This window comes from Neovison vison, chromosome 11 (assembly GCF_020171115.1).
Source record: "Neovison vison isolate M4711 chromosome 11, ASM_NN_V1, whole genome shotgun sequence".
Taxonomy (NCBI): domain Eukaryota; kingdom Metazoa; phylum Chordata; class Mammalia; order Carnivora; family Mustelidae; genus Neogale; species Neogale vison.
In genome coordinates this window covers 47,120,372-47,408,729 of record NC_058101.1, presented here as the reverse complement: position 1 = coordinate 47,408,729, position 288,358 = coordinate 47,120,372, and the positions used below count along the sequence as shown (strand labels likewise).

The following is a 288,358-nucleotide window of genomic DNA, read 5'->3' as shown; positions in this document are numbered from 1 at the left end:
CAAAAAAGCCATTATGGGACAGTGACCAGCAAGTGCTGAGCCCTGCTCTAGGGGATGACACACGAGTCAGAGAAAGATTCCCAGTCCCTACCATATCAGCTTTGGGTAACTTATCTTTAGTCTGTTAGGTGAGAGAGTAATAAATATCTATCTCGTTTGGGCAGCTATGTTGTGTGCTGTTTTTGTTAAAGCAGTCCACCCTGTACTTGCTTGGCTCCTGCCCTGAATTGATTTTAAATGTGTACTTGAATGCCACCTTCTGAGAGGGCTCTTCCCTGACCACCTCATCTAAAATAGCACCTTCCAGCATCTCGAGCCCCATGACCTACTTGAGACTTTGTTCCTGTTATATACCCCTATAACTACAGTTATAGCAGTATAACTATATATAGTTAGTGTATAGCATTAAGTACTGTATCTATATAAAGATATACAAAATATGGGTCTGTATCTCCCAGTAAGTTCTATGATGACATGGAAAATTTCCATCTTAATGTTGCGTTCCCACAGCTGGAACAGGTGTAGCACATAGTCAGCTCTTAGTGAGGATCTGAGGAATGAAAGATTGAAAAATGAATGACCTTAAGTGATCTGGAAAGCTTGAACGATGAGGGACTAAAATTTGATATCCAAATGTTTCTGATCTATCTCCCATCAGCCAAAAATGTTTCAGCATGCACTCCTCACTCTAGGTTTTTGTTTGTTTGTTTGTTTGTTTGTTTTTTTAAAGAAACTAACTATGGAGGAATTTTAAAAAGATAAGATGAAAAAGAGAAATAGAACTTCCTAGCCATCAATGGATTGTCTCATGTACGTACTTTGGAGTCCACTGAATTAGAGGTAGTGATAAGACAAGAAAAGCGAGATCAACATTGACACTGGGAATGGAGGCAAAATATAGTCACCAGCAATGATTTACTGGATCACTCAAAAGATCTTCAAAGGCATTGTCTGTTCTGACCAACCAGTGTAGAATTGTGAAACAAAAAAAGCATGTGCACAGGTTTTAGAACCAAGAAGAACAGTTTTATAATTCTCTTTAGTGGAGGACCTTGAGGGTGACAGTGATCTCTCCTTTAGTTTCCAAGCTGTCTAGAGTGCACATGTGCCACTTTTATTTTAAATAGACTAGTTTTCATTTATTAAACACCTTCATAGGCCAAGCACTGTGCTAAACTGGGGATTAAATTAAGAAACTGATGGTTGCCAGAGTGGAGGAGGATTGGGATGGGCAAAATGGGTGAAGGGGAGTGGGAGATACAGGCTTCCAGGCATGGAGTGAATACGTCATGGGGATAAAAGAGACAGCATAAGGAATATAGTCAAAGGGATGGCAAGAGTGCGGTATGGTGACAGATGGTCGTTATATTGGAGGTGAGCACAGCCTAGTGCATAAACTTGTCAAATCACTATGTTGTACATCTGGAACTAATGGAACATTGTATGTCAACTATACTCAAATAAATAAAAAACAGAAAAAGACAAAAAAAAACCCAAAACCCCAAGCTTCTCAAAATCTAGAAAATCTCACCTTCCTTTTGAATGAGGGACAAAAAGCAGGGGTAAACCACAGATATGGAGTGATTCTTATTGCCTGAAGAGCACAGAAAACATTTTACAGGGCACTGAACATTCTAGAGCCTGACACTGGTGTTATTAGCATCACAGGCGTGGTGAGGAGCTGCTCCCTTGAATATTTACCTTGCTATCCCCTTGGCCTCCTCTGGCTCCTGTGTTATTGGCAATTTGCCTCCCTTAAAGGAATTGACTACCCAGACCATCTCAGCCCACTCTTGTTTCTGGCTGTATAGGGGGCTTTATTTGTGATGAACATTTTTCACCCTGTGTCTGTGCTCTGGATGTCTTTCCTCTTTGCTTTATTAAAACTGGATACATTGTGGCACCTGGGTGACACAGTTGCTTAAGCATCTGACTCTGTTTTGGCTCAGGCCATGATCTCATGGGTTATGAGACTGAGCCCTATGTCAGGCCGTGCTCAGCACGGAATTTTCTGGAGTCTCTCTCCTTCTCCCTCTGCCCACCCCCCAAACCATGCTAGCTTGCTCCCCTCCTTTCTCTAAAATAAATAAATAAATCCTTTTTTTTTTAAAGGAAACTTCTTTTTTTAAAAGCTGGTTATTCTAACTCTGAGTGTTTTTAGTTCTATTCATGTATTGAGAACCAGCTTGTTACTATAATTACTTCTTCCAGGACCCAGGTGTGAGTCCCCAGTGTCTGGGTCATCAGAAGGCAGACTGTAGAAGTGAGTATGGAATCCCACACTGGGCTCTAGCCCATCCCCCCATGGTAATCCTGCTGAACTTGGACACATCTGCACACTGAATTCTAGCCTGGGATGAGTGTTTTCCTATGAAGATTCTTGTTCCTCATGAAAAGGGGTCTTGATGTGATTCTTCCCCTACTCTTCCAGATGCATTTGAATCCTAGAGTAAACACCTATGGGAGTCTTCACAAATACATTTGCACACACAGAATATACACTATTTGAAATAATATAGGTTTGCAGTCAGCAAAATCGGGAATTGAAAGTGATTTTATCATATTCTCAGGATGTGAACTTGGTCAAGTTATTCAAACTTTCTAAGCCTTCGATCCCTTATCTTTATGTGACAGAGGAAGAAGGAAGGATATTAGATTATTAATACTAAGACTCTTCTACACGCACGCACACACACACACACACACACACACACGCATTCCACATTACAGCACACTTGAAATGAGCAAGGATCTTTGCCTGCTTAATCAGAGCTCTGGATGGGCTCCATCAGGGTGAGAAGTAGAGAGGAAAATTAAAGAAACCAACAAAGGGGGGGCAGTTATTTAAGAAAGATGTGAAGGGAGACAGTGGTGATTAGAAAGGAGCAAATGGGAGACTTTTTCATGGGTAACTGTAAGACCAAGGGAATTCTGGAGCTAGGCCTTGGAAGATGTGTTGCTTTGGATCTTCTGTGAAGCAGACACCAAGGTGGAATTAGAAATACTGAGATTTGCTGGGGGTGTTGGTGGATATCTGCAGGATAAAAGGGAGAAGAAACAGGACAAGCAGGAGGGAAATTTGATATCTGTGAAGAAAGACGGATTGAATATAAGAGTTTCAGTTGGCAGTGCAGCTCTGTGGAAGTCTTGGCCAGGCTGCTGAGGAGGAATGGCCAAGCTCTGGGACGCACACCATGCTTAGTCATCAGCTGGGAGTAGCCCAGGGAGGAGATGTCCTTGCTGTAAACATTGCGATGGGTCCTGTAGGCACAGCCCTTTAAGGCTGTCAGCTGTTACATGTGTCACATATCACAGTAGGCTCTGTCCTGAAGGGAGATGAGAGAGGCATGCTCCCAGGTTTGCCACAGCCAATGATGCAAATATGGTCTTCCCCATACGCCATCATGGCTGCAGGGCTGGTGGTGACCATTGCTGTACTAGTATTCTGTTGTTGTCATAACAGTTACTGCCAACTTACTGCCCTAAAACAACACAAATTTATTACCTTACAGTTCTGTAGGTTAGGAGTCAGGCGAGTCTCATTGGGCTTAACAGCACTGTTAGTAGGGCTAGTAGGGCTATGGTGTTTTTTCTGGAGACTCTAGGGGAGAATATTTGTCTTTCCCAGGCTCTGGAGGCTCATGGCCCCTTTCCTCCATCTTTTTTTTTTCAAATGAAAGATAAACTCTGCTTTTGTTATTCTGGTATTCAAAGTGCTCACTTGATAATATTTCAGAATCTTTTTTTTTCTTTTTTTTTCCTTTTTTTTTCAATTTATTTATTTTCAGAAAAACAGTATTCATTATTTTTTCACCACACCCAGTGCTCCATGCAAGCCGTGCCCTCTATAATACCCACCACCTGGTACCCCAACCTCCCACCCCCCCGCCATTTCAAACCCCTCAGACTGTTATTCAGAGTCCATAGTCTCTCATGGTTCACCTCCCCTTCCAATTCACCCAAATTCCCTACTCCTCTCTAACGCCCCTTGTCCTCCATGCTATTTGTTATGCTCCACAAATAAGTGAAACCATATGATAATTGACTCTCTCTGCTTGACTTATTTCACTCAGCATAATCTCTTCCAGTCCCGTCCATGTTGCTACAAAAGTTGGGTATTCATCCTTTCTGATGGAGGCATAATACTCCATAGTGTATATGGACCACATCTTCCTTATCCATTCATCCGTTGAAGGGCATCTTGGTTCTTTCCATAGTTGGCGACTGTGGCCATTGCTGCTATAAACATTGGGTTACAGATGGCCCTTCTTTTCACGACATCTGTATCTTTGGGGTAAATACCCAGGAGTGCAATTGCAGGGTCATAGGGAAGCTCTATTTTTAATTTCTTGAGGAATCTCCACACTGCTCTCCAAAGAGGCTGCACCAACTTGCATTCCCACCAACAGTGGAAGAGGGTTCCCCTTTCTCCACATCCTCTCCAACACATGTTGTTTCCTGTTTTGTTAATTTTGGCCATTCTAACTGGTGTAAGGTGATATCTCAATGTGGTTTTAATTTGAATCTCCCTGAGGGCTAATGATGATGAGCATTTTTTCATGTGTCTGATAGCCATTTGTATGTCTTGATTGGAGAAGTGTCTGTTCATATCTTCTGCCCATTTTTTGATGTGTTTGTCTGTTTCATGTGGGTTGAGTTTGAGGAGTTCATTATAGATCCTGGATATCAACCTTTTGTCTGTACTGTCATTTGCAAATATCTTCTCCCATTCCGTGGGTTGCCTCTTTTTTTTTTTGACTGTTTCCTTTGCTGTGCAGAAGCTTTTGATTTTGATGAAGTCCCAGAAGTTTATTTTCGCTTTTGTTTCCTTTGCCTTTGGAGACATATCTTGAAAGAAGTTGCTGTGGCTGATATCAAAGAGATTACTGCCTATGTTCTCCTCTAAGATTCTGATGGATTCCTGTCTCACATTGAGGTCTTTTATCCATTTTGAGTTGATCTTTGTGTACGGTGTAAGAGAATGGTCGAGTTTCATTCTTCTACATATAGCTGTCCAGTTTTCCCAGCACCATTTATTGAAGAGAATGTCTTTTTTCCACTGTATATTTTTTCCTGTTTTGTCAAAGATTAATTGACCATAGAGTTGAGGGTCCATATCAGGGCTCTCTACTCTGTTCCACTGGTCTATGTGTCTGTTTTTATGCCAGTACCATGCTGTCTTGGTGATCACAGCTTTGTAATAAAGCTTGAAATCAGGTAAGGTGATGCCGCCAGCTTTATTTTTGTTTTTCAACATTTCCTTAGCGATTCGGGGTCTCTTCTGATTCCATACAAATTTTAGGATTATTTGCTCCAGCTCTTTGAAGAATGCCGGTTTTCCTCCATCTTTAAAGCCAGCAAAAGCAGGCACAGTCCTTACAACACGTCACTTGGACCTTCCTTCTTTGATCCCATCTCCCTCCCTGTCTTTCCATTTCTGCTTCCTTCTTCTACTTTTAAGGACTTTCTGATTACGTTGGGCCCACTCAAATAATTTAGGATAATCTCTCCATTGCAAGGTCCTTAACTTAATCACCTCTACAAAAGCCTGTTTATTGCGTGAGGTGACATCTTCGCAGGTGCCAGGAATTAAGACATAGGTGTCTTTGGGGAGCCATTATTCTACCTGTCACAGTGGCTGTGAGTTTTCAGTTCTCATCACGTGTCCCATCAGAAACACATTCCACAGAGCCAGCCATCTATAGAGAGGGAAGCGATCTGTGTGACAAAGAGGTGAACTCCAATGTTGGGTTTGTATCAAGAATTATGTAGGGAATTATGTATGTGATGGAAAATCTTATAAACTATTTCCTAAAGATAGTTTTGCTTAGCCAAAAACTGGGAAGAAGGTGATCAGTTCGAAGGCAGAGGTAACCATAACAGAACTTTTTCTGTGAAAAGAGCACAAAGATAACAAATTTAGGGAAAACTTTCACCTGAAGTTAGTTCTTTCTGTCCAACACCTTTCTTCCACAGGGAGAATGCATAACTACCATCCACATGATCACAGTTCCAAAAGAAACACATTTACAATGAAGGTTAACGTTACCTATGTAAGAATGATAATCTGGAAATGCAGTGAATTTGAAAAGGATTGAATTATTTTGCTCGAGAGCAGTAATTTCATTCTGTGGGAAAGTTCTAGGAGAGTCAGGAAGGGGTGCTGGCCTTCATCAGTGTTCACAGCTTTATCAACATCGCAGAATTCATGCTGGAATAAAAAAGTGTGAACATGACACAGGGAGGGAGGTCTTTAGCCCCGGATGGCACCTTAGTCAGTATCAAAATATATATATTGGGGGAAAAATGCTCTAGATATGATAAATATGAAAGGTTTTTTAGCCACTGTTCAGTGTTTACTCTCTACTGGGGCACTTATACTGTGATTGATGCCTGTGAATGTAATGGCATAGAAAGGCTTTTACCAAATGCTCACACCTTACTAGGCACCACAGAATTAATAACGAAGATGAAACCAATGAGTAGAATGACTTTGGAAGGCAAGGTCTTCAAATATGATGCCAGTCGCATAGAGTGAGACAATGCATACTTGAGAAAAGCCTACAAATCTCATGATTGTAAGAAGTCCTTCAGGCACTGTGTAAACATCTAACAACACCACAGAATTCACAAAGGGGGAAAAAGTCCACGTAAGTAATGAATGCTGAGAAGCCTGGAATCAACATTGGCAATTCATACACTGAATAAATCCTAATAAATACAAAGAAGGTGAGAATATCTCTAAACAATGTCACTCCTTACCCATAACAGAGAATTCAGGCAGAAGAATGAAAAGTGGAACTCAGCTTAGTTACAAACGTCACTGATTTAACATCAGAAAATTCACAGTGATGGGAAACCTCTGAGTTCAGCACTGTCTTTTGCCATAGGTCAAAGTAATTTACAAGTAGAGAATTCTTACTGGGGAGATGTCCAAATCACAGAACAAGTGAGTAACTTGAAGACCCAGGCAGCAAAGCACATGAAATGTGAAGAAATTCCTTTACCTATGGAAAAACATGGTTTCCATTACCCATTAACCATTATCATTTCACAATAAGTGTTGGTAATATTTTGTCTAGGAGTAAATATTAATTGAGACAGTAGGTGAAAGTAAGCCTTGTCCCACTACAGCAAGCAGAGAGGCAATTTCTTTGTTATAAGAAAAGCTTACCACATTTGTCTTTAGAGGCTATGTCTTTTAATAACTTCTATGCTAGGAATCATTGATTAGTTCAGTTTTTAAAAGATAAAGTTATGAATCTATTCTACATGGTTCTGAAGACATACTGAAGAATGAATCACGCTAGAGTAAAAAGTTTCCAGATGAGCAAAGCAGGGGAGGGAGGCACCATTTTCTGATGATCTCTCCTTTTTAGGAATATGTGGGATGAACCTTCAAGAATCTGGTGACTTTAGGGCAGATGATAGAGTCACGATGGTGATGAGAATTGACTCAGGGGAGAAAAAAAATAAGGACAAGTGTCAAGAAGAAGGTCTGTGGAACCTAAGGGAAATGTTTCCTTTAGTGTCAGAACCCATGTAGAGACACAAGTAAGACCAAGGCAAATGGGAATGAAGGGTCAATGTCTTTGGGGAAGACCACAGCAGGACTTGTATGCAAACCAAAGTGAACACAAAAATTTGAGGTTTTGTGATTGCTTCCCTTGACCACTAATTTAGCATACTGTATAAGGAAAAATAAGTTTTTTTGAAAAATTTGAAAATTTTCTACCACAGGGAGAAAAGACTTAAGAGTGGAGAGGAGAGTGGACCAGGGAATGTCAGGTGGCTGAGAAGGAGGTGGAGAGGGAAAGAAGAGAGAGGTTGGTGGACCCCTCTTTGGTGAGTGAGATTTTGAGTTTTGGAAGGAGGGTCTACAGTTGTGCAATGATGTTCCTCCGTCACCATCATGAACTTCCATATCTTGCTCCCACCCCACTCCAGCTTTTCTGAGGGTTCATGTTACCTTCATGCCATCAGGTGGGATTTGTCGCTTCTTTTAAGGTGGCCTTGTTTTATTAGGGCTATGCATAAAAATGGAGATAACATCTACCTTTCAGTATGATAAGGGCTAATTAAAGCAAAACATGTGGGACTGCATGACATATGACATGTTGAGCACTTAATATGTACCCGTCACTGTTCAGTGTGGTAAGAACACAGTGATAAACAAAACAGATAAAATCCTGGCTCTTGTGGATCTTAGCAAGTTCTCATTTTTCTCATCTTCCTTTTGTTAATCTTGGGGGGCATTTCATGCAACCAAAAGGAAATGTTTGCTCTCCTTGTGATCCTGGTTTCACATCTGCTTTGATGAGCAATCTCCTTGATTGATATAATGTTGTTGATTAGTTATGATAATAATAACCTTGGCCAATATTTGTTGCATGCACTTTGGTCTCCATGTGTTAATGCACTAAATCCTCACAGCATACCTATAAAGCAAGTATTTGTGTTACCCCATTCTGGAGGTAAGATAATGGGGCACAGAGGTCTTGTTTTGGCAGAGGTGACATTTAAACCAGATGTTGGCCTTCAAAGCTGCTATTCTACCGAGACGTCACTCTATCACGGGAGTGAAAAGTCCTATTCCCTCCAGAGAAATAAGCATTATCTAATGACCCTGCGCAGGTAGCCCTTAACAAGTTAAATGTTGGACAAATGTTTGCTTTTCATAAAGCAAACCTTAATGCCTTTATCTTTCCAAATGTGTGTAGTGCCGACTCAAGGCCACTCAGGGAGCCAGGGAACAGAGGCAGGCCGAGTAAGCCTTTATTTACATTTTGAGAAGAGTTCAGCATTTTTCTTGTCTACAAAAGAATGTTAACATCTGTCTTTGGCGCTCATTTTTGGTTCTCACTGCTGTTTGCGACTGCCGTCCCCAGTCCCTGGCTGCCAAGCATGAATGCTCCCCTTCATCTCAGAATGCTGAGCCTTTCCTGGCTCCCAGCTCCAGACAGATATTTCTCTCCTGTGCAAACGTCAGGAGTAATTCTTCAACAAACTGTCATGTTACTCCTTCATTTTTTCCACTGCCATATTAATTTCCCCTGTATATGACATTTCCTCTTTCTTTCTTTCTCTCTCTCTCTTTCTTTCCTTTTTACTTTGCTTATTTAGTTTTTTTCTTCCTATTATTAAAGGTCAGCAGTTATATTAATATCTCATATTTGAATAGTGCTTTCTGAATTACAAGCATTTTCATTTATATAACTTGAATCTTCTCAATAGCTTCATGAGACGGGGTTTCACATGGATTTTACAAATGAAAAAACGAAGATTCAGGTGTTTTTGGTGATTTGTGCTATGCGGCTGTTACAGTAGACATCTAATTTTCATCTGACATCTCCCCCTTTTCCTAACACTATCCTGATTTTTATGGGAGCCAACTTCCCCAGTCTCAGGGTGTGAGTCCCTTGTGAAGCTGAGTCAGCCAATGGTTGTACAAGTGGACATTAGACTAACCACCTAAGCATCACTGAAAATTGGTCAGTGACTCCCTCAGATCCAACCTATCTCGTCCTGGGAGTACCTGCAGAAGGGCCCCTTTTTCACCAGACATTAAGTTTTAGGTGGGGCCCCAGGAGAAAAGAGGAGATGGAAAATACAGTTGATACATGACTGGGGACTGTCAGCTTCTGTATAATCTGGATCTAGCTGGAAGATACAGTTTAGAGGGCCAATACTCCTGGATTACACCAGTGAGCTGGGTTTCTCTGGCTGAATTCTGGTCATAATCCTGGAGCTCAAAAGTGGCACAGCTGATGTAACTCAGCTCACCTGATTGTGTGACTGGTGTGTTTGCCCTGCACGTAGCTACCTTCAAAGGGCCAGTGGTTCCGCCCATGGGAGTGTGACTGGAAAGTCTAAGGGGCCACTTCATGCTGACGTCCCTCCCTCTGCTCCCCTCAGAACTTCCTGTTTATCCCAGCAGTTGTATTTCTACTTGCTTAAGGTTCTTCTCTACTATCTTTGCAGTGATATAAGCAGAGTTTGAAACGTCCAACCTGTAAATCCAAGGTCATCATTTAAAAAAAAAAATTTTTTTTTAGAAGAATGATTTGTTCTCATTTTCCAAGAGCTTTTTTTATTCTTCTTAAGAACTAAAAAATAATAGTTTATGGCTTTGTGGCCTCATCTTCCCATTCCTTGAATACCTTAGAATCAATGTCATCCAGCTTGGTCTGTTGGAGCTCGTTCTGCTTCTAAATACTCTCTGCCATTCTTTCTATTTGTAGATCTAGACATTAAAGAGAAAACCGTAAAACCTACTGACCTTAGGATGATATTTTGTGTGTATTTCTTTTCCATTTTGTCTTTTCTCTGACTTTTACTGTGAAATTCACATATACTTCCTGCACTGATTTCAAATAAAGAACATAAAATTAAAAGCATACTCTCAAGCTCCATTAACCCTTCTTCCCCAGTCCATCTTTCCAGAAATAACCACTGCTCAAAAATCACATTTGAATCTTTCCTGTTAATAATTTTATGTTTTCCAAACACATTCTCTAAAAAAAGATACATATCTGTATAAAAAATATTCCTTTTTCTCATTCTCAATTTTTACTCCCTTAGTGTAGCCATTGGGACTCTTTCAAGTTGTTCTGTAATAGTTTTGGTTTTTACTTAAGAATATGCGGTGGACACTTTCCAGACCAGCACGTAAAATTTTACCTCATTCTTCCCAAGGCTGAGTAATAGTGATAGTCTATTTATGCCATCATTTATTTAACCATTCTCCAATTGGTAAGCACTTACATTTCATCTATTTTTTTAAAATTATAGACAATAAAGCAACAAATATCCTTCTATACATATCTTTACACACTGGCACAACTATTTCTAAAGTGGAAATTTTATCTCTAAAAGTGGAATTTTGGGGACCACAGAGTAAACACACATATATTTCTGAAAAATACTGAAATTGTGCTCCAAAAAGGCTTTATCAGTTGATACTGCCATGAAGCATACAAAGGTGCCTATTCCTTAACATGCTTGCCAACACCAGAGGTAATCAGTTTTTTAATATTTTTGTTAGGCCAGGTGGCAAATGGAGTCTTGTTGTTACTTTAAATACTCTTCTTTTACTATTAGTAGGAATTTGCTCTTTTTAAATAGTTACTAACCATTAGTATTTCTTCAGTGAATTTCTTGAATATAGCATTTGACCATATTTTTATTGGGTTGTTTGACTTTTTCTTATTGGTTTTATAGGGAATCTTAATATCTATCTATCTATGTTTATCTCACATCTCTGGAAGATTTCAGATTATTGGATTTTTTTTAAGATTTTATTTATTTATTTGACAGAGAGAGATCACAAGTAGGCAGAAAGGCAGGCAGAGAGAGAGAGGAGGATGCAGGCTCCCTGCTGAGCAGAGAGCCTGATGTAGGACTCGATTCCAGGACCCTGAGATCATGACCTGAGCCGAAGGCAGCAGCTTAACCCACTAAGCCACCCAGGCACCCAGATTATTGGATTATTTATATCATGACCTATGAGAATTCATTGTACTCTAATTTACCAAAGAGATTTTTCTTCCATTTTCATGCAAATTTGTCAGTTTTTCCTGATATAGTGATATTCTTGGTTTCATTTCATCATAAGGAAAACTAACCTCAATCAATAACTGATTTTTCTTCAATATATTTGTAGCACTTTTTAGTTTATTTTTAATTTAATAAATTGGTAGCCAATTATTCCAACATGCTCTATGAAATACCAGTTTATCTTTTTTCTTTGATTTGAAATGCTGTCTTTATCATAGCTCCTTAATCTGCCTTTATTTCATTCCTGGATTCCCTGTTGTGTTCTAACAATAATGTATTTGTGTATTCTGAACCAGCATTACAGCCTACCTATGCTCTAAGTTATCCTTTATATGTATTATGTAGTCAAAAGCATAGGCTCTGGAATCAGACTGCCTGGGTTCAAATCCTGACTATACCACTTGTTAGTTCTATGACTTCAGGCAAGTTACTAAATCTTTCCTGAATACACTTTCCTCATCTGGACAACAGTGAGTAATAATAGTCTCAGTTTCATACTGTTGTTGTGATGGTTAAATGAGGTAAGATAAGATAGATGATAAGATAGATAAGATAAGATAAGATAAAATGGGATCTGTTTGCCTGGCTCATTAAAAGTCATGCTTTTCCAGGGATTGTGGGAAGTTCAGTCAGTCAAGTGTCTGCCTTCCACTCAGGTCATGGTCCCAGGGTCTTGGAATGAGCTCATCAGGCTCCTTTTCCCTCTGCCTGCTGCTCCCTGCTTGTACTCTCTCTCTCTCCCCCTCTCTCTGACAAATAAATAAATAAATAAATAAAATCTTTTAAAAAAATGTCATGCATTTCCAGGGACCTACCATGTGTGATGTGTTCCTTTGGTGGGTATGTATTTTTAAATCTCTACTTATAAAACATTATAAATAAAATTCAGAAATACTAAGATACTTACCTGATGCGTGGTGTGGTGGAACCATGGTTCTGAACTGTGTGTCTCATTATAAAACATGTGCTCTTTACATTATATTTTCCTTCTTTTAAATGAGCACTAGGCAATAGTGGTCATTTATGACCCATCTTACATTTTCTGACAACAATATTCTCTTTTTTAAGTAGACTTCACACCTAGTGTGGAGTCCAATGTGGAGCTCAAGCTTACAACATTGAGATTAAGACCTGAGCTGAGATCAAGAGTCAGATGCTTAACAGACTGAGTCATGCAGGCGCCATTGACCATGATATTCTTTCTTTGAGTCCCCAGGGTGAGAAATCAGTTTTTCCCCAAACCATTGCTTTTTACTCTCTCTTGATCACGCTGGCTTCCATAATGAGGAAAGATGCCTATATCAAAGTTCGTTCTCCTGAAGGACTTCTCATATACTAAGAATTGGGGGGGGGGGAGAATGTAGCTCTAAAACATAGTAATGCATTTTTTTACTCTGGTGATTTTCATAGCTATATTACCAAAAAGAATATTCAGTATAGGTTGTTGGCCAAGGCTTAAAATTATTTTAATTCCACTAAGTTTTTAAAATAATATTCCAGGCAATAGACTTGGTCAGTGTGACCTTGGTTTGCCCTCTGTTTTGAATTCCCAGGACATCCTATACCTTGCCATCTTCTGTGTTCTAGCAATTCCTTGGACATCCTTCTCACTTGGTTCCAACACTTTGGGGATTATTTCTCCCCAGATCAAGGATTCTATATGTTAAAAAAACACTGTGGCAGAGAGTGGCTAGATGTTCACCAATCCTGTTTCCTCTTTCTAGACACCTAGGAAAATTATATTCCCTGGCTTCCCTTGTGGGTGGATTGGAGCCTGGTGATGAGTTATGACCAGTGGAATGTGCTCAAAGGTGATATATCCTACTTCCATGTCTAACAATAAAGTATACTGTACCTGATGGTTAATTTTGTATGTCAGCCTGATTGGGCCATAGTGTCCAGATAATGGTCAAACATTATTGTGGATGTTTCTGTGAGGGTATTTCTGGGTGACATTAATATTTAAATGGGTAGACTCTGAGTAAAATAGATTACATTCCATAATGTGGGTGGGCCTCATCCAATAAGTTGAAGAACTAAACAAAAGCCTGACCTTCTCCAAACAAGAGGGAATTCTGCTAGTATTTGGCCTCCAGATTTAAACTGCAGCTTTGGCTCTTCATTGGCCTCCAGCCTGGCTACCTACCTTCCAAAGTTTGGAATTGCCAGCCTCCCTAATTGGATGACCCAATTCCTTAAAATAAAAATTTTTCCTATATACACATATCCTATTGGCTCTGTTATTTCTGGTGAACCCCGATTAATACACTGTACCATTCTCTATGCTATTCGGTTCCCTAGTTACATGGTTAGAAGCAAAGGTTTCCAAAGATGATGGAGCCAGTTGATAGGAGATTATACCTCTGAGTCACTATTGAAGGCATTCTGCCCAACAGCATCGTCTGACCTCTATCAGACTTTATATGAGCTAGAAATAATTGTTCTTCTGTGAAGTCATGGAGATGTGCTATAGAAGCTAGAGTTACTTGTCCTAATATAAACACTTGAATCATTGTTGTCTAGAAAAACCAATGAAAATGCCTGACTTTTCTGATGCCCTTCCTTGAAACTAGGGAAACCTTGGAAGATTTCCTGACCCTGAGATCTATCACACTTGAATAATCCTGGGGCTAAACTATATGGGCCCAGGAATCTTGTCATAGTAATTGTTGTTTTCTATGGTGGCCTAATTAAGGTATGTACAAATATTTTTTTAAGAAGATTTTACTTATTTAAGAGAGAGAGTGCTTGCAGAAACAGGTGGAAGGGGCAGAGGGAGAAGGAAAAGCAGACTCCCTATTGAGCAGGGAGTTTAGGGAGGGACTCAGTCCCAGGACCCTGGAATCATGACCTGAGCTGAAGGCAGATGCATAACCAACAGAGTCATCCAGGCACCCTAAAAATGTTATTTTATTAATTTATTCAAGAAATATCTACAGAGTAGCCACCAGGTTCTAGGCATGTTGGACCTAGTGATCTTGTTCAACAGTGAACAAGATATACATGGTGACTACTCCATACAATATACCAAATAATGGGGTATTTAGGTCTCATAAAATCTCACTGGTTCACAGTATTATAGTTACAAATGAGCAAAATGAAGTTAATGTTATGTTCTTTCTTGTTAAGGAGTTCTTTCTCTTTGACTCACTGAGCCATCCTAGACATGGGCCTCCAGTGAGCAGTATGTATTCCTGGGTTCAACTCCAAATAACATTTGATTCAGGAGGAGACCATTGTTCACCACTGCTCATGCTTGTCTCTTCTTGAGCCCCTCCAATTTCCATGCAAAATTTAATGCCCAGCAGGCCATGGAAAGGACTCCATGTGCACTGACGTGCATATCAAATGTATCATCAGGGCTTTTGTTTGTAAACAACAGAAACTCAGTTTGGTTAACTGGGCAGAAAAGGGAGTCATTAGAAAGATATTATATTTCTAATAGAAATGACAGAAGATTTAGAAAGCCAGTTGGAAAAAGTGGCAAGAACCTAGGTTAGTAGAAACACATCCATAACCACAGCTCAGAAACTTTCTGGATAGGCTTCCACTGGAATTGTAGCCACTGGTTTCAAAACTGCATTTCTGCTATGAATACTGTCCCTACATCTTTGATTCACCTTCTGGATGGGCCAGGTGTCCATGGGCCAGCCGTCCATGCTATAGCAGCCAGGAATCAGGGAGAGGAATCCCTTTGAACAGAAAAGGTGAAGTGTGCAGATTCTGGGTATCCAAGAGTAATGAGTGCTCACTCCATCGAGACAGCCCAACATGAGAGTGAGGTGCAAAGGAAAGGCAAATTGCAGGAGACTCTGGGCATTGGCAACCCCAGAAGCCAGATACTGGCAAGGTTTTAACTCTGAAGTAGAGGGAATCCATCAAATTTTCAGGAGTAATCAGGAGTCTGCATTTCAAGAATTTAAAACAAAGTCCAATTACTTTAAGCAAAAAAAAAAAAAAAAATTACTTGCCTAATGAAATCGAAATGTTCAAAAGCATTTGTCTTGATCCAGAAATTCAATTGATGTTGCTAAATCTGATCATTCCATCTCTGAGCAATACCTTCCTGTATATTTGCTCTATTCTCAGGCTCTTCTTGGCAGCGAGATAGCTACAAGCAGCTCCAGGCCCATTTTTCCTGGGTTCATAATCAGCAGAGAAGAGTGTCTGCTCCTCTCCAGAAAGTCCCAGCAGTAGCCTAATTATGTCTCATTGGCTTGTACTGGGTGACATGCCTTAACTCATCACTATGTCAGGAAAATATCTGGCCAACCCCAAGGGATATGCCCACTCTAGAGCTAGAGTAGAAGGTGAGTCCATTATGGCCCAAGGACAGAAAGGGAGGGAGGAATTGGTCCTTCAGAGAAAATCCAGAAAAGGGCAAAGGTATGTTAGCAGCAAAAGCTAGTCTGGAATGAACGCTGGGCTGTGGTGGAACATGTTGGCTAGAGTATCTAACCTCACAGATAAGCAGGGGTTTAGTCCAAGTGAGAAGCTCTACTGAAAATCAAGGAGGTGATGTGGAAGGAACCTGGGATTAGAGAAAGCACAGAGGAGGTTTATGGACCAGAAGCTGGTGGTAGAGCAGAACTTTTCTAGACAAAACACATATTTGTCCTGAGAAATAAATTTAGACTCCAGCTGCAGATGGGTATCAGCTGACCGTCTTGTAAGCTATCAGCTCAGGGGCTGCATAGGAGTGAGCAACTTGGCCCCTGTGGACTCAGAGAGGCTGGGATCCAATCCAGTTCACTTGGAATTAATCCTCACAGAAATGGGAGGTCAGTGTAGGTAGCTACATCAGCAGCGGTGGCAAACTGTCTCTTCAGCCTAACTTCCCTTGGTCCTTTGGTTATGTTCATACTTCTCCAAGTATCCCTGAACTTCTCATTAATCCTTCTAATAATATCCTCATTTCTCTGTCTTGTTTTATTTCTCTGTGGTGAGCTGGGTTTCTTATTCCCCTCATTTATCCCTTTGGCTCTGACCCATCACTTGTGTTGGCTCCCAGGCAACCAGATCAGAATGCAGGAATTAGGCACTGACCTCAGCCAGGCGCTTGCCTTTGATCTTTACTTACTACTTGCACTGGACTGAATAGTGTGTCCCCCTTGACCAACCATGTCCAACCAGAACTTCAGAATACGGCCTTAATTGAAAACAGGGTCTTGGCAGATTCAATTATATTAAAGATCTCAAAATGAGGTCATCTCAGATTTAGGGTAGGTCCTACATCTAAGGACAGATGTCCTTATAAGATCTGGAGAGGACAGAGATACACAGCAAAGAAGAGGATGTGGAAATCGAGGCAGAGATTGGAGGGGTGTGTCTGTCAGCCAAGGAATGCCAAGGATGGTAGCCCACCACTGGAGGCTAGGAGAAACATGGAATAGATGCTCCCTTAGAACCACTAGAAAGGGGCACCTGGGTGGCTCAGTGGGCTAAGCCTCTGCCTTCGGCAGAGATCGGTCATGATCTCAGGGTCCTGAGATCGAGCCCTGCATCGGACTCTGCTTGGCGGGGAGCCTGCTTCCCCCTCTCTCTCTGCCTGACTTTCTGCTTACTTGTGATCTCTGTCTGTCAAATAAATAAATGAAATCTTAAAAAAAAAAAAAAAAGAACCACTAGAAAGAACCAACACTGCTGACACCTTTATTTCAGATTTCTGACCTCCAGAACTGTGAGAAAATAACTTTTGGTTGTTTCAAGACACCCAGATTGTGGTGATTTGTTACGGTGGCCCTAGAAAACTAACATACCCATTCAGACCCTGCTGTGATTGTTGTCCTATTTATAGAATATGCTGCTAACACCCCATAGCCAGTTAGTGGTAGAATGGGATTTGAACCTCGTCCTTAGGAAACCCAAATTAAGACTCTTTCCTCTACATCTCTAGCATGAGGCTGTGGGAGGGGAGTATGTGAGAACACCTGATCGAAGTAGAAAATGAGGCAGCAAGGAGCAAAGAGTCCCTCATACCCACCACATTGCCCGTAGACTTGTGGTTCAGTATACTTTTTGCTTCATTTTTACCCTTCCTACGAGGAAAAAAAGAGTGCTGTCTACACAAGCTGTATGAAATGGAAAATTTCTGTGCATCACTTGAATTTTTATTTGCTAGTACCAAACAGCTAAATAGTAGAATTCTCTGACTGACATCAGGATGTTTGTTTGACACAGGTATGGAGAGGGTTAGGCATCTCCACAGTTGGTTTTGTTGAAGAAAAAAATTTCAGAGTGGCGTCCCAGAATGTAAAAATCACATTACTTTAAATGATATGAATAGCAGTCAAGGCCAGAACACAATTATCTGTAGGTAGAACCAGAAAGAAGAGCTATGCTGTCATAGTCTATATCAAGGTTTGTGGTCGTCTGCTTTCCTTCCTTTTCCAGACAATTTAACTGACTGCTGACCAGTCAAACACAATTGAGAGCACAGATACTGACCCCAACATATTTAAGGAAGTAAAATGGTGTCTTGGTCTGTTTGGACTGGGCTGCTGCAACAGGATATCATTGACTAAGCAGCTCATAAACAGCCAACATTTATTTCTCACTGTTCTGGAGGCTGGGGAGTCTAAAATCAATATGCCAGCAGATTTGGTATCTGGTGAAAGCATACTGTGTGATTCACAGAGAGTTGTTTTCTCCCTGTATCTTCACATGATGGAATGGGGGAGGGTACTTTGAGGGGTATATTTTGTAAGGGCACAAATCCTATTCATGAGAGTTCTACTACTTCTGACTTAAGCACTTCGTGAAGAGCCAGTCTCCAGATAGCATCTCCCAGGGGATTTGGATTTCAATACATGAATTTTAGGGGATCACAAACATTTAATCTATAGCAGATGGCATTTCAAATTAGTTGGGAGAAAACAGATTATGATTATCATTATTTAACAATTCATATAGGGGAAATTGTTTAAGTATCTGAAGAAAATGAAGTTCTATTCCTCCTTACAGCATACTTCAATCAGTCAGTGTTCTTGGTTGCAGACAGCAAAACCATTTTTAGCTAGCTTAAGCAGAAAAGGAAATTATTAATAGATACTAAACAGCCCCAAGGCTCTCTAAGAAGGTAAGAATCAGTTCTGGGGACTATGCAACCAAGAACAGCCCAAATGACAACACAGGTCGGCTATAATGAAGATCCCTCTACCCTTCACCTTGGAGTACTGACCTCCAGATCTCACCACTCTAGCCAGCTACCACCAGAACCTCTGCCGTCACTGCCTCTGAGGTCTGGAGCTCCAAGCCACCACCCTCCCCAGAATGGATTTTTGGAGATCCCTACTCTGCTCATCACTGTTTTTTAAATTGACATTCCACATGGATGGGTAGAGTCCTGGTCACACGCCTGTGCTTTATTTGTGAAGGCAGCTGAATATCAAGTTTCTGGCTTCTACCATGGGGCAAGAGGGAAAGAGCAGACAGATAAGGTGGGGACACAGCCCACCCCCAACACACATGAAGGATGCGTCCAAGGGGCTGGTTAGCCGAACATGTAAAAAACAGTCAGTATAATGCTTTAGAATAAATTCTAGCAATTGAAGGATTAATGTGAAAAAGGGAGCTCTAAAAGGACTGGCAGAAGATATAGGCAAATATTGAACCAATCTTGGAATAAGGACGGACTTTCTGAGCATAAAGGCAACAGAAGAAATCACAAAGGAACAGATCAATAGGTTCAACTACCTGAAAATCCAATGCTTACATCAAGCAAACCATGAACAATTTGACTGCTTACCCCATGTTGGGTGCCTCCTTTAAAATGTTGTACATGTATAATGCCCAAGTTAACTGAATAAAATATATTTGGAAGGTCATCAGAAATCACATCATTTGAGTCCAAATGAAACTATTTCAGTCCTCTCAGGATTGCCTAAAAACCAGCTCTGTTCTACTTCAGAAAATTATTTCTATTTCTAAGGAAGAAGCTTTTGTTTTTCCCAGTCTCTTAAGAATTGCTCTTACATATTTGGAAAGTTTAATTATTTTTATTGTCCAAATTACTTTCTGTCTTTTAGAGGAATTTAAGTTAATACATGTCTAGACTTACGAGATTCTTTTAATTAGCAAGAGGAATGACTTGAGTCACAATGTAGACTTTTCCTCCAGTTCCCTCAGCTCTGTTTACAAGGTTATTGCAGAATGTATTATTGCTTAAGTGAAGGCTGACGCGGGGCCATTAAAAAGAATCCTCTTTATTTTTTTTCATTACATCTACTGGAGAATGTTTGGACTCAGCTCTTGTGGCTAGCTAGGATCTGACAATTGCTTTTTACTGGCAACATAAAATACATTGCTTTTTGATTTCCTGTCAGATTTCAAACGTACCATTCAGATGATAATAAATTTAATCTGCAAAAAAAAAAAAGAAAAGAAAAGAAGAGGAACACATCAGGGTCTTGACACAGAGATGTGCTAATGGGTGTGATGCTGGTAATCTGAGCCCAAGAGCAGTGCAGACATGGGGGGGCATATCTCCCACTGTCATATCACATCCCCTCTAGGGAGGGTGAAGGGATGAACAATACCCCAAAGCTGGGGAGGAGATAAGGAAGAGCTATCTGGTCAATATGATCTTAATGGTTTTGGAGTTTGCAATCTAAGATTAAACAAAAGAGGGTTCTTGTAAGCAGATATAAAAATTAGCATCTCTTCCTAGCCAGTATCTTCCATTCTTTGTATTCCCACTCCTGTAAATCCACTGATATGCCCATTTCTTTGAAAGGGTTGGAAAAAGTCAGGAAACTTCATTCTGGCATTTATATGTCAAACACTTTGAATAGGTAATAGAAAAATCATTATGCTCTTGCCAACCCTTTTTCAAAATGGTGAACATGGTGGGTAAAAGATAGCACAAATTCTTTGCCCCTCCTCCCCTTAATGTGGTTGGGTCTAGCTTTGACCAGTAGAAGTAGTAGACATTTTTACTGTAGAACTTTCAAGCCTGTTCCTAAAGAGAGCTGCAGCTTCTGCTTCCAAGTGCTGGGAATGCTCCCCGCTGGAACCCAGTTGCTGCGCTGTGAGAAGCCCAAGCAAGTGGAGAGGCCACATGGAAGAGAATTGAGTTGCTCCAATTTGGCTTCCAGCAGAGGGCCAACACCAATTGCCAGCCATGTGAGTATACCATCTTGAACATTTCAGCCTCCTAATGACTATCTGGTCAGCTGACACCATACAGAGCTGAGACACCACCAGGTTGAGCCTAATCAACCCAAAGCACTGTGAGAGATAAATGCTTGTTGTTATATTATGCCAGTAAGACTGGGGGTAGGGTTTCAATGCAATAATCTAAAACCAAATAACAGATTCTGATAAAATAAGGGGAGGACCTTTATTTGCTGAGCAGTGCCTCAAGTTTGCATGTGTTAGTGTAGAATTCAGAGCTGATTTAGAGCCAAAATAATATGGTAATAAAAGTTTGATGAAATGTTGCAGCAGAAAGATCTTGGAGGGAAAAAGAGTCTACATGTTGAGAGTATGGAGTTGGGGCAATAAATGGTAGTGAAAAGGAGAAAGAAAAAGGGAAACAAAGACTGCAGGGGTGGGGGAGCTCAACCATCACCCCACATTACCTCGTCTCCTCTTGAGGCAGGTTAGCAGAGAAGGGAGTTTGGGGAAAAACATGAACTCATGTGCTATGGTAAGTGATACGTAAAGCTCTTCTTTGTTTCCACTACACAATCTTCAGTAAAGTCTACATTACTTACAAATGCTTCTGTGCAAGTGCATTCTTTGGGGAAAACTAAAAAGTCATTTGAGTTGTGCACACAAGTGAGTAGGGGGCAACCAGACAGCGGCTGCCCACAGTTACTCAGGAGTCAGAGAACAAGAAGGCAGAGTGCAGGACACAGGCATTATTCAATACCTCATTTTCTCAGGTATCATTCAATTCATTGGCAGAGGAGCCAATCAAGGTTTCAGGATGGAAAGTAATGTTTCCAAAATAGTGCAGTCTAGATAGAAATGGCCAGATGGGGGGCGCCTGGGTAGCTCAGTGGGTTAAGCCGCTGCCTTCGGCTCAGGTCATGATCTCAGGGTCCTGGGATCGAGTCCTGCATCGGGCTCTCTGCTCAGCAGGGGGCCTGCTTCCCTCTCTCTCTCTCTCTGCCTGCCTCTCCGACTACTTGTGATTTCTCTCTGTCAAATAAATAAATAAAATCTTAAAAAAAAAAAAAAGAAATGGTCAGATGGGATTCACACCAAATTCCATCCTAACACTGTTGCTTAAATTCTTTCCACCCTACCTTGTTTTTTGTGCTTCTGTTCATCTTTTACTATTCAGATAAGCTATCCTCAGACTTGAACAGGGTTTCATATGACTTTTATACCTTGGTTTCTCAAGGCTTTTGTCCTCTATAAATGCAATGCCCAAGTAGTATTTAAATGCTGTTTGAGAGAATATTAGCCTACTGCTTGTATGCACAGATTCTGGAGCCAAACTACCTTGGTTCAAAGCTCAGCTCTACCATTTACTGGCTTTGTGTTATTGGGCAAGTTTCCCACCCACCTGTGCCTGTGTTTCTTTATCTATAAAATGGGGATGGTATTTTTACCGTTTTAATTTGTTCAGAATTTTCAATGAGTTGGGCACCTGGATGCTCAGTTGGTTAAGCAACTGCCTTCAACTCAGGTCATGATCCTGGAGTTCCAGGATCGAGTTCCACATCAGGCTCCCTGCTCAGCAAGGAGTCAGCTTCTCCTGCTGACCTCTCTCCTCTCATGTTCTCTCTCTCTCATTCTCTGTCTCTCAAATAAATAAACAAAATCTTTAAACAAGCAAACAAAAAAGAATTTTCAGTGAGTTCATGCCTAAAGTTCTTAGTGGCAGTACCTAGCACATAGTAAATGCTACCCAAATATTTGCTATCGTGATTATGTTCCCTGCACTCTTTCAGTCCCCTCCTGAGCATGGAAAACCAATTTTTCTTAATTATCTTGGAGCTTGTTACTGGTATCCTCATTTGTACTGGAGGTGAGAGGCTGGATGCCCTCTCCTTGCAGTGAACCTGCACTGTCTGCTCCCTAAAGTGGTCAGGTTATCTCCATCAAGTGAAGAGTAGTTCCCAGGTGGCAACTGTGAACCAACAAAGAAGTCCATTTAAGACTTTCTTTTTCTTTATATTGGATGAAAAGAAATAAGTTTTTCCAAAACTTAAAGAGACAAATATATATCAAAAGAACAAACAAACAAGCTTATTTAAACAAGAACTTTGAAGTACAGATTTTTGGATGACACTAATTTTCCTTCCTTCTAGGAAAAGAGGTAATGAGTTTGTTTGACATACTTCATGTAAGAACTTATTTGTTTCCATGAGAAGGAAACAGCATTATAGTCTCATATCCAAGGTGTCAGGTGCAATTTGGGGATTTGTCTGGATTTTTCTCTGTGCTTCTGCCATAAGAGGAACTGTATGAAAAATGTTCTGGAAAATCATTCAATAAAATATTGAAGGAGAGAGCTTTGAAGCTTTCCCATTAAGATCAAGTCAAGGATGTTCCTTCTCACCCCACTTCTTTTCAACATCATATTAGAAGTCCCAGCAAATGCAATAAAGCAAAAAAAGAAAATTAAAACTAAACAGATTGAGAATTAAGAAACAATACTATCTTTGCAGGTGGCATCATGGTCTATGTACAAAATTCCAAATATTTCTTCTGACCAATGAGCAATTATAGCAAGGTGGCAGGATACAAGGTTAATATACAAAAGTTGATTGCTTTCCTACATATGAATAATGAACAAGTAGAATTTGAAACTAAAAATACAATACCATTTACATTAACATCCAAAAAGGAAAAAAAAATTTCAGTGTAGGTGTAGGTCTAACAAAATATCTATAAGACCTATTTGATGAAAACTATAAAGCTCTGAGAAACAAAATCAAAGAAGAACTAAATAAATGGAGAGATATTCCATGTTAATGGATACGAAGACAAAATACCCTCAAGATTTTGGTTCTTCCCAACTTGATCTATAGATTAAGTGCAATCCCAATCAAAATCCCAGAAATTTATTTTGTGGAGATGGACAAATGGATTCTAAAGTTTACATGGAGGGGCAAAAGACCCAGAATAGCTAAAACAATACTTAAGGAGAACAAAGTTGGAGACTGACATTACCCAACTTTAAGACTTACTAAAAAAGCTACAATAATCAAGAGAGTATGGTATTGAAGAAAGAATAAATAAAGAAATCAATGGAAAATTTGCCATTTGCAACAATATGAATGGAACTAGAGAGTATAATGTTAAGCTAAATAAGCCAGTCAGAGAAAGACAAATACCATATAGTTTCAGTTACATACAGAATTTAAGAAACAAAACAAAAGAGCAAAGGCAAAGAGAGAGATAGGGAGAGCAATAATGAGAGCAAGAGACAGAATAAGAAACAGACTTAAGTACAGAGAACAAACTGATGATTATGAGAGGTGAGGTGGCTGGGGGAATGGGCGAAATAGGAGATGGGGCTTAAGGAGTGCACATGTCTTAATGGAGCACTTGGTGATGTATAGAAATGTTGAATCACTATGCTCTTCACCTGAAACTAATATAACACTATATATTAACTATACTAGAATTAAAATTTTAAAAAAGAAGAAAAAGAAATCAATGGAATAACATATAGATTTCAGAAATAGACCCTCAAAAATATACTCAACTGATCTTTGACAAAAGGGGCAAAGGCAATTCAACGGAGCAAAGATAGTCTTTTCCACAAATTGTGCTAGATCAACTAGACATCCACATGCAGAAAAATTAATCTAGACACAGGTCTTATACCCTTCACAAAAATTAGCTCGAAATGGATAACAGACCTAAATTTAAAATAAAAAACTATAAAACTCATAAAAGACAATAAAAGAGAAAATCTAAATGACCTTGGGTATTGTGATGCCTTTGTAGATATAACCTCAAATCCATAATCTGTGAAGGAAATAATTGATAAGCTGGATTTTATTCAATTAAAAAAAAAACTTCTGGTCTGTAAAAAAGTGTCACAAGAATTAGAAGACAAGACACAGACTGGGAGAAAATATTGCAAAAGACACATCTGATAAAGGACTGTTATCTACAATATATAAAGAACTCTTAAAACTCAGTAATAAGGAAACACACAACCCAATTAAAAAATGGGCCAAACATGATCCCAGGGTCCTGGGATTGAGTCCCGCATCAGGCTCTCTGCTCAGCAGGGAGTCTGCTTCCTTCTCTCTCTCTCTCTCTCTGCCTGCCTCTCTGCCTACTTGTGATCTCTGTCTGTCAAATAAATAAATAAAAATTTTTTTAAAAAGGGCCAAAGACTGTAACAGATACATCACCAAAGAAATTATAGAGATGGCAAATAAACATATGAAAAGATGCTCTGCATCATGTGTCATCAGGAAAATGAAAATTAAAACAACAGTGAGATACCACTACACACCTATTAGAATGGGCAAAACCTGAAACACTGATAACAAATTCTGGTGAGGATGTGGAACAATAGAAACTCTCATTCGTTGTTGGTAGAGGTGCAAAATGGTACAACCACTTTGGAAGACAGTTTGGTGGTTTCTTACAAAACTAAACATACTCTTACCATATAATCCAACAATTGTGCCCTTTGGTATTACCAAAGAAGTTGAGAATTTATGTCCATACAAAAACCTATGCATGGATGTTTATTCATAATTGCCAAATTTTTTTTTCATAATTACCAAAAGTTGGAGGCAACCAAGATGTCCTTAAGCAGGTGAATGCATGAAGAAACTGGTAATTCAAACAATGGAATACTATTCAGTGCTAAAAAGGCTAAAAAGGCATGGACTATCAAGTCATGAAATTGTGGGCTAGAAACTCAAAAGCATATTACTAAGTGAAAGGATCCAATCTGAATAGATTACATACTGTATGATCCAACTATATGACATCTTGGAAAAGGCAAAAAACTAGGGAGACATTAAAAAGACTAGTGATTGCCAGGAGTCTGTCTGGGGGAGGATGGCGATGAATAGGCAGAGCACAGAGGATTTTTAGGGCAGTGATGATGGATATGTTATTATACATTTTCCCAAACCCACAGAATGTACAATATGGTAAACTAAGGTAAACTATGGACTTTGGGTGATTGTGATCTGTTAATATAGGTTTACCAGTTATAACAAATATACTATACTGATGAGTGTTGTTGGTAATAGGGGATGCTATGCATGTGCGCGGCAGGAGATGAACCAGAAATCTTTACACTTTCCTCTCTATTTATTAAGAACTTAAAACGGCTCTAAAACAAAGAGTCTTTAAAAAAATAAACAGTGGCTTTCTCTTGTTACAAGCATGCTTAACTTTTTCCTTTATCCTTTTTCTGTATTTTTCATTTTTTAAAAAGAACATGTGTTGCTTTTATTGTCAATAGAAACAAGAAAGCCATTTCAAAGAAAACAAAATCTCAGAACTCACCATTAACTTGGCATTTACGGATTCACCTGGAAGTTTCAACTTTAGTAATAGTATGTGCAGTATTCCCAGCTCGAGCCATCTGTCCTTAGTTGACGGAAAGAATACCCACTCATAGACCTTCATGATAGTCTCTCCACCTGTTGGAAGACTATTATGATGTTTTTGCCTCTTTCCTTGTGCCAGTTTTGTTAATCTTTTCTCCTGGAGCCAACTTTCCCAAACATTTCGTCATGTTAACACTTCCCATGAGCAACCCCACCAACTATGAAAAAGATTACATCAAAGCAGTTTGACCACATCCAGCAACAGACTTGTGAAGACTCTGAAATAAAATCTTACCACATCACTTGTGTCAAGGAAGGGTTAATAAGGCATAGTGACTAAATAGGGCTCAGGAGGCCTCCAGCAATAATGTTCATATGACTACCACACCTTCAGTTGTTACTGCAAATTCCCCTCCCTGCCTGTTTTCTTCTTGCCTCAGGGAGAGGGGCAGGTTTTATCAAGAGGCCTTGGGACTGGAATGCTCCATTGAGAATTGTTCTGCCTTAATAATAGTAGTTCTGATTATTGTATATTAATAATGACAAAATGACCATGTTGGTATACTACTGTGACTGCCATGATTCTAGTCGAATCTCATTATTTGCAGTAGTTATATCCTATAAAGTTGTTGACAGCTTTAAATAAATGGATACTAAACCGTTATTCTTAGGGGGAAAGAAAGGTTAGGTATGTACAAAATTCCTGTCACATCATTTTCATCGATTGACCAATACATAACCTTATTCATGTGTGTTTCTGTTTAAAGACACCGTATTTGGCATCTATTGTTGATTCATTGTCTGACACGAGTATTTTTAAAACTTATCTGACATGTATTTTTTCTGCAGGGAACATCAAAGCCTTCTGGCACTTAGGAACATTAGAAAGCCTTTCACGATTATGCACGGGGACTATTTTAAACAGAGATCACTAACAAAAATCAAAAAATGCAAGAAAAAAAAAAAAACCCCAGGGCACTAAATAGACTGCAAAAGGACACTTGTTTAAGGCGGGAGAGCTGGAACAAGAAGGGAGAGCATTCATCACCTCACTGGACCTCCGCTGAGAATGTGTGTGTCAAGTTCCTCCCTAATTTAAAGAGACAAATACATAGCAGACTAGCAAAAAAAACATGCTTATTAAAAAAAAAAAAAGAACTCCTTTGTCTAATTTCTCCATTCGTTCAGAATTTACCCCAACACACAGTAAGAACTTGATCAGAGTCCCAAGAATCTGAAACAGTTGAAATTTCCATCTCTGATTTTGGAAATGATCTGAGCTACCCATTTTCCCAGAAAAAGAAGATGCTTTATACAGCAAACTGTGAGACAAACCGCCCAGCAGGTTAGAGTAAGCCTCAGGCTTGGCTTGTTATTGGATTTGCCAGAGGTTGGCTTAACACACCAGGACCACCTATTTCACTGTTCCTGTGTATGCCAACTTGACCGGCAGGGCTCCCTGGTTATGTCAGAAGTAAACATTACCTCAACACTGACCAGGAACCCGGCTGCCCCTTGCAACCCTGATGTATTTTCTTTATTTTTTTTTTAGAGCATGTTATCCGTATCCCCAGGGCACTTTATACTCAGAAAGGATCTTCCCAGGTAACAGTAGGTAGCTTTTACAGTTTGGCAGTGGTTATACAGGGTCTTGGGGGTGGGCAAAATGAAGTAAAATCTAAACCTATTTTTCATGCCAGGCTCTTAGTTTAAATGAGCGGCCCACTGCCCACAAAATGAGAGCACCCAACCGAGAGGAACATGGAAGCCTACGTCCATCTTAGATGTCTAGCAAATTCATTCTCGTCAGGGCCTCTATTCTAAAGCCATTTCTTAATCATAAACTCGAGTCTAAAACCACTACTTATTCTTTGACTTATAGTTTAGAAACAGCTTGGAAATCTTTCTTCTAGAACAGAATGAAGATCTTTCTGGTTGAACATTTGGTTTGTCTGCGCACAGTACTAGTGTGTTTTCACAGTGTTCAGTTTAACCTCCACAATAATTCCGAGAGGTTTTAACTTCATGCTTTGCTGGTCAAGGAACAAAGATTTAAGCCCATAGTGTAATTTGCCCACCGCAGTTCAGTTAGTAATGGGAGATCTGGAAGGAGAATCAAAGTTTTTAAGACCAGGAGTAGGATAAGAACTTTTTTTTTTTTTTTGAGCCAGGGTCAAAAGAATAACAAATTAAATTACATTAAACAAACAAACAACAACAAAAACCTTTTACATGGCAGAAACACCACAAGCAACACACTATGTCAAGAACCTCTACATTCCAAAGCAAGATATGAGGCCATCTATGTAGGACCTGTGAAAGAAATTTTTGGAAAACCTGGTTCGTGACCCCAGATGAATGATCTGGAGAGTCAACATTGAGGGAAGTTACTGTGCTGTGTATTCAATCTTTCTTCAGTAAGGGTTAAGAGGAGAACCTTGCCTACCTACCTTCCTTATACTGAATCTGGTGGGTTACAAGAGATCTTAGCACATGTCCCTGGACATGAAGGGACTCCCTGATTTGTACTTGACCCATTTCTGAAAAATTCTACAGGCAGGTGGCTGAGTGATTATGGCTTAGGTGGCTGAGTAGAAAGACCCACATTGGGAACAAATTGCATTTCACTGCTGGGAAGCACAGATGTTTCTGAGGGGACCAACTGGAGAACAAATTGAAGGGATTCAGTCTGAAGTCATCTTGGACTCCACCCAAAAGAACTTTATGGAGGGGTAATGTGACCCCAGCAGAGGAGTTGATAAATGCCCATTTGTGGGGGTGGGATGGGGTAGTGGTGATGAAGGATGCTGCAATCACATGGGACATCTCTGGGGGACCCATGAAACCATCACTGCTGAGAAAGAATCAGTTTGAGAATCCCGATCCAGTGGAGACAAGGCTACGCATTTTAATGTCCCAGGCACACAGTTAGATGGTATTTATTTCCCAGCTGCCCTTGTAGTTCGGTGGGATCATAGGACTGAGTTCCAGCCAACAACGTGGGGGCAGCAGAGGTGTGACAGACACCTTCCCAACTGAAGTACACCCCACTGGATCCTCCGTGATTTTCTCTTCCCATGCATAGCACGGCAGGGTGAGGCCCTAGAAAATGGAGAAGCCACACACTTCAGGAAGTATGGCTTTGAATGACCAGAACTGAGTCCTGGCTCCCCAGCTGGCTCAAAGGCTAATCCAGGTTGCTCAGGACATGGGTAGGAAATAAGTGTTCCCTGTTAAGTTACTCAGATTGGGGGCCATTTGGTATTATAGTTCATGTAAATCTGATTAGTACAGTCTGACTCCTAGAAGACACCATTACCAGATTGTATCTGTGACAAACAGCTAAGGCTTTTTCTGTTCCTTACCTCTCTTTCCCCATCCCCCTCCCTAGCTCTCTGACTCCAGAGAAGTTCAGAGGCTGTGTGGGAGTTCAGAGTTCAGGGTGAGGTAGGGAGGAGGAAGATAAGCCCCTTCCTCCACCACAGACTTCCAAGCTGTGGTTGGGGAGACGGGGCATCCTTAAATAAGCCAAGAGTATGACAATTTTAATATTACCCCAGAGTGGATATTCAGGCTCATACAACACGGCCAGTGTGGTAATAAAAATCTCCAAAGACATTTTTTATGATCTTAAGTGTCTGGAAAAAAACACGAGAACAGCTTGTGATTTCATCCAGGGATAGAAAAAATCTAGACCCACAATGAGAGAAAACATAAAGCTATGTTTTTATTTTTCCCTATTAGAGTCAAACTCATTTAACACAAAGGTCAACACATTTAGATTGTTTCTAGTTTATTGCTACAAACACTGCTTCAGTGAATATCCTTGCACATACATAATTTGGTAGGCATGTGAGTCTAGCTGTATGATAAATTCCTGTCACTGGAATTGCTGGTTTAAATGATATGTGTGTTTGAAATGTTGATAAATATTACCAAATTGCCTTCCATGAAAGGCGCTCTCTAATTTACCATCCACTAGTAATGTGTGAGAGACTTGGTTTCCCCACCCCCTCAATTATAGAGATTTGTATTTGTTTTCTGAGGTTACCATAACAAATGATCACAAATCTAGTGACTTAAAACAACAGAAATTTATTTCTTCACGGTTTGGGGGGCCAGAAGTCTAAAATCAAGATGTTGGTAGAGCCATGCCCTCTTCAGAGGTTCTGGGGCAGAATCATCTTCCTTCCCTCATCCAGCTCCTGGTGGTTCTAGGGACTTGTGGGCATCCTTGGCTTGTGACACCATTCTCCAGTCTCTGCCTCCATCCTCAGTGCCTTGTCCTCTTATGATGTGTAATGTCTCCCTACCTCACTCAAGAGGACCCTGGTCTTTGGATTTCAGGCCCATCTGGAAAATTCAGGAAGATCTCCTCATTTCAAGAATCCCAACCTAATTACATTTGCCACGATCCTTTTCCCAAATAAGGTTAACATTCACAGGTTCCTGGGATTAGGACAGGGTACATCTCTTTGGGAACCACCATTCTACCTGCTACAAGTTTGCTAAAACTTTAGAAAATGTTTACCAAGCTCAGAGATGCAAAAGTAGCTTCTCCGAATAGTTTTCTATCTCCTTCCTAAATACTCTTGTTCCTTGATTTCTATGACACCGCTCTCTCATGGCCTTTCCTGGTTGCTCCTCTTTGGTCACATCTGGAGGTCTGCTCTCTTGTCCTTATGTTCTTCCCCAGGTGTACTCCTCAGACTGCTCACTTCCTTTGCCTTCCTGCTCTTCTTCCAACCAAGCTCAACCAGCCCATGGTTTTAAATACCACATTTATCAGTCCACACTCCCACGTTTATGTGTCCTGCACTCCAGACTCCAAGTCCAGACTTGCCCTTTCCACTTGATGCAATGCCCTGCTGAGTACTTTGCAGCATAAAGTAAAAGAAGACAGGTGAGCCCCTACCCATGCTTGTCAAAATATGCTCCATGTTCTGAACTGAGTGTAAAAGGCAACAGAAGTTCTACGTTTCAAAAAATGACAATATAGAAAGCTAATCCTTGCAAAGGCCATTGTCAGCCCTCATTAAGGGGAGTTTAAGGTTCCACCAGGAAACATAGGCTGATGCAAATGATTGCTCCTGTTGCATAATAATACAGGTTCATAAACGAACAAATAATTACAGCCTATTTTTAAATTTTTTATTTAGTTCAACATCAATTTTTTAAAAGGTTTTATTTATTTATTTGACAGACAGAGATCACAAGTAGGCAGAGAGAGAGAGAAGGAAGCAGGCTCCTGCTGAGCAGAGAGCCTGATGCGGGGCTCGATCCCAGAACCCTGGGATCATGACCAGAGCCGAAGGCAGAGGCTTTAACCCACTGAGCCACCCAGGCGCCCCAGTTCAACATCAATTTTTTGCATCGATTTTTATTTTTTAGTATTTTAAAATATTTATTCTTTTAAAGTATATTTTAAAATATTATTTATTTTGGGGTGGCTGCATGGCTCAGTCAATTAAAAATGCAATTACGGTTTCAGTCTCAGGTTGGGATCTCAGCTCAGGGTCATGAGACCAAGCCCTGCTCAGCACAGTCTGCTCATGGTTCTCTCTCCCACTCCCTCGAGGTCCCTCCCCATTTGTCCCTTCCCCCACTCTCTCCCTCAAATAAATAAATAAATAAAATCTCTAAAAATATATTATTTTGATTACTGATTTTTGGGGTTCCCATTACATTTTCTGTACAAGGCAAATGCCACACTTGCTTCGGCCTGATCCGGACCCTGCTTGGCACAGCAAAGCCAAACTCTCAATTCCCTACCCCACTCACTCTACCCCCAAACTCAAACTTGTTGCTTGTTCATCTCAGTAAATATTAGCTTGTTTTCCCAGTTTCTCAGGTCAAAACTCTGAATCTGCTTTGATCGCTTGCTTTCTTCTCTCCTCCATGTTGCATACATCAGTAAATCTTGTCAGCTCTATCTCCAAAATTATCTACAGTCTGACAATTTCTTTTCACTTCCTCCATTATTCATGTAGTCTAAACCATCATTGTCTCTCAACTGTATTACTGCAAACACCTCTTGATTGGTCTTTCTGCCATTATCCTCAAATGGTCTCCTGGCCCATGTAGAACAAGATCCAAAGCCATTCTATGTCTGACAAGACCCCAAGTGAGTCAGTCATCCATACCACCTCACCACATATCTGATTTTATCTCCTCTTTCTTCTTTGCCCCTCCCCTGCCCCCATGCTCCAGTCACACTGGTTTCCTTATTGTTCCTTAAGTATGACAGTGCCTCGGGGCCTTTGCACTTTCTGTCCCTCCTCCTGAGAAGTGTTCCTGCAGATATCTGCGTGGCCAGATATTTCACTCCATTAAGATCTCAGCTCAAATATCACTTCATTTAAAAAAGGTCTTCTTGACCATTTTTTCTAAAATAATGTAATCCTTCTACTCCCCACTCCCATTCTTCTCTATTCTATTACCTGTTTTTATTTTCTTCACAATGACCCAATAGCCACCTAATGTAATATATATATATTTCTTTTTTTTTTTTTCAGTCTGTTACCTCTCACTAGATTGTGAATCCATGAAATCGGGGAATTTCTATTATTCAGTCATATATCCCCAGTACCTAGAATAGGACCTGCCTTGCCTGGGAGGAATTTTTTGGAAGTAAAATACTTGAACTTGGCTCCTACTCCAAAAGGCAGTTAAATATTTTATACTTGGTTTTATTTCTAGCCATCTATATGGCCTATTGAAGTTTATTCTGGATGTCTGTCTCTGTAAGCAAGAACAGATCTTTCTGGTGTTCTCCCTCTCTCTCTTTCTTACCACTGCTTCAGGCAGTTAATAAAAATCTGATGACGATAATGATTTTCCTCATTAAATCCGGAGGATGTGGTATCAATAAACTGACAGGAGACTAAAAGTCACCCTGGAGAATCATGCTGATTGGTACTCTATAAGATAGAGGTCAAAATGATTTAGTTCTTATTATGTGAGTGAAAACATTTTAAAGCTTGTTTATATTGCTTGTCGATTATTCCACTGAGCCTTGTCGTTAACACATTGGGGAAAATAAATGTAATTCAAAGTCACCTTTACCAAAGAGAAAATGATCTCTCAAGAATAAAAATGAGTTTCAAAAAGAATAAGTGAGACAAATTTGGGGAGTAAATGAAGGGCAGTGAGTCAGGTTGTGAAAGACTTGACGATACAGAGGACAGGTAGAGGTTTGGCATCTTAGTGCCACTTACACTGGACCAAACATTATATATAGAAAGATCGCAGCTGGCATTTCATTGGATACTCTTAAGAGATCAGGCTCTATGGGATCCTGTAAGAGAGGTAATATTATCATCCCCACTTCACTGATAAGCAAACTGTGGTTCCCAGAAGTTAATAACTTTCTCCAGGTCACACCTGCTCTCAATATACTCCCAGGGGAATCACAAGGAAACTGAGAACGCTCTTCTTGTCTTGAGTGAGAGGTTTGGGTCCCAATTCATTCCTTCTATTTTAGAAAGAATTTGACACAGCCTGAAAAGGAGCCACGCATAATAATTTAAAGAATGGACATGTGTGAAGAAAGGGTCAATGCCATCTCTTCATGGTGAAGGAAGAGAAGTGTTGAAACAATGTTTCCTAAACCTTCCTACTCTCAAATGATTCACTTAATACCTGAGAAAAAGTCATGCTGATCAACCTGATTTAAACTTATGAATGGACAAATACCATACCATAGCATTTTAAAATAAATTATCTACCTCTATATTTGGGTTAATCAGAAGACAGAGACAAATGTCATTTAAATACTAGTTGTCCATAAATTTTATTTTTTTAAAAGATTTTATTTAAAATATTAGTATTTTACTAAAAACTATTAATCAAGATAAAGAGTCATATTGGTATGAATACATTAATAGTAGGAGATCTTAACATGCCTCTCACAGAAATAGATCATCAAAGCAGAAAATCAATAAAGAAACAAGAGCATTGAATGACACATTGGACCAGATGGACCTCATAGATATATACAATATATTCCACCCTAAAACAACAGAATACTCATTCTTCTCAAGTGCACATAGAACCTTCTCAAGAATAGACCACATACTGGGTCACAAATCAGGACTCAACTGATACCAGAAGACTGAGATTATTCCCTGCATATTCTCAGATCACAATGCTTTGAAACTGGAGCTCAATCACAAGGATAAGTTCCGAAGGAACTCAAACACCTGGAAGCTAAAGACCACCTTGCTTAAGAATGCTTGGATCAACCAGGAGATCAAAGAAGAACTGAAACAATTCACGGAAACCAATGAGAATGAAGACACTTCGGTCCAAAACCTATGGGATACAGCAAAGGCGGTCCTAAGGGGGAAATACATAGCCATCCAAGCCTCCCTCAAAAAAATTGAAAAATCCAGAATTCACCAGCTGTCTCTACACCTTAAAGAACTGGAGAATCAACAACAAATCAAACCAACTCCACACGTAAGAAGGAAAATAATCAAGATTAGAGCAGAGATCAATGAGGGAGAAACCAGAGATACAGTAGAACGTATCAATGAAACTAGAAGCTGGTTTTTAGAAAGAATCAATAAGATCGATAAACCATTGGCCACACTAATCCAAAAGAAAAGAGAGAAAGCCCAAATTAATAAAATTATGAATGAAAAGGGAGAGATCACAACTAACACCAAGGAAGTTGAAACAATCATCAGAAGTTATTATCAACAGCTATATGCCAATAAGCTGAGCAACCTAGATGAAATGGATGTATTCCTAGAAAACTATAAAGTCCCAAAATTGAACCAGGAAGAAATTGACAACCTGAATAGACTGATATCTAGCAACGAGACTGAAGCAGTGATCAACAACCTCCCAAAAAACAAGAGCCCAGGATCTGACAGAATCCCTGGGGAATTCTTCCAAACTTTCAAAGAAGAAATAACACCTATTCTCCTGAATCTGTTTCAAAAAATTGAAGCAGAAGGAAAACTTCCAGACTCTTTTTATGAAGCCAGCATTACGCTGATCCCCAAACCAGGCAAAGACCCTACCAAAAAGGAGAATTTCAGACCAATATCACTGATGAATATGGATGCTAAGATTCTCAACAAGATCCTAGCAAACAGGATCCAACAGCACATTAAAAAGATCATCCACCATGACCAGGTGGAATTCATCCCTGGGTTACAAGGATGGTTCAACATTTGCAAAACAGTCAATGTGATAGAACAAATCAGTAAGAGAAGAGAGAAGAACCACATGGTCCTCTCAATTGACTCAGAAAAAGCATTTGACAAAATCCAGCATCCGTTCCTGATTAAAGCGCTTCAAAGTATAGGGATAGAGGGGACATTCCTGAACTTCATAAAATCTATCTATGAAAGACCCACAGCAAATATCATCCTCACTGGGAAAAAGCTTGCAGCCTTCCCATTGAGATCAGGAACACGACATGAATGCCCACTCTCACCACTCTTGCTCAACATAGTATTAGAAGTCCCAGCAACAGCAAGCAGACAACAAAGAGAAATAAAAGGTATCAAACAGACACATAGACCAGTGGAACAGAGTAGAGAGCCCTGATATGGACCCTCAACTCTATGGTCAATTAATCTTTGACAAAACAGGAAAAAATATACAGTGGAAAAAAGACAGTCTCTTCAATAAATGGTGCTGGGAAAACTGGACAGCTATATGTAGAAGAATGAAACTCGACCATTCTCTTACACCGTACACAAAGATCAACTCAAAATGGATAAAAGACCTCAACGTGAGACAGGAATCTATCAGAATCTTAGAGGAGAACATAGGCAGTAATCTCTTCGATATCAGCCACAGCAACTTCTTTCAAGATACGTCTCCAAAGGCAAAGGAAACAAAAGCGAAAATAAACTTCTGGGACTTCATCAAAATCAAAAGCTTCTGCACAGCAAAGGAAACAGTCAAAAAAACAAAGAGGCAACCCACGGAATGGGAGAAGATATTTGCAAATGACAGTACAGACAAAAGGTTGATATCCAGGATCTATAATGAACTCCTCAAACTCAACCCACACGAAACAGACAAACACATCAAAAAATGGGCAGAAGATAGGAACAGACACTTCTCCAATCAAGACATACAAATGGCTATCAGACACATGAAAAAATGCTCATCATCATTAGCCCTCAGGGAGATTCAAATTAAAACCACATTGAGATATCACCTTACACCAGTTAGAATGGCCAAAATTAACAAAACAGGAAACAACATGTGTTGGAGAGGATGTGGAGAAAGGGGAACCCTCTTACACTGTTGGTGGGAATGCAAGTTGGTGCAGACTCTTTGGAGAACAGTGTGGAGATTCCTCAAGAAATTAAAAATAGAGCTTCCCTATGACCCTGCAATTGCACTCCTGGGTATTTACCCCAAAGATACAGATGTCGTGAAAAGAAGGGCCATCTGTAACCCAATGTTTATAGCAGCAATGGCCACAGTCGCCAAACTATGGAAAGAACCAAGATGCCCTTCAACGGATGAATGGATAAGGAAGATGTGGTCCATATACACTATGGAGTATTATGCCTCCATCAGAAAGGACGAATATCCAACTTTTGTAGCAACATGGACGGGACTGGAAGAGATTATGCTGAGTGAAATCAGTCAAGCAGAGAGAGTCAATTATCATATGGTTTCACTCATTTGTGGAGCATAACCAATAGCATGGAGGACAAGGGGCGTTAGAGAGTAGTAGGGAATTTGGGTAAATTGGAAGGGGAGGTGAACCATGAGAGACTATGGACTCTGAAAAACAGTCTGAGGGGTTTGAAGTGGCGGGGGGGTGGGAGGTTGGGGTACCAGGTGGTGGGTATTATAGAGGGCACAGCTTGCATGGAGCACTGGGTGTGGTGAAAAAATAATGAATACTGTTTTTCTGAAAATAAATAAATTGGGAAAAAAAAAAAAAGAATCCATGTGTGGGAAAAAAAAAAAAAAAAAAGGTATCCAAATTGGCAAGGAAGAAGTCAAACTCTCTCTCTTCACAGATGACATGATTCTTTATATGGAAAACCCAAAAGACTCCACCCCCAAACTACTAGAACTCATACAGCAATTCAGTAACATGGCAGGATACAAAGTCAATGTACAGAAATCAGTGACTTTCTTATACACTAACAATGAAAATACAGAAAAGGGAAATTAGAAAATCGATTCCATTTACTATAGCACCAAGAGCTATAAGATACCTGGGAATAAACCTAACCAAAGAGGTAAAGGATCTGTACTCGAGGAACTACAGAACACTCATGAAAGAAATTGAAGAAGACACAAGATGGAAGACCATTCCATGCTCTTGGACCGGAAGAATAAACATTGTTAAAATGTCTATACAGCCTAGAGCAATCTATACTTTCAAGCCATTCCGATCAAAATTCCACCGGTATTTTTCAAAGAGCTGGAGCAAATAATCCTAAAATTTGTATGGAATCAGAAGAGACCCCGAATCGCTAGGGAAATGTTGAAAAACAAAAATAAAACCGGGAGCATCACGTTACCTGATTTCAAGCTTTACTACAAAGCTGTGATCACCAAAACAGCATGGTACTGGCATAAACACAGACACATAGACCAGTGGAACAGAGTAGAGAGCCCAGATATGGACCCTCAACTCTATGGTCAATTAATCTTTGACAAAACAGGAAAAAATATACAGTGGAAAAAAGACAGTCTCTTCAATAAATGGTGCTGGGAAAACTGGACAGCTATATGTAGAAGAATGAAACTCGACCATTCTCTTACACCGTACACAAAGATCAACTCAAAATGGATAAAAGACCTCAACGTGAGACAGGAATCCATCAGAATCCTAGAGGAGAACATAACCTCTTTGATATCAGCCACAGCAACTTCTTTCAAGATATGTCTCCAAAGGCAAAGGAAACAAAAGTGAAAATGAACTTTTGGGACTTCATCAAAATCAAAAGCTTCTGCACAGCAAAGGAAACAGTCAAAAAAACAAAAAGGCAACCCATGGAATGGGAGAAGATATTTGCAAATGACAGTACGACAAAAGGTTGATATCCAGGATCTATAATGAACTCCTCAAACTCAACACACATGAAACAGACAATCATATCAAAAAAAATGGGCAGAAGATATGAACAGACACTTCTCCAATCAAGACATACAAATGGCTATCAGACACATGAAAAAATGTTCATCATCACTAGCCATCAGGGAGATTCAAATTAAAACCACATTGAGATACAACCTTACACCAGTTAGAATGGCCAAAATTAGCAAAACAGGAAACAACATGTGTTGGAGAGGATGTGGAGAAAGGGGAACCTTCTTACACTGATGCAAGTTGGTGCAGCCACTTTGGAGAATAGTGTGGAAATTCCTTAAGAAATTAAAAGTAGAGCTTTCCTATGACCCTGCAATTGTACTACTGGGTATTTACCCCAAAGATACAGATGTAGTGAAAAGAAGGGCCATCTGTATCCCAATGTTTATAGAAGCAATGGCCCCGGCCACCAAACTGGAAAGAACCAATATGCCCTTCAATGGATGAATGGATAAGGAAGATGTGGTCCATATACACTATGGAGTATTATGCCTCCATCAGAAAGGACGAATACCCAACTTTTGTAGCAACATGGATGGGACTGGAAGAGATTATGCTGAGTGAAATATATCAAGCAGAGAGAGTCAATTATCATATGGTTTCATTTATTTGTGGAGCATAACAAATAACATGGAGGACAAGGGGAGATGGAGAGGAGAAGGGAGTTGAGGGAAATGGGAAGGGGAGGTGAACCATGAGATACTATGGACTCTGAAAAACAACCTGAGGGTTTTGAAGGAGCAGGGGTGGGAGGTTGGGGGAACCAGGTGGTGGGTATTGGAGAGGGCATGGATTGCATGGAGCACTGGGTGTGGTGCAAAAAATATGAATACTGCTACAGTGAAAAGAAGTAAAAAATTCTTAAAAAAAGATTTTATTTATCTATTTGACAGGCAGAGATCACAAGTAGGCAGAAAGGCAGGCAGAGAGAGACGAGAGAGCAGAAAGCCCAACACAGGGCTCGATCCCAGGACCCTGAGATCATGACCTGAGCCAAAGGCAGAGGCTTTAACCTACTGAGCCACCAGTGGCTCATGTGCTATGAGATGGCAATGTTAACTACAGTGAAGTGGAAAAGGATAAAAATTTGAGAAAGTCACAGGCCCCTAGGTTTTTTCTGTTTTGGAACTCAACCCACTGCCACAATCCCTCTTGACCCAAGTTGGAATTGGTCGCCCCATGGGTTAGACAAAGCTTTACCACTTAGAGAAAGCCTGAGCACTTGGCCTTGATCTGAGGGACACTGCAGCCTTTAAGGAAAATGAATAATTTCAGAGCTTCTGCTTATTATTTATTTTGTTAAAGGTCAAAAGTTGGGATTTGCTTCTGGTGGAGAAAGGAGTGAGTAGGTCTTTAGCTATGCAAAGAAGAATGCAAACTTTTATACTGGAATTGAGAAGTGGACACAGCAAGCAGACAGCTGGGATTTCTTTACTCTGGCTGCACATTAAACCACATGGGAAGCTTTTCAAATATAACCTGCCCTAGCCCCAATTTAGAACACATGAATCTGAATCTCAGTGGGTACAGTTCAATCACTGGGATTTTTTAAAAAAAAGCTCCCTGGGTGATTTTAGTGTGTAGCCAGGATTGAGAATCACTGAACTAAACTGTTTTATGTGATAAGGTCAAAGCATGGTTTTCCTAGGAGGCAGGAATTGTATGCAGCTTTCAGAAGTTTAGCCTTTGCATGTGGTTAGAGATGTAGAGTCAGAAACTGGGTAAGTGAAAAGATGAGAGGTAGTCTTTGATATGATTGAGGAATGGGCCCTCTGCTACATGATGACTCGCCTAGGGCTAAAAAGGTAGACAGCCAGTATTGGCTGTCCTCTCCGACTTTCAATTCTACCCCTGCCTCCCATGCCCCGAAAGGGTACAGCCAGCGAACTTTGGGATTTTTACTGTGTGACTTATGACCGATGTCATATTTATTTTTTGTTGTTGTTGTTATTGTTGTTGTTGTTATCTTCTGTGATAATTCCTCACAGTAAATTTGTGTCAGCAGTGACATGGGGAATGGGGGAAGGGCCTGTGTCCACCGTTGGGCAAGAATGGCAAGATGACAAGAGGTATCCAACAGTGTGGCCTGGTACAACCATCTTGGGGCAAGTGACAAGCATCTCTCATAAGCAATCTTTAGCTATATCTGACAAGACCCTGGATTTCTCATAATAATGTGGAGTGAAGGTGAAAGATTTTATTTGTGTATAGTTTTTAAAAGTAATACAAAAGGGCAATAAATTAGACTGGGGGCAAGAATGTCAAGGACCAAGGAAAGATTTTTAGATTAGGCATTAAGATCTGAGAGGGAACATCCAAACGACCAGTCTCAGAGGCATATTTGCAGAGTCTTACAAACAGGGTCTGTGTGTGGTCTGCATGCTGGGGATGGTGGTGAGGAGAAAAAGAGGCATGAAGGTAACACATGTTAGAGCAACATAGGCATCACTAATGCCCACTAAGGGCAGAAATTTGACAGGAAAAAGGTGAGAAATAGAATCTCAGCTAGAGGAGGTTATAGGATCAAATAAGAATGCTCTTGTGTGTTTGATTTCAAGGAAGGATGAAGGTGTGTATGCTTGAATAGAAAGGAAGAAACACCGAGATGTCTCCAAATACAGATGTTGGATAAGAATGCATAGGTGTGAGCTCATAGACATAAGACATTTTTAGGTGAGTGGTCCTGAAACTTCAGAATGTGCCATTGCTGTGGGTAAAACATTTTTGAGGATTTACTTTGAATTCAAGTATGTTTATTTATTCAAAAATTGCTTACATATGCCATCATTATACATATTTTTAAAAATTATGCAAAATGAATATTTAGAAGTGTGGATATAAAAATAAAGTAGTTTAAAATAGTTTATTCATACACAAGTATTTTGTGTTTGAAATTATTTATATCCACTATTATATATTATTAGTGGTGATAATAATATTTTTAGTGGCAGCCAAGTGATTGAATATCCTTCAGTATTTTTGAAAATCTTGATTTAACATTTTTTAATATAGTAATCCAAAGGTCTGGTTCTAATTTCAGCTTATTTTAATACTTGATTTTTTGGGGTCTGTTATAGCTGAAAAAGATACCTCACAAAGATAAGTAGATCTGGTTGGAAGTAGTGCACCATTTGCTTGACTTACCAAGCCATAATCCTTGTTTTTCATTTCCACCTATCAATTATGCAAGAGTTGTTATTAAAATTTAGCTGGGAAATTTCCATCTTCTCTCATGTCAATCATTCATTCTTGCAAACTAACCATAAGGTGTTCCGTCTCTATTTTTAACGAATGTCTTTAAAAGCCACTGAAGTTCCTTGTTTGGAAAACAAGTTTAAATAGGTCATGGGGGTATAGAAATATACAGCATGGCAACTATAGTTAATAATGCCATATTGCATATTTGAACGTTGCTTAGGAGTAGATTTTAAAAGTTCTCATCACAAGGGAAAAGTATGTGTGATGACAGATTTAACTGGACTAACTATGGTGATCATCTTGTAAAACCTGCAATATCAAATCATGTAGTACACCCGAAACTAATATGTTATATGCCACTTATTCCTCAGTTAAAAAAAGTAAATGGGAAAAGATACTGTTTATTGAGTGACAACTTAACACACAGTAAAATACACTGATCTTAAGCCCAAAAGAGGATTCCTAAGCAGAAGAAAATTCAGTTTCAAGGTTTCTCAAGTGTGCACATTTGGCTGCTTCTACAGGGAACAAACACAAGTCATGCAGAGCAGTCATCTGAAATACTACACTTCCAGCACCAGTTTTGAACTGATCCTTCCATAGCATAAATATATTTTTTTAAAACAAAGACTTTTTTTTACTCATCATTAAAAATTAGCTTTACCTTGAGATGAGATTAAATCTATAAACCTGTGGTAGTTAACATTCTAGTGACATTGACTGCTCATCACAGGAAAGGTCAGCAGATTTGTAATGTTTCTAATTTTTGTAAAAAAAAAAAAGTAGTATCATCTTTAAGTTTGGCAATGATTTTACCTTGAGATTACTGCTTTTCCATGGGGTACCATGTTATCTGCTGTTGCTGTACTGACAAACAAGTGCAGGACCTATGGCCTAGGGCAGAGCATTTTTTCCTGCTTGGAGGTCCAAGAAGGCTCTGCTTCATTCTGTGGGTCACTGAGCTTGTCTCTCGGCTGCCACATTCGTCTTACTACAGAGCCCACGGGTGATGGGCAACAGGGAATGGTCTTCCAGTGGTAATAGCATGTAATATAGCATGTAATAGCATGTAATAGGATTGGCTACTGCATTGTAAGCCTCGGCTCATGATTGGTTAGTGCAGCAGCCTCTAATATCCCATTGGTCAAAACGAGTCACGCAGTAAACCCAAAGTCAGGAGTGGAAAGAACAGTCTGCCCACCACGAATCCGTGTCAGGAGTATTAAAATATACTTTTCTAGCACGGAAATGAAGAATTGGGATCAATCTTTCAGTTCACCACATGTTCCTAAGATTTTTGTGGTCACTTCTCATCTCTCTAAAACATATTATACAAACTTCACCGCAGTGGGTGTTATCTTTGTAACTTTTCCCCTGGAAGGTCTGTATTTATTCCTATCAAGGCTCTTGCCCCATCAGGAGCTACACTCACATGGGTTTTAACAAAACTGAAACTTTTTTTTTTTTTCCCAATGGAAAACATTCCCCATTGAATTCTACTGGACACATTTCCTTTGAGGCTCTCATGGATGTACAAAAATCCTTCCTCTGTTCATGAGTGACACCCAACCCTGAAAACTGTCATGTTGAAGCATGCCTGCAACATCTGTGGTTTCCTCCAACAGAATAACAAACTTCCCAAACTGCTTAACATATACTGATATTGATTCAATTTTGCAACAGCTTTTTTTTTTTTTTTTGTATTGATTATTTGATAGAGAGAAAGTGGAGGTGCGGGTGAGGGGAGGTGCAGAGGGAAAGGAAATGAGAATCTCAAGCAGACTCTTTGCTATTTGGGGAGCCCGCCCTGGGGCTTGATCTCATGACCTTGAGATCCGGACCTGAGCCAAAATCAAAAGTGAGATATTCAACTGACTGAGCCACCCAGGCACCCCTAGCTGTTTTTAAAAATAAAACTCCGGACAGTATCTTCTGACAGAACAATATGTATTTGTTTTTAACTATATTGTTTTTGATATATTGTTTTGGCCATTTTCACCACCATGGGAAGAACAAGTGTTTCCACTGGTGGTGTGTGGCTTTTGGGTTTCAGCCTTAAGACATCTCACATGTGGAGTGTCTGGATACTCACCTGGTTGGGCGTCTGCCTTCAACTTAGGTGACAATCTCAGGGTCCTGGGATCAAGCACCCCATTCCTGTTCGCTGTTCCATGGCAAGCCTGCTTCTCCCTCTCTTTCTGTCTGCTTCTCCCCCTGCTTGTGTTCTTTCTCTCTTGGTCAAAGAAATAAATAAAATCTTACGTACAAACAAGCAAACAAACATCTCATACAAGCATTCTAAATATTTATCACCCAATTTAATGAAATATTGAAGAGTACTAGATTGATATCACATTGTTTCAAATATTGCTGAAAAGTGGTAGGGCTCTTCCATGTTTTGCCTACTTGATTTTTTTGTTTGTTTTAATGTGACTTAGTGTATTATCAAAGGAGATCATTCACAATAGCTGAAAAGGATATATAAAAACACACCTCCCTTTTCCAGTTACCTATCAGTGTGAAACTGGATTTTTTTCATCACCCACAAATAACATAGCACCATAAATTTAACTCCCCAGCAGATTAAAGAATCTGGCTGTCTTCTGTTAAGCCAGACATCAAAGAGATGTGCAGAAATCTAAAATAATGTCCTTTTTCTCACTAATTTTTGTTTCTGAAAATGCAGTCCAATATGTAATAGGTTTGTTGTTCCTATTTTAAAATCATGTAATAAACAATTTTTTAAAAAGATTTTATCCATTTATTTGAGAGAGAGAGAGAGAGAGATCATGAGCCAGGGGAGTGGGGCTTAAGGAGATGGAGAAGCAGACTCCCCACTGAGCAGGGAGGCTGATGTGTGGCTCAATCCCAGGACCCTGAGATCATGACCTGAGCCAAAGGCAGATATTTAACCAACTGAGGCACCTAGGCACCCTGTAAGCAATCTTTTTTTTTTCTTTTTTTGGTGGTAAATAAACATAACGTAAAATTTAGTATCTCAGTCATTTTTAAATGTGCGGTTCAAAACATTCCTATTGTTGTGCAACTACCACCACCGTCTAATTCCATTCCTCTCTGGGACTTCTTTCATCTTGCAAAACTCAACACTGTATATACACCTGTTAAATTGTAACTCCCCACGTCCTCTCCTTGATCTCCAACAACCACCATTCTATTCTGCCTGTGTGATTTTGACTACCCTAAGGACCTCACCCTTAAGAACCTTAAGGGGAGTCATAATAACATTTGCCTTTTTTCTGCCTAGCTTATTTCACTTACTGTATCATCTTCAAGATTCATTTGTGTTGTAGCATGTCAGAATGCCCCATTTATCCATCAGTGGACACCTGACTTGCTTCCATGTTTTAACTGCTGTGAATAATGTTGCTATGAACACAGGTATCAAATATATCTTCCAGAGTCTTCTTTCAATTCTTTAGGGTATATACCCAGAAGTAGAATTACTGGATTATATGGTAATTAAATTTTTAACTGTTTTAGGAACTGTCACACTGTTTTCCACAGTAGCTGTGTTATTTTACATTCCCACCAAAAATGCTCAAGATTTCCTTTTTCATTCCTGTAGAATCAGTAGTAATGTCTCACTTTCATTTCCAACTTTAGTAATTTAAGTATTCTCTTTTTTTTAGTCCATCTAACTAAAGTTTTGTCAATTTTGCGGATTTTTTCCAAAAAAACAATTTTTGTTTAATTGATTTTCTCTATTATTTTTTCTATTTTGTTTATTTTTCCTCTAATCTTTATTATTTCCTTTAATTTTAGCTTTTGTTTAATTTGTTCTTTTTTCTAGTTCAGTTGTTGATTTGAGATATTTCTCCTTTTTTAATATAAGTGTCTAGATCTAAAAATAACCTCCCCCTAGTGCTGCTTTCTTTATGTCCCATAAGTCTTAGTATATTGTGTTTTTATTTTCATTCACTTCTAAGTATTTTATAACTTCCTTTGTGATTTCTTCTTGGATCCATTAGTTGTTTAAGAGTATGTTGTTTAATTCTGACAAATTTTTGAATTTCTAATTTTCCTTCTGTTAAATGATATCTAACTTCATCCTGTTGTGGTCAGAGAATTTATTTTGTGTATCTATCTTTTTCAGTCTATTGAGACTTAATTTGTTGTCTAATATATGGTCTATTCTCGAAAATATCCTATGTGCACTTGAAAAAAAAGGACATTTTGTTTTGATGGGTGTACTATCCTATATATGTCTGTAAGAGCTAGTTTGTTTATTGTGTTGTTCAAGTCCCCTATGTCCTTACTTATCTTCTGTCTGGTTGTTCAATCCATTATTGTGATTGACATACTGAAGTCTCTATCACTGTAGAATTATCTATTTCTTCTTCCAATTGTTAGTTTTTGCTTCATATATTTTGATGGTCTGTTATTAAGTGTGTAAATGTTGTATTAAAACTTTTACTGAGGAAGTGGAGATGCAACATGGGGGGTTAAGGGGGTAGGAGAAGAATAAATGAAACAAGATGGGATTGGGAGGGAGACAAACCATAAGTGACTCTTAATCTCACAAAACAAACTGAGGGTTTCTGGGGGGAGGGGGTTGGGAGAAGGGGGGTGGGGTTATGGACATTGGGGAGGTTATGTGCTTTGGTGAGTGCTGTGAAGTGTGTAAACCTGGTGATTCACAGACCTGTACCCGTGGGGATAAAAATATATTATATGTTTATAAAAAATAAAAAAATAAAAAATAAAAAAATTTTACTAATACATAATGTCCTTCTTTGTCTCTTATAACCTCTTCTGACTTGAAGTGTAGTTTGTCTGACCTTATTATAGCCACCCCTGTTGTCTTTTGATTGTTTGCATGGAATTTCTTTTCCAATCTTCTCAGTTTCTGAGAGAGAGGGAGAGAAAATGATCACGGGGAGGAGCAGAGAGAGAGAATCTCAAGCAGACTTCCTACCGAGCATAGCACCCGCCACAGGATTTGATCTCATAACCCTGAGATCAGCAAACCTAAGCCAAAATCAAGAGTTGGCTGCTTAACTGACTGAGCCACTCAGGCACCCCTCAATCTTTTCAGTTTCAACCTGTTTGTGTCTTTGGATCTAAAGTGAATTTCTTCATTATTCCAAAGAAGACATACAGATAGCTAACAGATATATGAAAAGATGCTCAACATCACTCATCATCAGGGAACTACAAACTGAAACTATAATGAGATATCACCTCATACCAGTCAGAATGGCTAAAATTAACAACACAGGAAACAACAGATATTGGCGAGTATGTGGGAAAGGGGAATCTTCTTACACTTTTGGTGGGAATGCAAGCTGATACAGACATTTTGGAAAGGGGTTTCCTCAAAAATTTAAAACTAGAACTACCTACAATCCATTGATTGCTCTCCTAGGTATACAAGATATCTCCAAAGTATACAAAAATATTGATTCAAAGGGATGCATATACACCCCATTGTTCACAGCAACATTACCAGCAGTAGTCAAATTATGGAAAAAGTCAAAATGTCCATAACTGATGAATGGATAAAAAAGATGTGGTATGTACGTATACAATGGAATGTTACTCAGTCAAAAAAAAAAAAAAATGAATGAAATCTTGCAATTTACAATAACATGGATGGAGCTGGGTAGTATTATGCTAAGAGAAATAAGTCAGTCGGAGAAAGACAAATACCATATGATTTCACTCATAGGTGGAATTTAAGAAACAAAACAAATGAAGAGAGGAGGAAAAAAGAGAGGCAAACCAAGACACAGACTCTTAACTATACAGAACAAGCTGATGGTTCCTGGAGGGGAGATCGGTGGGGGAGATGGGTTAAATAGGTGATGGGGATTAAGGAGGGTATTTTATGTAAGTGATGAATCACTAAATTCTGAAATGAATATTTCAGAAATAAATGAATACACCTGAAATGAATACTTCCCTGTATGTTAACTAGCTGGAATTAAAAAAAAAAAAACTTTGAGGAATAAAAGAACTATAAAAAAATAAAGTGAGTCTTTTGTAGACAGCATATAATTGGATGATGTTTTTTTAATCCACACTACCAATCTTTGTCTATTGATTAGAGAATTTAATCAATTTACATTAAAATTAATTACTGATGAGTTACTTAATTCTGTTATTTTACTGTTTGTTTTCTATGTGCCTTATAGCTTTTTTCATTCCTCATTTCCCGCATTATTGTGTTTACTGACTTTTTGCGTTTAGTTGATTTTTTGGTAATGAAATGTTTAATTCCCTTCTCATTTCCTATTGTGTATATCCTATAGCTGTTTTCTTTGTGGTTACCATGGGGATATCATTTAATATTCTAAAGTTATAGCCCTCTAATTTGACTTTATACCAGCTTAACTTCAATAACATACAAAATTCTGCCTCTTTACAGTTCCCTTCCCAAAGCTTTTGGTTGCTGATGTCACAAAACTGCATCTATATACATTGTGTTTCCAAAAACATAAACTGATAATTTTTTAAGATTTTATGTATTTATTTGACACAGAGTGAGCAATTGAGAGAGAGAGAGAAAGAGAGCAAGCACAAGGAGGGGGAACAGCAGGCAGAAGGGAGAAGTAGGCTCCCCGTTGAGCAAGGAGCCCATTGTGGAGCCGGACGCTGGATCACAGGACGCTGGGATCACGACCTGAGCCGAAGGCAGATGCTTAACTGACTGAGCCACCAAGGCACCCAATTGTTTTGTTTTTAAATAAATTAGGCTCTTAAGTTATGTAGAGAACAAAATGTGAGTTACAAACCAAAGATATAATAATACTAGTTTTTATAGTTGCTCATGTATTTATTTTTACTCTAACTTTATTTCTTTATGCAACCTAACAGTTGCAATCTAGTGTCCTTTCCTTTCAACCTGCAAAATTCTCTTTTGCATTTCTTGCAGGAAGGTCTATGAAATGCAAAATTCTCTTTTGCATTTCTTGCAGGAAGGTCAGGTTTTTTTTTGTTTGTTTGTTTGTTTTAGCACTTTAAATATATCAGCCCACTGTCTCCTGGCCTCCTAAGTTTCTGATGAGAAATCTGCTCATAATACTATTGAGGATCCTTGTATGTGATGAGTTACTTCTTTCTTGCTGCTTTAAAGATTTGTTTTCTTTCAACTGATTACTATACATTTCAATGGGGGTCCTTTTGAGTTTATTCTCCTTGAAGTTTGTTGAGTATCTTGGTTGTTTATAATCATGCTTTCCATTAAATTTGCGGAGTTTTGGCCTTTGTTTCTGAAAATATTCTCTCTGCCTATTTCCCTTTCTTCTTCTCCTTGATGATGTCCCACAAGTCTCTTAGGTTCTGTTTACTTTTCTAAAATGTTTTATCTATCTTTCCTTCTAACTTTTTCTTCCTAAAATCTTTCTATCTTTCTAATTTCCATTCTCCTATCTTTAGGTTGGCTGTCTCTTTCTTCTGTCTCCTCAAAGCTGCCTTTGGATTCTTTAAGTGAATTCTTTATTTTAGTTATTATACCTTATAGCTCCAGAATCAATCAATCTATCTGTCATCTATCTATCTATCGTCTATCTATCATCTGTCTTAGTTTTGTCTTTCTTTTTTTTTAATTTTTTATTTTTTCAGCGTAACAGTATTCATTATTTTTTCACCACACCCAGTGCTCCATGCAATCCGTGCCCTCTCTAATACCCACCACCTGGTTCCCCAACCTCCCACCCCTGCCCCTACAAAACCATCAGATTGTTTTTCAGAGTCCATAGTCTCTCATGGTTCACCTCCCCTTCCAATTTCCCTCAACTCCCTTCTCCTCTCCATCTCCCCATGTCCTCCATGTTATTTGTTATGCTCCACAAATAAGTGAAACCATATGATAATTGACTGTCTCTGCTTGACTGATTTCACTCCGCATAATCTCTTCCAGTCCCGTCCATGTTGCTACAAAAGTTGGGTATTCATTCTTTCTGATGGAGGCATAATACTCCATAGTGTATATGGACCACATCTTCCTTATCCATTCGTCCATTGAAGGGCATCTTTGTTTTTTACACAGTTTGGTGACCGTGGCCATTACTGCTATAAACATTGGGGTACAGATGGCCCTTCTTTTCACTACATCTGTATCTTTGGGGTAAATATCCAGTAGTACAATTGCAGGGTCATAGGGAAGCTCTATTTTTAATTTCTTGAGGAATCTCCACACTGTTCTCCAAAGTGGCTGCACCAACTTGCATTCCCACCAACAGTGTAAGAGGGTTCCCCTTTCTCCACATCCTCTCCAACACATGTTAGTTTTGTCTTTCTTTATTGATATTTACATATTGTTCATACATCATTTTCTTGATTTTCCTTAGGTCTTTCTTTTTCCTTTGAGCATCTTTAAGATAGTAATTTTCAACTCTTTGTCTAATACATCTGTCAGGTCTTTCTTGGAGACAGTGTTTTGGTTTATTTTTCCCTATGAGTGGGTCATATTTTCCTATGCCTCATGATTTTCTTATTGAAAACTGAGCATTTGAGTCAAATGAAGTCAGATTGTTCCCCATTGCTAGGTTTTGCTGGATTTTGTTCTGATTGGCTTTGTTTTGACTGTTGTAAGCTATTTCTGTGCCAAGAATCAGCCTGAGGTGTAAACTTAAGGAGTTGTTAGTTTTTTTCTGAATCTAAGCTTTTTTCTGGGCATGTGTGGTGACTTTCCAATTTCTCCTATATATGTGGTTGTTTTTGAAAGTCCTGGTTTTTTGTTTTTTTGTTTTTCAAGATTTCATTTATACATTTGAGAGAGAGAGAGAGAGAGCTAGAGAGAACACAAGTTGGGTGGAGGGGAACAGGGAGTGTGAGAAGCTGGCTCCCTGCAGAGCAGAAAGCCCAATACAAGGTTCTATCCCAGGACCCTGGAATCATGACTTGATCTGAAGGCAGATGCTTAATGACTGAGCCACCCAGGTGCCCTGGATGTACCAGTGGGGTTAGAAAGGCTAGCTCAAAAGGCTTGCTTCTCTTTCTTGGTCTCTGATCCTGTAGTAGATCTCCTTCATGGGCTGGTATTTTCCAGGAAGGCAAGTTATTTTCAGTCTAATTCTCAGGGTTTAAAGCTTTCTTTTTTCAAAGTTCTATTATCTTTGTGACCTAAACAAAATATAATCTATACAATAAAATACAGAAATGACATGAATTTTTTGTGTTTCGTTAAAGATTTTATCTCTGAAAATGGGCTTTGGTTTTCTTTGCCATCTTATGCTAGAACGATTCATTTTGCTACAATCAGCTCTGGCAACATTGAGAGAGCCATTTAAAATTAGTCATTTTTTCCTTCCTGAGCTTAATAGACACCTATTTATGCAAAGACAGAGAAAGGATCTTTGCATTTCCAGAAAATCGATCATGAGACTGCAAACAGTGCCCCCAGACAGCACAGCGGCTAACAAAATTTTATGCCATTCAGGAAATGGGAAAGCAACATGAGCAAGGTAAAGAGCAAATTACGCATGTATTTCTTTTTCTAACAGACTGTCCAAAGAATTAGACAAAGAACATTAAACCTCATAAGAAGGATGGAGAATAATTTGACCTGTTGAAATAGTAGACTGAATCATTGGGAAACGAACTTTAGCCATCCAGATTCTCCCTTTCTTAATAACAATTTCTAATATTTTTACAACACTTTGCAATTTACAATTTACATTAACCTTTTCTTGTTAGTGGCATCCTCCTTCTTGCATTCCCTCCCGGTCCCCATGGGCTTTCATCAAATCTGATCAACTCATTTCCAGTAAGCTGTTTCAAATCTTTTATGGAACAAGGCAGGGTCAAACTGGAAAAAAAAAAATCATTCAAACAAAGGTAAAAATGACTGATAATATTTAATGCGTGACCTTTCTGAAGGCATTTGTGTTTTACCAGAAGATAAGGTCTTAGATGAATCTGTAATTTTATAAATCAGGCATCAGGAGAGATTTTTCGGGGGGAAGGGAGGGCACAGGGCTTGTAGTGTCCTTTTTGATATCTCTGCAATGAAACTATTTAGGAAGTCATTTTGTTCTCTGGTAAGATGTGCCTCTCTCTGAGTCTGTATATCTGATAGCATACATTTCTTAGACCAGTTGAATTTAGTTAATTAGAGCAGATTTTCAACCTGCCCCAAAATAGGCTCTCAGAATTTTAGAGACCTCAAAATATTGACTCTCAGAATTTTAGAGAATGAAAGCATCTTTGAGTTTTATCAGCCAAAGCGCTTATCTTACAGATAAGAAAATTGAAGACAAGGAAGTCTAAATCATACTGATTAGTTAAAGCCAGAAGATCCAAATGCTTTGGTAAACAAGGAGCTGATAATATGAAGACTAAACGTTGAATTGATCAGGAAAATATCTTGAAGCGTGTTCTTGTTATTTAGACACTGGCCACACACAGTATGCTTGGGGTTCTTTGTGGTGTTGTTGTTGTCGTCTCATAGACCTAACTCAACCGTATTTGAGCAGTAGGAGATGTTACTATTCTTGTGCTTATCGATGTGTTGTTTTGATCTGGTATAATCATTACCACTTACCCCTAGATTAATCATTATTACTTGCATTAAACTCTTCTAATTGTCTGTATATTCATGGAATTTAATGTATAGTAGAATATTAGAAAAGTCAACAGATTCTTTTTAATACTGGATGCTTTCATCACAGTACCAAAGAAGTCTTTTCTTAAAATTGTTGAGCCACTGGATTCCTTGTTAGCTTTACATCAACATAGGTTTTGAAGGAAAATCTTTAAGGATCTCGTTGGTTAGCCACATCATGTTTTCAGATGCGACACTAAGACCCAAAGAGCCACACACTTAATTTGTAGCAGATCCAGACTGAGAACCTATATCCTCTGAATTTATGTCCAGGTCTCTGCCCACCATGCCATATGGCATGATTTTACAAGCCCAGAAGTCTCTTGTGGCTCCAGAAAGATGCATATCCCATATACTTCAAACCTAGAGAATACTGAGTGGTGTGATTCCTTTGTTGTAGATCAAATTCTGGAAGAGGAGAGGAGAGACAAAGGTATTCTTCTCCCAGCCTTCCTGAGATCACAAGAAATATTCACAGATGATGTGTGAGCCTCTAAGGGTTTGATTTTTCCATTCAGCTCTCTTTTGTTTTGCTTGGCCTTATGAGGAAGGAAAATGTGTAACTGAGTGATAAAGTCAATAAGATCTGAATTGGCTGTTTGTTTTATGTTTTCCTCATTTAGTAGTTCGATTTTGTGTTTAAAATTCAGAAGCTCATCTTAAAGAACAAAGGTTACATTTAAGATTAGCATTAAAAAATTTCTGGGAAAATTGACTGAGAAACAAAAATCCTGTCCTTGGAGGAACTGTTCTTTCTGAGAAAAGACTGATGAGTCATGCTGGTTGTAGAAATTTGTAATCTGCCATGAAAATTGGACATTTATGATTCAAAGATTTCCTTGGCTGCATCTGCACTGAATCATCTGGAATATTAAAAAAAAACACACACAAAAAACAAAACCCAACAGTCAATTGTCTGGGTATTTTGACTACATAATGACAAATAGATAGCTGTCTGCAAGCATTAAATGGCTGTCTGAGGTGGTTTTTTTTTTTTTTTCCCCAACTTTTTATTTAAATTCCAGTTAGTTAACATACAGTGTAATATTCAGGCGTACAATACAGCGAATTCAACACTTCCATACAACACCAGTGCTCATGACCAGTACCCTTCCTAACCAAGATCACCTGTGTCACCCATCCCCCACCAGCCTCCCATCTGGTGACCATCAGTTTGTTCTCTATAGTTAAGTCTGTTTCCTTGGTTTTCCTCTCTTCCCTCACCCCCCACCACGTTCATTTGTTTTATTTCTTAAAATCCACATATGAGTGAAAACACATGATATTTGTCTTTCTCTGACTGACTTACTTGGCTTAGTATCATACTCTCTAGCCCGAGTTTTTATCATCCAGATTTGCAGTAATGGACACAGTCAAATTCAAACCTGTAGTAGCATCAAGGAGCGATTCGTTTCTACCTGGAATATAATTGGAAATTTAAGGCACCGATCTGGATGATTACGGGCTTGATGAAAGAACATAGCTTAGTTGGGTGTGCAACACACAACTCAAACGCTCAAAAACTCGCTGAAAGAAAAATACCATGTAAGAGAAAAGATTGAAGTGAACCAATGCGACTTTCTAATCAGAAGCCAGCACACTGTTAGCTTAACCATTGTGTTTTTTAAATGTACATGATCAATAAGGCACCTGGGTAGCTCAGTCCATTAAGCAGCTGACTCTTGATTTTCGTTCAGGTCATGATCTTGGGGTCCTGGGATGGAGCCCTGCATCGGGCTCACACTCAGTGGGGAGTGTGCTTGGGATTCTCTCTCTCCCTCTGCCCCTCCACTCCCCCTGTGCGCTCTCTCTCTCTCTCTCTCTAATAAATAAATAAATCTTTTTTTAAAAATTGTTGATGTTTCAGTAGAATGGCAGGGTTTCTGGAATGCTAAGTCCTTAGTGCCACTGATTACTATTAAGAAAACTCATGTACACATAACTTGCAGTTTCAAGGATTCCAGTCATCTAAGAGTTCAGTGAAGAAATCCCTAGTGCCTAGAAAATGAGAGAAAACACACACACACAAAAATAAGAGATTGTATCATATGAGAGAGGTCTGTTCTTAGCTATTGCGTTTCATGAGTCTTCAGAAGTTTTACTGCTCACAGCTATCAAACATCTAACCACTAGCAGCTTGGGCTTTGTTTCCTTTGTTTTTTACTTCTTCCACAGAAGTGATAATTACCTTCAAGTGTGTGTTAATTATTTGGATGATGAATAGAATTTGACGTCAATGGCTAAGTACCCCGTGTCAACCTTGTCAAATGTCACCACCTCTGAGATGCCTTTTATGACCACCCAGTCCACATTTGGACACCTCCACCCATCACACTGTTTTGTTTTTTGGAAATGTGATTATCCTTTCTTTTCTTGTCCATTTCCTCCATGGGGTGTGAGCATTGTAAGGTTAGTTTTCTTGATCATCTAGTTCATTGCTGGATCTCCAGGGCCTAGGATGGAGCCTGACACATGAGAGATATGGAGTAAATATTTGTTAAATCAGTCAAAAACTGAAGGCAGATGGCCTTAATTATATCTTTTTCTTTCCTTTGGAATGAAAACTAATTTCCAAGTTGCTGTGCAAAGGAGAAACTCCTCTAAGACAAATAGAGAAATTGGAAACAGTTAGGAATGACTACAGAACAAGACTAAATAAAACAAACAGAGCCAGATGTTTGGAAAATAAAGAATAAAATGAAATGATTATTAATTATTATTAAATAATTTATATGATCTTATGGGTAAAATTCAAAAGAAGTCTAAAGGATTAAAAAGCAAAATAAATTTGGTAAAGAAAGAAAGGTAGGTAAGGCATTAAGTGGAAGGTTTGAACTGCTGATTTGGGATGCTCCCTGCAGTGATCCTCAGGGATTAGAATCCTGGATGAATAAGAGAGGCAGAGAATCTTGGTTCTTGACACCATAAATAAGAAACCAGTCATTGGAGACGCCCAGATTCAAATCCTGGAAAGCCTAGATGATTTTGAAATGAGGCTTAAAGGAAATAAACATATAAAGGTCTTAGCACTGAACCTGCTTCTTAGTGTTAAAAACTGTCATCTTTTATTTTGTATTTTAAATCAGGGTACTTAGCCACTTGCTAATGAGCAAAACTGTCTTATCAGGCACCAGGTTGCTCCTGAAGTCAAAGGAGTGGAGATTTGTACAGAAAGTCAGCAATCTCCTAGAGGAAAAATTTTGTACCATCTTTTTTTTTTTTTTCCCCAATTTATTTATTTTCAGAAAAACATTATTCATTATTTTTTCACCACACCCAGTGCTCCATGCAAGCCGTGCCCTCTATAATACCCACCACCTGGTACCCCACCCTCCCACCCCCCGCCACTTCAAACCCCTCAGACTGTTTTTCAGAGTCCATAGTCTCTCATGGTTCACCTCCCCTTCCAATTTACCCAAATTCCCTACTACTCTCTAACGCCCCTTGTCCTCCATGCTATTGGTTATGCTCCACAAATGAGTGAAACCATATGATAATTGACTCTCTCTGCTTGACTGATTTCACTCAGCATAATCTCTTCCAGTCCCGTCCATGTTGCTACAAAAGTTGGATATTCGTCCTTTCTGATGGAGGCATAATACTCCATAGTGTATATGGACCACATCTTCCTTATCCATTCATCCGTTGAAGGGCATCTTGGTTCTTTCCATAGTTTGGCGACTGTGGCCATTGCTGCTATAAACATTGGGGTACAGATGGCCCTTCTTTTCACGACATCTGTATCTTTGGGGTAAATACCCAGGAGTGCAATTGCAGGGTCATAGGGAAGCTCTATTTTTAATTTCTTGAGGAATCTCCACACTGTTCTCCAAAGTGGCTGCACCAACTTGCATTCCCACCAACAGTGTAAGAGGGTTCCCCTTTCTCCACATCCTCTCCAACACATGTTGTTTCCTGTTTTGTTAATTTTGGCCATTCTAACTGGTGTAAGGTGATATCTCAATGTGGTTTTAATTTGAATCTCCCTGAGGGCTAATGATGATGAGCATTTTTTCATGTGTCTGATAGCCATTTGTATGTCTTGATTGGAGAAGTGTCTGTTCATATCTTCTGCCCATTTTTTTGATGTGTTTGTCTGTTTCGTGTGGGTTGAGTTTGAGGAGTTCATTATAGATCCTGGATATCAACCTTTTGTCTGTACTGTCATTTGCAAATATCTTCTCCCATTCCGTGGGTTGCCTCTTTGTTTTTTTGACTGTTTCCTTTGCTGTGCAGAAGCTTTTGATTTTGATGAAGTCCCAGAAGTTTATTTTCGCTTTTGTTTCCTTTGCCTTTGGAGACGTATCTTGAAAGAAGTTGCTGTGGCTGATATCAAAGAGATTACTGCCTATGTTCTCCTCTAAGATTCTGATAGATTCCTGTCTCACGTTGAGGTCTTTTATCCATTTTGAGTTGATCTTTGTGTACGGTGTAAGAGAATGGTCGAGTTTCATTCTTCTACATATAGCTGTCCAGTTTTCCCAGCACCATTTATTGAAGAGACTGTCTTTTTTCCACTGTATATTTTTTCCTGTTTTGTCGAAGATTAATTGACCATAGAGTTGAGGGTCCATATCAGGGCTCTCTACTCTGTTCCACTGGTCTATGTGTCTGTTTTTATGCCAGTACCATGCTGTGTTGGCTGATCAAAAGAAAAGAGAGAAATCCCAAATTCATAAAATTATGAATGAAAAGGGAGAGATCACAACTAACACCAAGGAAGTTGAAACAATCATCAGAAGTTATTACGAACAGTTATATGCCAATAAGCTTAGCAACCTAGATGAAATGGATGCATTCCTGGAAAAATATAAACTACCAAAATTGAACCAGGAAGAAATCGACAACCTGAATAGACCGATATCTAATAACGAGATTGAAGCAGTGATCAAAAATCTCCCAAAAAACAAGAGCCCAGGACCTGACGGATTCCCTGGGGAATTCTACCAAACCTTCCAAGAAGAAATAACACCTATTCTCCTGAAGCTGTTTCAAAAAATTGAAGCAGAAGGAAAACTTCCAGACTCTTTCTATGAAGCCAGCATTACCCTTATCCCCAAACCAGGCAAGGACCATACCAAAAAGGAGACTTTCAGACCAATATCACTGATGAATATGGATGCTAAGATTCTCAACAAGATCCTAGCCAACAGGATCCAACAACACATTAAAAAGATTATCCACCATGATCAGGTGGGATTCATCCCTGGGCTACAAGGATGGTTCAACATTCGCAAATCAATCAATGTGATACAACAAATTAATATGAGAAGAGAGAAGAACCACATGGTCCTCTCAATTGATGCAGAAAAAGCATTTGACAAAATCCAACATCCGTTCCTGATGAAAACGCTTCAAAGTATAGGGATAGAGGGAACATTCCTGAACCTCATCAAATCTATCTATGAAAGACCCACAGCAAATATCATCCTCAATGGGAAAAAGCTTGCAGCCTTCCCGTTGAGATCAGGAACAAGACAAGGATGCCCACTTTCACCACTCTTGTTCAACATAGTATTAGAAGTCCTAGCAACAGCAATCAGACAACAGAGAGAAATAAAAGGTATCCAAATTGGTAATGAAGAAGTCAAACTCTCTCTCTTCGCAGATGACATGATTCTTTATATGGAAAACCCAAAAGACTCCACCCCCAAACTACTAGAACTCATACAGCAATTCAGCAGCGTGGCAGGATACAAAGTCAATGTGCAGAAATCAGTGGCTTTCTTATACACCAACAATGAAAATACAGAAAGGGAAATTAGAGAATCGATTCCATTTACTATAGCACCAAGAACCATAAGATACCTGGGAATAAACCTAACTAAAGAGGTAAAGGATCTATACTTGAGGAACTATAGAACACTCATGAAAGAAATTGAAGAAGACACAAAAAGATGGAAGACCATTCCATGCTCTTGGATCGGAAGAATAAACATTGTTAAAATGTCTATACTGCCTAGAGCAATCTATACTTTTAATGCCATTCCGATCAAAATTCCACCGGCATTCTTCAAAGAGCTGGAGCAAATAATCCTAAAATTTGTATGGAATCAGAAGAGACCCCGAATCGCTAAGGAAATGTTGAAAAACAAAAAGAAAGCTGGCGGCATCACCTTACCTGATTTCAAGCTTTATTACAAAGCTGTGATCACCAAGACAGCATTGTACCATCTTTTCCCCTTACTATTGAGCATTGGAATTTGCATTAGAACTCTACCTCTGAAATAGAAAAAGAGAATTAATACGCATAAGGATTCTAGTTATAAGCTCTGTACAGACACATGCAATCCATCATCAAAGGTCACCTCCGGGGGCGCCTGGGTGGCTCAGTGGTTTAAGCCTCTGCCTTCAGCTCGGGTCGTGATCTCAGGGTCCTGGGATGGAGCCCCGCATCGGGCTCTCTGCTTGGTGGGGAGCCTGCTTCCCCCTCTCTCTCTGCCTGCCTTCTGCCTACTTGTGATCTCTCTCTGTCTATCAAATAAATAGATAAAAATCTTTAAAAAAAAAAAAAAGGTCACCTCCATCCTGTGCTGTATTTTTACCATAATCTCTACCTACTTCTGTTGTGACTCTTAACATGTGTCGCTGTGTTCATAACCTTTTTTCTTAGACGAAATTCTTTTAAGGAAGAGGCCCGTCAAAGTTACTGTTATGGACTGAGATGTGCCTTCTCCCCCGCCTCAATTCATAAGTTGAAGTCCTAACTCCTAGTGTGACTGTATTTGGAAATAGGGCCTCTAAAGAAGTTATTAAGACTAAATGAAATCACAAAGGTGAGGCCCTAATCCAACAGGGCTGGTGTCCTTATAAGAAGAGGAAGAAACACTAGAGATGCACACTTATAGATGAAAGGCCAGGTGAGAACACAGGGAGCAGTAGCCATTCAGAAGCCAAGGAGAGATGCCTAAGGAGGAACCAAACATGTCAACACCTTGATCTTGGACTTCTAGCCTCCTGAACCTTGCAAAATAGACTTCTTTTATTTAAGTTACCCACTCTGGTATTTGAGTATTTTGTTATGGCTGCTTTAGCCAACGAATACATTGATCTATGATGAAACTGGAAGATTGGCATTCAGCATTCCTTCCAACTTCCTTCCAGTGTGTCCTCCTTTACTGTAGAGACCAGAGAGCTTAAAATAGTCTCCTTCATCTCAAATGTAAATTAGTCTCGCTGATTAGATGCTCTTAAGGGAAAGCTGGAAGGTGGAAGTGAGGCAGGGCCATCTTCAGGCTGCTGTGGGTGTTGCTGGGACAGGCAGTCATGAAGTGCTGGGTTGCTCTGTAGCAGCATGCTAGTGTCCAGTCCTAGTTGGAAGGAGGTTGTGAGGCAGTTATTGTGGTGATCAAGGTAGACTCTTGATTGTTGGATGACAGCTAAAGCAATTTATCCTCAAACTCAACCGCTTCTGAATAGGATGATCTTCACCTCCCCCGCCCCCCTCCTCCTCCCCTGCCCCCCTTCTCCTCCCCTTTCCCTCCTTCTTCCTCTTCCTCTTCTTTGAGAAGAAGAGGGAGGAGGAGGGCCCGAGGAAGAGGGAGAGAGAGAATCTTAAGATCTTAAGGAGGATCCACACTGTACACAGAGTCCAACACAGGGTTTGATCTCACAACCCTGAGAGCATGACATGGACCAAAATCAAAAGTCATGCATTTAACCAACTGAGCTATCCAGGCACCCCCTGAATGGGATCATCTGATTCTTCCCCCCACCCCCGACTGTGGCAGAAGTCACAGCCACCTTGGTGAGGCCACCTCGACAATGTTCTGAGAGTCATTTTTGGAACCCTGGCGAGAAGTACCTCCTCAAGACTCTCTCGCTATGTCATAAGTATTTAATGATCTGTATAAAATCTCTTTCTGCTTAAGAAAGCTAGAGCAGTGTCTGGTTTTGCAACTGAACCTGGATTGATGCATTCTTCTTTGTGTCTTTAGCATTGAGCACAATTCCTGGCATATGTAGTAGATGAACAAACTCTTATCATTGTTGCCTAAACTGGTGGTTCTTTGTCTTTGATGTGTGTCATCATTATCTAGAAGCCAATAATGAACATGTAGGCCCAGATTCACTGAGAAAAAATAAGATTTTTATTTTTACCAAGTTCCTTATGAGATTCTAATAACCACTAAAGTTTGAGAAGTTCTGGATTAAAATTCTCTCAGACCTACTAGGAACCAGGCATCTTCAAAGCATGTGATACCCAGTGACTCTTTTTATTCTCGTATTGACCTTATGAAGTAGGAAGTGGCATTATCCCCATTTTTTTAGATGGGAAAACCAAGGACTAAAGAGCCTTGGGAAAGTACCCAAGATCACACAGTTCATAAGTAGATTTTAGTTCCTAAACCCAAGAACCAAGGGACTTAGACCCCCAAGCTCATGACCACTACATTCTTCTGCATGAATTCTCTCTTCTCAGAAGAGCCTAAGGTGAGTCTCATTTAAATTTAAATCAGATTCCTCCAAGTAATTTTTAAAAACATAACAATATCCCAGTGTTGGGGTGCCTGGGAGAGTCAGTCAGTTAAGTGTCCAACTCTTTATCTCACCTCAGGTCATGAATTCATGTCCCTTTGATCAAGTCCCACGTTGAGATCTGCACTCAGCAAGGAGTTTTCTTGAAATTGTCACTCTCCCTCTGCCTCTACCCCCTCCTCTCTTTCTCTCAAATAAATAAATAAATAAATCTTAAAACAAAAACAATAGCAACAACAATATCACAGTCTCTGTGATCAGGTCATTTAGTTACTAAAGAAAAGGTTTGGGCTAACAAAAATCTTTCTAGCAAAACAATAGTCTCTAGGGTAGGTGCAACAAACTTCAAAGTCTAATAAAACCTATTTAAATCAAGCAATAGCTTGAAGGAGTAATTGCTCTCAGATACAAAACTAATAATTCCCTGAATATTATTATTATCTTTGAAGTGAAGAATAGCAAACTGAACCTTAGGTCCCTCCATTTATTATTAGAAAAACATCATACATTTTCAAGAAGAATAGATCAAAATAGTATTATTTAGCTGCAGAGTCCCACATTCTTTTTTTCTTACTAATCATGTTTCTTACATTTTCAAGATTGCATCTCTAAGGTTTAATAAAACCTTATTATTCTCCTAATGCCTAGAAATTAATAATGTAGAGGAAGATATTGGAAGATGTTCATAGGAACTTCTTATAAAGATGTGCAGAAATGCACAATGAATAAAAGGAAATATTATCCCCTTTTAAACTTTGTAAACTCTTTAGTCAATAGAAGTTCCCAAACTTAAATTTATCATTAAATTTTTAACTTCCCAGGTTTGTTCTAATTCTGACAGTATGTGTTGCAGGAATATAAAAAGTAATTCTTAAAATTTGTGATTCTTAAAATTTACTTTAAAAAACTCTACATCTTTACTCATATATTGAGTACCTTAAAACGAGTTCTTCCACCATACGCGTTTCCTATCTGCTTTGTTTGTATTGTCAAGTGAAGTTGTTCCAGCACGTGAGTCATTTGAGTTGGCAGTACTTATTTGATGTGATGTGTCAAAGATATTCTTTTAAAATGTTTCCAGTGTGTTTAGATATTAAGTCACACACGCACCCACAGGAGTGTGACTAAAATACACACTGATGAATCACAGCCTTCCCTTCCTCCTTGGGGCTGAATTTGATTCTGCCACTTTCCCTATCCCTTAAGAGAAGCGCTATTTGACATATTTCATGCTTAGTTCTATGAATTAAACTTTGTATTGTTTTGGGACTCTGGAGGAGATAACATCTGGGATCCACCAGAACGGACCACTCTGGACCCAGATGATACCCATGAGGGACTCTGGTAGGGGCTCTGGATCACCTCAAGAGGCCATTTCCTAAGAGTGGAGTCCATTCAGCAGGGACAAACCAGGAACAGAAGAATAAGGCTTTTCTTCTTATCTATCTTATGGATTAACTAAACGTTCTTATTTCTTAAGTAGCTGGTGTTTTGTTATAAGAAAGGATGCAGCAAGTTCAGATCCAAAGTACATGGTCATCATAATTAGTAACTGCCACTTTTTTTTCACTGAAAATGGCAAATTCTTCCCTAGGCCCTCCTCACAGTGGCTCCCGTGTGTGAATCTCTAGATACTCTGTCCCAATATGGTGCTGGTGGAAGTTCTGTGAAAAGCACTGAGACCCAAGAGGAAGAAATGGTGACACCATGCCAAGTCCTCCTTCTTCCCTGTTTCCCACTAAAAAGGCTTCTCTTTGGCAAGACCCTTGTCAACACCCACTTTGTTCCAGAGCCCATGGTTTTACTCTTTGCCATGCACAGAGCTTGTCTTGGGCTTAAGTCCTGGTAACAGACCCATCAGCCCCTTCCCTAGGATCCCTCCTGTTAACAAGCATCTGCAGTGGGGCTGCTGGTGATGCACTAGAGTTCCATGCTCTGCTCCTCATTGGCACTGCTCCTAGATGACTAAGCTTGTGACAGATAGGTTTTGATCTTCTTTCTAGGTCTGTAACTTAATCCTAATTCCTGTATGCAACCATATGGACAATTTTTCCTTCCCTAATAGACAGAGACAGGCCCCACTGCAACTTTCAATTTGATCACGAGTACTTAATATTGTAGCTGTTCTATTCATATATATATATATGTATATGAATAGAAATATATATATATACATTGCCTTGTACATCTTGTTATGTCTTCAAAAAAACTGGAAAGAAAAAAAAGATGGCAGACGGTATATAAGTTTCCTAGGAGGCAATGGAGGAAAGGCTGTACAAAACAAGAAAGAATAATTAAAAAGGAAGCATTGTGGAATGCAAGTGTGTGCGTTTGGGGGGGGTGTAGTTTGGCTGGGACAGGTGAGAAAGCAGAGCTATGATTAGAGAAATGAAGAGAAAATGAGTCAAGAAGATCCTGCTTTACCGTGTTATCTGAAACCTGGAGGAAGTATCTGGAGAAACTAGGCCATCCTTCACTTTGCAATAGTAAGCCTCTTTTGCTCCAAGAAGTACAGGTTGTATTAGAGAATAGGTTATTTCCAGTGCTCACTTCTGCTTGTATGACCAGAGAGAATAACCTAGAATTCCAGTAGAGTGAATTCTAGAGGTAGGGAGGACTTCACAAAAGTTATTTATGAACAAGCTGTTTTCTTCACAAGTCATCAATTTTGTCTTTTTAAAAAGTAATAACACTTGCAAATATTCTGTTCTTGTCACACAATACTTTATTTATACATCTTATTTTGCAAATGGGTCAACCTTATTTATTTTTAGCTTTTAGAATGTCACCATAATACTGAGAAAATGTCACATCAATAAGTACTATAATTTAGATTCCAGACTCTGAACTTCATACAAACAACCTTGTGGATAATAAATGATCTGGCTGTTGCTCAGCTTTACTTTATTTGTGGTCCAGTTGGCCTGAATGTCAGTCAGGAATGCTCAGCTACAAGCGTTCATATCACAAGGCCAATCTGAGACCTGAAGTTGTTTTGGACAATACAGTAGAATCAACAACCCATTCTTCTCCTTCATCTTTCTCCCAGGATTGAGGATAAAATACCACATCATTTCTCGCCACTCTCTGTGGTTACAGGTGGTCAGGCGACTCAGCTTTGGGCAATAAGATGCATGGGAAAGTCTTCTTGGGGGCTTCTTGGAAAAATAATCTTTCCTCAGGAAAAGAAGAGACATACAAAGTCATTGGGAACTCCTTTATTTTGTCTTCTTCTTGCCTCCCTTTGCAGGCAGTGGTGGAAGAATGTCATATTTCGAACTGCAGCAGCCACCTTAAGACAGTAAGCTGAATGGTAAAGGCCAACATGCTAAGGAGGGCAGAATGGAAAGAGCTTAGATTTTTGATGATGTTGTGGACAGCCTTTGTACATTCCTTTAGACTTGTTGGTAGTAATAAATATCCTATGATTCAAACCACTGTTATTTGGATTTTTCTCATGAATTTTATATTTAACATGAAACCAACACAGTCCCTGAGAGTGTTATGGAACCAATAGCCCAATCCTCCCCATTTACACATAAGTGCCTGGGGCCAGAAGCAGGAAAGATGGAGAAATGGAGTATAGTGTAGGGCAGAAAAATTTTCCCTTTTTCATTCTAGACTCTTTGGCTTGCCTAATGATTAAATTGGTATAAGTAAGATTAACAGGAGGAAAACAAAAATTTAATGGATAGGGGAGAGATATGAAGACTCAAAGGGCAGTTTTTAAAAAATATAACATCCTGAGCTAAGGAAAAGGGTAGGGGTTTTGATATACAAAGGGGAGAATGTTATTCACAGGAAGGCAAAGAAGATGCCTGGGAAACAAAGGTGACAACTTTTGCAGACAACTTCCTATGCAGATAAATTTCTTAGTGAAAACTATGTCTCTAGTACTAGCTCTCTTCCTGGTACAGGTCCCCTTTCCAATATCAATATAAGCAGTTGAATAAAAAACTTTTTGTGAATCTCTTGGGTTGTAAATGGCCTTAGCTCAAAGTAATCTTTATGCCAAAGAGATATATTTTGGGGTAGCAAAATCTGCTCTCATCCAGTAGCATGGTCTGATATTCAGCGTGGGTTCAGAAAGGAGATCTGACCACCTTGCAAAGAGAGATGGCGAGCAGAACTGTAAGGGGCTTTGTTTTTGAGAGGTTTTGTAAGACTTGGGATTTAAGCATCTTGGGGGTTTTGCAGGTTTGGGAGCACCAAAAAGCAGCACCTTGGACAGTAGCTTTGAGACCTCAGATACCACCAAAGCAAGCAGAGCAGATCACAGCCAGATTTGCTCCTCAGCACACACGTGCCACTATCTGAGGACTCCCAGAAGTAACAGAAAGAGGCTTGGAAGAGGAGCCTGAGATCCTGTGCTAGCATACGGTCACTAACAATCCAGTGACAGGTAACTGGTACCACAATGAGTTCATTTGTTCCCAAAGACAAGGAGGCCTGTGACATTTGTGGTATACACAACACACATGAAAATCCTTTTCTGTTTATTTAAGTGAATTCTTGACAACACACAATTCAATCTATTCTGCAGATACAGCATGCTAATAGCAATGTCTCCTAAAACAACAGCTGAACATACTTCATTGCAGATTGTGGGTGTTGCGCTCACAAGGTGTTTCGGATGTGCTCCTCATCTTTGCTCATGTGAGGCCACTGGTTAGTGGTTTCCTGTCTTCCCCCTCACCACAGTGAAGTCTGACACAATATTATATATAAAATAGATCAGAGCAGAGCAGATCTGAAAAAGGGCAGGACTGAGCCCAGAAGCTTACACCTGTTGGCCCAAACGTGAGTTTGCTTTGAATTTGAGGGGATTTTGAGGAGACATTTTACTTTTGTTTCTTTTCATAAGGTTTTAGCTACTCAATGACACTGGATTCTTTTTTCTATTCGTCTCTTAGGTTGGGTCATGGTTCACTCTAAAATTTCAGAAATAGAGTGTTTTCCCAATTCCCCCCTACTCTGAGTAGAATAAGGATTTCCAAGGCAAAGTTGTGCTGGTGAGATGTAGATGGAAATCTGCATCTTTTGTTTCTTACTGGACAATGACTTTAGAGTAACAAAATTTCCAGATACACATGTGGGAGTCTAAAGTGTCCTGTCTAACATTTCAGCTCTTTGTGGACTGATCTCACTATCCCTTTGAGACTGAGAATGTCTCAGAAGAAAGGAACCTTTCTTACTCATCTTTGTATTCCTTGCCTTTCTAAGCACAGAGCAGGTGTTCTGAAAAGTTTTGCTAAATTGTATTGGAAAAAGAGAACAGAGGGCATTCTAGAATTGAATTATAACCTAACACATCTGATTCTATGAGTGTAGGAAACAAATCTTCACTATTAGGATTAAGTTTTTTGTTGTTGTTGTTGGTTTTTTTTTTTTTTTGCTTGGGCATATCTTCAGAATCACATCCAAACTTCTTAATTGTTTCTGTAAGACTGCAAATTGTTTTCTCCTCAGGGGGAAAAAAAACTTCTTAAAGCTTCTGTCTGTACAAAAAATTGTGCTGGGCATTATCATACATGTTGCTATAATTTTTTAATCATTCATTTATTCATACTTTAAAAAGTATTTTAACACTAACTACATCCTTCCCCAGAGTGCCCCCCAGGTCATTATTTTATCCTCTTGTTTACAGACAAAAAAGCTAAAACTCTGAGAAGGAAAGAGACCCAAGGGTACATAGCAGAGAAGAAGTGAGGTTGTTTTCTGACTCCAGGTGCCATGGCTTTCTTCCACTCCACAGATTCATCTTCTTTTCTCCCTAGGCTTAATGACCCTCTTCAACCTAAGCATTCTTATCTCTTTAGTTATTAATCACTTTCCCCTTTCCAATCTCAAAAAGAACTCTCTCCAGAGTTTCCCTTTTTTTTCTAAATGAGATTTGTGCTGGAGATTCATGGATGGGGGTGTTGGGGATGGAGAGGCTATAAAGGGTTGAGCAGATTTACTCATCTACTACTTGCAGAAATTCTGAATTGTGGGGGGGAATGTTTTGTAGAGAAACTACCTGTTTTGTGGAGACTATCATTAATTGACTTTAAGTACTATTTTCCCCCTGCCTGCCTCTTTCCAAAGTTGTTTTTAACAAACAAACATGACCAAATAGGTTATTTGGAATCTGTATTTACCATTGAACTATTCTGAACAGTGGTGTTCGAGTGCCAAGGTCTTGTGCATGGGTGCCAAAGGTCCAGTTCTTTAGAATTTCTATCATGTACCAGCTTTATTCCTTTGGTGTTCAGAGTTCCTGAACCACCAGCATCACAATCTCCTTGGAACTTGCCAGAAAACAGATTAACAGGTCTTACAAGAAGCCTATTGAATCAGAGGATCTGATTCAATATTAAATTAAAGTTTAATGTAGTTAAGCTAGAGTAATTTTTGCAGTAATCTTGGTTTGTTTTCTTGGAATTTTACCTTTGCTTTGCTTAAAATGTATGCATCCTCACACTTGAAATTAATTCTTGATTATATTGGTGAAATTATTCTAATGTTTATATTATTCCACAGAGATTTTTCTAGTTGCCTTTGGGAATGCCATTCAATTAGCTAAATCTGTTTCTTCTAGTTCTATTAAAAACCTTTGATATGTTTATTTGAAGGCAAGAACCATGTTTTATTTACCTTTGTGCCCACATAGTCTCTTGTATGGAAATGCTCAGTAAGTTGAAAGCTGAATGACTTTTCTTTTTGAAAGCTGAATGAATTTTATATAATGATTGGATGGATAAATACATAGAAGAGGAGGCATCTAGGTAGTACATCCTTTGGACTGGGACAGTGTCTTAGTCATTCTTGAATTGCCAACGCGTCACAGAAAGCCTCTTAATAAATAAATCCCTCTTGGTTAAGTTGAAGCTGTTTGAGGAGAAGATGTCTATTTATTCCTCGCATAAGACCCCAGAGAATAGAAACAGGAGACGTGGAAATAAAAAATGAATTGTTACATACAGAACTAGCCGCCTTCACAATTGTTACCTCAGCTAATCATCACAACATTGTGAACTGCTGTTATTTTACAGAGATAGAAACTGAGTTCTGAGATGTAAGCACCCCACCCATGTATACACAGCTAATGTCAGAGCCGGATAATTCTTGGCAATAATTTCCCGTGTAACTGTGTGCACAGTCCTGTTTCTGCAGAGATTCAAAGGTGGGGAAGGCAAGCTCCATTATAATAATACACAAAAATACGCGACTCTGACTTCGCCTTGCCCATTAGACGCACTGCAGTCCTGGAGAAAAGAGCTCTTCTTGGGCGTTATCGATGTAAACCAAGCAGGAACAATGGAATTTTTGAAAAGCTACCCCCACGAGGTCTTTTTTTTCCGCCAGCGGAACTGAGGCGCTGGGACCTTCAGCCGCCGGGGGGACCAGAGAGGAACGGACTCACGGCCCGGCAGTTGCCTGGTAACGCCCGCTGGAGGAGTCCCGGCGTAAGAACCTCCCGGAGAAGTGTCACTGGCCCCGAGTGAGAGACCCCGTAGCCCGTTCTCCCCGCGCCAGCTGCCCCCGCGGCTGGGCGGGCTGGGGCCGCGGAAATGTTGCAGGAGGAGTCGGACCTGTCTCTCGTTATTGCCCAGATAGTCCAGAAGCTCAAGGGCTCCAATTTATACGCTCAGTTGGAACGGCAGGCCTGGGTGAGTGAGGCCGGGCGGGAAGGGACGGAGACGGGCGGGGCCGCGGGGATGCCTGCGCTCCGCCTGCCGCCCGCTAGCCTGGGCGGGAGCCGGCTGCTGGTCCTCCCGGCTCCGCTCCTCGGCACGGACACGCTTCCCTTGCGGGAGCAAGCTCCACTTGCCCGGCCTCGCGCGTGGGGTGGCCGATTTGTAAAGAAGGGTGGGGCGCACCCCGCCTTTCTGTAGGCCAGAGCATGCTGAGGCTGTTCATTGAGACCATAGTCCTTTCCAGGGTCTAATTTTTTTAAGCTTCTGGAATCAGTAGAGACGGATGAGGCCACGCCTTCCCGCACATTTTTCGTCCTGGAGGGCGTTTGGCCCCCAGGTGCTTTTTTTTTTTTTTTTTTTTTGGCTCACCGTTAGTCGGTCGCCTTCTTGCCCTCTGTCCTCCCTGCAGTGATTTCTTCCTCTTTCTCCCCATCCAGGGTTCACGGAGTATTTTCCCAAGGTGCTAGGTTTCTTGGGATGCAGAGGTTGGTCTTTGCCTTTTTGTGTGAATGTCCTGTCAACGGGATCGTACCGTTTGTGAATTTTCGTATTTGTTACTTAGCATCATGTGTTTGAGATTTAGTCATATTGTTGGTATTTCGCTAGTTCTGTTCCTTTTTACTGCTGAGTAATATTTCATGTTTGGATGTACTAGGATTTGTTTATCCATTCATCGGTTGCTGGGTATTTTCCGGTACAGCTATGGGTTGTTTCCAGTTATAGAGATTATGAATAAAACTGACATATACATTTTGATACAGGTTTTTTTGCTTGAATATTTGTTTTCTTTTGGATAAATATCTAGGTGGGAATTGCTGAGTTGAATGGTAAGTGTATGTTTACTTGTATGAGACTCTGCCAAACTTTTCCAAAGTGGCTGTATTATTTTGCCTTTCTCCCAGCAATTATGAGAGTTTCAGTTGCTCTGCATCCTAATTAGTGCTTGGTATCAGCTTTTTTTAAAATTAATTTTTATTTATTAATTACATTCCTCTGGTAGGATTATGATAGCCCATCGTGGCTTTGATTACATTTCCTGTTTGAGTAATGATACTGAGCATCTTACCATAGGTTAATATCTTCTTTGGTTAAGTAGTTTGTGCAAATCTTTTGCCCATTAAAAAAAAAATGGTGTTCTCTTATTGTTTGATTGTAAGGATACTTTATATATGACACAAGTCTTTTATCAGACATGCATCTTGCAGATATTTTCTGCCAATCTGTGGCATATCTTTCCCTTAACTAGATCTTTCAAAGAGCAAATTTTTTTTTATTTCGATGACCACTTTTTAATGTTTCTTCATTTTTTTTTTTTAAGGTTTTATTTTATTTGACAGAGAGAGATCACAAGTAGGCAGAGAGGCAGGCAGAGAGAGAGAGAGGAGGAAGCAGGCTCCCTGCTGAGCAGAGAGCCCGATGCGGGACTCGATCCCAGGACCCTGAGATCATGACCTGAGCCGAAGGCAGCGGCTTAACCCACTGAGCCACCCAGGCGCCCTGTTTCTTCATTTATGATTTGTGTTTTTTTGTGCCCTACATACACATCTTTGCCTGACCCACAGTCTCAAATGTTTGTTTCATTCTATGTTTCATTCTAGAATTTTTATAGTTTCAGATTTTACATTTAGGTTTGTGATCCATTTTAAGTTAATTTTTTGATACAGATAGATTGATGTGCAGTACCACACCTATTTCTAATACCTCTATGTTGAGACACCTATCCTTTCTCCACTAATTTCGTTGGTACCTTTGTTGAAAATTGATTTAGAACACACACACACACCCCTATTTCTGGCTCTTTGCTCTGCTCCACCGATCTATTTGTTTTGACTTTTGTAACTTTATAGAAAGTCTTGAAATCAGATAATTAGTTTTCCAACTTTGTTTCTCTTTTTCAAAATTGTTTGGACTATTCTACATCCTTTGTTTTTCCATATTAAAGTTTAGAGTCATCTTGTAAATTACTACAAAAAGTTTGCTGGGATTTAGATTGGGATTATGTTGAATATGTGGATCAATTTTGGGAAAATTGACATGTAAACAGTGTTGAATTTTCTGCCTATAAACATATTTTATCTCTTTATTTCTATTTTGTTTTTTTTTTCTTGTCAGTGTTTTATAGTTCAGTATACAAATCTTGCAAATATTTTGTTTAGATTTTCCCCTAAATATTTTTGATGCTATTATAAATGCTGATTTTTTTCTCATTTCATTTTCCAGTTGTTTATTGTTAGTATGCAGAAATATGATTGATATTTGTATATTTACCTTGTATCCTGTGCCTCACTAAACTTACTTATTAGTTATAGTACCAGTTTTGTAGATTGCATAGGATTTTCTAAGAGCATATGTCATATGTGAATAAAGATAGTTTTATTTCTTCCTTCCAATCTGTATGCCTTTTCTTTCTTTCCTTCCCTTTCTCTCATCTCCTTCCTTCCTTCCCTTCTTTTCTTTCTTTCTTTTCTTTTTTCTTTTTTTTGCTTTGTCACACTGCCTAGTGTCTCTGCTGCAGTGGTGTTTAGATGTGTTCTATTAGGTTGAGAAGCTCCCTTTTATTCCTTGTTTTTTGAGAGTTTTATTATGAATGGATGTTGGATTTTGTTAGGTACTTTCTTGTATCTGTAGAGATGCTCATGTGATTTTTCTTTTTTAATATGTTGATATGGAAAATAATATTGATTGGTTTTGAATGTTGAACCAATTTTGCATTCCTGTGATAAATTCCACTGGTTTTGATGCATCATCCTTTATATATATATATATATATATATATATATATATATATTTCTTGATTTGATCTGCTAGTATTTTGTTGAAGATTATGTGAATATTTTCATGAAAAATATTAGTTTGTAGCTTTAACATCTTCATCTAATTTTGTTATCAGGTAATGCTGATTTCATAAGTTGAGTTGGAAAGTGTTCCCTCCTTTCTATTTTGTGGAAGAATTTGTATAGAATTAATATTATTATCCTTCTTAAATACTTGGTAGACTTCCAGTAAGGTCACTGGGGCCTGGAGTTTTCTTGGTGGGAAACTTTTTTATAAAAAGTTTAAGTAAAAAAAACATATGCAGGGCTATTCAGTTTGTTTTTCTTGGTGAATGTTCTGCGTGCGTTTGAAAAGAAAGAATCTGTCAAATAAATAAATAAATAGTCTTTAAAAAAAAGGAAAAGAAAAGAATGAACATTCTGCTCTTGGTATTCTACAAATGTCAGTTAGAGTAGTCAAGTAGAGGGGCAATTTTGTTTAAGTGAGCGTGGAGGCTGACTGAGTATGGAAGCTTCAGGCAGTATACTTGGGGATCAAGCTAGGCTTGAGTTTTGTTTTACTGTCATTAGCTTCAGTGTACCATAGGCTTCAAAGTTGGTGGGCTGCTATATCTTTGTGCTTTAGAAAGGGCCCTGGAGGACTGGAAGGTTTTTCTCAGTGTTTTTTCTACATCCTGTGCTTTCGTCTGCCTCTGTTTGCCTCTGCCACAGAGAGAAGTCTCTCTTCCTGCTCTTAATCTTTTCCTCAGCAGTAGAATGCTGTTTGTTTTATCGGTCCTGAGCTCATGGTAGGTACAGGCATTCTCTATTCTACTGGTCCTGTCTTAGTCCGTGTGCCTTGGGAGTGGGTCTTTCTCAGCATTCCTTTCTCTTCTCCTCTTGGCAACAAAACTTCGCCTTGTATTTGTTGCTGATGTTGGGTAAAAGAGAGATTCCTGATCCTCAGTAGTGCTGGCTTACCTTGGCTTTGTAGGATCTGGTGTAGATCCTACTGGTGTAGGATCCTGGGCCTAGGAGAGTTTTTCTTAAATTCCCATGAGGAAGATCATTTTATAATCCATCTCACCCCCAGAAACAATTAATTATTGCCTTGTCTTCAGAGAGGGAAGTTTTCTGAGCCCTCTCTCAGAAGTTTAAGGCCTTTTCCTTAAATCAGTGGAAAGTTAGGAAAGGTAGCACGGTTTTATGCCTGTCCTAGAGTGGCAGTTTATCCCTTCTTGTGCACCTGTGCCACAAAAGAGGGCTCTCTGCAGTTCCTGGCTTTGCCCCCATTCTTCTGGATGAGCACCAGCTAGAGACCCATGGAAAAGAGAATGAATGTGAGTATAATTCCCCATGTGTTTGGCTTTTTTTTTTTTTTAAGATTTATTTTATTTATTTGACGAGAGAGAGAGAGCGCGCACAAGTAGGCAGAGAGGCAGATAGAGGGGGAGAGAGAAGCAGGCTCCCTGCTGAGCAGAGAGCCCGATGCGGGGCTTGATCCCAGGACCCTGAGATCATGACCTTTCCCAGGACCCTGAGATCATGACCTGATCCGAAGGTGCCCACCACCCCCATGTGTTTTGAGCTTTTAGTTATTTTAAGTTGAAATGTTAGCCCACATACATACTACAGTTAAAATTTTAACTGATTTCTTCTTTTTTGCTTTTTTCCTCCTCTGCTTTGCCAAAGGTGAGATAGTTTGGAGTCCCTTCTGTCCTTGGAGAGGCTTGTTATTTTTTTGAAATTTAATTCACTTGATTGTCTACAACTTCAATTTTCTGATGGGTTCAAGAACAAAATAAGATTTGGTAGATCATACCTTTTTTTCCCCTCATTGTTAGGGTGGGAGAGACATTCTTGTACTGGCTTTCTACATCCTACGTATTAGTAGAACTCCAATAACAAGTGTTAAAGGATTTTATCTATGTCCATGAGAAAAATAGGTCTGTAATTTTCCTTTCTTATAATGTCTTTGAAAAGCTTTATTATCAAGGTTATGCTGGCCTGATAAAATGAGTAGGGAAATGGTCCCTCCTTTTTTATTTTCTGTTCGCTGAAAGAGTGTTATGAGATTGTGTTATTTATTTCTTAGATTTTTGAAAGAATTCTCCAATAAACTGTGTGTCTTAGATTTTCTTTTCGGAAGGTTTTTTTTTTTCTCTTTTATTAGCAGACTTCATTTTTTAAGAATGGTTTTAGGTTTACAGCAAAATTGAGCAAAAGGTACAGATTTCCAATATATTCCCTTTCTCTTGTGCACAATTTTCCTATTATTAACATCTTGCATTAATGTGGTACTTTCTAGTAATTGGTGAACCAATCGATACATAATTATTAAATAAAATCCATAGTTTACATCAGGATTCACTTTTTGTGTTGTACAGTTCTAGTGGTTTTTACAAATGTGTAATGTCATATATTTGCTATTTCAGTATCTTACAGAATAGTTTTACTGCCCTAAAAATCCTCTGTGCCCCACCTACTCATCCCTCGCTCTATTCCTCCCAAGCCTCTGGCAACCGCTGACTTTTCTGTCTTGATAGTTTCACCTTGAAGAATGTTATATAGTTGGGCTCATGCAGTATGTGGCATTTTAAAACTGGCTTCTTTCACTTAGTAATATGCATTGTGTTCCTCAGTGTCTCTTTGTGACTTGATAGCTTTTTTTGGGGAATAATATTCTATTGTGTGGATGTATCACAGGTCATTTATACATTCACCTATTGAAGGACATCTTGGTTGCTTTCAAGTTTTGGCAGTTATGAATAAAACGGCTAAAACATTCCTGTGTAAATTTTTGTGTTAAAATAAAATACCAAGTAGCATGACTGCTTGTATGGTAAGACTGATTAACTTTGTTAGAAGCTGACGACTTATCTTCCAATGTAGCTATACTATATTCCATTTCCTTTACCAGTGAATGAGTTTCTGTTGCTCCACATCCTCATCAGCAGTTGGTGTTATCAGTGCATTGGATTTTAGCCATTTTAACAGATGTTTTGTGATATTCTCACTGTTGTTTTAATTTGCAATTCTTTTTTTTTTTAAAAGATTTTATTTATTTATTTGTCAGAGAGCATACACAAGCAGGTGGAGCATAGGCAGAGGGAGAAACAGACTCCCTGCTGAGCAGGAAGCCAGATGTGGGACTCGATCCCAGGACCTTAGAATCATGACCTGAGCTGAAGGCAGGTGCTTAACCAACTGAGCCACACAGGCGTCCCTAATTTACAATTCTTTGATGACATATGATACTGAGCATCATTTCAGATGTTTATTCGCCATCTATATATCTTCTTTGGTGGGTGTCCGTTTGGATCTTTTGCCCATTTTTAGATTGTATGTTCTTATTGTTTTAAGAATTTGTTGTAAAATTTGGGTACACGTTTTTGATTTTTATTTTGTTTTGTTTTGTTTTTCAATCAGCTGTGTCTTGTACAAATATTTTATCCCAATCTGTGGCTAGTCTTTTCATTCTCTTAACAATATCTTTTTTGCAAAGAAGTTTTTAAAGTTTAGTGGAGTCCATCTTATCATTGTTTTTCTTTTATGGATTGTGCTTCTGGTTTTGTGTCTAAACATTAATTGCTAATCCCAAAGTCACTTAGGTTTTCTCTTATGTTATCTTTTGGTAGAAGTCTTGTAGTTCTGGGCTTTAAATTTAGATCCTTGATCCATTTTGAGTTAATTTTTGTGAAGGGTATGAGATGTATATCTAGATTTTTTTTTTCCATGTGAATGTCAAGTTGTTTGAATATGATTTGTTGACTTGTTGAATAGGCTATCTTTGCTCCATGGCGTTGTCTTTGCTCCTTTGTCAAAAGATCAGTTGACTCTATTTGTGTTGGTATTTCTGGGTCTCTATTCTATTCCATTGATCTGTTTGTCCATTCACCATTACCACACTGTGATTTCAGTAGCTTTATAATAGGTTGAAGTTGGGTGGTATCAATCCTCCAACTTTGTTCTTATTCTTTAATATTGTGTTGGCAAGATTTTTAATAATATTAAATTTAATAGATATAGGAATATTAATATTTTCTATTTCTTTTATTGTGACTTTTAATAAGTTGTGTTTTTCAAGGAACTTGTTTATTCCATTTAAATGATATAAATCAGTGCCCTAAAGTTGTTATAATAAACATTTATTTTAATGTCTGAAAATTTGATTACAGTTTCTGATAATGGTAATTCATATGTGTGCCTTTGTGGTGTGTTTATTTAAACAGTTTTGCTGAGGGTCTCTCAATTTTATTAATCTCATTAAAAAAGTAGTTTAGGCTTTGATGATTTTGCCTTAATTTTGGATCATATCTTTATTAATTGCTTCCTACATTCCTTAGGATTGAGTAACTGTTTTTTGTTTTGTTTTGTTTTTAGTTTCTTCAAATGGAAGTTTACATCAAAGATTTGAAACCTTTCTTCATTTCTAAAATATGCATTTAAGGTTATACTTTCCACTAAGCACTATTTTAATGGTATCCCCATAGTTTTAATGAGTCATATTTTCATTCAAAATATTTCCTAATTTTTTGTGATTTTTAATTTGATGCAAGGGTTATTCTGAAGTATATTGTTTAATTTCTGTGCAATTCAGATATTCTATTTTTGTTACCGATATACAGCTTAATATTAGTGTTGTCAGAGAATGTCCATCCTCTGATTGATTAAATATTTTAGAAATTTTAGGGACTTGCTTTATAACCCAGTATATAATCAGTTTTATAACCCAGTATATAATAACCCAGTATATAATCAGTTTTGCTGAATGTTTCATGTACACTTGTAAAGAATGTTTGTACTGTCACTGTTGGGTTAGGTTTATCTCCATGTGCCTTTTAGGTCCACTTTTTAATTATGCTGTTTAACTTTCTTATAATCTTATTGAGTTTTTTTTTGCTTGTTTTATTAGCAATTGTAAGAAATATGTTAAAATCTCCCACCATGATTATATATTTGTCTATTTCTTTAATACTCTCAATTTTTTTGTTTTCTATATTGTAAGACTATTTTATTGGTTGTATAAGATTTACATTGTGTTATCTTTTTGATAGCTTAAACCCTTAATCATTATGAAATGTCCTTCTTTATTTCTAGTGAGTTTCTTGCCATAGAGTCTGTTCTGTCTGATATTAGTATAATTACGCCAGCTTTTTTTAGTTAGTGATTGCATGGTATGACTTTTCCTATACTTTTATCTTCACTCTACTGTTACTTCATGTAAAGTGTATCTCTTGAAAACTTTAGCATCTTATAGCTGTTTTTAAAATCCAGTCTAATAGCCAGTCTTATAATTGTATTATTTAGTCTATTTGTATTTAATGAGTTTGCTGACATTAGTTTTGTATTTATATGTTACTGATTTAGTTTGTATTATTGGTCTTAATATTTGTTTTTTTTATTTGATCCATTTGCTTCATATTCTGTTTTTCCTCTTTTGTTTTGATTATTCAGATATTATTCAAATATTTTATTATTTATTTTTCTGTCCATTAATGTGATAGTTACACAGTGTTTTACTATTCTTTAAATAGCTACCCTAGAGGTCACAGAATTTATTTTTGATTATAGTCTCATATAAATGATCACTTTACTATTTCCCTGTTAGCTAATGTTAGAACTTAGAACATTTTACTCATTTATGACTTTTTCCCTTCATTATTTTTGCCATGCCTTTTATGTGTAATTTAAATCCCTCAAGAGAGAGATTGTCTATGATGGTGGATGAGTAGGAAATCTTAGTTTCATTTGATCCCAGGAATTCAGCTAGATACTTATCAGATCAATCTGAATACTTATGAACTCAACTGGAGATCTAAGGAAAAGAATAGCTGCAACTCTACAAATAGAAAAACAACCACGTTATGAAAGAATGATAAGATGGAAAAACTCACCTCAAAAAAGAGAACAAGAGGCAGTACTGATTGCCAGGAATCTAATCACTATGGATATAAGTAAGATGTCAGAACTAGAGTTCAGAATACTGATTGTAAAGATACAGCTGGGCTTGAAAAAAGCATAGATGACACTAGAGAAACCCTTTCTGGAGAAATAAAAGAACTAAAATCTAGTCAAGTCAAAATTTAAAAAAGGCTGTTAAGGAGATGCAGTAAAAAATGGAGGCTGTAACTGCTAGGATAAATGAGGCAGAAGAGAGAATTAGTGATATAGAAGACAAAGTGATAGAGAACAAAGAAGCTGAGGGGGAAAAAAAAAAAGAGATAAACAATTACAGTATCCTGAGGGGAGAATTTGAGAGATAAGTGATACCATAAAGCAAAACAATATTAGAATAATTCAGATTCCAGAAGAGGGAGGAAAGAAGGAAAAGGAGGGTAGACGGTAAATTAAAACAAATTATAGCAGAGAGCTTCCCTCATCTGAAGGGGGAAACAGGTGTTCAAGTCACAAGGAGCCACAGAGAATTCCCCCTCAAAATCAATAAATATAGGTCAAAACCTTGACATATAGTAGTGAAACTTGCAAATTTTAGAGATAAAGAGAAAATCCTGAAAGTGGCTCAGGACAAGAGGTCTGTAACCTACAAGGCTAGAAACATTAGACTGGCAGCAGACCTATCCACAGAGACCTGGCAGCCCAGAAAGGACTGGCATCGTATATTCAGGGAGCTAAATGAGAAAAACATGCAGTCGAGGATACTTTATCCAGCAGAGCTGTCATTCAAAATAGAAGGCGAGATAAAAAGTTTCCAGGACAAACAGGAACTAAACAAATTTGTGATCACCAAACCAGTCCTGTAAGAAATATTAAAGGGGATCTTTTAAGTGGAGAGCCCAAAAGTAACATAGATTAGAAAGGAACAGAGACAACACGCAGAAACAATAATGACTTTACAGGTAATACAATGGCACTAAATTTGTATCTTTGAATATTTATTTACTCAATGAAAATGGACTAATGCCTCAATCAAGACACAGGGTATCAGATTCGATAAAAAGGTAAGACCCATTGATGTGCTGTCTGCAAGGGTCTCAGTTTAGACCCAGAGACACCCCCAGATGGAAAATGGGGTGGGGTGTTTGAAAATCATTTATCATGCTAATGGGCATCAAAAGAAAGCTGGGGCAGCAATCCTTATTTCAGACAAATCAGACTTTAAATCAAAGACTGTACTTAAATATGAGGAAGGATACTATGTCATAATTAAAAGGTTTATCCAACAAGAAGATCTAACAAATGTAAATATTTATGCCCCTAACATGGGAGCAGCCAATTATATAAACCAATTAATAACAAAATTAAATAAGCACATTGATATTAATAAAATAGGAGTAGGGAACTTTAACTCCCCACTCACTGCAATGGACAGATCATTTAAACAGAAGACCAACAAGGTAACAAGGGCTTTGAATGACACTGGACCAGATGGACCTCACAGATATATTCAAAGTGTTCCATCCTAAAGCAATAGAATATACATTCTTTGAGTGCACATGTGTTCTCCAGAAGAGAACACATACTGGGTTACAAATAAGGTCTCAACTGGTACCAAAGATTGGGATTATTCCCTATATATTTTCAGACTATAATGCTTTGAAACTGTAACTCAATCACAAGAGGAAAGTTGGAAAGAGCTCAAATACATGGAGGCTAAAGAGCATCTTACTGAAGATGGTTCAACCAGGAAATTAAAGGAGAATTTTAAAAACTCATGGAAACAAATTAAAATGAAAACACAACTGTTCAAAACCTCTGGGATGCATAAATGCAGTCCTAAGAGGGAAGTATATAGCAATACAAGCCTTTCTCAAGGAACAAGAAAGGTCTCAAATATACAACCTAACCTTACACCTAAAGGAGCCGGAGAAAGAATAGCAAATAAAGCCTAAACCCAGCAGGAGAAAGGAATTAATAAAGATCAGAGCAGAAATCAATGAAATAGAAACCAAAAGAACCGTAGAACAGATCATTTTTTCCTCTTTTTTGAAAAAACATATAGCTCGTAATTATTTTAAAGTCCTTGTTAGTTAACACCAATATCTGGATCACATGTAGTTCTGTTTCTGTGGTGTTATTTTCTCTTAGCTTTTGTCTATCTGATTTTTACAGTCAGCATGACTAGTAAATTTTTATGTGATGCTAGACATTGTGTGTGAAAAACTGTATAGCTTGTAGGTGATATCTTACTTTATTGAGGGTTCCCTCTCCGCTGGGAAGATACTCTTGTCAATGGTTATTGTAATCCAGTTAGGGAATGCTCTGGGTTGAGGCTGAGTTTTAGCCTCTTAGGCCAATCTTCCTCTAGTTCTTTCCTGGCTCTTCAAAGTTTTCAAATAAGAATTTGATGTATTCTAGAGGTCCTTTCCTCTGTGGGTCCCAAACTCTAATTTTTCTCTTGTCAGACTGTTAAAAATACTTTTTCACAGGTATCCTCCTTAGATTTTTAACTTTCTACTTCAAAGAATTCTAATATTCAAAAAAATTCTTGGGGACAAAACCAGCCATGTGCTTAAGACCTCCAACTGTTTGCCAAAGCTGTCCTTATTTCTCTGTCCACTGTTGGTAGCCCTGCTTTATGTTGGGTTTGTATTGATTCTCAGCCTCTTGCCTGTGCTCAATAATGATTCCAGGGAAAACATGGCTATAGACAGCAGTTCATCTATCAATATTTTTCCATTTCTGTTACTGTAGTTCTTGTTCTCTCAGCAGTTCTCTTCTACCTTCAGATAGTTGATTCCCCACTCCTCCCCCCACCCCTTGGTTTGGCTAGTTCTATTTAGGGGTCCTGATCAGCCACCAGTTCTTTTATCAGCTTGGGAATGTAAGTCCCATTTTGTGAGGACTGAAGAAGATAATATGCCTGGTACGTTGTAAGTGCTTAGTGAATGGGAGCTTGGGTATCCTTCAAAGTCCAAACAAGATTGCTTAAAACCCTTGAGGCTTCTAATGGCCCTTAGAAAAATGGTCAAAATCCTTGATCATACCTACTCTACTATTTTAGCCAAAACCATTTAAGCTCTGTAGGTCTTCTATAATCTCCCAGTTTAGTGGCCTATAGTACCTGGAACTTTCTTTTTTGTAATATTTATCATGCTTGTATTTATTTTTTAAATGTCTGCTTTTCCCATTAAAGTATATGTTTCATGAAAGCTGGACAAGTGTGTGTCTTCACTGAGCTGCTGTATTTTACACCTACCGAAATGACTGGCATCATGAGCCAGGTGCTCAACATGTATTTATTAAATGGAATAAATCCATATTCTTCTTTAATGTTGATTGTAATGACATATGTGGTATATCTGCTATGTGCCAGATACTATACTAGGTGATAAAAGATTACGGAAAGCATCCTAACCATTCAAAGTCTTATGTGGGACTCTGCTTTTCTTTGGAAAAGTTTTTTCCTTTAAATATTTCTTTTTTTTTTCAAACTTGAGATCTAATAACTTAATAGCTATTTCAATTTATAAAATTTTTTTTAAAGTTCCAAATAGTAAGCAACAATGACAAAACTTTTTATTTTTAAAGCTTTTTGTATTTCAGAATTGCAAGTAAGAGATTAAAGACGTGTATAATATAACCTTATTTGGAGATTACAGCCCTGAGGAAGTATTTTTGTTGCTTTCTATTTTGAACTCCACTTACATTAATTAAATATGATTATTTATTTGATTATTCAGCAAGTATTTATTGAACATTTAGTATATGTCAGGTGTGGTTCTACTGCCAGGGGATACAATAGCGAATAAAATAAAGTTCTGCTATCATGGAGAGATGATAGTATTATAGGTAAATGCAGGCCCGTAATCCCTTATCTAAAATCTGGGGGCCAGGAATGTTTTTGAAATTCAGATTTTTTTCAAATTTTAATAGGTTAATTTAGGCATATTCTGTGTTACTTAATATCCCTATCCCATGGTCTTATAGTACCTTGTAATTATACAGATTATTATTTCTGCAACAAAATGTATGAATTTTCACATTAATTGTGATAAATAAGGACTATAAATAGTCTCATGCCAATTCAGTTCAGATCAGATTTTGCTGCCAAATGAATCAAGTCAGGACCGATTATGCCACCTATTCAGTTATGAAAAAACGTTGGCTTTTAGAGAATTTCAAGTAAAGGATAATGTGTCTGCAATATAACATCAGCTAATTGCTTTGATATAATAAAAATTAGGGCAAGAAAAGAGAAAGAAAGATACAGCAGGGTAAGGAGATGATTACATGGGAACTCAACTAATATTTGGCTGGTTCTTAAGATACCTAAAGTAAAAGACCCATAATATTACAGATTGATACTTTAAAAGTATATAATTACAGATCTTTTAATATTAATACAAACTTGAACCTGAAAAAATGTGTTGACAACTTTGCCTTAGCTTATATCCACTAATGAAGACATTTAATAGAAATAAGCTAACTCTTAAAAAGTAACGCTATAGTCAGTTTTAGTAACATAATTTTAAACAACTGGTTATTTGTTACATGCCTTTACAATTTTAATCGTGAGGGCTGTTTCCTGCCACCAGCATTTTTCTGTACTATCTTCATTTTGTCTGTTTGGTATACTGTGAAAATGCTAGAGCAGTATTGGTTCAACTTAATTAGAAAAATAAAATCACACAGAATATTTCAAAGAGAAATGTAAATGATATCTAGAATTTTCCCCCACTATTAGCAATTTTTTTAAAAGATTTTATTTATTTATTTTTCAGAGAGACAGAGAGAGAGAACAAGCAGGAGGGGAGCAGCAGGTAGAGGGAGAAGCAGGCTCCCTGCTGAGCAAGGAGCCCAATGTGGGGCTTAATCCCAGGACCCTGGGATCATGACCTGAGCCAAAGGCAGGCACTTAAACCACTGAGCCACCCAGGTGCCCCAGCACTCCTTTTTTAAATAGTATAATTAAACTGTATTTTAATATATACTTTTGTAGATTAAAGTTTAATTATCAAGATCTTAGTGGATAACATGGAATTTTGTGTTTCTGGAAAGGGGTGATTTTTTTGATTTCTGAGTTTTCTTGAGTTACTTTGTTATGAGGTCAACTTACTCTTAAAATCGAATTTGCTCGTTCATCCTCTAGACAATAGCTTGATAACCTAATCTAAATTTGATGTTTAGCACAAAGATCAGCATTGTTATTTTGTATCATTCATTATTGTATTTAAAATGGGTGTTGTATAAAACCTCAAATGTTATTTGCATTCCATTAAGTGTTTAATAAATCCTGTTGCTCTGATTGTTATTATAATAAGAGAATTGTGAAAAGAAAGAACCTGAAAGAAGGTAAGCTTTGGAGAGAGAAGGAATAATATAATCGATAGGATGCTGTCATAAGTCTAGAACCCCAGAGCATCTCAATGCTAATGTCCCTACTAAAAAACTTAAGAAATTATATTTCAAATACTGTTTCTTCATTTATCATTATTAGAAATGTATACATCTGTAAGGAATTTAGAGATTATAAAAAGAGAAGAAACATTCATTTATCATTTATTTTAAAGAAATGAAAATTTAATGGATTTAAATAAATTTTAATTAACTATATTTTCTGTAAGACATAGATAGAACATGTATATATTTTTAAAGGTTTTATTTATTTGAGAGAGCACAAGCAGAGGGCAAGAGCAAAGGGAGAGGGAGAAGCAGGCTTCCCCCTGAGCAGGGAACCCAGAGAGGAGCTTGATCCCGGGACCCTGAGACCATGATCTGAGCTGAAGGCAAATGCTTAACTGACTGAGCCATGCAGGTGCCTTAGAACATATATTGATATTGAAAGGCCTGTGCCATGAGTAGAACTTCCATCTCCTTTTTTTTTTTTTTTCTCTCTAGGGTAGGATTTGGCATATATATTATTAAGCTTTAGATTGGACTACTGCAGTCGATATAAAATTAATAATTCAGGGACTCTGACTGTGTTTGGTGTGATACAAGGACTGTGTCTTTCTTACCTGTATCTGTCATGGCTTTTATTGTGTTCAACATTGGAAAGTAAGACAATTGTAGGAATGCTCACAATACTGACTCCATCTTTGTTCCTTCATTTTGTTCATGTTCACTGGATGCTCTTTCTTGGAGCTGTGTGTTTCTGGTTCTTTGGAGATTAATATACATAACTTAGAAATGCCCACCAAGGCTAAGATGGGGGGAAGCTTGCTTTGACCTCCCATGAATCCAATAAAGATAACAGTCTTTCTCCTTTCTGATGCACAGGTTGTACCACAAGATCCAATTCAAGGTTAGCTGTTAATTAGGTGCATGCAAAGCCTGTGAGTGCATGCAGACCCTTTGATCTCACTATAGTGCCCTTCTGCCCTTCTGCACATTCTGTCACACTCTAAAATCTGTGGACAAAGATCTAGACTTTGTGAAGAATAGCTCTATGGTACCTGAATTGTCATCTGCCTGCCACCCCCATCAGTAAGTTACCTGGCAAAACTCTATGTAACTTGTATGGAGTTTCATTTTCTTGTCTCAAAGTGCCTTGTATCTCTTTTTTATTGATTGATTGATTGATTGATTTGATACCAACTCTTTATTTACATTTCAGTTAATTAACATATAGTATAATATTGGTTTCAGAAATGAAATTTAGTGATTCATCACTTACCTATAACACCCAGTACTCATCACAGTAAGTTCTGTCCTTTATACCCATCACCCATTTGTCCTATCCCCCATCCATCCTCCATCCTCCAGCAACCCCCAATTTGTTCTCTAAAGTTAAAAGTCTCTTATGGTTTGCCTTCCTCTGTCTTTTTTTTTCTCCATCCCCTCTGTTACTCTGTTTCGTTTCTTAAATTCCACATGCAAATGAAATCATATGGTATTTGTCTTTCTTTGACTGACTCATTTCGCTTAGCATGATACACTCTAGCTCTATCTACATCATTGCAGTGTCAAGATTTCATTCTTTTTGATGGCTGAGTAATATTCCATTGTATATATGTACCACATCTTCTTTATCCATGAATCAATCAATAGACATTTGGGCTCTTTCAATAATTTGGCTGTTGTTGATAATGCTGCTATAAATGTCAGGGTGCATGTGCCCCTTTGGATCCGTATGTTTGTATCCTTGGGTAAATACCTAGTAGCGTAATTGCTGCATTGTAGGGTAACCCAATTTTTAACTTTTTGAGAAACCTCCATACTGTTTTCCAGAGCGGTTGTACTATCAAAGTACCTTCTCAGTTTGGGGGATACTTTACTGTCTCTCTCCCATCTTCTAACAACAGTGTGGAAATGAATTATTGTATATAGCATTTCAAAATAAGAAGCATTTGTTTCCATAGAATTTATGTACTGGGGGCGGGGTGTGGTAGGCAAGATAACTATTAAAGTATGGGTTTACTTTGAATAAGTAAGTATATCTTTTTGCATTTTATTTCAGGACTGACTTGCTTAGAGAAGGTCAAATAGGGTTTTTGAATTAGGTAAGGCCAAGCTGAAACAAGAGAGAAAAGATTGATTACTAAATGTAAACTGAAGACAGGCTCAGGCATAAAGTATATTATGAAAGGAGGCTAAGAAGTAAGATGTGGAATTAGAGGGATAAGACAGACAGTGCTGGCAGAAAAGTGGGTCAGCTTTGAGATGTCAGCAAAAGAAAACCAGAGAGGAATCTATCTTCAGGTGAGAGAAACCAGAGCAGGGTTTGAATTATACAACACAGACTGAGTATTAGGCATGGTCAGCTTGTACAGAGCCAAAATTTCCAATTTGTAACTAAAACTCATTCCTGGCTACAGTGCATATCCACTGGGACTACTTGGATTACAGAAACAGATTTGGTCTACCATTTCATAAAGAACCAAAAATATTAGGAAGGAATGGAGATACCCAATTCAGTATGTTTTAATTGAGCCTCTCTTACGTGGTGGTGATGGGAAAAATTAGACAACATCCAAAACAGTGATGTTAATGAGAAGAATGTGGATTGATGCAGGAAAGAGCAGTTATTTGTCACACTTTTTCTTAGCTATTTTTTTTTAAATAATCTCTACACCTAATGTGGGGCTCAAATTTATGACCCCAGGATCAAGAGTCACATGCTCTACTGACTGAAATAGTCAGCACCCCAGCTTTTTATGTCCCTCAATACATTGTAGGTTCCTCAAGAGTGAGGGAGAATCATGTCTTATTTTCCTTTTTATATTTAGCAACTGGCACGTAGGAAGTGTTCAGTTAATTATTGAAAGAAGAATGTAAATTCAGAGGCATATACTAGGATATAAATATAGTGAAAGGACACAGATGGGGGTAGAGAAAGCTTGGTTAGCACTCAAGGTGGGAAGACTGGAGTGAATTCACAATATAGGAACAGTGAGAAGGTGAAGCAGAAGGTTTCTGTTATATTATAGGGCACTTCTAAAGAGTGAAAGAGTTCAGAACAAGTCTCCCCAAAACGTGCCACTTTCGTATGTGGACTGTTTTGAGCTGAAGGCAATCAAGATTCTGCTGCCTCAAAAGAAACTTTTGTACTTAACTACCTAGAAGAATCTAAATTAGGTGTTTCCCAGAATAAGAATTATTACCAGAGATAAATTTTATCTGAGTGGCCCATCTATATGGCAGGGCAAACATCTAATTATGAAACATCTGCTCTTCTTACTGCTCTATAATTACCTTCCTTCCCTTTGAAGTCCCAGGCTTCTACCCCATTCTTTAGCTCAGGATGGCACATACACCTCATTTTACCTTTCTATTTTGAACCTTTTATGTATGTGGGATTCCCATATGAATGAAATTAAATTTTATTTTCTCCTGTTAATCTGTCTATTGTCAGCTTAATTCTTAGACCAGCTGGAAGAATCTCTGGAGGGATGCCTGGGTGGTGCAGTTGTTAAGTGTCTGCCTTTGGCCTTGGTCATGATCCCAGGGTCCTGGGATCGAGCCCCGCATCAGGCTCCCTGCTCAGCGAGAAGCCTGCTTCTCCCTCTCCCACTCCCCCTGCTTGTGCTTCCTGTCTCACTGTGTCTTTCTCTGTCAAATAAATAAAATCTTAAAAAAAAAAAAGGCTAGAGGAAGATTTTTTCTTCCCAACGAAAGATAAGATTATGTACGTTGGGTAGTACTAGGTGTTTAGAAGATCATAAATGCCAGAATGAATTTTCTTTTATTCTGTAGGTATTGAAGGGGTCATTGAGGTATTTTGAGGAGGGTGAAGATATGAAGGATTTTGTAAAGTATATTAATATGGCACTGGTGAGTTCAGTAGATGGGAATAGAAGAGAGTGTTCCAACTTCATCTTCCACTTTATTCTTTCCTACATTCTCTTGGAACTTTTGCTGTTCCACAAAGTGACAGTGTACAAGAACATCCCCAGGCCTTTACTCAGTCTCTTTACTTAGCCTATACTCTTTTGTTCCCCTTTTCCAGTTCTTCAGTTAGAATTAATTGTTTCTGTCTCTAAGGATGATAACTCTGTTGTAACATTTTTTTTTCGTATGGTAGCATTATTATTATTTTTTATTAGGTATCTTCATGTCTGGACTAAAAATGCCAGAAAACTAGGCCAATCATCTTGTGTTTCCCATGGGGTTTTGCAGCTGAAGGTCTAAGGAATCTTTAGTGCAAATGGATTCATTGAGAACATGTTTATGAAGTACTTACTATGTGATAGTTATTGTGCTGATTCTTAGGGTACAGAGATGAAAGACACTTAGATTCTGGAAAACTTGAAATCACTACTGTGAATTTGATGGTTCCTTAATACTTAAAGACTTTTCTTTTTTTTAAAAAAAGATTTTATTTATTTATTTGACAGAGAGATTGAGAGCACAAGTAGTCAGAGAAGCAGACAGATGGAGAGGGAGAAGCAGGCTCTCCACTGAGCAGGGAGCCTGATGCAGGGCTTGATCCCAGGACACTGGGATCACAACCCAAGCTGAAGGCAACCACTCAACTGTCTGAACCACCCAGGTGCCCCTTTAAAGACTTTTCTGATGATATTTATGGTGATGTTAAAGAATGTTACTTTTTGATATTATTTAATGAAATGTGTCCACTGCATCACTTAATATATTCAAAATGATCAGTGTATAATGTTGTGAAATCATGTATAGATAGAAGATTGATTCAAAGTGCAAGGTAGAGTGATACATGTTTATGTAATAAAGCATGAAAACTTTACTGAGGTTCAGATACTATTGTGCAACTAATTTCTAGGGAACTTTGAGTCAAATTTTGATATACTATCACAGGAGAGTATCTACAATATCTAAAAAGGATATTAAAATACTCTTCCCTTTTCCAGTTACATATCTGTTTGACACTGATTTTTTTCATATACATCAATCAAAATAACCTAGTGCTGCAAATGGAATATCACAGCAGATTGAAGTTTCCAGGCTGTCTTCAGTTAAGCCAAACATCAGAGATTTGCAGAAATGTTAAACAGTGCCTCTTTTCTCACTGTTTTTGTTTCTGAAAATACAGTTCTTTGAAATAAAAATATTTAGGGCAAGGGTGCCTGGGGGACTCAGTCAGTATATCTTTGGCTCAGGTGTCCTGGATTGAGCCCCACATTGGGGGGGGGTTCCCTGCTCAGCGGGGAGTTTGCTTCTCCTTCTCCCTTTGCCCCTCCCCTGGCTTGTGCTCTGTCTTTCTCTCTAAAATAAATAAATAAAATCTTAAATAATATTTAGGCTAATATATAATGGGCTAAAGTGTTATATTTACCATTTTTTACCATTTTTTTTAATTTTTTTTTCCCAATTTATTTATTTTCAGAAAAACAGTATTCATTATTTTTTCACCACACCCAGTGCTCCATGCAAGCTGTGCCCTCTATAATACCCACCACCTGGTACCCCAACCTCCCACCCCCCCGCCACTTCAAACCCCTCAGACTGTTTTTCAGAGTCCATAGTCTCTCATGGTTCACCTCCCCTTCCAATTTACCCAAATTCCCTACTACTCTCTAACGCCCCTTGTCCTCCATGCTATTGGTTATGCTCCACAAATGAGTGAAACCATATGATAATTGACTCTCTCTGCTTGACTGATTTCACTCAGCATAATCTCTTCCAGTCCCGTCCATGTTGCTACAAAAGTTGGATATTCGTCCTTTCTGATGGAGGCATAATACTCCATAGTGTATATGGACCACATCTTCCTTATCCATTCATCCGTTGAAGGGCATCTTGGTTCTTTCCATAGTTTGGCGACTGTGGCCATTGCTGCTATAAACATTGGGGTACAGATGGCCCTTCTTTTCACGACATCTGTATCTTTGGGGTAAATACCCAGGAGTGCAATTGCAGGGTCGTAGGGAAGCTCTATTTTTAATTTCTTGAGGAATCTCCACACTGTTCTCCAAAGAGGCTGCACCAACTTGCATTCCCACCAACAGTGTAAGAGGGTTCCCCTTTCTCCACATCCTCTCCAACACATGTTGTTTCCTGTTTTGTTAATTTTGGCCATTCTAACTGGTGTAAGGTGATATCTCAATGTGGTTTTAATTTGAATCTCCCTGAGGGCTAATGATGATGAGCATTTTTTCATGTGTCTGATAGCCATTTGTATTTCTTGATTGGAGAAGTGTCTGTTCATATCTTCTGCCCATTTTTTGATGTGTTTGTCTGTTTCGTGTGGGTTGAGTTTGAGGAGTTCATTATAGATCCTGGATATCAACCTTTTGTCTGTACTGTCATTTGCAAATATCTTCTCCCATTCCGTGGGTTGCCTCTTTGTTTTTTTGACTGTTTCCTTTGCTGTGCAGAAGCTTTTGATTTTGATGAAGTCCCAGAAGTTTATTTTCGCTTTTGTTTCCTTTGCCTTTGGAGACGTATCTTGAAAGAAGTTGCTGTGGCTGATATCGAAGAGATTACTGCCTATGTTCTCCTCTAAGATTCTGATAGATTCCTGTCTCACGTTGAGGTCTTTTATCCATTTTGAGTTGATCTTTGTGTACGGTGTAAGAGAATGGTCGAGTTTCATTCTTCTACATATAGCTGTCCAGTTTTCCCAGCACCATTTATTGAAGAGACTGTCTTTTTTCCACTGTATATTTTTTCCTGTTTTGTCGAAGATTAATTGACCATAGAGTTGAGGGTCCATATCAGGGCTCTCTACTCTGTTCCACTGGTCTATGTGTCTGTTTTTATGCCAGTACCATGCTGTCTTGGTGATCACAGCTTTGTAATAAAGCTTGAAATCAGGTAAGGTGATGCCGCCAGCTTTATTTTTGTTTTTCAATGTTTCCTTAGCGATTCGGGGTCTCTTCTGATTCCATACAAATTTTTGGATTATTTGCTCCAGCTCTTTGAAGAATGCCGGTGGAATTTTGATCGGAATGGCATTAAAAGTATAGATTGCTCTAGGCAGTATAGACATTTTAACGATGTTTATTCTTCCGATCCAAGAGCATGGAATGGTCTTCCATCTTTTTGTGTCTTCTTCATTTCTTTCATGAGTGTTCTATAGTTCCTCAAGTATAGATCCTTTACCTCTTTAGTTAGGTTTATTCCCAGGTATCTTATGGTTCTTGGTGCTATAGTAAATGGAATCGATTCTCTAATTTCCCTTTCTGTATTTTCCTTGTTAGTGTATAAGAAAGCCACTGATTTCTGCACATTGACTTTGTATCCTGCCACGCTGCTGAATTGCTGTATGAGTTCTAGTAGTTTGGGGGTGGAGTCTTTTGGGTTTTCCATATAAAGAATCATGTCATCTGCGAAGAGAGAGAGTTTGACTTCTTCATTACCAATTTGGATACCTTTTATTTCTCTCTGTTGTCTGATTGCTGTTGCTAGGACTTCTAATACTATGTTGAACAAGAGTGGTGAAAGTGGGCATCCTTGTCTTGTTCCTGATCTCAACGGGAAGGCTGCAAGCTTTTTCCCATTGAGGATGATATTTGCTGTGGGTCTTTCATAGATAGATTTGATGAGGTTCAGGAATGTTCCCTCTATCCCTATACTTTGAAGCGTTTTAATCAGGAACGGATGTTGGATTTTGTCAAATGCTTTTTCTGCATCAATTGAGAGGACCATGTGGTTCTTCTCTCTTCTCCTATTAATTTGTTGTATCACATTGATTGATTTACGAATGTTGAACCATCCTTGTAGCCCAGGGATGAATCCCACCTGATCATGGTGGATAATCTTTTTAATGTGTTGTTGGATCCTGTTGGCTAGGATCTTGTTGAGAATCTTAGCATCCATATTCATCAGTGATATTGGTCTGAAATTCTCCTTTTTGGTATGGTCCTTGCCTGGTTTGGGGATCAGGGTAATGCTGGCTTCATAGAAAGAGTCTGGAAGCTTTCCTTCTGCTTCAATTTTTTGAAACAGCTTCAGGAGAATAGGTGTTATTTCTTCTTGGAAGGTTTGGTAGAATTCCCCAGGGAATCCGTCAGGTCCTGGGCTCTTGTTTTTTGGGAGATTTTTGATCACTGCTTCAATCTCGTTATTAGATATCGGTCTATTCAGGTTGTCGATTTCTTCCTGGTTCAATTTTGGTAGTTTATATTTTTCCAGGAATGCATCCATTTCATCAAGGTTGCTAAGCTTATTGGCATATAACTGTTCGTAGTAACTTCTGATGATTGTTTCTACTTCCTTGGTGTTAGTTGTGATCTCTCCCCTTTCATTCATAATTTTATGAATTTGGGATTTCTCTCTTTTCTTTTGGATTAGTGTAGCCAGTGGCTTATCGATCTTATTGATTCTTTCAAAAAACCAGCTTCTAGTTTCATTGATACGTTCTACTGTATCTCTGGTTTCTCCCTCATTGATCTCAGCTCTAATCTTGATGATTTCCCTTCTTATGTGTGGAGTTGGTTTGATTTGTTGTTGATCCTCCAGTTCTTTAAGGTGTAGAGACAGCTGGTGTGTTCTGGATTTTTCAATTTTTTTGAGCAAGGCTTGGATGGCTATATATTTTCCCCTTAGGACCGCCTTTGCTGTATCCCATAGGTTTTGGACCGAAGTGTCTTCATTCTCATTGGTTTCCATGAATTGTTTCAGTTCTTCTTTGATCTCCTGGTTGATCCAAGCATTCTTAAGCAAGGTGGTCTTTAGCTTCCAGGTGTTTGAGTTCCTTCGGAACTTTTCCTTGTGATTGAGCTCCAGTTTCAAAGCATTGTGATCTTAGAATATGCAGGGAATAATCTCAGTCTTTTGGTATCGGCTGAGTCCTGATTTGTGACCCAGTATGTGGTCTATTCTGGAGAAGGTTCCGTGTGCACTTGAGAAGAATGAGTATTCTGCTGTTTTAGGGTGGAATGTTCTGTATATATCTATGAGGTCCATCTGGTCCAATGTGTCGTTCAATGCTCTTGTTTCTTTATTGATTTTCTGCTTCGATGATCTGTCTAATTCTGAAAGAGGCGTGTTAAGATCACCTACGATTAGTGTATTCATATCAATATGACTCTTTATCTTGATTAACAGTTTTCTTAAGTAATTGGCTGCTCCCATATTGGGAGCATAGATATTTACAATTGTTAGATCATCTTGGTGGATAGTCCCTTTAAGGATTATGTAGTGTCCTTCTGTATCTCTGACTACAGTCTTTAGTTTGAAGTCTAATTTATCTGATATGAGAATCGCTACCCCAGCCTTCTTTTGAGTCCCATTGGCATGAAAGATGCTTCTCCACCCCTTCACTTTCAGTCTGCGTGTATCTTTAGGTTCAAAATGGGTCTCTTGTAGACAGCATATGGATGGGTCCTGTCGTTTTATCCAATCTGCAACCCTGTGCCGTTTTATGGGTGCATTGAGGCCATTCACATTGAGAGTGATTATTGATAGATACGTTTTTATTGACATCGAGTTACCTTTGAAGTCTTTCTTTCTGTAGACTGTCTCTATATTTCTGTTCAATGCTATTCTTGGGATTTTTCCTCTTTTATAGAACCCCCCTTAATATTTCCTGCAGTATCGGCTTGGTGGTTGCATAGTCTTTTAAGTCTTGCCGGTCTTGGAAACTCTTTATCTCTCCATCCATTTTGAATGTCAGTCTTGCTGGATAAAGTATTCTTGGCTGCATGTTCTTCTCATTTAGTGCCCTGAATATATCTTGCCAGCCTCTTCTGGCTTGCCAGGTCTCTGTGGACAGGTCTGACGTTATTCTGATGGGCTTCCCTCTGTAAGTAAGGAGCCTCTTTGCCCTGGCAGCTTTCAAGAGATTATACCTACAATTATAATTTCTCAATTTGACTATCAGGTGTCGTGATGTTTTTTTGGAGTGTATAATCTTGGGTGGAGACCGTTCAGCCTCTAGTACATGAACGCTGGTTTCATTCGCGAGATTCGGAAAGTTTTCATGAAGGACTTGTTCCACGACATCTTCTAGACTTCTTTCTTTCTCCTCCCCTTCAGGAATTCCAATAATTCTGACGTTGGAACGCTTCATGGCATCACTTATTTCCCTAATTCTGCTTTCGTGGGATCTAAGCTGTTTGTTCCAGGCTTCCTCCTGATCCTTTCTCTCTATCTGTTTGTCTTCCAGATCACTAATTCTATCTTCTGTCTCAGTTACCCTAGCTTTGAGAGAGTTTAGATTGGATTGGAACTCATTGAGAGCATTGTGGACCTCCTCCCTGGTAGCTTTAAGCTCCGCCCTAACATTGTGAACATCCTGTCTGGTCGCTTTCAGTTCGGCTCTAATCAATTCTGTTTGGTCATCCATGGCTTTCTCCAACCTAGCTATTGCCTGGATAATTGTTAGCCTGAATTCTCTTTCCGACATATTGTCTATGTTGATAGCCGTTAGCTCTGTTGCGGAAGGTCCATCCTCTGTATTTTTCTTCTGTTGGGCATTCCTCCTCCTAGTCATTTTGGTGGGAGAAGACTGAACAGATGTAGCTGGATGTATCAACTCTGGTGCAGTCAAGGTGCACCCTGGAACACTTCCTGATCTCCGTCTCAGAAGCCTCAGTCTGGGTGCAGAAGCTGAATAAATTCCCCCTTGGATGCTGGCAGTGCAGGTTCCAAGTTAAAGACCCTGGGGGCGCAGGATCTTTTGCTTGTCCCCAAAGCCAAGGCAGTGGCGGCTGTCTGGGAGCTCCTGACCGCCAGAGAGGTTCCAAGCAGCGATCGCACACTGAGATTTTGCCGCTGGCCGGGGCTGGGAGTGCCCGGCTTGCGCGCACCTCTTTTCAGAGGCGGCTGTGGGTCGGGCGCGCGTCTGGGGCACTGAGAACGGGGCGCTGGTCCGTAAGCCGCAGGCTGGGCTTTTGCGCGCCTCTGTCCGGGGAAGAGTTTCGCGGGCGCGAGGCTTAGACTTTGAAACAATGGCCCGGGTCAAGAAGCGCCCCAGGGCCTTAGAAACCCAGGAGAGCTGGAGCGACGTGCACGCGCATCTCAAGCTTTGTGGTAGGGCTAGCGCGCGTTCTGCAGACCGGCTCCCATCCCCTCACAGGAGCCGGAACCCCGCGCTCTGGGGCACGCTGGCGGCTTAGGGACCAGGAGCCGGTTTCTCCGCCGCACTCTCTCTGCCTCCGCGCCGGGGAGGCCGTCTGGGACCGGGGACTCAAGCCCCTGTCCCTAGCCGCCCCGATTCCCACAGTTTGCCCCCGCGATCCTTTGCTCTTTTGGAGTGCTTTCAACCAGTCTCCGAGTTAATGCTGGTCCCCAGACGCAGGGCACTCTCGCTCGTATCGGGGTATTACTTTCGCACCGGTCGCCTCTGGTGGCTCCCTCCCCCTTTTGTTTATCTTCCGATATCAGTCCGCTGTTCCCATTCCGCTTTACCTGCTCACTGGCGTCTTCTGCCCCTGTAGAGATCCAGACGTGTATAATTCTGATCTCAGGCTGATTTCATGGGTGATCAGAGTTCTTTGGTAGGTAATCAGCTCACTTTGGGGTACCAGCTGAAAAGACGCCTCTTCCTAGTACCCCGCCATCTTGTCCCCCCCTCCCATTTTTTACCATTTTTAAGTGTACAGTTCAGTGGCATTCAGTACATTCACATTGTTGCACAGCCATCAATAACCATCCATCTCCAGTACTTTTTCATCACAAAATAGAACTGTGTAACCATTAAACACTAACTCTCCATTCCAACCTTCCCCATAGCCGCTTGCAACCAGCATTCTACTTTTTGAATTTGAATTTTTGAATTTGAATTTGACTGTTCTATGTACCTCATATAAGTGAAATCATATAGGATTTGTCTTTTTGTGACAGGCTTATTTCACTTAGCATAATGTTCTCAAGGTTCATCCATGTTGTAGATGTGTCAAGATTTTCTTCCTTTATAAGGGGAGAGTGGTATTTCTTTGTGTACACATATCACATTTTGCTTATCTGTTCATTTGTTTGTGGATACTTGTGTTGTTTCCACATTGCACTTATTGTGAATAATACTGCTGTGCATGTGAGTGTATAAATATATGTTCAAGTATGTACCTAGAATTGAAAGTGCTGGATCATGAGATAATTCAGTTTCTAATTTGGGGGGGGATTTCCATACTAATAAACAAATAGGTTTTTTTTCTGTTCTAATTTATAATGCTTTAAATATCAGTAGATACAATCCACATAAAGGAAGTGCTCTTATATCCTCAATTTTTAAGAGAGTGAGGGTCCTGAGGGTTAAAAGTTTGAGAATCAGTGGTCTAGTGAAAGGAGTGAAGTAGAGAGATCTGTTAGGAAGTTACTATGGTAGTAGATAAGTTGCTTATAGAAGAATGGGAAGGGTGGTATAAAGAATCTGTCATATGAAGAGAACTTGGGAGAATCTGGAAGTATATGAGACCTTGAGAAAATAAGCTTTTAGAGAAGACTCAGTAGCTTTCTTTGAATATTTGAAGGTCTCCTGTAGAAAAGGGATTAGGTTTATATTTTGTGACATTGTGTGTGTATGTTTGGGGGGGGGTTTGATGGTGGCAGATGGTATGAGGAATCAATTTTAGCTCATAATAAAGAATTTTCTAAGGTAATAATTCAAAGATGGAACTGGCTAAGGTAGGGATGTGGTGAGTTTCTAAACTAGAAAGTTGGTGTAGAGTTTCGTTGGGTGTTTTTTCTTTTCTTTCTTGTTTGGTTGGTTTCAGGAGTAGAAGTTAGTGATTTATGTGCCTGATAGCCATTTGTATGTCTTCTTTGAAGAAGTCTCTGTTCATATCTTCTGCCCATTTTTTTGATATGCTTGTCTGTTTTGTGTGTGTTGAGTTTGAAGAGTTGATTATAGATCCTGGATATCAACCTTTTGTCGTACTGTCATTTACAAATATCTTCTCCCATTCCGTGGGTTGCCTCTTTGTTTTTTTGACTGTTTCCTTTGCTGTGCAGAAGCTTTTGATTTTGATGAAGTCCCAAAAGTTTATTTTCACTTTTGTTTCCTTTGCCTTTGGAGACATATCTTGAAAGAAGTTGCTGTGGCTGATATCGAAGAGATTACTGCCTATGTTCTCCTCTAGGATTCTGATGGATTCCTGTCTCACATTGAGGTCTTTTATCGATTTTGAGTTTATCTTTGTGTACGGTGTAAGAGAATGGTCGAGTTTTATTCTTCTACATATAGCTGCCCAGTTTTCCCAGCACCATTTATTGAAGAGACTGTCTTTTTTCCACTGTATATTTTTTCCTGTTTTGTCAAAGATTATTTGACCATAGAGTTCAGGGTCCATATCTGGGCTCTCTACTCTGTTTCACTGGTCTCTGTGTCTGTTTTTATGCCAGTACCATGCTGTCTTGGTGATCACAGCTTTGTAGTAAAGCTTGAAATCAGGTAACGTGATGCCAAGACATACAAATGGCTATCAGACACATGAAAAAATGTTCATCGTCACTAGCCATCAGGGAGATTCAGATTAAAACCACATTGAGATATCACCTTACACCAGTTAGAATGGCCAAAATTAACAAGACAGGAAATAACATGTGTTGGAGGGGATGTGGAGAAAGGGGAACCCTCTTACACTGTTGGTGGGAATGCAAGTTGGTGCAGCCTCTTTGGAGAGCAGTGTGGAGATTCCTCAAGAAATTAAAAATAGAACTTCCCTATGACCCTGCAATTACACTCCTGGGTATTTACCCCAAAGATACAGATGTAGTGAAAAGAAGGGCCATCTGTACCCCAATGTTTATAGCAGCAATGGCCACGGTTGCCAAACTGAAAGAACCAAGATGCCCTTTAACGGACGAATGGATAAGGAAGATGTGGTCCATATACACTATGGAGTATTATGCCTCCATCAGAAAGGATGAATACCCAACTTTTGTAGCAACATGGACAGGACTGGAAGAGATTATGCTGAGTGAAATCAGTCAAGCAGAAATAGTCAATTATCATATGGTTTCACTTATTTGTGGAGCATAACAAATAGCATGGAGGACATGGAGAGTTAGAGAGGAGAAGGGAGTTGGGGGAAATTGGAAGGGGAGGTGAACCATGAGAGACTATGGACTCTAAAAAACAATCTGAGGGGTTTGAAGTGGCGGGTGGGTGGGAGGTTGGGGTACCAGGTGGTGGGTATCATAGAGGGCAAAGATTGCATGGAGCACTGGGTGTGGTGAAAAAATAATGAATACTGTTATGCCGAAAATAAATAAAAAATAAATTTAAAAAAAAAGAAGTTAGTGATTCATCACTTACATACTTACATATAACATCCAGTGCTCACCATAACATGTGCTCTCCTTAATATCCATGACCCATTTAGCCCAACACCCACCCACCTCTCTTCCGGCAACCCTCACTTTGTTCTCTGTAGGTAAGAGTCTCTTATGGTTTGCCTTCCTCTCTGTTTTTACCTTATTTTATTTTTCTTCCCCTTCCCCTATATTCATTGGTTTTATTTCTTAAATTCCACATATGAGTGAAATCATATAGTATTTGTCTTTCTCTGCTTAGCATTTTGCTTAGCATAATACACTCTAGTTGCGTTCACATTATTGCCGATGGCAAGATTTCATTCTTTTTGATGGCTGAATAATATTCCATTGTATATAGCTGTACCACATCTTCTTTATCCATTCATTAGTCGATGGACATTTGGGCTCTTTCCATAATTTGGTCATTGTTTATAATGCTGCTATAAATATCGGGGTGCATGTGCTCCTTTGAATCAGTATTTTTGTATCCTCTGGATAAATATGTAGTAGTGCAATTGCTGGGTTCTAGGGTAGTTCTATTTTAAACTTTTTGAAGAATGTCCATACTCTTTTCCAGAGTGGCTACACCATTTTGCTTTCACACCAACAATGTGAGAAGGTTCCCCTTTCTCTCCTTCATCATCAACATCTGTTGTTTCCTGTGTTGTTAATTTTAGCCATTCTGACAGGTGTGAGGTGGTATCTTATTGTGGTTTTGATTTGTATTTTCCTGATGGTGAGTGATGTTGAGCATTTTTAAATTTTTTTTTTTTATTAACATATAGTGTATTATTAGCTCCAGGGCTACAGGTCTGTGAATTGCCAGGTTTACACACTTCACAGCACTCACCATAGCACATACCCTCCCCAAGGACCATAACTCCACCACGCTCTCCCTCCTCTCAGCAACCCTCAGTTTGTTTTGTGAGATGAAGAGTCTCTTATGGTTTGTCTCTCTCCCGATCCCATCTTGTTTCATTTATTCTTTTCCTACCCCCTAAACCCCCCACGTTGCATCTCCACTTCCTCATATCAGGGAGATCATATGATAGTTGTCTTTCTCCAATTGACTTATTTCGCTAAGCATGATACCCTCTAGTTCTATCCACATCATCGCAAATGGCAAGATTTCATTTCTTTTGATGGCTGCATGGTATTCCATTGTATGCGTGTGTGCATTTGTGTGTGTGTGTGTGTGTGTGTGTGTATAAAATATATACCACATCTTCTTTATCCATTCATCCGTTGATGGACATCTGGGTTCTTTCCATAGTTTGACTATTGTGGACATTGCTGCTATAAACATTCAGGTGCACATGCCCCTTTGGATCACTACATTTGTATCTTTAGATAAATACCCAGTAGTGTGATTGCTGGGTCATAGGGTAGCTCTATTTTCAACTTTTGAGGAATCTCCATGCTGTTTTCCAAAGTGGTTGCACCAGCTTGCATTTCCACCAACTGTGTAGGAAGGTTCCCCTTTCTCCGCATTCTCTCCAGCATCTGTCATTTCCTGACTTGTTCATTTTAGCCATTCTGACTGGTGTGAGGTGGTATCTCGTTGTGGTTTTGATTTGTTTTTCTCTGATGCAGAGTGATGTTGAGCACTTCTTCATGTGTCTGTTGGCCATCTGGATGTCTTCTTTGCAGAAATGTCTGTTCATGTCCTCTGCCCTTTTCTTGATTGGATTGTTTGTTCTTTGGGTGTTGAGTTTGATAAGTTCTTTATAGATTTTGGATATTAGCCCTTTATGTGATATGTTGCTTGCAAATATTTTCTCCCATTCTGTCAGTTGTCTTTTGGTTTTGTTAATTGTTTCCTTTGCTGTGCAAAAGCTTTTGATCTTGATGAAGTCCCAGTAGTTCATTTTTGCCCTTGCTTCCCTTGCCTTTGGTGATGTTCCTAGGAAGAAGTTGCTGCAACTGAGGTCGAAGAGGTTGCTGCCTGTGTTCTCCTCAAGGATTTTGATGGATTCCTTTCTCACATTGAGGTCCTTCATCCATTTTGAGTCTATTTTTGTGTGTGGTGTAAGGAAATGGTCCAGTTTCATTTTTCTGCATGTGGCTGTCCAATTTTCCCAACACCATTTGTGGAAGAGACTCTCCTTTTTCCATTGGACATTCCTTCCTGCTTTGTTGAAGATTAGTTGACCATAGAGTTGAAGGTCTATTTCTGGGCTGTCTATTCTGTTCCATTGATCTATGTGTCTGTTTTTGTGCCAGTACCATACTGTCTTGACGATGACAGCTTTGTAATAGAGCTTGAAGTCTGGAATTGTGATGCCACCAACTTTGACTTTCTTTTTCAGTAATCCTCTGGCTATTCAAGGTCTTTCTGGTTCCATATAAATTTTAGGATTATTTGTTCCATTTCTTTGAAAAAAATGGATGGGACTTTGATAGGGATTGCATTAAATGTGTAAATTACTTTAGGTAGCATAGACATTTTCACAATATTTGTTCTTCCAAACCATGAACATGGAACATTTTTCCATTTCTTTGTGTCTTCCTCAATTTCTTTCATGAGTACTTTATAGTTTTCTGAGTATAGATTCTTTACCTCTTTGGTTAGGTTTATGCCTAGGTAACTTATGGTTTTGGGTGCAATTGTAAATGGGATTGACTCCTTAATTTCTCTTTCTTCTCTCTTGTTGTTGGTGTAAAGAAATGCAACTGATTTCTGTGCGTTGATTCTATATCGTGACACTTTACTGAATTCCTATACAAGTTCTAGCAGATTTGGAGTGGAGTCTTTTGGGTTTTCCACATATAGTATTATATCATCTGCAAAGAGTGATAGTTTGACTTCTTCTTTGCCAATTTGGATGCCTTTAATTCCTTTTTGTTGTCTGATTGTTGAGGCTAGAACTTCTAGTTCTATGTTGAATAGCAGTGGTGATAATGGACATCCCTTACGTGTTCCTGACCTTAGTGGAGAAGCTCTCGGTTTTTCTCCATTGAGAATGATATTCGCAGGGGGGTTGAGCATTTTTTTATGTGTCTGTTAGCCCTTTGTTTGTCTTTTTTGGAGAATTCTCTGTTCCTGTTTTCTGCCCATTTCTTAACTGTACTATTATTCTTTTTTTTAGGTATTGAGTTTGATAAGTACTTTATAGATTTTGGATATTAGCCCTTTATCCTATATGTCATTGCAAATATCTTGTCCCATCCCATTGGCTGCCTTTTAGTTTTGTTGATTGTTTCCTTCACTGTGCAGAAGTTTTTTATCTTGATGAAGTTCCAATAGTTCATTTTTGCTTTTGTTTCCCTTGCCTCTGGAGATACATGTAGAAAGAAGTTGCTACAATCAAGGTCAAAGAAGTTTCTGCCTGTGTTCTTCTCTAGGGTTTTGATGGTTTCTTGTCTTACATTTAGGCCTTTCATCCATTTTGAGTGTATTTTTGTGTCTGGTGTAGGAAAGTAGTCCGTTTTCATTCTTCAGATGTTACTTGTTGAAGAGACTGTCTTTTTTCCATTGGATATTCTTTCCTGTTTTGTCGAAGATTAGTTCACCATAGAGTTGTGGGTTACCATTTCTGGATTATCTATTCTGTTCCATTGATTTATGTGTTTTTGTGCCAGTACCGATTACAGATTTGTGATAGAGCTTGAAGTCCAGGATTGGTGGCTTGAGGCCACCAGTTTTGGTTTTCTTTTTCAACACTTCTTTGACTATTCAGAGTCTTTTCTGTTTCCATACACATTTTAGAATTTTTTTTTCTAGCTTTATAAAAAATGCTGGTGTTATTTTGATAGGGATTGCATAGAATATGTAGATTGCTTTGGATAGTATAGACATTTTAACAATATTTGTTCTTCCAATCCATGAGCATTAAATGTTTTTATATTTCTTCATATCTTTAATTTCTTTCATAATTGTTCTGTAGTTTTCGGAGTACAGATCTTTTACTTCTTTGGTTAGGTTTATTCTTAGATAAATTCTTATGGGTTTTGGTGCAGTTGTAAGTGGGATTAATGCCTTGGTTTCTCTTTCTGCTGCTTCATTATTGGTGCATAGAAATGCAACAGATTTCTGTATGTTGATTTTATATACTATGACTTTGCTGAATTCCTGTGCGAGTTCTAGCAATTTTTTTGGTGGAGTCCTCAGGTTTTCTACATTGATTATCACATCATCTGCAAAGAGTAAATGTTTGACTTCTTTCTTGCCAATTGGAAGCCTTTTATTTCTTTTTGTTGTCTGATTGCTGAGGCTAGGTCTTCTAGTACTGTGTTGAACAACAGTGGTGAGAATGGACATCCCTCTCATGTTCCTTACTTTAGGCGGAAAGCTCTCAGTTTGTTCTCATTGAGGATGGTATTAGCTGTGTTTCTTTCATATGTGGCCTTTGTGGTGTTGAGGTATATTCCTTCTATCCCTACTATCTTGATGGTTCTTATCAAGAAAGGATGCTGTATTTTGCCAAATGTGTTTTCTGTATCTTTTGAGAGGATCATATGGTTCTTAAACTTCCTTTTATTTATGTGATGTGTCACATTAATTGATTTGCAAATACTGAACCACCTTTGCAGCCCAGGAATACAGCCCATTTGATCATGGTAAATAATCCTGTTAGTATACTCTTGAATTCAGTTAACTAGTCTCTTGTTAATTGAATTCAAGAGTACATTAACAGGATGATGATGATGATGATGATGATTTTGCATCTATGTTCATCAGGGATATTGGTCTATAAGTCTCCTTTTTTAGTGGGGTCTTTGTCTGGTTTGGGGAACAAGGTAATACTGGCCTTATAGAATGAGTTTGCCAGTTTTCCTTCCTTTCCTATTATTACTATTTTTTTAAATAACTTCAGAAGAAGTATTAATTCTTCTTTAACTATGTGGTAGAATTCCTGTGGGAAGCCATTTGGCTCTGGACTCTGGTTTGTTGGGAAATCTTTTATTGCTAATTCAGTTACTTTGCTGATTATGGATGTGTTCAGGTTTCTATTTCTTCCTGCTTCAATTTTTGTAGTTTATCCAAATAATTATCCAAATAATCCAAATAATATCCAAATAATCATGTCTTCCAGATTGCCCAATTTGTGGTATATAATTGCTCATTCTCTTATAATTGTTTGCATTTCTTTGGTATTGGTTGTAATCTCTCTTCTTATATTTGTGATTTTATTTATTTGGGTTCTTTCTCTTTTCTTTTTTTAAGTCTGGCTTGTGGTTTGTCCATTTTGTTAATTCCTTCAAGGAACCAGCTCCTAGTTTCATTTATCTATTCTCTTTCTCTCTATATTTAAATTTCTATATCACTATTTCTGTTCTAATCTTAATGATTACTCTTCTTCGGCTGATATTAGGCTTTATTTGCTGTTCTCTTTCCAGCTCCTTTAGGTGTAAGATTAGGTTGTATATTTGAGACTTTCCTTGATTCTTGAGGAAGGCCTATATTGCTATATAATTACCACTTATGACTGCCTTTACTGTATTCCAAAGGTTTTGGACTTTCATATTTTCATTTTCATTTACTTCCATGTATTTTTTAATTTCTTTTTAATTTCCTGGTTAACCCATTCATTCTTTAGTAGGATGTTTTTTGACCTCCTCCGTGTATTTGTGGTCTTTCCAAATTTTCTATGACTTCAAGTTTTATAGCATTGTGGTCTGAAAATATGCATGAAATAATCTCAATCTTTTTGTACTGGTTGAGGCCTGATTTGTGACCCAATATGTGATCTATCCTGGAGATTGTTCCATGTGCACTTGAAAAGAATGTGGATTCTGCTGCTTTACGATGAAATACTCTGAATATATCTGTTAAGTCCATCTGGTCCAGTGTGTCTTTCAAAGCCATTGTTTCTTTGTTGATCTTCTGCTTAGATGACTTGTCCATTGCTATGAGTGGGGTGGTAAAGTCCCTTACTATTATTGTATTATTATCAATCTGTTTCTTTAAGTTTGTCATTAATTGATTTATATATTTGGTTGCTCCCAAGTTGGGGACATAAATATTTATAGTTGTTAGATCTTCTTGTTGGATAGAACACTTTATTATGATATAGTGCCCTTCTTCATCTCTTATTACAGTCTTTGTTTTAAAATCTAGTTTGTCTAATATAAGTATGGCTACTCCAGCTTTCTTTTGATGTCCATTAGCATGATAGCTTGTTCTCTACCCCCTCACTTTCAATCTGGAGGTGTCTTTGGGTCTAAAGTGAGTCTTTTGTAAGCAGCATATGGATGCATCTTGTTTTTTATTGATTCTGACACCCCATATTCTTTGATTGGAGCATTTAGTCCATTTACATTTAGAGTAATTATTGATAGGTATGAATTTAATACCATTGTATTACCTATGAAGTCACTGTTTGTGTAGATTGTCTGTGTTTCTTTCTAATATTTGTTGCTTTTGGTCTCTGTTTCCTGCTCAAAGCATCCCCTTAATATTTCTTGCAAAGCTGGTTTAGTGTTCATGAACTCCTTTAGTTTTTGCTTGTCTTGGAAACTCTCTCTCTCCTTCCATTCTGAATAACAGCCTTGTTGGATATAGTAGTTTTGGCTGCACAAAAGAAAGCTGGAGTAGCCATACTTATATCAGACAAAGTAGCCATACTTATATCCAGCCTTGTCGGATATAGTATTTTTGGCTGCACAGTTTTCCCATTTACCATGTTGAATATCATGCCATTTTTTTCTGGCCTGTCAAGTTTCTGTGGACAGGTCTGCTGCTAACAATGTGTGTCTGCCCTTGTAGGTTAAGGACCTTTTGTCCCTAGCTGCTTTCAGAATTCTCTCTTTATCTTTGTATTTTCCAAGTTTCATTATGATATGTCTTGGTGTTGACATGTTTTTGTTGATTTTGAGAGGGCTTCTGTATGCCTCTTGGACTTGAATGACTGTTTCATTCCCTAGATTAGGGACGTTTTCAGCTATAATTTATTCAAACAAACCTTCTGCCCCTTTCCCCTACTCTTCTTCTTCTGAGACTCCTATGATATGGATATTATTGTGCTTTGTGGAATCACTAAGTTCCCTATGTCTGTATTCAGGATCTAATAGGTTTTTTTCCCCCCTCTTCTTTTCAGCTTCATTATTTTCCATAATTTTATCTTCTGTATCACCTGTTTATTCCTCTGCTTCTTCTGTCCTTGTTATGATTACGTCCAGTCAGTTTTGCATCTAGTTATAGTATTTTTTAGTTCAGCTTGACTAGCTTTTAGGTCTTTTATCTCCTCAGCAAGGGTTTCTCTGATGTCTTTTATGCTTCTTTCCAGCCTGGTTAGAATTGCTAGTATTCTTATGAGTGTTGTTCTAAATTCTTATTCAGGTATATTGCTTATATTTGTTTTGAGCAAATCTTTGGCTGTGATTTCTTCTTGATCTTTCTTTTGGGGAGAATTTCTCCATTTTGTCATTATGTCTAGATTATGTCTTTTGCATATTATGAAAGCTTGTTATGTTTCCTGCTCCTGAGAGTACAGTACTAAGAAGGGGGTCATACACTGTCCAGGGCTTGGCACTTCAGGAAGTTTTTCTGTGTGCACTCTGCTGTTGTGTTTTGGTTTCTCTTTCCCACAGGTCAGTCCTCTGCAGAGTTCCTCCTTGCTTGCTGTGAGGGGTCTTCGGACTTTTAACTAGGTGTGCTTTGATTTGTTTGTTAAGATAAGCCTGAAAACAAACAAACAAACCCTGATGTAAGAAAAGAGAAAAGGAAAAGGAACAACAACAACAACCAAAAAAAAAAAAAAAAACAACAAGCAGACAAAATACTATAAGCCTGATTCCGAAGAAAAAGAAAGAAGAAAAAAAAGATTAGGAAAAAAAGAAAAAAGAAAAAAACAGCCTGATCCAAAAAATGAGAAAAGGAAACAAAGCAACATACAAACAAATGAACAAAACATGTAAGCCTGATTCCAAAGAAAAAAGGGGAGGAAAAAAAAAAAAAAAAGTCTGGTCCTATTTCTACCAGAACTGAAACTGATGCTTTAGAACATTCTATGCTTATTTGATTTGGTACTTGCAAAGGGCCTGTGTTGGTCCTCTGGGGGAGAGACTCACTGCATTGGCTCTCAGTCAGACCTGCCCTGGTAAAGATGCCCCTGCCAGGCACAGGGGGCTGAGGTTTGCTGTAAGCAACTCCAGCTTCCACCAGGGGCACTGTGTTTCTCTCTGAAGTCTGATAGTGCTGGTGGGCAGGGTGGGGTGTGGTGGGGAAAATGGCATCACCCTGCTCTTTCTTCCCCATCTTCCCCAGGGAGGGGAAATCAGGGGTGTGATTGTTCAGAAGGCCCTCATAGAAAGGAAAACAATCTGCCCTCCCCGCCCCTGAGGTCCCAGGCTTCTGTCAGATTCCTGCCCTCAATCTGTCTGTGCCCAAGCCATTGTTCTCCTATGTTTTATCTATGGAGTGTGGCTGGGATTCAAAACTCCAAGTCTTTTTTTTTTTTTTTTTTTTAAAGATTTTATTTATTTATTTGACAGAGAGAGATCACAAGTAAGCAGAGAGGCAGGCAGAGAGAGAGGAAGGGAAGCAGGCTCCCTGCTGAGCAGAGAACCCGATGCAGGACTCGATCCCAGGACCCTGAGATCATGACCTGAGCCGAAGGCAGCGGCTTAACCCACTGAGCCAACCAGGCGCCCCCAAAACTCCAAGTCTTAAAGGAGGAGAGCCTCACGGCACTGTGCCTGACACTTCTCTGTCTCAGAAAAGCAGTTGCAGGGCCACACTGGTGCCTGGAGTCTATAGTGAAGCACCGCGAAAAACTGATCAAGTTATCTGCCTTCTAAGTGAGCCTCTGTCCCAGCTTGTTCAACAGCTACTCAGTGGCACCTGGTGGGCCTTTTGTCCTTGGAGAGGCAAGGGACCCTCTTCCAAATGTACTCCAGGAAGGACCATGTTCTCTCCCAGTGCGACTCAAGGAATCCCCACCCACAGCATCTTGCAGGAACCCTACCTGCTGTTCTCCCCTCTCTCTCTGACTTCTCTCTGTGTAAAGGGCTCTCTTCCCTCTATGGCACCATGGCTTTTCTCTTCCCCAATTCGCATCTCTGAACCTTGCATCTCCCTCTAATTGTACAGATTATTTTCTTAATCTTTAGATCAATTTCCTAGTTGTTCAAAATGATTTGATGTTGGTCCAGCTGTGTTTGAGGGATGAAGAAAGCCCAGGGTTTCCTTGTTTCTCAGCCATCTCAATTCTTGCCCTAGTTTAGAGTTTCTAAGTTAGAGTTTCTAAGCTAGAAAAACCACTTGGAGAAGAGTTTTATTAAATGGTTAGCTGACCTAGAAGAACTGTAGCTTCATTTAATCCTGAAATTCTGTGAGTCTTCAGACACAGAAAGATGAAGTCTAGGATTTGCATGAGGCATAGTGAGAAGTGGAGAGGATGGGGCCTCTTTAAAGGGAGTTAAAAGATTGTTGCAACTACCATTTTAGACATACTAGGCCTGGTTGTACTTCATGGAATATTTAGTCTCAGGTTACCTCCCAGCTTCTTGGACTCAGCCACAACATCAGCCACTTTCCTTCTCATTTTCTTTACTTACCAAGTTTAGAAATTTAAGATTGCTAGTGGCTAATGCTTGGATTAAGATTATTCTGTTAGAAGTAGAAAGAAACTGAATTCATGTGTGTGTGTCAGGGGCAGGGACGGTCATGTGTTTTTAGAGTGCAGAATGGTGGAGGATGTCAGAAATGTCAACATAAATAAATGGGTGATGAATATATGCAGGGTAATGTACATGCTTGCTGGATCTCATATATATATATATGTGTGTGTGTGTACACACACACACACGCACACACACACACATATATATATACTTTAAGATTTTATTTATTTGACAGAGAGAGAGAGTACAAATGGTGTGGAGGGGGGTGGGTTGAGGGCAGAGGGAGAGGGAGAAGCAGGATCCACGTTGAGCAGAGAGCTTGGGGGACAGGGGCTTGATCCCAGGACTCTGGGATCATGACCTGAGCTGAAGGCAGAAGCTTAACCAACTGAGCCACCCAGCCACCCCTGGATTTTTTTTTTTATCATATTTTTACTAGCTCTTATAGTGAGTTAGAGGTGTTTTGTTTAAAGAAAATGTTAAATTTTGTTGTAAATGTTTAAAAAACCTCTATCTCTAGTTACTCCCTCCCTGCTAGTCTTTTACATTCAGTCCATTGTCATCTGGATAGCTCATATTTTATAACACAACTTTAATTTTCACTGGAATTCCCAACTAAAAATAATTTTGAAAAATTTTTTATTTAAGACTCACAATAACCTAGTTTAGGTATTACTTTCCCTGTTAAAAAAGTAAGGAACACTGAGATACAGAGAGGTTAAATGACTTGATCTAGTTGAGAGATAATTCAAGGTCTTCTGATGCCAAATACTATCCTCATTTAGTTCCAAATAGTTTTAAAATTGTGCTTTGTTATACCCAAGGACTCAGAAAATGTCCTATTTATTTAAAAATTCTTAATTTGAAAAGTATATTAAGAAACACCACTCTTTCAAATGCGTTGTTACTATATTAAATTCTTCATAATCCACTGTTGTGCTTCCAAATTAACTTGTCTCTAGATAAGTCCCAGGAAAAAAACCTGTTCCTTTCATCCTCTTCATATATTAGAGACACTTATAAATGTGTCATCAATGAGCAAGGATATAATTCTGCACTGGTCTTTCAAAGTATTTGGATTTTGCAGATGTGCACTCATGGTTCATTGTGCAGGTGAGGATATTACTTCAGGTAGTAGGTAGAGTGAAGGTGCATCTGCTCAGCAGAGTCTCCCTTCATGGTGTACTGCCACAATGTGGGACTAGTGAGCCAGTGATACGTCATATGGTAGTAATATCATGATATATGTAGTTCTGCAATCGTAAGCATAAGAAGCTCTGCATCTGATTTTTGTATTTATGAAAACTAGTATCAGTGATTTGTTTTCTTTTTTAAAAGATTTATTTATTTATTTAGAGAGTGATTGGGAGGAGAGGCTGAGGGAAAGGGAGAGAAAGAATCTCAAATAGACTCCAAGCTGAATGTGGGGACTGACACAGGGCTCAGTCCCACAATCCTGAGATCATGACCTGAGCTGAAATCAAGAGTTGGATGCTTAACCGACTGAGCCACCGAGGTGCCCCTTTAGTGATTTGTGTTCAAAATAATTATTTCCAAGTACTCTTCTTTTGAGTTCCTGCAGCAGTTTAATTTGGGAATGTGCTGAGATTGCCAAGAAGGCTATTAAAAGTGCAACCATTTATCTCTGTGTATTAAGACTATTTATGTTGAGCAACCAAAACAAAATACAAAAACAAACTGGATATTGAAGCTATATCACAATAAATCTACACATTTCTAACATAATTATACCTTAGCAATGAGAGAATACTCATTTTCATTGTCTATCAGTATCACTTTCAATGTGTTTCATATAGTAGGGTTTTTTTTTGTAGTGAGGTTTTTAATTGGGTTCAGATTTCATTTGAAAAAATAGTTATGCTGCTAAAACATGTTTGAAAACTGCCTTACCATGTTGTCTTCCTGTCACTGGCCTGCTTTTGATTTTCAAATTTGTCAATTTTTTTTTTTTTTCAGAGTGTGAGTGGGTGTATGAGGCAGAGGGAGAGGGAGAGAGAGAGAATCTCAAGCAGGCTCCATGCTCAGTGCAGAGCCTAATATGGGGCTCAATCCCATGACCCTGGGGTCATGACCTGAGTTGAAATCAAGAGTTGGATGCCCAACCAACTGAACTGCCCAGGCACCCCAAATTTTTCAAGATTTTTATAATTATGTTGATTATAAATTTGGTTTGCCTTTGATTAAAAAATATATCTAAGAGGTCTAGCAATCTTAAAATACTGAAAATGTTTAGAAGGAGTAACCATTTTTTTCTCTTAAAATTCTTTTAATTTTGCTGCCTTAGAGTCATTTCCAAATAAACACTTGTAAAAGAAAGCCTATTTCCTTTTGCTTTGATATTTTGAATAATGAGCAAGGTTTTGCAGCTTTTAAAATCCTAGGGATAACAGACTGGAAATCAGTCTCCTTAATTAAAAATAACTTTTATAAAGTTCCTTGTTTATTTGGGAGAAAACTGGATAAAAAGGATAGAATGTGATTTGATCAATATAATTTTGCCAAGCAACAGTTAATACTGAGTTAATACTTGAGATACAAAAATGAAATCATGGTCCTTTGAATTTAAGAGTCAAAAAGAAAAATAGGTAGGCTGAAAATTACAATATAATCTGATGAGTGCTGTAACAGAAGAACGAACTGTACTATCTTTGTGGGGAAGTGATAGGAACAAATTGATAAAGGAGTTGGTATTTTGAGAGATGTCTTGGAAACTAGTAGGTATTTGTCAGGGTGGTGAGGGAGCACTTGCATCTGAAGAGCAACATGAACAAAAGCCTGGAAACCTTAAAATATGTAACAGTTGGGGGATAATGTTGAATGTAGTTCACTACATAGTGTAGTTCACTATGACTAGAGAGCAGGGTGTCTTGGCGAGAGAAAGTGTGAGAAAAGAGAAGATGTTGTTAGTTTGGTGGAAGAGCAGCTGATGAATTTGGAGAGATAAACTGGTCTACATTGTGAAGGACCAAGTATGCCCTGTTGAAAAATTTAGATTTCTTGTTTATGCTATGGAGATTTGCAGTTAAGAAAGCCTTATGTTTTAGGAAGAAAATGGCAGGGGATGGATTAATAAATGGAGAAATTTGTTCATTTATTCAATAAACATTTATTCATAACTTACTATGTGAAAGTAACTATTCTAAGAACTTGAGCTATTACAGTGAACAGAAAGACAAAGATAACTGTTTTAGTGGAGCTTATCACTTATAATTTAGGATGACAGACATATACCAATAAATATAGTAAGTACATTAATCATATGGCATATAAGGAGATAATAAATATTAGGAAAGAAGGTAGACTAAGGGAGTGTAAAAATGCCAGGTGGGGAGTACCTGCAATTTGAATGAAGTGGCAAGACATGGTTTGGAATCTGTTACAGTGGTTCAAATGAAAAATGATGAGGACTTACGCTTAAGTGTGGGAGTTTAGAATGGAAAGAAGGAATAAATTGGGAGACATATTTTTCTTTTTCTTTTTTGACGCTTTTTATCCTAAAATAAAACACAGAAACTATATAATACAAACCTATAATGTAATCAGTTATAAGATGAATGAACTTGTAACAACCACTCTGGTAAAAAAAAAAAAAAGAAAGAAAGAAAGAAACTTTGCCAGCCACACAGATCCCTCAGTTTGCTCCACCCCATCACAATCACAAACTCCTCCCTCCCAAGCAATCTCATCTTTGTGGTAATCACTTTCCTGAATTTAGTAGCTTTATTTACCAAATGTAGATCCCTCACATGAAGACACTCTAACTTGGTCTTGCCAATTTAAAAAGGTTAAACTTTTTTTTTACTTTTAAACTTTTTTTTTGAAGATTTAGTTTGTTTATTTATTTATTTGAGATTGAGAGGGCTTGTGAGCCAGAGGAGGAGCAGAGGGGAAGGAGAAGGAAGGGAAAAGAATCTCAAGCTGACTGAACGTGAAGCCTGCCGTGGGATGAGTGAATCCTATGACTCTGAGATCATGACCTGAGCCAAACCAAGAGTCAGTTGCTTAACCGACTGAGCCACCCAGGCATGCCTAAAGAAGTTTATTTTGATATCTTTTTAAATCTATAGGTTTTCTCCTTCCCTTTGTTTTCCTTATACTTTATGAGCTGAAGAGCAGAGACATTTGACCTCTAAAAGATTTTATTTATTTATTTCAGAGAGAGACAGTGAGAGAGAGCATGAGTGAGGAGAAGGGCAGAGAAAGAAGCAGACTCCCCGTGGAGCTGGGAGCCCGATGCGGGACTCAATGGGACTCCCGGATCATGATCTGAGCCGAAGTCAGTTGTCCAACCAACTGAGCCACCCAGGCGTCCCGACATTTGACCTTTAGAACAACTTGTTATTGTGGATATTTCTGATTGTACCCTCATGGTGCAGCTTAACATGGTCCTCTGTCCTTTGTATGACTTGTAAATTGACAGCTGGACTAGGGGCTTGATCAGACTGAGGTGTCATTCCTTTGGCCATTACTATTAGCAGTGGAGTGTGTGTTAAGTTTATTAAGAAGCACATAATGTCTGGTTGTCTTTTGCATTATTAACAGCTGTTTCTGCCCAATGCCTAGAATTAGTAATTTATTAGGGGCTGTAAAATGTTGATATTCATTACATCTGTTTTAGTTATTATCTGGAATACTTTTATCAAGAGACATTTCCCCTTATCTATTATTTAGTTATCCTGTGATGCAGTTTCTATAGGAAAGATAAGATACACACCTTTTCCTTGATTTATTGATTTTCAAGGTAATACATTGGTTCTCTGTCATCCTCAGTTTTTATTACTCTATCAGTATTTTCTCCTCAGTATGGCCTTGTCTGGAAAGGGGTGCTGGTTGGCCAGTGTCAAGAATTCATAGGTCCTAGGCTGCCACAGTCTTTTCAGACCTCATCTGCTTTATTCACTTAGGCAAAAACCCCTCTCAGTTTTAGCTCCTGTTCTAAAATTGGCCTTTGATATGTTCCAGTGAAAACAGTATTGGCTATTTTGGGGTCTTGCTGTTTTCACATCCATCACATATCCCACTGCTTCCTTCTGCTTTTTCCTGCACAAATGCTAATACCATACAGGTCTGTAGCTGTTGGTTTGTCCCCAACTGTTTGTATTTTAAGTTTTATCATGAAGTTTTTTAAATATTTTCCATGGGATTTGGGTTTTCCTATTGAGCTGCTTGGTCTGTTTTTATGTGGAAATCAGGGAGATTAAAAAACAAACAAACAAAAAACCAAAACCAAAAACCCACCCAAACCAAAAAATAACTCACTGCTTCCAATGCCATCTTCCCAGAAAGGGGTTGAATCTTTGTGGAGTTAGAGTGGAATCAAGAATAACTGAAATTTCTGACTTAGAAGATCTGGTGCATGGTGATTTCATAGATGAGGATTAAGAAATAGAAGAGAAGGAACAAATTATGAGTGGAAGATAAGATCTGGTTTTGATTTCTTAGGTTTAAAATGCTTATCATGAATTATCCTAATATTAATACCTTCTTAAGGAATAGACTTTTAGAATTTGATGAAAAGAACTAGGTAAAAGAGCAACACTTTGAAAATAATCAAAGACATTATAAATGGGAGAAATTACTACTTTTTGTTAAAATTACACTGTGAAAAACCAACAGAATAGGAAGCATGCACTTGAAGATAAAGGAGACATTAGTGAACTAACAGTTTTATGTGCTTTCCATAAATATGCGTAGCAAATGAAGGTGTGCATTGAGCAAGACATTTACATTGAGGAAGACAATTTTTGAAGGTCTATATATAAGGGAGGCAACTGGGTTTTTGGTCATTAGGTATAAATGCTACCGTATATGTTTGATATAATATTAAGAGAATTTATAAAATCTGAGTATTTTTCCTATTAGAAAAATAGATGTTAATTATTCACAAAGGTAAAAATCCTAGGTAAAAATGTTAAGTATTAGACTGCAGTGTACCATCCCAGATACTGTATTTTAAGAGTAGGCGGAAAAAGTTTTCTCTCTTAAGAGCTATTCTAGATAATTCTAAAGTGCTCTGGCTTCAAAAATGAATTTTAAAAATTGTATGCACATTTAGACACTTCTTTTTAAAAATTTTCCTTCATATCAAACAACCCAATGGCTTCCTTTTGACTTCTGTCTTTTCCTTTCTTCTTTTTCTTCTTTCTAAAATTAGGCCAGTCTTCAGAGACCTGAGATTAAACTTCAGTCACTAAAAGAAGATATTAAGGAATTCTTTAAAATATCAGGTTTGTAAGTTGCTCCCCCACCCTAATTCTTTAAGGCAAAATAAGAAAATACTTTATTTGGAGGGAATATTTTATCCTTAAACTTCCAATTACTTATTCAAAATTGTGAAACAGTGGCTGGATAGGTTTCTGTTTGAGGAGAATTAGAACTTTCAGATATTTCAATAAAATGCTGCAAAAATCCAGGAACGCTGTGGGAATCACTGCATTAAAGTAATCAGTTTTGAATGCTGCTTATTATTTCCTGATAAAAATACATCCTGAATGTATGAAGAGACCCCCTCCCTAAGTACTTCCTCTTTTACTTTTTTTTTTTTTTTAAAGATTTTACTTATTTATTTGACAGACAGAGATCACAAATAGGCAGAGAGGCAGGCAGAGAGAGAGAGAGAGGAAGGGAAGCTCTCCGAGGACCCTGGAATTACGACCTAAGCCAAAGACAGAGGCTTTAACCCACTGAGCCACCCAGGTGCCCCATGCCCTCTCTTATTTTCATTTGTGGCTTCTTTTTCTTCTATACTTCTTTCCCTTCTATACTTTTTTCCCCCCTCCTCTTTTCTATCCTTTCACAGAAATGAAAATCCTGATTTCTTTTAGAACAAGAAAAAGTTCCCTATTCTAACCTTCGCACATGGAAATTGAGATGTTAAGTGGTTTACTTACCCAGAAGAGTTCTAATTAGCAGCCAAGCTCATTGGTCTGATGGTACCTCATAGTAATGTTCGGGTTTTTTTTTGTTTTTTTAAATTTTTTTATTTATTTGCAGCGTAACAGTATTCATTGTTTTTGCACCACACCCAGTGCTCCATACAATCCGTGCCCTCTCCAATACCCATAGTAATGTTTTTGTTCTTCGGGAGTTTATTGACTAGTTAGTTGTAACTAATTACTTATGATATATCTTTGTCAAGGGTCTGGCTATTTCTTGCCCTTCCCTTGGTACATTCCTGATAGACTGGTAGTACAGTAGCCAGTACTGTTTTGGTATTCACTGGGTACCTTAGCAATGGAAGAAGGATTTCTCCCATCTTGAGAATATGATGCAATAGTTTTACCTAAAAAATAGTGTCATACTGATAATTTTGTACTCAGTATTTGCCAACAGAGTGAATGTATAGGAAATAATTCCTTAATAACACACAGCAATTGGCAATTGATAGTTCTTCCACAAATGAATATAATGTTAGATAGAGTCTTAGTGAGATAAATTTAATTATGTTGTATGCTTATTTTTAAAACTAATATGTTCATATATTTTATTCTTTTTTAAAAAATAGGTTGGGAGAAGAAACTTCAGAATGCTGTTTATAGTGAACTGAGTGTGTGAGTTTTTCCTACGTATTTTGAGATACTGTTATGTTTAGCTGTATTTACTTTGTAAGTAATGAATATAGTATTGCTATGTACACTCATTATATTGTTATTTTTCATTAGTATTTATATAACATTTCATGTAAGTTAATACATTTAAAAATCAAAGTCTTGCCTGAGAATGAATAATTAATAAGTGTTGTTTTTTACACCAATATTTTTATATTAACAATTCATTTATCTAGTATAGTAAGGGAATTAAGCTAATATTTCAGATAACTGAAGCTTATCAATATTCTTTTTATTATTGCCATTTTGGATATTACCCTTTTTCTATCTTTATAAAGCAACCATTCTAAATATAAAATATAATTAACTTCCCCCCCTTTTTTTTTTTTTGCAAAATTGGTGTTATTAGGAAAAATCAATGTTTTTGTTAATGTGGACTTGCCCTCAGAGTGTGTTGAGGTGTATATAACTATTTGTTATTTTAAAGAATAAAGTTGTAGAGTTAGCTTTTATAGTTTATTCAATATCCCATTATTCATCACTTATTCATTGAGCACCTACTATGTGCTAGCACTGTGCTAGGCACTGGGAATATAGTATAGAACAAGAAATCAATTCCTACATTCATGGAGTTTATAGTCTAATGGAGTTCTTATGTCTTTTTCTTTTCTTTTTTTTTACTGCTATCAATGTGCTTATGTCTCTAGCATTCCCTAGATTCTAACACTTCTGTTTATAATTGCCCCTTCTAATCTGCTGTTAACTAGGAAACAAGATAACCCAGTTTATCAAGATTGTTTTTAAAAATAAAGAGACTCAGATGAAGGCCTGTGGACCTGTGCTTAAACCCACATTTAAAAAACTAGTATTTACTTCTTTGCTTATCACCATTTTCCCAAAAGATTTACAAATTCTTAAATAATACTATATTTAAGTGCTATCTGTTAATGGAAGTTGACTGTGACCATACCCCTGGTACTAGTCACCAAGGTGTAGATGTTTATCATGATAAGTAAGGTCTTAAATGTACAGTATGTATAGAGATGGCACAGGTTACTTAAACTAATATAGTTTATATATACAGTTTATAACTTAGTTTATAGTTTAATATAGAACATAGTGATTTATCTCTGCCTATTACACAGAAAGCTTGTAACTTTCTCTTTATGTCCAGTATTGGTGGAATAAAAGCATCTGGTTCTGTGTAATTACAAACAGTGAATTCTCATCTGAGGAGATATTACTGGTGATTGCTATTTTTGTCTAATCCATTCCTGAAAATTGTTCTGTGAGTGAACAGTGAGTGCCTTTTTACTTGATGGGAAGGACAATATTTCATTCATTGTCTTATTTTCAGTATCCTAATAGACATTAAATAAATATTTTTTAATAAGTTGTTGGGATTTTTGAAGGAGTAAGTAATACCTTTTTTACTCACTTGGGTTCTGCAGAAATTGAGAAATAACGTAAAACATAAAGGCAAATGGGTGATCAAAATTATACTTTTATTACTGGTGAAGACTAGATAAGAGGACATAGCTTAATGCAAAAGCAAAATGAGTCCTTTAACTGAACTCCAAAATTAAATAGACTTACTTTCTAGTTAAATAACATTGGTGGGCATGGTCAGTTTATTATTCCAAAATTTAAAAGTTGGATAAGGCACTATACCTCTTCTGTGGTATAACAAGTAAAGCCCTCGAGAGAAGCCAAGAATGTTACAGTAATGGAGCTCTTTTCACAGGGAAGGACTCATCCAGGGTGGAGAAGAAGTGTTTCCACTAACATAAATCAGAAGAATAAAGTGGACTTAGTATATTGTGTTGCATTTTTCATTGGCAGAAATCATTAGATGGACAAGTGAAGAATGCAAAAAGTAGAGTAGAAGAATTCACTAGGTTAAGTAAAAAAAATATGCTCTTACCTAATAAAGGTGTAAACATATGAACTATACAGATGATACATGAAAATTGTTAACTTCATTTTAGAAAACATGACAAAGATTTTTGTCCAATTCTTGTTTAAAAGAGAGAGAAAAAATTTTGTATTCTATTATTTACCTGAAACTTTAATAGTAGGCTAGGTTAGTTCTTCCCACTTCATATTGACTACTTAATTGGAGCACCTGGGTTCAGTCTGTTAAGAGACTGACTCTTGGTTTTGCCTCAGGTCATGATCTTGGGATCACGGGGTCAAGCTTATTTAATTATTGTTGTGTTAATAGTTAATATTTAATAGGTAATTTACATGATTAAATGATATTTATGTAAGCACTGTGCTAAGCACTTTAAATATATTGCCTTATGGAATGTTATCTTCACAACAACTCTGTGATTGTGGAATTTTTTATTACAGCCATTTTACAGAAGAGAAAACTGAGGCTTAGTTTTTTTTCATTTGTGAATGGGGAAAGATGATTTATTTAGGTACATGGAGTATAGATTTTAGTGGAAAAAACAATTAGCTAGAAATAATTAGTTAGTGAACCTGTTTTAGAGATTGGATTGAACAAGTTGCTTTTTCTATTCCAGATGTGTTTCCTTTGGACGTTTGAGCATTTTACTCTTAAGTCCTGGGATAAGTATAATTAAACTTGGTATATCATAAACACTTTATGTGTTGGTGTCCCACTTTGAATGAGACATTTCTTGAAAATTCAGTGTATGGTTCTTGAGTATTGGAACATGGTTGCTTTGCTGTAGGTACAAGTGTTAAGACTAATTTTGATAGGAGTTATTTGTTCCTATGAAAGAGACTGGAATCTCTAAGTAAATGTTGAACTATTATGTTTTCCCATTGTGCTTTCTGTGATTTCATGTAACTCTGTGTCTCAATCATTATATTCCAACCATTCTGGCTTTTTCTGATTTTTAAACATTCTAAATGTTCCTAACTCAGGGTCTTGCCTGGAATGTTCTTCCCCTAGATCTTTGTATGGTTGGCTCCTTCTCACTTATGTCTTAGTTCAAGTATTAGCTCCCATAGACACCTTTCCTTCCAAATCACTTCTGTCTCATTACCCCACTCTCATTTTCTCATGGCATATATTACTACCTGATACTGTTCCATCAATTTGTTTCTTTTTATAATTATTGACTGTCTTTCTTCACTAGAATGTTGGGTATATGAGAACAGGGGATATTGTCTCAATTGCCACTGTATGCTTAGTACCTAGAATGGCTCAAATATTTGTTGAATAAATATTTTCTTAATAAAAACAAGATATTTTGAATATAAAGTTACATAGAAAACAGAAAGAACCCATAAGACATTAACATTTTAAAATTTTATTAAATACGTGGAGTATATATTAGAACATGGCTCTTTTGAAAGATAGTATTTATATTATCATTTCAACTATGTAAAAAATATATAATCATATTGAAAAGGAAATTGGGAGAAATGAAAACAGTTGATATGTTAGCAAGTTCATGGATTTTTATTCAGCCTTAAAAAATTCCTGTAAATGTTAACAATATTTTTATGCTAAAAGTAACAGCTCTGACAATTTTTACATGAGCATTTACAAAGCTCAGTGATTTTAAAATTACCTCAAATTATGAATTCAGATTATTGTGCAATTCAACTTTTTTTAACAAGTGATTAAATTTCTAATCTAAAACTATAATACTAGTAGGATAAGAATGCTTTATTATGTTGTTGTGCCTTCTATAAACACAAAATATTGCTAACAGATATTCTAGTTCACTTATGACATGGACCACAGAGGTAAGTAATTTCTAACAAAGAAAATTAATTATTTATCAAGGTAATGCACAATATTTAGCAGCCTCTTTTTGTCCATAGGTTTCCTTTACCTAGTCACCCTGCTGCACCTCCTGAACATCTGAAAGAACCTTTGGTTTACATGAGGAAAGCACAGGTTGGCTATCGTTCATTTCAATTTTATTTTTCATGCCAAGTTGTATAATACAGAATGGAAGATCCTTATGGATATCAGGAGTATATATTATCCATTGTATAGTAGCCCGGGTAGGACCCACTCCGGCAATCTGAATAGTATTTACATGCTCTTCCTTTTTACTTTCAGTAACCAAGAAGCACACGTACATAACTACAGTTATCCTGAAAATGTTGAGTAGAAGGAGAAAAAATAATGTACCATACTGGCCTAAAATTGTAAATGTGATAAAAGTATTATGTGACCATTTATTTCTCATGCTCTGTGATAGTAAAAGAATGAGATGGCAATGAACTGATTCACTCTTCCTTTAAAATATTGGCTTTTGAAGCCAGTGATACTAATACTGTATTTGAAATTCGTTTGTCTCACAGCAGGCTGCTATTTACTAACTGTATTCTGTCACAGAACTCAAATGAACCTACTGAAACAACTAAAATTCACTTTAAAAATGAAATTTTACACAGAAAACTGTAAAGAACTGTTAAAATAGAAACACGTTCTGTCACATGCCCTTGACCTCTAGACTGTTTTTCACTTCAGCAGGGCCTCGTGCACCTGCCTATGAAGTAGCCTATGAGGTAGCCTCTGAGGTAGCCTCTGCGAGCCTTCCTCAAGGCACTGAGTGTGACTCTCTGCCACTGCCAAGGTGTTTAATGGGCACCACAAAGTGGATCTTTCTCAATCATAGTCTCAGAGATTATCATGAAAAGTTTAAAATAATATCCCAAAGAACTTCCATGAACCCATCACTCAACCTCAGTTATCACAGTGGTTCGTTTTGCTCCTGGGAAATAATCTGCTGCTTTGAATTATCATCATTCAAGCAGTGGATGTGTGGCAGCTCTTTTATTTCTCAACTTTTATTTTCATTTAAAAAGCTCTCAAAATCAGATGGTGAAAGGAAGCAATAACATGAAGATATTTGAGGAAATATGTAATATATTCTTATCTCTGGGTGGCACCTTTATTTAGGTCTAGCAATCAGACAGTATTATTGATATGTCATAAAGCATAATCATTAAATGATACATGTGTGATAAGATAGTTTGCTCTTTTGTTATAAAGATATAAACTCAAAAACGTAAAAAGGTTGGGTATGAATATTTTTTTGGTGAAATTTGAAAATTTCCAAAGGGAACCAGTTTTAGCGTATTAAGTGTGAGAAAGAAGTTACTAAAGTTATTTTCCTATCATGATGGAAAAGAAGTAGTAGAGAGGTAAATAATAGGTCCATTCTTCAAGCCTACTGCAGTTGCTGAGAACACATATGATGGGTAAGTATATGTATTGTGTATATATTATGCTACTCCTCTCTTTTCTTCCCAGACTTACCCACTAACTCAGGGGTTGGTACACCATAGCCCCTGGGCCAGATCTGCCCTGCCGCCCATTTTTGTACAGCTGGCAATCTAAGACTATTTTATTTTACATTTTCAACTGGCTGAAAAGCCCGCAAAATAATAATATCTGTGACCCATGAAAATTATAGGAATTAATAAAATACACTTTATTGGAAAATAGTCTTGTTCATTTATTTACACATTGTCAGTGGGTGCTTTCACACAACAATGTCAGAGTTTAGTAGTTGCATAGATACCTTATGACCTGCAAAGTCTAAAATGTTTGCCACTTGTCTTTTTACAGGAACCTTGTCAATCCCCGTACCACATTTTTCATTCTTTAAGGGCAGGGATTGTGTTTTTTAATTCTCGGCATCCGGTACAGTGCTTCGCCCATGGAACACGATTTATTGAAATAATTGATTCTTTAACTGTAGTCACACTAAATATGTCCTCTACCAGTTAGTGTCTGCCTATCTTTTATTTGTTCTCGCAGAGTCATCTAGTTCTTAAGCTCCCTGTTGTATTAGGCAGTTCTCACCTCTTTGCACAAAAGCTCATTAGTCTGAATGGCGTAAGTACCACTCCATCAGTGTGCCCCCTTGCACCTCATCGCTTCTTTCCCCGTTTGACTTCTGTTCTGTCTGCCTTTCCAGTCCTCAGCCTATGGCTCCTTCCGTCATCTGCTTTCTTCTCCCTAACTGTGAAATTACTTAGGAAAGTCACATGAATTGTGTATTTACCATCAGTTTAGTTCTAAATCCATTTATTTGTCCTTCAGTGGATTCATTTTGCTTCTTGTCAATTATTTTATTATTCATCATGCCTTACCTGCTTTCCGGTTAGATTTTCCCAGAATTTTTCATGCTGGTGTAGCCCCTAATTCTACTTCTCTCTCATTTTAAATGTTTAAATGCTTTTAATATTTGCCACTTAGTTTATTAAGAACATTCAGGTCATCTCATTCAGATTTCCACAGCTTCCCTCTTCTTTGCCGCCACATCTTTTTTGCCTCTAATCCTCTATAATCAACTATCTACTGTACATTTCTTCTGTGAGGTCAAAATCAACATGTCTAAAACTGAATTTATTACATTGTTCCTAAAATGAGCATCTCTTCCTGACCTTCTATTTCTATTAATTTATCATTACTATAGTAATTTAGACTTGAAATATCTCTGATCTCTGTTTTCTATATCCAAATAGTCATTAAGTTCTACAAATTATTTCTTCCCATAGTCTTATAGCCTCTCCTTCCTTTTTATCATCAAGACTATTACCATGGTGGTCACAGTGATGATGAGGAGGACTACTGCCTTTTATTGAGTGCTAGCTTTGTTTCAAACATTAATTCACATCCTTGTCTTATTCTTACACCTCCTGATTTTCAACTTGTCTCCCGCCCCATCATCATATATACTCTTACTACAATTAATTTTAGGTACAAGCAGGTGAAACCTTATAATGTATCTCACTGCCTTCTCCCAAATGTTCAGTGACTACCAATGTCTAACAAGTTCCTACTCCAAAGCTCAACATTTAAGAATTTTACTGTTTGTCCCTAGCTTCCCCTTCCACTTTATCAATCTCTACTGTCTTATAACTGTTCTGTGTGCCCTGCCAAGTGAATCATTTTGCCTTTTCCTCTTGCATCTTTTAACACTTTCCTCATTTCGTTTTCTTGTCCCAGAAAGCTCTTCCTGCCTGCTTAGCATTATGAAAATCCATCTAATTTGTGAGGGTCAACTCAGAGGACATTCTTCTCTGTGATAGTTGTCATCCCCATTGAAAAGGACCTCTCCCTCTTTTGGACTCTTGTAGCACACTATCATTTTACAGTTTTTATCACAAATTGTGTTCTGTTAGAGCAATTTCTGTGTACATCTTTTTGGCTTTTGTTATAAGCCTCTTGGAAGCAGTAACAATTTAAAAACATTTTTGTTTACCCATTACATCTAGCATACTGACCTTTAAGTAGCAAGAACTTGGGAAGTTTATGTGAAATTAATAGTAAAGGTGCTTGTCATCTCTTCTACCAATTATTGTGATATTCATTTAAAAGATCTTTACTGAATGCCTGCTAAAAGACACTACTATGTGCTAAGAAGATTCAGAAATAAACTAGATATAAGGCACTTGGGTGGCACAGTCGGTTAAGCATCCAAATCTTGGTTTCAGTTCAAGTCATGATCTTAGGGTTGTGAGATTGAGCTCCATGCTGTGCTCCATGCTCAGTGTGGAGTCTGCTTAGGTTCCCCTCTCCGCCTCCCTCTGCCCTTCCCCTCAGCTTGCTCTCCATCTCTCCCTCTTTCTCTCTAATGAATAAATAAATCTTAAAAGAAAGAAAGAAATTAAATAAAGATTCTGCCTATGGGTAACTCATGGTTTAATCATTGAAAGAAGACGTGGGCATAAATAGTTGGAGTGTAAGGTAGGAAGTGCTATGTGCTATGGGGGAGCTGGCTAAAACATTCTGTAGGAGTGCTAGGGAGGACCTGGGCGTAGGTGGTTCCTTATTAAGTTGTTCTTTACAATCAAAAAGAACTTTAAAAAAAATAAGTATTTCCTTCTACTTTTATTCATTAAACAAGTCAGCAGAAAATATATTGGAACTGGTGCCTGGAAAATTTTGATTTTTTTTCTATTAAAGTTTCATGAGTTATTTGAACTTTACTCTGCTCTTAATTGTGTCTTCAGAGTTGGATGTAAATCAACTTTCTACAGGTTTTGGCAAGCTAGATTGGTGTTCAGTTTTCTGGGTTGATGAGGGAAAGAGGTTTCTTACAGTGCATCAGCATTTCCCAGAGTGTTTTCTACTGAATACTAGCCCTGAGAGATGCTCCACAAAAAAGGGTTCCATGGACAAATGAGTTTGGAAATTGAGGCCCATACCACCTTCCTCTTGGTGAACACAGTTTAATTAATTAATTAACTGATTGATTAAAAATTCATGGCTTTTATTTGTATTTATTTTTTATTGAAGTATAGTTGACACACAGTGTTACATTAGTTTCAGGTGTTGAGCACAGTTTCGGGTATATCCCATAGTGATTTGATGAGTCTATGCACATCACGATGCTCACCAGAAGCTTAGCTGCCATCTATCATCATACAGTGCTATTATGGTTACATTGACTATATTCCCTGTGCTGTACCTTTCACTCCTAGAATCACAACTTACTTTATGATTTTTTAATAGACTTGATTTTTTTAATTAAATTTATTTATTTTCAGCATAACAGTATTCATTATTTTTTCACCACACCCAGTGCTCCATGCAAGCTGTGCCCTCTATAATACCTGCCACCTGGTACCCCAACCTCCCACCCACCCCCCGCCACTTCAAACCCCTCAGATTGTTTTTCAGAGTCCATAGTCTCTCATGATTCACTTCCCCTTCCAATTTCCCCCAACTCCCTTCTCCTCTCTAACTCCCCATGTCCTCCATGCTATTTGTTATGCTCCAAAAATAAGTGAAACCATATGATAATTGGCTCTCTCTGCTTGACTTATTTCACTCAGAACTTTTTTTTAAAGCATTTTTGAGACTTTGGGCTTGTTTAGGCACTTCAACAGATAGAGCCTGAAAAAAGTTATCTATGAGTGGAGTTGAAGTGGACCCAAGTTTATCTCATTCAACCTCTGAAGTTCATGTCCCTTTGCTTGAGTACTTCTGAAAACAGGGAACTCACGATTTCACTAACTTAAACCATTTCAGTTAAGTTTTTCTTTATATAATAGGATAAGTGATATGAATTCAGGAATTGGACTTTTTCATTTTTTTATTTTTTAAAAGATTTTATTTGTTTATTTGAGAGAGAGTATGAGAGAGAGAGTGAGCACAAGCAGTGTGGAGGGGCAAAGGGAGAGGAAGAAGCACACTCCTCGATGAGCAGGGAGCCCGATGTGGACTTGAGCCCAGGACCCTGGGATCATGACCTGGGCTGAAGGCAGACACTTTACCGACTGAGCCACCTAGGTGCCCAGAGACTAGATTTGTAATCTTTATGCAAATTTTATTTTTATAGCAATGACTGAATTAAAATTCCTTTTTTTTTTTTTCCCAAAATAAGCTTTCTTGTATTTCCTTCCACCACAGTCTGAAGTGGGGGAAGCAAGTGACAGAAGGTTTATTAGAAGAGATGATATTTAAGCTGAGACTTGAAAGTTGAATAAGATTTATTCAGATAAGTTGAGGATAGGACATTGGGGGTGGAAGAAGGTTATACTGTTATAACTAACAATATATAATTGTTAATTCATTGATCATGAATAAGGTGCTCAAATGTGTTCTATTTAGGTCTTGGATTTAAGAGAAGTATTTACAGTTAAAAAGAGAGAGAGAGATCATTGAAAATAAACGAATAAATGGGATTATTTTGTCAGCATTTCATATAATTTATGAAGACTATTCTATTACTCCTGAAAAGCTGTTTGTAAATATTTAGTGACTTAAGGCTTATACGTTTCACACAGCTATATATTTCTCCTACAGATAAATGCTTTTTTGTTCATTCATTGATTAGGCTGTTGTATCAAATTTTTTTTTAAATGCTTGCAACATTACTTAGAGTAGAAATCGATTCAATCATTGAGCATCTATTATGTGCTAGACAAAGTGTGATTATGTGATGATAGGTGAAAGAAGGGGTGCTGTGAGAGACTATAAGCAAATGCACCTACTACTATCTGGGGGGAGGGACCAGGAAGAGAAATCTTAATAGAGATGAAGACCTGAGAAGCGAGTAAGATTTATTCAGATAATAGGAAAAAATATGTTAGGGATTGGAGTAGAACGTGGAGAATATATTCCAGATAAAGAGGGTAATGTATTTAAATGTGTCTGTTAAAGAGGAAGCTGTGAACAATAATAGCTATAGTAAAAGCTATCGATTATTGAATGATTATTATCATCATCATTATTATGTCACTGTTCCAGGCACTTTACATCTTTAAGCTTTATAAAAACCACATAAAAGAGCTATTATACTTTTATTGCCTGGATATAACTGTCCATTATCAATGCTGTTATATATAGTTCTCTTCTCTTCTCTTGTTCTAAATTTTGAAGCTTTGGTATTATTTTATTTTGGTTTCAGTGAGCATTTTGGTTTCAGTGAGCCAGAAGTGGCCTCTAGGCATGTTTTAGTAAAAAGACCAAAAAAAAAATTATGACAATTTAGCTTGTTGTTAAAAAGAATAATTTACTAAAACATGGTATACATGGGTAATCAGTTTATGACTGGCTATTAAAAATAACTTATTTCAAGCTTAAAAGAGATATGGAGGCTGGAGAAGAAGGTAATCAATGCTGCAAAAAACCCAGTAAGACAAATCCATATTGTAACACATTCTAAAAGATAACTGGCCTGGACTCCTCAATAAAGTCAATATCATGAAAGAGAAAAGAACAAAGAGACTCTAGATTCAGCTACATGGAAAGTGACATAACAACGAAATGTAATGTAATACATGCATTTTTAATGGATTATGGATTTTAAAAACTATAAAAGATATTTTGGGGACAACTGGAATAGTTTGATAGTGGACTAGGTATTAGATGTGTGAAATATTAACACTAGTTTTCTTAGGTGTGATAGCAGTATCGTGGTTATTATTGTAGGAGAAGGTTCTTATTAGAACATGCATGGTGAAGTATTTAGGACTGAAATGTCTTGTTTGGAAAAATCACAATATAATAATTCCTATAAAATTCCATTTTTTACTAGGTTATTAATGGGATTTCTAAGTATCAAACATTTACAAAATGCTTAAAAGTAATTTACCTTTTTATTACCTGCTATTTTTTCTTATAATATGAGTTGTTGATTTTTTTTTTTTTTTTCCTAACCCCATTGCCACCCTTCCCCCTAGAACACAAGTTTTATGAAGACTGAGACCTTCTGTTTATGGCTTAGTTCACAGCACTAAGGGTAGTATCTAGCACATAGTAGGCAGTAATCAATATTTATTGAGTGAACTAATGAATAAAGTTAACCAATCTCAACCAACCTCACCATTTCTATATAACTCGTAATAGCTTTAATTTTTAAATGATTAGTTTTGGTATTATTAACCAGAAACAATAATCACTTATTTTTTTATATTTTAGGGAAGTTGGGAAAAAAGAATTTTGAAGAGTTTAAATAGCATGTGCACTGAACTGAGTATCCCATTGGCACGAAAGGTAATTTTAACATTTAAGTATTTTATTGTGAATCAAATACTAGGAGTACCATGAAGTTGTAACTGTTAGGCAGTTGTTTTTTTTAACCAGTATACCAGTTTATATTGAAACAAAATTCTGTAAAAGGCCACCTACGTGGGTATATTCTATATAGATTTCTATTACATATATTGTAATGCTTTTCGTAATGAACATATCTTGAGAATAAATAAAAATACAATATATAATCTACGTATAGATTATTTAGAAATCTGGCTATAAAGGTTATAAGTGTTATAAATGGTCTTTAAGAATTTTACTTACCTTTGGTCTCCTTACATTTGACTAATTAGCACAATAACCATATTTTTTGAATCGGAGATGGGGTTGAGGCATACTATCATCTTGTAATAGCCAGTATGGTACCATCTTTCAGTATTAACATAGAGAATGAAATGACGATTTGTCATCTCTCTGTTGAACTATTTAGTTCTAATAATAGTATTATTAGATCTAATTCTCAACATTTATCTGTCACTGTTGCGGCCAGTGCGACGACACCAGCAGGGTCGAGAGAGTAAGAGAATGGAGAGAGAATAAGACTTGTAAAGAAATGAGGACAGGAGGGACACAGTGGTTGCTGTCCAAGCAGTGCCAATTTTATTCAAGGCTGTGAGGCATTATACAGCCAACAGAAACAATTATAAGGAAGTATCTATTTTCGGTTGATTCTTCATACACACGTAACATTCACATGAAACCCCTTAAGCTTTTACGAAACCCATTTCCCAAGCACTGGTAGTGGATCTTCTGACGCCAGTAACTTTTGTCTACTTAGCTAATCTTTAACTAGCAATTCACGAGCTTACAATGGTGCAATTTATAATCCATGCAAGTACTGGGTAATCTTGTAACAGTTAAATGTGCAACCCAGTTTTGCCTCTTAATACATGTAGGCAGTCACGTCAGCGAGTCTTAGGGTCCATAGCTCAGGCTCTTTCTCAAGCGCAACTCAACTGATGATTCAGGAGGACGAGTCAGCTCAGGCTCTTCTCAAGCGCAACCTAACTGATATTCAGGAGGCACGAGTCGGGGCCTGGTTTGATCCCTCGCCTCTAGCTGGGTCCACGGCTGCCTACATGTCACTATGGGTTTTGAGCGGGGAGAGATAAAGAGGAAAAGAAAAGCCACTTGAGGAATGCTCAAGATTCTTTCTGACGGCTCCTGAATAGGAAAACACAAGTTTCTCTTCACTTTATTCTCCCTACCTGCTATTTATTCCTTGTTGTGGGACAGGATATAGTGGATGAACTTTGGGTAATACCCAAGGACAAGTCACTGAAGGCACCAGAAGGATGGTGTAAAAAGCAGATAAATTTATATGGAGAACTATAAAGTTCTCGATATAAAGTCGAAGTATATAGTATTGGGCAATGTACTGTCTTTCATATAGGAAGATGATGCTACTGACTCGGAGTCACACTGTCTTTGCCAGTCCCCCTTACGATGCCTTTCTGAGGTTGCTAGATGGGGTAAGAGATGGAGTATGTGGCTGAGGAGCAGTATTTCTTTGTGAAATTTACTGTCCGGTAGAGATCATTTACCTTCTTTTTGGGGGGGCTCATTAGTATCACGTTCCACCTGAGCCATTCAAACTAGATATAATAGTTTAAATAACAGTAATTTAAGAGTAATTCCAACAAAAGTTCTCCGTGTGTAGTAAAATTATTTTTTTCTTCTATTATGGTAGCTTATTCAAACTTTTCGGTAAGTTATTGGTTCTTATTTTTCAGCTGCATTGCTAAACTTCACAAAATGAAACCAATTTTAAAATTACCTTTTTTAGAGGCCAGTTGGAGAACAGAAAGAACTTCTCAATAAATGGAATGAAATGGGAACTGATGAACCAGGTATATGAACAACTTTTTTCAAAATGTGGTAGTAGGAAACAAATTGCGTTCTTAATTCTGGGTCCAAAATAACAATCTTAACAATTCTTTTGGAAAGATAGCAATTTTCCTTCCCTGCTAATTACTATCCTCTACTTTTATTGCTTAAACTCCTACTTTGCAGTTTAAAAATTCCTAACTTTGACCAATGCTTTGCATTATTTCGAGAGTATTTAAATCAGTTATCCTTTTTTAAAGCAGCATTTGAAAACATCTTTATAGAAAAGTAGATTAAATCTTTCAGTGGATTTCTTAGACTCATAATTAAGGTAAATATTTTTCAGGCTTTAAAGGTAGGTTAAATGGTGAAAAGTTTTGAGACTTCTAAATGTTTTTAAGTATTTTGGTTTATTTTAATGTTAAATAGAGTCAATCAATTTTATAAACATTTGAGTGACTACGTCTCATTTATTATGATAAACAGATGTATATAATTATATAGATAGACATGTACATAATCGCTTGCCACTCCTTTATTTCCTTATTTTTTTAAAAGATCTTATTTATTTATTTGTCAGAGAGAGGTAGAGAGAGAGGGAGCACAAGTAGGAGGAATGGCAGGCAGAGAGAGTTGCAGGCTCCTTGCTCAGTGTGAAACTCAATCTCCGGACCCTGGGATCATGACCTGAGCCAAAGGCAGACACTTACCCAACTGAGCCACCCAGGCGTCCCACCACCACTCCTTTAAAAATAAGTGTGGGAGACTGGGCAAGAAATAAGTACCCTACTAGAGGAGCAGTGTGTTATATAAGTTCAAAAGGGAGAACAGTTCAATACAACTAGAGGAATTCACTAAGAAAGTATTATTTATGTTCTATGTACTTGGAGAATTCTCATATAGAACTTTTATGTTATATTGACATTGTTTTTTCAATTCAGTTATAAATTTATTACAGATTTATGAAGGGGAGTCTCTTAATTTCTTTCGGAATATGTCATCTTAGGCTATTAAGGGAAGGGACTGCCTTTTCATTTTTGTGTTCCCAAAACTTAAGACAATGAATGACAAATTGTCAATACTCTGCAAGTCTGAATTAATTTAGCTGCATTGTAACATATGAAGGAGTCGTTAACGTTTTTTATTAATAACCATTCATATGTTGTATTAATTGAAATTTTGTTCTAATCTATTTTATTAATTCCAGATTTAAGCCTTTTCAGACCTGTTTATGCACCAAAGGATTTTCTGGAGGTAGGTTATATTGGATCAATATAAGTATATTAGTGAGGGTAAAAGAGGAAGAAATGACGATATAAGAATATCTCCAGGCAGAGGAATTGCCATGTATAAAGCTCTAGATTCATTGAAGCAGTGTAATGACATGATCGGATTTGTGTTTGGAAGTAGCTCTTGGAAAATACATTGGAATGTGGAGAGATTAAAGGCAAGAAAATCAATTAGGAAGATTTTGATTAAAAAACAGTAATTATAAATCAGGTAACCTGTTGCCTGGCCTATATAGATGCTCAGTGAATCTTTTCCTTTTTAAGTCCTTTCCTGTTTTAGTAGTCTAGGCAAGACGTGAAAAGGATCTGCTGCAAAAGAACAGTGTTGGAAATGGAAAGAGTTCAACAGATTTGCAAGAGATTTTTAGGAGGATTTAGGACCTGATTAGGTTTGGGGAGTATGAGGAAAATAAAAGATAAGGATGATTTAAGTGTCTAGATTGGGTAGCTGGGCAGAGGTACCTTTCCCAAGAGAGAGAGAATATAGGAGGAGGAGCAGGTTTGTTAGTGAAGATGAGCTTAGTTAAGTTTGATAGGTACATCGATCATTAAGTGCAACTCTATAGTAGCCAGCTAGAACTCATTAATTATTTTAATGACCCTTCTTTTACTCTCCTCTTTCTTTTATACCTTACATGTAATCTATCAGCAAATCCTGTTACTTTTACCTTCAAAATGTATTCAGAATCCACCCATTTCTTATCACAACCCCTCCTACTTCCATGGTCCAAGCTCCCGTGTCTTGTCTGGACCACTGCAGTGGCTTCCTACTGGTCTTCCTGCTCCACCCTTGCCCACCCAGAATCTCTTCTCAGTGCAGTTCCCAGAGGAAGCCCTTTAAGTACCATTCCATATAAATCACTCCTCTCGTCGTGTCCAGTGGCTTCCCATCGCATTCTACTTAAAAGCCAAAGTCCTGACAGTGGTCTAAAACATCCTATTTGATCTGGTACCCCATTACCTCTGAGTTCATCTCCTATAACTTTTCCCTGATTTGTTCAACTCCAGCTAGTTTAGCCTCCTTGCTTTCTCCCAGATTCCCTCCCATCTGAGGGTCTTTGCTCCTTGTTTTCTCTGCCCACAGTGCTTTTTCCTCATATGTTTGTTTGCATGTTCCCTTAACTCCTTTCTCTCTGCTTTAAATGTCACCTTTTCAGCAAAGTCTTCCCTGTACCTCCTGCTTGGAACTCCCTTTAGCCTTTTCCTACTTTGTTTTTCTTCATAGCATTATCATTATATAACATTGTCTTTTTCTGCCTTCTCCTATTATCTGCCTTCTCCTATTAAATGGAAGATCCACAAGGGCAGGAGCTTCTCTTTCTGTTTTGTGCACTGCTGCAACAATTACAGAGTCAGATAATCCAAGAGACTCACATGACTTCACAAGATTTAACCATAGAAGGTTTTTGTTTCAGCAAGAGAAAGAAAGCACATACAAGTACAAAGAGATCCAAACTTTCAGATGAGCTCCTAGGATTCTTCCTCAGTTGCACAGGACATGCTTTGTCTTTGGGTTATGAGATGTCAAGATACAAGTGAGATACACTGGCCTTGGTAGTTGAGGCACAAGTTTCCCAAGGGGTCTTTTATAGCCCCACTGGTAAATCAGGTGAAACGAACTATCTGTACATTTTCAAGAAACAGTGTAAGTAAACTGATATGGACTGTATCCAGGGACATTAAATAGCACAATATAAATGACTGGTTAGTATATTTCATCCCATCGTGGCCAAGGGTCATTACCGGACATCTAGATGTCCCTGGAGATAGGCATAGCGCTACCACAAAGCATCTGCTATGGTAGAATAGTGCTTAGCACTATAGTTGCTCAATAAATAGGTGTTGAATGAATGAGTAAAAGAATTAATGAATCTTTCACAATTTATTTTTATTTCTTTTCTGAACTGTTGCCCTGATACTAGTTTGCCAGCATAAAACATACGGCATATGGTTGATGCTTGAACAACCCAGGGATTCTGATTCTCTGCATAGTCGAAAATCTACAGAAAACTTTTGACTCCCCTGAAACTTAAATACTGATAGTCTACTGTTGATTGGAAATTTTACTGATAACATAATAGTCAATGAGCGTATATTGTATGTGTTATATACTCTAATTTTGCAATAAAATATGCTAGAGGAAAGAAAATATTAAAATCATAAAGTAAAGAAAACACATTTATAGTACTGTACTGTAAAGAGTCTGCATTTGAGTGGACCCACACAGTTCAAACCTATGTTGTTTAAAAGTCAACTGTAGGATGTCTCCTTTTTTTTTTTTTTTTTTTTAAGAGAGAGAGAGAGAGAGAGAGAGAAAGACCAAGTGGGAGGTGGTGGGATTTAAGGGGCAGAGGGAGAGGGAGAGAGAGAGTCTTAAACAGGCTCAGTGCTCAGCACAGAGCCCAAAGTGGGATTCAGTCTCACAACCCCCTGAGATCATTACCTGAGCTGAAATTAAGAGTGGGACACATAATTGACTGAGACACCCAGGCTCTCCACCTGTAATCTCCTTGTAACTCTAAGGAGAAGTTAGTTGGATCAGAAACTGCCTTAATTCTCTTGGCTTGTTAAAGATTTCTCCCAAACTCTTTCCCTTTCTAGCACTTAAGAGCCAAAAGTTCATGTGGTTTTTGTATGGTTATTTTTATGTTTTCTCCTTAATAGTCATAGTATTCTGTTTCTTTCAGGACTATTGATGAATTGATCTCTGATTATTCATGCTGAGATGCTTCTTTAACTAAAAAACATTTTCTATAATTATATCCTTATACTTTCTGCATTTCTAATATTTTCTCTTTTCTGTTACCCTCATATTCATCATTTCTTTCTCTTTTCTATCCATTTGTGAAGTTCCTGTGTGGTATAATCCCTTACTTGTGAACTTAAGCTAAAATTGTATTGTTCTGTATTAGTCTGCACTTAGCAGACTGTTGATTCTTTGCTGTATATATTTTTTAACAGATAACATTGATATTTTTAGTTCCAGTTTAGTGTTTGCAATTTTAAGAAACTATTTTGGCATTATCGCACATTCTGTTTCATCAGTGATTAGTTATTAATCCCTTCCTCAGATACGATAGCATTTCTGTTACCTAATCTCCTTCACAGGATGCTTTTTATTTTTTAAGCTTTTATTTAAATTCCAGTTAGTTAATATAAAGTGTCATATTAGTTTCGGGTATACAATATAGTGATTCAAATTTCCATACATCACCTAGTGCTCATCACAAGTGCATCTGTAATCCCATCACCTATTTGGCCTGTCCCACACGCGCTTCCCCTTTGGTGACCATCAGTTTGTTCTCTATAGTTAAGATTGTGTTTCTTGGTGTGTCTCATTTTTCCCTATGATCATTTGTTTCTTAAATTCCGCATATGAGTGAATTCATGGTATTTGTCTTTTTCTGACTAATTTCACTTAGCATCATACACTCTAATTCCATCTATGTCATTGCACTGGATTTTTTATTTTTTTTTCTCAAGAGTTTCAATCTAAAAATATATCTTAATTATAATTGTTCTTTCCCAAAACTGTATTGTTGTTGTTGGAAAAATAAGAAAGCATACATAAGAAGAAAATTTTTTAAAAATTACTTTTAATACCATCACATAGCAAAAAACACTACATTATTATACATTTTTTAACTGAATGTATTGTGAATATTTTTTCATGTCATTACCTACATTACCTGTATTAATTGAGGCAAATGACATTGTATTTTATTTTATCAATTAAGTATAATTTAAGTAGTTCCTTCTAATGGAATGTTTAAGCTGTTTCATTTTTTTCTGCTATAAACTACTTAACATTCTTTCTGCACTATCTTTGTAAACATCTTAATTATTTCCAAAATCATATTTATAGAAGTAGGATTTCTAGATTAAAGGGTATGTAAATGTCTAAGATTTTTTTTGTGTGCATAATTTTGAGAAGTATATAAATGGTCTTTCTTGTTAGCTTGACTTCTGAATTTTTTTTCCTTGTGGATTTGGTTTAGAGGCAATACTCTGCAGTTATTAGTCTCCTATCTCTCTAAAAATGTTGTTAATAGCTGTTTTTAAAAGGGCTAGAATTGAGTCTAAATCTGGCAAATATTACAATCAAGCAATTTTTATTTTTCTATCACCTTCCTTGTTAAATATTGTAATCAAACAATTTTTATTTTTTATTAGCATAAAAGGTTTTTCATTCTAACTAAATTCTTAACTTTTTAGACTTTCATATGGTAGATCATCAGTTGGAATATTAAATTTAAAGCATGTTTCTGGTATTTTAACATCTCATCACAATTGAATAGTTTTTTAGAATGTAATTAAAGTATATGCATAACCCCAAATAGTTTTTAATTTTGTGGCGATATACCAGGTATATTATTGCCAATTTTATAAGTGTAAACATTCTATAAAGAAACTAACCAATTTTGTTGGATTTGTTTTTAAAGGTGTTAATTAATCTTCGCAACCCAAATTATGAAAATGGTGATTCTCTTAGTTTCAGGACCCATTTGGGCTTAATCCAAGTACCTCTGAAAGTAAAAGACATCCCTGAATTGGTAAGTATAGGCATTTCAAAATATTACATATTTTAGAAGACAGCCATTAGAAAAATATTTATTGTATCATATATCTAAAGCAACAAGACTGCTTATTAAATAAATTAAGTGAAAGGTTTATTTTTTTATTGTCAATATGTTATATAGACAGTGAATTGCTTTGCTGGTACGACTAAAAATGAGCTTTCATGGGCCTATAAATACTTTTGCTTTTTTCTCATTTTAATCAACAGCGTAGATTTATAAGACAGCTTGTTGGGATTCAGGTGTGTTATCTATGGCAATAAAACTCATTGAAACAAGTTGTGAATTTTATTAAAAAATTTTAAAGAATGTACATTTTTAACCAATTCAACATTTAACAATTTATATTTAACAATTCAACCAACCTTTATTAAGCTTAACAAGATGAGGTACTGAGGGAGATAAAGGGAAGGGAAGATGAAGTAGAGCTTGTCTTTGTTCTGGAAACATCACATTTTAGTGAGGAAGTTGGTGTTAAAATAGAGCAATTATAGAAAGGTGGAGAGAATTCCTGATGGTGGAGTTAAGAAATTTTCACTCCTTCTTCTGCTAATCACCCCAAAGCAATAAGGAGCGCAGAACTATAAATACCATCATTGGTGAGACTAGGAAACAGCTTATAACTCTGTTAATATATTCCTTTAGAGAGCTGGTAGGAAAATGACTTAAGCATGAAAGGTCAAGCCCAAATGCTTCACTGTAGAAGATGGGAGCTACAGATGAGAGGCATGGCAACAATCAGTTTATCTTTCAGCTCTAATTCCGCCTCTTTGTTTTGCTCTGCTTTATTACGCTAGAGCTAGATCTTACAAACATTCCTCTTCTGCTAACTGGCTTGATGTTAGGCTTTAGTTGTAGAGGGTTCTGGAGGGGACACTGCAGACTGAACAGGAAAAAAGAGCTTCCCTTCCTGGTTCCTGTGTTCAGAAGGGAGCTGATCAGCATGGAGAAGCCAACTCCAAATTGTGCCCTCTGGCAAGTTTCTTCACCCACCCACTAAACCCCCATGCACATTCCTGGGGTAGCCATTCTCTCTTCTTAAAAGACTGAATCTGGGACTCCTGGGTGACTCATTCAGTTAAGTGTCTGCCTTCTGCTCAGGTCATGATCTCAGGGTCCTGGGATCCTGCTCAGCCAGGAGCCTGCTTCTCCCTTTCCTTCTGCCTCTCCCCACCGCTTGTTCTCTCTCTCTCTCTCTCAAATAAATAAATAAAAATCTTTAAAAAAAAAAAAAGAAGACTGAATCTCATGGAATCTAAGAAAACAAACAAAAAACAGAAATAAATAGAGAACAAACTCTAGTGGATGTCGGAGTGGGGAGTGGTGGGGAGATGGGCAAAATAGGTAAAGGGGATTAAGAGGTATAAACTTCCAGTTACAAAATAAATAAAGCACGGGCTATAAAGTACAGTATAGAGAATATAGTCAGTGGAAGTGTAATAACTTTGTATAACAGATGGTAACTACAACTTGCCATGGTGAGCATTTCATAAAAAAAAAAAAAATCTGAATCTCAGTCTTGAGGGCAGGGGGAACCCTTTCCAGAGTTCCTAGTTCCTTCTTGGTTCCCTCTTCATCAGTCTAGAAGTCATAGTTTCTTTTTGCATTTGCTAATTCTTTTTTTCCCTTTTCACATTTCTGGTATGATTTCTATTTTCTTACTGGACACTTGACTGATACAAGAAGCAACATGATTTTCTCCACAGAACTTTGGAAAGACTCAAGAAGTAGAGACACCACATGTTGCTGAGCCATAGGGTTGAAAATGAGACTGCGTGAAAGTCTGTATCAGGAGAGAGCAGACCCCTAGACTCCTACCACGTTGTATATTCATTCAGGTGATTCCTTCTTCCCCCGAGGAGACCAGAGACATATTCATGAGAGAGAAAGAATTAGAAAGGCTAAGAATTCAGAGATTTCAGATTTACAGCATTACACAAATGAGACACTGCTTTGAAAACAGAGAAATTAAGTGAAAGTTGACCAAATGATGAGACTAATACCCTCATCCCCTACCTCCATCACTGTGCCTGCCCAGTTCTCTCCCTCTGTTGCATCCTGTGCCCCATCCTTGCTGACACAGCTTCCAGTCAATTGCCTCATTCCTAAATATGACTGAACAGCCTAGGATCTCCACAGACATTTATTTGAAATCTTCCAATTTGAAAGGCAGAAACCAAAATTAAACCACATCCCCCCTCAAAAAAAGAGAGAAAGAAAGAAAAAAAAATAGCCAGTTTAGGGAATGAATACTTATCATGAGCACTAGTAATTGTTTTAGGTTTGGAGTTACATTCACACTCACAGGATACAATAGGTCATAACCTGGCATCAGGTTCCTTTAGATTTATAGAATAGTATAGGACAGAAGACACAGCATGTCTGTATATCACGCAGATCTTCGCTGGGTGTCCTCACAGCCAATCCTATGCTGCTTCCAAGCCCTGACAAGAAATGCATGGAATTGGAAGTGACAGTTACATAGGCACAACATAGGGAAGTCCTACACGATAGGCACTGTTTCTTAAAATGCACATGAGCCTAACTTCCAAGTCCTGTCAAGGGGCACCACACCAGGCAGCTAACGCCTGTGTTTTTCAATAGATTTTTATAGTCCACTCAGAGTCTCCCATTTCAAATGTAATTTACCATCAAGGGTCATTTTTTTTTGTAAAGCCCGTTAGTTAGTAATATAGCTAGCATTCCTTGCCATAATTTGTGTGTCTGTGTGTATATATAGTGTGTGTGAGATCCAGAACATTTTCAGGGCAACAGTGCTGGGTAAAGGTAAACCCAAGGTCATCTTCACATGGACAAAGAAGTTAGCCTGTCAAACATTTCTTCCCCACAGGAGACTTAAACCATTAATATTCTCAGAGAAGTTAACTACTCATGAGACAAGAATTACAAAAGAACAGAGTTTCATTAAAACAACAAAACAGAACATGAGAATGAGAAAGAATATTTAGAAATCAAAAATATGGTAGGAGAGTTGAAAACAAAGGTGAAGAAATCTCTATCAGAAGACAAAACAAAAGCAAAAGCCAAAGAGATGAAAATAAGAGGGAAAAGATTTTTTTTCTAAACTAGATGATAAATCCAGAAGAACTAACATCTGACTAATAGGAGTTCCAGAAAAAGAAAACAGTGGTAGGGGAATTCTTAAAATTGCCAAGACCTCAGGTGCCTGGGTGGCTCAGTCAGTTCAGCAGCTGCCTTGGGCTCAGGTCATGATCCCAGGTCCTGGAATTCTGCCCCACATCAGGCTCCTTGCTCAGCGGGGAGCCTGCTTCTCCCCTGCCTGCCATTCCCCCTGCTTGTGCTTGCCTCTCTCGCGTGCTTGCTCTGGTAAATAAATAAATAAAATCTTAAAAAAAAAAATCCCAAGATCTGAAAGATAGGAATCTCTGATTCCTATGAATGAATCCTATGAATGAAAAGGCCTACCTACTTTCCAATGCCATGAATGAAAGAAGACCCATATAAAGGCCTCTGAAAAGAGGACTCTAAAAACATTTTATAGAAGAGAAGGAGAATACATGCAAAGTGTCAGGAATTAGAGTGGCATCTGACTTCTCAGCAGCAAAACTGGAAGTGAGGAGATTTCGAAGTAATCCCTTTAACAATCCAAATGATTTCAAGCCAAGAATTCTATATGTAGCCAACGGTTAATCAAGTATGAGGTTGGAGTGGATGTTTTCAGATGTATGTGATCTAAAATATTTACTCTTATTAGGGGACCTATTGGAAGAAAGCCTCCAAAACAAGTTCATAAAAAGAGCAAAGTAGGGGCCTAGGAAACAGGGTTCCAACCTAAGAGAAGAAAAATTTCCAGAATGAGAGTGAAAAGAAATTTCAGGGCAAAGGGTGTGCATAAGGCCAGAGCACAGGGATTCCAAACTGGGAGGGTTCCAGGATGAGTGTTTGCAAGAAAAGTTTGACCACATGCAAAATTATATTGTGGATGGTCTTTTCAGAGTTGTTGGAGGTACAGGAAGAGATAAATGATTAGAGAAGATTATGTATGTGAAAAAAGGATTTAATTATGAGCTGCATATACAAAAACATAGTACAAAAAAGGAAACATTTATCACATACTGCATGGCTCAGCAGTGGATATTTAGTCATAATACAAACTCTTAATATGGATTTAATAAAGAATTGATATGTAATTATATTGGAATGATGGAGGAAAAGAGAATGTACCTGAACTAAAATCCTTATTTACAACAAAAAGTCAATAGATATTTGAAACTGATAAAAGTAGCAATAAGTGTTACTTGAAATATGGAGGTAAATACCAGAAAAAAAAAACCCTGTGAATAGTTGTCCCTGAGTAGTGGCCAGTTATGATTGTGTGTGCATGTGTGTATATACGTATGGCAGAGGAATGTATAAGATAAGGAACTGCTATTTTGTTGCTACATGTTTTTAGCTGATTTGATGTCTTAAACTATTTACTGTATGTGGAAACAGTATAGCATGATGGTTAATTGATTAGATTCTGAAGCCACCTAATTGGGATTTAAATTTTTGCTCTTCCCCTTACTGGCTATGTGACCTTGGGCAAGTTTCCTTGAGCCTTAGTTTTCTTATTTGTAAAGAAGGATAATAACATATCATAGAAGTATTATATAGATCAACAAGTTAAGATGTAAAGTATGAGTTGAATTGTGTCCCTCAAGAAGATAGGTTGAAATCCTAACCTTCAGTACTTGTGGATGTAACCTCATTTAGAAATAGGGTCACTGCAGATCAGTCAAGTTAAGATGATATCTTACAGAAATATGGTGAGCCCTAATCCAATATGACCAGTGTTTTTATAAGAAGAGAAGAGACAGAAGAGAGACATACAAGGAGAGTTTCTAAAGACAGTAGAGGCAGAGATTGGAGTTAGGTATCTATAAGGCAAGGAACACTGAAAGTTGCCAGCAAGATCAGAAGGTAAGAAAAAAGGCTTAGAACAGATGTCCCCTAGAGTTTTCAGGGAGAGCATGGCCTTGTTAACACCTTGATTCTAGCCTCTAGAACTGTGAGAATAAATTTCTGTTTAAAGCCACCCAGTTAAGTGGGACTTTTTTTTTTTTAATGGAAGACCTAAGAAACTAAAATATAAAACATATAGTTGGTACCTGAAAGTTAGTAAGTAGTATATAACTGTTCATCATTACTGTTAAAAATATAATAAAAATATAAGCAATATAAAAATATAATAAAAATATAATTACTGTTAAAAATATAAAAATATAATCAATCAAAAAATTAATTTTTAAGAAGTTATTTTTTTTAATATTAGAAGACCTGTTTGTAGTAGTTTATATAAAATATACAGAAGAGGCAGTGGCAGATTCTTCTGCTGAAAGTGGTGGGAGGTCTTCTTAGAGGTACTGCCATTTGGACTAGTTTGAAGGAGTTTGCTAGGTAAAGAACTAGGAAAAGGATGCTGCTGTATGAAAAAGTTTAGTATGTGTTTAAGTGGGACTAGTTATGCCTTCTGTCTGTCTGGGGAGACCTGGAGTAGATGTGGTTTGTTCTTAGCTATTGAAGAACCAAAAGCCTGTGGCTAATTTTCAAAAAACTTGTGGCTGTCCCCACTAAGAGTATGGTTAGTCCTTCTCTTCCTGCTGTGACTAGGGCTAGTTGTTCCTGCTTTCCTTGAGTCATGTGGCCTGGGGATATGGTTCTGACTCCATGATGCATAGTTTATTTGAGACCCTGGTCTGTGTATGTGAGTACTGAACTGAGGCTCAATGAGTCAAATGATCCTATAATAGATGGCTTTCAAACCTAGTTCACAGTGTTATGTAAACTCATCCATGTTAAAAGGGCATTTTTAATAAACTAAAATTTTTTAACTCTAAAGTGAAATTGTCAGCTCATTTATATTTACCGATTCAGTCACAAAGAGGCAACAGGTTGAAAACTAGAGCTCAGCACGGTGACTCAATATTTATGGGGTCCCTCTGCAATATGTCACTTAGCACACTGCTAAGTACTGGGGGTACAAATATTTGTAAGACACAGTCTTGTCTTCCAGGAGCTTCGGGTTACTGGGAGATGGACATTAAGAAGATAATTTCAGTATGATATGATTCTGTTCTTTGCTAGAGGTTTATAAAAGGTAATACATGTAGCATAGAAAGTTGTTTCTGTTAGCCCAGAATTTCAAGGAAAGCATCCCAGAAAGCCTAGTATCTTGGGTAAGTTTTGAAGGCAATCTGAGATTGGGGTGTAGGTCTACTGCTATTGAGTGAAAAATAGTACAGAGCAGTGAGATAGAAAATGAATGTTCAGAGTTCTGTTTCTGCACCTTAACCTGACTTAGCATAAGTAAAATTCTCTTCCCCATTGTGGCTACAAAAGCTTATATCGACATGTTTATTGGATCTAGGTCCCTTCTGTAGTATGAAGGGACTTTTCCTCTTTAGTTGTTAAAAATTAGAAACATAAATTGAAGTGCTGGGGTGCCTGGGTGGCTCAGTGGGTTAAGCTGCTGCCTTCGGCTCAGATCATGATCTCAGGGTCCTGGGATCAAGTCCCACATTAGGCTCTCTGCTCAGCAGGGAGCCTGCTTCTCTCTCTCTTTCTCTCTCTCTCTCTCTCTCTGCCTGCCTCTCTGTCTACTTGTGATCTCTCTAAGTCAAACAAATAAATAAATCTTTAAAATAAATAAATAAATAAATTGAAGTGCTTTTTAAAAGTATATATAAATTCAAATTTAGTTAAAAATTGAAGTTTAACATCAGTACTTAAAATCAATACAAAAATAAAATGACTATGCATGTTAGGCTGGATAATTGTCTTATGAGGGGCAGAAATAAATCACTAACTTAAATAATAATACATAATTATGAAAGATTAAAACTAATTTCATCTTTTAAAGGAGAAGGAAGTTTGGTTTTAGCAATTAGAATAATAACAAAACACTGAGGCAAATATTAATAGAAATATTTAATTAAGGAATAAACATAATGTGAATGATATGAAGTTGTTGTATATTTAAAAAATAACAGACAAACATGTTTACTTTCCCTGGACATTACTAGATAAGTAGAGGAAGTCTGGAGAATAAATCTAATTTGTTCTTAGTTTAGCAGAATGCTTGGTAGTTTAATTTTACTTAAAAATTAATTTAAATTGTTTTGGATATTTGCAGTGTTTAGTTGATTAAAGGTGAAGTGAAGTATAGTACCATAAAAAACAGGTAGAGAATCATTTCGGTAATTTTAGGCAATGAATTTAAAAAATAAAATTGCTGAGTTTTACACATACTCTGTGTGTGTATGTTAGGAAAGATTTGAATGTTACTAGTTCTTTACTCAAAAGTATAATTATCAGGGTGCCTGGGTGGCTCAGTTGTTATGTGTCTACCTTCAGCTTGGGTCATGATCCTGAGGTCCTGGGCTCGAGCCCCACATCGGGCTCCCTGCTCAGCGGGAAGCCTGCTTTTCCCTCTCCCACCTGCTTCTGTTCCCATCTCTTCTGTTTCTATCTCTGTCAAATAAATAAATAAAATCTTTTTTTAAAAAAAATATAATTATCATGTCTTACTTAACTGATTAATCTATTACTTAAAAAGGCAAAATTCTAACTAACGCATTACTCTTGAAAAGTTCAATAAAAACCTCTTCTTTTTAAGATACTTGAATGAAGCAAAGATTCATTTTACATTGTAATTTTTATTTAAGCTGATATTTGGAGGAGACTGATTTTTTAAATATTGTGTAGCAAAGTCTGAGATGTATGTTAATTCTATGTTATTTTTCAGAAAGAATTCTTTGTAGAACTCGGCTTAACTACAGGACAGCTAGGTATAGATGATTCTACACAAGTGCCTCCTGGTGAGTGTTTCTCCCATACACCATATAATTAATGGTAAATGAGAACAAGTTGAAGTCTTATCTGGTCATTTCCAAATTAATCTAGTAACTTTTTAATGTCTGAAAACCAAGTATACTTTTTGCTTCTCCTTGATTTCTGTTAATTATTGAATAAAATTCTGTATGTTTTTATTATCAGAATTCAACTAGATTTTATCTTTTAATTTGAAGGTCTTTAATTTTGAAAAGTCATTAAACATACTTAGATCATTTGGGCGCCTGGGTGACTCAGTTGGTTGAGCGACTGCCTTCGGCTCAGGTCATGATCCCGGACTTCCAGGATCGAGTCCTGCATTGGGCTCCCAGCTCTTTGGGGAGCCTGTTTCTCCCTCTGACCTTCTTCTCTCTCATGCTCTCTCTCACTCATTCTCTGTCAGATAAATAAATAAAATCTTTTTTTAAAAAAATACTTAACATCATTTGGTTGGCAAAATTGTCATCGGCAGCACTCATATTTTCCTTTACTGGTTATTACTATCTATCTTCATAACTATTTGTTTCACCAAGTTAATTGTATACATATATTCTACCTTGTATAAACTTAGGCTATAAAATTAGTATCTTTTAAATATTAACCCAATAGAAAACTTCCGCAACTTTTCTTCTTTGTGCATAAATAAATGTGATTTTCATAAAAGGCCAGATTGGTATTTAGCTATAATAAATAAGAAGTAAAAATTGGCTTAAAATATGGAGGTCTATATGGTGGTGGAATTGTGCCGGTCTTTCCTCCACCACTGGCTAGCTGTGTGACTTGGGCACGTCACTTTACATTTCTGGACTTGTTTCTTTCTCTGTAAAATAAAGAAGTTGGCTGTTTCTTATTATTAATAACAATAACAAATACAATAAAGTCATTGAGTACATACTATATGTTACATGTGTATTATCTAATTTTAACCCCAGCAGCTCTAGAAGGTATGTTCTATTACCATTTTAAAAACTTTATTAATGTATAATGCATATGGACAATTACAGGGGCATCTGCCTGACTCAGTTGGAGGAGAGTGTGACTCTTGATCTCTGGGTTGTGAGTTTGAGCTCCACGTTACATATAGAGATTATATTTTTATTAAAAAGGAAAAATACATATATCGTAAGAGAATGACTCATTGAATTTTTATGAAGTGGACACACATATTAAAATACCACCCAGATCAATAAACTGAAGCCCCATCCTATCCTTTCAATCTTTATTCCCTTTGTCAAAGATAACCACTATTCTTATTTCTAGCAGAATAGATTAATTTTGCCAATTCTTGAACTTTGTATGAATGAAAGCATATAGTATGTACTCTTTGATGTTTGACTTCTCTTGTTCCACATTATGTTTGTGAGATTCAGTCATATTGTGTGTATTTGTGAGCAATTTTTTTGCATTATAGTATTCTACTGTTGATGAGTATTTGGGAAGTTTCAAGTTTGGGGCTATTACAAATAAGGCTACTATGAACATCCTAGTTTGTTTCTCTTGGTGAACATATGTATACACTCTGTTAAGTATATATATCCCTGGGAAGATAATTATTCTCTCCTGGCGTTTGCATAAGTTCAGCTTTGGTAGATAATTTCTAAAGAATTTTCAAAAATGGTAATACCAGTTTACACTTCCACCAATAAGGTATGAGAGTAGAAGTAGTTGTCCTATATCCTTGCTAATGCTTAATGTATGCCATCTTTGTAGTCATTCTGGTGGTATATAGTTATACTTGATTACGATTTTAATTTTCTAGTATCATGTGAGATAGAAGTTTTACTACCATTTTAAAGTTGAAGAAGTGAAGATGCTAAGTAACTTGTGCAAAGTCACAAAGCTAGTAAGTGCTAGAACCAAGATTCAAAACTAAACAGTCTGCCTTAAAGTCTGCCATTATATGCTGCCTCCCCTCCTGACCTTTGATAGTCCTTTTTATTTTATGAGAAGATACCATATATCCCACAGAATAAGATATTGCTGTGGTTTAGATGTTTTTGTCCTGAAATATTTTGGAGTTCTAATCCCCAAAGTGATGGTATTAGGTGGGTCCTCAGGAAAATGATTTGGTCAGGAGGGTGGTGCCCTCACGGATGAGATAAGTGCCCTTGTGAAAGATCTCTCGAGCTCCTTCCACCATGTGAGGACGCAGAGAAAAGTCAGCAGTTTGCAACCCAGAATAGGGCATGCACCCAACCACACAGGTGCCCTGATCTTGGACTTCCAGTCCCCACAACTGTAAGAAATAAATTTCTGTTGTTTATAACCCAGTCTGTGAGTGTTTTATTGTAGTAATCTGAACAGACTAAGACAGAGACCTTGTATTTCTGTTCATGGCCAGTGATAGCTGTACATATAACAAAAGGAAAAGAAAATAATAATAATATAACTTTGAATGATATTTATGTTTTTCATTTTTGAAATAACCCTTAAGAATTGCTTGAAATTATTCTAGATCCTGTAGTACCTATGCTTTAGAAAGCCCAATTATTTTCTTAATCTAGAATACAGTTCTATCTTTTTTGATTCACTGTAACACAACAAATATGAGACCCTTCTAAGGGCCAGAGACTAGTGAACACATAGGTGTGACATAATATTTACTCTTGGTGAAGAGGTAGTGGAAAAGTAAGATAAGAATCAGTGTGGTATTTGCTGTTATTACATACATTACATATTACATATATACATACATATGTATATTATTACACACATACATATGCATATATGCATATACCTACCTACATACATACATACAGCAGAGGAAGGAACACTACATCTGCTAGAGGAGGCTGATAGTCTCTTTAGTTGATGCAGTTGTTTTTATTCTCTACTCCTCAAAGCAGGACTGCTAGAAATTGGGAGGAGGGAATCAAGTGCCAAGATGGTCACCAGGTTGCCAGGGGACCCAGGCTGTACTTAGCCAGACAGTCACATGTAAGTTCATGGCCCTTAACACATGGTTATCCCATTCATTAGAAGAGCTAAACTAATCATTGTTGTAGAATCTAACAAATCCAATTAACAGCTTCTCCTTTCTCAGCTGGTGGGGAGAAAGAGAAAGAGAAAATGGAAAAACTGATTTTCTCTGGGGTGGGGAAAAGAGCTAAAATCTTTCCCTCTCATAGTTGCATAATCTTTTTTTCTTCTAATTTTTGAGTAACATTATAGTAGTATAACATACATACTGAAAAGGACACAGATCCTAAGTATACAGATCAGTGAATTTTTATGAAGTGAAAACACTTGTGAAACCTTTGACTAGATCAAGAGATAAAGTATTACCAGCATCCCAGAAGCCTCCAGGTACAGTTCTACACTCCAGCAACCCCCATGGGTAACAACTATCCTGACTTCTAACACTGTAGGTTAGTTTTGCCTATTTTTTACTTTGTAGATATGGGTTCATACAGTTGATGATTTCTACTGTTGATGGTCATTTGAGTTGTTCCCTCTATTTGGTTATTACCAGTAGTCAGCACTACCATGAATGTTCTAGTATATGTCCCTTGGGGCACATATGAATGCATTAAGGTGTATACCCCAGAGCAGATTGCTAATTGTCCTAGGGTGTGCATACATTCTGTGTTAGTAAGTGCTTCTGGTTTTCCAAGTGGCTGCACTATTTACAGTCCCACCACCTTTATATGAAAAGTTCATTTACTCCATTTTCTTTGCATGTAGAATTGTCCGTCTTCCATTTCATCATTGCGATGGGTATGCATTTCATAATGGTTTTAATTAAATTCTTGGATGACTAATGTGGTTGAGTCTCTTTTCATAACTTTAGTAGTCCTTTGGGTCTCCTCTTTCGTAAATAACCTGTTCGCATGTTTTGCCTATTTTGTCAGAGAGTCATCTGTCTTTACCAGGAGTTCTTTACATGTTCTAGATACAAGTCCTTTGTCAGGTATATGCATTGCAGATACAGTTCCCCACTCTGCGACTTACCTTTTCACTCTCAATGGTGTCTTTTTTTTTGTTTGTTTTTAAAGATTTTATTTATTTATTTGACAGATAGAGATCACAAGTAGGCAGAGAGGCAGGCAGAGAGAGAGAGAGAAGGAAGCAGGCTCCCTGCTAAGCAGAGAGCCTGATGTGGGGCTCGATCCCAGGATCCTAGGATCATGACCCAAGCCAAAGGCAGAGGCTTTAACCCACTAAGGCACCCAGGTGTCTTTTGATGAATAGAAATTTTTTCTTTTTTAATGTGGTCTCATTTATTGAGTCTTTTCCCATTATGATTGGTACTTTAAAAGCAAATCTTTGGGGTGCCTGGGTGGCTCAGTTGGTTAAGCACCTGATTCTTGACTTTGGCTCAGGTCATGATCTCCAGAATCATGGTTTCCAGCCCCACATTGGGCTCTGAGCTCAGCATGGAGTCCATTTGAGATTTTCTCTGTCCCTCTCCCCCGCCCCTTCCCCTGCTCCTCCCCCTGCTCTCTTGCGCTTGCTCGCTGGCTCTCTATCTCTCTCAAAATGAATAAATAAATAAAACCTTTTTTTCTCTTAAAGTAAGTCTTTGTTTTTCCAATATAATCTTTTAAAATGGCATTTGTATAGTGGGATTTTACCTATAATAGCATTAAGGCTTTTTTTAGCTATGCTGTCATGGCAGATTAGAGAGCAAAAGTAGGGCTTTGCAAATGAAGCTGTCAAGATTAGTAGACGTTTTTCTGTTCTGAAAAGATACTATTTTATTTTAACAAAGGAAAATTAGTTATCACCTTTTTTCTGATTAGATGTACTTAACTCATTTTTAATTTCCATAAACTTTAAAGAACTTTAAATAAAGATTTTCTACATATAAAGATATATATTCTTATAGTTCTCCATAGAGCCATTTAGCTTTAAAACCATATCAATAGCAGAAAAATATACTTAATATTGTTCTAAACATGGTTAATCATATTTGTGTCTAATAATTTTATTTTATCATTTTTAGAACTTTTTGAAAATGAGCATGTACGTATTGGGCAAAAAGGTAAGATTTTGATTATATTTATACTTTCTGAAAATGAAATAGTCTGAAGTAAATGTCTGCATTCTGTACCTCCAACTGAAATTCAATCTCTAAAAAGTCAAAAATCTAAAAAGAGTAATATTTAGTTGTGTAGTTAATATAATGGGAATCCTTATAAAGAGGAGAAATGCATCATTTTCGCTTCATCAATAAATGTTAGATAAAGAAGTACACAGATGGCTCACTAAAAAGGAAATAATAAATGCAGACACACATTCTTCAAGAATGTTAGCTTATTCCATTCAACAGAATTTCATTTTAAAATCAAACAGGCTCTCTTTGATGTGCTCACACACTTCTCATTAGTGTTAATGGGAATATGCCCCTGCATCAGGAGAAACTATAACTTTCATGCTTCTCTATGACTGTTCACAGTGGTAAGGCTTAATAACCAAAGCAGCTCTTAGTGTTCTGGGGAATAATTTTTCCCCACCTTTGAAGATTATTTTCCTTGTTTTTATAAATCTTGTTTTGTCTTTGAAATACAAAGTGCAGATAAGTCTTTGTGTCACAAGTACCTTCTGTAGCAATTGTATTGTCATATTCTAAACTCACTAGTTCAGTTTTCAAAATCATATTTATTCCAGACTTCATCATTTTTCCTTCATATGTTCAACATTTGCATTAAACACAATTACAAGTTAAAGGATATGCCTTGGCTTTTTTTATTTTATATGATCCCTTTATTTCTTTAGGTTAAGTAATTTTCATTTAGTATAAGTTTTTTTTCCCTTTTAAGAAGAAAATAGGAACACCTGGGTGGCTTAGATGGTTAAGCTGCTGCCTTTGTTTCAGGTCATGATCCCAGGGTCCTGGGATCAAGTCCCATATCAGGCTCCTTTCTCAGTTGGGAGCCCACTTCTCTCTCCACCTCTGCCTGCCACTCTGCCTGCTTGTGTGTGCACTCTCTCTCGCTCTCTCTCTGACAAATGAATAAATAAATAAAATCTTTAAAAAAATAGTAAGAAGAAAATAGTAAGAAAACATTATGTTAGATAAATATCAGCAGTTGTCTAGAATATCTTTTTTTGCTTTTTTTTTTGTTTTGTTTTGCTTATTTAGGAAGGCCTTTATTTCCAGACCTAATAGCTGGTATTTCCATTAAAGAAAATAAAAATGAAAATGAAAGCAGGATAATGTATTAATTTTGTATACTTGGCTGCTTACAAATAGTTTTTGGCCTTCTTAAAGGTTATCAGATCCTTTATTTTTTACCTCTTTTTATTTAAATCTCTGTTTTCTGTTGTTTTTGACAGGTAGCTAAGAAATCATCTAATAGATATCTTACATCCTATATAATTCCTTTTTTTATTATGTTCAATTAGCCAACATATAATATATCGTTGGTTTCTGATGGAGTATTCAGCAATTCATTAGTTGCATATAATACCAGTGCTCATCACCTTTATAATTCTTAACCATAATACTTCAAATACCATACTACTTCAAATACTAGAGCATCCATGACTTAGAGAATATGCATAAGAAATTTGAGTTTTTTGTAAATATGACTTTACTTGATCATGGAATCCAAAGATTAACTATGTATGTGCATATATACAATGGAGTATTAAGCCTCCATCAGAAAGGATGAATACCCAAATTCTGTATCAACATGGATGGGACTTGAGGAGATTATGCTGAGTGAAATAAGTCAAGCAGAGACAGTCAAGTATCATATGGTTTCACTTACTTGTGGAGCATAAGGAATAACACAGAAGACATTGGGTGAAGGAGAGAAGTGAGTTGGGGGAAATCGGAAGGGGAGACAAACCATGAGAGACTGTGGACTTTGAGAAACAAACTGAGGGTTTTGGAGGGGAGGAGTGTGGGGAGTTGGGAGGGCCTGATGGTGAGTATTGTGAAGGGCCCGTATTGCGTGGAGTACATAAACAATGAATTCTGGAACACTGAAAAAATAAAATTTTTTAAAAAATGAAGACAATCAGAGCACCCACCAAAAAATAAATAAATATGTGAGCTATGGTTAAAGCAAAGTGATTTCCAGATACCTGTATTAAAAACTTTTACCAGATTAGGTAAGAGGTGGGGGAATTTAAATCTTGACATGTATAGGGCTGTAAACAGGGCCACATCAAAATTCAGAGAGTAAAAGAAGGTTGTCAAGACATGATGTAATGTTAGATATAAAGATGAAATGTTAACTTCATCAAAGATTTTTAATTAAGGATTTCAGTGTAATTTCTTAAATTATGAATTTTCTAATGAGATTTTTCTATACTTTTGACAGTTCTAGCAGAACAAGACAGTGCTGCTGCTCAACAGTATATCAGACAAGGAAGCCCCACAGCCCTGAGAGCAGAATTATGGGCTCTCATTTTGAATATTTCCAGTCAACCAGAGGTAAGAAGAAAAAGGATGGGCCAAATTTGAGCTATTAATATTTATTTTTCAGTGACCAGTTATTCAAAATAGAAATACTTTTGTTTTCTGGGCGCCTGGGTGGCTCAGTGGGTTAAGCCGCTGCCTTCGGCTCAGGTCATGATCTCAGGGTCCTGGGATCGAGGCCTGCATCGGGCTCTCTGCTCAGCAGGGAGCCAGCTTCCTCCTCTCTCTCTCTGCCTGCCTTTCTGCCTACTTGTGATCTGTCTCTGTCAAATAAATAAATAAAATCTTTAAAAAAAAAAAAAAAGAAATACTTTTGTTTTCTTTTTTCTCTACTATGGTTTCTTAGTCTAATGTATTCACTCCCCTTTTTTTTATTTTCAAAATCACTGTAGTTTTGAGTTCTAAGAAAAGATTAACAGAATTTAATCACTGTGTACTTAACATAGAAGTTTTTGTTATTGATAATTAGTTGTATACTTTAAACTTAAAGCTACAAAAACCAGTAAATGAAATTGTAAGAAATGGAGTCCTCCAGTAGAGGTCAGTGAAGATATCTGGTAGAACTGTGTTGTTAGACTAAGGAGAAATAAAGAAGAACTACCCAGTACATGTAAATGAGCTCTTTCTCCCTACAGTTACTTTTGAAACATTACTATTTTTATGGTTCTAAAAAGTGATATATGATATAGGAATATTATTTTTCTAAGTATAGGAACATTTTATTTTAGGAAATAATATGAAGAGAAATCAACAGACTGCTAATAGATTCAATAAGGAAAAATTATACAAGATATTAATTCCTTTTGAAAAAAAATTTTCTTTTTCTTTTTTTTTTTTTACTTTAAGCCCATTGATCAAATAATCCATCTACTTAAAGATTTTAATAAATAGCAAACTAATACTTCCCTAGTCTAGGCCTTAAAAACATGGGTTTTGGAATCATATGGACCAGGTTTCAACTCCTAGCTTACTCAACTTATTTGAAATGAGCCATTGAGCAAGTTAAATTTCTTGAAACTTCAACTTACCCACACTTATATATAGGAAATAATATTTATATCATAGAGTGGTGGTGGTTAAATGAAATGATGTATGTTAGTCTTTTAACACAGTACCTGACACAAATAATGACCGTTAATGATAGTAATAAAATAATACTTACATGTTGTATTTATTATGTTACAACTAATTATAATTTATAATAATACAGTTAAAAATTAAATATTATTAATATTATAAAAACTACACCTCTGACTTTTGCAAATTATGTATATACTTGTGCGCTTGTGTGTGTATGTGTCTTTTAAATCTCCCTTCATGAACAGCACTGGCAAAAATTATTCTCTTTCTTTTTGAAAGAATAAACATTGTGATTTATTTCAGAGAAATTTTGAAATAAGAAATGATATTGCTGATCTTTTGTGGTGACACTAGAAGTAACAGTTTACAGAATAGATGTTGAGTATATATTGGGCATTTTTTGTGAGTGTATCAACACTTGGAGAAAAGATGGTAACTCTTGTTCTTATCTAATGGTGTAGATGAACTCCCATGTTCCCTAATCAGGAGCTATAGTAATAAAATCTGTCACTCCAGAGGAACAAACTGCTGCTATTTAGAAACAAATTTAGAATTTTTCCAGAAGTATCACTCTAGAATAAAAGTAGTAATCCTAGATAATGATTGTTTATTATAATATACAAAGGCAGTTTTTACACTTGAGTTTTGGAGCTAATGGTCATCCTAATTTTTAAATGCAAAATGGTAAGTTTGTAAATAGAAATTAATATTATCAGAAAAACAGTTTTGATTTTATTGAATAAAATACTTTCCTTCACTTACACTTGTTTTCAGCTGTAAAAGTATGACCTCAACAAACTGGAACAAACAGTTCCAAAATAATGGTTGTAGGTAATACATTAGAGGGTGAAGGCGGGGAAAGAGGGGGAGAATGGTTGCTTCTTAATAAGAATACTGATTCAGAACTTTTTGTTCAGTTGCTTTTCAATCACTTAAAATAAGCTACACATACAAATGCATCATAATTAAGGAGTTAGATAAGTGGAATATTTCACATTTAACACCCATAAGGATATTTTAAAAAATCTTATCTCAACAGAAAGACTGTATATAATGATTTAAGTTCCTAATAATTAATTTATTTCACTAGAACATTACTAACTTTGATTGTTTCTCTTATCAAGAAAATATGTGATGTGTTTAAAAGGATTGCTTTTATATATTTTTATGCAAATCTCTAGGTATATATAAAAATACCTTTATTTAATAAACATTATTCAGATTTTAAACTTTTTTGCTTAATTTCAATTTGCTAATCAAAGAATGCAGAAAATTTTTCTATACTTTGCTCTAGGTACTCCCTTACTGATAAAATAGCCAGGACTACTATTAATATTTAACATTTTCTTTAGTGAGTTCATAAAGTTCCCCACAACCTTACACAAGTCCACAACAACTCCTGAGCTTCCTAGATTTTCCTCGTCAGCTCAATTAATCTTCACAGTGCCTGTTTCTGACCTTCACTCTCCTCAACACTTCTTTTTAGAGTCTTAGCAAAATACCTTACCTTCTCCTACCCAGAGAAAATAGAAATCATCCTAAGAAACTACCAAACCTGTAGACTTAACTGCATTAGCACCTGTTCATGCCTCCTCTACTTTTGTAGCTAACCCTTCTGAAAAAAAAATTCTATGATGGTGGCATCTACTTCCTTAAAATCATCAATTGCTCAGTCTACCATAGTCCTGGCATACACCCCACTACATGACTATAACCACACTAGCTAAAGTCACCAAGAAACAGTGGACACATTTTTAGTCTTTACGTTTACTGCATTTAATACTCTTGCCTACTCTGCCCTTGAAATATTCTTGGTCTCTAATTTACTTTGCCCTGTTTTCTTAGTTCTTAAATTTCTTGTTCCACTTTTTTCCATTCCCATTTGAGTTCCCTTTTTTAGACCTTAAGGGCTTGTATTTTTAAGAATTCCATTTTGATCCTCTTTTCATTCTGTACATGTTTCTTGGACTGTCTCATTTACTCCCTAATGGCTTTGACTCTGTGTTCAACCAAGCTCTCTCATAAGCCTAAAACTTTTTATTTCCAGTTGCCTACAGAACTCCAATATGTGGGGCCGCCTGGGTGGTTCAGTTGGTTAAGCATCTGCCTTTGGCTCAGGTCATGATCTCAGGGTCCTGGAATGGAGCCCTGTCAGGCTCCCTGCTCAGTGGGAAGTCTGCTTGCCCCCCTTTCTCTGCTCCTCCCCCTGCTTGTCTTCTCTCTCTCAGATAAATAAGTAAAATCTTAAAAACAAAAACAAAACAGAACAAACAAACAAAAACCCACCAATATGTGTTCGGAAAGTATGCTAGACTCATGATATCTAAAAGAAAAGGCACAATCTTTACCTCGATGTGTTTGTGGTCCTTCAAGAGATGCTCTATTGTTTCTCTTTGCACCAGGCCAAAAAAACCTACTCAGACTTTTGTCTGCTTGGAGACCCCTACTCATTTTTCAAATACAGCTTATTCCATCCTCTTTTCTGAGAACCTTTGCTAACATTCTCTCCTCTCCCTTGCCTTCTCCCAGTTCCATCACCATTACAGTTAGATACTTGTTTCTCTTTTCATAACCAGGGCAGGAGCAAAGGCCTAAAGACAGAGGAAAATGTACCATACTTACTCTATTTGGCCGCCACTCTTTCTAAGTTGAGTGCCTGAGGACAGAGTTTTTTTTTTTTTTCTCTTCACCATCTATGAATGTCAGTATCTTGTACTATGTCTACATGTTTAATGAACTATATAAAATGTTAGGAATGTTCTTTGAGGTCTTTCATTTCCTGAAAGTACATTTCCTTTTTTTCTTTAAAAAGAGTAAGTCTGCATAAAATACCAAACAAATATATATATACTAAACTTTAAATATTCTCTGATACTAATAACTTGAGCTACTTTGTTTTTCAGAGATTACTTTTAATAATTATAATTTATTATTCTTAAATATCTATATTACTGGAGCTTATACAAAACAATCTTTAAGACTATCCTGTTGTATTATTGGTAATCATTGTACTTTATAAATGCTTATGTATTTTATAGACTAAAATTAAACTATCAATATAAAAACAATCCCTTAATCACCATCACATGTTATAATTTCAACTCTCCTACCCATGTTTTTCTTTCATTTTATATGGATAAATTACACTAAAGGTTATTGAAACCAAATACCATAGACTGGAATTAGGAAGACTAGTTCACTCACTAGCCAGTTCTATAATGTTGGCTAAGGCAAATTAACTTGACCAGATCTCATTTTCTTAATGTGCAAATAAGACAAATAGACTAGATATTTCCAAGGTCCCTTCTAGGATTCAAATTGTCCAACATGTTTTTTTCTTCTAGAATTAAAAGTCGATTTTGTTGGCACCATTACATGTCAAGAGTTATAGATGTTGAGTTATTCATAGCATTCTGAACATGTATTTCTTTATGGAAGCATACTGTACTAAAATTAGAATTTTAAGGACTTTTATTAAAATATTTATTAGCTTTCTAATTATTTTATTTAAATTCTAAATTTATTTAAATTCTAAAATATTTATTAGCTTTCTAGCTTTATTAGTGTCTAGCAATGACACTTTCATTGGTCATGAAGTGTGTTTATTATTAATTTATAATAAAAGGCATTACAAATACAATTACAAATTGCTATTTAGGATAGCAATTAAAATTAAATTCCCTGTGGGAATTTCTGAATTATAGGCAATAATAGACTTATGAATATATGTTTGCAGTATATATTTCTTAAAGAAATATTTTCTTTGATTTTACTTCACTTTTTTATGTTAATAAAAATGTAAACCCAGGATTTTCAAATAGCAAATTAAATAAACAATAATAAATTGAAATCACTCAGGGTGCCTGAGTGGCGCAGTTGGTTAAGTGTCCAACTCTTGGTTTCAGCTCAGGTTATGATCTCAAGGTTGTGAAATCAAGCCCTGCGTGGGGCTCTGCTCTCTGCAGAGAGTCTGCTTGACATTCTTTTCCTGCCCCTCCCTTATTTGTGCACGTGTGCGCTTTCTCTCTTCAAGATAAGTAAATAAATCCATAAAAAAGATAAAAATAAATTGAAAGCACTCAAATCACTCATACTAAAATTATTAAATTTTATGTTTTAGAGCAATTTTAGTTTCATAGAAAAACTGATAGGCAGGTACAGAGATCTCTCATATACCTGCCGTGCCCTACACATGCATCATCTCCCCAGCTGTCAACATCCCCCACAGAGTAGTACATTTGCTACAATGGATGAACTTTTATACTGACATATCATAATCACCCCAAATCCAGTGTTCACCTTAGGGTTCATCTTGGTGTTGTACATTCTAAGGATTTGGACAAATGTATAATGACAAGATTTATCCTTATACTATCATACAGAGGATTTTCACTGCCTTAAAAATCCTCTGTGCTCCACCTATTCCCCTTCAACATGCTAGCAGTTATCTTTTTACTGTTTACATAATTATGCCTTTTCCAGAATGTCACATAGTTGGAATCATATATTATGCAGCCTTTTCAGATTGGCTTCTTTCATATAGTAATATGCATTTAAAGTTCCTCCATGTCTTTTCATGAATTGATGGTTCATTTCTTTTTAATGCTGAATAATATTCCATTGTCTGAACATACCACAGTTTATCCATTAACCTACGGAAGGACATCTTGGTTGCTTTCAGCTTTTGGCAACTGTGAATAAAGCTGCTATAAACATGAGTGTGCAAGGTTTTATGTGGACATAAATTTTCAACTCCTTTGTGTAAAAACTAAGGAGAAAGCTTGCTGGATTATATGGTAATAGAATATTTAGTCTTTTAAGAAACCACCAAATTGTCTTCCAAAGGGGCTGTACCATTCTGCACTGCAATCAGCAGTGAACATGAGTTCCTCTTTCTCCATCTCCACCGCATTTGGTATTATCAGTGTTCCAGGTGTGGGTCATTCCAGTAGATGTGTAGTGGTATTTTGTTGTTTTAATTTGCATTTCCCTGATGACACATGATGTGGAGCATCTTTTCATATGCTCGTTTGACATCTGTACATCTTCTTTGTTGAGGTGTCTGTAAAGGTCTCTTTAGCCCATTTTTTAGTTTGTTTTCATATTGTTGAGTTTTAAGAGTTCTTTGTATATTTTGGATAATGGTCCTTTATCAGTTGTATTTTTTTTTTTTTAATTTATTTGACAGAGAGGAAAGACCGTGAGAGAAGGAACACAAGCAAGGGGAGTGGGAGAGGGAGAAGCAGGCTTTCCGCCAAGCAGGAAACCCAGTGTGGGGCTGGATTCCAGGATCCCGAGATTACACCCTGAGCCAAAGGGAGACCCTGAATGACTGAGTCACACAAGCACCCCTATCAGCTGTGTCTTTTACAGATATTTTCTCCTGGTCTGTGTCTTGTTTTTTCATTCTCTTGACATTGTCTTCTGCAGAGCACAAGTGTTTAATTTTAAATTTTAAATGCAGCAAGCTTATCCATTTTCTTTTTATTAATCATGTCTTTGATATTATATCTAAAAAGACATCACGATACCTAAGGTCATCTTGGTTTTCTTCTATGAGTTTTGCACTTTACACTTAGGTCTGTAATCCATTTTGAGTTAATTTTTATGAAGGGTATAAAGTCTTTATCTAGATTAACTTTTTTTAATGTGGATGTCCACTTATTCCATCATTTTTTATAAAGATTGTTTTTTAGACTTTTTCACTCCCTCATATTTTCTTTGCTCTTTCATCAAAGATCAGTTGACTATATTTATGTGGGTCTATTTTTGGAGTCTGTATTTTGTCCCATCTTATACCAATACCATATTGCCTTGATTACTATAATTTTTTAAAATTATTTTTATTAGCATATAATGAATTTGCCCCAGGGGTACAGGTCTGTGAATCATCAGGCTTATACATTTTGATTACTATAATTTTACAGTAAGTCTTGAAGTTCAGTAACATCAGTCCTCTAACTTTGTTGTTATTCAATATCGTATTGGTTTTTCTGGGTCTTTTACCTCTTGAAATAGACTTTTAAAATCTTTTCCTTCTATTTTGATACTGTGTTGGCTATTTTGGGTTTTACCTCTTGATATAAACTTTAGAATCAGTTTGTTGATATCTATAAAATTACTTTCTGGGATTTTGATTGGGATTGCATTGAATCTATAAATCAAATTAGGAAGAATGCACATCTTGAATCTTGACAATATTGAACATAGACTATCTCTTTCTTTGATTTCATTCATCAGAATTTTGTGGTTTTGCTCATATAGCTCTTATACATATTTTGTTAGGTTTATATCTAAGTTGAAGTTATTCTTTGGGGACTTATGTATATGATACTGTGTTTTTTAATTTGAAATTCCCCTTTTTCATTGCTTGTGTATAGGAAGGTGATTGGCTTTTGTATATTAACCTTTTTATCTTGCAACCTTGCTATAATTTCTTGTTAGTTCCAGGTGGGTTTTTTTGTTAAATCTTTGGGATTTTCAATATAGACAGTCATATTTTTTGCAAACAAAGACAGTTTTATTTCTTCATTGTCAATTTGTGTACCTTTTATTTCCTTTTCTTGTCTTATTGCACTAGCTAGAACCTACATCATGATATTGAAAATGGTGGTGAGAGGGGACACCCTTGCCTTGTACTTAATTTTAGGAGGAAAACTTTGAGTTTCTCAGCATAAGGATTAACAGTAGCTATAAGTTTTTATAGGTATTCTTTATCAAGTTGAGGAAGTTCTGACTCTAATTTATGAGGGTTTTTATTATAAGTGGGTGCTGGATTTTATCAAATGCTTTCCTTTATCTATTAATCATGTTATTTTTCTTTTTAATCCACTGATGTGATAGATTACATTAATTGACTTTCAGATGTTGAATGAACCAACTTTATAGACCCATGGTAAAGCCCAAGTGGTCATGGTGTGCAATTCTTTTTATACATTGTTGGATTCAGTTTTGCTAATATTTTGTTGAAGATTTTTTTTCTATGTCCATAAGTGATATTGGTGTGTTTTTCTTTTCATATGTTGTTTTTGGTATTAGAGTAATGCTGACCTTACAGAATGAGTTAAGAAGTATTCCCCTGCTTCTGTTTTCTGACAGAAATTGTAGAGGATTGGTAGAATTTCTTTCTTAAATGTTTGGTAGTGAACCCCTCAGGGCTTAGTGTTGTCTGTTTTGGAACGTTATCCATTATTGAATCAATTACTTTTAACAGTTATAGACCTATTCAGATTGTCTATTTCTTTTTGTGTGAATTTTGAAAAATTGTGTACTTCATATAATTGGTCCATGTCACCTAGGTTATCAAATTTGTGGTTATAGAGTTGTTTATAGTATTCCTTAATTATCCTTTTAATGTCCACAGGATCTATAGTGATGTCCCCACTTTCATTTCCAATATTAGTGGTTTGTGTCCTCTCTCTTTTTTTCTTAGTCTGGCTAGAGGTTCATCAGTTTTATTGATCTTTTTAGAGAACCAACTTTTCTTTTCTTTTCTTTTAAAGATTTTATTTATTTATTTGACAAAGATATCACTAGTAGGCAGAGAGGCAGTCAGAGAGAAAGAAAAGGAAGCAGGCTCCCTGCTGAGCAGAGAGCCCGACTCAAGACTTGATCCCAGGACCCTGAGATCATGACCTGAGCCGAAGGTAGAGGCTTAACCTCCTGAGCCACCCAGGCACTCTTTTCTTTTTTTTTTTAAGACTGTATTTATTTGAGAGAGAGAGAGAGCCCATTCATGCACACGTGTGAGTAGGAGAGGTGTAAAGAGGGAGAGGGGTAGAATCTCAAGCAGACTTCCCACTGAGCACAGAGCCCGACATGGGACTCAATCCCATGACTGTGAGATCGTGACCTGAGCTGAAACCAGCAGTCTTGGATGTTTGCCTGACTGAGCCAACTAGGTGCCCCAGAATCAGTTTGGTTTTGACAGTTTTTCTCTACTGACTTTCTGTTTTCAATTTCATTTATTAGCAATAATCGCGCCTCGGATAAACCTCATTGGCTATGATACTGCCACTTATTTCTACTCTAAATACTATGATTGCTTTTTACTACTTACTCTGAATTTAATTTGCTTTTCTTTTTCTAATTTCCTAAGGTAGAAACCTAGATATTGATTTTAGATTTTTCTTGTTTTCTAATATATTCATTCAGTGCTTTTGTAAATTTATCTTTAAGCACTACTTTCAGTGCAGCCCACAAATTTTCTTAAGTTGTTTTCATTTTCATTTAGTCAAAAATATTTTAAATTTTTCTTGAGAGTTCTTATTTGACCCATGTGTATATATTGTTTAATGTTCAAGTATTTGGTCATTTTTCAATATCTTTCTGTTACTGACTTCTAGTTTAATTCTGTTGTGTTCTGAGAGCAGACATTGTGTGATTTTCATTCTTTTAAATTTGTTAAGGATGCTTTATGACCCAGAATTGATCTGTCTTGATGAATGGTTCGTGTGAGCTTGAGAAGCATATGTATTCTGCTGTTGTTGGATGAAGTAATGTATAGATTTCCATTATATCCAATTAATGGTGTTGTATTCAATTTTATCCTTTTACTGATTTTTTTGCCTGCTCAATTTGTCTCTTTCCAATAGAGAAATAATAAAGTTTTATTTTTGCTGGAAATGTGTGGTTTATTTAATAAATGTTGCTGATAATTAGCCATCTTACTGAAAGAAAACATATGCTTATGAAAAAGAAAACTTTGCTTATGACATATAAAAATAAGTTTCAGGAAGATTATAAATATTCAAGTAAAAAATGGCAATTTTAGAAAAATATTTGTATAAATATGTGGTAGGATACCTTACCTAAAGCAAGGAAGGAAATCCAAAACCATAAGGAATTTTTTAAAAATTTGTCAATGTATACCATAAACAAGAATCAAACAACCCCTTTGTTTTGAAGAAAAAGTATTTGTAATACAAATGACAAAGGGTTAATCCTCATTATAAATAGACCCCCAAAAAATAACAAAATAAATATAATCTGATAGAAAAACAGGGAAATGTTATAAAAGGCCTACCTTTGAAGTATAAATTCATATGCTCAGTAAACATATGAGAGAATGTTCAACTTTATTGACATTTGGGAAAGTGCAAATTAACACAACAGTTAAGACCTCATTTTTCGCCTGGGTGGTTCACCTGGTTGAGCTACTGCCTTTGGCTCAGGTTGTGATCCTGGAGTTTTGGGATTGAATACCATGTCAGGCTCCCTGCTTAGCGGGGAATCTGCTTCTCCTTGTGACCCTTCCCCCTCTCATGCTCTCTCTCTCTCTCTCTCTCTCATTCTCTCTCAAATAAATAAATAAAATCTTAAAAAAAAAAAAAGAACCCATTTTCCATCTGTGAGAAAGTTAAAAGTGGTGAGGATATAGGTAAATTTTGTTCTCATCTGTTGCTGGTGGGAATTTGAATTGATGATTTTTGGAAAATGATCAGGCAAACTGTAGTCCAGCTAAAGATATATATTTAACCTTCAGCCTATAACCCTTCCTTTGCCGGTATATCCCATACAAAAGCACATGTGAATAAGGATAGTTTTAATAATGTTACTTGTAGTGACAAGCACTTCAGTATCCATCTATAAGAGAATGATTAAATAAATGGTGATCTGTCTATGGAATGGTGATCTGTCTATGGCACAGCTTTAAAAATATTGACGTATATATAGCTATTAAAAAGAAAGATAGATATATACCTATTAACCTAGATGGATGATCTTTCTATATAGCTAATTTAGAGAAACTGAATAATGAGTACAGTGTGATACCAGTTTATGTTTAAAAAATGACAATCAGGGGGTGCCAGGGTGGCTCAGTGGGTTAAGCCTCTGCCTTCGGCTCAGGTCATGATCTCAGGGTCCTGGGATCAAGCCCCACATCAGGCTCCGTGCTCAACAGAAAGCCTGCTTCCCCCTCTCTCTCCACCTGCCTCTCTGCCTACTTGTGAGCTCTCTCTCTCTTTCTCTCTCTCTGTCAAATAAATAAATATAATCTTTTTTAAAAAAATGACAATCAAAACCACTACATATAAGTATATATTTATACAAGCATAGAGAAAGCTATGGAAAAATAGAAATTACTAATAATATTACAAATACAATGCAAATAACATTAGTTTCTTTGGGAAGGCAGAATGGGAAAAGGAAGGATAAAGGAAGCTTTATCCAGCTTTAGATTGTCTTAGTTCCTTAACAGTCACATATCAATTTGTGATTTTAAATTTGTTTGATTTTTTTTTTAAAGAGGCATAACTCTAGACTTACTAGCTTTTCCACTCTAGAAAACATTAAAGTATAATACTAGTCTCTTTGTCAGTTGTTGAGGATTGGTGTTTGAATTAGGTACTGTTCCTGTCTTTAAGAATGTTCTTCATTCTAGTGAGAGAAATGGATTCAATAGATACAGTGGAAGTTAAATAAAATAACAAAATAATTTTGCCTTAGTTAAGAAATCAAAGCATCATAAATAAGAGCAAAGTAAGGCATTTTTATTAAAATTAAAATGACTAAAAATAGCCAGTAAATCTCCAGATTATCTTAAGGCAAAGAGCATTTTAGCCCAAATCAGAGAACTGTGTATTAAGCATCTTTCAAGATTAAGAAATCATATTTCATGAAACATAGGGTCAGACACCATCCTGCTAAAGCAGCTCACAACAGATCTTTGTCACTAATGACCCTGTCCCTCACCTCTTACTTGTCTGAAGAAATGTTTTCAGAAAGAATCATACAGATTGGTGTGTAGTGGAGCTAAGCAGTGTTTGGATATCAGCAGAAACCAGAGCTAAAAGTGCCTGAGAGATGAATGGAGGGATTGGAAAAATACAAGGGCCAGCTAAAGCAATGAGATGATATTTCCATCTGTCTTTAAGACAACTATTATCCACTTGATTTTTACCTTCATTCTATTTTTTGAATGCCCTGACCAACATTAACCTGATGCTTAGCTGGATTATAGTCTCAAATCCTTCTTCCCTCTCCCTCCCTCCTTTGCTGTTTTTCTTTTCCCCCTTTTTTCTCTCCTTTCCATCTTCCCTCTCTGTCTTCTATATCTTATTATCTATTAAATTAAACATTAGCCTAGGGGCACCTGGGTGGCTCAGTGGGTTAAAGCCTCTGCCTTCGGCTCAGGTCATGATCCCAGAGTCCTGGGATGGAGCCCCGCATTGGGCTCTGTGCTTCGCATGGAGCCTGCGTCCTCCTCTCTCTCTGCCTTCCTCTCTGCCTGCTTGTGATCTCTGCCTGTCGAATAAATAAATAAAATCTTCTAAAAAAAATTAGCCTAATCTTTTCACTACGTAGTGTTAATCAGATTTTATGATGTTATGGGACCATATTCTAATATTAAAAAAAAAAACTGACTTTCATTTGCTATGTGATTGCTTTTACTCGCTGGGATGATTTAAAAAATGTTAACCTTTTTATTTTATAATAATTTAGATATTAGGAAAGCAGTATGGAGTGTCCTTCTGGGTTTTTGCATAGATTCCAGGCCATGTTTCTTGGAATCAACTCTTACTACCTTTGTGGCCTTTGATAGCAAGTTGCTTTCTTCTCTGGGTCTGTTTCTCAAATACAATCGGGAATAATAATCACTGAACTATTTTATTGGTATGGGATTAAATGAGTTAACATGTATGGTGGGTAAAACAGTTTCTGACATCTAATAATTAATAAATATTACTGTATTTGCTATTAAATAATAGTTAATCCGTTTAGCAAACATTGATTAAATACCCACCAGGTCCCCAATTCTTATCCTAAGTGATAGGATTAGGTATATTTATTGAGTATCTACTATTGGCCAGGCATGGAGAATATAGAAGCGAATAAAATGAAGTCCTCTTAGTGTTTATGATACTGTTAATGAATATTATTTATTAAAATTTGAGGCTGACTTTATAAATGTGACTGACCTTTAATTTTGTGTGTTTGTCTTACTTTTAAATCTAGGATATCTTGTATTATGAGCAGCTTAAGACCAATGTAATACAACATGACCTTTTGGTGGACAGTCTAATCTATAAAGTAAGTAAAGGTGTGCACAGTTTATTCACTTCAGTAATATCATTAAACAATCATTGTGAGTCTTTAACATATAGGACCTATACTTTGTGTGATAATACATGTTAATCTTAAAAATAATTTTAAGTGATCATTGTACCATAAGGTAAGGTTCATTTTCAAAATATTTAGTCTCCAGTCAATATTATCCTCCTTCCCTTTGAAACTGTCTTCATGATTCTTTCCTGATACTCCCATTTTTTTTTATTAAAAGGATGATAAACATTCCTTTTTCCTATAAATTCAAGTTTTCCACACAAACCAAATAAAAATGCAACTGAAAAAATAAGACTATTTTTCAGAGTCAAAATTAGACTTATATTTATATCTTATTTATCTAATGATTCTTTAGGGGCTACTTGCATATTCTCTTGTGTTGAATTCATTTTTATTTTTAATTTTTTTATAGTTTTGGACATCTGGTCAAGCACGTGTCAAGTTTTATGATAGGGATACACTGAGGTTTTTTTCCAGGTGTCTGATACTGAGTTGAGTGTTGAGATATAGATAGTATAAGCCTGAAATAGGATATGCCTGATTCTACATTAATAAAAGACTTGGATTTTTACTTTAGGACTTGAAAGATAGAGAAGAAGGACATATTATTTCAGGCCTCAAAAATGGGAGAGAGAAAACACATTGAAGACCTGAAGATTTTTATGGGTAGAACTTGACCAAGGCTAATAACGATTGGCATTTAGTGACTATCTACCATGTGCCATACAGTGTTCCAAACTCTTCATATAGATTGTCCTTGATCCTGAAAGCTATCTTAAGAGTATCAGATACCAGCATTTAGGTATCATTTATAGATGAATGCATTTTTCCCCCTGAGAAAAAGCCATACGTTCAGTAAAATCATACATTAAAGATAATAGAGCTCCTGGGAAAAATAGTGTTGGGGTAACTTTTGCAATTTTATAACCAGAATACTAACAAAAACAATTATTGATAGTTTGGAAGATGGATTGGACAGCTCCAGCTGCCTGCTCCTGCAGGAGTTACTAAAAATGTACACATATAACGAAGTAGAAATGCTAACAGAATGCAGATGGAAGTGGTGTGCTGGGCTCCTGGGGCTTCTGTTAAGGTAGGCACAAGAGGAAATACAACAACTAGGAGATGTGTAGGCCAGGGGTGTGCCTGTCTGAAGAGAGAGCCCCTCATATGGTCATTTATTTTTAATTTTCATGAAATGCAATTATAAAGGCTCATTCCTGTGCAGCCGCTGAGCGAAAGGCATTTTTCCTTTCTTGCCAAATGTTCTAATTCTACTCTTGCAATTTTGGCAACTCTATTAAAAGAGAAGTTGCATATGAACCAATGCAAGAGAAGTTGCATATGAACCAATCCATGTTATAACATATATTGTTCCCTTGCCCCCCAGCCACATACTGACATGTGTTATAGCAAAATAGGAAGTACTCTTCTTTTACCATTTTATGTATGGAGGGAGCTGAAGTAAAGAAAGATTAATTAGCTAAATTCACATAATAAGTAGCACAGTCAAGATTTGAATGTAGATAATCTGACTTCACAATCATACTTTTTAAAAAAATTTTATTTATTTATTTGACAGAGAGAAATCACAAGTAGATGGAGAGGCAGGCAGAGAGAGAGAGAGGGAAGCAGGCTCCCCGCTGAGCAGAGAGCCCAATGCGGGACTCGATCCCAGGACCCTGAGATCATGACCTGAGCCGAAGGCAGCGGCTTAACCCACTGAGCCACCCAGGTGCCCCCACAATCATACTTTTTTAAATCACTATTCACTACAGGAAGCAAAGTCTTGACTCTCTCAGAAGTTTTATATAGGTTTGGATCACAGATACTGTTGTTAACTGAGGTCAGTTAGTCACGCTCAGGGGATTATTTTAGCACTAGCCTAAGAGATCTTCAGGACTTTCAGACCTTTCAACCGCTTTTTCTATTCAAACGAAAGAAGACTCAAAAAAGAAGTTCAGAAAGTCAGGAGGGGCTAGCATGAGAATTCTCTTTGTTGCCAAGATGAATTTCAGTTTGAATCAGTAAAGGAAGAGGTAAACAGTTTGTTATTTGAAAACTTAATTGTAAGTTAGTAGAATCAATCCTGACTGTCCATATAGCATGAGTATTTTTAGGAAGATATCTGTCTCTGGTTGTTCGTGACTTGAGTGTGTTGAGCTTTGCTGATCTTTTTGGAGCAACTCCAAATGTTAATAAAGTCAGCTTTTGAAGGAATGGGCATTTAAAAAAAATTACTTGAAGTTTCATTAAAGCTCCCTATGGCAAAGACTAATTTTTAATTTAACTGAAAATAAAACAAAATTATTTTAGTGGTTGAAGGAATGGATGGAACAAGGAAATACTAAATTTAGAACATCACCAAACCCTCCCTAAGCTAAATTATTAAATTGTTCTCTCTGGACTGAATTTTTTTTTCCCACAAAGTTGACTCGTGTCCACACTTTCTACAGTTTTGCACCACCTACTATGACCTGACAGTTTATACCAGAGTTTCTCGACCTTTTCTTCATTATTAGCTCCCTAAAGAGAAAAATTAATTTTTCTCTAATATAAAAAAATAATACCAAAGAGTAAGATTTAGAGGTCTATAAACCATTGTAATAATGAAATTTTTTGGCCTCAGAGAGCTAATTCTCACCCCCTTGGAGGTAGTGTCATCCCTATTGAGAATGTATGATCTCTATCTCTACCTGTATTATCTTCTGATTTAGAAGACTGACCCCTTCTTTTCTCTTAATTTGTGTATTTAAATTTTTCTAGACTTAGCACATATTCACTCCCTCCAGGATCATCCATGATTCATTTCATCCTCCCTTGATTGCTGCTTTGCTCAATACCCTGGTTGAAATTTGTAGATTGAGCAATATTATCTTGGATTTCTTTAATTTTTCTTTCTAACTGTTCCCATATTTCTATTACATATGTTTTCTTGCTGGTGTGGTTATAGACTTTTTGAAGGTAGCAGTTGTTCGTTGGGTAATATGCAATGACTTGCAAATGAATAATCACCGTCATGTGAAAGATGTTTGGTATTTCAAGGTAATGGCAAGAATGTGAACTTGAACAGTAATTGATGATTTTGAAACAGTAACTTAGAGCTAACTTGTTATGGTTTCTTCTGATTGTTGTGATATATCTGCTTTTCCAACTGTAAGACACTAAAAAATCCGACTAAAGAAGATAAAGATTAAAATGAATAATAAGGAATTGCTAATGGAACCTAAAGAGTTGTGAACAGTTGAGGTCCAATAATGTGTCACATGTATTAGTCAAGTAAATTTATAGCAGTGATGAAATCTGACACATTTATAATCATACATAAGTAAAATCATTACAGTATTATTTCTAGATAATGCATTTATGTCATAGTACTATAGACATACTCCTTTAGGTTCTTTTCTATACTCTCTACCTTTAATTATAGGATGTGAAGTTGACAGCAAGCAATGATGATTATTATTTTGTATTTGAAGATTATTTGTATCAGGTAAGTCAAAAAATCAAAATATATAATGTTCTTGTTTTAAGTGCTCTAACTCAGCATTCTTGAGGAGGTATCTCTGTTTTTAACTGAATCCTCCTGAAATCTAAGCCACATTGGTTTTTTATCAAATATTCTAAGTTTAGAATAAGGTTAACGTTTATTCTTATGTGGAATTGTGTGGGAGATTAAGAGTTCTCAAATGAGTGTTTGGACTGTTTCTTTTGGTCATATTTGCTATGACCAAGAGAGGTATAGGCACAGAGCCTTAAACTGGGTATTAAATTCATACTTAAGGGAACCCAAGATGTTTAGAAAAAGCATTTTACATGACACTTTTCTATTAAAAGTATTGAATAAATAATTAAATGTTTTGAAATCTATTTGAGGTGTCTTGATTATTCTTTGATCATTTCATGTACTGATGTTGTAGATGTTTTGGTCCTTACCTAAGTCTTTTTCATATCTACTAAAATTAAAACATTTTATCATAAGTAGAAAATGTATAATTTCTAAAGAATTGCCTAGATGATATTCTTTTTTAAAAGATCACACATAGATATTAATAATTTTATTTTGAGTGTCAATATAAATGTCATGGTATTAATATCTAGTTTTCACAAAGCAATTTCAGCTTGATTAAATATAAATCAGTTCCAGCTGTTTGGATTAGCAGATTTCTGTTAGTAATAGTGGTAGTAGTATGCATCTATATAAGAAAAAGAGTTAGAAAAGAATCTCTCAAGGTTTAATTAATCATTCATTCAAAGAACTGAAATCCAAAGACTTCATTGATAAAATTAAAGTTTAAAATGACCTAGAAACAAATTTAAGAGGATTTTAATGATTTCACATATGTGATTATATTTTTTAGTTTAAAAAATAATGTTTTAAAATTCTATTTTTAATGTAAAGTCAGTTATTAATTAAAATTTAGAAAATACAAAAATCTGAAAGTTTATTTACTTATGGCACCAGTATTATACCCAAGTGTCTAATTGTTAGTAATCAGTTAAATTCTGAATTTCATTTATAGATTATTTTATTGATTACCTCTAAACTTAAGAAAATTGAATGTATGCTATCACTTTTAGAAGAGTTGCATGGAACCATCCCCAGCAGAAGAACCATAACTGGTGAAAATTATTTTAAAAACAGAAACATTTTAAGTATCTGAAAATGGTCCTAAGGCTATATATCAAGTCAGAAAAAAAAAAAAAAGAAAAAGAAAGAAAAGAAAAGAAAATTGCTCAAGAGAAGCTACTAAGTCCCAGGAAGAACAGTCTGTGGCACTTGAGCCAAATCACTCTCCTTCTCCTCACCCCCAGATCAACAAGACAGAAGCTTCAATTCATCTGAGTGTGACCGAGAAGATGGGGCTCCCTTTTCCTCTAACTTCCAGTCAAGGGCTATAGTAGCTCTACAGAAGGTGTACGTAGCTAGTATTTCTCATATCCTTTAGCTCTTTGTTGCAGATGCTAAATTCCAGAATATTGCTGCCAAGAAGTCATAAGCTCCCTTCTTCCACCTGGTCTCCACTCATGGAGAAGGCATCTGCCCCAAATGCTCTACCTCCTCTCAATAGGCTGAGAATACTGGATCCCCATTCCCTCACCCAGTTTGCTTATAGGGTGGTAGTTCCTCACTGGGAGAGGCAAGCTGAGAACACTAGAAGTTACTGTAGCCAACCAGTGCCCTTCTCAGAAATCAGAAGTGGGCCACTGTCCCTACCCCTAGTTCCAGAGCAGTCACTCAAGAGATTTTGTCCAGGGACATAAGAAAAGAGACTAATGAAGCTGTCCACAAAGAACTGACCTTAAATGGAATGTGGGAAAGTTCAAGCTTAATGGGCTTCTTAAAACAATGGAGATTTTACCGATAGGCAATTAAGAGGAGGCAATTAGCTTCATAAGGGTAATGAGCTAAAACTACAAGCCACCTACTTTACCAGAGAGACCAGAGAAAGAGACATCTGGAAGGAGCCTTGCTAGGGTAGGAACAAATTTCAAAGACTGGCTTCAAAAATGACTTCAGTAAAGGATTCAAAATCTAATTGTGTCACACTGTGGTACGATTTATGCCCAAGAACATTGCTGAAAACAGTAGAGCATCACCTAGCAGTTAGTGGAGCTTAACATCTGGTTGTGATACAGGCAGGGGCAGAAAGCTTAGCAGAGAGGTCAGAGAGAGGGAGACAATTAGAGAGAGCCCTGTTAAAACTTGTTATTGAGGAGTGACTGCATAGGCAAGGCTGTGCCCTCTGACATACATCAGAGGCTTCACACTGTGAGAGAAATGAACTTCAATAAAATATTCCAACCAAGTCAGTAAACAAATAAGCAAACTCACATTTGATGGAGTCTCACTTATTTATTTTTGCTTTTGTTCCTTGTGATTTTGGCATTATATCCAGGAAACCATTGCCAAGACCAATGTCAAGGAGATTTTCTCTATGTTTTCTTCTAGAAGATTTATGGTTCAGGTCTTAAATTTAAGTCTTTATTTTTTTTTTTAAAGATTTTATTTATTTATTTGAGAGAGAGACAGTGAGAGAGAGCATGAACAAGGAGAAGGTCAGAGAGAGAAGCAGGCTCCCCGTGGAGCTGGGAGCCCAATGCGGGACTCGATCCCGGGACTCCAGGATCATGACCTGAGCCGAAGGCAGTCGTCCAACCAACTGAGCCACCCAGGCGTCCCAAATTTAAGTCTTTAATTCATTTTAAGTTTATTTTTGTGAGTGATGTAAAACAGGGGTCTAATTCCATTCTTCTGTATGTCATTATTTGGTTTTCCCAGCACCATTTATTGAAGTACTATCCTTTCTGCATTGAGTATTCTCAGCTCCCTTGTCAAATATGAGTTGACTATGTATGCAGGAGTTTATTTCTGTGCTCTTTGATTCTGTTCCATTGGTCTCTGTGTCTGTTTTTATGCCAGTGCCATATGTTTTGATTACTGTAGCTTCGAAGTGTAGTTTGAAATCAGGAAGTGTAATGCCTCTGGCTTTGTTGTTCTTTCTCAAGACTGCCTTAGCTATTCGGGGTCCTTCGTCTTTATACAAAGTTTTAGGATCAGGTTTTCTATTTCTGTGAAAAATGCCACTGGAATTTTGATAGGGATTCCATTGTATCTGTAGATGGCTTTTGGGTTATCAGTATTTCAACAATGTTATTTTTACTGATCCATGAACAGGGATTTTTCATTTCCATTTGTGTCTTCTTCAGTTTGTTTCATCAAAGTCTTATATTTATCAGTGTAAAAAATCTTTCCCTCCTTGGGTAAATTTATTCCTTAGTATCTTATTCTTTTGTATGTTATTGTGAATGGGATTATTGTGTGTTTGTGTTTTTTTTTTAACTGTTTTGTTATTAGTGTATAGAAATGCAGCTGTTGGGCACCTGAGTGGCTCAGTTGGTTAAGTGTCTACCTTCAGCTCAGGGCATGATCTCAGGGTCCTGGGACTGAGCCCTGTGTTGGGCTCCCTGCTCAGTCGGGAGTCTCCTTTCTCCCTCTTCTTCTCCCTGTCCCACTCTCTTGTGCTCTCAAAAGAAGTGCAGCTGTTTCCTGGTGTTGGTTTTATATCCTGCAACTTTACTGAATTGGTTGATTAGTTAGTTCTAGCAGCTTGTTGGTGGCGTCTTTAGGATTTTTATGTTTATTAGTTCACATTGATGCAGGTGGGCTGGGTCTGAGGACTCAGACCCTCTTAGCTGGTCCTTGGCTTCACACAGGATGGAAATCAAACATGAGCCAGAAGGAGGTGAAAGCAGAGTTTATTGAAGGTTGAGAGAACAGATATAGATGGAGAATCTGGGTGACTCAGAAATGAAAAGAGGGAGTCTTTGCTTGGGTTCTGAGGTTTTTATTGATGATTGTGGTGTGGTGCATGTGTCTTCTCAGGCATCCAGGAACTGATCAGAATGAAGACAGGGTTCAGGTGTCCATCATAAGTCACTTATTCCCTGGAGTCAGGGGTCTTGGCATCGGGATGTTGGTGGCAGTGGTCTATAATGTACACATAATGGCCTCATCCGGTCATTCCTTAGATAGTATCTGTCGTGCTGGAAGACTCCAGAGAAATCATTAACTCTGCCCCTTACAAGGAGGACATACATTAAGGTATGTATAGGGCAAGGTGCAGGGTCTAGCAAGAATAGAAGCCAGAAAAAGAAGCAAAGGAGAAAAAGAAACTAACTTTTCTTTTTTCTTTCCCCTCCTCATGGGACCCCTTTGATTTTTCTGTCTCATTCCCTGGTATGGGATTTTCATACGCCAGTTCTTCTTTTTATTTATTTATTTTTTAAAGATTTCATTTGTTTATTTGACAGAGATCACAAGTAGGCAGAGAGGCAGGCAGAGAGAGAAAGAGAGAGAGGAGGAAGCAGGCTCCCTGCCAAGCAGAGAGCCCGATATGGGGCTGGATCCCAGGACCGTGGGATCATGACCCAAGCCGAAGGCAGAGGCCTTAAACCACTGAGCCACCCAGGTGCCCCTCATACTCCTATTCTTAAGGGGTGTTGAAGGGCGAAGGTCTCATCTTCTGTAGCTTCTTCAGGCTGAAAGGGATTGTAGACCCTGCCTATTGGAACGCATAAAAATCCCGATTAAATGAAGGGTCCCTACTTGTAGATTGTCAGAGATGTTCATGAGGCCGCATCATTAAAATAGAACGCCTCCTAGAGAATATCCGTTCTGATAATTTTTCTGACATATTTATGCAGAACATGCAACAACAATAGCTCCCACAGCAAAGAAAAAACCCTAGCAGAATTATTGCTACTACTGCTAAAAGAAGTTTTTTCCACCAAGACCATCCATTTCCACTAAACCAGGAATAAATCCAATCATTGAGGGAACTAGAGGAGTCAGACATTTCTTTAATTTGGGTGTTCATGTCTGATAAAAGTTTAGATACATTAGCTGAGTTATCTGGGATATATACACAACATTCAGTCTTAATGATAGCACAAGTTCCTCCTTGAGCTGCTGTTATTATGTCTAAGGCCATCCTATTTTGTAATACAGCCTTTCTCATTAATGTAACTTCAGAATTTAATAGCCCAATTGCCAGTATAGTATCATTAAGGGCATGTGTGGTATAGTTTGTGAGGGCCTCTACATGCCAGATTATATCTTCTATTCCTACGTGGGGCAGGAAAATACCTAACAGGTGATCATACCAGTGGAAGACTGACCGTGTCCAGCGATGGAGTAAATGGGGATAATTTGCAGGCATAGGTAATTTTTTACGCACTTTCCCTTGTATCCAGGGAAAGCCCAGGGTACAGCGCCCTATCCATCCAGGGGGTAGCCACGGCCACAAATTTGTGCCACATAGCCATTGAGTTCCATTAGGTGCTAACCATCTGATGCCTGGTCGTCTCATCCAGTCAGTAGCAAACCAATCAGTTGCTTGTAAAACAATGGTATGGGTACAGACTTCTGGGGGGAGCCATCCTAATTTACGGGTGCTATTAGGCCAGGCATCATAGGAATGATTTCTTTGCTCCCAACATAAAAGAGCTTTCCGGTTTAATTGGCCTATGGTCGGAGTAAGCCACATAAATTCATCCCATACTTGAAAATAACCATCCTCAGTGTATCTCATATTATTAGACTGACTTGTTGCCCACAATGCTTTCTTATTTTCAATCTTAGCGTTGGCATATTCAGTCATGATTTTGACAGTCTGGGGGTAGGAAAAAGGTCTTTTATGGCCTGGAGAATTCCAGGTAGTATTTACCATAGGCCAACAAGAAACATTTCTGTTAGTGATAGAGATGTCCCTGTATATGCTTGAATCTGGATATAAAACCATATCCTTTACATATTGGTGTAAGTATTGCCAGTCTGTGCCTTGTAAAGGAGAAACCCACCATGGGAGGCCTGAGGTGCTGGATAAAGGGAGGAGGCCACAAATCCAGCAGGAACTTTTCTGTAAACTGTCAGCATAGTGTTGAGCCCATTGCAAAAATAAATTGGGGCCAGTAGTTCTCCCTAGAGATAGGTAAGTAAAGAGTAAATTCAGAAAAGTGAAAGATTTTAAAAGCACCATCGAGCCTTACTTATTGGTCCGTCAGAGCAGCAATTTTAGTCTTTTCCTCAGGTTCTCAGGCGTGGATGGATGCTAGGAGCTTCAGGTAGACACTGCAGCAGGTATTTTCTTGAAAAGACAGTTTAATTCGTTGACAGGCTCACAGGCATGTGTGTCCCTTTCTTCCCATGGAGGCAGTATCAGAGTTGGCTCCTGCAGAGACTCAGGGGAGACAGATTTGATTCTGGACAAGTGAACTCAGCTAAAGATACCTTTAAGCTGTACTGCTCTGGGGGTGCTGAGTCAAAGTGGATAGGGCCATTCCCACCTTGGTTTGAGCTGACCTTCTGGTGACCCCTTTTCCATGTTTTTAATGATATCTTGCTCCCTGATGGCACTGGCACAGACTGTTTGTCTTCAGCGGGGTTTGGAAGTACTTTATTCCCGTACTTTTGGAGAGACTAGTGCTTTACCCAGACTAGTAATATATTTTAAAATGTAATTGGGTTCCTCAGCAAACCATAAAGTTGCAGTGAGAAAAGGCCTTCCGTATGTTATTGCAAAGGGGTTCAATCTAAGACTCCCCTTTGGAGCCACTTTTATTGTTAGAAAAGTAATCAGCAACACCTACACCATGTTCCATGAGTTTGGCAGAGTTTTGCCGAAGTTCATTTAAAGATGTCGTTCATTTTGCCCACTTCTCCTGAAGATTGAGGCCTCCAAGACAGATGATCACTGAGTCACTGATAATTGTTGTGTTATTTTAACAGCTAAAGAGGGTCCATTGTCACTTTGCAAACTCCAGAGAAATTCAAACCTAAGTATGACTTCCTTTAATAAGATCTTAGAAACCTCTAAAGCCCTGTCTGTCCTAATAGGGAAGGTCCCTATCTACCCTGTCAACGTACCCACATAAATCAGCAGATAGTTAGATCCCAGAGAAGGCGGCATTTGAGTGAAGTCAGTTAGCCAGTCTTCCCCATGGTAAGTTCTTCTAAACTGAACTGACTTAATTAAGAGGGAAGGCATAGGATAGGACCTTGGGTCATTTCTGGTAACTTCTGAGTGGAGTCATGGATTTACTTCGTTCTTTTCTCTTCTTTCCTTCTCTTTTCCTTTTCATTTTACACAAGAAGTTTATTTAAACAAGATGCTTGACTTGACAGGAAAACAATCTCTGATTCATTTATTTTAGAGTAATCTATCCCCACTTAAAGACATACTGTCTTAACATGTAACAGCTACATACAAAAAAGTTATAAAATTGTCCTTGGTTTTACAATGCTAAATGAAAAACATCAAAATTCTCCAATCAAACAAGCAAAGATGTCTTTGTTGTTCTTTTTTTGTTAAACTGTGAAAACAAAACAACTTGCTGGAATATAAAGATAAGAGCTGACTGAGCATGCCATGAATTTCGGAAGGAGGGGGTATTCTCACAGAACCAGTATTTTCCCCATCCCGTCTCCATTTGATGTCGATCAAAACATACCATTGGCCATTTAGCTAAAAAATAAAGGGGGGGGGACAATGTGCTTGTGCACATATCTGATTACTTTATGTCCACCAAGGGAATGGGGCAGGAGAAAATGTAAGAATAGAGAAAACTGTACTGCAGTAGTCAGGGTGTGATGGGACCAAATTGCAGTTTTCTAACTGAGAATATCTTCTTGGTCAGGAGGAATGGAGTCCTGGAATAAAGTAGCGAGTTCCCTTTTTAGCAGATGCCTCCTGTCTGCTGCTGGAACACATCGATTATATCTTCATCCTGCATCTCCAGCAGCGCTGGAGTGTCTGTTTCCTTGATCGGGTGCCCGTCAAATCGGAACCTGACCTGCGTCATGGACAGACCCTGTCGTTCACAGTAGGCTTTCATCAGTTTACTAAGTAGCGTATGCCTCTTAATCTTAAAGTACACCATAGACCCATCCTGCCCCGCCACCTTCAAATGAATATGATTGCTGTTCTCAGTTGTGACTTCTTCCTTGGGCTTTTCCTCGGCCATGGCGAGCACTGGAGTCTCCTCAGCTGCTGCTTCACCAGAGGGGGCCAGGTCCACACCGAGCGAGCACACAAGCAGCACCAGGAGTGGCAGAAGAAGGCTTAATTCTTCTCCATTGGAGTGCCTTGGGAAGTACATATTTGTTATTTAATATATACCATCCCAGTCGATTTCAGATCCCTTTTGTGAGGCCCATTGAGCCTCAGAGGGAATATACTTTGGGTTTCTTTCTTGCAAAGGACCTTCTGGAAGCTAAAACCTGTATAGCAAGCTCTTTCTTCCTTGCTGCCCCTTTTGCTATTCTATTCTCAAAATCATTTCCTGTACTCATTATGGTTTGGTCTGTTTGGTGTCCTTTACAATGTATAACTGCCCCCTCCCAAGGAAGCTGTATAGCCTCTGATAATGTTAAAAATTTTCTCTTTGTGTTTCATAGGGAGCTTTTTGAATTTGATAGTATCCCTTTTTTCCAGATGGCTGCATGGGCATGAAATAAAGAAGCCATATTTAGAATCAGGATATATATTTAACTTTAACCCTTTATCTAGCTGTAGTGCTCAGATTAAAGCAATCAGTTTGGGCTTTTGTGCTGAAGTATGGGGAGGGAAAGATTTTGCCTCAGTTATATCCTGTAGGCTGACAATAGCATATCCAATTTTTCTGGTTCCTTCATGCATGAAGCTACTTCCATCTGTAAACCATTCGGCCTCTGGATTGGGCAGAGAGTTGTCCTTTAAATCAGGCTTTCCTGAATACATGTGTTGTTCGGTGTCTGCACAGGAGTGGGTTAGAAGCTCCTGCTTGCCTTCATCAGGTAATAGGGTAGCTGGGTTTAAGCCTCCACACACCTGGAGGGTTAGTTACATCAGGGGTGTCAAGGAGGAGGGCCTGATACCTCACTAATCTCTTTCCTTTTAAGGATTTGTGCCCTGTGGCTTCTAAAACCCCTTGGACTTGATGTGAAATCCTGATATCCAGATGTTTTCCTAGAGTAAATATGCTAGCTTCTCCAACTAGGTGGGCAGTCACAGCCACTGCTCATAAACATTCTGGCCATCCTTCTGCTACCAGAACTAGTTGTTCAGAGAAAGAAGCTACTAGTCTAGGAATGGGTCTGAATGTTTGAGCTGGGACACGCAAAGCTATTCTTTTTCTTTCTCACACATATGAGGTGAAGGGTTTTTCCTGTTTGGGAGCCCCAAGATAGGAACAGTGCTCAGTTTTCTTTCATACCTTCGAAGGCTTGGTGGCAGTCATCATTTCATTCCAGGGGTTCTAAATCACTTCCTTCTAATGCTTTATAAAGGAGTTTGGCTGGAATCCAAATGCAACGAAAGCCTACCACACTTAAGAAGGTTCTCAATTGCCTTTTTGCTTGAGGTATTAAAATATTCAGTATGGCTGATTTTTCTGTTCTGGGCCAGTGTCTGTGCCCCTGGAGTGAGGACATAGCCCAGATATTGAACCTTCTCCTTAGAAGTCTGGGTTTTTTGGAGAGGTACTCTATCCCCATTGTCATGAGAAGTTAAGGGTGAGGGTTTTGTTTTCATCAGAATCCTCTTTTGTTGGGCTGGCAGTCAATATATCACCCACATATTGGAGTAGAGTTCCACTAATCAGTTGTAAATCCCCCTGCTCCCCCCGCCATTCCCTTTTTAAAGCATTCCCAAACAAATCTGGGCTGTCTGTGAATTCCTGAGGCAGCACTGTCCAGATCAGCTGGGAGGTCTCACAAGTATCAGGATCAGTCCATTCAAAAGCAAAAAGCAATGGGGAGTCAGGGTGTTCTGATACGCAGAAGAAAGCATCCTTTAAGTCTAGTACCATAAACCAATTTGCATCCGGAGAAACTTGTGTCAGTATAGTATAAGGGTTAAGGACTATAGGATGAATAGGAATCATTGCCTCCATAATTGCGCTCAAATCCTGGGTAAAACAGGACTTCCCATTTGGCTTCTTAACCGGTAGAATGGGGATATTGCAAGTGACTGACAAGAAGTTAATAACCCATATTTCAAAAATTTCTTAATTAGAGGCTGAATACCTTTTTAGGTATTCTAAGAATATTCTACATGTCATCTTAGGGAGATAACAATGGGTAAAACATCATTGGCTCGCCTGGGAACTTCTGTTTCCCATACATTGGGCATTATTCTGATTGCAATATGGGATGGTATACTATCTGGCACATAAATGTTATTTACCACTTGCATGTTCAGGCCATTACCATTATAAACTTTGTTTTGTCTACATTTGGGTCTGTCAGTCCTATTTGGATGATAGCTTGTGGCTTAACAAGTGAGTTCCTCCCAGTAAGGGAGTAGGGCATTCAGGTATCAGGAGAAAGCTATGTGAAAACAAGAGGCAGCCCATGCCACAAGCTAGTGGACAAGTAGATTGTTCCACCTGTGGCCATCCATCTATTCCAGTAACTATACAGGAGTGCTGGAGTAGAAGCCCATTAGGCTGAATCAGGACAGAGTAAATGGCTCCTGTGTCCAATAAAAACTCAGTATCCTTACTTTCCCTATCAGAGATGCCCCAGGGCTCTTGGTATATTATGTTGAGATGTTCAGGAAGAGTCATAGGGAGAGCTCAGGCCCCTTCAGTCTTCCATAACTTTGGCCAGCAAAAGTTTTGGGACTGAACCCACCTTCCTTCCAAGATGGGGATGATCATTTTTCCAGTGGCTGTCCATCTTACTGAAGGCATATTGATTGAGACTCAGCCTTTTGTGAGCAGGGGCTCTGGTGTGCCTTTGCCCAAGTCCGGCCTCACAGGTTTCCATATACAGTGATCACCAGTGCTGTGGCCAAAAGTTGGGCATGGTATTTATGTTGGACAAACTTGTTCTCCTTCTCTGCCCTGTCTCTATTATTAAAGACAGCAAAAGCCATATCCAATAATTGGTTCATAGGAGTTTGGGGCCCACCATTTGCCTTCGGTCATTTCCCCCTGATATCTGCTGCAGATTGCAGGATAAAATGCACATTGAATGCACAGTGACTGCTCTTCTGGAGAATTAGCATCTGTATTGGTATACTACTGGAAAGCCTCCACCAGAGAGCCTCTAAAGAAAGCTGGATTTTCATCCTTTCCTTGAGTTTCTTTCCTTACTTTATTGAATTAACTGGCTTAACTATGCATGGTCTCATTCCCTCCTCTAAAGTGCAGCAATGAGACAATAAGGTCTTTAGGTTTCCCCCAAGTCAGATCAAACATCAAAATCAGTTCCAGGATGTCAAGTGCCTCCACTGATTTAGGAACTCAGGCCACGCAAACTACATTGTCCTTTGGGGTCCTGATACAGGGTATCAGAAGTACCAGAAGTTACTTCATTCAATTTCCTTTCCCTCTTACAGTATAAATCAAGCTGTAAAATGGTACTGTAATTCAAAATCCCATTTGCAGGCTGGGTTTCTTGGTCCCCCAAGTGATTCTGGGACCAAGCCCCATTACAGTAGAATATTAACTTCTTTTTCAACTTCTCAGCATAAATTGTGCCTAATCATGTAAGAAACAAATGGGAATCTGTGGGAATGCTTATTCTTGCTCCCATTTAGGACTGTAAGCAAGGAATCAGATTAGGGCACAGGGAGGATAAGATTCTAGGATAATATTGTTCAGAATGCCAGAGATCTAAGGCAGTGGAAAAATCATTGGCTGCAGTGGCCCCAGCCAAATGAATCAGAAGCCATGGAGTTTCCTAGAAACCAAAAGGAAAGATAATCTCTTAAGGATAGAGAAGCCTGCTAATGCTGAATACTATGGTCAGACGATGTAATTCCTCAATGATGGGGTGAACAGTGGGTGAAAAAGGCAAAAATTCAGAGGGATAGATACAGGTGTAGAGGAGTGAGAAGGTCTGGCATATTGAGCAAAAGGGTGCAAAAGATTCTAGTTTGCCACATTTCTTCTCCCTTATCCAACAAAATGCCATGTGTCTCATCCCTATAAGCTGAAAACCCACTGCCACTGGGGACACCAGGACCACTCTTTATTGTGTGTGTGTGTGTGTGTGCGCGCGTGCACACGCACACGGACACACACGCCTGCATATCCCTGAGTGAGCCAAAAATTGATTACCATGGTTGGGCAGAAGTTTTTCTATGGGACCACACCTGTCTCAAATAATCTCTGATACTCCCCTTGGTCCTTAGTTTTCTCAGAACACCTTTCAGGGGGAAGGAACCAAGTGTCCCTTTTCTTTAGAGCTGAGTGACTCAGTCCCCCATGACAACTAATAGCCTTGAAGTTGTCTGAAAGCCAGAGTAAAAAGTTTCAGAGCACAGAGAGAGTGGGGAGTAAGAAACGCAGCCTCACAGACCAGTTTTCCCAGTTTTTCTTCCTCCTAGAGAATGAAGGAGGAAAACAAGAAGCACAGAGACAAAAATTACATCAGCATTAAACTAGCTCTGTTCCCAAGAAGAGGAACTTACCAGTTCCCAAAAGACAAGTTGTGCTTCGCAGACTCAATCTGGGGGTTACCGATGTTCCTCTGTGGGTCCCTTTGTGGTCGCCAAGATGATGCGGGCAAGCTGGGTTTGAGGACCCAGAGGGAGTCCCATAGAACCAGCCAAGAGGGTCCTTGGCTGCACGCGGGATGGAAATCAAACTCGAACCAGCAGGAGGCAAAAGCAGAGTTGACTGAAAGAGTAGAGAGTAAGCAGATCAGATAGTGTCTGGGAACGTCGGAGAGGAAACAAGGGAGCCTGTGTTTGGGGCCCCGGGTTTTTATTGATGTTGTGGTCTGGAACACGTGTCTTCTCAGGCATCCAGGAACTGGTCAAAACAAGGACAGGGTCCGAGTGTCCATCGTAGTCACTTATTCCCTAGAGCCAGAAGGTTTTAGTGTCAAGGTGCTCAGTGACAGTGGTCTGGAATATGCACATGATGGCCTCACCTGGTCATTCCTTAGATGGTATCTGTCATTCTGGAAGCCTCCAAAGAAATCATTAACTCTTCATCCCTTGTGAGGAGGACATACATTAAGGCATGCATAGGGCAGGGGTGCAGGTCCTAGTAAGAATAGAAGCCGGAAAAGAAGCAAAGGGGAAAAAATAAAGCAACTCTTTTTTCTCATGGGGTCCCCTCAGTTTCCCTGTCTCTACAAATAAAGACTTTTTTTTTTCTGCCTATTCAGATGTCTTTTGTTTCTTTTTCTTAGCTGATTGCCCAGAGTGGTCTTTTAAAAACACCAATCAGTTCATGCCACTTGTGTGATTAAAACCAAGAAAGACCAGAATCCCTCATGGGGCCTACATGACCTTACATGCCTGGCCCAGCTCCCCTGCCGCATTGCTTACCTCTGTCCTGAACTCTCTGGCCCAGTGTGTTCCAACTACTGATTGTTTCACTCCTCAAGTTCCCTGTGTTCCTTTCTACCCCAGGGCCATCAGATCTACAGTTCCTTTGATGTGACAGACGTTACCCTCTCCTCTTCACCAAGTAAATTCCTATTTTTCCCTTAGCTCTCAGCTAAAATATCAGTTCCTGACATATACCTTCCCTGACCTACACCTTACTTCCCTACACAAACACACACAACAGGGTCATGACCATCTGAAGTGTGCTTTTAAAGTACTATGTAGTACTTTTCATACCTTATATTTATAGCTCTTCTTATGGCTTGATTATTTAAGATGGTCTCTCCCATATAAATTCCATAGTGTTTTGGTCCTCAGTGTTAGTCCCAGTGCATACCATGCTGTAGATACTGAATGAAAACGCTTATCTTAACATCATATGTTTTTCCATTGATGCGGTTTGATTTTTTTTTCATTGTTGAGAAGGAAGATTTCTTCTTTTATCTGAAGTCTTAATTTTAGGAATTATTGGCTGTCGTCATACAGGGCTCAAGATTTCCTTAAGTTGAGTTTAGGTCTAGATGTGATAGATCCTTTTTGTGAACTAACTCCTAAGGGAAACAGATCAGTTAATGTTACTCAATATTAAAGATATAAAACAAATGAAACCAAACAAACTAAATATCTACTGCTTGGCAAAAATTTTAATTTAACTTGTTAAATTTTTTGGTCCTTCCTGTGCAAATTATTTGAAACATGAAATTGTTACAACACTAAACACAGGAATAAATATATTATAAAATCAACTAAAGATCGGTAATGACATGATTTATAACATGTTGACTATTCTACTTCAGCGTGTGGGTAAAGTATAAAGAGAAAGTGTAAAGTTGACAATTTCATCCCCTTTGGTGATTGGGGAGAAGAGGATTGTCAGTTTCAAGTTACAATTAAAAAAGCTTTTTTTTTTTTTCTTTTTTTTTTTCCCAATTTATTTATTTTCAGAAAAACAGTATTCATTATTTTTTCACCACACCCAGTGCTCCATGCAAGCTGTGCCCTCTATAATACCCACCACCTGGTACCCCAACCTCTTTTTAGGGGTGGTGAAAGGGACTTGCCAGGTAACAAATCTGCTTCCTTCAGCGAACAGAATCAGTAAGGGTATCCTTTGAAATGAGAGTTGTAACAATTTCTTGAAATAAGTTCCAGAATTAACCCTTGAAGGTACAGTGGTACCTGCTTATCCACAGTTTTGCTTTCCATGGTTTCAGTTACCCATAGTCAACCGTGGTCCAGAAGCAGATGATCCTCCTTCTGCTGTATAGTCTGAAGGTCAATAGTAGCCTGAGGCTCCATCACATGCCTACATCATTCCCTTCACTTCATCTCATCACGTAGACATTTCACTATCTCACATACTCACAAAAAGAAGAAAGCTGAGTACAGTATAAGACCTTTTCTGAGAGATAGACCATATCCACATAACTTACATTGCGGAGTATTGTTACAATACTCTACAGAGTATTGTTACAATACTTCTTCTTTGAGTTATTGTTCTTAATCTCTTATTATGCTTAATTTATAAGCTAAACTTTATCATAATATGTATATGTAAGAAAAAACATAGTATATGTATACAGGGTCTGTACTACCTGTGGTTTCTGGCATCCACTGGGGGTCTTGGAACATATTCCCTATGGCTAAGGGGGGATATAGAAAGATACTCATTTTCCCACACAAACATGGAAAACTTGTAAGTGACTCTAAGTCTGACAAACAATTATTTATGAACAATGGATGTGTTCTCTGAGAAAAGCAGAATAATCACCAGTAATTACTTATTGATCTTTATTGATCTCTATATTATACATAAATTATATTACCTTTGATGGGCTTACATTCTATCCTAGTTAAGGAGACAAAAACAACATTAAAAATGTTTTGAAATTATTTTAAGGTATTTATGTAAAGCATTAGCTATTAATTCATATCACAGACAGTGATACTGTAGGAGTGTGCTTTAACTTATATTTTTTAATTATCAATAGTCCAGTCCCAATTGTAATTTTTTTTTAGATTTTACATAATTTTTTTCAGCCATAGATCTCATGGCTTTTGCTACTCTTAGTACTTCAGGAGTAATACTAAATAAGCTTTCATGTGGATATTTATCCTTATAAAATAAGGAAAAGAATAATTATAATACATAAGCTTTGTCTTGGGGAATTATGCAGATAGTTATTAAGGAAACACTTTCCATGATTATACCTTTTAATGATTTATTTTAGAATTAGTCTCACTAAAGAAAAGTTCATTTTATGTAGTAAAAATATATGTAATTGTGTGTATTGAAAACAATATTATATTATCAGAAATTGAATTCTGATTTTTCTCTGGGAAAAAAATTATTCATAGATGTGCATGTATGTGTGTGAGAGAGAGAGAAGGTATAGTTTTGTTTTGTTTTTTAATCGTTAATTATAGGCTTTCCTTTGGCAGAACTGTCTAGCTACATAACTTATGTGAGGAAATTGTTGATGATAATAAAATGAATTTAATGTTTCTGGCCATGCCCTGGGTCCTAAGCCATTTATTGAGTTTTGTGACTAGACTACAAAGTTAGATGACATGTGACATTGCTGTGTCCATAGATAGATTAGAAAACCTCCAGTAGGTTTTCTTTTTAAGGGAAATCTGGGCCTATGTTACAAGGAAACACCAGGCACTGTTCCCAAATGTCTCATGCTAGTTACCTAAATTTTATAGGCAACAACACTATTATACAAATAATGCTTCGAGTAAGAGGTGAATTTTTTTAGTTCAGTTTAGTTTAGTTCCAAAATTTAGTTAGTTTTTATTTTGCATGAAATTCTTAAAAATACTTTGTAATGTTGAAAATTTTAAATTGCCAGCTTTAAAATGTGTTCAAACAGAAGATGCTCCTTATTCCACAGAAGTAAATTGGGTAATTTAATCATTTTGGGGTTCTAGTAAATCATGACAACCTATAAAAGTTAACTTGTGGCCCAAAGTATATAAAATATCCATAAGGAAGAATCCCTGTATAGTAAAGGGAAGATATGGGGATTACTCATTCTCTTGTGTAACAGATCTTCTATCCTATGTTTGGCTTATCTAGCATATACTCAGCCATACAGATATATTAAAGTATGCTATACTTAACAGATATTTTAATGCCATTGAATGGAGTTTAAGGAAGGCCGAGGGGCAATCATGTATCATTTGTTCAGGTATCCATGTCACATTATATTGAGTGTGTTCTAATACAGGCACTGTGTTCGGTGCCACATAAAAGGATTTTATTAAACTCACATTTTAGTGTTTGAAAATGAAGGGAAAGGCAAATACATAGTTATAATTTGGTAAATGCTCTAAGTCTATGTAGTGTTCCATGCAAATACAGTTAAAATAGACATAAATTCTAGGCGTAGTACAGTTTAGTGGTGACTTCAGAACAGAAATGTCTGGTTCTTAAAGGCAAGGAATTAGAAGGAGAATGGAAAAAACAAAAATGCACATGAACCTCTTACATACAATGACTGGTGAGGAGAGATTAGCACAGCAATGAACAGCTCCAGTGGCTCAGGTAAGTGTTCATGAGCACCTGTTAAAGAGCAAGGTCTGTGTGAATAGACAAGAGAGGACAAATAAAGAAATGTCAGTACCATGATCTATCCATCATTATAATCACTTCCTCTTGAATACATGTTCAACTCCCCTGCCTTCCTCCCACTGTCTAGTAGTAATGACCTGACCAAACCATAACCCTGGTTAAATACAGTTCTTTACCAATTCTGTGACAGCAGTATGCTTTTGAATGTGGCCAGAGAAAAACATGCAACCATGATAATCAGCTATGCTTTATGTTCACGACCACTAACCTCAAAAGAGGTACTCAACAACAGTGCAGTTTTTCTATTGTCCATTTTCCCGTATCTATTGGGTCACTCTTCTCAGTATACAAATATGCTGTTATTCCTCTCATCCAAAAAGCAAAGCAAAATAAAATGAAACAAAAATCTTTTTTTTTTAAGATTTATTTATTTGAGAGAGACAAAGTGAGCATGGGCAGAGGTAGAGGAAGACGCAGACTCCCCACTGAGCAGAGAGCCCAATACAGGGCTCAATCCCAGGACCCTGAGAGGTCAGCGAAGTCAGGCACTTAACTGACTGAGCTACCCAGACACCCTGAAACAAGAATCTTTCTTGATCCCTATTCCGTCCAGCTACAGTCCCATTCCTCTGTTTTCTTATTCAGCAAAACTTCTTTTAAAAAATCCATAGATATTGGGGCACCTAGGTGGTTCTGTGGGTTACAAGTCTGCCTTTGATTCAGGTCATAAGCAAGCAGCCTGTGCTCGTGCTCTCTCTCTCTCTCAAATAAATAACGTCTTTAAAAAAAAAAAATCCGTATTGTTTTCAATTTCTATCCTCCTGTTCTCTCTTGTATCCTTCTTTATTACTTTTTTTTTTTTTTTTTTTTTTTTTTGCCCAGCTATTCCACTAAAGTCACAAGTGACTTCATATTGCTGAGTCCCATTAGTTTAGTTTCCATATCTCCTCTTACTCATCTCATTTGGTTAATCATCCAGTCTCCTTGTCTCTTCTCTTTCTCTCTTCTCTTCCAGGATATTTTGCTTTTTGGTTTCCTTCTGTCTTACTAGCTGGCATTCTCATTCCCCCTGGCTGGTTTCTCCTCCTCTCAGTGTCTTATCCTGGAGTACCCCAAGGACAAGTCTTCAGGTCTCTTTTTTCTTTTTGTCTTTGCCTTTGGTGATCTCATCTATTCTCACATCTTTATATCACCAATGTACTAACAACTCCCCATTTTCTGGACCTCTCCCTTAAACTCCAGGCTTACCTATGTGCTCCCAGGAGCTGTTCTTCTGCCAAAAGCCTTATTACCCAAGTACTGACTACTTCTTCCTGACTACTTTCAGGTCCTAATTTAAGTAGCAAACTTCTCCCAGTATATACTTGTGCATGTGTGCGTGCATTATCCCTCATGTCTGCATTATTTTTCCCATTGCTTTTACCAAGTGACATGCAATAAATATAACCAGTGCCTGTCACACAGTATGTGTTCAATAAATACTTGTGGAAGGTGGAAGGGAAGGAAGGGGAGAATGAAGGAAGGAAGAGCAACTATCAAAGGAAGATTTTGGTGACTGGCTAAATATGCAGGTTGAGAGAAATGTTAAGATTCAAGAATGACCAGATTTTCAGGTTTTTGGTAGTTACAAGCTTGGTGGTTCCAGGAATTCACATTAGTCATACAGAAAGAATGTATAGGTTGGAAGCCAGTGAGACAGAGAAGGGAAAGATTCTAAGTGTTTGTTTTTCTCTAAAAGAATGTGATAAGAAGATGAGAGCCAATACCTAAGCAAGAAATTAGTCCGGAAAAAAGCTTTTTATTTTATTTTTCTCCCAGTATTCTCCAATCATTGCAAGAGAGATTGTCAGTCCTTTTGTCATTTATTTATGCATTGCCTGTTAAGTTCCAGGATCTGCTCTAGATACTTTATATATTTCATAACTAATTCTTACCCATAAGAACAAGTTATGTTATTAGCTATATATTATACATAATAATATTATATATTATATCATGTTATTAGTTATTCTAACCCATAAGAATTACCCGAAAACCATAAGGCAGGTTTATTCACGTTTTTCCCAGTGGAGAAGCAGAGGCTCAGAGCCCAAGTTCAGTACAGCTACCATGACCCCAAGTTAGGGCTGCCCAGTTTCAAAGTCCTTGTAAATTTTGCCCTTTAATTTATGAAAATTTGAATCAATGAAGAGTGTTTTAAAGAATCTTTTTTGAAAATTTATTGTTTAAAATTCTCTAAGTTGGTTTGAATAAAAATGCAAAAGCTGCAAATGAAAAAAAATTGTGTAATAATTCTAAGTTAAAGTGATTTCTAATTGATATCAATTGCTCCTTATGTGCTTTTTATTACATAAATAACTTATTTCTTAGAAACATTCACCATAAATATGTATTCAAGAGACTGAAGAAAACTATAGGCTCAAGTAAATCTTTTATAACTATATGTGGACATTTTAGATGTAATTCTGCTATATAAACAACAGCTGGGAATCACAATGCAGTTTCTTACAGCTCTCCTACATAAAGTAAATCGTTACCATGTATAACCTTATCCTCATAAAGTTCAGTTTTCACTTAATTAGTAAATAATCAAAGTTAAACTTCCTAGTTAATTTGCTAGTTAGTGTCTGGTTAATTGAAATTGTTGTCTTTATATAATCACAAAATTTTATAGCAAATTTACAACTGAACTGTTACTTCCTTACAGATACAAATTTGGAATCTCAGAAGCTAAAACAACCCGGGTTAGAATGGAAGTTGGCAGATCTTTGCTTGTATGCTAGGGTGGCCCATCAGAACATAATGTCTGACATACCACCTCTGGCATTATCACCTTACAGTCACCAGGATTCTCTCTAGAGCGGTCTCAGATATCTTGTCTTCTCTAGGGCAACAGAGACTCGGGGCTTATATCTGTGCTTATATTTAAGCACAGATCTTCTCCTAACATTAGTATGTTCCCACCAGCTGCTAAGGGAGAATTAATATGAACATTTCTTTAGAAATTGTTTTCTTTCCAGGCAATGCTGGAAAGATTAAGTATATTTTCCTTTTGCATTATTTTACTTTAATTATATTAATTTATTATTGGTTGCATTGGTTTATTATTATATTAGCCATGTTACTGTATTAGTTATATTAATTGTATTATTTTGTTATTACTTTTGTAACAAATTACCACAAATTTAGTTTAAAAACAAGTATATTTTCTTATAGTTCTGAAGATCAGAAGTTCAAAATGAGATTTAGTGAGCTAAAATCAAGGTGTTGTCAGAGTTGTGTTCCTTTCACAGGCTCTGAAGGAGAATACATTCCCTTGCCTTTACCAGCTTTTAAGATAAACCTGTATTTCTTGGCTCATGGTCCCTTTCTCCATCTTCAAAGCTAACAGATAGTATCTTCAGATTTCTCTGATTCTGACCCTGTTCCCTCTTTCCTTCATTTACAAGGATCCTTGTGGTTATGTTAGACCTAACAAAATAATCTAGAATAATCCCTTCCTGGGATACTTGGGTGGTTCAGTCAGTTGAGCATCCGTCTCTTAATGACAGCTCAGGTCCTGATCTCAGGGTTGTGGGATGGAGCCCCATGTTGGGCTCCACTCTCAGCTTGGAGTCAGCTTGAGATTATCTCTCTTCCTCTCCCTCTACACCTTCCCCCACTTACGCATGCACACTCTCCCTTTCTCTCTCAAAAATAAATAGAAAGAAATCTTAAAAAAAAAAAAAAAACTTAAGGGGCACCCAGGTGGCTCAGTTGATTAAGCATCTGCCTTTGGCTCAGGTCATGATATTGGGGTCCTGGGACCAAGCCCTGAGTTGAGATTAAGATGTGGGTGTTTCTTGGGGGAGCATTATTTTATCTACCATGGTAGTACAGGAAAGTTTGACAGGAGAAGGGATTAATGTTATTTACTGATTTGATAAAATTTTATAGATTTAGGATATTTTTAGAACTTAGTGATTTTACTAAATTATTGGCAGATATTCATCACAATTATAGGTCTAAAAATAAAAATTATGTAATTATGATCATTTTACAATATATACAAATATTGACTTATTCTGTATACCTGAAACTGTTATAATATTACTGTGAGTTAATTATATCTCAACAAAAAGGATATGATTATGTCAATAGATGCCCAAAACATATATGAAACTGTATTTAATAACAACTATTTTATTACATTTTTATAAAAAACACAACATAAAATTTACTATCTTAACCATTTCTAACTGTACAGTTTGGTAGTGTTAAGTATATTTACACTGTTATGCTCTTAACATCCTTTTTTCTGTAATCTTTATATAAAAGAATGGAAGTATTTTTCATGACATATAATATTTGTGTGAAACCAACCTTTGCCATCTTAACATAAGTTAATGTTACTTAAGGTTGAAATACTAGAGATATTCCCACTAAAGCAAAGAAAGAGCATGAATCATTTTGGAATTTCTAGCCAATGAACAAGATAAGAAAAATAAATTAGAGTTACAGATATTAGAAAAAATATAAAATTATTATCAAGTATAGATACATAAAAATTCAAAGGAATTAACTGAAAGCTATTAGAACTAATAAAATAATTTAGTTAAATATGTGTTTACCCAATAAAATATTTAAATTACTTACTCCTTTAAAAATGAGAAGTAATCAGTTAGAATATACAGTGGAAAATAAAGAGTTGGATGACAAAGTGAGTTTACTCACACTGTAAATATAAAGAAATTCTGGATAGAAGATACCAAATAATGTGACTACATAACCTTTTATCACAGTTCATCACAGTTTTCAGTGCACCTATCCTCTGGACAGTTATATTTCTATATATTTGTCCTACAGAGATATTCATATATATGTGAAAATGACACAGTAAAAGGCAAATTATTTTGGCTCTGCCAGAAATAGCATAAAGTTGAAAATTTCTTAAATGTTCATTTATTGGTGACTAACCCATTAAATTATGGTGTATATCTATGATGAAATACAGTACAGCTCTTAAAATGAAGTAGCTTTATATAAAGCAGCAATATATTCATATGTACTGGTAGGAAAGGATCTCTAAAGTTCATTATTAAGTTAAAAAAAAGTCAGATACTGAACACTGTATATGGTGTTCTACCTTCTGAGCTGAAACAGCTGTTGTGAAGGTCCCCAATAACTAATTCTAATGACCAATGGCCATTCCTCTTCTTAATTGATCTCTCAACAGCATTTGACCTAATTGTGCCCTTTCTTCACTTGGCTTTTAAGACACTACACTGTTTTTGGTTCTTCTCTTACTTTACTGGTCACCAGAGGCAAATCTAGCATTTTGGGAACTAAAGTTTATATAATTTGGGAAACCCTTTAAAGATAGAAAATATATTACAAATAAATCGTAATTAGGTAAGCACATGCATACTGGTTTAGAAGAAGAGGGAAAATCATAACTAATTATTAGAACAGAGTGTCAGGTCCCCTTTTTCTGAGATCTTATTAGGCAGTTTACTAGAAATGCATACTTAGAAATGTTTTCTGGTCACATCCTGACTTGCCCTCCGTACTTAGAGGACACTACACTTCCCAGCAATTCCCAGCACTCAAAGGGACCCATCGAAATGAGAGGTCCTAAAGAGACCCTTCATTAGCATCATGGGAAATTCACCTCTCTTGGTTACTCCTCAACCTCCAAGACTGGTTCCTTCCCTTCTCCCTCATATCATTGGTTAAAGTGTCCCAGGTCTCAGTTCTTGATCTTTTCTCTAGTAATACCTACTCACTTGCTGATTTCACCAAGCTCAGCTATCTTGTGACTTTCATTATCATCTGTATGTTGATAACTTCTAAATTCATACCTTGAGTCCAGACTTCTCTCCCATACTCCAGACTGGTATCTCCAACTGCCTATTCAATACCTCATTTAGGTATTTTGCAGATACCTGAAATATAGTACGTTGAAAACTGAAGCCCTGAAATCATTCCCAAAATTGTTCCACTCAGCTTTCCCTATCTCAGTTAATGGTAACCCCATTTTACACTTATTCAAATCAAACATCCTTCCACTTGGCATTATTCTTGATTCCTATTTTTCTGACATTATATTTAGAATTTGACCATTTTTCCCCACTTTCTCTGTTGCAAGATGAGTTCCCAGGGAAGGAGACCCAAATTGAGATTAGCATGCCAAAGATTTATTTCAGAGTGCTCTTATGATCAGCACCTGTAGAATGGCAATGAATAAAGCAGGACTGAGCAGAGGAAGAAGTCTAGTTGCAATACAGTATAAATGGAAGCCTCAGCTAATCCTGAGATGGGGGCAGGAAGTTCAGACCTTTTTGCCAAGTATCAGTTGTCATTGGATGCAGGCCATTCCAGGAAAGGGGCATGATCCTTGAGCAAAACAGCTCTCTTGAGCAGAGGCATTCCCTGCAAGGAGCTGACTGCTGAGGGTAGTTGAGGATCTTCTGCTTCAGCACCACTAGCAGCGAAGTCCTTTATTCCTAAAGAGAATCTGGGGGCCACATCCCAGTGCCCAGCACATACTGCTACCAGCTTAGTCCAGGCTGTTATCAGTAGTTTCCTAAAGGGTCTCCGTCCTTCTGCCCCTGCCCCACCCCCATGACCAATTTATTCAGAGTGTCTAGAGTGATCCTTATAAAATATCAGTTAAATCATTGTACTCCTCTGCTGAAAACCCTGCCTGCAGTGGCTCTCCATTTCACTTACAATGAAAGCCAGTATCCTGACAGTGGCCTGCAATGCCTTGCATAATTCCATCTCTCTTTACTTTTCTTACGTATCTCTTCCCACTCATCTGCTCCAGCCACAATTGTATTCATGGTGTTCCTCTCACATATCAGGCATTGTCCAGCCTTAGCAGCTTTTAGATTGATGACTCTTCTGCCTGGAATGCTCTACCCCTGGATATCTGTATGTTAACTTTCTCAAGTCCTTTCAAGTCTTTGATTAGATGTTATCTACATACAACTAATGAATCGTTGAACACTACAACAAATACTTATGATATACTATATGTTGGCTAACTGAACTTAAAAAAAAAAAGCTATCTTCTCAATGATTTCTACCCTGAGCAGTCTGTTTTTGTTTTGTTTTGTTTTAACATTTAGACATTTTTTATTTAAATTTAATTAACATATAATATATTACTGATTTCAGCAGGCCTATGATTCATCAGTCTTATATAATATCCAGTGCACCTTACATCACGTGCACTCCTTAATGTCCATCACCCAGTTACCCCATCCCTCCACCCCCGTCTTGTTGAGCAACTCTCAGTTTATTTCCTATGATTGTGAGTCTCTTAAAGTTTGTCTCCCTCTCTGGTTTTGTCTTCTTTTATTTTTCCCTCAATTTCCCTAGATCCTCTGTTTTATTTCTTAAATTCCACTTATCAGTGAGAATATACGATAACTGTCTTTCTCTGATTGACTTATTTCACTTACCATAATACCCTCTAGTTCCATCCACATCGCTGCAAATGGTAAGATTTCATTCTTTTGATGGCTGAGTAGTATACCATTGTGTGGAGATTGTGTGTGTGTGTGTGTGTGTGTGTGTGTATGAATAATATATATTCATTCCATAATTTGGTGGGCTCTTTCCATAATTTGGCTATTGTGGACATTGCTGCTATAAACATAGGGATGCAGATGCCCCTTCAGATGACTGCATTTGTATTTTGGGGGTAAATATCCAGTCGTGCAATTGCTGGGTCATAGGGTAGCCCTATTTTCAACTTTTTTGGGCAACATCCATACTATTTTCTAGAGTGGCTACCCCCGCTTGCATTCTCACCATAAGTATGAGAAAGTTCTGAGCCCTTGCTCTTAAATGGCAACCACCCTTTCCCATTTCCCGTTTACTGTGTTTCCATAACACCTATAACCTAAAATACCATATCATGTAATTATTTGTTATGTTTGCTATTTATTACCCCCACCATAATTAAGCTCCACAGAGAGGTGTTTTGTGTTTGTTTTTTTTTAATTTGTTTGCTTGTTTCCTTTGTTATATCCCAAACACCAGGCATCTAGAAGAGTGTCCAGGGCATAGTAGAAACAGAAGGAAAGAATTAGTGAACTGATTTTAAAAGATAACATCTATAGAAATCATTCAGAGGGGCGCCTGGGTGGCTCAGTGGGTTAAGGCATCTGCTTTCGGCTCAGGTCATGATCCCAGGGTCCTGGGATCAAGCCCTACGTCGGGCTCTCTGCTCAGCAGGGAGCCTGCTTCCCCCTCTCTCTCTGCCTGTCTCTCTGCCTACTTGTGATCTCTCTCTGTCAAATAAATAAATAAAATCTTAAAAAAAAACAAAAATCATTCAGAATGGAGCACAGAATAAAAGTAATTAAGAAATATGGCAGGTCAAGTAAATGTAGCTCAGTCACATCTTACAGGAGTCAAGTAGAAGTGAACAGAGAATGGAGTAAAGGCATCATCCTAAAAGATAATGGCTGAGAATTTTCCAGAAATGGGGATAAAGAAAATTTAAATTTGAAGAAACATGACAGTCTTGAGCCATATAAATAAAAACCAAGTAAAATATACTAGTTTGTGGGGAAATACAGAATATAAAATAAAATTAAAGTAATAGTAGTAGTAGTACTAGCTAACATCTTAATAATATTCAGCATGTGCTAGGCACTGTTCTGCACACTTTTTTTTAAAGATTTGTTTGTTTTAGAGAGAGAGTGAGAGACAGCACAAGCTGGGGCGGGGGGGAGGGTCAAGGAGAGTGAGAGAGACTCTCAGACTCCCCCTAACACAGGACTTGATATCATGACCCTGAGATCATGAACTGAGGCAAAATCAAGAGTCAGATACTCAACTGACTGTGCCACTCTGGCACCCCAACACACTTTATGTATATTAATTAATCCCTACAATAGCCTTTGATGTAGATATTATGGTATGAATATTGCATGTGAGGAAACTGAAACACCACGAAATCTAGTAACTTCCCAATGCCACACAACTAGTAAGTGGTGGAGTTCAAATCTAATTAGAACTCTAGCAATGCAGTGTCAAAATAAATTCCAGATAGGTAATGATTTTAACACAAAATGAATTTATCAGAAATGCTATACAAATGGCAAGATTTCGCTCTTTTTTATGGCTGAGTAATATTCCCTTGTATTTATATACCACACCCTTTTTACCCACTCATTACTCTTCATCTGCAGCAACATGAGTGAACCTAGAGGGTATTATACTAAGTGAAATGAGTCAGGCAGAGGAGACAAAAACCACGTGATTTCACTTACATGTGGAACCTACGAAAACAAAACAAATGGATGAACGAAAAACAAAAACTGAGTTATAAATACAGAGAACAATCTGGTGGTTGCCAGACAGGAGAGAGGTGGGAGGATAGGCAAAATAGGTGAAAACTTCCAGTTGTATAATAAATAAGTCATAGGGATTAAAAGTAGAGCATAAGGGTTATAATCAGTAGTATTATAATAACTTTGTGGTGATAGAAGGTAAGTACACTTAACGAGGTGAATATTGCATAATGTTTGGAATTGTGAAATCACCATATTATACACCTGAAACTAATATAACATTGTATGTCAACTATACTTCAACAAAAAAGAGAGACCTAGAGGAGAAAAAAGAGAAGAATGTGTGAATTCAGAGGCAGAGGTTAGAGTTGTACAGTTTCAAGCCAAGGAACACCTGGAGACACCAGAAACTGGAAGGGGGAGACAAGAGAGGATTTTCCCCCAGTAGCTTCAGAGGGAGTGTGGCCCTAACATTACCTTGATTTTGGATCTCTGGTCTCTAGGACTGTGAGAGAATAAATTTTTGTTGTTTTAAGCCACTAAAAAAAAATGCTAGACAGAATTTCCTGTTTTAGTCAGGATGCACTAGATTATACTGCAATAGCACACAAATCCAAAATCTCAGTGGCTTAAAACAACACAGGTTTATTTCTTGCTCATGGTCATGTCCATCTGATAGGATGGGACCTAGCTATGTGTCATCTTCACTCCAGAACCTAGGCTGATGGAGTAACCACTGTTACTGTAACCATGGTTGCTGTGAAGAGGGAAAGAGGGAATATGGTTATTGCTCTAGTTCTTGAAACTTCCATTTAGAAATTTTCAAATAACGTGTATCTGTTTCATTGACTAGAGAGCAAATCACCTGGCAACATTTAACCCCAAAGTGGCCAGAAAAGACAAGCTGACATATTCCCAAAGGGGAAGAACCAGAAATATTTGGTGAAATGCTAAAAACTTTCATAATCTAGGTGAATATATAAAGATTTTATTTTATATTTTAAAATAGTATTTTAAATGTGGGAAGGAGCTTTTGAAGCGTGAAAGGAAGTGTTGGTAGATTTCAGCATTTAAAAAATAACATCTCTGTGTTAGAAACAACAAATTGTTGGAGCAAAGCCATTCATAACATATTATTAGATCAAAGGTTAGAACTCTTCATATAAAAAAATTTAAAGGAATAATTTTAAAGACATCAATTTTAAAATGGACTAAGATGACAAGCTGGAAAATAGCAAAAGAAATGCAAGTGGAAAAGTGTTCAACTTTATTAGTAATTAAAGTAAAATGCTATTTTTACTTATAAGATCCTGATAACCTGTTTTGATGAGAATAATAGAAAAGATGCACTATGTTATCACTGTAATTATTAAAAACAAAAACAAAGCAAACCCTATCTAGAGGACAGTTTGGCAATATATATCAAAAGGTTTAGATTTAAAATGCCCATTGCGGGGCACCTGGGTGACTAGTGGGTTAAAGCCTCTGCCTTCAGCTCAGGTCATGATCCCAGGGTCCTGGGATAGAGCCCTGCTTCAGGCTCTCTGCTCAGCGGGGAGCCTGCTTCCCCTTCTCTCTCTGCCTGCCTCTCTGCCTACTTGTGATCTCTGTCTGTCAAATAAATAAATCTTTAAAAAATAATAACAATAAAATAAAATGCCCATTGCTTTCACCAGACAGCTAGTCCAGTTTTAGGAATTTAAATAAAGCTGTACATAAATATTTAACTATAGGTAGGTTTATTGCAGCATTGTTACAGCTAGGGAAAAGTGGAAAAATTAAATGTTCAACAATAAAAGACAGGTTAAATAAACTATTGTTTATCCATATAGTGACACATTTTCTGCAACATTAAAAATATGAGCAGAGAATATTTATATTATTGAGAAAAATGGATTGTAGAATTGCATACATAATTCTGCTTGAAAAATGGATGTACATATAAGAGCAGTCTGAAAGGATATACATCAGAATGTTAACACAGCTGGGCTTAGGGGTATTTGATGATCTGTACTTCTAATTTTTACCATAACCATGTATTCCTTGTATAATGTTTTAAAATACAATAAAAACAAATCAGTGGTAGTGGCTGGTATACATTTCACCATGTGATGTGAAATCTCCTTATCTATTTTTTTTCTAAAGCTGGGCCCCGTTCTTATGCCTTGGATCTACAGTTTCTCTCTTGGCTCCTGCGGCTAGTCCAACCCTGACCTTATGCCCCTATTCTATTAACTGGACTTCTTCCTTTTTCCTGGCATTTCCAATTCTTTTCTCAGTAATATCTTTTGAATCCCAGGTCTTCCAATACCAGGACCCAGATTTCCTGTCACTGTTCACCTTGGGATCAACCTTTTTCCCCAAGATTCTAAGCTGATGTCAGCAACCCAGTTCCTTGATTCTGACTTTCTGCCCTTCTTGTTTTCATCTCCAGGCAGATACCATACTCCACCTGCTGGGCAGAACAACCAGCTACTAACCTGTATTGGGCTGCCACTTGTTCTCCAGCTGCCTTCCCTTCTAGATGCCATGAGTTGCCTTCCCTTTTACCCTGACATGCCCAACTGCCAGCTGCTGCATTCCTGCAAAGACTCTGGGTCCAGTTTCCTGCACTTCCCAAACAACTCTGTGCCACTCTAGTTAACTAGGGTCCCCGCTACACATTTGTTACTGGGTTAAATTTCTCCGAGCTGTTTCTCATTTCCAGATAGAAAACAATAAAAGAATCAAATGGTATTTAGTACCATACATTATCTGCTATTGTTCAAGGCTAACAGTGAGAAATCTTTGGGTCAACTTTGAGTGAAAAATCACATTTGCGTTCACTAAAACACTTAGCATAGGTGTACCAATAGAGGGCGCTCCTCCCATTTCCAGATACCACACTGAACTGGAAAGATTCCATCCTGCTCCTCCTAAGCGGGAAATAGCAATAAATTACCTGTTATAAAACAGTGCTTAATTGTTTGTTTCTTACACTATTGTACCCAGGTATTACTTTGTTTTTCCCGGGACACATCTGTGTTGGGTCATTTTGCGTACAACAGTGCTTCACCACCGAAATCATACATAAGAGGTAAAATTTTTAGTTAAAATTTTAGTTACATAAAGGGAGTATTATGTATTATGTATTTCATTAGTTACATAAAGGGAGTATTCTCTAAGACTTACAAAATCATACCAAGACTGTTACATTTTATAGCTTTTATTGGTGTTGTTGAATACATAAGAGGTAAAATTTTAGTTACATTAAGGGAGTATTCTTTAAGACTACAGAGTCATACCAAGTCTGTTATATTTTATAACATTTGTTGATGTTGTTGAATTTTTTATTGTAAAGTACTTAAGATTTTTCTCAGATTATTGTAACCGTGCTTTCTCTCCTACTCAAATCAGGGCGCAAGCAACTCATCACAATCACAAGCAAGTGGTTCCCAGAAGCAGCACTTAGAGTTGCCTCTTTTATCTTTCCTGCCTCTTTCTCTTCTGTTGGTGTTTTTGTCATATCTGTTGACTTTCCCTTCTAATTATGAGTTTATCACACAAATTTGCTTTTTCTACTTCCTTTTCTCCCTTCTTTATTCCTTCCCTTGGAATGGTCTACCACCCTTAAAATTTGATGTAATTTATATGCTATTAGCTCTCTAATTTCTATTTGAGGGCTTTCTGCTCTTCTTTATCACTAGCTGCCTACAAGATAATGCTATTTCAATATCTTGCTGTCACCTGACAACAGATCTGATTTCAGCTGGAAACCTTTACCAATTTCTTTTTATTAAGTGGTGAACACCCAACACTGAGAGCTTATAACCCCGTTGTGTATGATGGTTCTGCTGTTCCCATAAAGAAAGAAACTATTTCTCCTGTATCTCCCAAGTCTGTCTAGCCTGATTACTACAGTCCCTGCCCTAGGACAGGTCTACATAACCTGCTGTCTTTCTGACCAGTTGGCTGTAGATTGGGGGGATGGGGGGTGTCCAACAACTTGCTTTTTAAATTCAATTAATTTTCTAGAGGGGCTCACAGAACCGAGGAAAGCATGTACATTTGCTAGTTTTTAAAAAGGCATGATAAAGGACACAGATGAACAGCCAGATGAAGACATACATAGGACGAGGTCTGGGAGTGTCCTGAGCATAGGCGCTTCTGCTCCTGTGGACAGGGTGGTGTCCCAGTGATTGTGTGTCTGCCTACCTGGAACCTCTCTGAATGCCTTATTACCGGGATTTTGTGGTGGCTTCCTGGGGTAGGCATGAGCAGTTATTGACCTCATTTCCAGCACTTGTCTCCCTCTCTGGAAAATGGCAGACGGAGCTGAAAATTCCAAGGTTCTATTAATTACTTGGTCTTTCTGGTGACCAGTCCTCATCCAGAAGTCCACCAGAGTCACTCCAGTAGAACAGATGCTCCCAGTCTCTTACCACTGAAAAATTTACAAGGGTTTTCACCTAGCTCTATATTTAATATCCAGCTGGCGTTCTGTACCATCCATATCTCTCCCTCTCTCTCTCACACATCCATTTTTCATTATTGTAATCTTTGCTTACTCACAAGCTCAGTCTTTGTCATCTTTGTTATCTTTGTTTTCTCCACCCTAACCTAAATTGTTCATACTCCTTATTCTTTTCTCCTCTCTGTTACCACTCTCAAAAAAAAAATTCTTTTTTTTTTTTCCACTAAAAACTTACCTTAAAGCCAAGTGCAAGAATGCATGAGACTAGTCAATAGACTCAAAGGTACAAGGAGGGGGAAAAAAACTGTCAAGATAAAAGCTACTTTAACATCTTCAGTGGAAAGCAGGAAAAAACTCAGAACCTTAAGAGTTGAGGGAAAGCTAGTTTTGATTTTGTTTGGTTTTTTGTTTTGTTTTGTTTTGTTTTGTTTTTTTTGAGGGAAAGCTATTTTTTAAAACTACTTTTAAATATTTGATTATGGTGAAATTACTTTAATTTTCTGAAACAATCCTGATTCCCAATATTTAGCCTCATTCTTGGACCACATAAACTGTTTTAGAATTCAGAAAATATTACCACTATATGGTTTAAGACATTTAATTTTTAACTCTTCAGTACATTCCAAAGGCATGTAAACTAATGAGGCATTGTGAGGCTTAGGACTTAACTTTAATGAATAGATTAGAATTATTTATAGTTAGCAAAACAAGTCTATGCTTCTAAATTGATGCTTCTCTTCTTAAGTTCTTAAGGAAGTTGAAAGCAGTTGTTATTTTAATTACTTTGTATCAGTTGCTCATACTTAAGTTTATACTGTTGACTTTGAGGAAAAGATCTGCTAATATCAAAAGATTAGCTGGTACATTTTCAAATTAGTTCCATATCCTGAAACGAAGTCAAAGGAGCTGGTAACTCTAGTAGTTTTCAAAACACCATTATGAGTACATCCACAAAATTAGTTGTTTTTTAAAGATTTATTTTAATCATATTGAAACCTTCTATGATTTTTCTTACAGGAAAACTAGGACTAGAAGAATATGCAGTCTTTTATCCACCAAATGGTAAGAGTAATACCATTGCTTCCTCTAGTGGGAAATAGGAAAATTGCAACTTTTGTAACAAATGTGACCTTGTCTATATTGAGATGGATAATTTATTATCTAAAGTAAACCTTTTATAGACTATCTATCTTAGAAAAAAAGGAAAATAAAAAAAGAATATCTATTTTAGCAAATTTTCCCATGTTTTTAGTAGGTTTGTGCTGACCTGTGCACACCCTATCTGGCTTTCCTTGAAACCAGTAGTGATGTTTGTGAGAAAGCTGATCAGACTTAGGTCTAGGCTGCTTCATTTTCTTCTGCAGGACACTGACTGGGTCCATCCAGGGCCTTCCTTTTTTTTTTTTTTTTTTTTTTTTTTTTTTTTTAAGATTTCATTTACTTATTTGACACAGAGAGCGCAAGCAGGGGGGGTGGCAGGCAGAGGAAGAAGCAGACTCCCCACTGAGCAGGGAGCCCTATGTAGCCTTGATCCTAGGACTCCAGGATTATGACCTGAGCCAAAGACAAGATGTTTCACCAACTGAGGCACCCAGGCCCAGGGCCTTCCTTTTGATTTCCCTGCAACAGTGCTCGAATCAGTTGAGTGCATTGCCCGGTGTTAAGCTTTGTTATTCTCATAGTTTTACAAGTGTGGTATTTATGAAATAAAAAGATTTTGAAGGGGCACCTGGGTGGCTCAGTCAGTTAAGCATCTGCCTTCCGCTCAAGTCATGATCTCAGGGTCCTGGGATAGAGCCCTACCTCAAGTGGGGACCTGCTTCTGCCTCTCCCTTTGCCCCTCCCCTGCCCCTCCTCTGCCTATGCTCTCTCACACACTCTCTCTCTGTCAAATAATAAAATCTTTAAAAATTTTTGAAGAAATATATCACCAAGATAATCTATTTTGACTGTATAAACTGATCAAATGTGTAATGACCTCATTAGATATTAAGTATTCCTTTGAGATTACTGGACATTTCTTAAGATCTGCTTTTCAGAAAAGCAATATAGAACATTCCTCTTTCTGATAATTTTAAGTTGCATCCTGAAGAAGTCCACCCCAGTAGAGTTAAGAACATGGACTTTATAATCCAACAGATGTGGGTTCAGATCCCAGTTCTGCCAGCTCACCCTGTGACCTTGGGTAAGTCGTATGACTTTGCCGAGCTTCAGATGCATCATCGATAGCACGTGGATTAAAAGAGACACGATCTATAAAAAGGGCACAGTGACTAATAAGTAGCCAGTGCTCAAAAAACGCAGTTGCTACTGGTGTATTTTGCTTCTTTGTCAACCTCTCCATGTGAAAGTCGTACTTGGCATCACAGCACTGATCTCTCCACGCACCTGTCAGTGTGACCTCTCAGGCTCTTCCACCGGCCATCCTTCTCTGCCCCTCTTAACTGAAGCACCGGTGTTCTCCCGTGGCCCATCGCACCCCAATTCTGCTGCTCTTCTTTTCACATGTTTTCCTCAGGCTTTTTTACCTGCTTTCTTGGTTCTGTTTGTTCATTACTCTAAAATTTACATCTGCAGTTCTCACCTCTAAAATAATTAATGCAAGCTTAACATATCTCAACATGAACTCATTCATTTATCTTCCTCTACCCACTATTCAAAAAAAAAAAAAAGGTTAAAAACAAGATGAAATTAAGAATGAAACAAAACTGTGCTTTTTCTCTCTCAGTTCGTTGTACTCTCATCTAACCGGTCATTCAAGGCCAAATGCCAGGTGGTCATCCTTGACTCCTCTCAGTCTTGCATCCCCCTCATCTAGTAAGTCACCAGAGCCATCCCATTTTACTTTTAAAATGCATCTGGGACCTCTCCCTTCTCTCTCCTTCACTGTAACTGCTGCTTTGTTCTCAACCAGGCTTTACCATCTCTTGCTTATTAATTGTAATAGACACCTCACTGGTCTGTCTTTTTCCAGCCTTTTCTAGCTTTACTTTACTGTTCACAGTGCTGTCTGAGTTTTACATCTAAAAGGAAAATCTCAGAATTGCCATTTTTCTCCTTAAAGTTGTCTTCAGGCTTACCATCTCTTTATAAGAGATGCCCAAGCCTCTCAGCCTGGCATTCAAGGACCTCTTTTGACTCAGGCCTGTACTCAGTCTGACTCCTAGCTTTGTATCTCCCCTTTTCCTATCTCACTTTTCTTTTATGATAGCAATATCAAATTATTAGCTACACACACGCACACGCAGCCCTGTGCACTGTCAGAGCACTGTGCTGCTTCCTGCCTCATTCCCTCCCTGCTCTCATGTATGGAGAAGCCTTTCTTTCCCTGCTCTCAGGGCTCACCTCAGGCACAATCCTTTTCCAGAAGCTTTCCCCGCATCCCCAGGTTAGGCTAAGGCCCTTTCTTTAGGCTCCCATAATATCCAGTGTGAAAATCTTTGATACCTCTTATTATATTATCTTGACATTATCTGTTTATGCTTTATCTTCCTTTCTAGATTGCAAAACCCTTGAGGTATAAGGCCATATTAATTTTTGTTCCCCCAGCATCTAGTCATCACAGGGGTTTAATGAGTATTTAATTGAAATAAATTAGAGGATTTTTAATTTTAACATTTATTTATGTTATACCTCTGATTCCTCGGAAACCTAATTTTCAGACAACTTTTTATGTTTATCCAAGAATCAGGAAATCAAAGGAAAAATACCTCTGAAGAGCCCAAAGAAGTGTCCATGGAGTCAAGTTCTTCCTCTCTCCATTCCTAGGAGAGCTTTTTCAACTTAGTTTAGAACATAGTCGGTTAAGTGTCCAACTCTCAGTTTCAGGTCAGGTCATGGTCTCAGGGTTGTGAGATTGAGCCCTGTATTGAGCTCTGAGCTGGGGTTTCTCTCCCTCTCCCCTCACTTCCCTTGCTTGCTTATACTTAAACTCCCTCAAATAAATAAATAAATCTTTAAAAAAATATATTAGCTTTTACTTCACACACATGCCTAACAAGCTTGGTTTGCCAGTGTTTATGGTGCCCTGCGAAACTAGAAGCATGGAAAGGGGCCGATAGAGATAGGAAAGATGACTAACAATAGTAGAAATGAAAATCAGAGGTTTCACAAAGGAAAATAGAAAAACGATAAACCAGCAGATAAGGGCACTCCAGAAAATCAGGCTGGGACCATTTTATGTAAAAGCTTTTTAAAAGGTCTCACTGGGTGTAGCATACTATCATAATTTAAGACTTTTATTAGGAACTCAAGACACCAAGGAAAAATATTGCTGTAATAACAGTAAGAGTAGCCACAGCAGCAGCTGCCAGCGTTCTCCAAGCAGCACTGTGTACCAGGCAGGGTGCTAAGCACATTGCTTATGTTCATTCATTGAATGCTTACAGAGCAGGTACCTTTGGACGCAGGTATTAATATTAGCCCTATTTGTAGTTAAAGAAGCTGAGGCATAGCATGTCAACTTGTCCAGCTGGTGAGTTTCAAAGGGCTTTGGGTTCAAAGTCCTTTGACTGCAGTGTTCTCCATCACCATGCCCTTTTGCCTCAGGGAAATGTTACTGTGTATGCTAGAGTGTCTTTCAGAAGATAAGGAAGGGGTAATATATTGAAACATATTGAAAAATTAGATGTATATAATAGGTTCTAAGAAGATACTCATTCAGAATAAAAGTAGTTTGTTGCTAAATAGGGTAAATAGGGTAAACCTACAGCTTTCCATAAACTTAATTCTTCAGAATTATTTCTTCTTTCAGGTTATTTTAGAATGTTACCAGAATCAGAGAGAACTCTCCTCTCTGGGCAATGAGTCTGAAGTTGCAGAATAAGAAGAGACAAAGAGTAGTTAGTGTGCTGTCCCTTTATTCTTTACTCAAGGCAATACAAGGCAACATTTTATATTACTCACTCAAAGATCGGAATACTTTAAAATCTTAAGGATACCTCTGGGGTGCCTGGGTGGCTCAGTTGGTTAAGTGTCCACCTTTGTCTCCAGTCGTGATCTCGGGGTCCTGGGATCGAACCCCGAATCAGACTCCCTCCTCAGCAGAGAGCCTGCTTCTTCCCCTTACTCTGCCTCTCCTCTCTGCATGTTCTCTATCTCTCAAATAATAAGTAGAAAAAATATATAAAATTAAAAATATAAAATCTTAAGGACACCTCTACCACCACTGCCACCAGAATTGGCCTGGCTTTCTTGGTCTCAGGGGTCCACACAGAGAGACTATAGCCCACTGACACACTCTCTGTCCCAGACCAAACAGTTGCTTAACCAGGGGCACCTCCCTCCCTGTATCACCTTTCCTAGGGTTGAAGTGACAGGCCATAGTGGCATTGGACATTACCCTCTCACCTCATTTGAGGCCTTGTTAGTGGACAGGCTTTTCTGTAGTAGATTCACTAAACAACTGGTGAGCATAATTTCTGAGCTGAGGAGACTCTTCACAGGAATTACATAAGCTTCTCGTTTTTATTTTTTGTTCACTTTATATAACTGTATTCATTTAATACTTTAGTCCTTCTCTGGCTTTCTTTTCTATTCTAGCTGGGTGAGCTGCAGTCATAACCTGAGCACCTGCTGTCAAGGAGCTTACATTCTATTGAGGGAGACAAACAATAAATAAGTAAATAAATAGCTAATGAAAATAATTTCAGAGAGGACATGAACAATAAAGGGGAACAAAGATTGATAGTGGGGGGCATGGCTCTTTTAGGTCAGGTGATCAGAAAAGTACTTCTGAGGAGGTAGAATATGAACAGTGACCAAATATGCAGACTGGGCTGTGCAAAGAGGCAGAACATTCCGAAGAGAATATACAGCCTGGTGAAGGGCCTACGACAGACATGTACCTGATGCTTTGAAGAATAAGATGATCTGCAGAGCTGGTGACAGTGAGCAAAACATAACCTGGTACAAGGTGAGGTAGGAGACTTAGGGACCAGGTCAGCTAGGGAGACAATTGATTGAAAATTTTGTCTGGTAAGTCCAGTGTCTGGGCTGATTCCTCAGAGATAGTTTCTGTTAATTCCTTGTTTCCTATGAATGAGCTATCCTTTTTAAAAAACTTTAATTCCAGTTAGTTAACGTGCCGTGTTGTATTAGTTCAGGTGTACGATATGGTGGTTCAGCACTTCCGTACCTTACTCAGTGTTCGTCATGATTTAAGTGTACTCTTGATCCCCTTAGGCCATACTTTCTTCTTTCTTTGCACACCTGGTAACTTTTTTGTTGATAACTAGATCTCTTGACTATTATAGTGTGGTAACTAGGAATCGGATTGTCTCCCCTCCCCCAAATCTGTTGTTGTTTGTTGTGCACTAGTTATTTGTTTCGTGACTTTTCTAAACTGCTTTTGTCAGGATTGTGTTTTTTGTAGGGAGTGCCCACTGAAGTCTCTGTTCATTAGCTTAGTGGTCAGCTGATAATTTGATAGAGATTTCCTTAAATATCTGACACCAAAAGAAAAAAAATTACCCCAGACTTTATAGCCTGGCTCTGTGTTGAGGTATTCTTTCAAGGCCAGGCCATTTGTGGTTCTGCCTTAGCCTGTGCTTGCTGCCTGCACAGAGCGCACGAGTCTGGCAGAAGTGAAAGCTGACGTGCTTCTTAGGTCCTTTCTAGAGTCCCCTGAATAGAGAGGAGCTTTTCCCAGCCTCTTCCTTCCCTAGCTTCTTCCTTCCCAGGGTTGCCGGTCTGTCTATGGCTTGCCCCATCTGTTGTTCTTGCTGCCCGAGGGAGCTGTAGCGAGTATTATTGCACTTATAGGCTTTTGATGGTGGGTAGGCCACTTAAGCCCAGTCCCTCAGGTAGCTACTAGAAGCTACTAGACAGGTCAAGATACACAGCCACAGTTTTGTTTGTTTTTTTTAAAGATTTTATTTATTTATTTGTCAGAGAGAAAGGGAGAGAGAGTGAGCACAGGCAGACAGAATGGCAGGCAGATTCAGAGGGAGAAGCAGGCTCCCTGCCGAGCAAGGAGCCCGACGTGGGACTCGATCCCAGGACACTGGGACCATGACCCGAGCCGAAGGCAGCTGCCCAACCATTTGAGCCACCCAGGCGTCCCACAACCACAGTTTTTTGATTCAAGATCCATATTGTCCACTCTGGGACCAGCAACTGCCTCGGGAACATGGGGAGCTATATCTTCATAATTGCCACCAAACTGGACAATGGACAATGGTAGACAGATAAATTAAAATACCACAATGCTCTCTTTCCAAAATTCAGCTTCTCTTTCTTTTATTAAGCATTTCCTTGATTGTGAGGTTTATTATTATTATTGATTCCAGAACTCAAAAAAAGTTGATCTAATAGTTCTAGCCATCACCTTACAGAAGGACAGAGTTTTGGAGTCCCCTACTCTACTATTCGCAGTGATATCTCTTCTCCAGTTCCAAAATCATCCTAACTACTGTGTGGAATAGAAGTATCACTCTAATGTAAACTCCAAGAGAACACGGACCTTTTGAGGACCAACATATTTAGCACCAAGAATCGTGCATATCATAAAGTCACTCATTGCTCAGTGGACATCGTTGAATGAGAGAGCAAATGAATGAGGGAGTGAATATTGAAGAATATGGAGAACAAAAATAGAAGCAAAGGACAAGACTTAACAAGAGAAATACACATAGATTTTTGAGACTTTGGTAAAAGACATTACAATTTGCTAATACCATTTGTTTCCTACAAGAAAAGAGAAAATAATTAGTTGCTAGTGAACATTAAGCAGAGGAGTTTGGGGACTCTCGATCAGTGGCTATCAACCAAGGGTAATTCCATGTCCCACCTTCCATCCCCCAGGAAACATTGGCCAATATCTGTGGACACTTGGTTGTCAGAGCCAGAGGAAAGAGGGGTTTTACCAGTATCTCAGGTATAGAGGCCAGGGATGTGGTTAAACATTCTGCAGTACACAGGATAGCTCCTCAAAACAAAGATTAGGAAAGGCTCTTGGAAGACATAGTGAAAATATTCATTTTAAATCCTCTTACAAGTGTTGGGGTGCCTGGGTTATGATCTCAGGGGCCTAGGATCGAGCCCCTCATCGGGCTCTCTGCTTGGCAGGGAGCCTGCTTCCCCCTCTCTCTCTCTGCCTGACTCTCTGCCTGCTTCTGATCTCTGTCAAATAAATAAATAAGGTCTTTTAAAAAACCCTCTTACAAGTGTCAGGTCTATAAATAGCAATGTACTTTGTCATCTTTATGAATTAAACAAATTAAAAACATCTCATAATCCAAAATTTATTTGGATTTATTTTTATTTATTTACCTGTTTGCTATGTGTAGAATGAGGATAACCAAAGGAAATTATTATTTCCAGAAATGAATTCAATAAACTGTACAAAGTAATCCCAAATGAAAGAGTGTAAAACTTTGGAATGATATCAAATTGAGTAAGAGGTGAGATCTGTGACACAACTATAAATGCTGAGTATTAACAGAGACAGTGAGGAAATGAAGAGAAAATATTTAGTAAGTGCAAAGCATTTTAATATTCGGTGTATTTTCTGAGTCATATTTACTATTTATATCTTATCTAGTTCAAGATTTATTTTTGTTGACCATGCTTACCATTCTGAGCTATGTCAAAGGCCCATGAGACCATTACCTTTTTATAAAGTTATTCCTATTGAATGGGACAGGCAGTTAATATTTTAGACTTTCTTTAGACAGACAAAGCCTAGTATCTTAAAATAATCAGTTATGGCAGACTTGTAGAACTCTAAGGCCAGAGAAGAGATGGTGTCCCAAGCATCCTGACGCCTGTTAGAAGTACACTCTTGGATGATGGCCACGTGTATGAAACTTGACCCTTGAAAGGCTGAAGTGATGAGAGGCAAAGGAAAGGATTTTGGAAAACTGGCCAAGAACATGACAACCTCTGAGATCAAAGAAACGTTTTAGGCGATATGTGCCCGAGAGTGTTAATGGATTTGTCACTGCTTCTTATGCCTTCTACTTTCGTCGGCCAGAATTTCACTTTGTCCTTCCTCAACAGAGCAGACTGTGCACCCTTTTTTTCGGAATCGTAAGCCCCGGTTAATCTTACCTGATACTCACCAAAAAAAGATTTTCTTAGATTTAAGCTGATACTTAAAAGCGGTGCTGTTCCTTCTGAAAGCATAAAATAGTTACAGTTGTGGAGCATCTGCTGTGTCCTAAATACTGGACTCTTGCACTCTGAGGACATTAACTCACGTGTGCTTTATACAACTTGGTGAAGTTGGTCTTGTTTATCTCCATTTTCAAAAATGAAAATAGAGACTCAGATGGTGTCACTTGCCTGGAGTCACACAGAATTCATTCATACTCGTGTCTGTTTGACTTCATTGGCCATTTCTAATCTCAACACTGAGTTTTTGAGAGCGTCTTATCCTACATGTTAGTTACTTATTCGTAAGTGAATCTTACACCTTAATGTTTTTTCACTTTTTAATTTTTTTATTTGCATATCATTGACACACAGTGTTACATTAGTTTCAGATGGCCAACATGCTGATTGGATAGGTAGACACATTATGCTGTGCTCACCCACAAGTACAGTGAGGCCTGTCACTGTAGAGCACGACTTCAGTACCACTGACTGTATTCCCTATACTGTGCCTTTTGGCCCCCTAACTTACTCATTCCATAACTGGAAACCTGTTTGCCCCACTCCCCTTTGCCCATTTGCCTGTCGCCCTCCCTACTCTCTTGCCCCGGCAACCATTATTTTGGTTCTCTGTTGTATTTTAATATCTTATTTAAAAGACCTGATTATAAATCCTCAAATTTCCATCAATTTATATCTCATTTCTAGAAGATACTGTGCTGGGTGCTGAAGATAATACACAGTATGAATTGTGCCCCTTGCCTCAAAGAGTTTATAACCTAACTGCTTCTAAAGCAGCTATAGATTTCAGAACTTGGGGAAAATGTGGGGGAAGTGCAGTTGGCCACAAGTCGTCTTAATATATGCATCCCTTTTTGTTGCCTGGCAGTTCATGAATTCACTCAGTATAAGCTTCTAATTAAAAGTGTCTTGTCTGGACTAGGGTACTCCTATCCTTAGCAGATCCTTAATACATATTTGTAGAATATGAAAATAATAATAGTACCACCTCCATTTCTGACTATCCCTGCTTGTTCAAATGTTGCTGCAGTAGTTTAACAGAGGAAAGAAAAAGGGTCTTTGCAATAAGAATACTGGGATTTTGTATAATATCCATTTGCTTTGAGATGCAGTATTTAGAAAGACGTAATATGTACTTACATTTCTGTTAAGCATCAAAATATGTCTACTATTTATTAACTATTTTCCTCTCAGTTTATTTTCAGACATCAACAATTTTATTTTGTTTTTATTTTATTTTATTTTTATTTTTATTAGAAAAGTTAGAAAATACAGACTTTTTTATTATTTGCTAAAAGCCTATAATTAGTAAAAGAAACAAAATTAAGTAGCTGAGAGGGAAGGTAGGAAAAGATAGTCATTCATAAGCAGAAAAAAGATGCTCAACCAAAGATATAAACAGAGAGAGAGACTTGAAGAAGGATGGTGGGTGGGCCCTCAGCTCTCAGCCTTTTTTTTTTTTTTTTAAGGTTTTATTTATTTGTCAGAGAGAGAGAGCGTGCACAAGCAGGGGAAGCAGCAGGCAGAGGGAGAAGCAGGCTTCCTACTGAGCAAGGAGCCTGATGTGGAACTGGATTATCAACTGAGCCAAAAGCAGCCTCTTAACCGCCTGAGCCACCCAGGTGTCCCGTGGGCCCTCATTCTAAGTGTTCCTTGGAACTTGAGCTGGTGGCTATCACATTAGGAATGTTGACTTGTTAATGTGAACCTAATCTGGTTTTGAATTTTTTCAGTTTCTAGAAGCAAAAAACCTTTACGTTGCTGAAGAATCTTAAACTGGAAGATCCTCCTATGTCCACTTTTCTTTAGATCTCACAATTTTTTCTGTGTTTGCTCTAAGCATAATTGTTAAACATAGAATTTTAGAGCTAGATGATATTTCAGAGACAGTCTTAGTTCCTGTGCATGACAAGAAGTTACTAAAACTCAGGAAGTCGGTGACTTTCCTGAGGTTACCCAGCTGTTTTGTATAAGCCAGCCACTTATCTTTTTAACAGATTGGGTTCTAATATACAGGATGAAGTTGTTTCAGGAAGGACATGATCTATTGACTTTCTGAGACCATTACAATTTGTTCTTAAACTTAGTTCTGATATGCTTTGTTCTGATTTTGTCTTCTTTTTGTAACATATTCAAAGTTTTAGTTTTTCAGTGTTAGCAATAGAAAGTTAACTGGACTTTTTACTTGAAAACTTCTAGTTTGTTTTTATACAGGTATTAAAAAGCATTTTTGTTGTTGGTGGTTACCATCACTCAGTCTCTCTAACATTCATGAACAAGTGAAGCCAAGATAGGAAACCTTTCTATTTCAGTTTACCTAATAACTCAGTGGGTATACTAATTGAAAAGAAACTTTTTTTCTTTCTTTTTTTTTTTTAGGTGTAATCCCTTTCCATGGATTTTCAATGTATGGTAAGTTGGGCTTTAAAATAGTCACTGTTTTTATCACACTTTAGAAAATTAAACATGAAGATCACAATTTATACCATTATCACCCACCCACTTAAGTTATCGTGAACATTTTTAAACATTGAGTTTAGTATTTGTTTATATCGCCTATTAAATATTTTTAAAGTAAAGTGTCCTCATAATTTCTCAGATGATGATTGCTTGACGAATTAAAATCAGAACATACTGTGAAAGTGCTTCTGTGTTGACCAGTTACTAATCTGATGGAAACTAGAGATACATGTTAATATTTAGTTCTCATAGGTGGAAAATGAGGTTGCTTAAATTCCTGAATTAATTCTCCTAAGTCTTTTAAACAAATAATAGGTCCGAAAGAATGTGAAGGGAGGGCCAAGACTGAGTTCGAGTCTATGCTTTCTCCAGACTGCTGACATAGACATCAGATTTCACTGAAGGCTTGCACATCCCGAGGGACCATGTGAAAAGTGCACCTTCAGGCATGAGGACCCTGAATGCCTTCCAGCCTCAGGTGTCATTGAATGAGGAATGCAAGAAGCTTAATGAAGATGAGCAAGAGGAAGAATGCTCTATACTCCAATGGAAATAATTTTTAAATTGTCACACATTGCATATAAACATGTTGAAGAGTGTTGTCTCCCCATCTGCTATCTCCCCACCTTTATACTAAATAGAAATACTTTAATGTTTTGCTTTTATAAAAGAATCAGTGACACATTAACATTTTTCTTTGTAAAAGCCCCTCTTTGTATTCAGCATCAGACAATAACGGTGAAGGACAGAAGGTTAGATTTTTTAAAACTAGCAGACAATGGAAGGAGTTCAGAAGACCTAGGAACATTGCATTATGCTACCTTCACGGTGTTAATCACAGGCTTGAATTACAGGGCACTCTGCTTGCTTCTCTTGAGCAACCAAAATTTCATAACATAATACAGAACATTATAATCACCTTTCAGCACATTTCTCTTTTATAAATATGTGAGGAATTTAAAATAGAAAACCCCAAAAAGGTTAAGAATATAAAGTTTTACATCTAATAATAAAAATGTTAGCCTGTTATCTATTTTATTTCCAACTGTAAGAATTTTTCAAGTAAACAGTTTTTAAAAAGTGAACTTGAGAGATTTGGAGGATATTAATGATGTTATAAAAGCTTAAATCTAGTGATTCTTGGGGAACAAAACACATCATTGACTCTGTCTCTGCTTATTCCCATGCTTGCTTAAATAGGTAAAGGTTTAATGATCACTAAGGAATTAGATGATGCAAAATGTTTGATACAGAGTTTCTTTATACTATTTTAAAAATGTATGTTAAGCATCCACAAACACCTTAGCAACACCACTTATTCAGAACCAGTGTATTAGAATAATCACCCAAGCATCCCCAAGGACTCTACATAATACTTTACTAATTCGGTTTTAGCTACTATGTTTCTTAATAATTATGTAATACTTCTCTCATTAAAAAACTGATTTAAAACTTTTTATTTTTAAACTGGCCTTCCCCTCTCCCATTTATGCCAATTAATATAGTTTGATGATTTCACAAAGAAATTCCTATGATACCATATTTAATTGATTAAAAAGATAATGAGCTAATTCATTTTTATGGAAGAAACAAATGGGAAATGTGCTACAAATAAAAAGCAAGCTCATGTAGATTTCTTACATGTTACATATAAAGGACTAAAGCTTTTCCATTTCATAGCTTTATGAGGGAATTCAACACAAACAGTAGTGGTATCTTAAATAATAACCAATTGTAAAGGTTTGTATGATACATGTTTGTTTTAAAAGTGCTGATTTTAAAATTATCTCTTTTATTCCTTCACTGGAAATGATAATTAATGAGTACTGAATCCATAAAATCTTTAGACTCAGACTATAGGTTTTTACATATCAATAACTTTCAAAGTTAAAGGAAAAAAAATGCCTAAAATGGTAAATAAACTTATTTATTATAAATTATTTATTTATTTATTATAAATTTATTTATTATAAATAAATTTATAGTAATGCCATGTATTTATGCCACATTGCTTTTTCTTAGGTTGTTGCAACTAGAATGTGAATTATTCTTTTTAAATGTGTAGAATACATTAATTTGGGCTATTTTAACAAAGAGCAATTTATTTTGATAGCAGAGTAAGTTTTTAAAGTTAGTTTTAAAATGGAAAGATATGCCAGTTAGTTTTTAAACATGTATGTATATAATTTAATTTTTTTCTTTATATATAAAAGTAGTTTATTTTTGTAGGTATTTATTTACTCCCCTAAAATTGATTTGTCTCTCTTTTCTTCTTCAGAAAAAGTGAAATCTCACCCTTGCAATGCTAGCTTTTGATGATTTACTCATCTATAATACTGTGCACTGACATTTATTCCAGATAGTTGAATTTTTATTTTTGTAAGAGTTAAACATTTTTATCATTTTTTCCTTTCATTTTTTCAAAAAGAAGTGAGTGGAGTTGGCTTATTGCTTTCCCTGATAATTTAACTGCCTACTGCCAGGGACGGTATTGATGGATTATAGAGCCTGAGAATTTCTAACTTGTCCATTTTATGTCATAGCTAAAATTACCCAGTAAGCCATTGTGTTTTAAAATTAATATTTAGGTAATGCAGTTTTATGTATCTGCATTATGAATGTGTTCATGCTGCATAAAATTCTCAAGGTTTGAAAAGATGAAAAGCATGACCATGTCAGTCCAGAATAATCATGTTGTCACATCAGCATCTGAGATGAGGACTTTTGACATTCAGTTTTGGGATGTCTGATTGAGTTGACTCACCTGTGTTTAATTGCCAAGAATTGGGTGCAAAGGAAAACTTAATTGAACATTCATTAGAGAAATAAATCCTCTGCCTGAGAGTTGTTTTATTTTAAGCCTATAAAAACTCCTTTGTACAAATGTTGAGATAACGCCAGTCTCAAGGACCAGTTATTCTAAACTGTTAACCAAAACTTTTATTTTCAAATTAAATTAGTTGAAGACCGTGATTCTAAATGCTAGTCATAAATCATCTTATATTTTACTTACCTCACTTTCAAAATAAAAAAAACTTTGAAAAACCTTCTATATCCTTTGTGGAACAAAATGAAAATGAATGACCTCCGTCTCACTTTCTTACTATTTCAATTTAAAAAAAGAGAGACTTGACTTTACCTAGTTTTTTAAAGTTACTTTGAATTTTAATATCCCTCTATATGTAATTCCACTGTGTCATTCCATTAAGTTGGGTTTATGGTAGTTTTTAATTACCCCTTTATCATTTTTAAGGACTGAACTTTTTACATGTGTATTTATTTCCTTTTCAACATGGAGAAACAATATATATGATTTTAAACTTGTCTTTGAATGAATATTACTATAAAATATTTATTCTTTCATGTTTCATTAACTTATTTTCTCAAATTGTAATAGTTCTGCAATGTTATTGATTAATTTCTTTATTCTTTCAGTTGCACCACTTTGTTTTCTCTACCATGAACCTTCCAAATTGTATCAGATATTCCGTGAGATGTATGTGCGTTTTTTCTTCAGGCTCCATTCCATCTCTTCTCATCCTTCTGTAAGTTCATAAAAATTGGATCAAATTTGACTCTGATCTGTTTTCTTTCCTTAAGGAAAAGTCTGCTACTTAGTTAAATTTTAAAGCAGCAAATTTTAATTTGTAATGTCAAGCAGCATATTTCTACAGAATAAGTGAAATTGAAGAGAAGAAGAAATTGATATTTAAATATTTTTGGTGATAATTAGAGAGGAAAAGGGCGTTTATCAATTGCACTTACATTGTCTTTTATCTGTTAACTGAAAAATCATATAAAAATGTCTTTATTATTCACTTTGGCAAGGTTGCCTACCCTCTTTGAACGCTGATGTCCTCATCTCGGAGATGAGATGAGTATGTTTCTCTAGGGCTATAGACTGCCAGGGTAGCACTTGGCTATGGTGGGTGTTCAGTAAATAAATGACTGCTGTTTTTATTACTATTGTTGTGATTGTCATCTGTTAATGAAAATCCAACATTTATTTGTCACTTATTTTTCATTTTCAGATTTGACTAATTATCAGTTACCATACTAGATAATTTCTTTGTGTTCAGTAGATAGTTCCGTTGACCTCTAAGAGGGACCTACTGGGACTCGAACTTTTTTTTTTTAAGATTTTATTTATTTATTTGATAGACAGAGATCACAAGTAGGCAGAGAGGCAGGCAGAGAGAGAGAGGGAAGTAGGCTCCCCACCAAGCAGAGAGCCCGATTCGGGGCTCCATCCCAGGACCCTGGGATCATGACCTGAGCTGAAGGCAGAGGCCTTAACCCACTGAGCCACTCAGGCACCCCAGGAGTCAAACATTTTTATCTATTTTATGTTTCCTGGTCCTCTAGCACATCTTTTTTTCTACCCATGAGCCTGAGTCAAAACAATATTTTACTTTAATTATACTTTTTCACCTTTGGCCCTGCTCTGGTCCACCTGTGGTTAACTCAGCTGACGCTCCAGAAGAAACACTAAATGGGAATGTATCAGGGCTACCAAATTTCCCTGAAGAGAATACTCTGTCACTACTATTAAATTAAATCACTTTTCTTTTTCTCCCACAGTTTAACCCTGTGTATTCCTAGTCCACCTCCCTCTGTCTCCACCTTTTCTCTCCTACATTGCTGGTAAAAGCTGACAAGTAACAGAAATCCAGGGTTTCTACCATGAACAAATGAAGCACCACCAATTATCTTTGGGGTGTTTCCTATTCTCTGAAACAACTTGAGTTAGTGCTTATCTTATATTAATTTCTAGTGCAGAATAATCAGAAATATATAAATAATTCTGTTTTCTAATAACCTTCTATTTCGTCTCAGATTTCTTACTTTCATATCTGTACCATTTTATGCTTCAGAGTTAAAAAAAATTTTTTTAACTGGCTGCCCAGGATACACCCACAGTGTTTTCCTTGTGCAGAGCACTGAAGCTTGACATCCAGCAACCCTGGATACTCCTTCTCTAGCTCCATGCTGACCCTGAGGTGTCCTTTTTCAGTGAATTGTTGGGCCAGCCCTGCCTCTTGCCCTTTCTTTATTCAATGGAATAGACTTACAGGCGGTCAGCTCCTTTTCTGGCTTGTAGCCAGGCTGAACTATTTGGAACCATGCCAGCCCTTTTTTTCCTTAGAAACTCACAAAGAGGATTCAAACTTCCTCACAAAGTTCAGCCCTGAGGAATGCTGAGGTACAAGAAAGACTTTATTCAGAGTCGTCAAGTAATAAACGCACTTGAAAAACCATCTGCTTCAATTGGTTACTTTTTGTCCTCTACAAATGATGCCCTTATAAAAAGTAGATTTATATATATAGATAGAAAGATAGAGCTTTATACTAAGGTAATCAGGCATTCTTGTTTGATAACTTCCTGATGCAAGTTTCAAACAGTCATTGGTCAGTCTTCCCCTGGGAATAGATTTCAAAGAAAGAGTGAAAAAAAGCAGGAAATATTTTTCTGGATGGGTGAGGCAGCTGAAAGGGAAGGGACTTATGGAGGGAGAGAGTAAAGGGTGTGGGTGTAGTACAAAGAAATACCTGGAAACTGGAATGCGTCCAGAAATAACTAGTTTGCTGGACATAAGTGATAATACAGGGCTTACAGAGTAGCAGGTTTTCTATAAAATGTTTTCCTTGGACTCTCTGAATATTATACACTAGGTTATATGGGGATCCTATTGTGTTAAAAAGGAGGCTCCTTAGCATACCTATAATAGTAAGAGGGAAAAAATGTTTCTTTTAACAAAGTATTGGAGATCATTAGAGCATTTCCTGTTTTTTACTTTTCGACAGTATAAAAATATTTATGTTGATGATTTTTTCCTTGTTTCTATTTGAATAATTTATTGTCAGAGTTAATTTTTAAATGCTAAACTATGTATTTCTCTTGTGTTTTCTTATTATATCCAGGGTATTGTGTCCCTCTGTTTGCTGTTTGAAACTCTTCTTCAGACGTATCTCCCTCAGCTCTTCTATCATCTACGAGAAATTGGGGCTCAACCGTGAGTGCCTTTCTCTCCTAATTAAAGAATAGATTGACATCAGAAGGTACTGTTCTATCACTTTAAAGCATACAATGTAAAGATAAACAATTCTTTAGGGAAATTAAACTAACAATTTCTCCAATAAAACACAGATTATCAAGTAATAGAGTGTAACTCTATGTTGTGCCAAAAATTCTCAGAACATCATCCAAAATCCTAATGAATTCTTACTTGCTGGGATTTTTGTGCCTGGTGGAAGGATCACCAAAATGAACTGATTTCTATTCAAAAGGAAAGGCATTGCCAAAATTGAGAAAAAATATGTGAACACAAATACTATGTAAGAAATGTGATATTACTAAAATTAAGTCATTTTAGGCTAAGTTTACCAGAGAACAGCTTAATGAAAGCTAATATAGGTTAAAGTTTGCTTTTTTGTTCAAGGAAACTATATCAGTTACCTAGTAATGATTGTACACTGTGATTATTTTCTTCCAAAAGTTTGAATATTTTTTCGTTTATCTCAGTATAAGTTCCCAGTGAACATGTAGGTAGGGTACCTCTGGGCTTCAATATTATTGGTCCCTTCTCTTTTTTTAAAATAACAGTGTCTAAGGCAACAGAAGTTTCTAAATGATTTATTAATGTTTTGTCACTGTCTTCCCCTCTGTGAAACCAGTTTCCCCTATTGGCAGGGCATATTTGAAAGGAGCATTAACTCTTTGAGATCACAAATGTAGTTAATAGAAAATGCAGTAGTTTAGTATTGATTTCTCCATACTTGAATCCACATCAAGTGGCTGGGTGGATGGGTGAATGGATGAGTGGGTGAGTTTAAAAGACAGACCAGGACTTAAATTCTGTCTACTAAGCTGTATAATCCTGATGAAGTTATTTAATTCATCTAAGTCTGAATTTCTTTCTTTAAATCAAGATAATTCATCTTCCTCGTCTTTAAAATCAAGAGAATTTCTACCTCATGAGGTTGTTTCAGTAGTCAAGGATTTTATACATACAGACATATGTATGTGTGTATATATATGTAAATAAAAATATATGGAAATAAAATAAAATTTTATACATATATATACTTTCTCTAAAGCACATCTTAGATCTTGAATGTCAGACATCTTAGATCTTAGAAATACCTTTTATAAAACAATACCTCATTTCATCCATTGATAATACTGAGATTATACTCTTTCCTTTGTAGCCATTAAAAAATAAGATTCTGTTAATGATTAAGATGATAAAAACAAGAATGTGGCAGAAATATTTTATATTGCACATGTCTTTTTTTCTTAAACTTGTAGTAAATTGGCTTCTGTTTTACTCTTGTGCAATGAATATTTGTATATAATGAAGCTTTACTAGGATGAAGACATTTAGTTTACTGCTTAAAACTAAAGTCCTGATTTTTTTTTTTTTGGCCAATTTATACACTTTAATCATGAAAATGGAACACATTTATTTCAATGACTTATAGCAAACATTAAAATTCTTATGCAGAAGAAAGCATAAAAATGTAATTGTCAAGCTAGAAATCAATTTCTCAAAGGCTTTTATGAATTAAAACTGATGCTGTTGAAGGTTTTTAATTAGAATTTAATTTCTTCAATAGATAATAAGACTGTTCAGGTTATCTGTTTCTTCTTGAATAAGATTTAGTACTTTGTTCATTTAATGTAAGTTATCATAATTATGGACATAAAGTTATTCTTAATACTCCCTAAATATTCTTAATTAATCTTTTTAATATCCAGAGAATCACAGTGACAACACCTCTCTCGGTCTTGAGATTGATATTTATATATTCTCTCTTTTTTCTTGTTTGGCTAGAGGTTTATTAATTTTATTCTTCTTTGAAAGAACCATGTTTTGGTTTTCTTTGATTTTCTTTGATTTTCTCTATTATTCTTCTGTCTTCAGTTTCACTGATTTATGCTTTTATATTTATTATTTCCTTCCTCATGTTTGCCTTTTATTTTGCTCTTGTTTTCTTGTTTAAGGTTAAAGATCGTTAGTTTGAGACCTTTCCTCTTTTCTAATATAAGAAATATTATTATAAATTGCCTTCAAAGCACCATATTACCTCCACGCAGCAAATTTTTATATTTTGTATTTTCATTTTAATTCAATTCACAATGTTTTTTCCTTTCTTTCTTTTCCTTTCTTCTTTCCTTCCTTTCGAAAGAGCGCGTGTGTGGGAGGGGGATAGGGAGTGGGCGGAGAGAGAAAGAGAATTTCAAGCAGACTCCTTCCCCACCCCCACCCAGCACAGAGCCTGTTACAGGGCTCCATCTCACAACCCCTGAGATCATGACCTGTGCCAAAATCAAGAGTCAGGTGCTTAACTGACTGAACCACCCAGGCGCCCCTTGAAGTGTTTCTAAATTTCTCTTGTGACTTTCTCTTTGATCATGGGTTATATACAAGTGTGTTGTCTAATTTCCAAATATTTGGAAAGTTATGAAACCTTTCTGTTATTTATTTCTATTTTAATTATGTTGTAATTAGACAACATGCTTCATGAGATTTCAATTTTTTAAAATGTGCTAAAGTTTGTTTTATGGCCCAGATTATGGTCTGTCTTGGTGACTATTCCAAGTATGCTTAAAAAGAATTCATATTCTCCTGGTGTTCAGCAGAATGTTCTGTAAATGGCAACATCGTCAAGTTTTTGATAATACTGAAGCCTTCTATAAACTTATTTTCTGTCTACCTTCTCTATTAATTATTGAGAAAGAAATGTTAGTCTCCAGTTATTATTGGAGTGTGTCTATTAATAATATAGTTATTATTATATATTATATATATTATTATATATTATATATTATTATATAATAATATAGTTATTATTGGGAGTGTGTCTATTTCTTCCTTCATTGCTATATATGTTTTTACTTCATGCATTAGAAGCTCTGTTTTTAGAAGAACTGGTCCCTTTATCGTTACTTAATGTTTTTATTCCTGGTAATAAACCTACTGCATTTGATATAGCCATCCCAGCTTTCTTTCAATTACAATTCATATGTCCTTTTGGTTTTAGTGTATTGATTATCGATTTCTTTATTTTCTAAGTGGCTTTCTTGTTAAAAGTATAGTTGGGCCTTCCAGTACAGCAATTTGTCTTTTTAATTGTTGTATTTATTCCATTTGTATTTATAATTGATTTATTGATTAAAATAATAGCAATTGATATTATCTACTATCTTGGTAGACATTTTCTATTTGTTTTTTGAAAGATTGTACTTATTTATGACACAGAGAGTGAGAGGGAACAAGCAGGGGAAGCGGCAAGAAGGAAAGGGAGAAGCAAGCTCCCCACTGAGTAGAGAGCCCAGTTCAGCAAGTTCGTTCCCTGGGCCCTGAGATCATGACCTGAGCTGAAGGCAGATACTTAACCAACTGAACCACCCAGGCGCCCCTATTTGTCTTTTATTCTATTTTTCCTCTTTTCCTGCCTGCTTTTGAACTGAGTATTTTTTATTCCATTTTATCTCTACTATTGGATTATTATTTATACCTTCCTTAAAACATTTTTTGGATAGATGCCTGTCTTAGTTCAGTCTGCTATAACAAATTACCATAAACTGTGTAGCTTATGAATTACTGAAACAGTTCCCACAGTTCTGAAAACTGAAAGTCTAAGATCAGGGTGATAGAGCATGGTTGAGTTCTAGTGAGGACCCTCTTCTAGGCTCCAGACGGCCAACTTCTTATTGTATTCTCACATGGTGGAGAGCAGAGAAGAGAAACTAACTCTGTCATGATTCTTATGAAGGCACTAAGCCCAATCCTGAATGCTTCACCCTCTAAAGCTATGTCATTTCACTTACCACCCTAAGACCCTCCCTCTTTGACTACTCCCCATGACACTGGTGGGTAGGTTTTGGTTTTGGGGTTTTTTAAAAATTTTATTTATTTATTTGAGAGAGAGAGAATGAGAGAGAGCAAGCATGAGAGGGGGAAGGTCCAAGGGAGAAGCAGACTCCCCACCCCAAGCAGGGAGCCCCATGCAGGACTTATCTGCGGACTCCATGATCATGCCCTGAGCTGAAGGCAGTCACTCAACAAATTGAGCCACCCAGGCACCCTGGGGGGTAGGTTTCAACATGAATGGGGGGCTGGTGGGATGACAGAAACTTTCAGTCCATAACAATGTCTTGGGGCTTACAGTATACATTTTTCAATTAATCACATTCTACCTTCAGATAAACTCCCTGGATGGCTTTACTGGTAAATTCTGCCAAACATTTCAGGAAAAATGTTTTCTCTTTGTCTTTAGTTCTCAGCAGTTTAATTAGGATGTATCTGTAAATATTTTTTCCTGCACCATACTTACTTTCCTTTTCTTCTAGGATTCCAGTGATACAAATGTTAAAACTTGTGGTCTCATTCCAGAGGTCCCTGAAACTCTACTCATTTTATTTTCAATCCATTTTACTCTATGGTCCTAATTAGATACTTTCTTTTGATCTATATTTAAATTCACTGGCTCTTTTCTCTGTCATTACCATTTTGCTATTGGATCTATCCAATGAAAGTTGTTTTTTGTTTTGTTTTTGTTATTGTATTTTTCAGTTGTAAAGTTTCCATTTGGTTCTTAAGTCATAGAACTGTGCCTTAATAAAGGTAAATTTTACTCCCCATAAATTATACCTCAAGAAACTAATTCTGCACTATATATGGATGGAGCACAGTGTGGGGTGCTGTTGCTCTAATAACACACCATGAGGGATCCAGTAAAATGAAACTGGATGACATTAATAACTTAGACTTAAAAGTCAAATGATCTTTTTAAATTTAAAATATCTGGTAGCCAAAACTTTCTTCAGCATTTATAAACAGATATTCTAAAACCAACCAAAAAGTTTAATTTGACAATATTACTCTCTGCATGTACTTTGTTATATTAGAATAATAGTTATCTAGTCTTGAGGAATTTCTGAAAACTTAGGGGTGTTTTTCGGTCTTAAGAGAATTAATACCACATCAACAATGGCAATCTCCAGGTCCCATTCTCTTGCTTTAAGAAAATAGCACAGATATTTACCTATGTAATATTATAACAGCTCCAGCAGAGTTTGCCTAGCACCTCTCAGGGGCAATCAAGTGATGTTTAGATGCTAATAGATAGTACAGAGTTCATTTCCTGATTGCAGAGAGAAATTATTATTATAACGTAACCTACTTATAAGTAATGGGATCCCGTATCTCTTGGGGTTGGGGGGGGTTGTTTGTTGTTTTTTGAGAAATCAGCTGAACTTTCTGGTTGACCTTTCAGAGTTCTGATAACCTCCCATTAAAATGGAGGGTTTGAAATTAGAAATCTAGTTTTAAGGTCCTTTATAGCTTTAAAACTATTTTTCTTTATCTTCAAAGACTCCTGCCTGTTGTTTTATTTTATTCATACTATGTAGCCATTTGACTAAAAATTACAGGTATATAATGCATTGAATTGCAAAAGCGTACAGCTAGCAAGCACTTTTTCAAGAATTTTGAATAAAAATTCAAATAATCATGATTCAAACTGTTAAGAACTATTGACTCTTAAGACCACGTCATTGATACCTAATGAGTTCAGACCCTGACACAGAACATAGAAGTGAGTTTTCTGAAGCTGAACTATAACACAGCAGGTCAAATTTTTCCACTTAATATGTCGAGATCACTAATTTGAAGACTCGCGGTTTCTCACCATTACCCTTCTGCAGCTTTTAAGAGGGCATGTGAAATTTAAAAGCATAGGTGATTTCTAAGCCTCACAGAGAAGTTACCTGAACAATAGAATTGGTTGGCTCTTCTGATACTGCCTTTTTGTAAGAAGAAAAGTCCCTGTTAAGATGCATTTTCTTTTTTTTTTTTTTGCTTACAGACTTCGCATATCCTTTAAGTGGATGGTTCGAGCTTTCTCTGGATACTTAGCTACAGATCAACTCCTGCTTTTGTGGGATAGAATCCTAGGATACAACTCTCTGGAAATTCTTGCTGGTAATAAGTGCTTGTTTGTAAAACACATGTTTCTATAATAAAGCCCTTTTCCTTTCTAACTTTCATCATCTGTAACTGCAGTTTGAGTCTATAGTTATCTGTCATTTCTAATTCATAAATATTTAATAGATTTCTCTGCCTTAGAAAACAAATACTGAAGTTCTAAGATCTAGATACTTCTCTGTACCTTCCCAACACTAGTGTGTTCCTCGTCTTTCTTTCTTTGCTCCCAGGAAAGTCCATTTCTCCTCCCTCATTTCTAGTCGAGCCAGGACTTGCTATACCTCTGTGACCTCCATGCAGCGGGTTGTATACTACATTTCTGTTCCTGGCTTCCCTGATATCTCTGAGTCTGCGCTGTGCCCCTTCCCAACCACTGCCTAAAATCCACACTGACAAGGAGACTCCCTCCAGAGTGGAAATCTCAGCTCTCCTGGACTTCAGTTTCTACTGAACTCAAAAACTTTTCCTTTTTTTTTTTTTAAAGATTATTTATTTATTTATTTGATGGACGGAGATCACAAGTAGGCAGAGAGGTAGGGGAGGGGAAGTGGGGAAGCAGGCTCACCACCAAGCAGAGAGCCCGACTTGGGGCTTGATCCCAGGACCCTGGGACCATGACTTGAGCCGAAGGCAGAGGCTTTAACCCACTGAGCCACCCAGGCGCCCCAACCTTTTCCTTTTTGCTAACAGTCTCTGACTCCTGATGGTTGAGTTTCCCCTCTTACGTATTCTCTTAAGCCAAAAAAATATTTCGTTTTTTTTTCCAGGAAGCCACAGATTTATCTCTTACTTATAATTAAGTACTTCTTATAATAGATATACACACAAGACAACTGTATGATAATACATAGGACACAGATTTCTTGTTATTTACTTTGTTTCTCTTATCCAAAATAGGCTCAGTTATTTTTAATCATTGGGATTATCAGGAAGTTCAGGTAAATAGCACAAGGTTTTCACAATAATGGATGGAGAGTAGAAAAGTTGGCAGAGTGCTGGGTCCAAACTTTTCCAGTTGTGTAATATTGAATAAATTATGTAACCTGCGTGAGACCTTCATTTCCATACCTTATATTGATAGCATTGTAAAGACACCTCTCTGGGTTTGTGGAAATAGTGCTTAATTAAAGAAGACCCTTTTCTTGCAGAAGATTCTTTAGGTACCATATTAACATATTCTTGAATGCTGAGAGGTCTAGAGTAATTGTGTGGCATTTTAAAAAGGAAAATTACAGTAATAATAAAGTGCCAGGAAGATCAGTGTCACCCTTGGTATAATCACAGATACCACTCACTGATGTTAATAACTCCTACTATCCTTCTATCTCAATTGGGTTTTAAGCCCACACAGATAAGACTTAGGAAAGAAGGGTCTGCCCTCATTTCTCTTGGCTGAATGGCAGTGATACTTATAATCTAGAGGTAGAGGAATCCTAGAGGTCCTCAGGTATGACTCCTTTTGGATGTTTCTGATAGGCAGTTCTCATCCTTTGCTTGAACTCTTCAGTGTTGGAGTCCTTGTCTACCAACATAGCCCATTTCACTTCTGGACAATATACCTTGTTAAAATGTACTCCTGTTAAACCATGGTCATCATCATGTTTTTTCTACTCTTGCCTTTCCCCAAAGCCTCTACTCTCCAAGCTAAGAAGCCTTGTTTTCTGCTACCATTTCTCAGGCAACAGGATTTTAGACTTTCCAGCAAATAAATCTCTTCTGGGTATGTCATAAATTTTGAAGAGTGTTGTGTATAGCTTTTTGTATCATTGCAAAAAGATATTAGAGCATGTTAAAGAAGGGGGTTCAGTACAAGAAAGTACCTTCTAATAATTAGGACTTTTCAAAACTAGAATGGGCTTTTAACTGTCACCCAAAAGTTAAGAGCTTTTCTACTGGGAAAGAAATGTTGAATTGGAAGAACTTCAAGAGCTCTTTCAGTTTAAATTTTCTCACTTTGTGACTTACCACACCCCACTCCCCAGCAAACTCTCAAGTGAGAGAGAAATAAATGAATGTTGAATAACACATTTGGTCTAAACTAGTACTCTGCTGTGACTTAATACATTAATAAAAATGTTACTGCTGATAGGTAGAGAAATGCAGTCTGCACTATTGTACCCATCCCCTTTCCCTGAGTCTTTTTTTAAATCAACAGAGAAGAATTATAGAACATCTAGAAATGGAACTAAACTGGTGGGTACTCCCCTACCATGAATCCAAATAAGGAGCCACAGGTTAGATCATTTCATGTAGGTACACCCAAATTAGTTTTTATTATTTCAGATGTTTTTGGAATGGGTATTTTGGGGCCACCTTTTTTGCTCAAGTGAGTCATTATATAGTCTTTTGAAATTGTTAGTAAATATTACTGGCTTTAATTTTAAATTAATTGGGTCTTTTTAAAAACAGTTTATTTTATTTATTTATTTGACAGAGAGAGATCACAAGTAGGCAGAGAGGCAGGCAGAGAGAGAGGAAGGGAAGCAGGCTCCCAACTCGATCCCAGGACCCGGAGATCATGACCCGAGCTGAAGGCAGCAGCCCAACCCACTGAGTCCCCCAGGCACCCCTTAAAAACAGTTTAAAGCATAGGTGTCTTGGTGCTTGTGATAGAGTTGCTTAGAATTAAAATGATGGGAATAGCTTAAAAAACTACAGGTAAATGTGAGAGTTTCTAGGTTTCCTGTGAAGCATGATTGCAGCTGAGAATATCACAAAGTGGAGATCTTTACTCCTTGGCAAAAAAACGTGTTCTGCGGAAGGGCTGGGCAAATCAAACATGAAGCAGACGCAAAGGAACTTCTGTGATGTGACACCAAGATAAATAAAGGTTATGAGCACATAAGCACTTGGGATGCTAAGGTCAATTACTGAACTGATCTTTTTTTCCTCCCTCTTATCTACCTTTGGAAAAACAATTTCCCGCCATGTAAAACTCTTTCCTGCTACAGCAGAAAATGTGGCCATCCTGTCAAGCTTTCATCAACCCTCTTAAATCACACATAAAAAAGGAAGTAACAGTCACACAGTCTTTAGCTTCTCAAATGTCCCCATTGTCAAAATGATTCCAGATATTAGGAATCTATAAAGAAGTTGCTGGTCCACAGAAATTCTTCTCTTTGGTATTCTTATAAATTTAGAAGCTTAGTGACTTTAAAGTACTTAAGTTTTCTCCTTTTCAGTTAAAAGGTAAATTCTTTGTCCCTGATCTCTTGTATCCCTTGTTACATATTAAATAATCCCAGCTTGATCTGACTTTTTAAATTTTGTTTTACTGCTATTATCTTTTTTTTTTTTTCCTCAGAGTTTTCTAATTGCAATGTTGTTTTTTTTATTTTGGGTTTTTGTTTGTTTGTTTGTTTGTTTTTTTGTTTTTTTTTTGGTCAGACTGTCCAAAATCTGTTGTACCCTAGAAAAATGCCTATGTTTCCCAGTCTGGTCTGGTTGCACTCAGTGTCTGGGGAAATTAAGAGGTCTGGATGCTGACTTCCACTCCTCAGGCACAGCCACCTACCTGTCAGAGCTCAGGGTCACTATAGCATCATGCTTCAGGCCATCTCTGGAAAACCATTCTGAAGGACAGCAGAGATGATGATTCATAGGAAAGCACCCAGATTTTCACATCAGGGAAGGATCATTACTACTTACCTTCAGTCTCACTAAAGTCATCACAGAGTGAATGGTTAGATGTGCAGGCTCCAGAGCCAGGGTTAAATTTTCAATCTACTATTTTCTACCTGTGGGACTCCAAACATGCCCTCCCAACTCACTGGGCCTCCATTTCCATCTTAATATAATGGGGCTAGCGGTGGTACTTAACTCATAGAGTTGGTGTGAGAATTATCATTAGCATTATTATTATTATTCCCATAGTAAAAATGTACTTAAAATACGTGTGTGTGTGTGTGTGTGTGTGTGTGTGTGTATTTGCATTAGCTGTGCCATATACTTGGGAGCCAGTCTTTCAGTAATTTTGAAGATTGCTTACCATTTATTCCCTAAATTTAAATGATTTATTGGGTAGAGAGGAAACTACCACCACTGGCAATAAAAAAGAAGAAACAGGGGAAAGTCAAGAGTCATCTTGGGGCAGCACCATCTCTGGGTGAGGGTACCCACCTCTTACTTGGGTCCTTTTGCTGTTCAGTATGATGCATTCCATCACATGGGGTTTTATGGCAGATTATGTAGTAAGAAGAATTACACATTAGCATTACTTTCTTGTCACATGCATATGATGGATATGACAAATATTGGTTTTTACTCCATGTACATTATTGACCTGTGAGGTGTCCTATGATTTTTTTTCAAAGTTTCAACTTCTTTTTCCTATAGCCAACATTAATATAAATTTCAGGATCAGTCCACAGCAGCTCTCCCCACAGAACTATCCATTTATGACACTCTACGAAAGGCAATGCTGAATATAAAAGTGTAACTATAACAAAATACTAAAAAAATTTTTTTTAAGAAAAGGTTTATTACACATGTCTATCAGGACACCTCCTTCATACATACGAAACATGATCTGATGAATTTAAAAATACAGTCTTCATATAACTTCAGAATCCTGTTGCATTAGTAACAAACACCTGCATCAAAATAAACCTTTATTTATCTGTATTTATTATATTGTATTTGTTATTTATTTATATTTCAGAACTTATGACTTAAGTTATAGGTAGGAAAGAAGCAATTTATAAAACGGCTCTTTTAAGACCACTGAATTTTCCTTTTTCCCAAAACTGTGGGCTTTGATCTATCTAGCCATCAGACACTCCGTCCTCTAGAGACGACTTCCAGTCCTCACGAGGCCTTCGTGCAGAATGTGCGCGTGCAGTCATGTAAAGCGCGCGTTCTGAGCTCTCCTGGTGGGGTGTGGGCATCGCAGGCAGTGTGTCAGGCTGATGGGTAGGCCAGCAGTTGAAATAGTGTGCATTCTTTTCCAGTGCTGGCAGCTGCTGTGTTTGCTTTCCGAGCAGTGAACCTGATGGAGGTGACATCACTGGCCGCAGCTGAAGTAAGGATAAGTTTACTCGGAGGGGATGGAAATAGTTCCTGAGAGATTGCCAGGCTCAGGCCCTTTAGTCTCAGATGCATAGGACACACATTACTCATAACCTAATTTTTTAACTCGGTTAAAACCTGTAAGTTCCAAGCTAAGTAATAATAAGTATTCAAAATTCCTTAGTCTTCATGTGAAGGAATCACAAACAAGCTTATTACAGGAAACCATTATAACCATTATGGGAAACAAGATACCCAGTAATTTTAGTAGCAACTATTGGGTCTTCGGTTGCATCTTCTTATTATTTTCTTATTATATATTCTGCTAGAACAAAGAAAAACTATTTGAGAGAGTTAAAGAGCATGCATTCAGATGATACAGTAAAGATACAAGCCTTTTTGGTTATTTTTAATAATGAGTTAATTCTTTAAAGCTGGTTTCTTTTCAATATGTTTTCAGTTGAAACATAGTTCAATTAAATAGTGCCTTACCATATTAGTGTATTTGTTATCTCACATAGAAATTTAAATATTACCCCTAAAATAGCTGCCTACATTCTTTGTTTAAAGGGAAGAGGATGTTTATGCATCTTGCAATTGAATAAACATTAGTTCCATCTCCAAATGATTTCCTGAAGCCAGATACTCCGTATACTAGAATAACGGGACCAAGATTCATAATGTACGTTTATTTATAGAAGCAAGTTGAAATGTTAGACCTCTTATAAACTCCTGCTACCTTGTATATTTGAAGAAGGCTCAAGACAAAAGTCCAGGTTGTTTTCTACTGCATGTTTTAGCATTTTGCACATATTCTAACATTAATACGTTCAGAAAAGAGAAGGGAAGTTGGAGTTTCTGTACAGATTCAGGACACACATGAAGAACTTAGAGGGGGCTCAGTGCCAGGCTTACATTGCAGTGGTGTTTCTGTTGTGGCTTCCCTTGCCCATTAGAATACTGATATTAATAATCCTTTTTGTTCTTTTGTTTCAGGCAGTTCTTGCTGACCTTTCTACTTTAAAAGTTATGCCTCTTCTTCAAATTTTTCTGTTTGCTACTGTCACCTGATCTTCTTCAAGGTCACTGACAACACATCTAGTTTTTCATTAGAAAATAATCATGAACTATGCAAACTCTGCATAAAACCAAAATGAAACTTTGCATATAAGCCAATAAAGATCATGTTCCCTCTTCAGTTAAACCTAAGTAGTTTTTCACTTTTTGAAACAATAACTCTGCACACCAAATATTGCACTGCATGCTGCTGGTTTTCAAGAGAGAAGCAATAGACATGACTTCTGCTGAATTGAGCATACTATATATATACTCCTGACTTGTAAAAGGCATGTAACAATATATGCAATAGGAACTAAAGATACTGTAATAAACTTGAAGAGGTAATGTAGCCTCTGGGACAGTTTTCTGATGTCAGTTTGTAAATTTATCTCTAGATAATGTATCATTTTGTCTTGTAAATTGCTCTTCACTCAGAGCCAGGGGTGGAGTAAACTGTGGGAAGATTTGGAAAAGGTAATGGAATTCAAATGTACTTTGGTGTTCTTAACGGCTTTGTCTCACGGAGATCTTCTAGATCCCTTTCCACTTTATTTCTCCCTGAAAGGTCTCAGTGGAGCAGTTGTCTCAAATACAGTTGTCTCCATCTGACAGTCTTTTCTTCATCACTTTCTGAAAAAAAGAAAATTACGGAGTGATCCCTTAAGACTTCTCAACCTTCCACCTCTTGCTTAGAAGACTTGACCCTGCCGGAGTCTGTTACTTTGGAAGTATGCAAAGAGGACACCCACGGAGTCGATGAAGGGAATGAAAAATCAAAGGCATATCAGCTTTTGCTGAATCTTTGTTTAACAAGATTTACTTCCAGGACAGAGCAGCTGAGAAACTAGCAGTAGGTATAATACAGATTTATTTTAGAACTGAAGACATTATGCCGGGCATCAGCCTTATTTTGGTCTTTACTGTAAATGAAGGGTTTTATTTTCTATCACTTCCTAAAGACCTACCATTTCTGTAATTTGGAATGATAGAATGTGAAAAAAAGTCCAAATTCAAGATGCTGATCGTTTCAACACAACTTCAAATCAAAACATTGATGCTCTTACTGGATGCCTAGAATTATATTAAGTTTTGTCCAGATGTATTTCCTGACACTCTTATTTAAAGAGTATATATAAATTAGGTAATGTGTAAGGGTTAGCACAAGACTGCAAGTGTGATGGAGTTTGATAGAATTAGTTCTTCATTTGAAAATCTTTATTATATGCTTTATTCATCAGGTACGTATTGAAAACAAAGTAATAATTTATGACTCAGTGAATGATTTTTAAGAAGCCCCATTTCATTGCTTCTGAAAGTGATTCAGTTATAATCATACGCTTTGCCGTTGGGTATATGCAAATGCATATTCATCAAAAGATAAGCACACGCCTTTGACTTTGTTTCTTGTTAGAGTTTGAAATGATTAAGGTCAACTGTGTACGGATACACCTATTGTTAGCTTCTTTTTTTTTTTTTTAAGATTTTATTTATTTATTTGAGAGAGAGAGACAGTGAGAGAGAGCATGAGCGAGGAGAAGGTCAGAGAGCGAAGCCGACTCCCCATGGAGCTGGGAGCCTGATGTGGGACTCGATCCCGGGACTCCAGGATCACGCCCTGAGCCGAAGGCAGTCGTCCAACCAACTGAGCCACCCAGGCGTCCCTATTGTTAGCTTCTTTAAGAGAATATTCACAAACCTTTTTTCAAAGTTCCAGTGTAGTGGTCAAGTAGAAAAACTCCAGACTGAGACTTCTGTCCTAGCAGTGAGTCCCTAGATAATTTAATCTCTCTTATCTACAGCTGAGGGGGTGGAGGGTGTAAGGGGCTGGCAAGGAAATTATTTCATTTGTTCTTATTTACCTTTCCAGGTGGAGTAAGACTAAATGAGAAAATATATTTGAAAGTGATTTTTTTTATAACTGTAAAGCACCAAACAAATGTAAGATGTTGTTGGTAATTAATTTTAAATACAACACTTTAAGGCCAAGTAGTAGAAGATGCATATGAAAAATGCATAATTTCATTTGTATCTGTCTGACTTTTTTTGATAATTTGAGACTGTGACTATAAAAAAATGAAACCTGGAACATGGCAGAGCAGATCCTTTCATTTGAAACAGGTGGCTCCAGCCAGCAGTTCTGAATCTGAATCCCAAAGCTGCTACACATCTTGCTGCCATCACAAACCCCTCTGGGCCAGGTGCTGCTCTTAATTGCTTGTTAAAATCGTGCATCAAGGGTACTCGGGCTGTCTTGCCCCCCTCTGCCTCTCACCGCACTCCTCACGCTGCCCCTCTTGGCTTCTTTCCTCCTGTGTCCTCCTGCGCCGCCTCCTACCAACCTCCAAAACCCCCACAGATGTTCTGCTAGTGGTCACGAGGACCCAAGTTACCCGTGTTAACCATGTAAGATTTCATGTAATCTTTCTATCTGCAGCGTTCCCACTGACCGTAAAACAGGCTAGTAGACAAATTGTATTCAACTCTTCTGGAATTCAGTTCACCCACTAATGTACTATGTATGACTTTATGTGATGGAAGAGTTTATTGAACAATCTTTCTGATAGAATGTTTGGGTAGTGCAGGGCTCTGGCTACCTGAAATTTCCAGCTGGTCTTAACTGCCTAGCACCCTCTTATACTCCGCAGGTACTTTCTCTTCCTCGTTCAGAGAGAAAATAAAGACCATTAGGATTGAACCTCCCCCAGCCTTCTGCTTCAAAACTTACCTTTATTCCCTCTATACTTACCTCCTTCCTTCTTCTCTCGGGAAGTGTCTAATCTATTCCTACAGCTCTCTAAATACACTTGGTTTTGTCACTTCCATGCTTAAAAATTCATCAACACCCTACTGCTTCAAGGATAAAGTCGGGGCTCCGTAGCATAGCATGACAAATTATCCACAGCTGGGGCTTTCTATTCCTAGGCCCCCACTCTGGTCCATTATCCTGGACTTGAGTTTCACCAGGTTCCTTGCTCATCTTCAGTCAGCTGTGGCCACGCACCTGTCTCTGCCAGAAGGACTTCCATATTTCAAGGCCCAACTGAAGAATATCTCTTGTGAAGACACCCTGGAGTCTGTATGTTAGAATTAATTACACCCTTCTCTTTGCTCTCATAAAACTGCTCATCCACTACTATGTTTGCTTAGAATATTGAGAGACAGTTTTTTGTATACATGTTGATTCTCCCATCACCTTATCCTTTTTTTTTTTTAAGATTTTATTCATTTATTTGACACAGAGAGATCACAAGTAGACAGAGAGGCAGGCAGAGAAAGAGAGAGAGGAGGAAGCAGGCTCCCTGCCAAGCAGAGAGCCTGATGCGGGACTTGATCCCAGGACCCCGAGATCATGACCGGAGCCGAAGGCAGAGGCTTAACCCACTGAGCCACCCAGGTGCCCCTCCCATCACCTTATTCTGAAGTTACTTTTCATTACTGGTCCTAAGTATGGAGGATGAAAGAAGAATTTGTTCATTTGTGTTTGTATCCCCTGATCTGTTCTTAAAAATTGTTGGGGGTCTCCTTTTCTTAAAACATAATTCCTCCTAAGTAGCTACTAGTCTCCCTTTTTTTTGGAGATTTCTACCCCCACCCCTGGTGCCATATGCTTCAGATGAGGCTGACTTCACCCCAAGACCTCTGGGTCCTGGTCAAGCCAGTCACCATGTACCTCTTGGCCACAGAGATTGCTTCAGGATCAGTGCAAAAATCTAAGACCAATGAAGACTGATGAAACTTGATTGTAAGACTTTGGTTTTATCTTATGGGAAAGCTGGGTATAAAAAAGAGGATATAGTGTCTGGAGCTGTGGCCTAGAAATGGAAAACGTGAAAAAATGTTCTCTTGACCTTGTTGATCCCCCAGTCACATTGCACCAATCTGCCCCAGGAGTGTTATGTTACATGAGCCAGAAGATTCTCTTTGCCACAGAAAGGATCCTAACTGAAGGTCAGTTTTCTTACGTTTTAGACGATCCACTACAACATGGGTGTCATTACGTGGTACAGGACTCCTGTCTACACACTGCTTAAACTGGAGGGCTTTTTTTTAAACCTTTTTTCAGTCAAGACACACCATGACCTTAGAAGGATAAATTCTATGTTCCAGACCTACTGAGCCACCTGAAGTACCTTAAACACATAGTATGTCTCTCGACTTCAGCCCTTTGTACATGCAGCACCCTCTGCTCAGAATGCCTTCTCTTCCTTCTTCCTGAACTCTTACTTTTACCTCAAAATCCGTCTCAGGTATTGCATCATCAGGGAAGACTGCTTTCTTATGAATTCTCCTCATACCCTATGTATACATAAGCTATATCATAATCATGTTAGCTTGTCTTTCTTGCACTAGACTATAACTCCCCAAGGGCCAAAATGGTTTCTTTTTCAGCTTTATATCTCTAGAACCTCACATTGTGCTTGCCCCATAGTGGGCTTTAATAAACGTTTATTGAATGAACAGATGAAATTATCTAACCTAATTCACTCATTTTATTGAGAAAGAAACTTGCTCAGAGTAATAACTTAACCCTGTTCAGTGTCACACAGCTGTTTTACCCACAAAGTTGATTTGTGGAGTTGCCTCCACAAGGAGAATATCTTCCCTTCCAAAAGGGAAGAATATCTTGAGAGAAGAAAACACTTCATAAACAACTTTATAAACACTTTAGCTCACTCAACTTTTTGTATTTAAGTCTATTTTACTAAGGTATAATTTATGTGCAGTGAAATATCCATTTTAATTGTACAGTTCTATGAGGTTTAACAAATGTATAGACCCACATCACCATCACACCCACCACTGCAATCACTTGTCCTATACGACATTTCCATCATCTGAAACGATTCTCTTTAAGCCCGTTCCCATTTGGTTTCCCATTCAGACAACCACTCATCTGCTCTGTCCCCGATCAGATTGGTCCTTTCTAGAAATATAAACTTATAAACTGCGCTTATAAACCGCGCCCTATATAGGTACTCTTGTGTCTGGTTTCTTTACTCAGCGTAATGTCTGAGATTCATGCACGTTGTGTGATTAGTTGTCCATTCCTTTTTCTTACTGAGCAGTGTTTCAGTGTATAACTATTTCTTACAGTTTGTTTTTCCATCGTTGCTAATGGTCATCCATGTTCTCATACTTCGGTGTATTCTCATACTTTGGTGTATACTCATACGGATACAGCCACTATAAACATTTGTGTGCAAGCCTTTATGTGGATATTGATCCTCATTTCTTTTGAGTAAATACATTGGAGTAGACTTACTGAGTCATTCGTGAGCATAAATTTAACTTTCTAAGAAACATCTAAACCCTCTTCTGAAGTGGTTCTACCATTTTACATTCGTACCAGCAGTGTGTAAGCGTTCTGATTGCTCCAATTCCTCACCAACACCTGGTGTTATCATGTTGGTCATTCTGATAGGTGGTTTTACCTTGCATTTCCCTGATTACTAATGACATTGAGCATCTTTTCATGCTTATTAGCCATTTACACAATCTTTTTAAAAGTGTTCAAATATCTTGCCCATTTTTAATTACTTATCTTAAGTTGTAAGAATTTCTTATTCTGGGTACACTTACATCTTGTAATATATTCTCCCACCCCGTGGCTTCTCTCTTAATTTTATTAAATATCTTTTAAAGAGCAAAAATTTTAATTTTATTGAAACAGGTTATCTTTTTTCTTTTATGGTTCATGTTTTTTGTGTCATAGCTAAGAGATTTTTCCATAACTAAAGGTCACAAAGACTTTTTCCCTATGTTTTCTTCTAGAAACTTTATAGCTTTAGCTCTTATATTTAGGCCCATAATCCTTTTTTTTTTTTAAGTTAATTTTATGTATGGTACAAGAGTTAAGGATTGAGGGTCATGTTTTCTGCATATAGATATGCAATTGTCCCAGTGCTATTTGGGAAAAAAAAAAAAAAACTATCCCTTTTATGTCAGCACCTCTATATAAAATCAGTTGATCATAAATCTGTGGCCTTATTTCTAGACTCTATTCTGTTCCAATTTATATCTATCCTTCTCCAATATCACACCATGTTGATTTTGCAACTTTAGAGTAAATCTTGAAATCAGGTAGTCTCAAATCCTCTAATTTTGTTTCCTATATCAAAATTATTTTGGCTATTGTAAGTTCTTTGTGTTTCTAAATAACTTTTAGAACCAGCTTTCCACTTGTACCAAAATTTTCTTAAAAGATGCTGGGATTTTTATTGAGAAAGCATTGAATCTATAAATCAGTTGGAGACAACTGATACCTTAACAATATGGAGCCTACCAATCCATGATCATGAGATAGCTTTCCATTTAGTTATGTCTTCTTCAGTTCCATTCAGTAATATTTTATAGTCTTCCATGTAGAGCTCTTGTACATATTTTGTTAAAATACCCCTAATTCTTTCACATTTTTTATGCTCTTGCAAATGGTATTTTTAATTTCACTTCCCAATGGTTTGTCAATATATAGAAACACAACTGATATTTTAATATTGACCTTGGATCCTGAGACCTTGATAAACTTACCATCCCTAAAACCCTTTTTTGTAGCTTCCCTAAGATTTTCTACATATACAATGTCATCTATAAATAAAGACAATTTTACATTTTTTTCAAATCTATATGCTTTTTTTAATTCGCTGACTAGAATTTCCAATAGGATATGGAAGTTTTACAGCTCACCTAATTTTAAATTAAATGTACTTCTTTCATGAATAAGTGCAATAAATATTTTAAATATATATCAGTGTAATAGTTTGGTCAATTTAAGAAAACAGTGGGAGGAAATTTTGAAACAGATTCAGAATGAGGTGGGGTGACATACTGATACACAGTGAAGATAAAGTTGGTCAGTTACTTGCTGCTAATCATCCAAATGGCTTCTTCAAATTATTCCTTTTAAGTAATTGATTTAAAGTATTTTCAATGTCTTTCTTATCTTAATTAGGTGATTGTTTTTATATTACTTCTTCAATTACTGTTTATCCCTAAAACTTTGTTCTTAGATAATGTGGTGTGTAGATATTTACTCAACAAATACTAAATGTTTACTTGGAACAAGGTATTATACTGAGCATTCAATGTTGATATATATGTATTTGTATGTTCACTTTCTCAGTAACAATGATAAGAGACAGAACTTCTTACGTAAATAAAATAGTAACCCCTCTTTTTGCAAGCAATGATGCCATTCCTCCAGTGGTAGGAAGAATAATGGTCCCCCAGAAAAGTTCACGTTCCAGTCCCTGAACCCAGTGAGTATGTGACCTTACATGACAAAAGACACTTTGTTACAAGGGTCCTTTGTCATGTAAGGGGGGGAAGGCGGGAGTGTCAGAGTCAGGGAAGGATTGGAGGATGTGCTACTGGCTTTGAAAATGGAGGAAGGAATGCAGGTCATTTCAGTGGCTGGAGAAGGCAAGGTAACGGATTCTCCCCAACAGCTTTGGGAGGAACCCAGCCCTGCTGACACCTCGGTTTTAGGACTTCTGACCTCCAGAACTATAAGATCGTGATTTTGTGTTGTTTGAAGCCACTAAGTGTATGGCAATTTGTTGCAGCAAGAACAGGAAATCAATCCACCTCCTCTCAGATAAATTAGATTTACTGTATCAGCTATAACATACTATAGTAAGTTCACATTGTTTCAATTCTCTTACCTATAATATAGGTGATTCTACCTGTCCAGGGTCTCTCGTGGGGTTTTTATAATGATCAAATAAGATAAAATGTGTAGAAGTATTTTGAAGACAACTTTTGGCTCTGGTCCTGACAGGGAAAAGACCCCACAAAGCTGGGCTATTTTAAGACAAGTGTAACAGAGGAAGAGATGTGTTGGGGGAAATGTATTGCCAAGTCTTAACATTTCCTTCGGTGCAGTTGTTGTTCACTGGTGTAATGTTCCTCACTCCCTCCTCCCGTGGCCAGGAGTAGATTATATTATTGATGAAGTTGGGATCAGTGAGTGGGCATATAAAGCCAACTCCTTTCTCTATTTCTCTTGGGATCCAACAACCCAAAGCAAGCATATATTCTGTACTGCTCCTCTATACCCTGGCTTTAGAAAGTCTGGATCCCACGGAATGTCAGGGGAGGTGGCTGGAGGGGTGGCTATCATTGTTCAGCGCATCACTGAGCACATACGTTTTGAAAAACCTGTCCTTACTGCAAAATTAAGTCACACTTCCTGAGATTAACTTTATCAGCAAGAAAGATGATATATCATCTTCATAAGCTTTGATTTGCTTAGTTTTTAATTTTAATCTCTGAAGTACTCAGAACTCGGGCAGAAAGACAGGTGCTGTTCATTGGACCTACAAGCCTTATTCACATGGATAAGAAAGTTAAGGGTTGCAAGGAAGAAACTGTAATGATGGGTCATGGGATGTAAGCTAGAAAAGAAGAGAAATGAAGTATAACTAGGGGGTGATGATAGATATGGATAAAGAGGGGTGGGAGGATTAAAGGTAAATACAAAAAAAGAGAAAGCATTTTTGAAGGAAGGGTACTTCAGCAAGTAACTTGGGATGATAATGTTTGTAACCAGAATGGGATATTTGCATTTGAAATTTTGAACTTGATGCCATTTTTGTTGATGCCAAGATCGAAGGCATGGTGGATAGCAGACATAGAGTAGAGGAAACCATCATTGAAAATATGAGGAAGTCAAGAAACCAAGAGTCTGTGGTGTGTTGGATGAATCATCCATATAAATATTGAAGTCACCAAAGAGGATGACAGAAGTAGGGGAGAAGAAGAAAACAGACTTGCAAGTTACTTTTTCTGAGAATCAGAAGGAAAGACTCTGAAGCTACTACTTTGTAACTGTAACTTGGAGGAGGAAGAGTGGTGTGACCAGATGGTAGGAGCCTCAAAGGAGCAGAAGGAGTTTGCAAGAGGGAAGGGGGAGTAAAACTCAAATTGACATTGCCAAGTAAGCCTGGTGCTGAATCACTCTGAATGTAAGAAAAAAGAAATAATCCATTTGAGAGAAAGCAGCAAAGAAACCGTGTCCCCAGGATACAGCCTGCTTTTAGTTAAGTGAAAAGGTGAAGAGAACTTTCAGAGAAGAGGTTGGAAAATAGTTTATTCACCTCACATTGTGACTTGGAAATTCCAAGAGACAAAGGGAAATGCTTTCCCAGGGAGGGAAATAAAAAGTGGGGTGGGAATTAGGTCCAATTAAAGGAAAGTTTAGATAATTGATGACTTGAGAAGCTTGGAATTCTGATGGAGAGTGGGATAAATAGGGATATGTGAAAGGGCTGGTCTTCTCACAGGTGACTAAGCCATCAGTTTGACCACTGTGGTCCAGACCATTTCTCCTTGGTGGGGCAGCTGCTCCCTGTGGCAACCTAAGGTTGTCATGTGCTACTTACAGTCAGCTGCCTTTGCAGACAGCAGTTGTGGTTTGGTGTCTTAGCTTTTTCTTCTTTTTTTTCCCCACCCAGTGGATTTAGTTCTCCTCCCCTCTTTTGGCTTTTGCCTATTCATTGTTTCAACTCAGAGACTATTTTCTTTGCTTAGACAAAAGGATCCCTCCTTTATAAATGAAATCACTGCAAAGTATTCATGAAATATAGAAAGCAACAAATTATCTTTAGTACACAACTTAATTTGCACCCATAGCATGTACGGTGATGGACTGACCCAGAGACAGAGAGAATGAATGAAGGAATGAAGGAATGGGGATCAGAACACCAATTGTAAGACTCTATAGGGAGAAACATGCAGGTTTTTCTCTTTTTCTCACCTTTCAAAGAACTGTGTGCCTAACCTTCAAAAGGGGCACACAATTTTTTGTGTTGTGCAATCTCCCCTAGTGTAGGAGAAAAGTGGCTGAATTATTATTTCATGTATGAGAGCCTAAAGCAAATAAGAAGGCTTGAATACATATATGGAAAGAAACATTTGGATCAGTGGACAGGCTGATAGAACCCCAACTCTGTCAGAGGTCTGATATTGCCAGGCTGGTAGCAAAGTACAGAAATAACAGGTCAGTATATGAGGAACAGGAACTTCCCTGGATAGAAGGCCAACTCTAGACCTCAGCCCCAGGATAAGGTCAGTGGACTCATCTGCTAAGTAGGAACGACTCCCTGCCTTTAAGGAACCACCAGACAACAGACATCTATTCCATGTGATGGAGATTGTTGGAAGAGACAGGAAGAGTTCCTGTACCTGTGCCAGGGAACTATTCATCTTAGTAACTCCTGTGCTAGACACAGAAGGAATAGTCAACACTTTGAAAGCAAATATTTTCACAATATCCTATATTTTTGTATATACTCTATTAACCCAGCTCCAACATTTGCTAGCTCTGCAACCTTGGCAAAATTACCTAACCTTTAAAAGCCTTAATTTTTTCATCTATAAAATGCCAGTCAGTGCCAAATAGGGCATACAGTATAAATTTCCCACTAAACACTGTTTTAGCTGCATTCCAAAAATTTCCAGATACTGTATTTTAATTTAGTTCAAATACTATATAATTTCTCTCTTTGATTTATTCTTTATTCATGGGTTAGTTTCAAATAGTACAAGTTTCCTCTAGTTATCTTTGCTATTGATTTCTACCATAATTCCACTGTCATTGAGAATATACTTTATATGACTGGAGTTCTTTGAAATCTGTGGTGACTTGTTAGCTGGCCCATAATATATTCTGTATTCATAAGAGTGCTATGTGCACTTGAAATGAATGTGTATTTTGCTGTCTTTGGAGAAACTGTAAGACACATCATAAACTTGGTTAAAATCAGTGATAAAGAGAAAAATCTAAAAAGCAGCCCCAGAAGTCCCATTCTGTGCAGAACAACAAAGTTAAGGATGGCTGCATATTACTGCTGGAAATGTGCCAAATAGAAGAGTGTGGACCAACATCTTTAAAATGCTGCAGAAAACATATTGTCAATCTAGAATTCTTTACCCAGTGAAAATATCTCTCAAAAATGAATGGGAAATGGACTCTTTTTTCACACATTGAAAAGCTGTAAGTACTCTTCACCAAGTAGACATGCCTTAAAAGAAGCAGTAAAGGGAGTTTTCAAACAAGAAAAATGACATCAGAAGGAATGAAGAGCCCCGGAAATAATAATTATGTGAATAAACACAAGAACTTTTTTCTTGGAGTGCCTGGGTGGCTCAGTTGGTTAAGTGTCTGTCTTTGGCTCAGGTCATGATCCCAGAGTCCTGGAATCGAGCCTTGTATTGGGCTCCCTGCTGAGTGGGGAGCCTGCTTCTCCGTCTCCCTCTACTGCTCCCCCTGCTTGTGTGCTCTTTCCCTCTCTATGTCAAATAAACAAATAAAATCTTAAAAAAAAAAAAAAAAAAAAAACCTTTTTTCTTAGTATTTAAATTCATTTTAAAAATAAACCAAATAGGGGCACCTGGCTGGTTCAGTTGGAAGAGTTCACGACTCTTGAACTCAGGGTCATGAGTTCAAGCCCCAGGTTGGGTGTAGAGATTAAGTAAGTCAATACATCAATAAATAAACTATAAAAAATAAATCATGTAAAGCAAAAATAATAATAAATCTTGAGGTTTATATAGAAGTAGAAGTAAATATGTGACAATGTAGCACAACAGCAAGTAGGGTAGAAATGTGAATATACATATGTTGTAAGTTTCTGTACATGAGTGGCATGAAAACACCTTCACTTGAAGGTACACTGTGATAAGCTAAAGACTTACATAAAAACTCCTAAAGCAACCACTAGAATAAAACCACCAAGGTATAATTAATAAGCTAAAGGAGATAAGATGGAATTATAAAAGCATGCAGTTCAAAAGAAGGCAGAAAAGGAATGAAAAGGAAACAAGATACAGATGGAGAAAACAGAAAATAACAAAATACTCAACCATATCAATAATTATATTAAATGTAAGATTTAAATGCAAATGCTTCAGTTAAAAAGTAGAGATTTACATATTGGATAAAAACAAACCCAATACCTAACTACATGGTCCTTATTATAAACCCATTTTAATGTGAAAATATAATTAGATTAAAAGCAAAAGAATGAAAAAAATATATAGTCTGCTATCACCAATCAAAAGTAAGCTGGAGTGTCTGTATTAATATCAGACAAATAGGATTTCAGAGCAAAGATCATCACCAGGAGAAAAGGTGAAGTCATCAAGAAGACATAGCAGTCCCAAACATTTATGCACACAACAGAGTTTCTGAAGCAAAATTGATAATGCTAAGAAAAACAGACAAATCTAGGGATGCCTGGGTGGGTCAGTTGATTAAGCATCTGCCTTCTGCTCAGGTCATGATCCCAGGGTCCTGGGATGGAGCTCCACATTGGGCTCCCTGCTCAGGAGTGCTCTGCCTCTCCCTCTGTGTTCTCCCTCTCTCTCTAAGTAAATAAATAAAATCTTTTAAAAAATAATAAATGCCTTAAAAAAAAGAAAAATAGACAAATCTAAAATTATAGTCAGAGATTTCAACACTCCTCTACCAATTATTTACAGACAAAGTGGGCAGAAAATCAGTAAGGATATAAAAGAACAATGTTGTTAACTAACCAACTTTAATCACATTTCTAGAACATTTTACACAACAACAGCAAAATGAACATTCATTTCAAGTGCACACAGAACTCTTAGGAATACAGAATATATCTTGGGCCAGCTAACAAGTCTCCACAGATTTAAAAGGACTCCAGCCATATAATGTGTTCTCTGATGACAACGGAATTATAGTAGAAATCAATAGCACAGATATCTAGAGAAAACTTGAACTATTTGGAAACTAACACATTGCTTAAAAACCCATGAATCAAAGACTAAATCGAAGAGGGAAATTAGACATACTTGAACTAAATGAAAACACAGTATCTGGAAATTTTTAGAATGCAGATAAAACAGTGTTTGGTGGGAAGTACTATAGAAGTCTATATTAGAAAACTAGATTCCAAATCAAGGATCTTAGCTTCCATTAAAAAACTAGGGAAAAAAATAACAGTATTCAACCAAAAGTAGGTAGAAAAGGGGAAGTAATAAAGATCACAGCAGGAATCAATGAAATAGAAAAAATCAATAGAACAAAAAAGCTGCTTCTTGGGCAAGATCAATAAAATTGATAAGCCTCTATCCCAATTGATTAGGAGGAAAAGAAAGAAGTAAAAAATTACCAGAATCAGAAATGAGTGACATGCTCTAACTATAGGAAATATTATGAAAAACCTATGCCCATAAATGTGATGTCAAGCAGTTTTAGCCCTCCAACTGTGTTCTTTCTCAAAATTTTGACTGTTCTGGTATGTTTGCATCTTTTATTGAGGAGTTGCTCCTGGCCAAAAACCCATGCATAATTTTTTTCATAGGCAATTGCTAAAGGCTTCACCTGGTAGGCCCCATGAGGGATAGCTGCCCCACTCATACCAGACTTGGTGCATAGCCAACACAGAGCAGCTTCTAAAAGACATTGCATCATGGACTGGGCTCCCCTGCCTGGCTATGGTCTTCAATATAATCTGCATTCCTAGCCCAGCTGCCTTCTTATGGAAGCCCCTTTATCAGAGGTCTTCTACAGGGGCCCTCCTCAGGGGCTCTGCCAAAATCTTTTCAGGGTGCTGGGAGTGAGGAGGACCTGAAGACATTTTCTTTGCCTCTGCCTCAATACTTGGTACTCTTCCACTTCCAGCTCTTCCCTCTCTTTCCCCTCCTGGTCCCCTTCAGGAACCTTTTCTTTGGGGCTCCTGAGCATTAAGATAATAACCCACACCTCTGCCAATATACCTCACCTTCAACAGGAGTTGTTTCATGGGGACAAAATGGAAGAGGAAGGTGATGCTTTTGCCAGTTTAGCCTCTTGGTTTTACTCCTGAAGTAATGGTTAAAGGCTTAGTTTACACTTTCATTTTGGCTTGTTGCCTTAATCAGCTACTCTGACACCTGGGAGTTCAGGGCACTCTCAACTCAACTCAGCTTGACACCATTGAATTATAGTTTGCCAGTTTCTACAAAAAAGGCTTCTGGGGTTTTGATTGAGATTTTGTGGAATCCAAAGATCAGTTTGGGTAGAATTAATATCTTAACAATATTTCTTCCATTTCATGAACATGGTATATGTCCATTTTTTTAGTTCTTTTTGTTGTCAATGTGTAAGTCTTATATAGCCTTTGTCAGAGCTTTCTCTAAGTTTCACATTTTGGTGCTATTATAAGCACTTTTAATTTCAATTTTTGATTGTTGCTAGCATACAAATATAGTTGATTTTCATAGACTGAAACCTTGCTAAACTCATCACTAGTCCTACTGCTTTTTGTAAATTCCCTATAATTTTCCACATAAATGATAATATCTATGAATAAGAACAGTTTTACTTCTTCCTTTCCAGTGAGGATATCTTTTATTTCTTTCTCTGGCCTATGTGCAGTAGCTAAAACTACAGATAAAATGTTGAGTAGAAGTTGTGAGAGTGGACTTCCCCCACGTTCCTAACTTTAGGAAGAAAGCATTCCTATTTCTCCATTAAGTATGGTGTTACAGGGGCGCCTGGGTGGCTCAGTGGGTTAAAGCCTCTGCCTTTGGCTTGGGTCATGATCCCAGGATCCTGGGATCGAGCCGCACATGGGGGTCTCTGCTTGGCAGGGAGCCTGCTTCCTCCTCTCTGTCTACCTGCCTCTCTGCCTACTTGTAATCTCTGTCTGTCAAATAAATAAATAAAATCTTAAAAAAAAAAAAAGTATGGTGTTACAGTATGTGATTTTTTTTTTTTTTAAGATTTGTTTATTTACCGGAGAGAGAGAGTGGGGTGGGGGATATGTAGGGGGAGAGGGAGAGAGAAACTCAAGCAGACTCCACACTGAGCACAGAGCTCAATGTGGGCTTGATCCCATGATCCTAAGACCAGACCTGAGTCAAAACCAAGAGTCTGATGCTTAATTGACTTTGCCACCCAGGAGGCCCTACAGTTAAGCTTTTTATAGATCCCTTTTGTCAGGTTGAGAAGTTACCTTCTCATCCAGGTCTACAGACAGTTTTTATTAGAAATTAATGCTGAATTTTGTAAAAATTCCTTTTTTGTATCTACTGACTTAATCATATGGTTTTGTTCTCTTAGTGTGTTAATAAGGTGAATTTTGTTTAAATAATTTGACACTGTACGTGTAGGATAGCCCAGATAATTCTTGATTCTTTCTTTTTATCAGTTATCAAGGCCATGGGTTGTTTCTGGATTATTCTTCAAAGTGGTCAGTTGTTTTTTAAAAATCATTATGAACATAATAGATTTAAATGTGATATCTTATGGGTTTCAATCCATTAAAATTTTTGTCATGATTGAAGCTCAAATTGCTTCATCTTTGGTCAGTGAAAGACCCTTCAAAGGGCTCCTACATCCTTCCAGCATGACTGTAGTCCTCACTGAAAGCTAGTTTGCTCTCTGTTATGACAAAATGTTCCAGGTTCATCTGGTGCGTCTTCCACCACAAACCTGAAAACAGCCAATTCTTCAGGAAGTTCTGGCATCTTTTAGTGGAACCCAATATTTCAAAGCCACAACTTGGTTGTTAGGGCCATTCATTGCTACTAGGTTAATCATCATTATCAGGCTTTTTTCAAGTGTTCAGAGGACATTTCCAATTCAAATACAGACTACAGGGGCGCCTGGGTGGCTCAGTGGGTTAAGCCTCTGTCTTCGGCTCAGGTCATGATCTCAGGGTCCTGGGATCAAGCCCTACATCGGGCTCTCTGCTCGGCAGGGGGCCTGCCCCCCCCTTTCTATCTGCCTGCCTCTCTGCCTGCTTCTGATCTTTCTCTCTGTGTCAAATAAATAAATAAAATCTTTAAAAAAAAATACAGACTACAGTGTTTTTATTTTAGCTCTTCTATATTACATCTCTATCTCCTTTCTTCAACACTGATAATCATGATTCTCAAGGACACAAGAAATGATAAAATATCTATAATCATTTATTTATTTTATCCAACAATTCATATTCCATAGTCTCAAAACAACAGAACTATCGCCTCAATGCAAAAGGGCTTTTAAATATCTTTGTCATATATTCTCCTCATTCTAATACTATTATTTGGAGTTGCACCAAATCTACCTTGTCAGCACATGGTCAGAACATACTATACCTCTCTTCCATATAACCCATATTTAGTCTTGGCTCTACAAGCAACTATACTGAATACTCACCATCAGTACTTATGCTAGTGTCTTCCTAATCATTTTAGCTATCCGAAGCTTCAATTTCTAGTAGATTTCTCAAGAAGGACTCATGAGAGGGATAATAATCCCCAAAGTCTACATGGTGATTATAGCTTATATGCATCCTTTTTTACTTGAAAGTAAGTTTGGCTGGATATAAAATTCTTGGCTCCCATTTTATTTCCTTGAATATCATAAATATGTTACTCTCTTTTCTTCTGCCCCAAAATAAGATGATTATCTAAATCTTTTTACCTTATAAGTCACTTGCTGGTTTTGCCTCCATTTTCTAAAGGTTTTTTCTCTTTCTTTAAAGCCAAGCAATTAAATATGCCTTGATGTTGGTGGTTTTGTGTGGGTCTTCTGAGGTTCATGTTGTGCTGTTTCAAATCTTTTGAAATATGTAATTTCAATTTTTTTTTAAAGATTTTATTTACTTGGGAGAGAGTGAGAGAGAGAGCAGCAAAGCAGAGTGAGGGGCCAAGGGAGAAGCAGACTCCCCACTGAGCAGGGAGCCTGATGTGGGGCTCCATCCCAGGACCCTGGGATCATGACCTGACTCAAAGGCAAATGCTTAACTGACCAACTGACTCAGGTTCCTCTCAAATTATTATTATTTCAAAAAAGCTTTCTTGAAATATAATTTTGTTCATTGTGTTTCCTTGTTTGGGTTTTTTCCTACAGGAAACCCTAGGACAGTAGATCACCTGATATCTTGACATAGCTGTATTAAATAGGCCTTCCCATCCCCATTTTTCAACTAAGGAAAATGATGATCAGAAAAATACTTAAGTTATTCAAGTTTCCACAGCTGGTAGGGAGAGAGCTAGAACTCTAGTCTATTTATTTCTGGATCCTGAGGGCTTTCTCCCACACTACCCAGCTAGCTGCCCCGATCCTGATATCACAAAGTGGGATCTCTCCTGTTTTTATTTTACTACCTTCTTTCCAGTGGTCACTCTCCCATGTCTTAAAAACTTGCTTCTCAAAGAAAGGTCCTTGGGCGAGCAGCATTAGCATCTAATGAGCTTTGGAGCTCATTAGAACTGAGGAATATCCTTTTCTTCAGTTCTACTGAGATTTTACAAGATCTCCTGGGAATTTCTGTGCACATTAAATTTTGAGAAACAGTGGACTAGGAGGAAAATCTGAAGGTACTGTAGGCAGTGTTTCTCAAACTTTACTGAATGTTAGAATAACTACAGAATTAGGGCGCCCGGGGGGTCTCAGTCTTTTAAGCCTCCGCCTTTGGCTCAGGCCCCGGGATGGAGTCCCACGTCATGCCACTCGCTCAGTCAGGAGCCTGCTTCTCCCTCTACCCCTCCCCGCTCCACGCCCATGCCTGCTCTCGCTGTCTCTCTCAAGTAAATAAATAAAATCTTTAATAAAATAAAATAAAAATTAAATTAAACTCCCCAGAAGTACATGCGGGTTTGGGAACCCGAGCTTCAGGCCGTTCTCGTCAGGCTTTACGTTCCTCAGAATCACCCGGGAGCATGAAGTGACAGATGCTGACTCAGTAGGTAAAGGGTGGGGCCTGAGAGTGAGTCCCAGGTGACAGATGCGGCTGGTCCCAGGAGCTTCTGGTGTAAAATGCAGGTACCTGGGAGGTTCCCTCCACCAAGCCCCGTCAGGAGGAGCAGCAGCACAGGATCCAGGCCGGCTCCTGTAAGGCCCAGTCCTGGCCGGCTTACCGCCGCGGCCCCGGAAACAAGGAACTCTGGGAGAAGGGGGGCTGCCTGCCGCAGGCTCCTCCAGGTTACGGGACACCTGGCGCAGGGCTGAGCGGCCGCACGGAGCGCACGGGCCAGGCCGAGGCCTCCTGCGGCCTCAGAAGGCGGCGGGGGGCCCGGGGCGGGGGCAGGCGCTCGGGCAAGCTCAGCCCTCTCTCGGGCTGCCCGCGCCTTCACCGGCTTTCCCCGCTCTGTCCTTCCCTCCCTCCGCCCGGGGGTCCTCCCTGGGGCACCTGCTGCGTCCCCCGCATGCGCCCTTGGCCTTCGCACCAAGTCCAGACGCCGAGGCCGGAGCCCCGAGGCACGCGCGCCGGAGAGGGAGCGCCTGAGACACAGCAGGACCGGACTTGACTCGGCTTCCGGCGCGGCCCGGCTCAGGACGTGCAAGATTTGGTCTGAGGACTGCAGCTTGGCGGGATTTAACACGTTCTCGCTCCAGTTTATAATCCACCTGCTTTTCTCCCTTGGCAAGAGCCCAGCTCCTGGCGGCAGCCCGCGGCGTGGGAGTCGCCGCGCGCGAGGCAGCCCCGGGCTGGGGACGCGGCGGCCCAGAGTGCTGACTGGAATCCGCTCGCCTGCCGCGGAGCAGAGCGGTTGCTCGGGAGGCGAGGGCTGAGGAAGCGCTTCCCTCTGGAGGCCGGGAGGTTGAGCACTCCCCCGCCAGCCTTCGCGGGCCCGGCTCCTGAGGTGGCAGAGCACCTGCCTGCAATCCCGGCGGCCAGAGCGAGCCTCGAATACAGCGCAAACGGACTCACTTTCCTCTAGGTTTGACAGAAAGAAAAGCACGATGGGGTTAGGGAGGGAAAACACGGAGACCTTAGGGTGCCCATTGCAAAGGCAGCCAAGTCAGAGATTCTCTAAATGTCAGCGTCTACACCGAGATCATCCTGCGTGTTTTACTGGGGAGTCGTTCACTGACATTTTTCTGAGCACTACCTACAAGGCCTTTCCACAGGCCAGATAAAGCTAGTCATCAGGACACAACGTGTTGACCCTGTGGAATAGCTCTGTTTTATATTCCAGACTCTAGAGACTATTTCATTTCTTGCCAGTTTCTAAAGATTCAGAGAAAGCCCCTCTGGGACCTAGAAGAGTTAATGTAGCTCAAAGGCTGAGCAGATTTTCCTCTCTGCTAGTAGCGTAATTAATCCTTACTGTTCCCGAAAAGCTGGCCAAGGGAACACTTCATTCCTCAGATGAGGTTCAAACAATCTCCCCAAAACCCTTGTCCCAGCTAGTACCCACGGCCAGGCACCCAGCTGCAATCTGGGTTGGACCCAAGCCCTCGCGATTGGCATCTGGTCTCCCATGACTAGTCTAAGTAGACATAAGCCCCTGTCTTCACTTCCCTAACACCCCCTTGGGAGCACTATTTAAATTTTTTTTTTTTTTAAGATTTTATTTTATTTATTTGAGAGAGAGAGACAGTGAGAGAGAGCATGAGCGAGGAGAAGGTCAGAGGGAGAAGCAGACTCCCCATGGAGCTGGGAGCCCGATGTGGGACTCGATCCCGGGACTCCAGGATCACGCCCTGAGCCGGAGGCAGTCGTTTAACCAACTGCGCCACCCAGGCGTCCCTGGGAGCACTATTTAAATAGAGCTGTTTTGAGAGCTACAATAAAAGAAGAAATTTCCTGTTCCACAAGTAATTGGCCTAATGAAATCTCACCTGTGGGGGTAGTGGCTAGTTAACCAAGAGACAGCAGAGGAGAAAGCAGCTCTGGAGGAGATCACCTGACAAGCCGGGAAATGTCCCAGGGTGTGGAGGTGGCTGTCTCTAGGACTGGAAGTTTTAGGGTGACCACTAAAGCCCTCTGGCAGCCTTACACATCCAGTGAATTAGAGGAGCTCCCTAAGGGCTCTAAGACCCAGGCCTGGAACCATCTGCCCCCAAAAGTCCCAGAGTTAAGTTTCTGCTCTCACCCTGCTGGTTCTCAGTATGGTTGCTGGGAAAGAGCCTCAGCATTGCCTGGGAACTTGTTAGAAACACACATTCTCAGACACCATCCTGGATCTACTGAGTCTGAATCCCTGCTGGTGGGATCCAGCAACCTGTGTCTGAGCAAGCCCTCTGGGGACTGCAGTGCAGGCTCAAGTTCTCGGACCACTGCTCCTGTGAAAAACATCATTGTTTGCTTAGCCCCTTCTACATCTGGATCACCCAGAGGGACGGGGGGTTGGGAATTTCAGATCCATCTGCATGGTTCGGAAGACGAGCCCTGCCGCCACCTAGTCCTGTGACCTTGTACATCCTGCTTTCAGCTCTAGGATGGAGGGATTCATACCTCTTCCTTGGGAAGTCACGAGTGTCTGTGTCTTCCCTCCGGCAATCCATCAAATAGGAAATTTACAAAACCAGACCCACCACCCCTAGAGTGAAAATCTGTGAGACAAGGAATGACCACACATGTCCAATATGCTAAGGTTAATACATTTTTAATTAACATTTTTAAACGGCTCTAGGTTTACAAGAGTTCAGTTCAGCCTTTGAGTCCCGAGAATGAAGAATTGTTTTTAGCAGAATTATGTTCCCCAGGCTGACTTTCATCCAAATATTTTCAAAGATTAGATTAAAACTTTCCTAAAAAGTGAAACTTAACTTCACTTATGCCTCCTCTTTTTTTCTTACGAAGAGAGGGAAAAGAACAGATCATGTGAGGCTTGGTTTTCATATTTTGTATATACATAATTCAGGATTAGGTAAAGTTAAAACTGATCAAAACGATTTGAGTCTTTTCCTTCTCTCTTAGGGCAGAACACTTTTGGCTCTATGTTGCATACTACATTGCTTTTTGTGTACATATAAAAAAGCATATCTTTAGAGCAGGAACTTTAGAAAATACAGAGAAATATGAAGAAGAAAACGCGCATATCCTGCAGCTCCCAGATGATCACTGTTAATGTCTCAGTATATTTCTCTGTGTTGTTTTTCCTGCTAATGGGTAGGAGTATTACTATGTGTATGTACATAAAAACTTTTTAATGGCATCGTATCCTATTGCGATCACCCTGCAGAGGGGGGATGGACTCCTCCCACCCAAAATTTGGTTCCGATGTCAAAACTAGCGATGCAACACGCATACACCAAGAGGTTAGGATAAGATTTATTACTCACATTATGAGGCTTTCTGGGGGAAGGAGAGGAGTGCAGAGCAGGCTTCTAAAGAGGTCCATGAATGGCTCAAGAGAGATTGGGAAGGCAAATGGCATTGGTTTTTCTTGTGGGTAGGAGGAGAGGCTGGGATGACCAGGCCTTGGGTGGTTTGCTCCTCCCACTGGTGTAGACGTAATGGTGTCCCTGCGCTTTCTCATCAGGTATCAGGTATCAGATATGGGGCACAAGGGGAAAGGGGAGAGGTGAGCTCAGTAGCTGTCACCAGCAAAACACCAAAACTGCAGTTGTGCATCTTTGTCCTAAATTTACTATCATATGTTCTAGGCGGAGGGGTGACCAAAAGCTTCATTGTCAAACTAAATATCTTTTGACGTTGGCATCTTGTGGCAATGCCAGTTTCCCTGTAACTGATCATTTATTCACTCATATTCCAGAGAGACTTATGGATTAAAAACAACATTGACTCTTTTCTTATAAAACAAACAAAAAAAGAGCATGGAAGAATAAAACATAGCATATATCTTGAAAGCATTGCATCACTAAGTTTCCCTTGAAAATAAAAACAGCTTGCTCAGGGAAGAGAATACAGATCATTTTCTTGTTTGTGAGTATATTTGCATTTGTAATGATCACACATATCTCTCGCTATTCTGCAAAATATGACTACAGAATGTGTGAATCACGTATCTAATCTGCTTTTAAATATTGGTTCTAAAGAATGTATGTACTTCTAATCCTACAGTTGGAGTCCACACCTTGTAACAACAAAAGACAACTCAAGTCAGCTTTGCAAACAGGAATCATAACTAAGCACGAGGCTATTTTTTCCCTCTGTAATAAAGAATGTTCCAACATCTTTAATGACCGAAGATAATCCTCTGTCGTCATCTGGTGCATCTAGGTTATAAAAATATATACACTGCTTTGAAGAAAGGTTCTGGTCCACTGATGTCAAGTGAAGGTCAGATTATGGAAAACTGGCATTGTTACAGTAAGAAATGAGGCCTGCTTATGTTTTCTCTTAGTATTTTGAATAAAGAGTCTCACTACATAGTTTCCAACTTGGAGATTTAATTAAGAACTTGAGGAGTGATTGATTCTAGATGCTGGTCACTGATGATGACTTGCATGTATTAGAGAAACACCTTCTATTGAAACGGATGCAGGGAACAATCTGGTTTCAGACTGAAGGCCTCCTGAAGAACATTTTGAATAGACCAGGAAGATCAGAACAAATTGGAACATCTTCTTCCAAGATAAAAAAGCACTTAAAAACAGGCAATTTGGTAGAGACATTAACCAATCCTATTTTTCCCCTTGAATGCGAAAGAACTTGTCATCTCTGAGAAATAAAGTGGGTATGCTTTTTGAACTGAAGTGTAAAGATTGGCAATACAATGTCAAAATAGTAGCTATTTGAGAGAGACATAAGACAGGAGGATGGAGGCAGGGTGAATAAATTGAGAAAGAATGTTCTCCCACAGTTTTTAATTTAGAAAAATGGGTGCTCCTCATACTTCCCCTAAGAGGTATGGCTCAGTCCATGTCAGAAATACTCCTGGAGCATGCCTTCTGGTGGCTGCCATCCCCAGGAAGCTTCCCGAAGCTTGTGTACTGGTCATCTGCGAGCCAGATCAGAGCTAATCTCACACTCCTACCTCCCAGGAGCTCTGTATGTTAACCATATTGAAATGTTTAGCCACTCGGTTGCTTTCGTTCTAAACTGCCTCTCCTGTTTTCCACCCCTAGGGAGAACTCCTTCAGTATCTTCACCAGGGATAGAAAATAACCTGCATGAACTTGTTCACACCACGCTGGGGGCTAGAGGCACTGGCCCTCTTCCCTCTCCATTGCCCAGGCTGTAACGAAGGCTTCGGTGACTGGCAGCAACAGGGCAGGAATCCCACAGGTCCTTTAACCACAAGTGGTTCTCCCAGTAAAACAGCCTATAGGCTGTGTCTTTGTGAGCACTTTTGTGCTCCATAGACCCAGTACAGAAAAGGCAGGGAGATTTCAGACTGTAGTATAAGCTTCTTATCTCCCAGGCTCAAAATTGTCTAGTGACCGCCCAAGGCACTTGGCAGGAGCCCAGGAGCCCAGCCTGGAGCTGGCCTCACCACCCTCTTACCTCTGCAGGCTCCTAGCAAAACGCCTGGGGCAGTGCATGGGCAAACCACCCAAATGCAACTTAAAGCACAAGTGAAATCTTTGTGATGGACATTCCCAAAGTTGGTCTTCTGATATATCAAGAGACATTCCCAGGGGCACTCTGTCTGCCTCTGCTTCCTCCCACCTGCAGAGCTTCTAAGGCCTCCAACTCCTGCCAAGCAAGAGTTCTGTGCGGTCATGTTAAGTCTTGACCCAGAACAGGAATTTTTGTGGTGACCCCAATCAAAAATGAGTCCCATGAATCTTCTGAAGACATAAAAGATCTTAACTCTTGATCAAAATAATATGTTTGAGTATCCTTAAATCTCTTGCATGGCAAGTTCATACTCTTTTTTTTTTCCTTCCTCTTTATTTTAAGTAGGCTCCATACTCAGCATAGAGCCCAATGCGGGGCTTGGGCTCACCACCCTGAAATCAAGACTTGAGCTGAGATCATGAGTTGGCAGTTTAATGGACTGAGTGCCCCCACCCTGGCACCCTAGCAAGTTCATGTTCTAATACTGAGCACTTTTTGAATTTGTGAAGGGAGAAGTAATTCTCTTCCTCCAGGAACATTGGCTAGCTATTTGTAGAGAGTTAAAAACTACCTTGATATAAATTCAGGCTAAACCTCAGATTTTATTTCTCTCTGGTATTAATGGGTGAGTATTGATCATGAAAATAATGATAATGGCCACACCTTATCAAACACCAACTTTGGGTCACAGGCCATGCTAAGTAAGCACTGTGCCTACACTCAAGAACACCTCAACACCCATTTTATCACCCCCACTTCACATATGTTAAAACTGAGGCTCTGAGGGGTGAGGGAACTTGCCCGAGGTCACATAGCCTTTAGTGGCACTTTCACACCCAGTCTGTCTTTTATCTCTGTACCCCCTGTAGTTATTATTTTGACTTTGTATCGGTGATCTTTACAATTCGGGTCAAAAAGTTTGTGTTTTGGGGATGATACATTCTTTTGCTATAGCAGAGGAAAATATTTCTTCTAAAGCTCTTTCTCCCTCTCTCACTCTGTTTAAAAAACTTTCAAAATAAGTTCGACTTCGCCAAACTATGCATGTTGGGACTGAAGAAAACCAAAATGGCCCCTGAGAACAGTAAAAGCACCTACTTCATAGGATTGCTTGGGTTGGATTCCAATAACACAGGTAGAGCAGTCAACATGATGCCTGTCACACAGTCAGCACTGAAAATGTTGCCTCTCACCATGATAATGATGATGAGGACATGGTTATTGCCCTCGCCAAGTTCCCAGTCTAGTGGAGGAAGGCTTCAGGTAAACAGGTGATCATGCTACAGTGCATGACTAATGCATGAAGGGGAACCAGGACCAGGGAGAGGAGAGCTCAAGCCAGCTCAAGGGAGGGGGCGTAACTGAGGCAGCATTCGGTCAACTCACAGACACATGGTGCCTATGTGCATGGATGACTAGAAGTGACTGAAAATGACTGCCTGTGTATTCATCTGTCTGTGTAAACAGGAACACAGTTAGGTTCAGACAACTGCTACTTTATCATTTCCTTTTCCTTGTGCTACGGAGGACCAGGATCTCCAGGACTTTTAAAAATATCACCTTGCATGCCATTGAAGAGTATTTTGGATTCGTGGTCCAGTTACTAGAGATCTCATTATAATATAAAGGGGTAGGCGGGATGGAAAGCAAAAGAATTATGGTTATCTATGAAACTGAACATTACATTTCCTGGGATTATATTCTCAAAGCAGAAGTTCCATGCTCACTGCAGACTTTTCTTTTTTTTTTTTTTTACGTAAGTGTTTACCTGTCAAAAGGTTTTGGAAAGAGTATAAACTAGGGTTCTTCTGGGTTCATGGACACTCTGGCTCAGGACTCCAGCAAGAGCCCATTTTTGTCTCTTGACCTTTCATGAATGGCTTTCCCTGACCCCGGTCACCTGAAGACACAGCCTCCTGGCTCCTGGTCATCTGGGAACATGGCTATTCTCAGCTGCCCATAAAACCAGAGTAAGTGTTCAATCATTAGGCAGTTGTCAGTAAGTATCCAGTCTGCCCAAAGTGCTATGGGAGACTTTATGAGGGGCACCTGGCCTTAGCATTAGTTAATAAAATAAAGTTTACACTAAAAGAGAAGAAGTATCACACTGGGTTGCCATAGGAAGGGTTCGGATACTGGGTGCCACAGGACTTTGGAAGAGGGAAAGAGCTGCTTTGCTCCTTGTAGGTATTTGAGGAAGAACAAAGTACAGGTCAGTTGGATGGATGGATGGTGGTGGGGCTGGGGGGAGGGATGGATAGATGAACACGTGCATAGGTACGTAAGAACAACAGTGTAACAGAGTGGTTTTGAAGCCAGTTGGACAAGAGCTGCTGTTCTGTCACTTACTAGCTGAATGACCTCAGGAGATTCAATTAACCCCGTCAAACCCAATTCCCTCACCTATAAAATAGAGATGATAAGACTTGCCTTGCAAACTGATTGAGGGAATTAAATGTGATAAGGTTTGTGAAGCAACTGGCACGTGGCGGGTGCTCAGCGAAGAGCCACCATGTTTATTTCCAGTGGTAATGGTCTAGAAAAGTTTTCAGGTGGACACGGAATTAAAAGCAGACCTAAGAAAAGACAGATTGAGGTGGACAGAAAGGGGGAAGGAGACAATCTGTTGGAAGAACAGCATAATGAGAACGTGTACCTAGAAAAGATGGAGGCACATGCCGTGTCCCTCGGGCAAGCTAACTAGAGCCACAGGTTCACAAGTTCAGAAAATCAGTCTGGGAGGCCTTGAAACGCCAAGGGATTCTGGCTTTTCCCTGGAGGTCCATGAGGAATACTGAAGGTTCAAAGGGAAACAGAAAGGCTCCCTCTGGACCCGCTTTCTTCCTTTTCCTCAGTCCGACCTTGGCCATATCCGGACTTCCTTTGAACTTGGACTCTCTCATTTTTTATAGTATTTATAGTTCCCTTTACCTCTGACAAGTAGCCTCTGGACTTCCTGTGCCCAGGACAGCTGCGGGGCAGTGACAACCAGCTCCCCGCTCCATCCCCAGGGGAAGCGCGCGGGAAGGCTGCTTCGTCCCCAAACCCTTCCTTGACAGTTAAGAAGCAAATGATGTTTAAAGATGAGCTGGCACAAAGGGAAACGAGGCCCCTGAAGGTCCTCTGGTGGGGAAAGGCTGCCCGTGAATCAGAGCAGTCAGCGGTGACTCACGCTGTCACAGGGCTGCGTGCAGAAGGCCCTCTGCCAGCAAATCTGTGGGTGCGGTTCCAGCAACCGGACGCCCCGGGGTTGTGGGGACCTGGACAGGCTGTGCTTCACGCCACCGAGCAGACCACAGGGAGGCTGACACGGGAACCTGGAAGGTGCCTACCAGGTTTCCTTCCACAGGAGGCAGCAGAGGCAAGGCGAGCGGTTCTTGGGTCCTTGGTTTCAAGAAAGAAGGAACACTGGAGCTCAAGACAGCCCAGAGTCCAGCGCTTCTGAATCATTCGTTCAGGAATCCCCTTCAGGAAGTCTGTAAAGTCTGCAAAATTCGGTGGATATGTACATTTTGCGAGGAGAGGACCCATTGTTTCCATCAGCTCCTTTGGGTTCTAAGATCTCCTGCAGGTCTTGATCACGAGTAACCTCGTTCTGCCCAAGGAGCACCGTGGACTCCCCGCAGTTCTGTCCAAGGGTGGAGAGCAGGGAAGAGGGGAAGTAGTCTCTGAGCCCTTCCGCTGCCCTGGCCCCACGACAGAGCCTATGATAAGGGGACATTCTGTGTTACCCTGAACATGGCCCCCAGGGACAGAAGTTAGCTATGTCAGAAGAGTCTACTGCGGAAGTCTTTGCGCCCTCTGCCCCCAGCACCTCTGGTCCTTCTGGTGCGCCCCTCCCCTACCGGGCCGACTTCCTTTGAGGAAGCCGCTGCCCTCCCCAGGCAGCCACGTGCTTCTCCTGAGGCTCCCTTGCTGGTGGGCAAGCGCCTTGCTGAGGTTCTGGACCTCTTGGCCGAATGCTCCAGGGAAGCAGCAGGTGGAGAGTGAGCAGGAAAACGGGAGCAGTCTGGGGTCTGGGAGACACTGTTGCTTCTGTTGCTGTTGTTCGTCCTTGTCCGCTGGCAGCTGTGTCTTTGAGCTGACCTCTGCGGAAGGTCATCCTACTTGCAGTGATAAAGAGCCGCACTCCGGAGGTCAACGACGTGGGCTTGAGCCCTGGCTCCAGCACTTGTTAATGGTAGAACTTCGGGCAAGTTTCTGGATATTCTAGACCTTGGTTTTCCCCTGTGGAGGATAGCATCATCGTGCCCACCTTTGGCAGACTGGTATGTGTCAGCAGTTCCCCTACAGCCAGATGGTTCTGCCCAGCCCAGCCTCCCTTACCTTTGGGTCTGCTGTGTAATTGAATTCTCTATTAAATGGAATGTTGGGGGGGCATGGGGAGCCCTGATTGTGGGCCTGGCTCCTCCACATTCTGTCTTATCCCATTGGCTGGGTGCCTGACAGGACTCCGAAGCCCTGTGGGATGATGGAGTCATCAAATGGAAGGAGTCTGGGTCCCTGAATCACCAAGTGGAAGGCCACTTGGCCAAATATAAACCCTGAACTATTACTTGAGTGAAAACAGCTTGTATTTGTTAAGGTATTGAGAATCTATGATGGGTTTCTATAACAGTAGGTCTACTTCATAAAGTCTTTGCAAGAATTGAATGAATTAACATATACAGAGTTCCTGACAGTGCCTGGAACATATATAAATGTGCTATAAACATAATTGCCTTATCATGATGTTTGGATGGATGGATAAATAGTTGATAGATAGCGAGCTAGAGAAAGGGAGAGGCAGAATTATCTTTAAGGATTGCAAAGATCCTTGGCCAGAGTCCTTCTCCCTCCCCGCCAGTTTTATTGAGTTACAGCACTGAATAGTTTAAAGACGTGCAGCATAGTGGTTTGACTTGCATATATTGTGAAGGGATCACCACAATAAGTTTAGTTAATATTCATCATTTCATACAGATACCCAAAAAAGGGGGGGAGGGGCATCTTTTTCTTTCTTTGCAATGAGAACTCTGGGCATTGCTCTCTTAACATCTTCCAAATATATTATACAACAGAGTTCACTGTAGTCACCATGCTGTACTTATTTATCTTAAAACTGGAAGTTTGTACCTCTTGACCACCTTCACCCAATTCCCCCTCTCCCCACTCCTACTCCTGGTAACCACAAATCCGATCTCTTTTTCTATGAGTGGTTTTTTCTTTGGTCGGTTTTGTTGTTGTTGCTGTTGGGGCTTTTTTAGATTCTACATATAAGTGAGATCATACACATTTTCCTTTGTCTGTCTGATTTCTTCCACTTAGTTCAGAGTCTTATTTCTTAGATTATTATTGAGATAATATTAAAAATACATTTTTACTATATGGCTGTAGAGTTTGTATTTGAGGGGCAAAAAGGGCACCGTAGAAAAATAAACCAAGGGCACCTGGGTGGCTCAGTGGGTTAAGCCACTGCCTTCGGCTCAGGTCATGATCTCAGGGTTCTGGGATCGAGTCCCGCATCGGGCTCTCTGCTCAGCAGGGAGCCTGCTTCCTCCTCTCTCTCTCTGCCTGGCTCTCTGCCCACTTGTAATCTCTCTCAGTCAAATAAATAAATAAAATCTTTAAAAAAAAAAAAAGAAAAAAAAAGAAAAATAAACCAAGGCATTGATTAGTACATTTCTATGTTTCTTGAAGAAAAATAAAAGACAACTGCTTTTTTCAAAGACATACTGTCTGGATGAAATAGGGTTTTTTTAGCCAAATACGGTATTTATGCAAAAATAATATATTCTCTTTCCCAGTCACATAATCATTGAGAGAATTTGCTCCTATGAGGAATTTCTATTCCTCATAGAATAGGAAGGAAGGAAAGAAGGAATTGAAGAAGGAAGGAGTGAGGGAAGGAGTGGGGGAGGGAAGGGGGGAAGGAAGAAGGATCATAACTGAGCTGGCCACAGTAGTAACTACCTCTGAGATGTTGTTATTTCTCTTGCAGTGCTATCTTTCTGTCCCAGTCACAAAGACTTTACCCCCCACATCAGCATTAGTTCTCTTTCATTTTTAATATTACAAAAACCTCCTATTAGCCCACCTGATCCCCGTTTGCTCCCCATGCCTTCCTGCCCACTCCCAAATCCATCTAGCACAGTGTCCTCAAGATAATTGCCTCAAAATCCTTGTTCCCCTCTCTCTTCTCCTCCAAACCCTACGCAGCCATTGGTTGTTTCTCACATAGAACCTCAAATGTGTTAGAGAACAAACTGGTGTCATGTATTCTTTAATCATTGATTGAATTCACTCAAATAAGGTTTCTTTAAAAATTTTATTTATTTATTTAGAGAGCGTATGTGAGTGGGGGTAGGGGCAAATGGAGAAAAAGAATTTCAAAGAGACTTCACACTAAGCATGGAGCCTGATGCAGGCAGGGCTCAATCTCATGACCCCGAGATCATGACCAGAGCCAGAATCAAAAGTCGGACGTTTAACTGACTGAGCCACCCAGGAATCTCTCAAATAACATTTGTAATCACCTGCTGTCAATCAGGAGATACAACAGTTAACAAAACAGGCCAAAAATCTCTACCCTCATGGAGCTTACTCTAGAGTGTAGGAAGATAGAGAATAAATGAATAAATACGATAAATCATGGTGCATTAAATGGTGATAAACAGGAGAGAATTAATTATGGGGGAATAATAATACATATTGGGAGTGGGGTAGGAGGATGGCATTTTAAATAAGGTGATCAGGGAAGCACTCATGAAAAGTGGTATTTAAGCAAAGATCTAGAAAGTGAGGGAGCAAGCTATGTACAGAGCTGAGAAAGAACATTCCAGAGAACAAATTTTGGACCAAGAGGGTTGGTCCATCTTGTCCGTTTGAGGGGCAGCACAGAGTCCAGTGTGGCTGGCATGCAGTGAGTAGAAGAATCTAGATTGAATGAAGGCCAGAGGACAATCAGAGGGAGTTTGGCTTTTACCCTGCGTGAACTGGGAAGCCATTGGAGGATTCCAAGCAAAGACAAGTATTGAAATGATTGCTCTGGTTGCTGGGTGGAAAATGGCCTAGAGTGGGCATAGACAGAAGCCAGGAGACCAGCTAGGAGCCCAAGATAGTAAGTAATATGAGCAAGAGATGATGGACGATGGAAACTTAGACCGGGATGGTACCAGTGGAAACTCTGGCTGTAGTTTGAACATAGATCCCAGATCGTTTTCTGATTGATTAGATGTAGAGTATTAGTGTGAAAGAGTAAAAGAAGAATCTATAATTTGAAGCCTAAAAATATAAAGATGAGAGAGAAACTGGTTTATTGTAGAAAGATTAGGAGTTTCCTTTCTGGGTATGTTAAGTCAGATGCATATTAGACTTCCAACTGAGGATGTCAAGTATGTCACAGGAATTCAGGGGAAAGGTCCAGGCTGGGGACATAAATTTAGAAGTTGTCAGCATATAGATGGCATTTAAAGCTGTGGCTGAGATTACCACTCAGAACACGTAGAGAGTGAAGACATCAAAGGGGCAAGACCACAGGGCCCATATTCTAAGTGGTCCTGGAAATGAGAACAAGAAGCAAAAGAAACTGAAAAGGCGTGCCCACTCTTAGAGACGAGATTAGCAGAAAGTAGATCCTAGAAGCCAAATGAAGAGTGTTTCCAGGACAGGCTGAAAAACATCAGATTCTGCATTTGTCATATAAGCTGAAGGCAGATCATTGGATTTAGCAATTGAATTTAGCCACATGGAAGCTACTGGAGACTTGAGCAAAGAGCAAAATAGGAGCAGAATATGGATAAGGCCACCCCATCAGGAAAGACTACGAGGAAGAGAAGTAGAGACAATAAATGTGGACACTCTTTGAATGAGTTTAGTTATACAGGAAGTCAAATGAAAGGGCCATAGCTAGAGGAGAATACAGGGTCAGGGGTGGTTTTCCTTAAAGTGGAGCAATTACATCAAAATTGTATGTTGCCAGGATTCAAGAGTTCATTGGCCTAAGGAGTCTGCCATAAGCATAAGATTCTTTGAAATCTTTAAGATTCACATAAATTTCTCCTTTTACTCTGACCAGTATCTATCTTAATGTACAAGTATCTATCCTCTCTGCCTATGGTGATTTGCACTAAGAAATATATATATTTTTGTCTTTGTCCCCATTTTTGGCACAGAACTCCTGAAACCCTTGGGATATCCTAAGTGATGAGAGCAATAAATGTGGCTTTTGGAAAGTCCCTAGGTAATCAAAGGATGAGGGCTGGTTATCAGGGGCCCCACGCATGTGCGTAGAGGGTTGGACCTTTCAGCCCCACCCCCTACTGTGTCTATCAGGTTTCCTCCTATGGTGTGTGACAGAAGCCCAATTCAAACTCACTAAAGAAATGTGGAATTTACTCACTCACATAACTGGAATGTTAGAAGAGGCAAGTCTTTCTTTTTTTTTTTTTTTAAGATTTTATTTATTCATTTAAGAGAGAGAGAGAGCTGGAGCAGAAGGAGTGGGGCAGAGGGAGAGGGAGAAGTAGTTTTCTGGCTGAGCAGGGAGCCGGACATAGGGCTCAATCCCAGGCCCAGGACCCTGGGATCATGACCTTAGCTAAAGGCAGATGTTTAACCAACTAAGCCACCCAGGCACCTCTTAACAGCCATTTCTAATAAAAACTTCAGGCAAAAGAGGTATGGAAACCAAGAACAAACATTCATATCGAATCATATGAAATCACCAATCTCCAGCTCTTTTGGACCTATAAAACAACAATCGTATGTAGCTTAACCTAATATTAACCTAAATGAAAAATGCTAGAATCATTTCCACTAAAATCAGGAACTGGAACAGAAAGCCATAATCATTACTATTATTTAACATTGTCTTGCGATTCTAACAAATGCATTGGGACAGGAATATGAAAGAACTGACATAAATGTAGGAAGTGTCTAAACTAACTGTTGATATGGTTATATACCTGGAAAATCCAAGATAATCTTATAAAATATTACTAGAATTAATAAAAGAAGTGAATGTTCAGTCTTCTGACAGTAAGCACTTGAAAAAAAGTGGGAAAAGTGTTTCATTCACAGTAAACTAAAAATTTTTCTAGAAATAAATTTAATAAGTAAGGACATTTAAATCAAACTATAACATCTTGTCAAAGTATCTAAACCCAAATCTTAACAAATGGAAAAAATCCTCAACAGTCTTGGTTGAGAAGACAACATAATGTAAAAGTCCATTCTCCCAAAATTAAGATATAAGTTTAATACAATTACAATTACAAGGCCAATAGCCTTGAGAAAGTGAGAATCGGATAAACTTGTATACAAAAGGATAAACGCCTGAAGATAGCTAAGAGAAAATTTTAAATAGGCAAAAAATTAATATAAATTATATTAAGGGGAAAAATATGCAGTGAAAACTTTCCTCCTGTCTTTGTCCCACATCTGTCCAGGTTCATCTAATCCCCCACCATATGATATCCTTCCAGAATTTAGATAGATAGATAGAAAGAAATAGAGAATCTTGTTTTTTTCCACATTTTCTACACAAAGGGTATCATAGCATACCCTCCAAATCCTGTTTTTTACTTACTAAATCTCCAAGATATTTGTAATACAAAAAGAGCTTATTTGTTCTCTATTATTTAGATGCTTTACCTTCCATTGTATAGATATATGGTAATTTATTTCACTAGTTCCCTATTATTGTTTGTTCAGGTTATTTCTAATGTTTTGTTACAATAAGCCCTGTTACAATGTGAGTGTGTGTGTGTGTGTGTGTGTGTGTGTATCCATGTCTTTTCTCCTAAATATATCTTTAGAATAATTTCCCAAAAGTACCATTGCCAGAAATATGCATGTGAAATATTGCCAAATTGCCTTACATAGGGGTTATGCCGAAGGGTTATGCTTTTACCAGAAATGCATGAGAATATGTTTGCCCATAACCTCACCAACGTGGTGTGTTACAAGCTTTTGAATTATTGCCAACTTAAAAGGGGAAAAATGGTATCTCAGCATAATTTTCGTCTGTACTTGTTTTTTCCTTCTAATTAGGAGTGAGATTGAAGCTCTTTAAAGAGCATTTGTATTTCCTTTTCAAAAACTCTTCATATTCTTTGCTCTTATTTCTAGTGTGTTGAAGGATAAACAAATGAATCAGTGGAACAAAGCAGACAGTCCTAACCATATATTTATAGTTTCAAGTAGGACAAAAGTGATTCTTCTTGTCTAGAAAAGGCAAATTTATATCTGTAGAAAACAGATCTGTGGTTGCCTAGGCTAGAGAGTAAACAGATACAAGAAAACTTTTTGGGGTGATGGAAATGTTCTAAAACTAGATTGTGATGGTTGTAAAACTCTATTGACTTACTCAAATTACTTAATGATGGATGAATTTTATAGTGTGTAAATTATACTTCAACAAAACTTTTTTTTTTAAGTTTTAAAAGTTTAATTCCAGTATAGTTAACATACAATGTTATGTGAGTTTCAGGTGTACAATGTAGTGATTCAACAATTTTATGCATTACTCAGTCTTCATCATGATAATGGACTCTTTAATCCCCATCACCTATTTCAACCAGACCTCCATCCATCTCCCCTCTGGTAACTGAGGGTTACCATGGTTCAGAGTTCTGTATGGTTAAGAGTCTGTTTTTTGGTTAGTTTTTCTCTCTTTTTTTTTTTTCCTTTGTTCATTTATTTTGTTTCTTAAATTCCACATATCTGTGAAATCAGATAGTATGTCTATCTCTGACTTATTTGGTTTAGCATTTCATTATGCTCTCTAGCTCTATCCATGTTGTTGAAAATCAATAAAGCTGTTTTTAAAAGGTGATTTTTTCAATCCAGTGGGGAAGGATTGGGTATTAAATAAAGATGAGGAGCACCTGGGTGGCTCAGTTGATTAAGCCTCTGGCTCTTGTTTTCAGCTCAGGTCATGATCTCAGGGTCCTGGGACCAAGTCCCGCCTTAGCTCCTCTCTTACCCATACACAAAATAAATTCTAGGTAGATTGAAGATCTAAATGTAAAAATTGAAACAACAATAATACTGGATCACCACATGTAAAATCTAGGGTGGGTGAGAGCTTTTTAATCAATGTTGGAAATTCAGAAGCTATAAAGTACATACATACATACTTGATGAGATAAAAATGAGAAGCCATGGCTTGGAAAAGCCACCATAAACTAAGTCAATAGATAAACACTAGCCTGGGGAGCAACCCAGAGATCAGGGGGTGAACAGCTATAATATACAAAGAACTCTTACAAAACAAGTAAGTCAGGGATAAACAGCACAACAGAAAACTGAGCCAAGGATGTGAATAGGTAATTCACAGAAAAGCAATTCCAGGTGACCAGCACATGCATGAAAAGAGGCTCAAATTCAGGGGCAATCAGAGAGATAGGAAGTAAAGTCACAAGAGACAGCAATTTTCACTGATCAGATGGAAAAATGGGGGACCAATAATCCCTATTGCTAAAGAGGATGTGTGGACTCTAGTACATTTCTGGTTGGAAGTATGTATTAATGCAATCTTTCTTGAAAGAAATGTGGCAACATCTTTTATGATTAAAAATACATACATGTCTGACGCAGAATCTGCACTCCCAGGCATCTATCCCTTAGGAGTGAAAGCTTTAAGACCTAAGGATGTATTTTCACAGAAATGCACTCCATTGTAAACGGTGATTAAACAAGCAAACAAAAAACTGAACACAAAGTAAATAGTCTCTGTAGGAGAACGGTTAAAGAAACTGTAGTTCTGCTCCACTTTGTGGCTGTTCAGAGAGATAACTTAGAGCTAGCCTGAGTGAATTAAGAGGGATTCCACTAGGTGCTACAGGAAACAAACAAAAAGCAAGATACAGAAAAATATAAAAATAAGAAAATAATGATAAACATATATGTATTTATACAGATGTTCTTTGATGGTTATGGATGATTATACGAACATGGAGGAAAAGTGGTGAAAGGATAATGTCTAGGTCTCCTCCAGCTGCAATAACTGAATCTCACAGACTGGTTTTCATCAACAGACATTTATTTCCGACAGTTCTGGAGGCTGACGTCCCAGTTCAAGGTGTCAGTAGATCTCGTTCTTGGTAAAGGCACTTTTCGCGTCTTGCAGATGGCCGCCTTTATCTTCAGGGGTCCAGGAGAGGACATTACCACGACCTCTGTTCCTCTTCTTAGAAAGCCACTAATCCCACCATGGGGGCTCTACCCTCAGTACCTCCCAGAGGCCCCGCCTCCCTATCCCAGCACTCTGGGAGGTAGGACCTCAACATAAGAGTTTGGGGAAACTCAAATATCCAGTCCATAACAGATAAATAGTAGGTTGTCTACACAGGTTGCCTGGGGCACCGAGGAGGCATTGAGGATGCTCCAGACCAACTAAAAAGGAAAAGGTGGGGTGGGGGGGAGGGGAAGGGAAGAAGAAAATAAACAGGATTCATCTGTTAAAATAAAGATTTATCTTTTAGTAGCCGATTTCAGTGCACCTGACAAACACCTATTGCCTGGGAGATTTCCCTGTTTTCAAGTCAGAGACACCCTGGCTCAGAAAGGATTATTCCCTCCGCCAGCGCCCCACCCCCCACCCCCACCCCAGCAAGGCAATTGCTCAGCCTGAAATACCACCCAAGCCTCCTGACTTTCCCGTGGCTTGAACCGGAGGTGAGGTTATTCCCAGCCAAGTGTAAACCGCGGGCATGGAATAGAGGAGCGAGTGTATAGACGGTAAAGGCTTGGCTTCCTGGGCGGGGGGGTTTGGACGTGGCCCTGCCATCAGAGAGCTGCCCGGTGTCACCTGGCTGGGTGGAGGGAGGGTGGCTGCTTCTCTGCGTTTCCGGAAGAAGCAGAAGGGAGGGCGGCTGCAGCCACGCCGATCAGTGCCATGGCGAGCTCGGCGTCTGCAGCGGGTTTGTGGCCAGCAGTGCCTTTGGGGGGGGGGATGAACAGGGAGTAGGAGTGGACGACCAGATGCAGCAGATGAGACAGGAAATCTGTTCCTGGGTGGCTCTTGGCAAGCCGGTGGAGTTCTGGCAGAACCAGGGGGACAGACAGGGTGGCGAGGGGAGGGGCGTGATGTCTCTTTTTTTCCTGTTTGATTTTGCAGGGCCTTCTGAGCGAGAATCTTCACTGCTGCGTGTCTTTGGGAAACGGCGGCTAAATTACAAACAAAGGGAAGAGGGGGAGCGGTTGAAATAGGAAAAGTGGACTTTTCTGGAATTCCGTGGATTAAAATGATTTCAGATGGAAGTCAGTGGTCACTTACTTTCTCATTCTGTCGACTTGTCTCTGGGGGCCCGGGGATCTAACTCCTAAAAAAGAAAACAAACAGCATTTTTTTCATCATTAAAAAGTCTGCAACTTGTGATCCCTGACGGTAGATCGTGAGCATTTACCTCGGTATCTGGGAATCTGCCTGGGGCGTGACTCCCTCCAGAGCTGGTCCCCTGGGGGGAGCTGGTGCAACTCAGCCAAATGCAAGGGTTGCAAATGAGCGTGGTAGTAAGCTTGCTTGCTGCGGGGGTGGGGGTGGGGGGTTGGAGGGGATCAGCCTGGGGTTCCAGAACCCTCCTTCCTTGACCACAGGCATCCTCTGTTTGCCTGGGCCCCACTTCACCGGCACTCAGCAGGATAAACGGAGCTCTTAAATAAACGGGAAGCAAGTGGACACAGTCCAGAGGGCGAGATTTATTTTTATTTAGAAAGGTTGAAGAGGAAAAATTTAAATCCGCTTTAAATATTTACTCAAAGAGGAGATCCACAGGCGGTTGCAACATTCTAAGTCAGACTCGACGCAAGAAGCCGGACACCGTTTTTCTGAAGTAAGCCCCTGGCACCGGAGAAAGCCCTTGGTTGAAAGAAAGAGGCCTGAAGATTCAAGAGATTCATGAAATGCACTCAAGATCGAGGCGCCCAGCTCCCCATCCCCCAGCCGCTCTATTGAATTTGCTGGGAGACAAGGGCAAGTGACTGAGATGCTCTCAGCCTTCTGGTTCTCATCTGTGATGGAGGGAGGGAAGAAAGGATCTCATGGAATTCTTATGAGATTTTAAAAAAACAAGGACTGAAAAGTGTTGGCCCAGAGAAAGTGCTTAAGGAAAGCAAGTTTGACTCTGGAAGGACAGTAGGCCTCCTAACCCTGCAGACTCCTGGACGCTCTTCCATCAGGACTCAGCGCGTTTGAGATAAGGCCCAGGAGTCTGTATTTCCAACATGCCCCCCCTCCCAAGTTTTCTACAGGACCTCTAGGTTTGGGAACCAGGTTCCCCGGAACTACATGACTGTGGCCTGGGAAGGCCCCATTCAGATTCAGTCCCTTGGCTCCAAATGCCAACAAATGCCTAACACACATGTTAAACCCGGGCAACTACTCCTGCCCGACCTCATCAGCCTCACCTCCTCGTGGCATCTTACACCCCCAGATGCTCAGGCTGTGAGCTGGGATTTCTCGGCCCCCTCCCCTTCACATCCATCAGCAGTCCTGTCAACAGCAAGCCAAACCCAGCCCTTCCTCCTGACCTCTGCTCTGAGCTGAGCCAGCGGCCCCTCCTGCTCTGCTGTGGTCCGTTTTCCAGCAACAGCCCAAGAGACTCTTTCAAAGACTAAGTCTGGCCCCAGGGCCCCTCCGTCTAAGCTCACCTGGCTTCTCAGGCAGTTAGTTCTTTGTGAGGCGGCCGCCTCCTCCCTCCCTCTCACACATGCTAAGCTTGTGCCTGACTCACAGCCTTGGCGCTGGCTCTTCCCTCTGCTTGGAACATTTGCTCGCCCCATCTGCCCTCCAGCCTTCCCAGAGCTCCCGTTTTCTCCTCCAACAGTCACTGCCTCCATGCCAGCTCCTCAGGGAGGTGTGCCCTGGCTTCCAGAACCAAGGAAGCGAGCTCTGACCTACAACTTTTTCAGGAGCTCAGTTTCCCCATCTCTAAAATAGAGAGAATAGTAGTATTACTCCTGGGCTTTCTAGGAGGATGATATGAGTTTGAATGCACCTTTGTAAAAAAAAAAATTTTCAAAATTTTACATTTTTTCTGGTTTTATTGAGATATAATTGACATATAACATTATATTAGTCTAAGATGTATACTGTAATGATTTACGTATATACTGCAAAATGATAGCCACAATAAGTATACTTAACATCCATCCCCTCACATAGTTGCAAATTTTTTTCTTATGATTGCAATTTTTAAGATCTATTCCTAGCAACTTTCAAATATACAATCCAGTGTTCTCAACTGTGGTCACCATGCTGTATGTTACATCCCCAGGACTTGCTTATCTGACAACTGGAAGTTTTGACCCCCTTCCCCCATCCCCAAACCCCTGCCTCTGAAAACCACAAATTTGTTCTCTGTATTTCTGAATTCTTCTTCTTTTTTTTTTTTTTTTTTTTTTAAGATTCCACAAATAAGTGAGGTCATACAGTGTCTGTCCTTCCCTGTCTGACTTTTTTTCACTGAGTCTCATGCCCTCAAGGTCCATCCATGTTGCCACGAATGGCAGGATTTCCTTCTTTTTTTTTCTGGCTGAATAATGTTTCCTGTCATATAAATCCCACATTTTCTTTAGCCATGCATTCACTGATTGATAGAAAATGTATATTGTGGTAGGCCCTTAGTAAGTGCTCAATAAATGTGAAGCATCAGCTTGCATTCAGGGCAGGGCAGCCCGATAATTTGTTTCTGTGTCTACCTCTTCTGTAGACTGTGACATCGTTGGGGGACTTACTCGTCTCTATATCCAGGCCCACTGGCAGGGTATCTGGCATAAAGAAGACACCTGAACTGGGTTGAGTAGTGTCTCCCCTAAATTCAAAGGCACAGAGAACCTCAGAATGGGGTCTTATTTGGATGTAGAGCCTCTGCAGATGCCACTAGAGAAGGCAAGATCATACTGGATTAAGACGGGCTGTAAATCTGATGACTGGCATCCTCTTAAGAGGTCACATGAAGAGAGGGACACAGCGGGAAGGAGGCTGTGGGGTGACAGAGGCAGTGGTGGCACAGACACTTCACAGACACGACCCAGGGGATGCAAAGATTGCTGGCAAGTACCCCAAGCCGGGAGAGGCAACCAAGGGTTGAACCCTAGAGTTTCCAGGGAGCACGTGACCCTGCTGATCCCTTGCTTTTGGGCGTCCAGAACTGTGGCAGAATAAATCCCTGTTCTTCAAGCCACCCAGTTTGTACTTCGGTAGGGCAGCCCTGGGAACTAACACAGCACCCAGTGACTGGTGGGTGGGTGGGTGAGTGAGTGAATAATTCAGACACCTCCTTCCCCTAAACTCTGACTTCCACAAGAAGGCAAAAGCTTCCCTTTTTTCCCCAAAACATCGCTGGAGTTTCTTAGGGGCTTCAGCAGACAAGCCTTCCCTTGGGAAGCACAGCAGGGATACAGAGTCCTTCCCCCTCTCGAGGTAGAGGTGGAGAGCCCGGTAACCACCCAGCCTCAGCCAAGGTCAGACCAGCACAGAGGAGCCGACACTGTCTTCAAGACAATGGTCTCTGTCCAGGAAGGAGGAAGCCGTTCAGATCCCTGGGCTGGTTGGATAGTCCTGAGGAGGGGCCACCCCGTGGAGGTGCGGGGCTGACTCGGAGCTCCTACCACCGCGGCTCTGCCCTCTCTTAGGAAACCTCTCACTTCCTCTCTCACATCCTGGCTATTTTTATATATTGAGCTGCCTCATTTTCCCAAGGGGGTCATTTGGGAAAGATAAAAATGCCTCAGGGAAACCACAGACCAAAATACGTTTCTGATGAGACCCGCCCACCCCTCAATGTGCCACTCGCTTGACGGGTGCAGACGCTTCCACCCAGAGGGAACGGCGGTCGTTTGTCCTGGCGCCTGTGGATCTCTCTCTGGGTCCTGGACTCCCGGCATTTCCAGGTCCACCCCTACACTCTCTAGGACGGGTCATGGGTCAGAGACATCCTCACGGCTGATCTTCCTGGCGGGTTACTCTGCACCAGGCACCCTGAGCTTTGCTTAATGTCCCTTACACGTCTAGGGGCAAGGATATTATTGACCCTACTTTGCGGGGGTGGAGAAACTGAGGCACTAGGAGCTTGGATAACTCATCTAAAGTTACACAGTGAATAAAGGATCAATGACCAGCCGGAGCAGGATAGTGGCGATCTGGATCCGGAGCCCAGGCCCCCAGCCTGCCAATAGTGCAGCTCAAGGACGCGTTCCTGCAAGAGAAGGATCATGCATGTGCCACGGGGGACCCCAAAATCATTCCTTACCCTCTTTGTCGTGTTTCAAAAAATATTGATTTTCTTAGCCATCATCCATTGGGAACCTTTACTGAAGCACAGAAGAATATGGAATTTGGAGTCAGTGGGACACAGATTGCATTCCTGGCTCTGCCCTACTAACTGTGTAACCTTGAACAAGTGACTCAGCCTCTCTGGGTTCTGGTTTCTCCATCTGTAAAGTGAGAGCATTTACAAATTGTCTGGCACCCAGTAGGCATTCAGCAAGTTTAGTTTTGTCAGCCTCCCCCTGCCCAAGTAGATTTTCCATGAAGTTCCACAGTTAAAGAGAGATAATGTACCCTCCTGCCTTAGACCATCTGGGCCGCCATAACAAAATGCCATCCATCAGGTGCAACAGAAATGTATTGCACACAGTTCTGGAGTCTGGGGAGTCCAAGATCAAGGTGCTAACAGATTCCAGGTCTGGTGAGAGCCCTCTTCCTCGTTCACGGATGCCTGTCTACTCCCTGTGTCCTTGCATGGTGGAAGGGAAAACTCTGGTCTCTGCAGCCCTTTAGAAGGGCACTAATCCCACCCTTGAGGGCTCTACCCTCATGACCTAACCACCTCATAATAACACCACACTGGAGGTTAGGATTTCAACACATGAATTTGGTGGGTGGAGGGCACACACAGACCATCTGTAGCACCACCGAGGTCACATCTAATTTAGGTCAGATTGTTATCAAACCAAGAAAGTTGACACTAACTGGGACCTTCAGAAATTGAGAAGTTTGGTTACTGACTGAGTACCAGCTAAGCAATTACAAAGATGTATGGCAAACACTCAGAGTGCGGTCCTTGCTGAGCACTGACGACCTTGACTCCTGGAAGGACATAGTGTACTGGAGCGAATGCTGGACTTTGAAGCTAAAGATAAGATTTGGACTCCTGGATCAATAGGGAATGAACACTAACACCTGCTCTGCCCAGCTGACCTGGTTGTTTTGAGGCAAAAGAAGTATGGGGTCGGGGTGCCTGGGTGTCTCAGTGGGTTAAAGCCTCTGCCTTCGGCTCAGGTCGTGATCTCAAGGTCCTGGGATTGAGTCCCACATCAGGCTCTCTGCTCAGCAGGGAGCCTGTTTCCCCCTCTCTCTACCTGCCTCTCTGCCTACTTGTGACCTCTGTCTGTCAAATAAATAAATAAAATCTTTTAAAAAGAAGAAGAAGAAGTATGGGGTCAATGAAAAGTAATTTAGATACTGTATTATATTACAAGGAGTTCACAAGTATAAGGTGGGGTCAGATAAAGCCGCATTTGCCATGAAAGGAGTTCTTTGGCAGCAGAAATACCAATCGGAATAGTGCAGGTTAAAGGCTGCACCTCTCTCCTGGCGGGAGATAGGAGTTGGGTCTTCTTGATTTGCCCTCCCTGCTCTGTGCCCTGGGAGATCCTTCTCTTGGGAAGCATCACATCACTGGAGATCCCCGTCCTCGGGCTGGGGCCCGGGCAAGAGAAGGAATGTGATGCTTTTGCCCTCAGCTTGTTGTCTGGCAAGTTGTCCCTGGGCAGGGCTGCAATTTTCTCCATAAGATCACACTCCTGATCACACACTCTTTTCCTCCATTCCATCTCTCACCATCTCCCACTGAGAAGGTTAACTGGATGAAATAGGGTCAGTTAGGGGAGCTGGAAAGTGGGCCAGGAAAGCGAAAGCAGCCAATACAGGGGACATCCATGGTGCTTATGGTGAACATTGGGCTCAGACCTCTGGAAAACAATGTTGTAGAGCAAGCTTCGGGGCTGTCCCGCCTGAGGGGTGAGGAGGCAGTGGTTCCCCCTTCAGCCCTCGGAGTGCTGGGACTCCTGGCCACTTACCTCTCCTCGTGGCTGCCACGCCTGCCCAAACCTCCTCAAGTCTGCCTTCACCTGAAAGCTCTCTTCTCTTCTCCCTTGTGTGAGCCATCCATCTCCTGCCCTGACTGCCAGAACTGCCATGCATGTCCAGATTATTCCATCTGGATAACGAGACGTACATAGGACACAAACCATCTACACCAGTGGCTTCCTCCTCAAGCGCCTCTCTGGTTCTCGCAGGTCCTCTCTGACTGAAGGCACCCGTGGCCCCTCATGCAGGGCAGGCCACAGTGTTGGGGTGCAGAAGCCCCTGAAAACCACCTTTGAACAAAGACTGACAGGAGCCCCAGTGGGTAATACCTTGCCCATCAAGTGAAATGACTCCAAAACCCATTCTACAGCTTCTCAGAGGCATGAGCAGAGACACTCACAGCGACAACGTGCTTGTCCACGCTCCCTGTGGTGGCCACCTTCCCTTCCCGCTTCCCCACACCCCTACAGTTCTTGGGATCACCTCGCAATTAACCTGCTTGCACTTGAATCTTTTTTCAGAATCTGCTTCTGTGGGAACTCAGCCTGAGATGCCAGATGATCATACCTTGATCTGTGACTTCACGGGATGCCTCATCCCTGCAGGCCACTCAGATGCCACCACGGACTAACCTGAATCCCATAGCAGGGTTGCCAAGACCTTTCAGCATCAGGCCGCTGCTCACCGTCCAACCTCACCTCTCCTGCCTGACCTCCATGTACCAGTTATGCTCGGTGACCTGCAGTTCTTGGAATACAGTTCAATCCTCAGGCCTCTGGTGCCGTGCCATGCTCTCTCTGTGCCAGCAACAGCCTTCCCCTCCATTCACTGGTCTATTTCCCACCTGCCTGTGAGGCTTCAGTCTTCCTCTACCGCCCCCCACAAGCAGGCACCGCAGCTGGGCATCCCTCTTGCATGCTCCCAGACCCCTCTGTTCTCCTATTGCCCACCTTTTCCCACTGGACTGTAAGCTCTGTGACGCAGGAACCTTTTCTCACTTATCTTCAAAGTCTAAAGCCAAGCACCCTAGCTACATGGAGGCGATTTTGAATAAATGCTTGATGAATTAACGGGAAAAAAGTAGTAAGTGGACAAAGCTTTTAATTTAGGAAATGGAATAAGACAATTAATTCCTCCAACAAAAGTAAAATAGGGTGAGCATCATGGGAAAAGTCGAAACCACCATGCAGGCTGCCAGAACGTAGGGAAGCGGCCCTTCTTTCCCATCAAAGAGGGGAGCTTTGGCTCTGAAGGTCAAGAAGGACAGCGATAGCTGGGCAATGGTCTTGGGAGGATGAGGAGCAGGGAGAGGAGGCGTTCCAGAACACAATATTCTGAGGCGGGACATGTCTGAGTCAGCCTGGGAAATGAGAAATGATCTGGGCCAGCAGAGGCCAGGTACCTAGACGAGTGTTGGGGGGCAGCAGGGACGGCGCAGATGGGGGTGCTTCCTCTGACCACGTAGACACAGTCCCAAGGCATGTGACTTTGCTTATTGTTTGCTATGCCGCCCCTCCCCCAGCACTGCCATCTTTCCTTCCTTCCTCGGCTTCCTCTGTTCATGGGTGAGGCTTCCTGTTAAGTCGTTCTGAGAACTGTGTCTTTCAGAGCTTCAGAGACCAGGAATGCCTGCCAACAAAGTTACCACTAAAGATCGCCACAGAGTTCCGTGAAACCATTCCTTGTGCTGCTAATGTGGGCATTCCAGAGCACGCGGAGAATCGGAGAGGACAGAGTGGGGGTGATGTTCTCTTCACTGTCAGGGTCCCATCCAGGACATAGTACCCAGTGCCACTCAGGAGAAGTAGTGTGTCACTCCACTTTTTGTCAACAAAGCCAAATTGTAAGGAGCAGGGTGCTTGCTATTTAAAGCTGAATTCTGCCGTGAATCATTTCCAGGCCAGAGACTCTTTCGCAAAAGGGATCATCATGTTCTTTTATTTTTAAATTAATATTTTTTTAAAAGCCTTTATGAGGTAAACTTGCATTTATTTAATCCCGGAAAATACATACACATAACAAGCTAGCGAAAGAAAGACAATCAGCATTCATAATAATGACAATAAAATGCCACAAAATCCTAGGGTGCTTGCTGAACTTTAAACTACTGGTTGGGACACCTGGGTGGCTCAGTCGGTTAAGCTGCTGCCTTCAGCTCAGGTCATGATCCCAGGATCCTGGGATCGAGTCCCATGTGGGGTTCCTTGCTCAGCAGGGAGCCTGCTTCTCTCTCTGCCTCTGCCTGCTTGTGCTTTCTCTCTCTCTCTCTCTGACAAATAAATAAATACATAAAATCTTTTTTTAAAAAATAAATAAACTACTGGCAATAATCCCTTGTCCACAATTCCAAAATTCATTTGGTAGCAAAAACTAACCTGGGCTAAGGAAAAGTTATTTATACTCATTTATCTCACTTAGAGCAAATAGTCATGCCTTTTGCTGCAAGCATATGAATGTGTTTGATGGCAGGCGGTGCCCTAGTTTCTGTTTGGGGGCATTATATAATATATAGTTTATGTCACTATTATCTGTCTAGAATACAAAATATTTTGAATCCCAGAATGCATCTGACCCAAAGAGCTTCAGGTAAGGGATAACGGGCCTAAGTCTGTATAAATTATATTCAACCTTATTTTAGAGTAAGCGTTTTTTAGGGTATTCCTTTATGGAGTTGGAGTGCTGGCTATTCCCTTTTCATTGCGGGCCTTCTTCCTAAATCCACACTCCACCATCCTGCCCTCTGCCCAGGGAGGCCACTTAAGCAGATGAGCTCATTCTGGCTGACTCACTTGATGGCTGGTGCAAGGACAGGCTGGAGAACTGAAGGCTGCGGGAAGGAGGCTGGAGTGTTTCTTCCTACTGCCTCTGGCTTTAGTGTCCGTCATTGGGCCCTTCCTGCCCAGCAGCCCAGTTCACATCCGCAGCTCCAGTGCTGTGAACTGGGGAAGACTATCCCCTCTGCTTCTCCTTCAGCTCCCCAATTCTGCAGACATCTGAATGCTGCCACTTCATGCTGTTCTCTGCACCTTGCCCACACCTTATAAGGAACCCCTTCATTAGAGTCTCTCCATTTCAACCATCCGGAGTGAACACTTGCTTCCTACTGCACACCAGACCAATGCAGTGACAAATCAGAGTCTTCATAATGCTCTAGGATATGCTCTGATCTGAACTCAAGAGGCCCTGGTTCATGGATTGGCTAATTTGGGATCCTTCCTTCCTTCACTTTTCTGGTCCTTGGTTTTTTCCATCTGCAAAAAAGGACTGATAATGCCTATTTTAGGGTGTGCTGTGATAATAAAATCAGTCAATGTACGTGAAAATGTATAGGCAACTGTAAAGAAATACAGAGTTCCAGAACTCTTAAGAAACCAGAATATTCAGTTATTACGAAAATTCTACCTACCCTCTCCCCCAACTCATCTGGATAGAAGAGTGTTTGCTTTGTGTCTCAGCTCAGATTTTTATAACAAAAATATCACAGACTGGGTGGCTTAAACAACATTTACTTCTCCCAGTTCTAGAGGCTGGAAAGTTCCAGAGCAAAATGTCATTGGTAGATTCGGTATCTGGTGAAGGCCCTCTTCTTGGTTAGCAGATGACCCTCATCTTCTCCTTGCATTTTCACATCACAGAGAGAGAGAGCTTCTGTTTCCTCCTCTTTGTATAAAAGCTTTGTTTAAAGGCTTTGTATAAACCCTGGGGCACCTGGGTGGCTCAGTGGGTTAAAGCCTCTGCCTTCGGCTCAGGTCATGATCCCAGAGTCCTGGGATCAAGCTCCGCATTGGGCTCTCCGCTCAGTGGGAAGCCAGCTTCCTCCTCTCTCTGCCTGCCTCTCTGCCTACTTGTGATCTCTGTTTGTCAAATAAGTAAAGTCTTTTAAAAATAAAAATAAAAATAAATAAAGGTTTTAGTCCCATCAAGAGGGCCCCACCTTCATGACCTCATCTAACCTAAGTCCCTCCCACAAAGGCCCATTGGGGTTAGGCTTTGAAAATAAGAATTTGGAGTGGGGGGGGGAGGACAAATACGCAGTCTGTAACTATTTGTTTAGCGCAAAGGATACCTATGCTCTGTGACACCAGAAGTGGCCGCAGGAGACTTGAAAGAGGAGAGCCTTTCTTCTTCCGCCTCTCTCCTTCCTAGATGTCCATTTCAGGACTCAGCGGTTCTTTGTCACCTGAGCTTAATTTCTACCATCCACTTCAGTGAGTGTCTTGGGCAGAAGTTCATGTGCTTTAGTCTTACACCAATCAATCCACTTTTCCTTTTCTATCGTCTGCTATTTTGTAATTATTTGGGGTTTCATTTTTATATTCTTCCAAGTCTTCAATATTCTATCCAGTTTTGGAGCTGCTCTGTCTGCTTTAAAGTCTCATGCTTCCCTAGAGCATAAAGTAATACTCTTTAGTAAGAACTCTATCGGTCATGAAAATTCTTTTTTGTTTTTAAGATTTTATCTCTACACCCAGCATGGGGTTCAAACTCAGAACCCCGAGATCAAGAGTCAACATGCTCTACCAACTGACCCTGACAGGTGCCCCTAATACTCTCTTTGCCTACTTGCCTACTTTCTTTGACTACTCTCTTTTGCCTACTTATCCCAACACTATCTCAAGCAAGAATCTTCTATAGATGGCTTTTACCAATAAAAAATTGTTGCTTTGGCTTTAGAAATAATCTAGATTTGTGTGTGTGTGTGTGTGTGTGTGTGTGTGTGTGTGTTTAGACAAAATTCACCAGAAAGATACATAACTCTCTAATCATATAGGCTGGGCCTGATCTTTTCCTGGAGCTGGTCTTTCCAGCACTACATGGCATGGGTGTTCCCTATAAAAGGGAACAATCAACAAGATTAAGTTACTTTGGGTTCTTAATTGATTTTCCAGAACTTCCTCTTCCTATCGCAAAACAGAGCCTTCTGAGCAACACACTCAATTTAGCTTAATCTTGCCTGGAGCTCTAGTAAACAAGACTCATTCTGGAAATAAAAGTGACTTCACATGTAAATGACTAATTGATACTTTCAACCTCCCAATAACCCTTATTATTTATCTTTACTGAATCTAGTGCCAAAACAGATTCTGTCTTATTGCTACACAGTTTTTTTTAAAAAAAAAAGACTTATTTATTTATTGAAAGAGAGAGAGAGAGAGCGTGCATGGGGTAGGGGGAGGGGCAGAGGGAGTGAAAAGAATCTCGGGCAGACTCCCTGCTGAGCACAGACCCTGACTCAGGGCTCCATTTCCTGACCCTGAGATCATGACCTGAGTGTAAATCTAGAGTCTGTCACTTAACCGACTGAACCACCCAGGGGCTGCTTATGTTACACATTTTGAAAGCGGTTCAAATTCTTTTAATCCCTCAAGTTCTGTTGTACCAATGATTTGCTAGAAATAAAGAGGACATTCTTATATGGTTTGACGATACTTTGACATGCAAAGATTTGGGTCAGGCTAATCATAGTAATTGTAATTAATCACTATATCTTGGTGTAATTTTCCTTCTTGATAATATATAGTTATACTTTAAAAGAAAAACAGAATTAATTTCTTTTAAGTAAGACATGACATGACACCTCTGTAGTATGTATGGTAACCCACGTGCGGAAGCCTTATACCTTACCAAATTCGGGGCAGGAACAACCATGACTTGCTGTAAACCACCCCTCAGGGCTTTACAGAGCAGAGAAGTGCTCCCTAATTATGAGTTAAACAGAACTGAGGTTCAATTCAGAGGAGGCCTCCCCCTTTTACCAGGGGTCAGCAAATATTTTCTATAAGGACCATGTAGTAAATACGCTGGGCTTTTCAAGCCACGGAGTCTCTGATACAGTCTCTCAGTTCTGCCACTGTGGTGTGAAAGTAGTCGTAGATAATAGGGAAGCAGTTGGGCATGGCTGTGTTCCAATAAAACTTTACAAAATTGGTGTTGGGCTAGCTTTTACCCAGGGTCTTGTAGCTTGCCATCCCCTGCTACATTGTACTGTAATTATCTCTAACTTTTTTTCTCCATAAACCCATGCACTCTTCTACTGAAGATTCTCCACTGTTAAAATACTCAAAAATAAAGTTCAGCCATGGGCAACCATCATAAAAATGATGCAGGCAAGAATCATCAATGGCTTTTAAGCAAATGGGAGGTCTGATGAGAAATGAGATACTTCCATAGTCTCCAAATGTCTCCCTACAATCTACTTATTAATTACAAAGAAGGAAAATAGCGAGTTTACAGGGGAGAAACCTGGCAGAAACCCCCACCTCCATCAAGTGATCAAAGTTAATATACCTGCTCCGGGATAAATCAACACCATATGCCTCACTTTTGTGGGATTCCTGCCAAAGACAATTAACCTGAATCTAATTGTGCAAAAACATCAGACAAACCCATGCTGAGGGATATTCTACGTAATGTTTGGCCTATCCTCTTCACAAATACTAGCCTCACAAAAGACAAAGACTGAGGAACTGGTCCAGATGAAGAAATACAAAAGAAACATGACAAGTGAACGCAATGCATGATCTGGGATTTTCTCTTTTGCAAAAGACTTGATTGGGAAGATTGGCAAAATCTGAAAACTTTGTCATCTGTAGATTGAAGAGGCTTTTGTATCAAAGTTCTTTTCCAGATTTTTTTAACCATACAATAGTTAGTTATGTCCTTGTTTGTAGTACATACACGCTGAGTTATTTACAGATAAGTGGGCATCATGGCTGTAGTTAGGGTGACCAGTTGTCTCAGTTTGCCTGGAGCCAAAGGAGGCAGGACTTTCCATGTTAAAATCAGGAAGGTCCTGGGCAAAATGGGAGGAGTTGGTCATGTTTGCTGCAAAAGACTCAAAAAGTTCAGGTAAGAAATGTGTGTGGGTGTATAAAATAAATGTAGTCGATGTTAACGTTTGGGGGATATGTGTGACAAATCTTTGTCATATTCACAACTTTTCTGTGTCTGAAATTATAGCAAAATAAAACGTTGAAAGGGAAAAAGCCCAACATGGTTTGAAGAAACATCCTCCAAAGCAGATTCAGATGAGTCCCGTGGGTCCCAGCAGTGAGTGCTGTGGCCCAGTGTGGAAGCCACACGGATCAGAGTCTCTGGCTTGTCAAGTGTTCTTCAGATGATAGCTCCCAGGGAGCCTGCTGTTGGAAGCAAGGGCAAAACAAATCCCCAACAACTAACTGGTTCCTAAAACAAGAGTAGCTGGAATTTTTTTCTTTCCTGTTTGTGAGCACCTTGCTCTGACCTTGGGCGTCTGTCTCCTCTCTCAGGACAGAGGCCCATGAGGGTTCTGGGGACGAGGGATGGTGTATGGACAGCAAGATAGCTAGGATGAAATCCCTATTATTGGGGATGACTGAAAAGTGTGCCCATTCTTCTGAGGTCCTAAAGCCCCTGTCCTGACTCTGTTTTGCTTCTGTGCACCCTGAAGAGAGTGGAGAATGGTGGAGTGAGGAGTGAAGCGTCTACACAGACAAAAAAGGTAAGAACTGAACGTCTAACCAGATCCACCCTCTTCAGTCCTCCTTATCTGCATCCCACACTCACTCTGGTCGAAGCTGCCCGTGTTTCTCACCGTGCTGACGGCAGAGGCAGCCCCCAGTCATGCTATAGCGACAGCAGATGCTATGATGAACCCACTTCTGTGCTTGTCACCTTCATTCTGTGCCAACACGGTAGCCAGGTCATCTTGTTAATATCTAAATCAGGCCATGTCACCCTGTTGCCTCCAACGACTCCCCATCTCGCTCAGAATAAAGTCTAACCCCCTAACAATGGCTCCGGAGACCCAGCCTGGTGCAGTTCTCAGGCGGCTCTCCAACCTTATCCAATGCTAGTCCCAGCCTCGATGATGCTTCTGTTACTGTGCTGGTCTCTTGCTCTTTCTCAGGCTGCCCAAACATTTCAAGCCTCTGGGCACCTGTACTTGCCTTTCCCTCTGCCAGGAATGCTTTTCCCTCACATAGCAGCCCGACTTCCTTTCTCACCAATTTCAATGCTCTGTTCAAATGACACCTTCTCCATGAAGTCCTTTCGTGCCGCTATGTTTAAAACTGCAAACTTCATACGCGTTCTCTGCTTTACTCTTCTCCTTACCACTTACCACCACCTCACAAACTATACATTTAACTTATTTAGTGATAGTCCTTGGCCCCATTAGACTGAAAGCTCTATCAGTACAGAGATTTATTTGTTTTTGTGGCTGAATTCTTGGTCCCCAGAACACCTCCTGTAATATATTAGGCATGAAAATATCTGTTGACTAGTTACTAAATGAGTTGGAATGTGTCTACTCAGGTTTGTGCATGCCCTGAGCCCCAAACTGTTGCGAATGCGTGGGCTCTAATATGATTCACAGCCGAGAGCATCTTTGGACTTAAGCACGCATGTGCATAGGCACTCAGCAGGTTCCAGACTGTTTGAAGGGCCTTCGAGTACAAACTCTCCTTTCTCTTAAAGGTCCTACCTTCCATCCTAGCAGATAGAGTTAAATGCACCTATCTTCCCTTTTAAACATAATTTTGACTGAGAATTTTTTAAAACACTATTGCATTTTTGCTTTTGAAATCATATGGTAATGAAGCGCTCAGTGAATTTACAATTGGCTCTGAGTTTCATCAGGTCATCGTGGCCACTCAGAAGTTCTTTCGAAGTGAAATCAAATCTAACCTTAAAATGGTTTTCCAATGCAATGACGCTTTTATGACTAATCAATTCAACAGTTAATGAAATCCGGATAATTCTGTGCTCTGTGGGCATTTACGTGAGCACGGCTGAATTCAGATTTTGAAATGCTCTTTATAAACATTAGAGCTGGTAATTATTTCTTTGAGGGGACTCAGCCATGATTATGGAATCTCACAGTACCCAGGTCTGTGAGACCAAGAAAATCCAACAGATAAAATGGTCTTGGCAAGAATCCGGGATTTGAAAAAGGAAGTTTCCCTTCACTGCCTGAGACTCTAGGTCTTTGAGGAGCCATCCACGCGTGATGGGCGTGGCTGGGAGCCCGGAAGCCAGGGCTGGGCACCCAGTGCTTGTGTTGGAGTGTCTGTCCCCATCTGCCGTTGTGCCCCAGGCTCCAGAGGAGCCATCCTTCACATGGGCGGGCCTCTGGTACGCCCACTTCCCTTCCCTTGGTGACCCCCTCTCCCCACTACCATCATCTCCTGGGCCCTGGTAGCAGACATGTTTTCACTGCCATTTTATGACCCTTTAGCAGAATTCCGTTGACTCATGAGAGAGAAGATGGGGGATTTTCGTGCAGCAGCTGCCACGTGGGAAAACAGATCAGTGAGTCACATCATATGCCCAGCCCTGCTGTTGTCTGCGCAGAGCATTTTTTAATCGTGTAACCTTCAAAGCTGTCCCTCATTTGCAATGACATTAGCCTTGTGATTTTTTTTTTTTTTCTCGCTCTCTTTTAAGCCGTCAGTTGCTGAGGTCTTCTTGTTGCTTTCTCTGGCAGAGGCACATTTATTTATCACAGGCGAGGTTGCTTCTGAAAGGATTCATGCAAACTTTCTTCTGGAGATGAAAACATGTCATTCCACTCCGGTGCCATCTTCCGAAAACCCTTCAAAACCCAAAGCTAGTGACTGTCCTGGTGGACAGATGTCATCCCAAGCAGGCAGGGATCATTATGTTTGTTTTTCTCGCTAACCCTGCACGACTTTGAACCCACTCTGTAAATAAAAGAGACAGGAGCACAAAACTCTTTACACTTCCTGCCTTCCTCCCAGTGTGCTGACATTTCAAAGCCCCATATGTTTCCTTCAACAAAATTTCATGAAAATACATATTAAAAATAAAAACAATTTTTCGGTTATTTCAACCCAAAAGAAGAAAGGTTTCCCAGGGCTGTGAAGGGCAGTTTACAGGATGATGTAATTTTCTCTCCCCCTTTAAATGACAGTAGGCACATCTGAAAAGCTTAAAATGGAGATATGCCTGAAGATTTGCAACCAACGTATGCTTCTTCATTTAGCCAAGTATGTTAGAAATATTCTGCGTGAAGCCACAAGCAGGATATAGTTTTAATAAATATTTCCCATTCAAAAATGAACAACTAGGTAGAGTTTAAAACAGTTCAGACTCCTAAGGAGTTGGAGTAGACATTTGCCATCTACCTCCCCAGTATGGATTCTTCCTCTCCCCACCCTTTGATTTTCCTTGGGGATACACCGTTCTTCCGTTCTCACTGGTGGTCAAGATGGGATTGACCCGGCCCCCATCTCCAGGAATGGACTATAATTGGCTCAAGCCAACCATGCATCCCATTCCTTAGGCCACACAGACTGGTCAGGAATGAGCTTGTGATCCAATTTGGGCCAATGATTCATAGCGCTGAACACTTACATTAGGGAAAAAGAGAAAGCGCAAATAAATGACCTAACTTTACACCTCAAGGAACTAGAAGAACAAATGAAGACCAAAGTTAGCAGAAGGAAGGAAATAACGAAGGTCAGAATGGAAATTATAAATGAGATAGAGTTTTAAAAGACGATAGGGGAAAAAAAATCAGTGAAACTAAGAGCTGCTTTTTTGAAAGAATAAACAAAATCGACATACCTTTATCTGGATATACCAAGAAAAAAAGAAGGGACTCAAAGAAATAAAATCAGAAATGAAACAGGAGACATTACAAATAATACCACAGAAATACAAAGGATCATAAGAGACTAAACAATTGTATGCCAGCAAATTGGACAATCTTGAAAAAACGGACCAACACCTAAAAGCATACAGCCGACCAAGACTGAATCATGAAGAAACAGAAAATCTGAACAGATCTATTACTAGTAAAGAGATTGAATTAGTAATCAAAAACTTACAACAAAGAAAAGCCTAGGATAAGGAGGCTTCACTGGTGAATTCTACCAAACATTGGAAGAATTAATACCCAGCCTTTTTACCTACTCTTTTAATTTGGACCAGTGACAGAAGTGACAATCACCTGACCTGTATAGAAAAATGCTACAGTTTCTCTGTCCCTGGATCATGCTGGGGGTGGTGTGAGGATGTGAGGTATGGACGGGCTGCAGCAATTTGCTCCCCTGGGGAGAGAAAGCCCAGAGTTGCCAGGAGCCTTTGTGTGGAATCTGGAGGTAAAACCACTACCACTTGGAAAACTGGAGAGACTGTCAGAGCCAGACCCTCGGGTGGCTTAGACTTACCTGAAGCCAGCTCTACCTCTGGATTTCTCAATTATGTAAGTCAATAGATTCTCTGTCTTCGTTAAGCCCTGTCTAATTGGATTCTCTGTCATGTGCAAACACAAGAGACCTAAATGATTCAAGGCTGCTAACTCTCTTCCTACCCACGCACCGCCAGCATCTAAAGAAACTGAAATCTCGTCGTGAATGTGTTTTTGTTTCTTTGTTATTGTGGTTTCAGTTCACCAGCATCCTGCACACTCTTCCTTTTGTACGTGGAACTCCACTGTGTCTTAGAGAACCACCCTTCCCCAACTCTCACTCCCTGCCACCCTCGCTGACCCCACCTCCTGGCTCCAGCAGTGGACATGTGACCGGGGCATAACCAATCAGGACATTCCATTCATGGTAGTGTTTGATTGGGTCAAGGATAAAAAAGCTGTCCCAAGATGGCCAATGAAAATAAGATCAAGGACTTTTATTTTAACTCTTATGAAAAAGGCAGTTGAAGAATTTGCAGGGGGAAGAGGATAGAAACATCTTGGGCATATTTGCACCATCGTATTTGCAATGTGGAAGTTTATGGAGGGAGCATTCCTGAAAAGAAACAATTTAAAAAAGAGAGAGAGAGAGAGTAAGTAAGGTTAAGAGATCCCGAGAGAAGGACAAAGTCCTGACAATTTTATCTGGGGGCTGGATTGAGCCATGCCTGAAGCATGAAAAGCAGTAATATCCTTCTTGTCAAGGCAGTTTGAGCTGGGTTTTCTGTTGCTTGTAATTTACAATCTTGTATCATATGGGCCAGAATTTTTTTTCACACTGAAATAAATATTTCATTTCATGAAATCTTTCATTTCATTCCTATTTTCCCCCAGTATGGAAGTAGAGAAGTACTTAATGCAGAAAGTCTGGAAAACATAAAAAAAATAAAGCAAAATTCGCTTTTAGTACTACAACTCTGAAATTATGATTGTTAACCTGTAGTGTATGTTCTTTGAGTCTTTTCATATGCATGTGCATGAACTTCTGTAACATAATATCCAAATCATGCAGGTGCTTTATAATTTATTTAATTCCTTTTTAACAGGAATCATTTTTTTCTTTCTTCTTTTTAAAAAATTTACTATTTACTATCATGAACATCTATGTTGATCATCTATGTTGATAAACCTTTGCACACATCCATGGTCATTTCCTTAGGATAAATTTTCATGGTCATATGTATAATAAATTCCTTATTAGGTAGTTTCCAAATTTTTATTATAGATTATATTTAAATGAACACATTTATGCATTTCTTTATATGATAAACTCCTAGAAGTGGAATTACTGGGTAGGAGACGTGCTTGCTTGAGGCTTTTGCTGCAAGTCACCAAACTGCCCTGCAGAGGCTGTTTGAATCTGTTCCTCTGCTGTCCTACCACATGATCACATGCACTGGAAATTACTGTTGTCCTAATTACAATCAAAATGAACATTTTTTCCTATGTTGGTTGGCTTCTGCCTTCAGCTCAGGTCATGATCCCAGGATCCTGGAATCGAGCCCCGCATCGGGCTCTCTGCTCAGCGGGGAGCCTGCATCCCCCTCTCTCTCTGCCTGCCTCTCTGCCTACTTGTGATGTCTGTCAAATAAATAAATAAATAACATCTTTAAAAAAAAAGTTCTTTACATTTTTTTATATTAACCCCTTAATGGATATCATTTGCAAATATCAATATATCAATATATCCTATATTTTCTTGATTTACCTCTTACCATCTTAAGGTTTGGAATTGCTTTTCTTTTCTTTCAGGAGTAACTGGATAGATAAGGTAATGCCTCATTATCAGACATTCAGTTGTTTTTCCAATGACATTTTCTATAAGTGCAAAAAATAAAAAAATAAAAAACCTCCAGGCCCTAGTGAACGCATTTTGGTTGGAAACACCCATTGCCCATTGCTTTGAATTTTTTCTGACAATTTTCTGTATCATTGAACCACCATGAATTAAGCAGAATGACTTGAGAGGTACTATTGTGTAGTTATACTACTTAATTAAAATGGGTTTACAGCCAGACTTTCTGGGGTCAAAACCCAGTCTTATCACTTAACAGTTGTATGACATTGGATAAACTGCTGAAAATCTCTGTGCACTTTTCTCATCTGTAAAATGGAGATAATAGTACCTATTTAATAGGGGTTTTACAGTATCATTAAGATAAGATGAGTAAAGCACTTGTAACGGGACTTCCTCATACAAGGTAAATCCTCAATAAACATTAACGGTTAGTAACAGGATATAATAATAGGTAAGCCATACAGAATGTTTACTGAGTTATAAAGGATATAAACAACGCATTTGATCTTCATCAACTCTCTAAAGCAACTTCTTTTGTTATGTCCATTTTATAAATGAAGAAACTCAGATGCAAAGGGATTAAATAAATCAGCTACGGTGTCCTTGCTGGTGTACGGAGCTGGCACTCACACCTGTCTATATTGCCTCTGAGAGAATATAGAGGACAAATTCTTGACATTTTTAAAAAGATTTTTCATTTGAAGACCATATTTCTGTCATAAAAGGAAAATGTCATTCCCATTGTTGGTAGAACTTCACATTCTAAAAGAATCAAAGACTCATTTAAAGCTTGTGCTTTAAGGTTTGATTGAAGCTTTGATTCTAAAAGAATCAAAAGAAGCACTTAAAGCTATGTCAGAGCAATTTTGTCCAACAACCTAAAACATAGGTAACGATGACAGCCATAATGAAAAGCAAGGTATTTAAAACAATTTAAAGCTTATATATACTAGTGCCCTTACTCTCTGCTTATAGTGCTTAAAGCTTATTTGGAAAAAAAAAAAAACCACACACATGAATGGCACTACTGCTGTGTTTTTAATTCTAGATCAGAAGACTGTTAGGATAACAGGGCTGTTATAATCCTAAATACTTCTTAATGCTCTTCAATACAGCTTAAAAAATACTCACTTTGGAAGTCATTGTTACAGTGGATGTCTACACGGATTTGTCAGGTACTCTTCAGCTGGATATTCAACCACCATGACAACAAAATCCAGTAAGGCTTGGCATACTGATGTTTCAAGGTTTATAACCCTGTTGGTAGGCAGAAAAGACATTGCTGTTTCTACTTACTGAAGATTAGTGCCCGGTGTTGGGGACATGTTTATAATGGCTCTAGGTGTGGGTGGTGACGTAGATGGAGATGACAGAGTGGAGAAAGCAGCTCAGAGAGAAATGATATTAACAATAAAAGATAAGCCCTTTGGAGAACTAATAATAGTTATGAAATAGGAATGAACCTCCCAGTCGTGCAGTTCAGCCCCCTCCTGAGAAGGGGGGGTGAGGAAGTCTCCCCCTTTCAAATGGGTTACATAATATTTTTTTTTCCCCCGTAGAAGATTTCACAACCTCTTTTATAAACTGTTAATGTGCTTATTCAACTGTATCGTGGGGAACAGTAACTAATTTTTAACTTTAACCAGGATAGCTTGACCTTCCCATTGTAACTCTGGTCAATCAAGACAGACAATCGCTCATAAGTACTCTCTCTCCACCACAAGTTCTGTCACAATAAATCACGAACAGAAAAACTGAAAATACTTTATTTGCATTTGATTAAAATAGCTTTTTTTTTTTTTAAAGATTTTATTTATTTGACACGGAGAAAGAGGGAGAGCACAGGCAGGGCAAGCGGCAGGCAGAGGGAGAAGCAGGCTCCCCACTCAGCAGAGAGCCCCATGCTGGACTCCATCCCAGGACCCAGGATCCTGACTCAAGTGGAAGGCAGACGCTTAACCAACTTCGCCACCCAGGTGCCCCTAAAATACTCAGCTTTAAATGTATTACTATTCAAAAGATCTCTCATCTTAGTGACTAGATCCACCATTTGGGTCCAAAACATGAGGCGGGCACCCACCTACTCACCACTATCTCCAGCACATATTTTTGAGGATCGGACAATGCCCCTGGGCTTGGAGATGGACAGAGGCCACTTGACACATATCTAGGGATTGCTAAAAGAAATAACTTGTATACAATTCCTCTGAGACCTGGTTTGGCAGCTAGTTTGATGTCTGCGGGTTTATGGGGTAAGATGGAAACTGCCCCATGCTGCAAGTCAGAGTTCTTTAGTCCTGGTTCTTACGAGTCAGGTGGTGCCCAGGAGAATTACCATGCACTCCAAGGCTCGGGTTCCTCTTCCAGAAACGGGGCAAAGAAAATCAGCGGTCTATGTGCGTGAATGCAAGGAGTGCCCATTATGATCACTGCTCCCAAATCAACTTAATATACACCAACCAGAAATACTAATGTTGGCTTCCTAAGCGGTAGCCTCATCTGCCTTAAATGGAGGTAGTTTGATTTGTGAACTCTGGCTTGGTCTAAAGTAGACACTTCTGGCAGTTTCTCCAGAAATGCACTATGGGATGAAAAGAAACCACAGAAACACCCGCGGCGGTTCCACACAATTTTGTGGCTGTTGCTTTTTGGCTGAAATCATTGGAATCAAATGGAAATCATTTTGTCATTCCAAATCATCACTGTATTACCCTTGGCTTAGACGGTGAAATACTTGATGGAACGACATTTTAAAAAACTCCTCTTATAGAACATTGCTTCTCAAACATACAATGCCCCAGTATAAAGCATTACCGTCAAGTAGTTCAAAGTGTGGATCCTGGAGCCTGACCACCTTCAGATCCTGCTTTTGGCACTTATTAGCAGTGTGACCTTGGCCAAGTTCCTTAACCTGTGTCCTTCAGTTTCCTTGTTGGTAAATAAGACAAGAAAAGTACCCACTTTACAGGATTTAGGGAGAATTTGCTTAATTAACAAATGGAAAGGACTTAGAATATTTTAAGTGTTGTGTTTAGCATTAGCCCTTGGAACAGCATTTGGCAATAGACACTGAGCAAACGTTAGCTTTTACATTACTGTTTTAAAGATTTTACTTATTTGAGAGAGTGCATGAGGGAGCACAAGATGGGGAGAGGGGGATATGGAGAAGCAGAGAAGCAGACTCCCCGCTGAGCGGGGGGCTCCATGCAGGGCTCAATCCCAGGACCTGGAGACTGTGACCTGAGCTGAAGGGGGATACTTAACTGACTGAGCCACCCAGGTACCCCTATGTTACCGTTTTAAATGGTAGAGGCTGTGATGCAGAAGAGTGGGAAGAAAGAACAGGACAGGGAGGGAGAACAGACAAATCCATGTAGTTTATATTCCTTTGGTCATTTATACCTACAACATTTATCAAACCGATTATCTTTCTGGAGAGCTCCAGACTTGGCCTGGGCATCCACAGATGCCCAGAACTCAAAATTGGAAGGAAACGCAAAACTCAAATAACAAGTAATTAGAAGGAGCTCATTTTGAAAAATATGTTTGCTTTTTAATGGAGCTTTAAATGAGCTCCTGGGAAGGTTATTATAAAGTACATGCCCGCACCAAATGCCTTAATGGGAAAAGCCTTATTACAATTCAGTTGTTTAAACTACACAGGCCATGTCTCTCCTGGGACTCTGTTCCCGCTGTGGGAGTTAAAGTTCTTTTGAATGTCCCAAGGTATTCCCAAACTTCACACAATCACATTTTAGAGCAGGAAGTTTCTTTAAAAATCATCTCCTCCTAAGTGATCTTTTTATGGCTGAAGAAACAAGCCCAAGAGGGGTTAAAGGATTTGCCTGAGGCCACTCAGCAACTGGGGAGGTAAAACCAACACCCACTTTCTTAACTCCTAGCCCAGTTCCTTTCAGGTAACGCATCTGCAGTCTCACAGAGAGAGGAAGATGGCGGGGGGGGGGGGGGGGGGGGGCGCTGCTATTTGCAGTTGGGAAATTCTCCAATTTTCCCCTCCCTTTCACAGGAAAAAGGATAAACTGATCATTTACCTGCAGAGACAATTCTCATTTAGCAGAGAAATTATCAAGGCTCAGCAGTGACTCACCAAATGTTCAAGATAAAGATTTATTAGAGACAGGTATTATTTTCTGTTTATTTTTACGTCATCAGGACTAAAACCTGTTGCTATGTTGGATCCACGCGTCACTTGGTGATGCCTGTGGACAAAGAACGTGGCTGATTACCGGGTAGGTGGGGTTTTGCACTCCGGGAATTAATCTATTCGGAAGGAAGGTAGTCTGACATAGGGCCAGCCCAGAGTTTTCCACTGGGACAGGATCTCAGCATGCCTATCAAGAGCTTAGCTTTTGGCGATTCCTTCTGCACTCCTCACATACTCATCAGCACTGCAGGAAGCATTCACGAGCTGGCTTCGAGGAACAGGGCTTCCGTGATTTGGGCCATTTCATCCAGTAATGGTTTCCCATCCCCATCCCTACCCCTAGCGTAGCCATGGTCCACAAAAGAGATTTTGGTAAGAAGTTGACCCCTAAGAGTAACACTTAATCTCACATTTGAATTTGGAGGGAAGATTTACATAACTGTTTATTCCACTTGGCAAGTGCTTGCAAATCCCCCTGCTCTGTTTCACCTATGAATAAACAATACTTACAAGGAAATGATAATCACCCGTGTTTGGCCAGCCCTTCTGAGCGTGGTGGGTCAGCGTGCCAGCGGACACTTGGCCGGAGAGTTCTCGGCTCCTGTCTTTAACTTGGCCTGGTTATCCTGTAGTCACTTGAGTTATAGGAAGAGCACATGACATCTGCCTGGGCAGAACACATGTTTCTGTAAAACTAACTTCCACTCTATATTTGTCTAGTGTGTAGACAAAACTGAGAGATAAGAGAGAGGTCCTTGCAATGAAGTGTGGGGCCCTCATGGAACTCTCTGAGCTGTGCAGTGTTTGCATATTCCCAGGACGTTTATCCCCTCTGACCTCGGCAGTTGTGTTCTATTCCTGGAGATACCCTAACCACCAGATGACAGCTTCTGCAATTCAGACATGGCCTCAAGTTTTTGTTTGTATCTGTGACCACACAGAACCAGGACACGGATCTGCATCTGTAGCCTAAACACCCTTTAAGACTTCAGTTTTGAAAAACACAGTGACTGCCTATGAGGTGAGATATTTCACATCTGCTGGGATCACCCTGATCCCCTCCACAGTCCCCTTCTCAAAGTGGCTGGTGCCCGGAGTTCCATCTGTGGAGACTCATCCTACCATAAAGTAATTCACCTGGACGGTCCAAGGAGGCTTCAGACCCCTGTGAACTCTTGAAATTATACCCAAAGTTTGTGTATATGTGCATCTGTCCATTTCTCACTGTGAAGAAAGGATCTTTATATGTTTGTTGGTACCCCAAAATGTCAACAACCCCACAAATGTGTAGGAGTGATTGCTTTTTCTGATAAGATGTTGGAAGTTATTTACCATTAGAGGTGCATGAAAACACATAGACATATGAGCATAAATTTTATATTTCACAAAGGTCAACTGCCTAAGAAGTTTTCGAGGAGAAAAAAAAAACCAATAATTTAATTAACGTTTTTCCTAGTTTTCATTCAAAAAGAAAATATCTCTACTAATGAGAGAGATTATTACAACACATTCTGCCTTTCCATTCTTAGCTTCAAAAATAACGTCTGAGCACAGGACAGATGACGATTCTGAAACTGGTTCTGGAAATGTTGTCTCTTAGAGTAGGAGTGGTCAAACTCTTGTAAAGGGTCAAGTAATAAATATTTTTGGCTTTTCAGGCCACGTGGTCTCTGCCAAACTACACAACTCTGCTCTTGTGTGGAAAGCAGCCATAGACAATATGTAAACAAATGGGAATGGTGGTGTTTCAATAAAACTTTATTGACAAAAACAGGTGGTGGGCCAGATTTGGCCATGGCAGCAGGTTGCTCTTGCCTGTCTTTAAGTTTCAAGATGCTATGGAATAAAAATGATAAGGCTCACGTATCCCAGGTATATAATGTATACCAACTTCAAGCTACTTAGCAAAAACAAAGTGTCTGATCTTGTTATTCTGTTGGTCATTTTATTGGAATGAAAGTAATTTCAACAAGTATTTCTACATGCTGGGCAACCCACGGGTGATGTTAAACACCTAACAGTTAAAATCAAGAATTCCACGTGTCAGATTTTTCCAGGGCATAAGACAAAAATAAAACTGGATTATTTAAAATGTGATTTGTATTTCTGTGCAACTCAAGGAAATCAGATTTTTGGCAAATGACTACGGTAAAATAATCCTTTCACCCTAGGGCCTCACTCTGGGTGGGAAATCTCTCTCTGATCCTCCAAAGGTAGCCTTCTGTTTTTTTCTAGAAACCTGATATCTTTTAGAATCACAGGCTTCTGACATTGCAAACACACACTGGCACTCCCTGCCAGGCTTCAGGCTGCTGCTTGTCCAACTAGGGAGAATGCTCCAGAAATCTGCGATTGCCTTCATTTCCCAGCCAAAATGGTGGAAATGCTGGTCCTCTTTTTACTTTTCACATTTGAAACAATTAGACGTTTTATCTTCTTGTTTGATACCTAGTTTCGCATGCCGCCTGGTTAGAACCTTTCGTATCTATACAGTAGCACATAGGGAGGCTTAAACAAATGGAATAAGAGAAGAGGTAAAGGCGGGATGGGCACCAGAGAAGCTAGAGGGAAGGCAGTCCAAAGGCTATGGATGAGTTTATCAAAACTGAAATCAGGGGCGCCTGGGTGGCTCAGTGGGTTAAGCCGCTGCCTTCAGCTCGGGTCATGATCTCAGGGTCCTGGGATCGAGTCCCACATCGGGCTCTCTGCTCAGCGGGGAGCCTGCTTCCCTCTCTCTCTTTGCCTGCCTCTCCATCTACTTGTGATTTCTCTCTGTCAAATAAATAAATAAAATCTTTAAAAAAACAAAACAAAACAACAACAAAAAAAAACTGAAATCACTTCTCTGGCTTGAAATATACTCCCCGAAGATTAGTGAGTGGTGAGTTACCTGCAGGAAAAACAATCAAAATATAATTACGGAAGTTCTGCCCATCATCCTCGAGGAGCTGAATCATGGTTGCAGACACACAGAAACAAGCAAGGAGAGATTTTCCTTGCTGGCAAACAAGATTATTTTCTCCAATTTTTTAAAAATTTAATTTTTTTAATTTAAATTCAATTAATTTACAGTAGATTATCAGTTTCAGAGGTAAAGTTCAGTGATTCATCAGTTGCATGTAATAGCCGGTGTTCATCACATCACGTGCCCTCCTTAATGCCCATCACGCAGTTACCCCATCACTTCATTTCCCCCCCTCCAGCAACCCGCAGTTTATGTCCTATTTGTATATGGCTTTTATGATATTGAGATATGTCCCTCAATATCACAAAAGCCATATATAAAAAGCCGACAGCGAATACCATTCTCAACAGGGAAAAACTGAGACGTTTTCCCCTAAGGTCAGGAACACAACGGGGATATTCACTAGCCCCATTCTAGTTCAACATAGTACTAGAAGTCCTAACCTCAGCAGTCAGACAACCAAAAGAAATAAAAGTCATCCAGATCATGAAAGAAGAACTCAAACTCTCACTCTTCGCAGATGACTTGATACTCCACATGGAAAACCCAAAAGACTCCACCCCCCACATTGCTAGAACTCATACAGGAATCCGCAAAGTGTCAGGATATAAAATCAATTCACAGACATCAGTTGCATTTCTATACACTCACAATGAGACAGAAAAAAGAGAAATTAAGGAACAGATGGATTTAAATTGTCACCAGTAATCAATAAGGGTTTCTGAGTGGCTCCGTTGTTTAAGCGGATTTCGGCTCAGGTCATGAACTCAGGGTCGTGAGCTTGAGCCTTGCATTGGACTCTGTGCTGGGCATAGAGCCTGCTTAGGATTCTTTCTCCCTCCCAAAAAAGAAAAAAAGAAAGAAAAAATTGACACCAGTAATCAGACTTCCCAAATGCCAAGGTAGGAGGTGGCACAACCGAGAAATCAGGAAGGGAGTGCCCATGCAAGATTCAGGAGGGAGGAAAGATACTCTCTTTTCTTTTACAGTCAGGTTTTTGAAACAATTTATAAGCAGAAAAATCTCCTTTGTCAGTGCCAGTTTCCGTGAGTTCTGACACATCCAGTCCTATGAACCATCACCACAAAAAACTCC

The 288,358-nt window shown here is 38.6% G+C and overlaps 2 protein-coding genes and 2 long non-coding RNA genes across 10 annotated transcripts; 1 reads left to right on the top strand and 3 right to left on the bottom strand.

The window, feature by feature from the left end:
• Positions 1-67,808: 67,808 nt before the first annotated feature.
• TBC1D19 (TBC1 domain family member 19) lies at positions 67,809-225,004 on the top strand. 4 transcript variants are annotated; one of them, XM_044225829.1, is made up of 21 exons: positions 67,809-68,025; positions 112,069-112,141; positions 113,419-113,464; positions 117,269-117,344; positions 124,839-124,913; positions 126,739-126,802; positions 127,987-128,033; positions 132,511-132,621; positions 140,414-140,486; positions 145,445-145,483; positions 147,774-147,886; positions 160,910-160,984; positions 164,448-164,510; positions 193,765-193,849; positions 196,244-196,288; positions 206,720-206,752; positions 210,236-210,345; positions 212,723-212,814; positions 218,675-218,790; positions 223,743-223,813; positions 224,797-225,004. In XM_044225829.1, the coding sequence occupies exons 1-21, from the start codon at positions 67,927-67,929 to the stop codon at positions 224,869-224,871; spliced, it is 1,581 nt and encodes a 526-aa protein (XP_044081764.1). In that variant the 5' UTR covers positions 67,809-67,926; the 3' UTR covers positions 224,872-225,004. The 4 variants fall into 4 exon arrangements, with proteins under 4 accessions (XP_044081764.1, XP_044081765.1, XP_044081767.1 ...); XM_044225831.1 differs by lacking the exon at positions 67,809-68,025 and adding an exon at positions 71,914-72,145; XM_044225830.1 differs by lacking the exon at positions 164,448-164,510.
• LOC122890118 (small ubiquitin-related modifier 2-like) lies at positions 172,219-172,543 on the bottom strand. 2 transcript variants are annotated; one of them, XM_044225835.1, is made up of 2 exons: positions 172,390-172,543; positions 172,219-172,323 (listed from the first exon to the last, which is right to left on the bottom strand). In XM_044225835.1, exons 1-2 carry the CDS (start codon positions 172,541-172,543, stop codon positions 172,256-172,258), a joined length of 222 nt encoding a protein of 73 aa, XP_044081770.1. In that variant the 3' UTR covers positions 172,219-172,255. The 2 variants fall into 2 exon arrangements, with proteins under 2 accessions (XP_044081770.1, XP_044081769.1); XM_044225834.1 differs by having other exon boundaries at positions 172,219-172,543.
• A 35,063-nt stretch (positions 225,005-260,067) lies between the features above and the next one.
• On the bottom strand, positions 260,068-260,968 carry LOC122889460. The gene is made up of 2 exons (XR_006380906.1): positions 260,857-260,968; positions 260,068-260,441 (listed from the first exon to the last, which is right to left on the bottom strand). It is a non-coding gene; the product is annotated as an uncharacterized LOC122889460 (long non-coding RNA).
• Positions 260,969-260,983: 15 nt separating this feature from the next.
• On the bottom strand, positions 260,984-262,805 carry LOC122889459. Of its 3 annotated transcripts, XR_006380903.1 has the most exons (4): positions 262,578-262,669; positions 261,804-261,926; positions 261,325-261,370; positions 260,984-261,215 (listed from the first exon to the last, which is right to left on the bottom strand). It is a non-coding gene; the product is annotated as an uncharacterized LOC122889459 (long non-coding RNA). The 3 variants fall into 3 exon arrangements; XR_006380905.1 differs by lacking the exons at positions 261,804-261,926; positions 262,578-262,669 and adding an exon at positions 262,698-262,805; XR_006380904.1 differs by lacking the exon at positions 261,804-261,926.
• Positions 262,806-288,358: the final 25,553 nt, after the last annotated feature.

Bases quoted from the DNA above. Each gene is read 5' to 3' on its own strand.
- TBC1D19 (XM_044225829.1), top strand. From the start codon at position 67,927: ATGTTGCAGGAGGAGTCGGACCTGTCTCTCGTTATTGCCCAGATAGTC. The intron at 68,026-112,068 runs GTGAGTGAGGCC...TTCTAAAATTAG, and splicing joins AGTTGGAACGGCAGGCCTGG to GCCAGTCTTCAGAGACCTGA. The intron at 212,815-218,674 runs GTGAGTGCCTTT...TTTTGCTTACAG, and splicing joins CGAGAAATTGGGGCTCAACC to ACTTCGCATATCCTTTAAGT.
- LOC122890118 (XM_044225834.1), bottom strand. From the start codon at position 172,543: ATGGCCGAGGAAAAGCCCAAGGAAGAAGTCACAACTGAGAACAGCAAT.